This window comes from Vanessa cardui, chromosome 17, assembly GCF_905220365.1.
Source record: "Vanessa cardui chromosome 17, ilVanCard2.1, whole genome shotgun sequence".
Taxonomy (NCBI): domain Eukaryota; kingdom Metazoa; phylum Arthropoda; class Insecta; order Lepidoptera; family Nymphalidae; genus Vanessa; species Vanessa cardui.
In genome coordinates this window covers 5,921,898-6,197,229 of record NC_061139.1, presented here as the reverse complement: position 1 = coordinate 6,197,229, position 275,332 = coordinate 5,921,898, and the positions used below count along the sequence as shown (strand labels likewise).

Genomic DNA, 275,332 nt, shown 5'->3' with positions numbered 1-275,332 from the left:
ATAATAGGTCTTCGTTTGCTTTTTACAATTCAATAATGATAAAAAAGCCGTTGCAATAGTAGACTCGATGTCGTCCATAGATTGATTAACACGCTCATTTTCTAGCTTGCCATAGTTAGATTGAAAATTCGAACGAAAATCAGTTAAAGGAACTAAACAATGTAAATTATTTAGAGAGGAGATTCCAATTAACTCCAACCACAGTGCACCCTTCACATAAACACTCTTAGTCTTGTGATACGATTGTTCGACGATACACTCATTGACTCACCGCAGAAATACCATTTCCACTTTCTGTTTCAGCTACTTGTATTTATAAACCTGTATAATTAAAAGAGCTAAGGTTACTTATAATATAAATGGTACATAATTAATGAAACGTTGTGAAGCATTTTAATTTTAATTTAACAGACGAATAGCATAAAACTACTTTCTAAAGTGTTAATAAATACTGAAGCATATATTTATACGTAACAAAGATAATTGCTGCTATTGTTTTAGAATCGACATGGAATCGCTCAAAATAATTGACATTATAATAGTTTATTGTTTTAAGTGGTTGTTGTACACTCAAACGTATATATTACTGTTGTAGCTCAAATGTCTAAACAACGTAGATATATTATTGGAAATACCCTGTATTTACTCGAAATTGACTATAGCAATTTGATACCGTCGAGAGTATAAAACTCGTTCGTTCTCTAGATAAAAGTATTCAGCTTGCGAAAAATTTGCACGACGTGTTCACGAGCTTAGAGAAAATGACAGTTCAAGCGTTAACTCGCGGTTATAGTGTTGAAAGGAAAATGTTAGTTGAACGATAAAAAATCAATTTTCCGCTTGAAATTTTAAGGACATTTTAGTTTTATGCGACAATAAAATTTTAATATTCGCATAGAATTTGATGTATTTTTAATATTCGCAAAGACTTTTATGTATTATTATGATTGTCATTTGGAAGCAAACTTGATTTATTGGAAGCATCGATTTCTTTATTGCAATACATTTATGCTTCTCAAAATTTAATTACACGTACTCGCTACCAATCTCTATTCTCATATTCTCCCGTCAAACAGCCTGTGAATGTAGTTGAATTCCGGTTTGAAGGATGTGTGAGCTACGGTAGCTACAAGAAAAAATACATTATCTTATTTCCCAAGGTAAGCGCCATATTGACAATTCAAGAAATTATTAAAATTTTTTACTAAACAGTCCTAATATCTATACAATAATTGATGGTCAGAGGATATGACTTCCACACATGATTATACTCTCATATTGAAAACAAATACTGTTTTAAGTTACTTATAAAATTATTTATCAACTTATATTTAATGCACTTTTCAAATTACTTCACCTGCGCAAATATTATAACAATGCCGCAGCATTCTCTTCTTAAGAAAATTGAATTCCTTCATGAAGACATTAAAAAAACCTAAAAACTAATTTTTCTACTGTTTTATATCTTAGCTGATTTTTAGAAATTAAGCAAAAACTACGGCTATTCTGCTATTACGACACAAATTCTTTAAAAATAACCACTGACGCAAGTCTATTTCTAGGTAATTATAAAAAATAATAAAATTAAGTTTTTTTTTTTTTTATGGCATAGGTGGCAAACGAGCAGGAGGCTCACCTGATGGAAAGTGACTACCACCGCCCATGAACACCTGCAACACCAGGGGACTTGCAGGTGCGTTGCCGGCCTTTCAAAAAGGAGTACGCTCTTTTCTTAAAGGTTCCCATGTCGTATCGGTTCGGAAAAACCGCCGGCGAAAGCTGGTTCCACAAAGTGGTTGTGCGAGGCAGAAAATGTCTGAGAAATCGCGCTGTTGTGAATTTTCGGACATCAAGGTGGTGCGGGTGAAACTTAGAATTTTGGCGAGATGTCCGAAGGTGAAATTCAGCAGCCGGGATTAATCCGAACAATTCCTCGGAACATTCCCCGTGAAAAATTCGGTAGAAGATGCAGAGTGATCCGACATCTCTACGCAAAGCCAAAGGATCAAGGAGATCGGAAAGAGCTTGATCGTCGATAACTCGAGCCGCTCTACGTTGGATGCGGTGAAATGGAAGGAGCTGGTACTGGGGAGCACCCGCCCAGAGGTGAGAGCAGTACTCCATGTGAGGCCGAATTTGCGCCTTGTAAAGTTTAAGGCGATGGGCCGACGTGAAATACTGTCTCGCCTTGCTGAGCACGCCCAGCTTTTTTGAAGCCAATTTGGCTTTGCCTTCCAATTGACCGCGGAACTGAACGAGGCTCGAAATATCAACGCCAAGTATTCCGATACTACCTGTAGCGGCTATCGGAATGTTCTCAAATCGTGGAGATACGACAAATGGTGTTTTTTTAGCGGTTAACGCGCAAACTTGCGTCTTTTTGGGGTTGAAATGGACTAGATTTAGCCGGCCCCAATTCGAGATTTCATTTAATGAAGACTCGATTTCAGACACAAGTTTGTTCCGGTTCTCTTCGACGTTTTCCCGAGAAATATTAGCGCGGCCGGTGTATAAGGTGTCAACGGTACTGTCGTCTGCATAGCAATGAATGTTCCCGATTTGCAACAAATCATTGATATGCAGAAGAAACAGAGTGGGTGATAGAACGCAGCCTTGTGGAACACCAGCATTGACGAATTTTAAGTCAGAGCATGCACCGTCGACAACGACCTTGATGCTCCGATCTGCCAAAAAGCTGGTAATCCAATTGCATAATTTCCCGGGAAGCCCATAGGAAGGAAGCTTCGAAAGAAGCGCTTTGTGCCATACACGATCGAAGGCCTTCGCTATGTCCAAGCTGGCTGCTAATGCCTCCCCCTTGCTCTCAACTGCTTCAGCCCACCTGTGAGTAAGGTAAACTAGAAGATCACCGGCTGACCGACCCCGACGGAAACCGTACTGGCGGTCGCTAATCAGCTGGTTCTCCTCTAGATACCGCAGGAGCTGGCAGTTTATAAGGGACTCCGTTATCTTGGAGAGCAAGGAGGTGATGGCTATAGGCCTATAATTAGACGGGTCTGAGCGGTTGCCTTTTTTAGGGATCGGATGCACCAAAGCTGTCTTCCAGGAATTCGGGACGACGCCTAATGTGTAGGATTGCCGGAAAAGACGCGTTAAGACCGGTGCCAACTCGGGAGCACATGTTCGTAGCACGATTGGAGGGATACCATCGGGTCCGCTCGACTTATGTATGTCCAAGGAAAGAAGTGCTTTACGAACTGCACTTTGCCGGAATTTAACCTCCGGCATCGTGGTATCACATCGCGGAATTGTTGGTGGAGATTTTCCTTGGTCATCCAGAGTCGAGTTCGACGCGAAGAGAGAGCCTAAAAGATCAGCTTTCTCTTTCGCGGTATGGGCCAATGACTCACCGTCTCTGTGCAGAGATGGAAAAGATGGCTGACAGAAATTCCCTAAGACAGCCTTAGCGAGAGACCAGAACGCTCGTGTTCCTGAAGGGAGACGCACCAGTCTCTCGCCAATTCTGCCAATGTACTCCGTCTTCGCCCTAGCAATCACGTTTTTGAGGGACCTAGAGGCAGAGTTGTATTCCTTTTTAAATGCGCTGGTATTTACATCACGAGACGCAGATGCATTAGCCCAGGTTTGATAGCGTTCCCACTTTCAGCGTGATGCCGTTTTGCAGAAGCGACCAAACCAAGACTGGGACTTGCCACCGATGGGTACTGCAGAGTAAGGAATGAATAGTTCCATACCCTGAAGCACCACATCGGCAACAGAGTCAGCAGCAGCGTTCGGATCATCCGGCGAGAAACAAATCTGCCCCCATGGGTAAGATGCAAAAAAAGACCGCATCCCATCCCAATCTGCTGACTTGTAGTGCCATACTCGGCGGCACCCAACAAAGCGAGGCCGTGAGTACCGCACAACCGGCACTGTACTCTGGACGAGACAGTGGTCAGACGAGCCCAGAGGGGGATCGACGATAACCTGATAGCCATCCGGATGTGAAGTCAGCAAAAGGTCCAACAGGGAAGGTGTATGATCCTCCACATCCGGTATTCGCGTTGGCGAGTTGACCAGTTGTGTCAGATCATATGCTAGAGCGAAGTCCAGAACAGATCTACCCGCATGATCGGTGGTGCGTGAGCCGAGCCATTCTGCGTGGTGAGCATTAAAGTCACCCAGAATAATGATCTCTGCGGATGGAATCTGCTGAAGCACGGAATCTGTAGCCATTTGGACGTGCTAAACCAGTCGGTCGGTTTCGGCATTACCGCTATGGGACCTATAAAGGCACGCATAGATTCGCGGATGGTCATCGCAGTCTACACGCAGCCAGATAATCGATAGGTCCTGTCCTTCAAGGCTGCCGAGGCGTCGAGAACAGATATCATCTCTGACGTAAACGCATACCCCAGCTCGTGGTATAAAGGAATGTTCCAATTTGTACCCAGGGTACGAGAGAAAAGTCGTATCGGCAGGAGAAGATATCTGGGTCTCGGTTAGAAAGAGCAAGGCCGGCTTCGCCGTTTCCAGATGGTAGTGAACGGCGTTGAGGTTGGAGTTGAGTCCCCTTATGTTGCAGAAGTCCACAGCGAGGGTGGTAGGGGTTGCCTTATGATGCCTGCTCCGCTTGCCCCGAACAGTGGCGAGCGCAAAATTGCCCCCCCCCAGAATTCGGAGGGCAGCCTGGGCATCCCTGCTCAGGTGGTGTATGTCCTGAGCATGGATGCCCAGAGAGGGATTCTCCACCGCTGTCGCTGATGGTACCCTCCTGGGGTAATTTAACCAAATTCTGCACAACCATCAAGTTTTGGGGGGAGGGGGATTGGGCCTCCGGAACTCTCACTTACCGGACGAAACGCGGTAGCATAACTACCACTTTACGCCGATTTTAAGTGAGAGAGTGGTACTTCCCCGGGCGTGCCGGCCCATTCGGCTGTAACCCGAAGGTATACAGCGTGGCACTACCACTTGTATTAGTGGTAAGTTTCGTTAATGTTACAAAATAATGTCATGTACATGTTACAAAATAAGGGGAAAATCTTTCAATAAAAACCCGTCTAGCTCACATTCTCAGAAGATATGTACGCGATTGGTCACGATCCAAATAAAAGTTTCACGAGTCCATAAGGCTGCATCGCTTCAGAGATTATACGTCCTTCCTGGCAACATAATATTCAATTCTATAGTATAAATCCCATATAAAATTCTATTTTATTTTTGAAATGTTATACATTTATAGAATATTCAAGACAATATAAATCGATACATATTATTCGATACAAATAATATTAGTGACATAATTTATTGCATTGAGTCAATGAATGTAATTACCGGTAAAATCCCAAACCGGTAGTAGCTTCGTCTAATTATAAAACCCCGAAAAGACAAATTTGTGAGTAAACCGCTAAACAATAATCATTTGTCGTTTGGTGTTGTCTCCTTTTTCAAAACACTCCCATTGCTGCCTTAGATATTATACGCCATATTCAGATACTAGATCAGAATATGGCGTTGATGTTATAAATCTACGAAAATGGGAAGGTAAAAAAAGAAAGGTTAATTGGCATCAAAAAGATTGGTATGCCCGAAAAGACAACTCAGTACTTCACGTTGGCCCATCGCCTAAAACTATACAAGACATATTAGGCCTCATATAGAATAGTTGCTAGTACCTCCATGCTCCCCAGTACCAGCATTTTCCTTCTTCTTCCAGAGATGTTGGATCCCTCTGCATCGTTTACCGCATTTTTCACGGAGATCATTTCAAGGGAACTGTTTGCAAAAAGTTTTACAATTCATTCAATGTTGGTAACTGCTTTGAAACTGATTAAAAATAAAGGAGCAAGTAATAAGTACACGTCTTTTCACTCCTTACAACCATATTGACGTTCACATCATATGTTCTGTTACGAAATAGTGCAATATGTAGATGCAATCACAGCGATTTCGGGTCATTTGCTGTATGTATTTAAGAGAAATAAAAATACTAATATTCTTCTACCCGTACGGTCACGGTAACCAAATAATGCTACTATATAGCTCTTTATCAGTGAACAACATGTTATAGTGAAAATAATTGCACGAAGACTGGTTGCCTCTATTCCTTCAGTATGCACGGCACAAAACCAACATTTTCCTTCTTTCCGCGGCCAATTGCCAATGTGCCAATTTGTGCCAATTTCCTAACTCCAAGCTATTACTGATAATTTATTAAATTAAAAAACTAGGCCTCGGGTTCTACCTTAATGCTTAGGCAAAAGAAGAGGCATTTAAAATTACTTTACTATTAAATAACTCAATCTTGAGTTGTTTCAAAAGGAATCATTATGTACTTGAGTATATAATGATTCCTTTCAAATAAGTACACTTTTTAATATATATTATAAGGACGTTTTAAAGATATAAAGTGGAGCAAAATGATCAAAAGCTATGCAACGTCTGTAAAGCACAATCAACCCTTTCGCAATTAAGGCTTGTTTAACATTTCATCTTTAGGAATAGAAATATTTTCCTCACTTCATTTGTTTCTACCATATAAGCATGAAGATATATTCGTTTTGTGATTACGTTAACGTTTACCATCACCGCCAAATCTAATTACACATAATAAATTACAAACCGAAAAAGACAGTCGTGGATCACATGTGTCTTAATAATATATGTAAGAAGATAAGGGTTTGTGAATCAGCACCGAATTATTTAGCTCTTCCACTGGTAATTTCACATTGCTATTGTATTTGAAATATTCGATACAATTAGCGTTCATTGTATTAATAACGAATTTAAATTAAAGTGTTAATACTCATTTTACAATTTAATCACATAATGGCAAAATTACTTTAAAGGTCAGCATACATGTAACACAAAACATATGTTCAAAAATATAATTTACGTTATTGCATCAGTGAACTTTTCGAAAATAATTTTTGAATTCAGTACTCAATTTTGACCCGTTTGACCGGCTATGTGAACCTCCAATATACATTAATTCCGGAGAAGCCCCCTACCATAACGACACTTAAGGCGAAGGTAGAAAGAGTACTAAGCAGTGTTCCTTCTTCCTGGTCTTCTTACGATTTACGCTGCAGGGCTTGGCCTTGCAGCGGAACAGATAATCTCTTTCTGCGATATAACATTTTCTTAGAAGAAGTTTAACTCCTTCTGGCGCGTCTTGCTACTAAGTATGACCTTTATTACGCTCGGCTGTAAAAAGTCTCCGTCAAGGAATGGCACTGGATACGTAGTATAGTTAGAGTATGGAGCTCCGTTTCTATAGTCACTCTTCATAGTATAAGAGTGACACCTCCCTTCTGGCGGTAGCACCTGCGTTAGACTAACTCTGTAACTCTAATAGTGGCCGGATGACTGTTGTTAGTCCTTATGAAGGAGACCTGAGATTAATCTCCCACCTCTGAGTTGGGGCTAGTTGAGCTAGAGTCCTACGTCAGGGTTAAATATGCAATCGATCATTATGTGCGATACTCTCACACCGCGAGCGGAAACTAGTTGTATATAATTATAATTGAAGACAAATAATACATCTATTATTTTCGAAAATAATTATTATCTCTGCCTGAATAAACGTCACGTGCAAATCAGCAAGATTAACAATAACGGAGGAAGGCATGATGTTTGCTTACATCCTAAATCAACACCAAAAAAGGCTTAAGAACCTAAACATCTCTTTGTATAGAAACTACTTGGATATATGCTTATGTGATTTTTAATCTGTTTTCATATTATTGTTAACATGTTTTAAAAAGATTATATATATATAGGATTTTAAATTAACATGGTTATTTTTATTATTAAAGTTATTAATTTCAGGATATTTACCATGTTTTTTATTTTTGTTCGGTAGAGCTCGATATTTCGACATTGTCTACGAATGTCTTGTTCACGAGACACCGAACAAAAATAAAAAACATGGTAAATATCCCGAAATTAATAACTTTAAGATTATATATATTTATAATATACTAATAATATACAGGACGATTGGATGTTGATAATAATTTAATTCAATAGAATAACAAAGAAAAGTAAAGGAAATGCATTTTTTTTTAAATTATCATTTTAACTCAAGTCATAAAACTTTAAAAAGGAAGACATAACAATTATGTAAGTTAAGCCAAAAGATTATAGTCTAAATTAATGAATTTCAAATATTGATTTATTCAGAAGAAAATAAATCTAACATTAATATAGCGAAGTTAGAAGGTACGTATATACGTTTATCTAAGAGAAAATCGTTTGCGACATTTGTAACAGTAATTAACGTGGCAACTAGTATGTATTTAATTCGCTTACGTGTCGAACATGTAGTTACGAACGCTTACTTGAAAGTTTGAACTTTGATGTTTCAAGTTTCAGAGATGTTAAATGAGACTCGATCGAACTTTGTTCTTGAACGCAATAAAGAACACCTTATCGTAAGAAGTTCAACAATGCAGTTTGAGAATAATGTGTAATTGTTAGCTTTTTATCTGTATTCACTAAATAACTATTAAGTAGGTATATATCTTTTTATTGAATTATTTTACTTAATGTAGGTAGGTAAAAATTAGTAAGGCTATCTGGGGAAATGACGGTTATTTTTATTGATTAACTTGCAAAAAGAATATTTTAATCTTCGGAACGTTGTTCCCTCAGCGTTATCAATATTATTTACTTTATCTGATATCTGACTCGGCTTTATCTGATTAATTTGGATTACATTAATCAAATTAAGTTTGTGCTAGGCCTTCATTAGATGCCACCTACACATAATTTATACTCCCACTTTCAAACGGGGACAAAAAAATCTAATTCTACTGTTCGCCGGTAGAATGTCTGAGAAAACGATAATTGGATAATATCTTCCCAGACTGGCTTGTATATAACCTCAAAGACAAGTTTAATTTCATACACTAACAATAACTTTCAACGGCCGATCACATCGAAGCTGTAGCCCAATGCCCCTTTCCATCCACGTTGAATCTTTATCCAAAAAAGAGTTTTTATGGTATTAGTTAAGTTATTTAAATTATATTTGAAATGAATGTTTAAATTTAAATGTACCTACCAAACGGTATAATAGTACACAACTGTTTGTTCATTGAACTATTCAAACATAGATTATTATTTGACCTCAATTATAAGTAATGCAAAATAAACAAAGGTTACAATAGTTAGTTTAATAACTATTATAAACTTACGTATGATTGTAACGATGATGAAACGACCCAATGGTTAGAACAGATGAACCTTAGCTTATAATTGCGGGCTTAAGTAGAAAGCCCCGCTGCATTTGAACATGCTTCATACCAAAACGTTTTGCCAAAAATGCGTTTGCAGATAAAAAAGAAATCAGAATTAGCATTGTGGTATTCTAAATTTCGTCTCAAGGAGAGGAAACGTTAGTCTAGAATTGAGACATTTATTGACTTTTCTATTGCAACCACGAGTAATTAAACATTCAAATTACATGATTTAATTTAAGTACAACAGCACTTACATGTACGAAAGGCAAGCATTTGAGGTCGATTTAAAATATATATATTTTTACAGTGCAGTACTAAAAGTAATCCTTGTCTGTTACCTTTTTTTTTATTTTTATTCATAAAATCGTCCAAAAACTGCATAAAGAACGCCATTGTAAATTAATTGTACATCGGTCACGAAAACACACGATTAATCTTTGTTACGAGCGCTTCCGTATTCCACCAAGAAGTGTCGAACATCCATCACGACGAAGCTATCTGTCCCTATGGTTGTGTCTTACATCCTTGAAAAATTGTCTAAGCTCTATGACCTTATCTCACGAGGACTGCTATAAACATGAGTAATGATGCCATGAAATATTCCCTCACTTTTGACAACCGGAGCAGGTACATTATTCACCTGGACAGTGAGCGATGACAGAATAAATAAGCTTAGGAAGGCATTAACGAGTAAGTTGTATCGGATAAATCTAAGTAGGTAATAATAATAATGTTTCTCTGTTTCCATGTAACATATTTCTTTGACAATTTTCTACTCAATGTAGTCAATTAGGAGTTCAATTTATTAATGCATTGTTTTCTGATGGTAAGAATGCATTAAATGTTATGACGGAGAATTTAATATAGAATATATAACTGCGAGGGACTCTTAATTGCTTCTTTAATTTAATAATAATAAGGAGTTAATAAGTAACACACTTATTTCATGCCTCAAAAAATCATTGTTGCTATGCTTGCTCCCTTACTGGTTGTGCCGAAAGCCACTCATATTGGAAAAAATACAAAATCCATCTTTGTTTCACACTAAGTAATCGCTGACAGGGAAAATTGTAATATTCTAAACTTTTATTCCTTTTTGAGGTAATTTAAGAAGTAAATGTACTTATATTACTTTTTACTGCACTATTAATTAGGTCTATTTAATTTTAACTGGCTGGTCGACTGAAGTCAGGAGTATCTATCTACTTACAACAATAGCTTAAGGGGTTCGGATCGACCTACAACTATCAATCTCTAGACTGCCCGTATACAGCTGACCTATTGAAGCTAGTAAGCTTGGCAAACAAAGACGTCTAGAATTTCAATCAAACTGTAGGTAAATATAACATCCCAATACATAGGTATATACTTAAACTCTTACTCTTTTTCATTCTTTGTTATTACATAATATTTAATTAAGCAAATGAAATGCAAACATAAAATAACCAATCTTCCAGCAAAGACGTTTCATGCTTAAAAGAATGACTCTGATCAACCTACTTTAAACTTCAGTGAGTGAAATAAAATCACAATTATTATTAAAAAAAAAAAGTTATTGATATATTCAATTGTATATTTAAAAATTATTTCACCTCGCTTAGATTTTAACAATATATTTTATACACTGGGTATAAATATAAAATGATAAGTACGTACTTAGTACTTTACTAAATAACCAATGAGTTGATTACGTAACCAACTCATTGGTTATTTATTCATTTTACCAGTCCCCAAATTGAATTAAAAATACTTTATAATGTTTATATTTGCATGTGTATAATGTGTAAAATATACATATCGTATTATATTTTCAGATAGCAGACATCACAAATATTGAAATTTTCTTTTTAATATCAGCTCTTAGGAAAAATTTAAAAGTAAAGTTAAAAATGTAAATAGAAAATATCTTTTCCACCGAAATATGATTTTGACGTACGGATCATATATGCATCGCATGATAAAAGTTTCAAGTAAAAATGTGAAATCTCTTTTCAAAATACAAAATAAGTAAGTCCATTACCTAGGGCCATCCCTTTACAATAGGATCAATAAGGATTGTCCAATACACGACTTATCCTACCATAATTGCAAGAAAAGTGCACGTACATTTCTTTCACACATGACCTATAACGAAACTGAGAAATACCTAACCAAGTATAATTAAAGGAAAAAGCATCCACACCAAGACCTAGACACACACACACACCCACACCCACACCCACACACACACACACACGCACACACACACACACACACACACACACACACACACACACAAACACTTAAATAAATAACTGTAGAACATATAATATTGTTAATTTTTCTCTTTATTTTTTTATTTTTTGTAAATCTTTATAACGTGTTTGCATGTTGTACAAAATGTTTATGAAACATCCAAAGAAGGGAAAGGGACTGTTACTCCTTAATACAGATTATTTTATAACCTAGCGAGGAGTACAGTACTACACCCAACTGATTGAAATAAGATACAATTGTACAAAACAATTATAAAACTATAAACCACTCTGTTCAATCTCTTTTTAATGAATAAAGATTTATTATTATTATTATTATTATATTTTTAGCATAGCTAATTCTCTTCTTTACTGAAAAAAGGATTCTATAACTGTGCACGGGCCTGAGCCAAGTGCATAGCTAGGGGAGTTAGCCTAAAAATTTTCTAACTAGGCGGCATGTATTTAAAATTACGGCTTTCTGTAAAAGTGTGAGAGTGGAATTATTGATATTTAGTAATTTCAGACTGGTATGGAGAGTGTGAGGTATGACTCCAGTGGAGGATAGAACTATAGGTACCATTTTGGTGTTCTTAACTTTCCATTGTGTTTTTATCTCTATGGATAAATCAGTGTTTTTAGATATTTTTTCGGTAAAAGTGTTATTTAAGTTATGGGTGTTGCAAATTGCTATATCTCTTAAATAAACTGAACTATTTTGTTTATCTAATACTGTTATGTCTGGTCTATTGTTGTAAATGGTTTTATCAGTAACTATAGTTCTATCCCAGTATATCCTATAGCTGTTGTTTTCGAGCACTGATTGTGGCTTATATTTGTAGTACGGTACTTTTTCAGAAATTAATTTATATTGATAAGCTAAGTTTTGGTGTATTATGGCTGCAACTTGATCATGGCGGTGTTTGTAATCCGTTTGTGCTATAGACTTGCACGCGCCGGTTATATGCTGTATGGTTTCTGGGCTGCTATGGCAATGTCTACAGGTGTCATTGATGTTGGATCTACGAATGATATATTTTTGGTAGTTTTTAGTGTCAATAACTTGATCCTGGATAGCCAACATGAAACCTTCAGTTTCTGGAAAAAGATCGCCTCGTTTCAGCCATGCGTTCGACGCTTCTATGTCGACATGTGGTTGCTGTAGGTCAGAGCGATGTCTTCCATGTAGGGCCTTTTGGAGCCAAGTTTTTATCTTGTCTTTACTATCCGTTAATTTTTCATTTAGTTGAGGGTTTCTGTCTAATAAATTAAGGGGTGAAAAGTTTTTATCTGCGTTTACTATTGATTCATGAAATTCCGAGTTATCTGCGCGTTCATAAAAGAATGTTCTTAACGTATTAATCTGTCTGTTGTGAAGGTTGGTTATGTCAATAAGTCCTCTACCTCCTTCTTCCCTTGGGAGTGTTAATCTTTCTATGCAGGAGCGTGGATGATGTTTGCGATGCTTTGTCATTGAAGTACTGATAATGCGTTGAAGCTTTTTTAAGTCACTTTGTGACCATTTAATGACTCCGAAAGAATACGTGAGTATTGGTATAGCGTAAGAGTTTATAGATTTTATAGTGTTACGAGAGTTGAGTTGTGTTTTAAGTATTGAATTAATTCTATGTGTAAAATTACGTGTAAGGTCTTTTTTTGTTTCTTTTTCACAGATTTGCCGATTCTGCTGAAAACCTAAATATTTGTATGAATCATTTTCATTTAAAGCGTCCATTTTTTTTTCTGAATTTAGTATGTAATCATTTAATTGTAGTTTACCCTTTATAAATGAAAATGTTTTACATTTATCAACGCCAAATTCCATATGTATATCTTTTGAAAATTGTTGTGTTATGTCTGCGAGTTGATGAAGGCTTATTACATTGTAACTGTATAACTTAATGTCGTCCATGTAGAGAAGATGTGATATTTTAGTTTGAGATAAACTATTATTTGGTACTTTTAACCCAGAATTACATTTATTTAGGAGATAAGAGAGAGGGTTTAATGCAAGGCAAAACCAAAGAGGACTTAATGCGTCTCCTTGGAATATACCTCGCCTTATTGGTATTTCATCAGTTTCTATGGTGTCAATACTCGTTCCTACTTTAAGTTTAGTCCTCCAGGATTGCATTGTATATGAGAGGAAATTTATCACCGTTGGGTTAATATTGTAGACAGTTAAAATTTGGATTAACCAACTTTGAGGTACAGAATCAAAGGCTTTATGGTAATCAACGTACATGCTGCAAATATTTTGTTTATTTGCATATGCATTTTTCATAATTACCGAATCTACTATAAGTTGTTCCTTACACCCTTGACTACGTTTTCGGCATCCTTTCTGTTCTTGGGCAAGTATATTATTGCTAGCTATATGTGTATCAATGAGTCGTGTAATACATCCAGTGAGTATTTTGTATATAGTTTGTAAGCAAGTTATTGGTCGGTAATTTGCTGGATTATGTGTTTCATTATTGTCTTTTGGAATCATGAAAGTTGTTCCTTGTGTTATATATTTTGGCATTGAGCTCGGATTTAGAATAAACATATTTAAATATTCATGTAATTTATTACAAGGGTGCATAGAGGTCAGTTTTTTATACCAGTAATTATGAATGTGGTCGGAGCCTGGTGCTTTCCAATTGTGTGTATTTTTCAGCACATTTAAAAATATCTCCACCGGGATATTTGTAAATGTCATTTCTGGCGTATTGCGTTTCCTTTCTGTTTCTAATAAAAGCCATTCTGCTTGCGTATTGTGTTGTACAGGGTTAGCCCAAATACTTGACCAATAAACTTTTAGTTCAGTTAGGGATGGTAGTTGTTTTCGAAGTGTAGTGTCTAATGTTTGTGTAGTATTGCTTGTTTTTTGATTTAATTGCCTATAGAATGATCTTTCGTTATTTCTGAATTGTGTATTTTGCTTTTTCTTTAATGTACAGCTTTCATACCTTCTAAGCCTACTACTTGTAGCTGAGAGCCTTTGTTTCATGCTGTCAAGATATTGCTCGTTACTTACATTATTTTCTTCATACTGAGAGTGAACTTTATATTTTTCTTTAATCGACGCTATGTGTTGAATAAGCCTATTACTTCTATTTCCTCTAATGTACTGTGTCATTCTACCGATATCTTTTCTAATGGATTCTTTCTTTTTGTGGAGTCGTTTTTGCCACGGTGGCATATTAGGCTTATTTTGAGGCTCTAAATTTGTATGATTTTGCGGTTCTTTTATTTTAGTGCCATTGCAGATAGCTGCAGTGTATGCAGCACAGTATATTAATGTTTGGATTGTGATAAAATCTTGATTAACGGAAATGTATTGAGGCAAGATATTTTTATCTAAGTGACTTACTATAAGGGCTAACTTTTTTGAAGTATTCTGTTTTGGAATAAATGGTCTTTGGGTTGGATCACTGTTTTTATATTTCTCATATGTCGTTTCAAATGTAAGTTGTATTTTTCTTCCAAATTCTGTAGTAGCTTGTGTGCACTCTCTTGTTACGTTATTTGTGCTGCGGTTTTTTTCGGTTAATCTGTTTGGTGAAGTAATGTTGTTGTCATCTTCATTGTTACTAGTGTAAATCTCTGCTGATAATGGTATAATTGTTTTTTCTACTTCTTTACGGATTTGTTGTATTCTTTCTTCTGTTAGGCGTTTGTTATTAACAATAACTCTTCTCTGGTCTGCAATTCTTTGCTCAGATACATGTGATATTTGTGGGAATTGTGATGTAATAGCAGCATGCAATGGCTTTCGATAAGCTGTTCTATTTGATTCGCATTGCGTAATTTTAAAATATTCTCGTATTATAGCTTCATTAATATCATTGGTCCACCGTAGTCTTGAGGAAGATGTGCCAGAATGAGATAGAGGCAGAGATTGAGTTTTGCTTTGTAATTCTTTTTCTACTTCTTTTCTTATGTTATCCAAAGTCTGTTGGGGTAAATATTTATTTCTTATGATGGCTCTTCTTTGGTCACCTAACCTTTGCTTTGACACATTAAAATTTTTAAATTTGTCTATAAATTTTGAATGTAATAAATCTAGGTAATGAGGATTAGATTCTAATTCACTAGTTATAAGGTATGTGCGCCAAATAAATTCATTCATTTCAGAAGTCCATTTTCTTCGCACACTGTTATGGCCAGGGGTGGGTGCAGAATTTATAGCGAGTGCCATCTGCACAACATCCTCTGGATTGGATGAGATAGATGATGAGGAGCTAGAAGATTTATTTAGCAATTCGAATGAGTTTGATGATGAAGCTATAGATTCAAATAAACTGTTAGTGGGTGATGAAGATGAAAGTGATTCTTGTTGCCGTTTTGATATTCCAGCTGCATTTTGTGTTCGTCTAGTAGACCTCAAAAAGTACCTTGTATTGTTGCTAGTCGTTTTTTCCGTTACGTTATTCCTTATCGTATTAGCATCGTTGTCCGAAAGCAGATCGCGCATTGTTTGATGGTTTGAGACCGCCACCCGGAGATTCTTCTCTCCCCTGACCCGTCGAGATACTTCCTCACCATCATCAGAGTCCCTCTCAGGGTCCCCGGGCACTTGGGGATATTTTTTTTCTTGCATCTTCATTTAAATTTAAATCGGACATTAAAACTCATCGTGCCTGTCCAAATCACGTGAGTGCGTAGTGAACCTAACTAGAAGGTTAAGCTCTGTGAGCGCCACCGTTGGTATACTCGATACATAGTCGCCGGCGCCCTAAGTCAACATCCTACACTGATGCTGACTGTTCTGTCTCAGCCTCCTTAGAATATCCATATTCTTGAGCCATGAGACAGCTTGGGTTAGTGGATATACCGCCACCGGACGGTTGCCATTGCCTCGTTTGTTATTTAGCAGGGGGTACCACGAGCAGGTGAGGTTGACTTGGAGTGCTTAGATGGAAGCGCACTCCCTTACCCCCCTTATTATTATTATTATTATATTATTATTATTATATACGTGGTCTTGCTCAAAAATTAAAACATATTAACCAAAACATATTAAGTCGCGACATTTTTACAAGACAAGCAATTAAAAAAAAATAAAAGAAAATAAATTAATTAGTAACTCAACTCCAACACCACAAATAGCTTTATGAAAAGGTACAAAATGAAATAACCGTCGGCATTTACAGTAGGAAACCGAGGATTTTGCGAGATTTATTTAAAATGCAAATGCTGTACTTCATTTCAAACAGAATCATTTAAATAACATCATAACACTACTAACAACAAGGATAGACTGTAGTTTTATAATGAGATGTTTAACTAGCTCAGCGAAAATAAGGACATATTTTATGACTTATTTTGAACTATAAATGTAGCGTGATGATAACAATTATATTAAAGATCCTTATAGTGGTAAAGAAATGTTTTCTTTTTATTGACTAAATAGATAGACATAACGAATGATAAGGGCTTTGGAATATTTGTGAAGAACGAATGAACATCCTACTTTTTTTTTCATTACAGTTTATTCCATTCGAGTAGGTAAATCTATCCGACTTAATTGACCACTTCATATTTTATTAATTTTATCTAAAAATACCCATCTATTATATAAAAAAGATAAAAATGGGAAACGTCTCTACGTTTCCTATAATTGCGAGAGAGCAATAGTTAGCGCTAGAGAGCGTTAGCTAAAATACGTTAATTTTAATCGAAGATTGAGAGTGCAAGTAAACTTAATTTTATTTATCTGTACTATTCATCCCACACTCAGTGATGGAAAATAATGGGAAATCTGCATAAGACGTGAGAAAATATAGCATGATTGTGTCTCTAAAATATTATTCGTGACATTTATTAATTGAGGAAAATGAGAATGAAATCCGCATACCAACAAAATATTAAATAGTTGTATTTGCTGTATAAAGTTTATTTATTTAGTTTATCAGTGGGTAAAAACCGAACATAGTGTTAATAGTATTTACAGCAACCTATGAACTGAAAAGAGATAATTGAACAATAATATATACCGAATAAATTATAAATACAATTAAACATTAATTCTTCACATGACTAAATAAATTAAAAATGTTCATGAATGAGCTTGGAATACCTGAATATGATCAAGACCAGCCCATAATATGGCCGTTGTAATATATTTTGCAATGTTTTAGAGGATATCTTTTTTTTTTATGGTATAGGTTGGCGGACGACCATATGGGCCACCTGATGGTAAGTGGTCACCATCGCCCATAGACAATGACGCTGTAAGAAATATTAAGTATTCCTTAAATCGTCAATGCGCAACCAACCTTGGAAACTAAGATGTTATGTCCCTTGTGCCTGTAGTTACACTGGCTCACTCACCCTTCAGACCGGAACACAACAATACCGAGTATTGTTATTTGGCGGTAGAATAACTGATGAGTGGGTGGTACCTACCCAGACGGGCTTGCACAAAGCCCTACCACCAAGTCCATACCATCTGTCAGCACACTGTCAGCACAATTTAAACGTCACTTGTCTATGACATTCAATTAATTACTAGTGTCGGAATATAAATGTTTATATTTTTAAATGTTACACATAGAAATATTGTACTTAAAGTAAGTCTTGAGATGTTACTGCTGTCGCGAAGTGTCACTTTAAATTCCTTTCCACTGCTAACGTAATAATATAACGCTTTTACCCACAAATAGAAGTACATGTTTGTCGAATCCTTTCTTTGTTAAATACAATGCTAACTTAACGAATGAAATAAACATTTACAAGAACTATGCAGTTATTTCCAATTAGTAAATATGCCATTAGGTACCAGTTTTTTTAATAAAGTATATTCAGGAATGGGGAATAGTTAAAAACTTTCAATGTAAAATCAATAACACCCTCCAGGAAGGAGAACTGACACACAACATTCCAGGTCAATGAAGACATCGTCGCCTAGAGTCCAATTAAAACTTGTCTTGATCAATAAATCTTAAATTCAGTTTGTTGCGCTGACTTGTGATACTGGAAATAAAAAATAATGAAGATCTTATTGACGTAGACAATTGTACGGCTGTAGTTATATTACTTCAGTAATTCACATGAAACCTCTTTACAGGGAAGGGCGTAGCACGTAATGATGTTTAGTTTTCTAAGTAGTAAGTATCAGTCTTATTGTTAGTTGTCAACACAGACACATTAGCGCGAGAAGGAGTTCTTACGATAGACTTATTGACCTAGTTGTATGTATATCTCATACAGCAATATTCCTAATATTGCTGTATGAGCTCGTACAGACCTTAAAAAGAATATATGTCCAAATAATAGAAAAGTTTGAATATAGGTGTTCACAAAATGCAGTTTTTGTCGCATGTACACTGATTGCATCTACATTGTTTTTGAATTATTTTATTTCAAAAATTGCAGAAGAAACGAATGTAAAAAATAAATAAATCAATGAAGAATGATAATATTTATAAATTGACGATTTAAAAATGCTTTATTGTGAAATTAACTTGAATAAAATTATATTTATTTGAATATTTATATTGCAGGCCTTCAAAGTCAAGGGGCTCATCTCGAAATACTGCGACTTATGCCCGGCACCTCCATCCGAGGCGGGGGAAAAGGCGTGCATGGATTTACACAAAGCTCAACCACACTGAAGCGAAGAATTTTGCCGCTCTCATGACTATTTTATCTATGACCTCCGAAGCAGAACCATGTTGAGGGCAATGAGAGCGCCAATTCAAAGGAGTTACTATTCCACCAAGTAATCAATACTTGGTGGTACGGCTTTACGTAAGCCCGCCTGGGTAGGTACCACCCACTCATCAGATATTCTACCGCTAAACAATAGTACGCAATGTTGTTGTGTTCCGGTTTGAAGGGTTAGTAAGCCAGTGTAATGGAGAATGTTCACTATTTTTGATTTTTATCACTCTATATTGCCTGTCGCTCAGTCTGGCTCACTCGGTCCGCCCGCATTTGCCCGCTCGCGCCGTTGAAATTATACCTTATTATATAATGGACAAGGGATGTCAGGGGGCGTAGGGATGTCAGGGGGCGCAAATTACATCTTAGCGCCCCAAGCCAACCTCACCTGCCCGTGGTGCATCCTGCCAACTAGCAAACGAGGCTCTGGCGACCGAATGATGGCGGTATAACCATCAAAATAAACGTAGCTTAATACCACAGGCAGATGACGGGCAGCAGCATCACCGGTGCGAGTAGCTACGTTCTGCGATCGCCAACCCGCCTGCCTAGCGTGACGATTATGGGTAATATCCTCTAAATGCAGCACACACACAAGCCACGGCCCCCAGTTCCCGGCAGCCCCGCTATTCCTCATCATGGTGGCGATGATGGTAACGGCGGGACAGGGGGTGCTAAGAATCACCGGGCTACGGGAGGCCACCACAACCGACTGACCCTTGCGACGTACAACGAACGCACGCTACGGCTTAACTCGCATCTAGCGCAACTTGAGGTAGAACTTGGGAAAATTAGATGGCACATATTAGGGCTATGCGAAGTCCGGAGAGAGGGAGAGGACACCGTAACCCTCGATTCGGGCCACCTAATGTACTTCCGAGAGGGAAACCAACAATCCCAAGGTGGCGGTGGGTTTCTGGTAAATAAGTCCCTAGCTGACAACGTTGTGGAAATCTCCAGTGTGTCGAACAGGGTTGCGTACCTCATAATAAAGCTCACCGAGAGGTACAGCCTCAAGGTAGTGCAAGCGTACGCACCGACCTCGACACACTCGGACGATGAAGTGGAAGAATTGTTCGATGATATATCGAGGGCCCTCCACTTCACCACGAAAACCCACTACAACGTAGTCATGGGGGACTTTAACGCTAAAGTGGGAGTACAGAATTGCAGCGAATCGGAAGTAGGACCCCATGGATTTGGAAGTAGGAATCATAGGGGGCAAATGCTTGTCAACTTCCTCGAACGGGAGGGGCTCTTCTTGATGAACTCCTTCTTCAAGAAACAGCCCCAAAGGAAGTGGACGTGGCAAAGCCCCGACACTATGACCAAAAATGAGATAGATTTCATCATGACAGACAAGAGGCACATATTCAGAGACGTCTCTGTGATCAACAGGTTCAATACCGGTAGTGATCACCGACTTGTCCGAGGCTCTCTGAATATAGATTTTAGGGCCGAGCGCGTCTGTCTGATGAAGTCCACGCTCCGACCAAAGCTGCTCCAACCCATTGCGGGATCTGAAACGTTCTAGTCAAACCTGGAGAACCGATTCGCTGCCGTGAAAACCACAACAGACGTAAACCAGACCCTAGAAAATGTAGTTCGAATTCTCAGGGAAGAAGGTACAAGATTTTGTGGCATGCAGCGTAAGGGCAGGAAGTCCAAACTTTCAGAAGAGACCTCAGGGCTAATGAAGAAACGACGTGAAAAGCCACCTGTCACTTCATGAGAGAAGCGGCAACTAAACCGAGAGATTAGCAAGCGCGTACGACACGACCTCCGGTGCTCCAATACTCTTACGATTGAAAGAGCAATCGAGCAGAATCGGGGGTCTAAGGTGTTCGTACAATCTCTTGGAAGGAGCCACCTGACGAAATTGACCACATCAAGTGGAGAAGTCGTTTCTTCCAAGCCGGCAGTTCTTTCGGAAGTAGAGGACTTCTACGGCCAATTATACGCATGGCATGCACCTCGACCTGATCCCGAAAATGAGGATTCTAGAGCTACATTAACACGCCATTTCTCAGAAGACAGTGTTGGCAAAATCGAGATTGCTCTTAAACAGCTTAAAAATGAAAAAGCCCCTGGAGAGGACGGTATTACTATAGAGTTATTAAAAGCAGGAGGTAATCCGGTACTCAAGGAACTCCAAAAGCTTTTTAACTCTGTCCTCTTCGAAGGGAGAACTCCGGAGGCGTGGAGTAGGAGTGTGGTCGCCCTGTTCTTCAAAAAGGGAGACAAAACCCTACTGAAGAACTGTTTTCAAGAGTTATCACGAACCGTCTTGCGCGAAGATTCGACGAATTCCAACCCCCAGAGCAGGCTGGGTTTCGGACCGGATACGCCACCATAGACCACATCCACACAGTGCGGCAGATTATACAGAAGTCCCAAGAGTATAATCGGCCCCTGTGTCTTGCATTCGTGGACTATGAGAAGGCCTTTGACTCGGTTGAAATCTGGGCTATTCTGGAGTCCCTGCAGCGTTGCCAAGTTGATTGGCGATATATCCAAGTGATGAGATGTCTCTACGAAGCCGCCACCATGTCCGTCCGAATACAGAATCAGCAAACAAATCCCATACCATTGCATCGAGGAGTGAGACAAGGGGACGTTATTTCCCCCAAATTGTTCACTAATGCAATGGAGGATATGTTCAAGACGCTGAACTGAAAAGGACGTGGCATCAACATCAATGGCGAATACATCTCTCACTTGAGATTCGCGGACGACATCGTGATCGTGGCAGAAACGGTGCAGGACCTACAACAAATGCTGAACGATCTGGCTGATTCTTCTATGCGTATCGGCCTACGGATGAACTTGGATAAAACCAAGGTCATGTTCAATGAACATGTTCTACCGGAACCGATTGCGATACACGGTACCGTCCTCGAAGTTGTTCAAAAATATGTCTACCTTGGGCAGACTTTGCGATTTGGTAGAAACAACCTTGAGGACGAGGTGAATAGAAGAATTCAGCTAAGTTGGGCAGCGTTTGGAAAATTACGTCGAATCTTTACATCGTCGATCCCACAGTGCCTTAAGACGAAAGTCTTCAACCAGTGCATCCTACCCGTCATGACATACGGAGCCGAAACGTGGACACTCACGGCAAGGCTCGTCCACCAGTTTAAAGTCGCTCAGCGTGCTATGGAAAGGGCTATGCTCGGCGTTTCTCTGCGGGATCGCATCAGAAATGAGGCGATCCGCCAGAGAACCAAAGTCATCGACATAGCCCACCGGATTAGTAAGCTGAAGTGGCAGTGGGCTGGCCATATTTGCCGCAGAACCGATAACCGTTGGGGGAAACGTGTTCTAGAGTGGAGACCGCGTCTTGGCAAACGTAGTGTAGGACGTCCTCGGGCATGGTGGAGTGACGACTTACGCAAGACGGCTGGCAGGAGCTGGATGCGAGTAGCCCAAGAACGATCTCAGTGGCGTGCAATTGGAGAGGCCTATGTCCAGCAGTGGACGGAAATGGGCTGATGAAAGGATGGATGGATGGATTATATAATTTATATATAATTTCGACGGCGCGGCGCTTTTAAAAATGTCCAATCCAAATACTAGGAAATCATGTGTTGTGCCTCGCCGGAAAAGTTGTTTTTTATAGTTCCAAAATATGTAAAAAAAAAATTGCTAAAAGCTATGAAGCGATTAGATCGATTACAATAGCGTATTCATGGTATATCTCGTCGCAGAGCTTGATACCATCGAACATGTATTTCTCATCTATATCATGCACTACCTGAGGAGGGGAATAAGAAAGGACGACCTTCGGTCGACAAAATAGACGAGGCGATGGAGGCAATTTATTCCTTTTTGAAAGAAAACTCCTACTAATGTCAATTTTCTATTAGCGAGTTAATGAACCAAAAAAATGGAGATTTCGTTTCTGACATCAGAACGGTTGAAAAACATTTGCAAGAGAAGTATGGAGACGAAATTCTCATAAAAGAAAATTAAGGGTGTGCTTTTGAAATACCGGTTTCAAAATACTTTTTGCGAAATTTTACGAAGAACAAAAAAGGATAATCATGAAGAAAGATTAAGAGTTATTTGCAAAGGTGCTGCGATAATCCGTAAAAAGACGAAAAACGTGTGACAAAAATGACCACGTGTAATTATTACGATTTTGTAGGTCGGAACACACTCTATAAGTTTCATTACAGTCATTTTTCGATACCTTTCACGAGAAAAAACGAAACTTTGCCGTTTCGTAAATTCAAATCGTTTATAAAAAATACATATTATTCGATACAAGATTTTGTATATGATAAAAATGCTTGAAATTAATACCTGTTGACGTCCAGGCAAGATACATTACATACATATATAATTGTATTTAACTAATATGATTATATTTTTTAAATGTTGAAAAAGAGTAACTACCGAGTTTCTTGCCGGTTCTTCTCGGTAGAATCTACTTTCCGAACTGATGGTAGCTTCAATTAAAAGTCCTTGTATAAGCCCACTCGAATAAAGTTATTTTGATTTTCATTTTAATAGCATAAAATTATTTTTTCTCCCAAAATTCGTTTTTTTTTTATCGAAATCTCGATAACGATGATCGATACATGAAAAATGTATATGACCTTAATTGTAGATCGTACAAAAAGCAAAAAAAAAGTATTCCATAAAAAATTTCGTATCTCGATAGGGAACCGAGTCATGATAAAAACTGATACTAAGCGGTCCGCTTCCCGCGCGGCGTGTTGTGAAATGACGTCACAGCACTGGCGCGGCTGTTGTGGGACTCGATATTTTTCGAAACTTTTAATGCCTTTAAAATCAAAACTACTAGGTATTTTTGATTAAAACAAAAACTAGTGTATTTGTATACATACAGAAAAATTCAAGTGATTTGGCATACCTAGTAACATTCTCCATTACAGGCACAAGGGACATAGCATCTTAGTTCCCAAGGTTGGTGGCGCATTAACGATGTAAGGAATAGTTAATATTTCTTACAGCGTCATTGTCAATGGGTGATAGTGACCACTTACCATCAGATGACCAACCAAACTAAAGAAATTGTATCGAAGATGGATGATAAATTTCTACCGTTAATAAGTGAAATAAAAGAACTTAGAGCAGAAAACAATAACTTAAGAGAAAAATTAGCAAATATGGAAAAAATAAAACGAAAAAATAATATTATTATTCATGGTTTAAAAGAAAACGAGGAATCGTCAATGGAGCTTATGACATCAACCATTGAAAAAATAAAAAAGGATCTGAACATTTCACTGGAGAGTAGAGACATCGACGTCATACACAGAATAGGAAAAAAGCAAGAAAAAGCAAGACCCATTCGCATATCTTTTATTAATGGCTGGAAAAAAAATGAATTAATGTTAAATAAAAGGAAATTTAAAGATGGATACATTTCCGAAGATTACCCTAAGGACGTTTTAATGAAAAGGAGGAAACTACAAGCGAAACTGGTTCAAGAAAGGAATAGAGGCAACTTTGCTGTCATAAAGTATGATAAGCTTATTGTGAAAGAAAGTGAAGGTACATCAAGCATTGAAAAGCGTAAAAGACAAGAATCGACCTCACCAAACCTACAACAGCCCAGAAAACAATTCGCAACCTCAAGAATAAAAAAAAAGCTAATGCGTTTGATGTAATGCGTGGAAGAAGAAACGCTCGATCATCAGTAACCCCATCATCTGAAGACACAATATAGGAACAACAAACAGGCCCTTCTCCTTCTTATCTCCCAGTACGGCTGGTCACCGCGGGAGAGTTAGACCACTACCCTCCAAAGAAGCAAAGGCCGACTATGCACCAGGTGGCAGGTGTCAGCTGTCTGAAACTTTTTTTGAGACAGCAAAAGTCAGAGGCGTTTAGCATTCTTTGGCGGAGGCTTTTACCCGAAAGGGGTCCATACATAAATAATTTACAAGCAACTGATTTATTTTAATATTTAATAACTGATTTATTAATATTGATTTAACTGGAAGAAATATAATTCATTCATTTATTTTAATTTTTGTGTTCAAAAGTTGATTGTGATAAATAATTTTATTATTATTAATTGATTTTAGTACTCAATCGTTAAATTAAATAAGTTTATATCTATTATTAATTTTACTATTTGATAATGATTTTATGTTCATTAATTAATTTTAATGTTCAACAGTTATTTTTTTTTTTAATAGATGATAGATAGATACTAATCAATTGAATGTGAAATTGTGATAATGAAATATATAATTATTATTCACTCAACTATTGTCATAATGTATTTAAACTTAATTTTTACCACTAATTGAATATTTGTTAAACTCTCTTTATATTTATGTATGTATGTGTATGGAATTAATAAAGCTTTATTATTATTATTATTATTATTATTATACCATCAGATGGCCCATATGCTCGTCCGCCAACTTATTTCATAAAAAAAAATAAGTACACCACATAGTCCCTCAATGCAGTGCAATCTCAAGTCGATAGCCTAATATATAGGCAAACGCCAACTCGGATATTAATTACCTCTGCGGAAATTACAGGAAAAAATATCCTTGAACCTTATTTTGCCCAAAACTGATTATTTTAGGTATAGAAAAGTTAGCTAATTTTTTCAAACCTACCTTTTACCCGTACCTAATTAACTAAGCTCGTAACTTATACCGTTCTAAATAATGGTCAATTTCCAACACCCACCTGAACGCTTCGATTATACCCTGGAATAAAAATGAAACTTTTAATTAATTAAGGTAGAACGTAAAAAGTAAATTGGTGCTAATAATTCAATATCTCCCTAACATCTCGTTGATTATTATTTGTATATTTTATTTGCTGGTTAATTATAAAAACTGTACATTGAATCAACTCATAAATAAATAAATAAATAAATAAATATGAGACAACATCACATACATTACTCTGATCCCAATGTAAGTAGCTGAAGCACTTGTGTTATGGAAATCAGAAGTAACGACGGTACCACAAACACCCAGACCCAAGACAACATAGAAAACTAATGGTAATCTATATCGACTCGGCCAGGAATCGAACCCGGGACCTCAGAGTGGCGTACCCATGAAAACCGGTGTACACACCACTCGACCACGGAGGTCTTCATAAAATTCTAGTTTCGATAAATAAATAACACGTTATTATATCAACTGAATGTTTACAGCGATCCTGTTGCTGATCTAATCTTAGTTATATGGACGAGACGAGAATTTTAACTTTAGGAATCTCATTGAGGACTAATTGAGAGGAATTGAGTATGTATTATGACTAAAGTATATAATTATATGATCAGTACAGTAAACACACTCTCTATTGAATATTTTTTTATTAATTCATAATCTTTATGCAAACTTCTCCCTATTTTATTTCACAAGTAAAAATACAAACAGATTGATGTACCGTAACAGTATTGTTCATGTAATCCAGCTGGCCGAACCGAAATGAAACTTGATTAAAATTTTATATTGAACCGATAGTAAAAAAATTAAACGAGTTGCTTTTACGCAACTGCGAAACATTTGTAAAAATATACTACCACTTGAAATTGGAAAAAAAAAATACAAAAATAATTTGTATTAATAACGCATCAAGCGTTGTTTCATTTAGTTAACTATGAATTATTATTAGTCAAATAGGTAACCCCCGATATATGTTCGTTAATGCATAATAATATTATTTATATATTTAAAAATAAATCAATATATATATAAGTAAGAAGTCTCCGCTAGAAACTCAGTACTTACTTTTTAAATTATATAGTCAATTATAACCTATTAAAAGATATTTATTATCTATATCTTATAGCAATTTGGAATTAGTACGCACAATTATATTATTTATACCTACTACTATACTACTATAAAAATAATAATAATAAATATGAGACAACATCACATACATTACTCTGATCCCAATGTTACTTACATTGGGATCAGATCATTGGGATAATGTATGCTAAAGCACTTGTGTTATGGAAAATCAGTAACGACGGTACCACAAACACCCAGACCCAAGACAACATAGAAAACTAATGATAATACATCTACATTGACTCGGCCGGGAATCGAACCCGGGACCTCGGAGCGGCGTACCCGTAAAAACCGGTGTAAACACCACTCGACCACGGAGGTCGTCAAACTACTACTAAACAACAGTAACAAAAGAAAATGTTTTTTTCATGACATCTAAAATTGTGTTCGTATAATATTTGATTAGACATAAGAACAACGATATAATGAATGATTGCTCATTACTTTCAAAAGCACTCACAGAAATTAATAAGTGACTTGCTGCCAAATAGTTACGGTACTAATATAAAAATTACCTTAGAAAATGTTAATAAATACAATAGATTAATATTTTATTAATTACACCTACCCCTCGTAATTGCCACTTATATTTTTATGATATTAGATACGTTATTTGGAAACACACTGTGCGGAAAATTATTATTGGATATAATTTCCCATAAGGAGGAAAAACGAATAAGAAAGATTGATGTTATTATACAAACGGCTAACATCAATATAAGATAACAGGATGAGTTTTGTTATCGTATTTTATAATCGGTTATACTAGACGTGAATCTATTTCTCACAGAAAAAAATATATGCTCCAAAAATACTATCTATACATATAATAACATTGGATTGTCTGTTTTTAATAAATTAAGCACATGAAAATTCAGTCGTTCTTGCCTGGGTTTGAATCCGCAATCATCGGTTAAGATGCATGCGTTCTAACTACTGGGACATCTCGGCTCCGCTGCCGCTGCCAATCGTATTTTCCTATTTACCTTTTAGTACAGTATTACATATTACGTGTATATATTTGACTCATCAAGTGCAAAAAGTTACTCAAAATAATAAAAAAATAGCTTCGTTCACAGCTAAAACGCATTTAAGCAGCGTAGAATAACTTAATATAGAAACAAAATCCGTGAATCATACTCCGTCGCTGATGAATGAGGATATTTCATGAATAAAATATATTCCCTTTTTTGCGTCAATTGACTGCCTAACTTAATACTCACAAGTGCCAGAGCTTCTCCTTAATGTAACCGCTTACCGTCTAAGTGAATAATACCGTCGGTGGTGGTGACTACTAACGTTTGCATGTTAGTTTGATCACAACTTTTTCAGAAGCTGTACTTCCTTGTATCGTTTCTTTTACTAGGTTCTCCTGTATAGCACAAAACAAACGGATTACATTACAGATATAAGAAATTTGTGTATGGATTTTAAGTTGTTGTTTTATCAAATAATTGTATACTAAAAATGTAATCTAATTTTTATTACATAGGTCAAATCAAATCAAATCAAATCAATTTTATTCAAGTAAACTTCACAATGAAGCGTTTTTGAATCGTCAATAATCAAATACTACCACCGTTTCGGAAAGCAGCTTCTAGCGAGAAGAAACGGCAAGAAACTCGCATAGTTGCTCTTTTCAAATAAACACATTTACAATGCTGTTATTGACAGTAACTAGCGTCCTATGATGGAACCCGAGCCTAACTCCAGGCGTTTCTTTCTAAAAAGTACTCTTTTAATGAATAGTATGATTTATTTATTAATTTAGTCTTAATAATATTTTTAAATTTTGAAAATGGTAAATTGATTATATTTTCCGGTATCTTATTATATATGCGTATACCATTGCCCAAAAACGTTCTATTTACCGTATGCAAACGGAAACTGGGGGTTACAAGTTTATTCTTATTTCTTGTATTAATAGTATGTACATCAGCATTGATAGAATAATTTTTAATATTCTTTTGTATAAAGATTATATTATCATAAATATATTGTTTTTTATTATGTTATTCAATCTCTGCTGCATTACCCCATAACAACATTCCATATGACATAATACTGTGAAAATTACTAAAATAAACTAGTCTAGCAGTAATTATGTCCGTAAGTTTTCTAATTATTTTTATTGCATAAATGGCACTACTTAGTTTTCTTGCCAGGGCATACAAATGGGTGCGCCACTGCAGTTTGGAGTCAAGGGTTATCCCTAAAAAGACCGTCGACTCAACAAACTCAAGCCTTTCATTTTTCAAAGTTATTGCAGAAGGATTTGATTTGACATTTGGCAAGGAAAACAAAACACATTTAGTCTTTTTAGCATTTAGTACTAAATTATTTATGTCAAACCAACCAAGAACCCGCGATAGAGCACTGCTTACAACGTCATAGTTGTTTATTTTTCTATCAAGTTTAAAAATGAGGGATGTATCATCTGCAAACAGTACAATATCGCAAGTATTTTTTACGAAATAAGGTAAATCATTTATATATATTAAGAACAAGAGAGGTCCCAAAATTGAACCCTGTGTTACACCCATTTGCGCCACAGCGCCATTTGATTTTGCACCATTAACCACAACCTTCAAAACTCTTTCACTAAGGTAGGAGGAAATTAATTTCAATGCAGGGCCCCTGATACCATAATATTTAAGCTTTTCTAGGAGAATATCATGCCTAACGCAATCGAAAGCTTTTGATAAATCACAAAAAACTCCAATAGCGTTTTGTGACTTTTCCCACGCATCATAAATGTGCTTAACAAATGCTATCAGCAGTCGAGCGACCCTTAGTAAAACCAAACTGTTGAGAATGCAATAGCTTATTCGAGTTAAAGTATAATAGCAATTGATTAAGCATGACTTTCTCAAAAATTTTACTTAATACTGGGGAACATAACATTTGAGTAGGTCTAAAGCGTCATTAGGAGACGCATTAAGTCCTTTAGTAATATTCAGAGGAATATTAGAGAACTATTCTTCGAATTCATTGGCCACATCTAGATCTTTGCCTACAATTTTGCCTTTTATACTAAGGGATAACTGCCCTGCATCAAACTTCAACCTACCTGTTTCCGAACTTATAATATCCCAAGTAGTTTTCATTTTATTATTAGATTTTAAGATTTTATTTTTAATATGCAACGAACGAGCTGTTTGACAAACTTGTTTAAATAACTTGGAATATTTTTTAACAAAATTGATAAATTTACAATCACGATTATATTTCTTAAGTTCATATAGCTCATACAATTTATTTCGACTTATATAGATACCGGTAGTGGCCCAGTCTGAGAACTGCATTTCATTGTTTTGATAAAAGGTTTTTAACTGAAATATTTTATTGAATTCGTTATTAATTACTTGTAAAAGAGAATTATATAAAGAGTTGGGATCATTTGAGCTGAGATTCAATTTTGGAAGGCTACAGTGTAAAGCATTATTAAAGTTGATTAAACCTTTTACAGTAATTGGCCTACAAGTGATTTTTCGTTTCTTTTGATTTTTTTTTATACCTATTGACACCATTTGGCCAAAGTGATCTGATGTAAGGTTTGATAAGATTTTCTTATTAACGGCCTCACAACTACAAAACACGTTATCTATGCAGGTTACGGAAGTCGCTGATATTCTTGTAGGTTCACAAAATATGTTATTTAGTTTATAAGATTGAAATAAATTTATGAACCTAGTACTTATGGAAGATTGCACTAAAATGTCAATGTTAAAATCTCCACAAATAACTATATTCTTTCGCCCAGTACAGACTCGCTTAAGGGCGTCCTCCATCACACATTCAAAAAGGTTAAAATCCGATTGTGGAGGTCGGTATATGCACATAGCTATAGTATGTTCGAGTTCCACGCATGACAGTTCAACAGTGCGCTCTATTAAAAGATCCACAATGTCTTTTCGCTCTTTACAATGTATATTCTGTTTTGTGTATATTAATGATCCTCCATGTTTAGTTAATTTTCTAAAGAACGCACTTGACAATTTATAGGTCTTAAAGAGATTGATAAAAGTATTAAAAGTCATAAGGCTAAATGCAATTTCGTTTTCTTTCATTATCTTATTGTTAGAACGCAAAAAGATTAACCTTTTGTATGTTAGTTTGATCACAACTTTTTCAGAAACTATACTGACTTGTATGGTTTCATTTACTGGGTTCATCTGTATAGCATAATACAAACGGATTACATTACAGATAAAAGAAATTTGTGTATGGATTTTAAGTTGTTGTTTTATCAAATAGTTGTATACTAAAAATGTAATCTAATATATATTACATATGAGGTCTTAAAGAAATTGATGAAAGTCATAATGCTAAATGCAATTTCGTTTTCTTTCATTATCTTATTGTAAGAACGCAAAAAGATTAACCTTTTGTACATTATGAAGAATAGAAAAAAATGTTAAAGAAATCCAGAAATGTCGCACCTTACAAAATAATTTCCTTACCCCTTAAAATACTTTTTGTCACTAAAATACAATGAAGGAGTTGCCTTTTATCAATATCGTGTCCAATTATGTATTTTACTTTTGAGATAAACGCATTGTCACTTATATAATGATATAAGTCTTATATATAATGATATAAGATTCTATGATAGCGATTGATTTTATACAATTACAAGTAGTACCTTGGAATCACTACTAGTCACACACATCTAATTATATCACGTATAATCATTTTAATATACTAAGAACATTTATTTAAGAAATCGTTGTTGTATAGTCGAGGTAAGAAAAGGTTCGTCACCTTAAGATCTATTTTCGTGTGCTCGAGTAAAAGAGATATTCTGCTTTACCGAACGAGAAAGACACATTGCGTCGCAATGATTTGATGTTTAGATTCAAAAGGTACTAAGTCTTTAAAACTTGATAAAGAAGTTAATTTGAAAACTGACGAAGGTTTTCTTACTCTGACTATACATTAGAAACCGAGAGTTTGATTTTACAAATAAGTAAGTAAGTAACAAAAGTGTACGACGTCAAAAACCCATTACTCTCAAACGCTATTAACTACCGTATTGAACCAATAAATTTTACTACTAAATTTCACCGACATTAAATAAATTGAAATTCATCGATTAAACATTGAGTCTGACCACGTACAATATTCAAGACTGTCTTGCAACGATTTATGATCTCTCAACCAAACTTTGCCATAGAGACATACCAATTTCAAATGTTATATAAGTTGACTATTGTATTAAAAGTTTTTAGATAAGTTCTTCAAAAAATATACCAGTAGATAAAGTATGTACATAACATACCTTGCAAATAAAAAAAGTAAAATTAATTGCCTATAAATGTCCCACTGTAGGGCTAAGGTCTTAATTATTTTTTGAAGTTTAATTTTGAAGATAATTCAACCAGGCTTTAACCATACCAGGAACACTTATGGCTGATTAAGCACATGGAAATTCAGTAGTTCTTGGTTGAGTTGAATCACGCAATCAAAAGTGGAAGCGTGGTAAACACATTTTTTTTTGCTTGAAAACGCAGTTATTCGTTTCCACCAAGTGAAGTGGAGGGGGAGGCTGCTATGTGGGACTAGCCAGTTATCAGATTGATCCATTTCGTCCTAGTAAACCAGATTATCTTCTACAAACCATCGGTACCCTTATCGTCTTTTCAACGGGCACCGCTCGCGTCGCTTTCGTATGCTACCGTGACAAGCGTTGTAACCAGCGGGTCATCTCAACTCGTACTACTCGGTGACAGCATATAAATATTCCACATTCAGATAAAGCCAATTTTTATAAGAAGCCTAATAATTCTTAACTGAATAATAATGATTAATGCAAACCAAAAATAAATCTCTTTAAAAAACAACAGAACACAGTTAACTTTTATCACGTTTCCAAAATGTGGCATTAATATTACTCTGTAATTTTACCGTAACAGGATACCGGAATGTACTTGAAAGCCGATTATGTTTATAGCATTCCGGGTGAGTGTGAGCGGAACCAATAATAATCTCTCAAATGTGATAATGCTATCATATTAATAAATTTCGTTAGTCTCTGCGAAAATATTTGCTAATAATTTTTCAATTACAATGACTAAGGTACGTTTTCGTTTGCTTGTGCTTCGTTTATAAATAGCTAACATTATTTTTCGTTACAACTGACTGTCGTAAACGACTCCGCCCGTGTTTTAGAGTGTTGATCGTCAGGCATTAGGCATTAAAAAGTAGCCTATGTCCTTTCTTTGAGGTCGATCTCGCCTCATACGAAATCAGTTCCTTTATATAACCGAAAGAACAATAAACAGAGAAACAGACAAAGCTACTTTCGCATTTCAATTAAGATAGACTAGTTTCATTTTTAAGATAATCTAAAGGAAGTAGAAAAGTAGAAAACTAGGAATAGAAGATGTATAAGCTCTTTGTTAAGTAATATGGCAAGGCTATTTACAGGAAAAAATAATCTAGGTGACGGTAGCCTGAGACGTATATACGATGTTTGAAAAAGATTTTTGTTTTATTTTTATGTACTAAAGCATTTATGATGACTGGTGGAGCCATCTTTTTTATGGCTGAAATCTAAAACGCGACCGAAGAAACGAGTCACAACTAGACTTTTTATATAATTATCAAATAAGATAAATTTTATACTCGTGGAAGTAGCAAGTAACATTTTAACATCAAACTATGACTGTCAGTTTATTCAGTAGACATAACATTTTCAACATGGTGAAGTACACGAACGACCAACGTCTGCAAATCATACAAATTTACTATAGGAATTCGGAGTCGGTGGCCGCTACTTTAGGAGCGTTAACCCCAATTTTTGGCCCAAATTGGAATATATGGACTTGGACAATATGTGATTTCAACGGGAAGGTGCCACATGCCGCACAGCACACGTTACAATCGATTTATTGAAGAACAAGTTTGATGAGCGTGCTATCTCAAGAAATGGACCAGTCGACTGGCCGGCTCGTTCGTGCGATTTAAGGCCTCTAGATTTTTTTCTTTGGGTAGCCCCAAAGGTCAAATTATTGGTCTGCGCTAATAAGTCTATAGAAGTCTATAAGACGTTGGTAGAGCTCAAGGCCAACATTTAACGCGAAATAGCAGCCGTTTGGGTCGAAACGTGTGACTGAGTCATTGAAAATTGGGTCCAACGAATCAACCACAGTAAACATGCCCGCGGTGATTATATGAGCGAAGTCGAGCTCCATTCATAAATGTCTTGAATGTACTTCAACCTGAAAATAAAGTTTTTTAAATATCTCAAACGGTTTTCATTTAATTTTGAAAAAAGTTATCAATTACTTATTGAAAAACCCTTTACTATGTACAAAAATAGCCTAGATTTTTAAAAAATGAAGTACGCATTTTTTTCATTTTAGAAAATATTAAAGAATTTAAGCACTTTTATACAACATAATAATTATATTATAATAAATAATAAATCAGTCAAGAATTGTTCATTTGTTAGAGTAACATCGTAAACGAAATTTCTCTGTAAATAAAACTAATTATAACGGATGAATCGCGTATATTAATTATTTTTAAACATCCCGACGTTTCGAGCACTTTGCAGTGTTCGTGGTCACGGGTAGACTAAGATGACATTTGTCTATTTGAAGAACAAAGGAAATATTATTAACAACTACCGCCAACGATTTCTCAATTGATGTCTTGAGTAACGTTCCGGTTGCACGCAGAAGGCACTAACTGTATCTTTAGGTCTTGCAGTCTGTTGGATTTGGGATTTTAAATTTTTAATAAGTGGATCCCAGGTGTTAGAAAGTCTCCAACCATCTTCTCTATTGAAGTTCGGATGTTTTTGAATTTCAATAGCCTCGCGTATCATTCTAGGAATGAATCTGTGTTCTCTAGCGAGGATCTGTGGTTTATCAAATCGGATAAAATGGTTAGGTTTATCCAGAGCATGTTCACAGACTGCAGACTTTGAAGAACGCCTATTTTTGACATCTCCTATATGTTCCTTGACCCTGGTACCGATGCTTCTCTTTGTTTGGCCTATGTAAGATAAACCACACTCACATTCGAGTTTATATACTCCTGCAGTTTGTAAAGGGATATTACTCTTGATAGGTCTCAAGAACTGGCTCACTTTCTTATGAGGCTTGTAAACGGTTTTAATCGAAGCTCGCTTCAAGATGTTGCCAATCCTGTCTGTAACTCCTTTCACATACGGTAGAAATGCAGGTTGTCGCTCAACTGTGGGTGGCTTGGTACGGCTTCTGCGATGCTGGCGAGGCACGGGCAGCTTGTTCTGGTGGAGTGCAAGCTTGACCTGACGTAGCTCGTCCTCTAGGTGTTCAGCATCGCAGAGATGGTGGGCTCTCTGAAACAAAGATTTGCCAACGGTAGCTAACTGACTAGGGTGGTGGTGCGAGTCACCATTGAGGTATTTGTTGGTGTGTGTGGGTTTCCTATAAACTGTGTGACTTAATGTATTATCAGGATTCTTGATAATAAGGATATCAAGGAAAGCTAAAGAATTATTTGCCTCTAATTCCATAGTAAATTGAATGTTTTTATTTATAGAATTAAGATGTACTAAAAATGCAGATGTCAGATCACTAGGTAATATTGTGAAAGTGTCATCTACGTACCGTTTATAAAACCTAGGTGTTATAGGTCCGGAGCGAAGAGCCCTCTCCTCCAGGTCTTCCATGAATAAATCGGCGACCAGGGGGGATACTGGAGAACCCATGGCTACCCCGTCAACTTGTACATAGAATTCATCATTCCACAATAAATAACCTGATGTGAGGCAGTGATGTAACAGCTCTGCATATTCAATAGGCATGTTGTGTGTCTGTAGCTTCCTCTTAACAATTTCGATGCAGTCTTGTATGGGTAAGCATGTAAACAATGACTGGACATCAAAACTAACCATTTTCTCGTTGTTGGTTAATTTAAGGTCTTTGATTTCACCAACAAACTGGTAAGAATCCTTGACATACGCCGCAGTGTGTCCTCGGAGGGGTGATAATATCCTTGCTATGTGTTGAGCCAATCTATATGTTGGTGTATCGATTTGGCTTACAATAGGACGCAGCGGAGCACCAGTTTTATGGATCTTAGGTAACCCATACAGTTTTGGCGGCTTTGCACATGTAGGCACGAGTGATTTTTTTGTCCAGATTTAATTTCTCTTGATGTTTTGATATTAACGCGGATGTCTTTTTAAGAATATTATTTGTAGGATCTTTATTTACTTTTTTATAAGTTTTAACATCCGATAGAATCGCGGAAATTTTCTGGTTATAATCACACGTATCCATCACAACGGTCGCGTTTCCCTTATCTGCTCGGAGGACTGTAATGTCTTTATTGTTGCGTAGGTTCTTCAGTGCAATAGATTCATCACGAGTAAGGTTTCTTTTCGGTGGCCGGCTTCGACGTAAAACACTCGAGATGTCCTGTCGAATAGCTTCCGAGTCTTCTTTTGTGATGTTATTTTTGAAAAGACACTCCTCCACATTGCAAATAATGTCTTCAAACGGTATTTTGGATGGAGCCGGTGCAAAATTTAAGCCTTTATTTAATACCGCAACAGTCGATTCATCTAAACTTTGTTTTGACAGATTGACAAGTGACGTACGCGCAGGTTTTTGAATTTCCCCGGTGTTGCCATTATTGAAGTTGTTATAATTTGATTTTACCCCGCTGAGTTTTTTGAACTTTTCTATTTGTTTTAATTTTAAGTTATTATATTTTGTAGCGGCTCGTTTATTGGTAAAATCGTTGCATTTTTGCCAATCTGTTTTTGATAATCGCGACTCGAGTTCTTTGCTTAGGTTGTCAATTTGATCCGTTAACCGTCGCGCGTCAAATCGATGTTCTCGGATGAGTTGTAATAATAATTTCTTACTTGCCTGATTGAGTATTTTATCACCATGCCTTATGTCCTTCTTAGGTGCGATCCTTACACAAACCGGAATAAGATTATGGTCACGGCATCTTTTCAGGAAGTTCATGGACGTTACGAATCGGGCATGTTTGACTTTTAGGTACTCCAACCGGCGAATTTGATTTGATGTTTCCAGTCCGTACTGGTTCACATAATGTTGTCTTAAATTTTCGCGATTATTACACATTTAAATAAAACTAATTATAACGGATGAATCGCGTATATTAATTATTTTTAAACATCCCGACGTTTCGAGCACTTTGCAGTGTTCGTGGTCACGGGTAGACTAAGATGACATTTGTCTATTTGAAGAACAAAGGAAATATTATTAACAACTACCGCCAACGATTTCTCAATTGATGTCTTGAGTAACGTTCCGGTTGCACGCAGAAGGCACTAACTGTATCTTTAGGTCTTGCAGTCTGTTGGATTTGGGATTTTAAATTTTTAATAAGTGGATCCCAGGTGTTAGAAAGTCTCCAACCATCTTCTCTATTGAAGTTCGGATGTTTTTGAATTTCAATAGCCTCGCGTATCATTCTAGGAATGAATCTGTGTTCTCTAGCGAGGATCTGTGGTTTATCAAATCGGATAAAATGGTTAGGTTTATCCAGAGCATGTTCACAGACTGCAGACTTTGAAGAACGCCTATTTTTGACATCTCCTATATGTTCCTTGACCCTGGTACCGATGCTTCTCTTTGTTTGGCCTATGTAAGATAAACCACACTCACATTCGAGTTTATATACTCCTGCAGTTTGTAAAGGGATATTACTCTTGATAGGTCTCAAGAACTGGCTCACTTTCTTATGAGGCTTGTAAACGGTTTTAATCGAAGCTCGCTTCAAGATGTTGCCAATCCTGTCTGTAACTCCTTTCACATACGGTAGAAATGCAGGTTGTCGCTCAACTGTGGGTGGCTTGGTACGGCTTCTGCGATGCTGGCGAGGCACGGGCAGCTTGTTCTGGTGGAGTGCAAGCTTGACCTGACGTAGCTCGTCCTCTAGGTGTTCAGCATCGCAGAGATGGTGGGCTCTCTGAAACAAAGATTTGCCAACGGTAGCTAACTGACTAGGGTGGTGGTGCGAGTCACCATTGAGGTATTTGTTGGTGTGTGTGGGTTTCCTATAAACTGTGTGACTTAATGTATTATCAGGATTCTTGATAATAAGGAAGAAAATTTCCGCGATTCTATCGGATGTTAAAACTTATAAAAAAGTAAATAAAGATCCTACAAATAATATTCTTAAAAAGACATCCGCGTTAATATCAAAACATCAAGAGAAATTAAATCTGGACAAAAAATCACTCGTGCCTACATGTGCAAAGCCGCCAAAACTGTATGGGTTACCTAAGATCCATAAAACTGGTGCTCCGCTGCGTCCTATTGTAAGCCAAATCGATACACCAACATATAGATTGGCTCAACACATAGCAAGGATATTATCACCCCTCCGAGGACACACTGCGGCGTATGTCAAGGATTCTTACCAGTTTGTTGGTGAAATCAAAGACCTTAAATTAACCAACAACGAGAAAATGGTTAGTTTTGATGTCCAGTCATTGTTTACATGCTTACCCATACAAGACTGCATCGAAATTGTTAAGAGGAAGCTACAGACATACAACATGCCTATTGAATATGCAGAGCTGTTACATCACTGCCTCACATCAGGTTATTTATTGTGGAATGATGAATTCTATGTACAAGTTGACGGGGTAGCCATGGGTTCTCCAGTATCCCCCGTGGTCGCCGATTTATTCATGGAAGACCTGGAGGAGAGGGCTCTTCGCTCCGGACCTATAACACCTAGGTTTTATAAACGGTACGTAGATGACACTTTCACAATATTACCTAGTGATCTGACATCTGCATTTTTAGTACATCTTAATTCTATAAATAAAAACATTCAATTTACTATGGAATTAGAGGCAAATAATTCTTTAGCTTTCCTTGATATCCTTATTATCAAGAATCCTGATAATACATTAAGTCACACAGTTTATAGGAAACCCACACACACCAACAAATACCTCAATGGTGACTCGCACCACCACCCTAGTCAGTTAGCTACCGTTGGCAAATCTTTGTTTCAGAGAGCCCACCATCTCTGCGATGCTGAACACCTAGAGGACGAGCTACGTCAGGTCAAGCTTGCACTCCACCAGAACAAGCTGCCCGTGCCTCGCCAGCATCGCAGAAGCCGTACCAAGCCACCCACAGTTGAGCGACAACCTGCATTTCTACCGTATGTGAAAGGAGTTACAGACAGGATTGGCAACATCTTGAAGCGAGCTTCGATTAAAACCGTTTACAAGCCTCATAAGAAAGTGAGCCAGTTCTTGAGACCTATCAAGAGTAATATCCCTTTACAAACTGCAGGAGTATATAAACTCGAATGTGAGTGTGGTTTATCTTACATAGGCCAAACAAAGAGAAGCATCGGTACCAGGGTCAAGGAACATATAGGAGATGTCAAAAATAGGCGTTCTTCAAAGTCTGCAGTCTGTGAACATGCTCTGGATAAACCTAACCATTTTATCCGATTTGATAAACCACAGATCCTCGCTAGAGAACACAGATTCATTCCTAGAATGATACGCGAGGCTATTGAAATTCAAAAACATCCGAACTTCAATAGAGAAGATGGTTGGAGACTTTCTAACACCTGGGATCCACTTATTAAAAATTTAAAATCCCAAATCCAACAGACTGCAAGACCTAAAGATACAGTTAGTGCCTTCTGCGTGCAACCGGAACGTTACTCAAGACATCAATTGAGAAATCGTTGGCGGTAGTTGTTAATAATATTTCCTTTGTTCTTCAAATAGACAAATGTCATCTTAGTCTACCCGTGACCACGAACACTGCAAAGTGCTCGAAACGTCGGGATGTTTAAAAATAATTAATATACGCGATTCATCCGTTATAATTAGTTTTATTTAAATGTGTAATAATCGCGAAAATTTAAGACAACATTATGTGAACCAGTACGGACTGGAAACATCAAATCAAATTCGCCGGTTGGAGTACCTAAAAGTCAAACATGCCCGATTCGTAACGTCCATGAACTTCCTGAAAAGATGCCGTGACCATAATCTTATTCCGGTTTGTGTAAGGATCGCACCTAAGAAGGACATAAGGCATGGTGATAAAATACTCAATCAGGCAAGTAAGAAATTATTATTACAACTCATCCGAGAACATCGATTTGACGCGCGACGGTTAACGGATCAAATTGACAACCTAAGCAAAGAACTCGAGTCGCGATTATCAAAAACAGATTGGCAAAAATGCAACGATTTTACCAATAAACGAGCCGCTACAAAATATAATAACTTAAAATTAAAACAAATAGAAAAGTTCAAAAAACTCAGCGGGGTAAAATCAAATTATAACAACTTCAATAATGGCAACACCGGGGAAATTCAAAAACCTGCGCGTACGTCACTTGTCAATCTGTCAAAACAAAGTTTAGATGAATCGACTGTTGCGGTATTAAATAAAGGCTTAAATTTTGCACCGGCTCCATCCAAAATACCGTTTGAAGACATTATTTGCAATGTGGAGGAGTGTCTTTTCAAAAATAACATCACAAAAGAAGACTCGGAAGCTATTCGACAGGACATCTCGAGTGTTTTACGTCGAAGCCGGCCACCGAAAAGAAACCTTACTCGTGATGAATCTATTGCACTGAAGAACCTACGCAACAATAAAGACATTACAGTCCTCCGAGCAGATAAGGGAAACGCGACCGTTGTGATGGATACGTGTGATTATAACCAGAAAATTTCCGCGATTCTATCGGATGTTAAAACTTATAAAAAAGTAAATAAAGATCCTACAAATAATATTCTTAAAAAGACATCCGCGTTAATATCAAAACATCAAGAGAAATTAAATCTGGACAAAAAAATCACTCGTGCCTACATGTGCAAAGCCGCCAAAACTGTATGGGTTACCTAAGATCCATAAAACTGGTGCTCCGCTGCGTCCTATTGTAAGCCAAATCGATACACCAACATATAGATTGGCTCAACACATAGCAAGGATATTATCACCCCTCCGAGGACACACTGCGGCGTATGTCAAGGATTCTTACCAGTTTGTTGGTGAAATCAAAGACCTTAAATTAACCAACAACGAGAAAATGGTTAGTTTTGATGTCCAGTCATTGTTTACATGCTTACCCATACAAGACTGCATCGAAATTGTTAAGAGGAAGCTACAGACACACAACATGCCTATTGAATATGCAGAGCTGTTACATCACTGCCTCACATCAGGTTATTTATTGTGGAATGATGAATTCTATGTACAAGTTGACGGGGTAGCCATGGGTTCTCCAGTATCCCCCGTGGTCGCCGATTTATTCATGGAAGACCTGGAGGAGAGGGCTCTTCGCTCCGGACCAATAACACCTAGGTTTTATAAACGGTACGTAGATGACACTTTCACAATATTACCTAGTGATCTGACATCTGCATTTTTAGTACATCTTAATTCTATAAATAAAAACATTCAATTTACTATGGAATTAGAGGCAAATAATTCTTTAGCTTTCCTTGATATCCTTATTATCAAGAATCCTGATAATACATTAAGTCACACAGTTTATAGGAAACCCACACACACCAACAAATACCTCAATGGTGACTCGCACCACCACCCTAGTCAGTTAGCTACCGTTGGCAAATCTTTGTTTCAGAGAGCCCACCATCTCTGCGATGCTGAACACCTAGAGGACGAGCTACGTCAGGTCAAGCTTGCACTCCATCAGAACAAGCTGCCCGTGCCTCGCCAGCATCGCAGAAGCCGTATCAAGCCACCCACAGTTGAGCGACAACCTGCATTTCTACCATATGTGAAAGGAGTTACAGACAGGATTGGCAACATCTTGAAGCGAGCTTCGATTAAAACCGTTTACAAGCCTCATAAGAAAGTGAGCCAGTTCTTGAGACCTATCAAAAGTAATATCCCTTTGCAAACTGCAGGAGTATATAAACTCGAATGTGAGTGTGGTTTATCTTACATAGGCCAAACAAAGAGAAGCATCGGTACCAGGGTCAAGGAACATATAGGAGATGTCAAAAATAGGCGTTCTTCAAAGTCTGCAGTCTGTGAACATGCTCTGGATAAACCTAACCATTTTATCCGATTTGATAAACCACAGATCCTCGCTAGAGAACACAGATTCATTCCTAGAATGATACGCGAGGCTATTGAAATTCAAAAACATCCGAATTTCAATAGAGAAGATGGTTGGAGACTTTCTAACACCTGGGATCCACTTATTAAAAATTTAAAAATCCCAAATCCAACAGACTGCAAGACCTAAAGATACAGTTAGTGCCTTCTGCGTGCAACCGGAACGTTACTCAAGATATCAATTGAGAAATCGTTGGCGGTAGTTGTTAATAATATTTCCTTTGTTCTTCAAATAGACAAATGTCATCTTAGTCTACCCGTGACCACGAACACTGCAAAGTGCTCGAAACGTCGGGATGTTTAAAAATAATTAATATACGCGATTCATCCGTTATAATTAGTTTTATTTAAATGTGTAATAATCGCGAAAATTTAAGACAACATTATCAGGTTATTTATTGTGGAATGATGAATTCTATGTACAAGTTGACGGGGTAGCCATGGGTTCTCCAGTATCCCCCGTGGTCGCCGATTTATTCATGGAAGACCTGGAGGAGAGGGCTCTTCGCTCCGGACCTATAACACCTAGGTTTTATAAACGGTACGTAGATGACACTTTCACAATATTACCTAGTGATCTGACATCTGCATTTTTAGTACATCTTAATTCTATAAATAAAAACATTCAATTTACTATGGAATTAGAGGCAAATAATTCTTTAGCTTTCCTTGATATCCTTATTATCAAGAATCCTGATAATACATTAAGTCACACAGTTTATAGGAAACCCACACACACCAACAAATACCTCAATGGTGACTCGCACCACCACCCTAGTCAGTTAGCTACCGTTGGCAAATCTTTGTTTCAGAGAGCCCACCATCTCTGCGATGCTGAACACCTAGAGGACGAGCTACGTCAGGTCAAGCTTGCACTCCACCAGAACAAGCTGCCCGTGCCTCGCCAGCATCGCAGAAGCCGTACCAAGCCACCCACAGTTGAGCGACAACCTGCATTTCTACCGTATGTGAAAGGAGTTACAGACAGGATTGGCAACATCTTGAAGCGAGCTTCGATTAAAACCGTTTACAAGCCTCATAAGAAAGTGAGCCAGTTCTTGAGACCTATCAAGAGTAATATCCCTTTACAAACTGCAGGAGTATATAAACTCGAATGTGAGTGTGGTTTATCTTACATAGGCCAAACAAAGAGAAGCATCGGTACCAGGGTCAAGGAACATATAGGAGATGTCAAAAATAGGCGTTCTTCAAAGTCTGCAGTCTGTGAACATGCTCTGGATAAACCTAACCATTTTATCCGATTTGATAAACCACAGATCCTCGCTAGAGAACACAGATTCATTCCTAGAATGATACGCGAGGCTATTGAAATTCAAAAACATCCGAACTTCAATAGAGAAGATGGTTGGAGACTTTCTAACACCTGGGATCCACTTATTAAAAATTTAAAATCCCAAATCCAACAGACTGCAAGACCTAAAGATACAGTTAGTGCCTTCTGCGTGCAACCGGAACGTTACTCAAGACATCAATTGAGAAATCGTTGGCGGTAGTTGTTAATAATATTTCCTTTGTTCTTCAAATAGACAAATGTCATCTTAGTCTACCCGTGACCACGAACACTGCAAAGTGCTCGAAACGTCGGGATGTTTAAAAATAATTAATATACGCGATTCATCCGTTATAATTAGTTTTATTTAAATGTGTAATAATCGCGAAAATTTAAGACGAAATTTCTCTGTCTTTAATTGTAGCTGATAGGACCGTTTTTAAAATCGTTCGAATTTACTCATCTAATGAGCTCTGAAACACAGGTATCAAGAGAGTTTTGGGGATGGCACGCCAGGTCGAACTTTCAATTATGTTTTTCCAGGCTCTCGATTGAAACATTTCAATGATTCGGGCCACGCTTGAAATTAATTAATAGCAACGGTCTAAAGTATCAGATTAAACATCGTATCAAATTTAATTATTATTATTTTTTTTGATTTAGAAGCGAATTCAAATTTACGCTACCAAAATATCCAATTTTAGGCCCATAATCATGAACCGATCACGGTTCAATATTTTAAGTACTCTTGAATGATGTTCTCTAATAAAATAGGTAAATAAATATTAAATTACACTTATCAAACGGGCCTGAATTCTGTCATTACACATTTGTTAATTAATAAATATGGCCGCGCACAAACACTTTAGAAATGTTATTTGAGTTGATGTCTAAAGTGTAAACTTGAATAGACTTCATATTTGTATATAGAACTAGATATATTTAATATCTTTGACGTTTACTAAGTAATATTGATAGTTTTCAAATACATATGAAAATTAATCGATAACATTTGTTTGTTTATAATTACTTATATTATGAATCTATGGATGTTACTACTCTTTCACACAAAAACTAGATACGGAATAAATTTTCGTGAAACTTTACAATAATTTAGCATATAAACGCTAACACATATGGTATTATTTATAAATATACTGTGTTAATTGTCCATAAAAATAACGATATGTTTTAAGTAGTTATGAAAAGCCGTCTGCCGTCTTCGAAGTATTTTGGCGTACACTGCAAAAACTGTTAGCGTTACGTGTTATCTTAAACAACTGTACGAAAAAAAACCGTAACAGCTTATATCTAAATTTTATTATCGCCAATAGTAAACATGACAAATACAATTAAAATTGTTGATTTATTTCTAATGCATATTTGGTAGTGAGAAATTGATCTTATAAGAGAATATATATATCTCTTGGCGGTAGTGTTTTGTGCAAGCCCGCCTGGGTAGGTACCACCCACTCATCAGATATTCTACCTACGCTAAACAACAATACGCAGTGTTATTGTGTTCCGATTTGAAGGGTGAGTGAGCCAGCGCACAAGGAACATATAGCATCTTAGTTCCCAAGGTTGGTGGCGCATTGACGATGTAAGGAATAGTTAATATTTCTTACAGCGTCATTGTCTATGGGTAATGATGGCCACTTACCATCAGGTGGCTCATATGCTCGTCCACCAACCTATTCCATAAAATAAAAAATAAATATATACTATAGCTTCTGATATTATATAAGTGCAACAGTAGCTCTGTCTGTTTGTTTGTTGCTCTTGCACGGAACCATATTTTATGAAATGATACGAAGCAAGATTTGTACTTTAAGGAAGGACATCGGGTACTTTACTTGTCTAATATCTGACAACCAAAACCTAAAACGCGAGCGAAGGCGCGACCGCAAAGTAGTTGTAAATTTGCGTTTAAAGATAAATTGATAAAATATTTGTCAAATTACCTGCAGCTATTAAGAGTGGTTATTTAAATAGTAATAAAATTAGTGAAAATTGCTTAAATTAACAGCCTTAATGTCTCAGGGTCTTAAACCTCGCCGATTTTGAGAGGATTTTAAGCTTATTCCACCACGCTGCTCTAATGTGAATTTGTTGATACAAATGTAGCGAGTTCCGGTTTGCTCTCAACGTTTTCCGTCCCCATCGAGTAGGGCGTAAATTATAAACACAAATATAGCACATTAAAAGATACATTACACATATAATCTTTGGCTACGTTACACGTATTCGAACTGCTCACGAATTTCGATATTATGATCGTCTAACTGATTTAACTGACTATTAATAAATAATAATATTTATTAGTCAGTAATATTCACATCTTCAATTTCATATCTTCTGTGTCACACTATTTTATAATATAAATACTATCATATTAAATAACTTTGCTCCCATAATAAAAATATAAATTATATATAATATTAATAAATAAAATTTTAACAAAAAGAAAAACCGACTTCAAACAAAACACTATTTTAAAACAAATGAATATGCACGAAAAAGTAATAAAAATAATTGCGTATTCAACATATTTTTTAGAGTCTTCCTAAGTTAAATGAAATGAAAAATATTAGACTACTTAAAAGTCGATTAACGATTATATCATGTAGTTATAGTTATTGGTATATTCGGAGCCGGTGTCAGCCACGGTGCCCTTGCCCCAACAATCAAAAGAAAGAAGCGATACGAGCCCCTTGATTGATCCAGTATATTATTGTGTAAAAGGTAATTTGTAAAAAACATATTTGTTAAAGTATTCTCGTATTGTTTTTTGATAGATATACTGTAGGGTTTAATTGGCTGACACCGACTCCAAATATAACAATAATTATAACTACATGATATAATCGTTAATCGACTTTTAAGTAGTCTAATATTTTTCATTTCATTTAACTTAGGAAGACTGTAAAAAATACGTTGAATACGCAATTATTTTTATTACTTTTTCGTGCATATTCATTTGTTTTAAAATAGTGTTTTGTTTGAAGTCGGTTTTTCTTTTTGTTAAAATTTTATTTATTTTTTGATTTTAAGTGAAGCTGATGTTGACTAACTATTTTTTTTTTAATACGGATAGATTAAGCGTTCCGTTTATATGAGTCAGAAACTACTTCGAGGACAATTTCAAAGGAAACTTGCGAATAAAGCAAAAATAGACTTTCGAAAATGCGGATTTAATACGTCACGCGGCGTAAACTAGAAGGATCCCTCGAAAGAGTTGTAATCGAACTCAGCAAAAAAACTTTGAAAAAGACCAACTATATTTCGTACATCATATGACATCACATCATATACACAAAATTTGATTAAAGATAGTAAGAAATTCTGCCCCATATCGCACCCTAACTGCGAGCCGTATAGGAGTTCCATCACTACATAGTATAAAACAAAGTCGCTTTCTCTGTCCCTATATCTTTAAATCTACGCAACGGATTTTGATGCGGTTTTTTTTAAAAGATAGTGTGATTTAAGGGGAAGGTTTGTGTATATAATACATGAACAATATAGTAAAGAAACACTGATAATTTTAGAAGTTTGCGATGTGATGTCGTATATAAACAAATTCTGTAGTATATTTAGTATCAGTATTGCACCCGTGCGAAGCCGGGGTGGGTAGCTAGTTGATTATAATATTCGACTATGATAATTACATAAACATAACCACATTACGGAAGGTGACTCAAATATCCAAATAACCTATAAATAAAAGATTCGACCGAGTATCGCAAACGTGCTCCTCAGAATTGTTCCGTTCCCTTCCGTTCCGTTTCTTTGTCATGGATCCTGTGCTCAGAACCTTACCAAACTATCACCAAATTACCCTTGAAGTATATATTTTATAATAAAAAAAGAATTATCAAAATTGGTTAACGTGATTTTCAGTTATTCACCTATTTGTCGCGCATACACGTAATGCAAATTTAAGACTTATGTCGTTTTCACATGGATACAATCATCGGAAAAAAAAATAAAAAAATGGGACCCCACGGAAAGCACTACCTTTCAAACAAAAAAAAAATATCAAAATCGGTCCACCCAGTAAAAAGTTATGAGGTAACAAACACAAAAAAAAAAAAAAAAAAAAAAAAAAAAAAAATACAGACGAATTGATAACCTCCTCCTTTTGGAAGTCGGTTGAAAATAAATTAAATTTTATTTGGAATATAATTCTACCGAGATGAACCGGGTAAAAACTTAATAGCTGATTTTTTTTTATGGCATATGTGGCAAACGATCAGGAGGCTCACCTGATGGAAAGTGACTACCACCGCCCATGGACAACTACAACACCAGGTGTCTTGCAGGTGCGTTGCCTTTAAGAAAGGAGTACGCTCTTTTCTTGAAGGTTCCCATGTCGTATCGGTTCGGAAAAACCGCCGGCGAAAGCTGGTTCCACAAAGTGGTTGTGCGAGGCAGAAAATGTCTGAGAAATCGCGCTGTTGTGGATTTTCGGACATCAAGGTGGTGCGGGTGAAACTTAGAATTTTAGCGAGATGTCCGAAGGTGAAATTCAGCAGCCGGGATTAATCCGAACAATTCCTCGGAACATTCCCCGTGAAAAATTCGGTAGAAGATGCAGAGTGATCCAACATCTCTACGCAAAGCCAAAGGATCAAGGAGATCGGAAAGGGCTTGATCGTCGATAACTCGGGCCGCTCTACGTTGAATGCGGTCAAATGGAAGAAGCTGGTACTGGGGAGCACCCGTCCAGAGGTGAGAGCAGTACTCCATGTGAGGCCGAATTTTGCGCCTTATAATCTCTTTGTATAATTAAATCACATAATTATTTTTAAGCTTATTTAAGTTCTTATATCTTATATTACTGTCAGAGTCTGACTTCTGTTATTTTCCCGTTTCATTGGTTAATATAGGAATAAAAAGAATAAAAAAAATTAATAGCTTATAATAATCTACGGACGATTCGGAGTTGATTAGTCATAGTCTACCAGTTTTAACGTGAAAAATAAGGATAATGTATATAATAATAATAATAATTCATTTATTTTCAGACAATAATAGTCCATATTTTTAGTATACAATTTAACTTATTCTATGTTAGTATTACATAATTAATATTTATTTATTTATTATTATTAAGTTCTCAGAACATGTAGTTCAGTGAATCTCCTGTACAAGTCTGAATCCATTCTTTCACTAATTAAATTCAAAATTTTATTCGAGCTTTCTCGAACACGCCGTACTAATGACGCTACCTTTTTGCGCATAATAGCATAAAAGTCATTAACTACAGCATCAGCAAACATAGCTGAAGCACTGCAATGTCGAGGAAGCCAGAATAGAGCTCTAAATACATTATTGTATTGAATACGTAAGGAACTGTAGGCCCGTTGTGTAAAGTTTGCCCATAGACTGCCAGAATAGAGGTTTTGGCAATAAGCTTTAAAAAGTGTTATTTTAATTTCTCTTGTACATCTAGCAAATCTATGTGCCAACATATTACCCCGGACCGACAATGCCCTACGTTCTCTCTCAATATCTTGGTCATCACTTAATGTCTCAGTCATGATATGACCAAGATACTTGAACTCTTTAACTCGACTCAATGAAACCCCGTTTAACTTTATAGATGGTACAAGGTCAGATAAAATATGGTTCTTTTCTTTATATAATGTATTGTTGAACGAAAATGAAGTGACGTCACCGGACATACAACTAAGCGTAAAGGAATATATCTGACAGGCGGCTAGGCGACGGCCATATTAGTCGAGACAGAGAGGATAAAAAGATTGATTTGAGTTACATGTTTAAAGTATTGTTTTATGTTGTTGTTATTTTTATTAAATATAATTGTGTTTGTTTGTTAATAGTATTTTTGTGAATAGTAGATTATATCAGAAGTGGGATAGGACTGATGTCCTATCCGACTCGCCTTCTGACATTTTCTTCTATTTTTTAATGAATATGATTGTTCAAATATTTTATTTGATTTTAATGTTTTAAAATTTATTTTCTTTAAAGACCGGTGATTACTTTGAATTTATGATTTCAGATTTTATTTTGGATTACCGTTGTTAGTAGTGGTAATTTATTTGTAATGTCAGACCGAAAACGTGAAAGACATAGTCGAGAAAAAGGACGAAGCCGACATGGCCGACATCGTGAGAAGTCATCCAGCAATGTTAGACGTCAAATGGATTTAATTCTTGAACGTCTAAATGTATTAGAAGGTAATGATGTGCAACCGTCGCCAACTTCGGAAGCCGTAACTCCACAGGTACTCTCGGACCTACACAGCACACAAACGCCGCGGATGACAAATGATGTGGAAAGGGCAGACGCTGGGTCTTCGTCGAGGACGCAATCTGTGAGTGCTATCACTGATGCAGAAACGACTACCACTGAGCGCATTGTAGATGCATTTCGCTCTATAAATACTTTGGTAAATCATTCATTTTATATTTCAAATTTTGATCCCAGTGTTCATGACATCGATGTTTGGTGCGGTGAAGTAGATCGCGCGATAGCAATTAATAAATGGAATGATAATGAATGCCTCCCTCGTATAGGAAATTGTCTGAAAGGTGATGCTAGATTATGGCTTAATGAGTGGGTTACAACAGATCGTAGTTGGAGTAATTTTAAGAGAGAATTTAAGCCACTATGTCCTAAAAAACCCGATGTTGCAAATATTTTATTTGATGTCATGAATACGGATTCAAATAATTATCTCACTTATGCGGATTATGCACGTCTTTCATTACTTCGTCTCAGGGTAGTAAGAGGATTAAGTGATGAATTAATTTCTGCAATAATAATTCGTGGTATCAGAGATCCATAGATACGTGCTGCCGCGACTAACGCTAAATTAATGCCTAATGATCTGGTAGAATTCTTCTCTATATATGTGAAACCCGATTTCTCTAAACGCAATGTGGTAGCTTCTGGGTCGCATAATAGAAATGATTTTGCTAAAATTAATAATGATAACACTAATAATAGGAAACGTCAATTTGTTGATGGTAGATGTTTTTCTTGTGGCCATGCAGGACATAGACAGGCTTTTTGCAAGAAGAAAGTCAAAGTGGGTCATTCAGGTCAACTAGGTCAACCGTTTAATGTGAATAGTTCTAATTCAAGATCTTTTACGATAACAGCAAAAAGCGAGCCGTGCTCTTTTTGCAAAAAGTCTGGTCCTCGCGTTGACACTTGTTTTGCTAAATTGAAGTCAGAAACAAGAAATAGAGACAATGTTAACTTCTGTAAGGAAAAAAGAAATGCACGCGACAGTGATGTGGTAGTAGCAGTTATATGTGGCGTGCCAGTAGACATTCTAATTGACAGCGGTTCTACTATTTCTTTGATATCCTTGTCTTTACTGAAACATTTTGATTGTGTTCGGAAACCATGTTTTCGTGTTTTAAGAGGTATAGGAGGACAAGAAATAGAAACTACTCAATATGTTACTTTACCGATTGAGTTTGATGAAATTGCTTTAGAGGTTGAATTATTCGTAGTTCCATCAGAACTTATGAACAGTCCTGTAATTATAGGCACTGATGTACTTAACCGTGAAGGAGTTACATGTGTTCGTACGTGTGATCGTCAATATTTAAAACATGTTTCTAATGAGGTGACTGATGTGTTACGATTGAGTCTGATAGACATATGCCATTAAAAACCGAACTTACTGGTGAGAATTTACAACATTTACACGAAATGGTTTGTAAATTCTCGGGATATTTTATTACGGGAACTGCAACTTCAACTGTCAAAACAGGTACTATGTCTATTAAACTCAAGAGTCAGGAACCAGGAGGTTTTGCGAGTGCGTGTAATTGTCAGGGACTTACTCGACAAGGGAATTATTAGGGAATCGGAATCTGACTATGCGAGTCCTATTCTTTTAGTTACAAAAAAAGATGGTACGCATCGTATGTGCGTTGATTTTCGCAAACTTAACGAGCTCACTGTTAGGGAACGATTTCCTTTGCCTTTGATCGATGATCATATTGATCGTCTTGGTCATCACAAGTACTTTACGAGTTTGGATATGGCTACTGGATTTCAATGGAAGAACAGTCTATTCGATTTACTGGGTTTGTAACACCGGAAGGACATTATGAATATCTTAGGATGCCTTTCGGTTTAACGAATGCCCCGATTGTATATCAGCGAATAATTTCTAAAACACTTCGTCACCACATTGAATCTGGTAAAGTCTTAGTCTATATCGATGATATTTTGATTATGAGTGATACAATTAAGGAAGGATTTACTATTTTATGTAACGTACTGAATACTTTAACAGACGCCGGATTTTCTATAAATTTACGAAAGTGTTCCTTTTTGTCCACAAAAATTGAATATTTAGGCCGTACAATTAGTCAGGGTCAGGTACAGCCGAGCGTTCAAAAGGTCCATGCACTTTTAGACGCCCCCGTTCCCAAGAATGTCAAACAAGTACGTCAGTTTTTAGGGTTAGCTAGTTATTTTCGCAAGTATATTCCTGGGTTTGCATTTAAGACAGCTTGCATTTCTAGAATAACTAAAAAAGATGTTCCTTTTATCTGGGGAGATGATCAAGAACGCGCGCGACAGGAAATTATTGAATATTTAACTAAGGAACCCACTCTCGCGATTTATGATCCGAAGTTACCAATTGAAGTCCACACTGATGCGAGTGCAATGGGCTATGGTGCGGTACTTTTACAATTACATCCGTCAGATCATAAAAGAGCTGTAGCATACTTTAGTACGTCAACAAAATGGGCGGAGGTAAAATACCATTCATACGAACTAGAGACTCTGGCTGTTGTAAAGGCTCTACAGCACTTCAGGCATTACTTAGTCGGTGTAAGTTTTAAAGTTATAACTGATTGTAATGCTTTAAAGCTAACACAAAGAAAAAAAGATCTTATGCCTAGAGTTGCTCGTTGGTGGATCTATCTTCAAGATTTCAATTTTGATTTGGAGTATCGCAAGGGTTCTTCTATGTCTCATGCCGACTTTTTAAGTCGAAATCCCGTTAATGTTTGTCGAGTTCAGAAGCCGCAAAATTGGGCGCAAATCGCACAATCAGCAGATGAGGAGACTCTGGCGTTACTCCAAAGACTTACTGACGGACAACTTGACGATACTCGATATGTAAAAAAGAATGAATTACTTTATTACAAGTATTCCCCCATTGGAGAACAACCCCGATTATTGTGTTTTGTCCCTAAAGGACACAGACTTAGCCTACTTCGCGTCTTTCATGACGAACATGATCATATAGGAACTGATAAAACTGTGGACTTAATTTTGAAACATTTTTGGTTTCCCAATCTTAGAGCATTTGTGCGTAAATACATTTCTCACTGTGTTATATGTATGTCACATAAAAAAATACCTAGAGCATCTTTGCAACCGATCCATTCGTGGCAAAAGCCCAACTCACCATTTGAGATTATCCATATTGATACACTAGGCCCGTTGCCAGAATCTAATGGCAATCGATATATTCTCATAGTTGTTGATGCCTTTTCAAAATTTTGCCTTTTGTATCCAATGTTTAGACAGGATTCTAATGAATTGAAACGCTTAATTACTAACACAGTATCTCTTTTTGGCACCCCCAAAATGATTGTTGCTGATCGAGGCAGAATGTTTCAAAGTATTGAATTTGTTAATTGGCTTACTGAACTTGGTTCAGAAATACATTTAATCACCCCGGAGATGCATCAATCAATTGAACAAGTGGAACGCTATTGCCGTACACTACTCAATATGATCCGTATAGAAGTCAACTACCGCCAGGAACAATGGTCCGAAGTCATGTGGATATTGCAATTAACTCTTAATATAACAAAACATAAGACAACTGATTATTAGCCACTTCATCTTCTTGTTGGTATTGATGCAGCAACCCCTGTGATTCGAAATTTGATTCGTGATGTGGCCCTTGAAGGATGTCAGCCCAACCGCCAAGCTTTACGCGAGTTAAGCAGACAACGTGCCTCTGAACGTCTTCTTCGTAACCGTGAGCAACAGGATAAATCTGTTAATAAGGATAGAACAGCACCTCGTACCTTTGATATCAACTCGTATGTGTTTGTTATTAAAAAGGCTCAAGCAACAGGCAAACTTGACTCTGGGATGCGGGGTCCTTACCGAGTGTTAAAAGCTTTACCTCATGGGCGGTATGAGCTCGAGCTGTTGGCCGGCTCTTATGGGAAGTCTTCTCGAGCGGCTGCTGAGTTTATGGTTCCTTGGCGAGGCGAGTGGACTCCTGACACCTGTGCTGCATATTTTGAGAGTAAGTAAAAGACATGCTTCACGTTGTGCCTCTGTCTTATGTACCTGAGATATGCTTCACGTCGTGCCTCTATCTCGTGTACATTTGGGATAGCCTCACGTCGTGCTTCCTCCCTTATGTTTTGTTTTTTGGAGATATGCTTCACGTCGTGCCTCTATCTCGTGTACATTTGGGATAGCCTCACGTCGTGCCTCTATCTCGTGTACATTTGGGATAGCCTCACGTCGTGCTTCCTCCCTTATGTTTTGTTTTTTGGAGATATGCTTCACGTCGTGCCTCTATCTCGTGTACATTTGGGATAGCCTCACGTCGTGCTTCCTCCCTTATGTTTTGTTTTTGAGATATGCTTCACGTTGTGCCTCTATCTCGTGTACTTGGGACAGCCTCACGTAGAGCTTCCTTCCTTATGTTAAGTTTGTGAGATACGCTTCACGTTGTGCCTCTATCTCACTTGTATAGGAATTGTATAGGAATAAATTCATAGCGTAATTTATCTTCTAAAATGTTTTATATTTTTTTTCTGTAGGTGCAGACTCATCAGAAGATGAGGCCATTCGAGACCAAGTTGCTGAAGGTGTTCAACCTAGTATCTCGCCAGGAGCGGGATCTAGCAGAGAAGTACAGACTAATTCAAGAAAAGAGAACGAGGACGTTCTCGTGTCAGGAGAGGCCGTGTTGAATGAAAATGAAGTGACGTCACCGGACATACAACTAAGCGTAAAGGAATATATCTGACAGGCGGCTAGGCGACGGCCATATTAGTCGAGACAGAGAGGATAAAAAGATTGATTTGAGTTACATGTTTAAAGTATTGTTTTATGTTGTTGTTATTTTTATTAAATATAATTGTGTTTGTTTGTTAATAGTATTTTTGTGAATAGTAGATTATAGTATATAAATCACTTAAATATAAATAATAAAAAATAATGTAGATATAAATTATAACTTGTTATCAATTTTGAGTTACTTTCAAATAAATTAATATTAACGTTTAATTATTACGAATTAGAATATCTCATTTCAAGAAATATATAACAAGAGAATACATAATGAAAAAGGTAGACATAAAAATAAATACAAAAAAAAACAATTAGGTATAATTGTAAAGTTAGAAAGTATTGCTTGTTAAAAGTAAAGTAATTAAACATAATAACCTACCTATATATTAGAGCGCGAAGGTTGTGCTAATGGATGAGTTTGTAAATGAGGAATGAAACATTAGTCGAAACAAGCTCTCAGTGGCAATCGCGTGGCTGTGACTCTAACAATGTCGCCACCTACGCCTCGTATCAATACTTACATTAACGTCGCTAAAACACCTATACTAGATGTACTAAGTAAAATTTTTATCATAATCGAGCTAATACTCGGTACAAATCGATTACTTGTTCTAGGTATTAAAAAAAAAGTATACGTGATACTACTGTTAGTTTACTCTTTCGCTATTCACATCGTAATTCTATACTGTGTAGTTCACAAATACAATGAGTACACATTTCAGTTGATTGTGGTGTCAGATTATATTCAATATTTAATGTGCAACGTAATTGCTTTTGTGTTCCAAGAGAAATTACTCAATTTTTACGTTGAATTAAATAAATTCGACGAGGACATCGGATTCATAGTAAGAAAAGCAGGAAATCGTCAAAGTATACAAAATTATTTTCAAATTTTCGTTACACTTGGTCTAAGTTTCACTTTCTTTGGTATTAGTAATAACTTTGAAGATTATAATGTTATGATGTTGATTTTATTACCAATGAAATTTTTACACTGCTTTGAACTGCATTACTACGGTCATTTGTTTATTCTTATTATCCCGAGGATCAAGTTAATTATTAACTATATTAGATTTTCGTATCCCAATGATAAAAATTACGAACATCAAGAAACCAAAAGCAGAGATGAGAAATTTAACAATTTTAAAAAACAGTTAAAAAATTATTCGAAAATAGAAATGAAGAGTTTAATAATCTATTACAATAGAATTATAATTATATTTGACTATTTATACGAATCCATTAAGTGGCAGGTACTGATCTTGTTTTAAAAGAAATAATGATGTTTATTATAGTACAGATAGTTTAATTCCTTTTATTTGTTTCAGATGTTGATATTTATCGTCATAACTTTGACTATTGCATTAGATTTGGCTTTTAGCATTGCAAAGAGCCTTATAATTGGTAATGTGAGTAATGCTGAAGTATACAAAAAAAAAATTATTATATGCTTGTTCATAAAGTAGTTAATATAGTATTTAAGAAAAAAAAAATTCGACAATTATGCAAATAAAATAGTTATTTCATTTACGAGTCTCGCACAAAATATACACATTAAATAAATATTCTTAATATTAATCAATATAAGGCTACTATACAACTTGGGTGCTTCTTCAGTTATAATAGACAACATATTACATATGTTATATAATTATATGTAACCTACAGGGTTATTGGTAACTCGACGTATTCCCGATAGGAGGTGACAGGGGTGATTATTTGCAATAATATTAACCCCCACATATGCTTAGTGCAAAAATTAACCATTTTTGAGTTACCGCGTTTTTTAGCTTTTTTAAAAATTTGTTAAAAATGCATCTGCAAAAATTTATTTAAAAAAATGTATCAATGAAAATCCATGATGATATAATTTATAATATAATTACTAATTGAAGAATTTTTATAATTGATATCAATTGTTAAAATAAAAGCTTTGTAATTTTTCATAACGTCATGATTTGACGAGATTGAATTAAAATGAAATAGATGTGGGTGGCTCTAGCTTAGAAACTTAAGTGACGCTTAGGCCGCCGATTTGACAGTGTACTTTAAATCTGCTTTATATCTTTTTTTTAATTGCTATACGTTATCTGTAAAAATCTATATATGTATATTTAATTTTCAGTACACCTTAGGACATTTCTCTGTAAATCTGTCGTTTTCTCTCATTGAACTGTTCCCGCTATTAGTTCCTTGCATCTACGCTGAACAAGTCTGTGGCGAAGTACGGATCCTCAAAGATATTATTTCTAGCAGACTATACGAAAATACATTAGGTAACAATATTTTTTAATTTATTATTTTCATCATAAAAATTGTCATTTCTTCTTTCTTATATTTTTCTTGAAATGGAAAAATCGTTTGCGACCATTAAAGAGAGGCAGTTTCCTTAAATTCTTTAATAGAAAACTCAAAAAATTTAAATGATACGATTGCGATATATACTTAGGTATATATCGTTATATGCAGATTATCTACATTGCATATTAAAAAAATATTCCATAAGTTCCTCATGGCTTGATGGCAACTCTGCTTACTCTATTATCACCATAGATTTAAAAAGAAAAATATACCTATATATTTTGATATTATATTTTTTTCTGTATTTTAGACAAAACAAGCCGAAGCTCCGCTCGTTCGCTGCTTACTCTGATAGAAACGCGCAATCTATCATTTTCTCTCTTCCACATGTTTGAAATCGACATCGCGCTACCCTTCAAGTTTTTGGGATTATTGCTTACGTATTTGATAATAATGCTGCAGTTTGACAAAGTTATTAATCCGGACTAATTAAAGACATATCTAAAATATCATCTCTTTTAAAAAGTCATTAAATTTTTAAAGGCTTACTAATTATTATTTACGCATAGTATTAGAATTTATGAAATGCAGCAATCATTTTTTTTTTCAAATTATTATAAACATTAAGCTTTTTATTGTCATATAAACAATCTTACTTTCTGCATATATAAACATACAAATGCTAAAAGTTATTTGAAAAAATATTCTAAATTACGGATTTGGAACGTCGGGACCTCGCCTGAAATGCGGTTTCTCTGTCATGGGACAGAGTCTACGTGACAAAGCTTGTGGCCGCCCACATAAAGTTCGTGGACTTGATGATATACGCATAATAAAACTTTTCAATTTAAACAAACTGTATCATTTGTTTTATTTCTATATTTAAGTTAAAATGCTCGTAACCAAAAAAAAATAGACCGCTGTTTCAATGCTTGAAGATACAAGCATAAGTGGAGTGCTCTAAAACAACACAACTGAAAAGAAAATATAACTTATATAAAAATTAATAAATATAAAAAATGCATCATCCAAAATTTTTTTAAAGCTCACTTTAAGTTAGCTCAAAGCAATTATCGAAACCATAAAATATTCACATTTAATCACTTTCCGGGTTATGGGCTTTTTATGTGATGCGTACGAATGTGTAGATTTATCAAGGGAGTAAATCGTTAAAAGGTTTATGGTGATGTCTGATTTTATATACGCACGTTGCGTACATTTCCTTCGTTTCATGTGTGCCCTCATTAGAAATATCCATATACATATCCAACAATACTTACACTCTTTAGAAATGAATATTTTAGGCTTTGAAAAACCTCTTTTTACACAATCAGGCAATGGTAAGTGGTCACTTCTTCCTACAGACATCGGTACTCTAAAAGATTTAAACTATTTGTTACATCGCCAATGCGCTGTCAATCTTGATATTGAAGATGTTATGGCACATGTGATTACATTGGCTCAACTCACCATCCAATCGGTTAAATACTAAGGCGGTAAAAACATGGGCTGAGACGAGACGGGCGTATCAGATATGGAGTAAGAGTTCATAGATTTATTAATACAAAACAAGAATAATAGTTTACTCATTCACCGATATTAACAATAATACCTTATACGTATATAGTTACTATACCACATAACTGATTAATTTACGGTATTGATTGAAAGCGTCGTGTTTCATACTATTAATTTTTTAGAGTGCCTATCGTAACTTTCATGCTAATACAGCTTAAGCATGTAACTACACTAATCGGCCTGCGTCTATCTAGAGAACCATAATGCTTGTCTGTTAGCGTAGAGCGCACATATGAACTACAAAATCAGGAAATGAATATTACAAAATTTTCGTAGTAGTAGTATTCGTATATAATAAAAAAGAGGAGGTGAAAGAAGTCATATCATGCGATAGGTATTCTTGATGTGCACAAATCAATAATCATAGTATAATAATGGTTGATTTCAATAAAAAATAATTATAATTAACATAAGAATTATTAACAATAAATTCTTTAATATACACAAATGTGAATTAAAAATAGTTACTGCAAATTTTGGAATGCTGGCAAGAATGCACAGCATTTTCCCGTTGAATGGTAGTTCCGATGATCTGGGCACAAAACGAACCAGCCCTCTGACTAATGGAGGCTACAAGCCAAGGTCTTATACTTTTCATAAAGCTTTTATACTACTTCTCCAAAGTCCGAGTATTTCAACAGTAGGTATACAAAAAAAATTGAATAAAACACGAATATTTGGAATGTTGTTCACTTTAAGTTTTTCCACAGTGATTCCGGCTCTAAACATTGTTACTCTAATATGAGACGTCACACAGTAGGGCCCATCCTCCCAGAGAACTAATATCAGTCCATTAAGATTCTTACTCAGGCTTAGTAACTGCAGTAACGGCGCTGGTAGCTAGAGCCCTTACTATTGTGTCTTTTAGAGAACCGTGGTGTTGAAGCCTACCTGAACACTTTGGAGAAGAGAGTCCTAATTTCCACATAGGCATCTTTGAACAGTGAGCTTTTTCATATACAATAAAATAATAGAAAATATATCTTTTTATAGTGTCTGAAAATAATTGAAATTTATAGAAAAAACAGTTTCACTAATACTTGCTTTTAAATTGGTAAAATTCAGTTCAATCAAATCAAAGCTTAAATATAATACGGCTGATTTTAATTCAATTGCGTAATATATTGAGCGGAACGTATTACAACTAAATTAACAATGCAACCACAAATGCAATACTAGGCAAGAATCTCATTTCAGTACTATTAAACGCAGTGTTCTATAACAATTGATCTCTTCTGCTGTATGAAATTGCTGTTAAACAATAGTGCTCTCGCTATTACGATCGTAATCCGTCATAAAAAGAAAAATAGTATAATATTAATTCAATATTTAATAACCATAAAATAAATAATAATTGAAATTAATTTCAATAAATTTTCCAATTAGTCGATATAACAATTGAATTATAAATTGCTATTATTTTATTGATAAATTGGTGTCCTTTTAATTCCTATTATTAACTAACACCAAAAACGGACATTGCATTTCGGAAACTTGGGAAAGCAATATCGTCCGACATGTTATATAAATATATACATGTAATTTGCTCTCTGATATTGGAGCAAATGATATAATAATCTTATTAAAATCTCTAAAGTCGATACATAATCGACATTTTTCCTTCATCCGATGTTACTGGTGCTGCGAATGGGCTGTAAGATTCTTCAATTAACTCATTTTTTAACAATTGTCCAATTTGCTTCTCGATTTCTTCTCTATCAACTAAGGAGCATCTATGAGGTCTTTTTGAGCAATATTTCTCTACTTGTAGGTCTATAAATGCTTCATAGTTTTTCATCGTATTTATCTCGGTCTACATCGTATTTATCTTTAGCAAATATATGTTTATAGTCATTTAATAATTCACTAATTTTCATTCTTTGGTCGTGTTCCAAGTAATTAGTATCGATATCAAATTTCACATCTATACTCTCATTAAAATTTATTTTATGATCTTAAATATCTGTTTAAGTTCTTTGGTTTCAGTTTCTTGATTACCATATTATTTTTATTTATTAGGGCTAATATTTTCATTTGCACTTTTTGAAGTGGCACTGGTATTTTTTTGAAGTTGGATGTTTAAATTCCCATCATGGACCGCTTTATTGTATCCAATCCCAAAAGCAAATTATGAGTAAAACTTTTATTATTGCAAATAAATGCATTTATTTCCTTTTTAGTATTTAGTATTTTCTATTTAATTTTATTAAACGGAATTCACCACCAATTGGATTGAATTTATTTTCGAAATATTTCTTCCTTGAATTTATTACTTTTATTAATTTAGAATTTATTAAGATTATATTTGAGGTCATAAATACCTGTGTATTTAAGTGTGTCATTCAGTATAACTGTAACTTCTATTAGTGGGGGAATATCTAGTTTTTTGTATCCTAAAATTGATCAATCTCTAACGTCAAGTTTTTGCAGTGTTTTACTCCTTCTTTACTGTTCTTATCTTTTTTGAACCAGCACAAAACTTCAGAGTGAAATCTTTTTTTTCTTTCCCATCTTTTAGAATATTTAACAAGATTTTTTTTTTTATTTAGTTTAATGGAGCTTTTCTTCTCCGTAGGATATTTTTGTAAGTACATTTTTATTCTGATTTTCATGCATCCGTATGGCACTAGACGGAGAATTGGGTTTATCACCTCTTGCCTATCAAGTTTACTTGTAATATAAGTAGGCAATCCTGTGACAATTAAATCACTAAGATTTCTTATATCTATGTCACTGTTATACTCTAGTAACAATCTTTGCTTTTTCAATACATATTCCAGCAAAGAGCCATTTAAATGTTTGAAACTGAGTGCATATATTACAAATCACAACATTTATCTGCATATTTAGAAAACTCTCTTGCCATATTTTCCACGATGAGTTTAAACTGTGTTTAATTAACATAATCTCATATCAGTCACCTTCTGAGTAATTCAAAAATAATCTCAATGCACTATTTTTTCTGTATCACCTTAAATCAAATCTAGCACATTCACTTTCAAAACTTTGCAACCATTGTTTGGCATTAGTTTCTTGTTATCAACTTTTTTAAAATATTTTTTTTTAATGTGCTCAAATTATTATTATAGCTTTCTTTGTTGATATTGGATCTATCACTAAGTTTCTCTAAAATTTCCAATAGTTTTCCATTTGTAATCTTGCTTGTGACTTGAGTCATTTTCCAATAGTTTTCCATCTGTAATCTTGCTTGTGACTTGAGTCATTTCTTGTAATAAATAATCATTAAACATTATATTTCCAGCATCATCTCTGTATAGTGCTAAAACATCGCTTGGCACCGACATCCACACCTTTCTATTATGACCTCTCCTTTGTAATGTTTTTTTTTTTTTATTTACAAAAATTCTGATAAGTTTGTCAATTGAAGGTGGTATTTTGCTCCTTGAAAACATGGCGGTATGAGATACGTTATTCCGTCCTCTTTTGTTATTGATATTATAATTTTGATGTAATTCTACGGACCTTCACCTGCTGCCAGCTCAACTTCAAATTGTAATCTTGCCATGATCTACAATTTTCCAATCAAACTCTGACAATTGTCGATTTGTAATGTGTTGTAGGTATAGGAGTAAAATAACACAAAATTGTTTATTTAGCTAAAATAGAAAAGTTTCATGTTATTATAATTTCGATATTTCAATTAATTATTAATATTAAATATTAACATGCCTTGAATCTTTATTTACTACTGCTTCTAACCTACAATAGAAAAAAAAAGCGACAACTAAAGGTTTTTTACTAACAATATTGTAACTTAATGAAAAATAAATTTGAAATAAATTTCTTGACAAGCGGGCTTAAAATGCCTCTCACAAATGTTAACTATACTTGTACTTTAGTCCATGTACAAAATATATAGTATACAAAGCTTACATACATATTTATATATAATAAATATATGTTAGATTTATATCTATATTAGAAATTTTCTTAATAAAGTACAGGTTATCAGTTCCTTTTTTTATTTAATATTTATTTTCCGAATAACAAAAGAATTACGAAATAATACTTATTAATAAAGGTGTAGTAAAAGCAATAGCAATCGTTTTATTTTAAACATTAAAATATTTTATTACTCTAGTGAATCCACGTATACCATTCCCGCAACACTACTTAAAATAAGTAGTTTCTGCCAAATGAATTGGAACTATAAACTAACATTGACGTTCATGCGAATATCAATATTAGTTAAAAGTTTCACTAATAACAACATTGGTAGGTTTATGTAATAATAATCTGGACAAATTAACATCGATCTTCACGATTTTGAGTGTAAGCTATATTTAACGAAATATTGACGAAGGACGGAGGTTTGTTCGTGACACTAACGAGCTCCATAAACAAAATATTGACTTCAAGCGAGACCTGTTTACAGCTGTCTTATTTGATTTTCACTTCGAATTAAACCTCAGATTTGTTCAGTAATTCCCAAATTATTTCTAGTAATTTAGATATTTTAACTTTTGTCATAACGCCTACTGAATTAGTTTATCTACTAATAAATTTGTCGAATTATCTATGAAGTTTTGACCGCTATCCTACTATTTTATTTCTCTCGTATCTGCCTTATCTTGCCTACGATCCTCAAGTTGACTACATTAGTTTTTCTACGTCTACTAACATATTACGGTCGTTATATATTTACATATACATAGTCTAAAGGCTAAATTTGTTAACATAAGATTTAATAACATTAAATGCTTAAATATATACAAATATGAACTAAAACTAGTTACTGTACAAATCTTGACCGCGTGGTGGTGGCAAGAATGCTAGCAGCATTTCCCCGTTAAATCGCAATTCCGATCCTCTGGGCAAAAACGAACCAGCCCTCCTGTCACCAGTGGAGGCAATGAGGCGAGGTGTTATACTTTTGAAATTTTTGCACTACTACTCCACGGTCAAACGTTTCGACAGCAAATGGAACAAAAAGTTATTAGATATAATACACGAACATTTATTTCTTCAGTATCTAATACATAGTCTAATGCGTTTATATTCTGATATCGTTCACGTAGCATAATGACACAATCGAGTCGCACGAACATCGTTGCATGTTGTAGCGGGTCCCATGTTGTTGACAAATTAAATCCACCGGGACCAGAGGTGAACCGAGAATCTTAGGGTCATGCAGCGCAATCCTATGGTTTAATAAATGTCAGCTTCTGTAAATTTGTTCGACTCTACGTTGTTAACCGCTGGTATTCGCACAAATTTGTAGTAGTTGTTTTTGTTCCATGCGATGTTAATCTCAAAACACTTCTTTTAAACAAATTATAATTAAATTTCCCACTCACAATAATAAGGGCTCCTCTTCCATTAAGAAGAGGGTTATAGAGCATATTCCACCACGCTGTTCCAATGTGGGTTGGTGGAATGCACATGTAGCAGATTTTCGATGAAATTAGACACATGCAGGTTTCCTCACGATGTTTTCTTATGAATTATAAACACAATTAAGCACACGGTTTTAGGTATTGTAAATAATTCAAAATATTACTAAAACATTTGAACACAATTTTATATACCTATATAACCGTATATTTGACTACATCCAATCTACGAAGTAAATTAAAAAGTATTCACTTTATTTTTATTAGTTACATATGTATAATGAAAGACAATTATCCACTAAATTTCAGCAAAAACAGCATAAGATTTAAGACCGTAAATCGGTCAAATCTTATGCTGTTTAAGATGTGATTTCTGAAACGGTCACACAAAATGGGAGAGTAATTGTTAGATACAGATCTCACCAATCAGTGATTATATGAGCTGAGAATCGCTCCTCAGAGCATGTTCCAAATAGAGAGCAATCGGGCTCAATTATAAAGACATCTGACTAACGGAAACGGCATGCTGGTCCGACTTTTTGATAAAAAAAATTTGATAAGTTTTTTATGAATCGATCCAGGATCTCATCATGACGACCTCCGCGGTGTGTACACCGGTTTTCATGAGTACATCACTCTGAGGTACCGGGTTCGATTCCCGGCCGAGTCAATGTATATTATCATTAGTTTTCTATATTGTCTAAGATCTGGGTGTTTGTGGTACCGTCGTTACTTCTGATTTTTTATTACACAAGTGCTTGTGATGTTGTCTCATATATATTATATTATATCTCGGAACCAACAGCCTTATAAGATAGCCAGTAGACCGGCACCGTAAAGTCTTTCAGTTTTATTCATGCCTTTCATTTATTCATATTTTTTCCTACCGTTATTTTATGAACAAGAGCAAGATAATTTTTTTTCTAAAATGACACGATATATTTTAAAATAGCATGAATTATTGATATCGAAAGCTGAAAAACGTTTTATTTAAAACCTAAATATGGAGTAATTATGGTAATAAAAATCATAAAAAATCTATAATAACATAAAGCTTTTATTAATTTAATTAACGTTATGGTAAAATGTTTTTAATACACAATACATATTAAATGTAATTAAGGTTAATCCACACTGAATACAATTGCAATACCTGAGTGCGGCCTAGTTCGATTATATTTTTAAACAAAAATCACCATACCATATAACTTAATTTTTCCAAAAGGAGAATCCGAGAGAATGATTGATTGATTGAATGAATGAATAAGTAACTAGCTGTTGGATCTTAATCTATGCCTAATCTATTTCGTCTTTATGACCAATAATTCTATTACAAAGGCACATAGTTGATATTTTTAATCTGTGCCTAATTTATTTGGTCTTTATGGCTTTTACAAAGGTACATATTTTATTTATTTTAACAAATAGACGGAAAGTTCTATTTTACATTTAAAAAAGGTTGGTCTGATGGAGAAGTAATAAAATAATTTAAAAATGTTCAATCTTATACCTAAATAAAAAATTAACTCAAATGTTATAATTGTCGTAAGTATAACTTTATCAATTAATGGACCTCCGCGTTATTGCCAGTGACAACAGAGGCCGTGATCAAAATTACTTATATATAATTGTATTCAAAGGCAGTCGCGAACTAGAAGATTAATTTATCAGATAGATCCATTTGACAATTTATTCTTTATTTGATTATATCTTGCTAATACTTCTATTTTTGCTATAATAATAATTATTAACTTAATAGATAACGAAATTGAAGTGTCTTCAAAAATAAATGCCTTATTCATTCAAACTATTCAATAAATTTATCTTTAAGAAGTGTCGAGTTCATGAATTAGTATTTTTGGAATTCATATTGTTGGATCGGAGCATCAAAGTTGTTAACGGTGCGTGCGCTGAGTTAAAATTTGTCAACTTTGGTGTACCACAAGGAGGCGTACTATCAACTAACCTATTTTCTCAGCATATCAATGATTTGTTGCAAATCAGTAATATTTAATGCTTTGCAGACACCAGTACTATGTAGTATGGACACAACGACATTCGTAACAAACTTGTGTCTTAAATCGATGCTTTGTTATCATAGTCTCAGACTGGAGCCAGCTAAATGTAGTCCAATTCAATCTCAAAAAGATACAAGTTTATGCATTGATCGTTAAAAAATCAACAATCTTTTTACGACAAATTTAAATGCGTCTCTGCATTTTGGAAACATTTCTAGGGAGCTAGTACCGGAAAACATGGCGTTGATTCTAGAAGTGTTATTCACTATTATTAACCTATTTTCAATCTATGGAACCAGCTTGCAACACGGCACGAATGGAGCGCAGCATGGGCCGGGACTCCATACATGCGTTCTATAAACACGATCTCATAACCTCTCCGATCCACTCCGATCAAAAACAGCCATAACAATCAATCAATCATTCAATTTTAATAAACATAAAAACGGAATGGAATGAATGATTCATTTATTAAACGTTGTTTGTATAAACTCATATAAAAAGAATGCACTTCACGTGAGGTGTGAAATGAAAACCGTCCCAAATACGGGCGTTTATTTAACAGAACAGTTGACAAGCTCGTACTAGACAGCAGACACTAGTCGATATCGATAAATATTCAGAGAGTAAACAAACACTCATCCCCCATCCACTATCGCCGCCGAAAATTGATCAAATATAATTTTATTTTCATTTTAGATCCATTACAAGACAACAAATTTCTTTCAAATTCGTTCTTAATACAATGAAAGGAATAAAAAAATATTATGGTGTTATTGTAATAAACTCTAATGTAAGTAATTATAAATATACTTTCAAAAACAAAGAACATTTTGGTTCACAATTTTCACCACAACCAATTGCTGGACGAGATAAGTAAAAGGAAATTATTTAATTTTTATAATGCTCTTATATAACTGATAAAATACAAGAGCATCCATAAATCTTGTTTACAAACCATGAATCACGCACAATGAAATTTTTAATAGCGTACATTACCCGAATGTTCCATCGAGACCATTTCTTTATTGTTGTCCAATATGCGAGGGAAAATCCTAAAGGAGGAATTTCCCGAAATGTTTTACCGAATACAAAAAGGAAACTGAATGTTTCCTATTACATATAAAATAGCTCCACGTAGTAGAGTTTTATTCTAAAAAACATTACATAAATAAATTCAAAGTACCGATTTAGATATTGCTTTTATATTATACCTATATTTAACTGCAAGGTAAGAACTGTTAAGCTCAATAAGAAAGTTTCGGAGAATAAGGAAGTGCTAACTTCAACAGTTTTCTTATTACCAGTTACTAGCAAAGTTTGACATTTAAGTTGTTATTACTCTAGACTGTTCACATAGAACAATTTAAGTAAAATAATAAAGTAATTAAACTGCCTTTAAATAATTTACCTTTTCTTTAATTTTTAAGGCGTTATTCTTAAATATGATTCTAAATTTAAATTTTTATTAATTTTGTTGTATTATAAAATGGTAAGTTTTCTCTTTTGCATGTTTTTTTTCTATTTTTGGGATTTTTCCATCTGGGCATATCAGACTAAACGCAACAAATCTTTTCGATTCAGTTATTGATTTTTTTCTCCTTCTAGCCTGTAGTTAACCCCTTACCCTTTCTTATTCCCATTTAAAACCACAGAGGATATCGTAGCCTATTTTCTGACTTAAGGTTGTTAAGTAACGCCATAAGGGTTCAGGGTAAAGGCACATAATTGCTTTCGCTGTTATATAGCTATAATGAGTACTGACGTCCGTAAATCAAATGCAATTTATGCCTTTATATTGGTTCACTTTGAAAATGATTGCAATTTTTTTTCATATAAAATTTATTTACATTTATCAGATACCTAAATCCTGGATCTATTTTGCAAATAGTCTTTAAGAAGCTTGAAATTAATACATTATTTATTTACAATAGATTTCAACTAATTGTTTCTCAATAATATTGAAATATGTCACGCAGGAAATTCCTTCTTTAGGATTTTTTTTATCTTTATTACTTTAAAAAATCTATATACTATAAAAAAAAACTATAAACTATAATCATCTAAAAGCCGACATCCATAATTTAACTATGATAATTCAAAAGTACAAATCAAAAAGTGTTTTGTATTCAAAGTAAATACGTTTGGGAAATAAAACGTTTCCTAAAACGGAAGATGGACAAAGGTGACTGAGTAGATCCTATTCGATAGAAAAAAGTAAGAGAATACCAAAAAAGTTGGCGATATATTTTTACGAAACTATTTGGATCAGACTTTGAGGGTTTTAAAAGAGCGGGAGAAAAATATAGGATGGAATCTACAGGAAGCTTACCTACGCCACAGACGCTACTACAACAACGATGACAATATAATTATATCTTACTCTTTTGTCACTTAAAATTATTATTAGTAAAGGTTTTTTTAAATATTTAACTATAAAAAAAAACTATGATATTTGTATAATCACACATATCATAGTTTTATTATTTTAATTTTTTTATTTAGAGAAAACCTAATAATTCATATTTTTTGGGGGATATTAATATATCCCTCTATATTGTTTCATTTCAAGTATTTTGTATATTATGAAACGTGCTAAAACTATAAATAATATTGATATACACTAATATGCAACAACATCTATTTTATTTTTTTCTGTATGAAAAAAGAAATATAACAAGTCAGGACTATGGTTAACAAACCATTGAGAGCGATGGAAGACATTTTACTAAATTAATTTTGAGTTACTAGCATTTATGCTGTTTTGTAAAAAATATTCTAATGTAAATGGAATATAAATAATTTAATCAGCATATAGTTAAAAATCTTCTTAGCAATAATTTTTTACGTGTACTTCCATATAAGACATTGAATACTCAGGTTTAGGCCATGTAGAAAAGTAACATAAAGGAACTGGAAACATCAAATAACCTCTTTAGGAATTAACAGTGATTTTTTTCTAAAAATAAATAATATTTTTTCTAAAGATAAAGTATAATATGCATTTGTCTGAAATAAATACTGTTGGAATAAACAAGCAACATCAGCGTCAAGTCACACAACTTCCCTTTAAAAAAAAAAGGCGGGAGATTCGTAGTTGACACATTGAGATCGCGAATATAATTATTACGATGTAATGTGATTATTATTAAAGTTATTAATTTCGGGATATTTACCATGTTTTTTATTTTTGTTCGGTGGAGCTCGATATTTCGACATTGTCTACGAATGTCTTGTTCACGAGACTGATGACTAACTGACTCGAAAAATAACCATGTTAATTTAAAATCCTAATGTGATTATTGATGGTTATTTGTGTTGTAGACTAAATGTTTTTCTATTGTAGTAGACTGATTGTTATTTTAAATTAAAGATAATTGTTTTAGAGGTTAACCTACTTCCTACTTCTGGTTCTAAAATAAGAAGTGGGATCCGCCTGTGCCCACTTGCAATAGTAACAAATAACCATTAATCTATTTTGCTATGTCTAAAACGACATCGTTTTCGTTCTTTTTATCATCGCTCCCACGGTAGTGATCGTTATAGTTAGGTGAAAAAGGCGATAAGTAAAAACATAGCTTGGCTAAATGCGATTGAGGAAAACACAACGATTATCATGCAAGCGCCTCCGCATATCGTACCCAACACATGTCAGAATTATAGCGAATTTAAGTTCATGAGCTTATACATTTGCTGACGCCTTGTTCTCGATTACCCGTAATAAGCAACGTGATAAGCAGTTTGATTCGAGACGTTACAATTGACAACACTTCCACTTCTTGGGAAGCTTGATGAAAGATTCTCCAGGTGTTCGCTATGAATTAAAATAGCGCACGTGGCAAGACCACTCAAGCGGTAGCTCAATGCATGGAAGGCGAATGGTGCCCTGAAAGTTGCGTATCATTCGAGGGTGAGTTTAATCATTTTTATTTACAGCCATGAGTCTATGTGTAATGCAAACGATCATGAAAGTCTGACAGGTGAAGCAGTAATATAAAGCGAAGGTCTCAAGTAAGCCACCTGATAGAAAGTATGCCAAACGTTATCTCATCATGTCATAATATGAGTACTCCGTAAACTGCCTCTGCTCGATGGATCTGTATCGTGGGTATTGCGTAATACTGCCTCTGCCCAAAGGTAAAGTAAAGTGGGCATCGCGTAATACTGCCTCTGCCCAAAGGTTAATTACAGTGGGCATCGCTTAATACTGCCTGTGCCCAAAGGTAAAGTAAAGTGGGCATCGCGTAATACTGCCTCTGCCCAAAGGTAAAGTTAAATGGGCATCGCGTAATACTGTCTCTGCCCAAAGATAAAGTTAAATGGGCATCGCGTAATACTGCCTCTGCCCAAAAGTAAAGTATAGTGGGCATCGCGTAATACTGCCTCGGCCCAGGACATGCGTCTCTATCATATAAGTTTTATATTTGTACCACATCTTTAATGGGCGTGATTGACGAAATAGATAATGGTTCAGTGAATGAGGGCCGCATAAGTGTGATGAATAGAAAGATTATAAAGATTGGGCAAATATTTTTCTATTTCGTTTATTTTTAATAAATTATTTTCGACAAATGCGTGTCATGACGATGATATCGTAGATGACGCTTATAGTCGGACCTTCTGCGAATCTCATCACTCATCAGCAGTCAAGAGCCAGCGTGGGTGCCCGAGAACGGCGCACCGTCAGGACAGGCCGTGTTGGAATAAACAAGCAACATCTACGTCAAGTCACACAACTTCCCTTAAAAAAAAAAAAGGCGGGAGATTCGTAGTTGACACATTGAGATCGCGAATACAATTATTACGGTGTAATGTGATTATTGATGGTTATTTCTGTTGTAGACTAAATGTTTTTCTATTGTAGTAGATTGATTGTTATTTTAAATTAAAGATAATTGTTTTAGAGGTTAACCTACTTCCTACTTCCTCTAAAAATACATATTATAAGTGAACTACGATTTATGAAATGGTATTTTCTTTTTTATTTATGAAGTTTTGCTTTTTATTCAGCCACCAAATAGATCTAATGCGAGACTTTATAATTTTGCCATATATTCATTTTAATGGCTTAAAGAATATCGATATATAAATTCTAATATGTATAAATGACAAATTATTGTAGTTATATTTTTAATGCAAGCTATTGTGTTTCTTTAAATCTAAATAAGGACAATTTTATTTTTTAAATCATTCCCTTAGATTCAGCGTTATTTTAAAAAACTTATTAGACCAATTCACTTTATTGATAATCCACACCGTGCACATTTCCCCAATCCTCTTTGCTTTGAAGCGTTTTTTCCAAGCCAGTGCCCTGTTTTAACAATCAAGCGAGCAAAAAACAAATAGCCACGCATCTGAGCGTAAATTAAAAATTTTCTTTGAAAAAATGCAAGTGGCAAAAATATTGTTCTCTTTCGTTTTGGATAAAACATATCTTATTCCTATAATAATCTTTTTATTGAATGATGATGATACATGATGATACATGATTTTAGCGCCATCTACCAGGTCCAATCTCAAATACACATATTTTTTCTTAAAAATAAAAAAAATAATTGAAACAATAATTTATTGTAACCATTAATCGTTATTACGCAATACGATATTACAACGTTAACGGAAAAATACAATTTATTTTTGTAATTTCAATTAAGAACATTGGATAAATGGGAACGTAAAGCGTAGACAACTTTATGTATAAAGCCAGGACACAAAAGTACTCGATGCTTTGTCGAACAAAGAGGTAGCAATGTTTACAAGACAAATACCTCAAGTTTGTAAAGTTAGCGTGACACTTCCAGTACTGCAACTCCACTATTCGCTTTGTTGTGGACATTGTTTAAAACTACACGAAGCAAATTGTGATGCACTCGATGACTCCTTTCATTACCAAAATGCAATTATATTTTATTTTTAATACAATTGTAATACAACACTAATAAACAACGCTCATAAACCCTAGACAGATACTACATAGGAGGCGTAGTTGTGATATTAATATACTACAGTGCAAAACGAGTTTTCAGTATAAATATTTATTTATTTGAACAGTACAATTTGACAAACATTTAAAATTTTTCATTGTTAAACTATTTTTAAAATATTTTATAATTATTAATTATCACATAAATCTTTTAATTATTTTTAATAATTTAAAATTAATAACTTAGAATTTAATACAAAATCTGTAACAAAAATTCAGTATAATTTCAAATTTAACTTACATATTGATTGACGTATTATTAAATTCATATAAGAACTTTATATTTAATTGGTTAGAAAAACCATAAAAAGTATGCATTTTAACGTTACGTCCGTATTTACATCAAATATCTTGTTGCGTTTTAAAAGCTGACGAACAATCATGTAAAGAGGCTATGACGGTTGCTCCTTTAGAAATTCAATTTCTTTCGTGAACACTTAAAATGTCAACGACTCATTTAATAACTTTACATTGAATTCATTTCTTACATAAAAGTCTTTAAAAATATTATTTAAACTGACTTAAACGACTTCAAAGCTTCAACAGTTCGTAAAAAATATTATAAACTTTTAATGGCTCGGTAATGAGAAATAGGAATCGCTTTGAAGTATATTTTCTAAAAAAATAATAACGTTATCCGTATCGCATAGGAGATGTTTTTTTTACGTGAAGCGCGGTCCGTCACACTTCAAATAAAATATTTAAAGCCGAAAGTTATTTTTTTTACGTGAAATATAGTTTGACAATCGTAAATTTCTCTTATCTCACCTCATTTCAAGTCAATAATCCACGTATAAGGACCGTAAACGACAGTAAAATCATTTCAATGCACCAAGACATTCCCGATCATTCACGCAAAAGGAGAGCGCGATATATGGACCATGGCTCGGGTACACTGCTCATGATACCACATCGGCGTATAAGCGGAAAGAATAGGAGCTTACAAGAGCCAAACGAATCCAACATTCCACAGAATTGGGTCAAAAGTCAACCCCTATGAAACCCTGCAACACACCTGGATCTAGACAAATCGGCCATCACTCCCCACTCTCATACGACCACCCAGCCCCGGAGGTCTAGGCCCTAATAGCGTCTCGAAATAAGAAAGCACTCCATTACATTGCACCCTTGCCTTATATGGCTCATATTTAATGGGTTGAACTATCTATGTCATATTCAAAATATTAATACAATTGATGTTGAATATAACATATCTAAATATAAATTGATAAATATATCACACATAGCATAAAAGTTCCGTATGCAGATTTAATTAAAAACATTATTTGCTGCTAATTTTTGCTACTACGTATGTACCTTACTGAATTCGCGACAAATATTGTTCTCTTTAGCTTCGTTAAAATTGATTCCGTAATGTGAGACGGAGCCAATTTAGATCCCCATAATAAAACCAGTTTCAGTCCAATAGACTTGTTCTTTTTGTAATATCGAATTCAATTTTATTTATTCAACACAGACGCATAGCACTTGCTTATCGATAATAAAGTATCAATGAGCATCGCTGGTTCGAAAAATAAAACACTGAGGCCTTTTATTTCAATAAACCGGCAAAGTCAATTTTCAATTTAACAGCAATAGATCTTATAATATTAATTGATATCTGAAAATTAATATATGAAAAAAATATGTATTGTTATCTTTTCCTGTAAATCAACTTTCTTAAAACCTATTTTCTGTCCCACGCCTTTTATGAACTAATAAGTTTCACAACAAACAAAACAAATAAGAAGTCAAAATGACTAGTTTTTATGTACATCGTTGAAAGTTTCTTTAATAACTTTCATTTGTCAAGCACAATCATGACAATAATATGAAACATTTGGCAACTTTTTCAAAAATTACAAACAGCTACAAATATATGTTATAGCATAAAGCAAAAATTCTGCAAATGAAAAGGCAAAAAAAATATTTAAACTTTTATGAAATAAAATAAACTAAAGTGCTTTTAAATGTAATTCAGAAGAAGAAAATTGAGGGAAAACACTTTGTGGATATAACATCCCATTTCGCTGTATCATGAGAAAATAGTGCCGCGTGGCATTTAATACGTCACGTAGGTATATAAGGGTTTCGTTAAACTATTTATTATTTCATTTCATGCAATACATAGTAGTATGATTAATTTTAGTTGAATAAAAACAATCGAAGATCAACAAATCTGTTACTGACGAAAATCTTTAAGTGAGATAAATTTTACATTTATATTGCCAATTAAAGAAGGAATTAACATTTTCTTATGTGATTTACAATTTACATACTATTTTTTGAATACTTAAATATATTTTTAATATTACATAAATATATTTATTTACTAAATATTCTACTTATCCTCTTTTCTTATTTGCCTTAACAACTGCTCTGAATTTGATCGACACGATTTTTTTTTTGCAGAAATAATACCAACACTGTAACTAGCCTTACAATAAGGAAAATGGGGACATACTTATGTCATATTTTACCAGGACCAGGAAAAGTCTAAACGATTTGTATAAGGGTTAATGATTACTAATTCAATATAAAATTTGAATATAGATGTAATTATGGCTTGACAACCTTTGATTTTGTACGTTCGTCTTTTATATGTATTGTAATTCCTATTTAGAAATTCGCTACTAATAAATAATATATTCGGTATTTTCTTGTTGATCCGCTGGGGCAATGATCAGCGACAAAAGTGGCGATCTTTGTTGGAGTCACAAAAGCATGAACCTTACCTTGTAGGAGAACGATATCCTATCCATAATAATAACCATTATGAAAGATATACTAACGGTTCAATAACTTACGGCCAAGTTCCGAACGTTGCCGTTCCGAACCATTCATTCACAAATTATTAAATTTTGCGGATCTGCGGGTTTGCGTAAAGGTCCAGCGCTCGCGCCGCACAGCTATTCCTTATTATTTGGCTAAGGCTATGTTTGTGCGTGACACAAAATTTAATAAATCATACCAATTGAGTAGAAGCTGTATGAGTATTATTTAACACAGAAAATGTTACCGAACTTGTAATAGACCTTATGTACTTATTCTTATGACTTTTCCTAACTCTTAACGTAAAGATGCAGCTAAGTTAAGTACTTAGTTACGTACTTAATCTTCATCTGAAATAATTCAACTTCAAGTTTATCCATACTTTTGTAAATAGGTTATTGTGTCGTCGATATCCTATGATTCACATTAGTGCACGCGACTCCCTTTGATTTGTTTTTGCATTATATACTGATAGATTCGTATTGTCCAAAATAATTAATATACGCGATTAAAATCCGTTATAACTAGTTTTATTTAAATGTGTAATAATCGCGAAAATTTAAGACAACATTATGATAAATTCGTTTTATTTTTGGACGATTAACTATTTCTCGTTTATTGCTTGTTTACGCTTACTGATATTATTTAGTGTCATTTTTTATAAAAATAAATGTCTCATGTAAACTATGCCTGTGCCTTCCGTGGCATAAAAGTGCCTCGGTTTTTGTAATAAAGAACCACAAGCCCAGCGTTCCCACCAGATGCACTGTAAGTGACGCTATGTCACTGCTGCCCTGTGATATATATTTTCTTAAATAGATAGAGGCGTTTTTATCACTGGACAAATGCATTACAAGTTTAACCGACTTGAGGCGGGTATGGGTGAGAACGCCTAGGGCGCCCTAGTGCACTAGAATAGCGAATAAAATACCAGCGTTAACCATTTTCGGGCGTCACAGGATAGTTGCCTATATAGCTAATTTATACGATATTTGCCGAAGTTTTTCCTTTTCAAACGTCTAAAAAAAAAAGATATAAAGAAAATATTTAATTGAAAAAAGTGTTTACCAGTGTAAGGTTTTCTTTAATAATATCTTTATTAGTAAAATGTTTTTATCAACTGGTCACACTGGTGGCCGCTTGGCGGCGCGCGGGATTCAAATCGGCCATCTTAGAGACGCGGACGCGGGAAGCGGATTCTTGGAAAATTCTGTTTGAAAGTCTAAAGTTATATTTTAAAATATATTGTATGTGCAACTGAATATTGGAGTTTAATTGAAAACTTCGCCGACACCTACTGGAAAAGCGTCTTTACATCTCAGAAGCCAGGGATACAGAGTTGCGTGGAAGACCTTTTGTGGCACGGTCGTGTTTTTTGCATATAATAATTTATTTTACTAAGCGTTGAGATAAGAAACCGGTTTGATCGCTAGCCGCGTGCATTCTGCACTATCGGGCATGCGACCGCGTAAGCAATATTGTGTTTTATATACATTATGGATAATACTGCAAATAGCATGGCGCCCGTGTTAGATGGTATGGATAATAGGAGTGACAAAGATAAAGAAAATGAAGAATTATTCCAAGTGGATGGGACCGACGAAAACATTAACGTTTACACAAAAAGAAAAAGGTATAATGATGAGGATGATGGCGAAATTTGGAATTTAGTGTCCAAAAACAACAAAAGAAGGTATCGTAGAAATGAGTTAGAAAAAAATACAGAAGAAATAGATGATAAAATAGAAATTTGTATTACTAGTAAAGAAAAAATTCCTAAGCAGATAGAACTGGCGAGGTTTTTGAAAGAACATAATATATCAAATATAACAAGAGTCAAATATGCAACACCTTACAAAATTTTTGTTTTATTTGAAGAGGAGGGAGACGCTGATAAGTTGTTAACTTCTACAGCGTTTCGAGAAAAAGGCTGGAAATGTTACAAAACAAGTGAAGTTGGATTCTCGTATGGTATTATTAGAAATATTGACTTAGATCTACCCGAAAAAGATATACAAGAGAGTATTGCGACGAACTTAGAGATTGTGTCGGTTAAAAGATTATTTCGTAGAAGCGATGACGCCGCTGGATGGACTGAAAGTGAAACAATTCGCCTTTGCTTTAAAGGCTCCTCCTTACCACCACATATTTTCATACACGGCTTAAAAGTAAAGGTTGAGCCTTACATATTTCCGGTGACCCAATGTTCCAAATGTTGGAGATTTGGTCACACTCACAAATATTGTCCTTCAAAAACCATAATATGCCCCAAGTGCTCAAAGAATCACAGTAATTGCGAAACTAACCAATTTAAATGCATCAACTGTGGTGGACAACATATGTCGCTAGTACGAACATGTCCGATATTCCTCAAAGAAAAAAGAATTAGACAGTTAATGGCAGAGTTTAATTGCACTTTCAGAAAAGCGACTATGTTGTATGTTCCCCCTTCTCCCCAACCAGGTAAAGAAAATAATTTGGATATAGATGAAAATTTCCCTGCACTTAATTCATATCAGGAGCCCATCGTAGTCACGAGTCAAACACAAAGCTTTTCCGAAATAGTAAAGTCTGGTAAGAAAATTAATAGTGAAGAAAGTAAAAAAAAAAGTAAACCGAAGAAAAACGCCCCAAAAGAAAAGAACATTCAGTCTCGAATCACTATGGACTGGGACATGTCAACAAATTCGGATTCGGATTCTAATATTGAGGTATCACAAAAATACTCAAAAGAAGCACAAAATAATAGTGGTAGTCATATACCATTTAAAAAGCTCGTAGAAAAATTAAAAAACATTATATTTATACGAAAAATATCTTTAAAAGAGAAAACTACAGAAGCATTAACAATTATATGGGAGTGGCTGATTTCTTTTTTTAAAACCAAAGTTTTAGAGTTACCAATATTTAAAAACCTCTTTGAATCTTCATATGGATAGAAACTATAATAAACTGAATATAATGCAGTGGAATGCACAAAGTGTTAAACCCAAATTATTAGACTATGTGATGTTATTAAATCGTGAAAAAATTCATATTGCAGTGATTAGTGAAACCTGGTTGAATGAGACTGATAATATAAGGATCTCTGGTTATAACATATATCGCCAAGATAGATCAGATGGTTATGGAGGTGTCGCTATTATTTCTCATTATTCTGTTCGAACAGAGGTTTGCCAATTTAATTTATCAAATTCAGATATTGAAATTTTACATATCAAAATTCACAACTGCAATAATCTGGAAAGTATTTATGCCTTATATTGTCCACCATCCTCACGATCCTCGCAAAATAACTGGGACGAAATATTTTCTAGCAGCACTCAAAAATCTTTAATATTAGGTGACTTTAATGGTCATCACCATAGCTGGTCTAATAGAACAGACAGAAGAGGAATCCAGATTTTTAATTCGGTTGTAGATAGCAGTTACGTAATCCTCAATAATAGTAGCGTACCAACTCGTGTTAAATTTGTCAATAATAGTTTGCAAAAATCTTCTCCTGACCTATCTTTGGCATCATCGGATATTACTTTAAATTGTGAATGGTCTGTAACAAACGAGACCCTAGGAAGTGACCATCTAATAATTAAAATAAGCGTTAATTATAACATATCTCCTAATAACTATGTAAAAAAAAGGAACTTTAAAGTAGCCAATTGGGAATCATATCGTTCTGAAATTGATTTGTCACTGCGTCAGATGACTTTTCCTGTAACTACGCAATTGGGTTACGATATGCTGCTTGATTGTATAAACCGAGTTGCGGACAAGAATATACCTTTTATTAAATTTAGCTTAAATCCTACTAATGCCTTTATACCAAAACCATTTTGGAATATGATTATTTCAAAGACCATAGCTGAACGCCGATTAGCACTTGTATTATTTAGAGACAATCCAACGCCAAATAATCTTTGTATTTTACAAAATAAAATAAGTGAAGCTCAGAAAATATTACGTCAGTCGAAATCAAAATCTTGGCAAAATTTTTGTAATGGTATATGTGAAGTGTCTTCAATAAACGAAATGTGGTTTCGAATGAAATGGATAAGAGGTCGATATTCAAAACAATCTCGTATAGGTGGTGAATGCGCTAGGGATCTCCTTCAAACTCTGGCTCCTGATTATGTTGTAAATAATTGTCCTACTTTTAGATCGATAAATTGCCTTTTAGAATCATCAATTTCGAGAAAGGAATTAGAAGTATCCATCAAATCTAAAGATACCGCTCCGGGAATAGATATGATTTCATTCTCAATGATAAAAAACTTACCTGAATGTGCTAAAGATAAGCTTTTGACTCTTTTCAATGAAATTCTCAAATATGGAATAGTTCCTAGGCAGTGGCGAGAAATTGCTATTATTCCTTTTCTGAAGCCCGGACGTGATCCACATTTAATATCATCACTAAGACCAATATCTTTAATGTCCTGTATATGTAAAGTTTTTCACTCAATCCTAAACAAAAGACTTGAATGGTATTTTGAAAGATCAAATATCTTCTCTGAGAGCATGACTGGTTTCAGAAAAGCTCGCTCTTGTTTAGACAACTTAAGCAAACTAGTTTTATGTATACAAAATGGATTCGGAGTAGGCAATTCTACCTCTTGTTGTTTCATTGACATTGATGGAGCATATAATAACATAGATGTATATAAACTTTTAACTTTAATCGACAATTACGGCGTTGGATCCAAAATTTGTACTTATTTATGGAATTTTCTCAATTATAGATCTCTAAATATTAATTTAGATACAGTATCGATGACCAGATGTTGTAGCCAGGGCTTAGCTCAAGGAGATCCTTTATCGCCTTTACTATTTAATATCGCGACAGCTCACATATGCCAGTCTATCAGAAATGTTTTTATCTCACAATATGCGGATGATTTTGTATTGTATACATCACATAAGAATTTAACTATCGCCGCCAATGATTTACAATCAGCTTTGAACATTTTTGTTGCAATGCTTGATGAACTAGGTTTAAAAATTTCTGCTTCTAAAAGTAAAATATGCTTGTTTAGTAGAGCCCATCACATTAGCCCATCTATTAATCTTCAAGTAGATAATGTTTCCATAGAAATTGTAGAAAATATAAAGTATCTAGGGTTGTGGTTGAATCGGAAATTATCATGGGGAACTCATATTATTAGTGTAAGGGATAAAGTATCCAAGTTTTTTAATTTATTTAAAGTTTTAGCAGGTTCTGGTTGGGGTATACATCCTAAATATTTAAGAAGGCTATACATTTCTTTAATAAGAAGTAGAATCGAATACGCGAGCTTTTTGTTCGATGACAGTTCACGGTCACATTTGTCGAAATTAGACCAAATCCAAAACCAATGTATGAGAGTGATAGGTGGATTTATACGAACCACTCCTATACACGTGATGGAAAGCGAATTAAGCTTACCACCTTTAGCAATTCGTAGACGTTACTTGGGCTCAAAATATTTGTTAAAAGCAAAGTCTTTAGAAAATAATAGTATTATATCTTTACTTAGAGATTTTGCACCTCAATTTGAAAAATCATATTGGAACAGAAGAAAAAAGCCTTTATTAATCTTATTATTCAATGAAATCCAAAATATACCAGTTTATAGAAGCTTTCAACTAGAAATGTTTAATTTCAATATTTGGCCTTCAAAAATAGACTTGGACCCACACATTAAAATAGATATACCTCATATAAAAAAAGCAAAACGCTCATATAACTCTCTTGATATTCAAATAAAATGTATAAATTACTTAAATCTACAGTATTCTAACTATTATAAATTATTTACTGACGCATCTATATATAACAATGAAACGGGAATTGCCTTTTATGACCCCCAAGCAGAAACTAATATAGGATTTAAAAATAATTACAATATTTCGATAATGTACGCAGAACTTATTGCTTTGGCTGAAGTATTAGGTTATATTGAGACAATTAATTTTAATAAATTTGTTATCCTCACGGACTCAAAAAGTTCATTACAACATTTGACTCGTTGCACCTCGACTTTTCGAGGAACACCGATAGCCAATACGATTATAGAACTAATTCTAAAAATGAAGTCCTTTAAAAAAAATGTGGTTTTGCAGTGGATTCCTTCTCACGTCGGAATTGTTGGTAACGAGAAGGCCGATCAGTTTGCGAAACAAGCCTGCACTGATGGAAGAATAATTAATGTGTTACCTTTCTATACAGATTGTCTGTATTTTATAAAAGATAAATTTGTAGAATCTTGGAAAGAATATTTTGATAAAAGGTCTAAAGAAAAGGGCATATGGTACAAAACGATCCAACCACAACCTTTCAATTATTCTTGGGTGGAAAAATGTGATTTAAAACGTGAAGATATTGTAATGGCGTTGAGATTACGTTCCGGACACATTCCATTAAATAAGTTTGGATATTTAATGAAGAAAGTTTCTTCTCCTAATTGTCCCAATTGCGGGACTGTAGAGGATGTATACCACATTTTAATGGAGTGTGTTCGTAGCGAACCCCTTCTAGCACAACTAACAAATAGATCGATGGGAATGTGTAACATTTATCTTGCTAATCCTACTTCTGAACTAGCCAGAATTATGTATAATATAGGTAAACATAATATAAATAAGCGTCACTAGATAGCATGATACGTGTAATTATGGTAAGGTAATAAATGTTTTGTGAAATCTACCAGAGCAACATAGTCACCTAAGTGACTCAGCTCTTAAAATGAGAATAAAAAAAAAAAAAAGCCAGGGATAAACCAATACAACAGTAAGTACGCGCCTACAACTTAATTATGACCCACATTGATCGATTGTTAAGTTTTATAGTTTGTTTTCTCGTCTAAAAGTATATATTACGAACATATAGAATAGTATTAAAATTTATAGTATAATATTAAAATGTATAGTATAATATTAGAAATAGTCCGAATGATCTTTTTATATAAGGAGAATGCTTCCTCTAAAAAAAAAATTCAATATATTTCACCACGAGCTCACAATACATTCGCTTGCCGTGACGCCCATTGCCAAGCTAAACTACGCCGCTTACAACTGTTACTATCGAATCATTTTAACAACGAAAATTGTAGCTTCTTATTTAAAATTATATTTATGTTCAATTATATTTAATTATTGTATTTTTTTTTTAACTTACATTTATATTGTATGTATTAAATTAAATTAAATTTATTAGTAGTACCTACATTTAAATCAATACAATTATAAAGCAAAACTCATATACGAATAATTTGTATTAAAAAAATATATATATATATTTCATGCAATTTTATTTTATTTTTGGGTAGAACGTATGGTTTTTTTACGATAGTAGGGATTTCGTCTTTTAAACATAATACATATTCCTCGATTTTAAATCTAATGCACACAATTTCCGATTACGAGTTCCAGATGATGGAATCAAACGATGTTGGCCGGAGTACAGAAACTCCTCGACGCAGCCGGTCACGTTCCAGGCGCAGTCTCACTCGCGGACGTGATCGCGACTCCAATCGACGCAGCCGCAGCTATTGTCGTCGGCTACAGGATCGCGAAGAGATGTTGAGGCAAGAACAGCAGCGGGTTCGCCAGCTGGAGTTCGAGCTGCAGCGAGAACGAGAAACGGAGCAACGTCGACAGCGAAGCGTGCACCGCCGATCTCCGCAAACAGCTACGCGTGACAGCCGTAGCCGCAGCCCTGGCCCCAGTCGTGGCCACAAACGCTTTCGATACCGCAGCAACAGTCGTGCACGCGATGGGGACTACCGAGAAGATTCAAAAAGGTCACGTAGTCCATCTTTTTCTTCTAAAGATGTAACTCAAATAATTAAGTCTATTAAAGATATCTTACCGTCACAGCCGAGCCATAGCACACAAATTTCGAATAGAGATAGTAAAAACATTATACCTGAGTTTAATCCTTCAGAGAAAAACCAGCGTATGGATATTTGGCTTAAAAAGGTTAATGAATGTGCGATGGTCTACGGCTGGGACGAGAGGAGCACAATACATTTTTCTATGCAAAAACTGTCTGGGTTAGCTAAAATATGGTATGAGAGTCAGAGCTCGATTTTGTATAGCTGGTCGGAATGGCAAGTCAAATTATTAAGCGCCTTTCCTTGCGATCAAAATTATGGGCAGTTGCTTGAAGACATGTTAAAGCGTAAAAGTAGGATTAACGAACCCATACAAAACTACTTTTACGAAAAACTTTCCCTACTTAACCAATGCGATATTAGTGGCAAGCGTGCTGTCGATTGCGTTATCCACGGCATTAGTGATAGGACCACGAGGTCGAGCGCATTGGCGCTACGATGCGATGAACCTGATGATCTATTGAAGTTCTTAATTAGCAATAATAGAGATCCTTTCACTCCTCAACAATTATCTTTGAAAGACCGTAATTATAATACATACGACGATAAGGTAAGTCATCGCTCCAACGTGAAAACCAATCCTGGGTTGTTTTGCTATAATTGCAAAGAGAAAGGGCACCCGTTTTCTAGATGCCCAAAGCCTTTAGTGAAATGCAGCAGTTGTAATAAAGTAGGACACAAAGCTGAACTTTGTCGTTCCAAACAAGAGACGGAATCGAGAAAAGCCGATGGCGTGGCAAAAACTATGCTCATAAGTAGTTCGAAGCCTAACAATAAATTTATGAAGGAAGTAATTGTAGAAGATATGCCGTACCAAGCGTACGTTGATCTAGGCAGTGAGGTATGCTTAATTGCACAGTCATGCTTGGCGAAACTCGGGATGTTTCACGACCAGATTCCATCAACTATGATGGGTTTCGGCAATAACCTTGTGAGTTCATTGGGCTCTGTAATGCTAAACATATCTATAGATGGTGTAGATGCAACTGTCTGTTTCCGCGTAGTAGAGGATCAGTTTTTAGAGAAAGACTTGATTATAGGGCAAACCTTCACAGAACAACCTCACGTAGTTGTTTATAAAGACGTGAATAAGTTACAATTTATACGCGTTGACTCTGACCTACCGAATTTTATTCCAAATGAGGATGATGAACGGTTTCATAAGGTCAGTATTGTAGCACGTTGTAACCTTCAAGGGACTGCTAGCGTCAAGGTCAAGACTGGAACGTTATTTAACGGTAGTATAATAGTTAATACGAAGATAGTTGGTAAGCTACGTGAGCAATATATTATTTACGGCGGGGTTTACGAAGTCAAAAATGGTTTATCTTACGTCACAGTACAACCCTGTGCCATTCCATGTCAGCTTCAGAAAAACTCGGTAATCGCCAGAGCCGAAAGAGTAGAATCGGTTTATAGACTTGTGAGCGAAGAAATTTCTACAGCTATAGACACTCGCACCGAATCTACCTCAGCGAAGAACTTTAACGAAGGTCTAATACAAATAGGTGAAACGGTTCCTGAAGAAGCCAGAACCAAGCTTATAGAAGTTCTGCGACGCCATGAACACTGTTTTGCGTATGGCTTGGCTGACCTTGGTTGTACGAACGCGACAGAAATGAACATAGAATTAAACAGTCAGCGCCCCGTAGTTTATAGGCCCTATCGCCTGTCTTACCATGAAAGAGAGAAGGTTCGTGAAATGGTTCACGAGATGTTAGAAGCTGGCATCATTCGAGAGTCAACTTCTAATTACGCTAGTCCGATAATACTTGTGCGAAAAAAGAACGGTGGAGTACGATTATGCGTTGATTACAGGATGCTCAATTCCTTAACCGTAAAGGAGAGATACCCTATCCCGATAATAGAGGACGAAGTGGCGAGATTATCGGGTCAAGCGTGGTTCATTACACTTGACCTAATGTCAGGTTATTATCAAGTACCAATTATGGAAGAAAGCAAGCATTTGACAGCTTTTGTGACTCCCGACGGTCACTACGAATATAATCGTATGCCGTTTGGACTAGCCAATGCCCCAGCTGTCTTCCAAAGAATGATGAACCATGTTCTAGGACAGGCTCGATTTAATAAAGCAACAGTTTATTTAGATGACTTACTAATTTTTGGTAAAACGACATTTGAATGTATATCCCGTTTAGAAGAGGTCTTGAAGTTGTTAGAAAATGCACACTTGAAACTGAATTTATCTAAATGTAGTTTCTTACAAACAAAGATCGATTACTTAGGGTATGAAATTAGCGCGGCTGGTATACGTCCAGGATCTGCCAAAATTCAGAGCGTAATGGATTTTCCCTTGCCACTAAATGTGCATAACGTGCGCCAGTTTTTAGGACTTGTGAGTTATTTTCGAAAATTTATACAATCTTTTGCCCAGATAGCATACCCACTTACGAAGTTGTTAAAGAAGAATGCGTCGTGGGAGTGGACGACTGAGCAGGAAGAATTCAATATCCTGAAGTCTAAACTGATAGAAAGGCCGGTCTTGGCATTATATGATCCAACAGCTGAGACAGAGCTCCATACAGACGCTAGCAAGGTAGGTATCGGAGGGATATTGCTCCAGCGTCCAATGAGAAGTCAAGGCCCATTTCATCCCGTAGCTTATTACAGCCGCCAGACGACACCAGAAGAAATAAACTTCCACTCATACGAGTTAGAAACTTTGGCAGTTATATGCGCCTTAAAGAAGTTCCGGGTTTATCTCTTAGGGAAGCCGTTCAAAGTGGTCAGTGATTGCAGTGCCCTGCGCTCTACGTTTGAGAAGCGTGATCTGATACCCCGAATTGCTCGCTGGTGGATCGCTTTGCAAGAATTCGACTGTCATATCGAGTATAGACCGGGTACAAAAATGGGTCATGTAGACGCCCTTTCCAGGAATCCCACATATGACACGGACATTACAGACCACGTTAGATATCCACCAGTACTGGTCATTTCCGACGAGGATTGGTTGCTGACCTTGCAACTAGGTGACCCCGAGTTGTGTCGGATTAGGGATATTGTCAGCAGTAAATTAGATTCTAAAGGATTATACATAAGAGACAATTATGTGTTAAAGAACAACAAATTGTTCAGATGCCTTGGGGGAGATAAGGAGAACGTCAGATGGGTGGTCCCTAAGGGTGCGAGATGGCAGTTGTGTAGGATGAATCACGACGATATAGGTCACGTTGGTTATGAAAAAACCCTGGAACGCTTGAAGAAAAGTTACTGGTTTGCAAAAATGAAACGATTTACGAAAAAGTATGTTAGTGCATGTATATATTGTGCCTACGCTAAAAAGGCTGCCAGGGGGCGAGAGGGATTGTTACACCCTATAGAGAAAGTTGCGATTCCCTTTCACACACTGCACGTTGACCACCTTGGACCCTTCGTGAAGTCGAAAAGCGGATTCACACATACACTAAATGTCGTGGACTCCTTCACTAAGTTCTTGTTTATTAAACCTGTACGGAGTACTAGTACTCAAAATGTGATAAAGGCATTGCAAGACATTTTTGACATATTTCGAGCACCTGATAGATTGGTTAGCGATCGAGGTTCTTGTTTCACTGCTCATGCATTCCGAAGGTTCTGCCTTGAGCGAGGCATAAAACACGTGCTAAACGCGGTGGCAAGTCCCAGGGCTAACGGTCAAATAGAGCGCTACAACAGGACCATACTTGACTGTTTGACAGCCCAAAATTTACGGGACAATGAAAAGGAATGGGATAATAAAATTGGGAAATTACAATGGGGCTTAAACAATACGATACAAAAAACTACGGGAAAGACACCAGCTGAAATCATGTTCGGTACATCAATGAACAGCGAAGTCAAACCAGTTTTGAACGCGGTCGTGGAAGATAATCGCAAGATCACCGACTTGCCCGACCTCCGTACCGAAGTGAAGGAAAGGATCGATGAAGCCCAGGCTGTGCAAAAGAAGCAGTACGACCGAAATAGGCACATTGCTCGTACATATACCAAAGGTGATTTAGTTAAAATAACAAAAGTTGCATTTCAAGGTAAAGGTCAAAGCACGAAACTAATGCCTTCTTACGAGGGCCCTTTTAGAGTCATTGCGGTTACAGGAAACGATCGTTACAGGGTTGCTCCAATCGCGGGTTTTGAGGGAATGAAAGGGAAACGCAAAACCACGGTTGCCGCAGATAGAATGAAACCATGGATTCATGTAGACTCATTATCTTTAAATGAAACAGATAATGAAGAAAGTGATACTGAATCAATTGAATAAATATGCTCTCAAGTCGAATCCCTTCCGGCCAGTTACGAACTACCCAGAACATAAATGTAATTTAGCCTAATGCTCGTACATTGCGATTAAGCTTAAATGTAAAGCGAAGATGTTGTTTTGTGTTGTTTCGGTCGAATGTGACCTGCGCACACATTCGTCCCTAACCTGATGCAGCACATTCAAATATATATATATAAATATAGTTCACACCTAAAATAATAATAAAAATTGAAATGTGTGTATTGACTTTAATATTTTTTAAGCTAACTTCAATAAATTTGTTTTTGTTTTTTTATTTTACTTTATAGCAGAATATCGTGATTAGTACTGTATAGTTTTCTTTCTTTCCATGTTCATGAATTCTAAACAAAATGTCACTTCTGTCTGTAAATATCACTTTGAGTTTTGCTAAAGAAGTTACGATATAATATAAAATAATTAAACTTAATTATTCCGATTTTAAGATCACTTTTCGATTATAAGTATAGTTATAAGTGGTTACAAGGTTACAAAGATAGTTATAAGTGGTTACAAGGTTACAAGGATAGTTATAAGTGGTTACAAGGTTACAAGGATAGTTATAAGTGGTTACAAGGTTACAAGGATAGTTATAAGTGGTTACAAGGTTACAAGGATAGTTATAAGTGGTTACAAGGCTACAAGGATAGTTATAAGTGGTTACAAGGTTACAAGGATAGTTATAAGTGGTTACAAGGTTACAAAGATAGTTATAAGTGGTTACAAGGCTACAAGGATAGTTATAAGTGGTTACAAGGTTATTATCATAGTTATAAGCGGTTACAAGGATAATAATTATTGTGTTTTTTTGACATATTTAAGTGTCTATTGAGTTGAATTATATAACGAAATTATTAGTTAATATATATACACAATTTGTATTTTGCTAATTTGTTGACGATTTATAAATTGTAATTAACAGTTTGTTTTATATAATTATTACAATAAAACAAAACTATTGTAATTGTTATGAGGAGTACCTATTATAAAATTGAATATTGTATAATATGTTATTAGAATGCCTCGTTCTGCCAAGTGTAAGGTTTTATATGGTTCCACCTGGTGCATGCATGAGGACATGCATGTCATCAGGATGGTCGAGTGTAAGGTTTTCTTCAATAATATCTTTATTAGTAAAATGTTTTTATCAACTGGTCACACTGGTGGCCGCTTGGCGGCGCGCGGGATTCAAATCGGCCATCTTAGAGACGCGGACGCGGGAAGCGGATTCTTGGAAAATTCTGTTTGAAAGTCTAAAGTTATATTTTAAAATATATTGTATGTGCAACTGAATATTGGAGTTTAATTGAAAACTTCGCCGACACCTACTGGAAAAGCGTCTTTACACAAGAGTTAGCTAATATCACAATTTGCCTATTACATTCATCGACAACATACAAAAAAATACAATTTACAAATATTTTACATTTTAATAAAATTTCTAAACTCTACAAAGGCTTTCAATTTATACCACTAAACATGACGCTGACAAAGAGACGAGCGTCGTCTAATATTGTCCAAAGTCCATAGACAAATATTTTGCTCTTATATTAGCTTCGCCTTGTTACTTTATAAAACCTATCTACTAAGCTAAAGTTACGTAAATCGAGCTATATGCAAAAATTTATTTTCGACAAAACAATTAAAATATATATATACAATTAAACAGAGAAAATATATATTGTAAAAAATAAAGGGGTGCAAAGGTTATGTTAAAATAAGTATTGGCTCTGTTTTCGTAAAAAGTTTGTTTATTCGTGACATTAAAGAGTAAAAAAAAACATTATTAAGATAAACTTCCGAGTTGAAGCAAAAATTCGTGACAAAGTTAGTTGTATACTTTTTCCACATAAAAATACATAACTTTCAATAATTTAAATAATAACCATAAATAACGAGGACTGTAAAAGCGAACAATGTGAACTATCAAAATGTGACATTGGACATGATGTTGATATTAATTTCAATTTTGGCTACGTGCCAAAAGTCCTTAAGTTGCTATTTAACATAATTAAAATTACTTATACGCATAAGAAGTTTATATACTCTTTGCTAATTAAAATATAAAAACTTCTTACATTCTTCTTTAAAAAAAAGTTGGCTGTCCGAAGTAATAAAATAGTTATAGCTAAACGATAATCGTCCGAAGTCTATAATAAAATAGTTATAGCTGATACGTAAATAAGAAACTACGTTTAAAGAAATGAGTGATACAATGAAAGACGACTCAAAAGACACCAAACAGAATTCCAGTCAATCCACAAACCCATCGACCATTTGGAAAGATAGAAAGTCAGCTATTGTTTCGGCTAACACTTTAAGGATTATACGTTTTGGTAGCATCCTCCAAACATGGACAGAGGTATCCAAAATAAATTACGTGTCGAATATGACACTAGATGATTACCCGAAAGGTATACACTTACTTTTTCACTTAAGTACACGTACACGTACTTTTAAAAAGTAATATGTTAATAGTATAAATTAATAAAATCAAACATAACACCAGTTGTATAAAAACATTGATTTTAATTATACAAAATATGTTTCCCACCTGCCTTAATAGTTCCTTTATTTTACATTCATCCAATAATTTACAGAACAACGGTTTCGAAGCATAAGTTTTCTTCCCAGATACCGTATAAGTCCTACATTCGAAAATCTGATAACGATAACGGAAAACATTAACAGAGATAGTATTATGTCCGAACGAGTTAGTAGTTCTTTGTAATATCATTAAAATGTAAGCCCCAGTTTTTGAAAATAGATTGACTAGAAGGGAAGTTCCAGTTCCTAATTGCATTAGGTGCTCTGGATTTTATAAAGAGCATAACAGCTTTTTTATAGAAAGCGATAAAATATAAATTGAACACTGAAATAAGAACGTCAATTTTCAGTTTCCTGTAAGTGTGACATCGCTTTTGAATGAGGACCAATTGTGGGGTTGTTTTTATAACTTCCCGGAATTATACGATGATATTTATTCACCGATCGTTCCTATAAGAAATATTAAGGATGTTCCTGAAATCAAGGATGGGGTACTTACAAGGGATTTGGTGACTGCGTGTCTTAGTTACTTGAAACGATCGCCTATTATGAAAGACTATGTGTACATTAAATTAAATATTTCGTCCAGAGTAAGTAACTAGCATAATTTTCATCACCATTTCATTTCAATTTCGACCATGGAGGTCGTCAATCATTCATTGACGACCTCCATGGTCGAGTGGTGTCGACACCGGTTTTCATGGGTACGCCACTCTGAGGTCCCGGGTTCGATTCCTGGCCGAGTCGATGTAGATTACCATTAGTTTTCTGTGTTGTCTTGGGTCTGGGTGTTTGTGGTACCGTCGTTACTTCTGATTTCCATAACGCAAGTGCTTCAGCTACTTACATTGGGATCAGAGTAATGTATGTGATGTTGTCTCATATTTAAAATATTTAAAAAATAATAGAATCATAAAATTTTATTTTTAGGAGAGTTACAAAAATTAAAAATAATTCATGCGTAAATTATTTCAGTATCTTTCTAACATCGATGTATTAAAACATTATAAATATCTCGTTTACCTCGATTTATCATCTAATTTGTTAACTGACTTAAAAGTTCTCTCAAACCTTCTCTATCTTCAATATCTCTCTGTGGATTTCAACAGGTTAAAAGCTGTTTTGGATTATGAAACACGTGAGTTATTAACTAATTTATCAGAGTTCCGTGCTCTATGTTTACTTACAGAGATTTTCGCTTTGATGTTGCTCTATGTATAACAAACCGTTTTATCAAATAAAAATAGAACGAAAAATTTCAATATTATTTTAAAATAAAATATTTAGTTAAAATATAATCGTTTTGAAACGGGCCATTTCTGTGATAGTAGCATTTTCAGTTTGAGTTGATCATTGTTTTGTATTGACATAACCAAAAATATAAAAAAAATCCAAATGTATAACAGTACTAGTTTTTAGGTACATATTGTTTCTGTTCTTTAATATTTAGACTAGCTAAAGTACTGCATAAATCAAATAAAACTGATTCTCAAGAAACAATTTATTTGTTCGTGTTAAAAAAATACGAATTTTGTATATGAATACGAATATTGATTTAACTTTCACACGCTTTTTATCTTTACCCATTATTTATAACGCCATAACGGATTTTACAGCTCAATGGTTTTTAACAGAAGTGCATTATAAATACAATTCCGTAATGAATATTCGTGAGTTGAAAGATTTTTGGTCGATCACAATATTGGATTTATCCCATAATAATATTAAAACTATAGAAGGACTTCAAAACTTGCGGTAAAAAATCATGATTTTTTCTCAGTATCTTAAGTTACAAATTTGTATTTATTAAGCATTTATTTTACGTATAATGCACTGAATTTAAGAAACACATCCATTATAATACTGCTTGATAATATTATTGCGGTGCAGTGATTTTAATGACCTATACGACATGACTTCCGTCTTCCACCAACAGCGAGGTGTTCCAAATCTTCTCCTCAAAAGGTGAAGAGGCCTTATCTCAGCAGTGGGAAAATTACAGGCTGTTGTTGTTGTTGTTGTTGATACGACATAAATACGTTCAATTTCGTCGAAATTCATTACAATTTATGATTGAAGTGTGCTTTAATTTTCTTGGACAAAGACTTATAAAATTCTCCCTCTAAATCATAATGTTATTGCAAAGTTACACCAATAAGTTTTATTCAACAAACACAAAAATAATTGAAAATCTTTTCACGTTCTGATATGATATGAATAATATGACGTTTTCAATGGAAAAAATATATTTCTAGTTACTTGCGACATCTCGACCTCTCGTTCAATCACATACAACGTCTGGAAAATTTAAATCACCTGCGTCTAACATGGCTGGATATATCTTATAATAACATATCGAGTTTTGAATACGGGTCAGATGCAGGGCTCTGGACCTTATTGCATTTGGAGAGCCTTAACTTAAATGACAACAAATTAACATCAATGAAAGTATTTTCGGGTTGCACGAGGTATTTAAGACACGCTATAAACGTGACATAAATTCATTGTTTGTTATATATTTTATTTAAGAACAAAGGAAGTGTATTTCAAAACAAACACTATTCATATATGTATTTATTTAATTTACAAGAAACATAATTGAAACAAAAGAAAATAGGTAAAATCATGTAACATTACACACTTTGAATAATTTAGACCATAAATAAAATTTTAACAAAAAGAAAAACCGACTTCAAACAAAACACTATTTTAAAACAAATGAATATGCACGAAAAAGTAATAAAAATAATTGCGTATTCAACATATTTTTTAGAGTCTTCCTAAGTTAAATGAAATGAAAAATATTAGACTACTTAAAAGTCGATTAACGATTATATCATGTAGTTATAGTTATTGGTATATTTGGAGCCGGTGTCAGCCACGGTGCCCTTGCCCCAACAATCAAAAGAAAGAAGCGATACGAGGCCCTTGATTGATCCAGTATATTATTGTGTAAAAGGTAATTTGTAAAAAACATATTTGTTAAAGTATTCTCGTATTGTTTTTTGATAGATATACTGTAGGGTTTTATTGGCTGACACCGACTCCAAATATAACAATAATTATAACTACATGATATAATCGTTAATCGACTTTTAAGTAGTCTAATATTTTTCATTTCATTTAACTTAGGAAGACTCTAAAAAATATGTTGAATACGCAATTATTTTTATTACTTTTTCGTGCATATTCATTTGTTTTAAAATAGTGTTTTGTTTGAAGTCGGTTTTTCTTTTTGTTAAAATTTTATTTATTTTTTGATTTTAAGTGAAGCTGATGTTGACTAACTAATTTTTTTTAATATGGATAGATTAAACGTTCCGTTTATATGAGTCAGAAACTACTTCGAGGACAATTTCAAAGGAAACTTGCGAATAAAGCAAAAATAGACTTTCGAAAATGCGGATTTAATACGTCACGCGGCGTAAACTACAAGGATCCCTCGAAAGAGCTGTAATCGAACTCAGCAAAAATACTTTGAAAAAGACCAACTATATTTCGTACATCATATGACATCACATCACATACACAAAATTTGATTAAAGATAGTAAGAAATTCTGCCCCATATCGCACCCTAACTGCGAGCCGTATAGGAGTTCCATCACTACATAGTATAAAACAAAGTCGCTTTCTCTGTCCCTATATCTTTAAATCTACGCAACGGATTTTGATGCGGTTTTTTTTAAAAGATAGTGTGATTCAAGGGGAAGGTTTGTGTATATAAAACATGAACAATATAGTAAAGAAACACTGATAATTTTAGAAGTTTGCGATGTGATGTCGTATATAAACAAATTCTGTAGTATATTTAGTATCAGTATTGCACCCGTGCGAAGCCGGGGTGGGTAGCTAGTTGATTATTATATTCGACTATGATAATTACATAAACATAACCACATTACGGAAGGTGACTCAAATATCCAAATAACCTATAAATAAAAGATTCGACCGAGTATCGCTAACGAGCTCCTCAGAATTGTTCCGTTCCCTTCCGTTACTTTGTCATGGATCCTGTGCTCAGAACCTTACCAAACTTTCACCAAATTACCCTTGAAGTATATATTTTATGATAAAAAAAGAATTATCAAAATTGGTTAACATGATTTTCAGTTATTCACCTATTTGTCGCGCATATACATAATGCAAATTTAAGACTTATGTCGTTATCATATGGATACCATCATCGGAAAAAAATTTAAAAAAAATGGGACCCCACGGGAAGCACTACCTTTCAAACAAAAAAAAAATTATCAAAATCGGTCCACCCAGTTATGAGGTAACAAACATAAAAAAAAAAAAAAAAATACAGACGAATTGATAACCTCCTCCTTTTGGAAGTCGGTTGAAAACCATTATAAATTCTGAGCTTCATAAAGATCACAAGACCAATGCCTGTATATTGTATTGCTATCTCATATATTTAAAGATAATAAGTATTTTATATAAGTAGCCTAAACTGATTACGATATTTTCATTAAATAATATTTACTATATTCATTTGTAAAAATACATATTAAATAGATTGAGAGAACTCCACGCCCGCAATAATTATTTTAATGTACTATTGGAGCTTGCAATATATATGAGTAACATGAGAAGCTTGATACTCCTCGATCTATCCTCTAACCCTATCTGCAATATTCTCGGGTACAAGGATGTAGTTTACAACAAATTTCCCAAACTATTACAGTTGGATGATAAGGAAATCGATCCAGTGGAACAGGTGTGTACAACCTTTGGATTACAACTTAATTTTTATCAGTCAGCTTTAAAAATCTGCTGGACTTGCGAGAATTATTCTTTGTTTATAATCAATTAATTAATTCAGAACATTAATTCCCTCAACATAAGTCCTACATCATAAACATTATAAACCAAAATATTAAAAAAAAAAACAGTTTTTTTTTCCAAATCCATCATCATCCAAATCCTTTTTTATGTTGTCTGTCTTATCAATAGTGCCTTAAGTAGAATGTTTTTTCAAAAATATTTTTTTTTATGGTATAGGTTTGCGGACGAGCATATGGGCCACCTGATGGTAAGTGGTCTCAATCACCCATAGACAATTATAATAACAGCGTCAGTAAGAAATATTAACTATTCCTTACATCGTCAATGTGCCACCAACCTTGGGAACTAAGATGCCTGTGTAACTAACACTGGCTCACTCACCCTTCAAACCGGAACACAACAATACTAAGTAATGTTATTTGGCGGTAGAATAACTGATGAGTGGGTGGTACCTACCCAGACGGGCTTGCACAAAGCCCTACCATCAAGTAATTAATTAACCCCTTGAAATAACAAAAAAATAGTTAATAAATGTTGTATTTACTTATCTCTTCTAGAGAGCTTCTAAAATGGACATGTCGCCTGATATTGTAACATTTGCAACGCGTCGTCTTCTTCGTTTATTGTACATACAACAGCTGTCCAGATCTCGCGTCTCCCCCTTCACACCTCCAGCCGATACAACAGATATTCCTATAGTTGTTATTGTCGGCTACGAAGCTGTTGGAAAAGGTAAGACAATAATCAACGACCATTTTCATTTAAAATATGACAATACTTTTAGTTGCAAAATATTTATTTTAGTATACGTAATAATATAATAGTATTGGCGGTAACACATAAAGTTACTGTAAAAAATAAAGCATTAAAGTTTTAATAAATTTATCAATTTTTGTCATTTATATTATCAATGAAAATAAAGTTTTAAAATAATGTATTATTCATTAGTTCATAAAAAACAATGCAAGAATATTTTAAAGTAATTAACCGACTCTACATAACGTCCATTATCTAAAAGGCAAGATGGTTTTAAGAGCCAAGAGCCATTAGCAGCACGCTGTAACATTGGAACTGAACAATTTCATGCATAAAAAGACTAGTTTCTGCTGTTGTTTGGCCGAACGCCGAATCGTGGCTGGAACTTGTTATATATTGCTTGTTGAAGTAAACATTTTGGTCACTGAACCGATACTATACATGGAACGTTTTGCTCTGTAATGTAGCATGCTGCATTATTTATACAAGCTAAATCATCCTAGTTAAAGTTAATTTTCACTTTGATCATATAAATGATCCATATTTTATTTTAAGTCAAGTGTAATGGATATCAATAAACACAAAAATATAGGTATGTACTTTTTGGAAATAATTTTATAATATTTTTTTAGTACATTTTGTTTTTGTTTAGGATCTTTGGCTCGTCGCCTAGCAACAGAATGCAGCTCTAATATAGAACTGGCATTGCAACACACAACGGCCTGCCACTTTTTAAACCACTACAAAGTTATAACGAGACGGAAATTTGACGATATGCTTCTCGCTGGCGATCTGTTAACTTATAGTGAAATGGACGGGGAATCATATGGACTGAGTTTGTTTCAAACCTTTTTTGCTACGAGTATAGATTTAAGATTATCGCATTTTCCGATAATAGATTTCAAAATAAACTTTATAGAAAACCTCCTTAGACGTCTCCTATTTATTTTTGTCTGTTTTGTAAAAATGTACTGCACAAAGGACATCTCTTACATAAGTACATATATTAGTAAAATATACATACAAATGTTTTTTTTTTGTAATTTATACAATATTAATCTAATAATAGTTGAATCATAATACAGGTCGCGAGGAGGCATTCGTTAAAGACGGAAGAGTGAAAGTTGTTACAATGGACTTAATAGGTGCCCTTATGTTGAAGCTGCGGGGGTACAGACCATACTTGATACTAGCTACCTGTTCAGACAGAGAAACCTTATCCTGCAAACAGCTAGAACGAAGAGAGTGAATATAATTTGTTCTTAATTTTGGCTCATGTGGTTTTATATCAAAACTGTCGATAGAAACAATCAACTTTTTGATAACTTCTGATTCGGCCTGACTTCGCAAGCTTATACATATTAAATTATGCTTTTTTAAATATTATTAATATATTAACATCAGTATAAAATTACACCAAGTATTTGCGGCACTCGCTTGCTTTGCCTGCTAATATCGGCCAGCTATATCATTTCCCGGTACCATTTGGAGAGAATACGTACATAAATATACCTCTTTCCAAACACCTTTAAATATTTTAAAGTATAAGCGAATTTGAAATAATTTCAAATGACTTCGCTTGCTTTGTTAAAGAATAAATCATATTATATTGACTTTTTCAATCTACAATCAATATACACGTGTAGGTATAGAAAACTTTTTACACGAACATTTGGAAATTTCAATATAATCATGTAGTTAATGAATGAACTATTGTATTCAACATTTCCTACGAATTCCCATGGGTTGAATTTTCACTCCGAATGCAGTAACGTCATTGTCTATATATCACAAGTATAACATGTATGTGATCAATACTTTATTGCGTGTAAAGTGTACACTCTCTAAGTGTCCCATTGCTGGGCTAAGGCTTTTTTGAGAAGATTGGAGCTAACTCTTATTAGTGTGATCGGGCTATGATATTTTCTCTCTCTTTATTTATACACTTACCTATAATATAAATTATAAAATAATAACCACGAAATCTCTTTGAATATTGTAATATTTATGACATTTTTAAACTAAATTAATGGAATATTTATTACAGAGCAAGAAATTTAATATATGAAAAAAGAATGTTTATGGAAGAACCCATTGAGATTTCGACATTACAAGTTATGCTGTCCGGCCGAATAATAATAAATGGTATACTTAATGAGATAATACAGGTAATTTAGTGGCGCAAAAAACATTTGATTTTTCTGCTACTCTCTGAAGGAAATAAGACATTCATTTTACACGTTTCAGACGTTATCAGACGACAACGACAATAATGATTTCATAATAGATTCAGAGTGTTCTCTAATGTTGGATAGCGATGACAGAAAGAAATTTGAGATCAAAGTGGTAGACAGAATCGCAATGACCTTTTCTGTAAGTGTACTTATATATTTACGTTTACATTTACTTCTTGTGTAATTTATTATTTCGATCGTCTAAAAAGCGAAGTAAAATGCCGTGGAACGAAACGATGCGACTTTTTGTCAATACGGCAATAATAGGATATATCTGTTCTACACTATATATAATAATACATATAATAAGCTGAGATGGCCCAGTGGTTAGAGCGCGTGCATCTTAACCGATGATTGCGAGTTCAAACCTAGGCGAGCACCACTATATATACATATGTGCTTAATTTGTATTTATAATTCATCTCGGCGGTGAAGGAAAACATCGTGAGGAAATCTGCATGTGTCTAATTTCATCGAAATTCTGTCACATGTGCATTCCACCAATCCGCATTGGAATAACGTGGTTGAATATGTTCCAAACCCTCTCCTTAATTGAAGAGGAGGCCTTATCCCAGCAGTGGGAAAGTTACAGTCTGTTAATACTACTGTCTACTACTACTACTGCTACTACATAGAATAAAACAAATTTAATTGATATCTTCTTCTGTTGTTTAAATAATTTTCGGTTTATACTCCTGTGAAACTAAGCTTACTAACCAACATTACTGAACCAACTGAAATATACATTATGTTTTATAGAGCACGTTATCTCTCGTTAGTAAGAATAATGATAAAAGCAAAAGCAGCCTCGTAGATTCCGGTATGTATACTCTGTATAAAGAACAACCTGGCGTAGATGAATATACCAGCAATGTTTACGGACTAGAGTCCAACCAAGAGAAAACCCAGCATAAAAGGTACCAATTAAAAATTTCTGTTTTACGTACATATCCTGTATTAAGAAATTTCTTGAAGAATTAATGATTTATACAAGGCTAATGATGATTTCTGTTGGAAAAATAAACTTTTGAAAATAATTTGAAAGTAGTTATTCAATTTGTGCATTATGGATACATTCCATATTAAGTATTTCAAAATTAATAATAAAATGAACCACTTTTAGATCAAATCCTTTTCGTAATTTAGCAAATAAACAGGATCAAATCAATGTAAACCGAAAAAGTATTGAAGATAAAAACATATCGTCTACATGGAGAGGTGAGAAAACAATACCAATTGTTAATCATTATTCATTCGGTAGATATATTGGTTTCTTGTAACCGTATAAAAAAATCCTTTGCTTACGCTAAATATAACTTCGAATTACACATGTAGTTTTATTATTTAAAAATGTACGTTGTAGGTTTACCGGGTAGTAGGAAATCCTCCAAATCAGTTGCTTTCACGTCTCCTGAGAACTCGGAGTCGATTGATAAAGACATAAATTCTTCTGACTTGTTGTTCGATCCTCAACCCGAAAAAGACGGTAAATATAAACATGTTTGGTTAGATACATAAGAGTTTTTCTAAAGATTATATTAAATAAAAATATTGTAAACCTAAAAAATAACAGAAGTTCCCTGGGCTGAATTTAGGTCTTAAATCCTGTTGAGGAGAAAATATTATGGATGTGATATATATATAACATAATTTCGGTCATATGCAATTTTGTTACGGTGATTTCCTTTGCCGCGAACATAATATGTATAATGAACAAATGCGCACTGCTTGCACGAGTTTGAAGCCAAAATGTTCAATTTAAATAAAAATTATCTTCACCTCACCTCAACAGAACTATATTGAAATAAAAATCATGAACTTTACAACAATACCACTTTATTCGTTTGCTATATTTGATGAATATTCACTTGTTGCAGTGGATAATTTGTTAATGAAATCAATTAGTGCAAAGGTAGCGTGGCCACATGCAGATGGCATTAAACCACAGGACGACCTCTGGCTTGCATTCCTGCTGGGAAACGGTCTATTGCACACAAGCCATGCGAGGACACAATCATGTACGTTAATCATTTAATATTTAATTAGGTGAACTTCTAGCAATTATATCTGTACTAATATTCTAAATGTGAAAGTAAATATATCTGTCTAATGTGAAAGTAAATATATAAGTCTCGGAAGTTTATATGTATACTTATGTGGTATATAAGGTACAAATGTAGCTCCAACGCTATTTTGAATATTGTACTCGTATTTGTACTAGCGACCCGCCCCGGTTTCGGGTACAATACTGATACTAAATATACTTCATATTTTTTCTTGTTTCTTTACTATATTTTATTATATAGAAAACCCTTTATCTCGATTCACTATCTATTTAAAAACCCGTTGCGCAATTTCAAAGATTTAAGCAGCGATAAACGACTTTGTTCCATACTATGTAAGGATAATGCTGGTATAATAAGGACATATTTATTAATATATTAATTTTAATCTTCTCAAAAATCAGAGCTGGATATATCGGGCATCGGGACTACAGCCCTAACCTCCAAAAGAGAAAGGGCCAGGTCATATAAAGATAATAATAATATTAAAATTTAAACTCGTTAAAGTTGTTTTGTAATAATGAAGTGAAATAAAATGTAAGCTAAATAATTATATCTATCTGTACAGTACATATTAACTGAAAACCCTTTGTTACCCCAGTGCGTCCGGTCCTTTGATGCACCACAGCCTTCCTTCAAATCCGACCGACCCTTTTTCAAATAATATATATTCGTCATAAAAACACGGAATTTATAAATAAATAGATATTCCCTATTTATAAATCCATTCATTTTCCTTTTTGGCATAAGATGTGAAAATATTTTTAAGTGAAATTCAATAAGTCCGTACACAAAAATATTTTTCAGTTAATCAACTTCGCTGGGGAACTCAAGTAGACGGCCCAGATTTCATTGCTAATCAACCAAGACTCGCCCAAACGGTAAATACAAAAACCGACTAAGTAAAGAGAATTAAAATATCTTCCGTACCCTTAATACGGTTTTGAATTTGACTATGATTTTTTTTTTGTATATGTAAAAATAGAAACTAAAACAATTGTATTACAAGTATTATTTATCATTCGTCTTTAAAAAATATTATGCTTAGTTTGCCAAGATACAAAAAGGAAAGGGATAAATAAGATTTTATTTTATTAAACTGGGCTGATTAGTTTTTTCGTAACTACATATATTTTGTACAAAGTATTTTTCAATACTGTGTCTTTTTTTTTCATTTTAAATGTGCTTTTAAAATGTCTGCTACTAGAGTTATGTTCGATTTGACTATCATAGATATGATAGTAAAGTAGATAGAATATCTAGAAACATATGCTATCTATTTGAATATAGGAATAAACTATTTCAAATCCTTTTTCTTTAAAAAAGGATATTACTGTATACTCAGTTATAAAAGTTCTAGAACTTGTATCTATTTTAAAAATAAATATTATTACAAACCCTTACATTTTAAGATTAATGTCAAACTAGAATATTTTATGAAATATTTATTCTAATAATAATAATTGTGTGGTATGTTATTTATAATATAGTATATATTTCCATGGTACTTAAATAAAATACCACAGAATATATCAAAAGACATAAGTTTTAGGACTAATTATTTTATCGTAGTTGACAACAGACAGCTTCACAACAACCATAAAGGATGACTATGAAGAAATACATAGGAAATGTCCTGGCCTATTTTGGGATACTGTAAGTATTACTGTATAATTACTTGATAGTAATATAAGTAAATAATACATAATGCAAATTATATAAATGTAATATAATTTATTTTTAGATAAATATGGACAATCCCGATGCTGCATTTAAAAAAATTAAAACAATCGTCCGAGATATTGTCAACTCTCAAAAGAATCTTAAACCAATGTTTGACATAAACTTTGCAGATTTAAATTACCCCATTCTTGAGAAAAGGTTGATGAAAATTTACAAAGAAATTGCTCCTCAGAGACTCTTTTACTAAAATAAACAAAATAATATTAAAATTGTTATTTAATTTGAAGCTACCTAGTTTAAAAAACATTCAATGAACATATTCACTAGGTTACAATGAGAAATGTGAGAGTCAAATCATATAAAGTAAGTTTTATTTAACCTTAATACTTAATAATATCTCACACAATCATTTAAACACCATGGTGTCGAGCATAGCCCCCAGAGATTGTACAATGTTGTTAGCCATTAGAACATCAACTTTCTCTTCTAAATGCCTCTTAGGATCTTGTTTACCGACATTTTTAATTGCAAGCTGTTCTGGTGTCATCTTCTCTTCGTCTTCGAGAGCCTTATTGTAGTTTTTAGCCAGTTCAAGCATGTCTGTTACTGTAGTTTCGTTGATTGAACAATGTTCTTTATAGTCAGCCAGGGTGAGTCCATCCATCCAGGACTTCTTGTGAAGATTGAGTAACATTTTCTGCTCTAACTCATTCTTTCTGTAGTTTATACTAATGGAGTAGTAGTGACGATTAAGACCATGAATCAGAGCTTGCACTGAAGGTTTTTGCAAATGGCCTAAATTTGAGGTTGTTTGCCGTGGCTCTTGTCCCAGAACCATCATATTTGGATTGATAAGACGGAAAGCATCGATGACGACTTTACCTTTAACTGATTGGATAGGATCAACCACAACAGCTACAGCTCTCTCAGATAAGGCTTCAAAAGACTGCTGAGTATTTATATCGACACCTGATAACCAACATCCAAAGCCAGGATGTGAGTGGTACCTAGAATTGGAAATATTCCTGATTAGTATTTTTGTAAAAAACATTTTAAGAAGTTAACAATACAGAATAAAACTGCAAATGAAATGAGTAAAATACTGAACCAACTAAAATATGCTCACCAGCCCACAACCATTTCAGGGCGTCCAGTTTGTTTTAACATATCCAACATCTTAGCCTGGAAAACGGGATCAACAGCTTCTACAGATACACCGGTTCCAGTCTGTGGCATTGCAAATACATCGATGACGCGAACTGTATAGTCATCAACAAATTCTCCTACAACAAAAAAATATGATTAATTTAATAAAATCGAACCATTATAAATGTAAATAGTATGTTGAAAAACATTTACCTAACATAAGACCCATTACTTCCATTGGTACACCGGCACGGCCGTGTTTTAACATTTTCAAAAGAGCAAGCGACGAGATATAAACTTGCTCAGCAGTGTCCACGACTGGAGCGTCTGTGGGTGGCGGTGCTTGAGACAAACCGGCCATGCCTCCTCCGAGACGAAGAAGACGATCCATTGTTCAGTGCTGATGTATGAGCTGTAAGCAACAAAAGGGATGTACTCATGTTCTGAATGAAATGTGTTAATAAATTCAAATGAAGGAAATACTTTAAGAAAGATATTAAAATACTAACCAATACTTTTGTATTAAAATAAACTTTTATAAGGCACAATATAAAGATAATATAGTTTCAGCGAAAAGAATTTCAATGTTTTATTGATGACATGAAGAACACAATTTTGATTTTGACAATCAAGCTGTCGAATATGCAAGCTCATGAACCTTTCCAGTATTACCATGATTTCATAATTATAAATGAATACCGATCAAATAAAGGGATATATCTTTTTTTGAATTTAAACATTTCTTAATTTTCCATATGTTATATCACGTATATTTGGGCATTTCTAATTGCAAAAAAATATTAATTATTTAAGACTGTATGTTGAATGCTTTTGACGTTCTGAATGGGAATAGAAAATTAAAAAGGTAGTATAATTGTCAAACGACAATGTCAAAAGTTACTATAAAAAAATATATCGAGATTTCTAAGTAATTTTTATTCAAGTTATAGATGATCAATATTGTAAATATAAAATAATTGAAGATGCCTGAATCTTCAGTGTTGCCCAAAAAATTTTCAGATGGTCCACATGGGTTAGGTAAACATTTTGTATGGTTAATCATTATAACCGAATTTTTTCTTTATTATATCGATTGTACAATTTCTAGGAGATCCTGATGATAGGAGCCTTAGAAAAGTTGAAACTGAAGTAGTCATACCGAAACTTATTAGAGAAAAAGCCAAGAATGAAAAATGTATCCCTGAAGTTCAAGATTTCTCTAAATGTTGCAAAGATTCATCTTTATTTATGATTATCAAATGTAGAAACGAAAACTCGGCATTAAAATCGTGTTTGTCAGAGTGGTATCACAATGAAGAATTTAAAAAATTATGCACTGAAGAATATTTAAAGGAAAGAAGTGAATACAGAAGGACAGGCATTAAAAAGCCGATGAAAAGAGCATAAACCTTAGTCAATGTTATTTATATGTAAGATATCAAAGAAATAAAAGCATGTTTTAGTCTATATCATTGCCATCATTTATTATGTTTGGAATATTTCTAGTTAATAACAGTTCCCTTACACTAAATTCACTAAGATCTTGTGGTAACTTCAAATTATCTTTACTGGATTTCAGAACTTCCACTATTATCACTTCCTGAAACAAACAACTTATTTCCTGTATTTCATAATAAAAACATTGTTGACCAATACACAAAATTGCTAACAACATTTATATACCTTAACAGTTGTTGCAGCCATTCGAATTTGACCAAGTAAAGATATCCAATCAGAGATATTATTCCCATAGTTTATAACAATTACATAATCTGCATGATTTATTTCTGGACCTTCTCTGTATAGTACTAAAAGAAGAAGAGATTATATAAGCAAAAGAAGTCATTTTTTTTCAATGCATACTTTTAAAAACCATCTTACAGTAATCTCCACCAAATTTAATTCCAGGCTTAACAATATATCCTTTAGACCTAAAGTAGTGGTATACAACATATTTCTCAATAAAGTATCTATCACTCTCACTGAATATTTTCCAACAATCTTCTATGTTAAGTATATTGTTTTCATTATTTACTATTTGTAAACAACCAAGCCCATATAATAAGAAAAAAGCTTCTTCTAATGTGAGCATTAACTTTTCCTGCAAAACAATTTTATCTACACAACATTTAGGTTTCATATTGGCAAAATAATTGTCATCTTCGGAATCACTGTTTGGTACAATAACAACTAAGTTTTGTTTATCAGTCATGTCAAAATCAGTTTGATTATTTAAAATTTCAGTTTCTTGTACTATCTCATCATCACTTGAAACTAAATCTATAACATCTTTTCCCGATTGTTTCCTAGTGTCATGAACAATCTTTGAAACCAAGTCATTAACCTCTTTAAGAAAAGAATCAGAATCAATAGATTGTTTTTGTGTTCCAAATCTCTTATGCCAATAATTTCTCTTTAAGAATTGCCTCTTCCGCATAATAGATGGACTGCCATCATTGTGTACTACTTGAGGCTTAGATCTAGATGCAGTTCCTTTACCAAAACATCCCATATGGTGTAACAAGGCCATCTCATCCAGGGATCTAACCTCAACACCAAACCCATTATAATGTCCAGTAAACACTATGCACATAGAACTATCTAATGGTAGACGCAGTGATGATTCAGTATCCATAGGAAATGTGTTATTTGGGTCATTTATTCGACATTCCTCTTCTGATTTCAAACTGGTCATGACAAAAGAACTGGCCACTTCCCAAAAAGTATTTTTAGCAAGAAAGTGTGACAAGTCCTAGCTTAAATTATTAATCTGTAACACAAAAAGTCAACTTTTGATACAAAAATATATTATTATGACTCATGAACAAAATTTTAGCATTTGTAAACATTTATTTTAAATTAGAATATTAAAAAAATGGAAACAAAAATAAGACGAGAACCTGACCCTGAAAGATACAACCGTAAGTAATTATAAAGTAAGCGTTATTGTGCTGAGCTAATTTCATATTACAACTAACCTATAACACAATGTCTCACTAAAATTAATAACAAGATCTACTCTTTATTATTTTACTTGTTTATATCATTTGCAAAAGTTTCGTGCAATTTCTTCTTACTTGTTGTATATTATTTTATTAAAGTAGAAATTGAATTTTAGGCCATGTTAATGTACAAAAATAGATATTATTTATTGTTTAATTTTCAAAATAGCTAAGTATTCTAAGTACCTAATATTAAATATAGCAAGAGGAAAAGGTAGCAGCACCCACTTTTGCAAATATGATATGACCAATATTTTCTTATTGTAGTAATATTTCATTTGGTCAATTTACTACCGTAATTTATGGTAGATAAAGTCTAGATTGGAAAAAACGTACTTATGTACCTAATGACATTCTATTTTTCAATAGGATTTGTAATAATGACACAGAGGTTAAGTGCTGCCAGTGTAATGTACTGTAGTTTAAAAGTATTGATTGTATTCATATTACTAAACATGTAAAATAATTAACAGCGTAATCCATAACACTTTGCAACAAAGTCACACTTTCAATTAATAAAACACTAAAACAAACTTAAGAAAAAATGCTATATTAGGAAATAATCTTACGCGGAAAGAAGGGAATTAAAAGCTGTAAAGAGATTTTAAATGTTAAAGATTCTAAATGTTATATTAATATTAGGCACATGCCTAATATTAATATAACATTTAGAATTCAATTGATAGTAAGTATGAAACAAACTATTATATACTATTTTGAATATTAAATATTATTGAATAAATAATTATGCCGTGGCATCGTATATATATAATATTATGTTTTTAATACTAGAATATTAAAAGAAAAACATTCAAACAAAATATTACCCTTTATTAGAATTACGGTAACATGTGGTAAATAAATGTATGTACGACAACTATTATTTTGCATATTTTTGAAAAATTTAAATAGTTCATAGTCTATATTTGAACATCTGTATATTTAATGTTCAATTATATATCGATTTTTCCAGTGGGCTTACTCCTATTTAATGTAATTTTTTTTAAATTACGTATTATTTGTTGATAAAATTATAGTATTTTTTACAAATTAACTATTGTATATTTTAAGTTTTAAAGTATAAAGCTAAGGTTTTTAAACTATTCTCTTTAAAGAGTTGTCAAAATGTTGACATTATATTTTTTTATACGGTTGCCTGCTTGTTGCTTTCACAGTAGTGACAACTGTTTTCATATATATCTATCTCTCTTTTTTACAGCTAAAAAAGTCTACATCAGAGAAGGTAAGCAATACATTATTCCTCAATGGCGACAACTTCAATTTACATAGTCACAAGACCTCTCAGCTGAGGGAGCTGTCTCTCAATTTTCTATTTTCTGTAGAATAATTCTCTACAAAAATTATCTAATTGTGGGTGGCGTTTTTTCCTTTAAATTCTATAGCCAAAATGGCTCATATCAACGAAGAGAATGTTAGCAAACTAATTCCATCGCTAGGCGATGACAAAATTGGTATGTATCTACGCAAATCTTTAAAATGGATAATTTTATTTTTGTACTTACTTACATATAATTATTTTTTAAATATATTTACAGATATGATTGCCGCTACAAGCGCGCTACAAATAAGGGCGAGTGAGATTCGTCAAACTCAAATTAACTGGCAATCCTATTTGCAGTAAGTATTGATTGAATTTTTTTTTAGTCAATATCTACTTAAGCTGAAGAAAGTTTATATTAGTTATAAATGTTAAATTTTTAATAGGTCGCAAATGATCACTCAGCGTGATCATGACTTCATTGTGAATTTGGATCAACGTGGACAAAAAGACTTGCCAGATAAGAACCCTGATGCCTGCGCAGATGTTTTCTTGAATCTGCTTACCCATATTAGTAAAGACAATACCATCCAGTATGTCCTTGTTTTGATAGACGATATTCTTTCAGTAAGTAAAATAATTTATTCAAATATCAATTCATTAAATTATCGCAAGAATACATTGACTTTATTTATGAATCATATACAATTTAGTATTTTCACTCTAGGAAGATAAGTCTCGTGTCAAGATATTTCGCAATGCCAGACACGGAAATGTGTGGCAGCCATTCTTGAACCTGCTAAATCGTCAAGATGAGTTTGTCCAGCATATGACTGCTCGCATCATTGCCAAGCTTGCTTGCTGGCACCCACAGCTCATGGAGAAGAGCGACTTGAATTTCTACCTCTCCTGGTTGAAGGAGCAGCTTAAAATGAATGTAAGTACAGGCTACTTGATGTTTTAATTTGTTAGTTTGAACTGAAGTTTTATTTTAAAACAGCATGGACTGATACTGTGACAATTTTATCACATTTATATGCTTAGCACATATTATCTATAGTTTTAAGTAACTTTCAATAGGTTTACAATAAAATAATTAAACTATTATTGAATGTCATTAATGAAAAATGAGATTCATTAGTTAATGAAAAATTCAAAAGGTTTTCATAAAAATAATGTGAATGGATGAAATAGTTATAATATTTTGAAATTATATATTAATGATAAGCATGTATGATCAATTTAGCTTATTATGCATGTCATATCTAACAAAACTAAAATGCTTGTAATATTTTATAATAACTGAATAAAATCCTTAATTAATTATTTAATCATTAATTATAATTGTAATTAATTATTCTATTAATAATTAATAACAAACACATATTTTTCTAAACAACAACTTTATTTTAATATTTAAAAACAGAATAAATGATGAAAGTGTAAGTTAAAATACATTTTTAAGTAAAATTTAAAATAGTTTTACTATTAAGTCACAACTAAAATCTACACATATCTTGTAAAACTGTATATTTCCTTATGTAATGGTCAAATTAAATATGTACTATCTAACTATACTAAATGAAAACTAGTTGATGAACAAAAAGAAGATTAAACTCAAACTCAAATTATTTATTCAATATAGAAGCATTATACTTATTGTTATAACCATATCAATAAGTAAATAAAATTTTGACACTATATCAAAAGTCTAGCCAATCATATCAGTCTAAGTAAAAACATTCTACTCTGCTTTTGATAACATGCTGTTTAACAATAAGTAAAAAATGAATTTGAAACCCACCCTTGATATGAGAATTTAATAATTCATCTAAGTATCAAGGTTTGAAATTACAAAAAATACTTATTTATAAATAATAAAAATGCAAAAAAATATTTTTCAAAAAAATATAACCACAATAATGCTTTACTATCTTTATCACATTCTTTCATACACATGTCTTAATTATAATTAGTTTTATTTCTTTTACACTTGAGTCTTTTTGGAATAGACTTACTTGGCAAGCTTAGCAGCACAGCAAGTTACAAAGCCTTCGATCAAGCTGTGTATCATATCATTATAATATATCTAAACAACTGAATATTAACCCATCAATGTTGTGAGCATCATCATTCAAGCATTATGCATCGTTGGGGCGAGGAGGAGATGGTTGTATGTCACTGAGAGGTTTGTTTTCTGGTAAGGCCGAGAAAGTGTCCGCTGAGTTAGAGCATGCTGAGCAGGTTATGTTGGAGCATGAAAAACAACACTTCTCTGATAAACCCATAAAACATCACAAAGAAAAGAGTGGAGAAAACGCAGACTCTTCCCAAGAAAAATATTCGAGCCTTTATAGCTCTTTTGATGTTCTCAAATCGCATCAGGATTTGCCGCTGGGCCTGCATAAGGTATTCCGTGTTGGCGTCACAACACATAAATGTTGAATGTGTTCAATGAATAACACGTGAACTGTATCTAATTCTTTGTTCTAGACAGTTATTATTATAAATAAATATTGTAACTAATAATAGACATACTATAGCATGCTTATACTAACAGAACTTTTAACATCATTGTAACAATATGTACAGATGCTTTCGATATGCAAAATTGCCTTCAAAAGCTTCTGTTAAATGTGTTATAACATATAATTAAACTGCTGCTAAATATTGCCAAATAAAAGTGTACTTGAACTTATATATTATATGGCTTATGATGTTATTTTATACTAAAACTTAATGTAAAATGGGTCCTCCCTCATTAGGTTGCTGGAACCATATTTTTTTAATATTTTAGGTAAGTCATAAGACAAATATTAAATATATCATTTATATAAAATAAATGGGGGTCCTAGGGTACATGAAATAAACGAAATTACGATAAACATGTTGTACGTAAAATTGAGAGTATCAAAAACATAAAAATATTTTTACTAAATTTAAATTATTTGATTCAATTGTTATTGAATTGTTTACTATTAAGAAAATATCGTGAAAAAGAACTGTTGTGCGCCTTTGCTGTGCTAGCTGCGCTGTTTTGCTTGCTTTGTATGTAATGTATGTACAATGTAAAAGAAGAGAAGAAAGGAATCGGAAGTGGCTTCATTAATAAAAAATAGTCAAATTAAAAAGAGTTGGCCTCTTCCATTCTTTAAAAACAGTTACCGTGTACCTCCTCCAATGAAGTATCAAAAAAGTATGTTTTAATTGTTTTAGAAAATATTATGTAACATTTTTATACCATAGTACATTTATATAAGTACATATTTATAATTTATAATTTTATAATACCTAATATATCCGTATATTTTTTGGTTTTAAATTATGTGTGTTTTATGAATTACATTTTAAATTTTCTAAATTTCAAATTTAATTGAAGTGTGTGAAATACATTCGATTTCAGACAAATGACTATATTCAGTCTGTGGCTCGCTGTTTGCAAATGATGCTTCGTGTCGACGAGTACCGCTTCGCATTCCTGTCCGTTGACGGCATTTCCACTCTGCTGTCGATCCTCGCTTCAAGAGTCAACTTCCAGGTCAGCGTCTTAGTATCAACATTTATCTTGACGTCATTTCTTTATCATAAGAAATAAACGAGATAAAGATTAGAAATTGACTGGCATAAAGAAATGACATCATTGAAAGTAAATAAATTTCGTGAAGTTTTAACGTATTAATGTCTCAAATAATTTCACTACCTTAAAGCTAATAATATATACAGAGCCGGATTTAAAGGTCTGGAGGCCCCGGGGCCACAAAGCAATAGAGGCCCTAGACCAACAGAAGCGTGAACACCAAAATAATAATTATATTATTTTGAATGATTTAGTTTTTTTTTTTTCAATCAGTGTGCTATGATTTATTTATTTGTATCGGTAACTTTTAAAATATTAAGTAGTAACATTATTATAATTTGACTAAGTATATCTCGGTATTTGTTAACTCGCTGAAAGCTGACGTGGCCCCTTCATGTGGAGGCCCCAGGGCAGTTGCCCCGGTTGCCCTCCCCTAAATACGGCCCTCTGTTTCGTTCATCTAAATTATTATGTAGACTTTGTTGTAGCTGTTTTGTATGTAGCTAGTAAATGGATTTTAGATATTTTTTAATCACAATATTCCTGTTGTCATATTGCCTGATTAAATACGCAATGAAATTATGATTCAATATTGATTAAATAATCTAGACTAGTTCTATAACAACTCGTCCTTTTTTTAAAGCCGTAATTATATATATATTTTTATGACTGTATTTTATTTTTTCTTAAAATAGGTGCAATACCAACTCGTGTTCTGCCTTTGGGTATTGACATTCAACTCTCTCCTCGCTGAGAAGATGAACAAATTTAACGCCATTCCGATCCTCGCTGACATCCTGAGTGACTCGGTCAAAGAGAAGGTCACACGTATCGTGCTCGCTGTCTTCCGTAACCTGATTGAAAAACCTGAAGACCAACAGGTGCGTGGGATATCAAATGCGTAAATTCTTTATATTTTATAACTGAAACAGTATTTTTTTAAAGTCTTCGGAATTGTGTTAGTTGAATGTTTTAAAATAATAAACTATTAATATTGTTACATCTATCTTATGAATAATAAATAATTATTAATTTTCAGGTCGCCAAGGAGCACTGCATCGCCATGGTCCAATGTAAAGTGCTGAAACAACTTTCAATCTTGGAACAGAAGCGCTCAGATGACGAAGATATCATGAACGACGTGGACTTCCTCAATGATCGCCTGCAGGCCTCAGTTCAAGACCTGAGCTCATTCGACCAGTATGCGACTGAGGTTAAGAGTGGCCGGTGAGTCTTATGTTTTTACTATCTCTGTATTTAAAATATTTCTTAATTCGGCTATAAAAATAAAATCCAATGATGTCACACACACAAAATTCAAAGATCCAATTGCAATTGAATATTTAAGTGTATATATATATATATATATATATATATTTTTTTTTTTATTTAAAATACAACATCCAAAGGCTCGCAGATGCCCGTGCCTTTTTTTACATTTTATATTCAATTTCATTTTGGCGTTTTATATTACACTAAACATCAGCAGATCTTCGCTGGAAATCATTTTTGTCGTCTTCTTGGGAGACGTGGCCCACACTGTATTTTTTTTTTTTTTTTTTTTTTAATTTATTATTAAATAATATATACTAATGTATAATAAATAATATATAAACTATAATAAATAATATATAAATAATATATAGCAGTATATGTGTTCGGATTACTACAATCCAGCGGGTCCTGGTCCGCGTTTTATCAGAGAGAGCACGGCCTCGGCGACTCTGATGTCACGTTTATGTATAGATGTCTTGAGGCTGTGCTCTAGGATGGTCCTTTAAGTGTATATATTAAAGTTCCGAGCTCACGGAGTGGGAGTAGTGTGTAGAGTGAGTAGTCAGTAGAGTAACAGTAAGTGTCGGCCCGCAGGCTGGAGTGGTCGCCCGTGCACAAGTCGGCCAAGTTCTGGCGCGAGAACGCGGCGCGACTCAACGAGCGCGGCCAGGAGCTGCTGCGCACGCTCGTACACCTGCTGGAAAAGAGCCGCGACCCCGTCGTGCTCGCCGTGGCCTGCTACGACGTGGGCGAGTACGTGCGCCACTACCCGCGCGGCAAGCAGTGCGTATAGCCTTCTACTATACTATATCCTATTTGCTTTGAACATGAGCTTGAGTAAGAGTCGAGATGGCCCAGTGGTTAGAACGCGTGCATCTTAACCGATGATTGCGGGTTCGAACCCAGGCGAGCACCGCTGATTCATGTGCTTAATTTGTCTTTATAATTCATCTCGTGCTCAGCGGTGAAGGAAAACATCGTGAGGAAACCTGCACGTGACAAATTTCATAGAAATTCTGCCACATGTGTATTCCACCAACCCGCATAGGAACAGCGTGGTGGAATATGTTCCAAGCATTCTCCTCAAAGGGAGAGGAGGCCTTTAGCCCAGCAGTGGGAATTTACAGGATGTTGTTTTTTTTTATGAGACAACATCACATACATTACTCTGTTCCCAATGTAAGTAGCTGAAGCACTTGTGTTATGGAAATCAGAAGTAACGACGGTACCACAACACCCAGACCCAAGACAACATAGAAAACTAATGGTAATCTACATCGAACCCGGGACCTCAGAGTGGCGTACCCATGAAAACCGGTGTACACACCACTCGATCATGGAGGTCGTCACGTGCTTTGACACGTTATTGTGTCTTGTACATGATAATTTACCTTAACTCACTTGATATGATTCATTAAAGTGTTATCCTTACCAATTTGTCATGAAGAATGTAAGATTTTTTTTTATAAGATGCCAATAGTGTGTTTGTTTTTATTTATCATTATAATGTGTTATGAAAGTTTTTCTTACAACTATTGAAAATATTATGATATCCTTATGAATAGATTTATATTATATAAATATGAATAAGTGATGAACTATAATAAGAAAATATTAATATTTATTCATTTTTATAAATTATCATTATAAAGCATCATCGAACAACTTGGCGGCAAGCAACGCGTCATGTATCTGCTTAGTCACGAGGACCCCAACGTTCGTTACGAAGCTCTGCTTGCTGTACAGAAGCTCATGGTTCACAACTGGTATGTTCGCATATTAATATTTACAAGTTTGCGAAAATAAAAAAAGAAATGGCCCAGTGGTTAGAACGCGTGCATCTTAACCGATGATTGCGGGTCCAAACCCAGGCAAGCACCGCTGATTCATGTGCTTAATTTGTCTTTATAATTCATCTCGTGCTCAGCGGTGAAGGAAAACATCGTGAGGAAACCTGCATGTGACAAATTTCATAGAAATCCTGCCACATGTGTATTCCACCAACCCGCATTGGAACAGCGCGGTGGAATATTTTCCAAACCTTCTCCTTAAAGGGAGAGGAGGCCTTTAGGCCAGCAGTGGGAATTTACAGGCTGTTGTTGTTATTGTTGTTGTTGTTATTGAAACTAAAAAACAAGTTCTTAATGAATTATTATCGTTTCACAGGGAATACCTTGGCAAGCAACTGGAAAAGGAGCAGATTGACAAGCAGTCTGGTGGCACTGCTGTGGGTGCTAAGGCTTAAAATGTTTGCATTATTGCTTATTTAAAAATTGTTATTGTTGTCCTCAACTTATATTGCAGTTATATAGCGACAATTATATGTCTAAAGCCATTAAGTATTACAATGTTGTAAATAAAATAGCGCTGTTGAAAAAAATAAACTGCAATTATTAAAAACATAAATATTATGTCTAATTATCAAAAGATTTAACTTCATGTAAATATATATTGAAACAAAAATATTTATGAATTTAATTGTTATTTATTTTTAACAAATCAGGTATGTATTGCCAGCATTATAAAAATTATAAATTGTTTACAAATTTCAAAAAATCACATTCCTATATAAGTTTATTATTGTTACATAAAAATAAATATAATCATTAATAAATTCTATATTTAAAATTGTAGAAGTGGTAGCATATTTGAAGTGTGTACTGTGAACTGGCTACATTAGAAAATAAACTTCATGAGAATTAATTTCAAAATGTGTTTTATTTACGCATTTTTTTAATGCAAACTATTAGTTTAATTATGTTAATTTGCACTGTATGTCTCAAAACTGTGCTGTTTTGAAACCAGACATTCGAAAAGTAGTGTACAAATTTTGTAACTAAGACATTAATTTTTAATATTATTTAAGTCTCGTCGCACACATAAATCATAATATTATAAATATATGCCGCTTATCCTATAATTTAATATTTATATGTACTTTTTTAATAGAGCTGAGATGGCCCAGTGGTTAGACCGCATGCATCTTAACCGATGATTGTGGGTTCAAAGCACCACTATATATGTGCTTAATTTTGTTTATAGTTCATCTCGTGGTCAGCGGACAGAAAAACATCGTGAGGAAACCTGTATGTGTATTAGACACATTCATCAAATTTCTGCCACATGCGCATTCCACCAACCCGCATTGGAACAGCGTGGTGGAATTTGTTCCAAACCCTCTCGTTAATGGAAGAGGAGGCCTTATCTCAGCAGTGGGAAATTTATAGGCTGTTATTTTACTTTGTTTAATATGACTGTAGTGGAAACATTCAATTACCAAAGAAGGTACATAAACGCAAAAATATTTAAATGAATGTCCTCAGAATCCTGAGATAAACGCATTCATCCATACGTATTGACCAGTTTATAATATAATTTTTCTTTCACATGAGTTGTATTATCCATTTATTTAGTAACTCCGATTACTTGTCACTGTTAGCCACTGCTTGGATAGAAAAAAATGTAGTCTTCCAAATAATCTAACTTATAAATTAATATAAATTAACTATCTTACATAAAAATAATTATTAAAAGCCCGCTATGGTACTCTTAAAGACTATACAAAATACAAACATACATACATCTTCTCCAGATATAAAACAAAAATATATCAACTCTACCGCTATCGAATAATAACAATAATTTAAGTAAATATCATATACAAAAATATAAAAATACTTATGTCCAGTGCCATTTGTTGAGTAAAAAAAGTGCCAGGCTCAAGTGTCAACTGTCAATGTCAACCGAGAAGTCAAACTTTATGAAAATAAATACCTATATTAAAGCCGCTCATAAAACTAATTCTTATAATTCAAAATTATTAAAATATGGAAGATGTTTTAGTACTAAAAGATCAAAAAACAGTGCAAGATATTGTTCATGAATATGGACCTACTTTAAAGTTCGGCCATATTCCTTTAGTAATTGATAATGGTAACTAAAGTGCATTTTTTCTAATAAATAATTTTAGAAATATTTTATATTACTTAATTAACTTGATATTTTAGGTTCATATCAATGTAGAGTGGGATGGTCGGTACACGACGAGCCCCACTTAATATTCAAAAATTTAATCGCTAGACCGCGGAAAGATCGATGTAAAAAAGACGCAGAGCCTCCTGTTACTCCACCAATTCAAATTGGAAATGATATTATTAACATAGAAGCTGTGAGGTATGTCGCAAAATAAGCAATTTTATGTTTAAATTTTAAACACATAAGGGAACTTATATAAACATAATAATTTAAGTGTTTTCTCAAAGTAAAAGTACCTAATAAAAACCTAAATGTATGTTTTTATTAAGCATTGATTGTGCAATAAAGAGTTTATAAAATAACTAAATAAAGAAAGATATTTCTATATATTGTTAGTACTAAAAATCATATTACAATTATCAATGTATTGAATTGTAATAAACTAAGGCATGTAAACAGAGAGACAAAAATAGATTTTTGATACATTTGATATGTACTTTAGTTCCCCTTTTAGTATTAAAACATTTGGCTTCAAGTGAACAATGAAACTAAAGTATATTTTATTAGTAAAATATTCTTCTTTCGTGACAAAAAAACAGAAGATACTTTTCAATTGTTTTAAATAATTAATATGTATGAAATATTTCTAGAGTATCTTTTATTTAATTGAATTGGATTTGATCTTTATCATGTTGTATGTTTTGTTCATAGATTCCAGCTAAAAACTCAGTTTGACAAGAATGTTGTTACACATTTTGAAGTTCAGGAGCAAGTTTGTGATTACATTTTCTCCCATTTGGGTATTGATTCAGATGGTTGTGTTCCTCATCCCATAGTGATGACTGAGGCATTTGTCACACCTAATTACAGTAGGCAATGTAAGTCTGAAGTGTTTTTTTTTTAATTAATTAAATACTATTTATTATATTGCTTTATAGGTAACAAATGAATTGCCCACTGGTTGAGCTGATGTTTTACCATAAGGTAGCTATCTGCTATCCTATTAAATAGAATTAAATAAAACTTATTCACAGTTACAAAATAATCCTCATTTAATATGTTAGTCACTTAAAAATATTTCTTTTTTTAATTATAGTAATGTCAGAGCTCCTCTTCGAAGGCTATGGAGTTCCAGGTGTGAGTTACGGAGTTGATTCCTTGTTCAGTTTCTATAAGAATGACATAGGTGACACTGCACTTATTGTTAACTGTGGCTACCATACCATTCATATTATTCCTGTTATAAAGGGGAAAGTTATAGAAGAACATGCTAGAAGAATTAATTTAGGTAATCACTTTGCATTTTTGTAAAATAAAATTATATTACAAAAAATTTGCATTACTTATATAAATAATATTTTAGGTGGAAGTGAAATAATTAGCTACATGCACAAACTACTACAGTTAAAATATCCTGTTCATGTTAATGCAATAACAATGTCTCGAATTGAAGAAATACTTCACGAGCACAGTTCTATAGCTCTGGATTATCAAGAGGAAATCAGAAGATGGGTTAACCCCGATTATTATGAAGCTAATGTTATAAGAGTACAACTGCCATTTGTACAGTCCTCAAGTTCCTCGGGTCTTACAGGTGAAATATGTCACATTACAAAATATTAAAGTTGAATGTTTTATGAATTTGTAATTTTTTTTGTATGTTGTTTTTATTTTATGGTATAATTTGGCAGACGAACATATGGGCCACCTGATAGTAGGTGGTCACCATCACCCATAGACAATGACGCTGTAAGAAATATTAACTATTCCTTACATCATCAATGTGCCACCAACCTTGGGAACTAAGATGTTATGTCCCTTGTGCCTGTAGTTACACTGGCTCACTCACTGTTCAAACCGGAACCCAACAGTACCGAGTACTGTTATTTGGCAGTAGAATATCCGGTGAGTGGGTGGTACCTACCCAGACGGGCTTGCACCAAGAACAGTTGTGGATTATTGTTTTCTGAAAGCTATTTATTAAACATTCCTTACATTACCAATGTACCACCAATCTTGAGAGCTAAGGTATTAGGAATAATAGATAAAGAAAGTCAAGAGTTAAAATGGAAACATCCTTATCCCACCCAACCTAAGTACTATTTAATTTTGATGAGCACAGTTTGTGTTTATAGTAATAAGTCTACCTACTGGTGGGCTAAGGCAATTAAGCTGTTAAATTTTTTGTAAAATAAGAAATCTTAATATGTAATGATGTTGTTTTGCACAGAATGATTAACTTTGTGATTTAATAATCATCAAATTTTTCGCATTATTTAGAATTGGCTTCACAGTTATAAATTACTAATAGATCCCATCCCAAATATGCAATTTCATTGCATATTCATAAATAAACTATTTAAACACATTTCTAAAATATTTAAATTTGTAGCGGAACAACAAAAAGAAAGAAAGAAGGAGATGGCTCGTCGGCTTCTAGAAATAAATGCAAGGAAACGAGACGAGAGGCTGGCTGAAGATGAAGAACAATTAAATCAACTGCTAGCTCTTCAGGTTGCTTTTGTACTTGTTATCATGTTATATATTCATGATGTGAATGGCATGGAGTAAATTTAAACATTTATTATTAATTTTTTGCTGAAAATTCGAGCATTGTACTGTGTCAGAAGTGTATTCTGCCGAGGTATATCTATAATAAATATCTATAATGCCAGTATCAACTTTAACTCTTTTATGAGTTAAAAGCAAAAAACGCGGTTAAAATTTAAACCTATGTAATTTATCGATGATAAGACCATAAAAATATTTCCAAAACTAATCAAGACATAATAAAACCGCGTAAATGTGTCGATAGAGAATTTTTTTCTTGATAACATGCCATCAAAAGTGAAAATCAATCGTGTCAGTTAACGGTATTTTTCTTATACCACGGCAGTATTGGATTTATGCTTTTGATTAAATAAAAAAAATTCAATAAAAACCTATTATACAAGGTGTCTCAAAAGAAATTTTATATTTAGTGGATTTAGTGAAAAAATGTTTATTAATTATTGAAATACACTTTTTGGGGATTTATTTCTTAAAAACAATATCGTCTAAATGTAGACCCTCGCGTTCTCGACACTCATTTAATCGAACAGTAAAATTACTTATGACAGCTCGGCAGGTGGATTTAGGGATGGCTACTATTTCGAGACGGATATTTTCTTTCAAATGGGCCAGTGAAGTCGGTTTATTGGCGTAAACTTTAGATTTAAGATAACCCCATAAGAAAAAGTCCATAGGGGTTAAATCTGGACTGCGTGGAGGCCAATTTATGTCACCTCTCCGGGAGATCAATTTGCTTGAGAAAATTTCACGAACACGATGCAGAGACATATTGGACGTGTGTGAAGTTGCTCCATCCTGTTGGAACCATGTTCTTTGGTTATAGCCAGGAAAGTTTTGCAGTTCAGGTACCACGAAGTTGTCTAACATCTCCACATAACGCTCTGAATTCACTGTAACTGCACGCCCCCTTTCGTCTTCAAAAAAGTGAGGGCCGATAATTCCTCGCGCCGACATCGCAGCCCATACGGTCACTTTAGGCGAATGTAGGGGTTTCTGATGTTTGCGTTTTGGATTCGTTGCACTCCAGTAGCGGCAGTTCTGCTTATTTACGTGGCCATTAAGATGAAAATGAGCTTCATCCGAAAACAAAATGTTGGTAAACGTTGAAAATCGCTCAATCATCTGATTTACGAAATGAAGCCTCTGACTGGCATCTTCGGGCTTTAATTCTTGCACCAATTGAATTTTGTAGGGGTGCAGCTTTAGGTCTTTGAGCACGATGCGATGTAATGATGATCTATGCACATTTAAAGCATTTGCGCGCTTCCGAATTGAAAGGTTCGGGTCGTCACGAACAGACTGATTAACATTCTCCACGTTTTCTACCGTTCTTGATGACCTAGGTCGCCCGGATTTTGATTTATCTAGCGTTGTACCGGTCTCTTCAAACTTTTTAACCCAATGCGAATGAGAGGAATGCTTGGCGCATCATTTAAGTGGCGAAAACCTCGAATACTGCAGAATTTTCTACGCGCTACAGTTGCCGAATCAACGTTTTTGTAAAACTCTCGCACGCACAACGCGCGGTCTGCTCCCGAGAAACGCTCCATAGCGATTGAATTCCCAAGAGCCAGGCTACCGATTGACATAACCCCCGCGCCCCTCGGATACGTTGCGCTCACGCAGTAAGCTAAATAAATATAAAATTTCTTTTGAGACACCTTGTATTTATATTACTCTGTATAATGTTGTTTGTTGGCATATTATTACTATTCGTTAAGTATTATGGTAAGTGTTGAAATTGTTCTTTGAGAAACTGCTTCAAAAACTTTTATCAAGTTTATTTATTTTAAAACGATATATAACACATGTGTTCATATCTCCTGCAGGAATTGATAGAAGATGGTGACACGGAGGAATTCAATGAAGCTATCAAAGGTTTTGAGATCAAGAATTATGGCGATCTTCAGGTAACCACAAAACATGCTAAAAACTGAATAATATAGAAAAAAACTGATAATTAATTGTACTGATAAAACGAAATTTAACACAATTGGAAATTCAACTGAATTTTTTTTTATTTAATTTTTATTTTTTTATTTTGACTACAGAGACAAATAGCAAACTTAAATATGCGAATAGAGAAAAATAAGCAACGAATCGCGGCCGCGGCCAACGCGGAGGAGGCAGCCGAGCCGCGCAATACAGGCAGGTTCCAGCCGCCCACCGACCCTGAGGCGTTCCAAGTCTGGCTCGACGAGACACGCGCCAAGGTAACGCACAAACGTTCGTAGTTATATCGGAATAGACTGTTTGTGATTACGATCATAATTAATATTATAGCAATAATGCTAAATGCGTTGGTTTTGTAATCTTCGGAACAGTAATGTATATAGTTATTCAATAAATGATTTTTTTTTCATAATTAATATTATAATACTATATGCGTTGGTTTTGTAATCTTCGAAATAATAATGTATATAGGTATTCAATAAATCAATCTTTTTTTAAACATTTATTGTTATTATTAAATTATTATTAAACAATTACACATACATATTACTTTTGGATGAAAAGGTTAAAAATATTTCAGATCATTAAGTATATATTTTTTTAATTTAATGGCAACACGCACCGATAGCAAAACTTAGTATTCTTAAATTCCAAGATATGATGGACATGACATCGTAGTTCCCAAGGTTTGTGGCGCACCTATGATGTGAGAGATGTTAATTATTTCTTAAAGCGTCTCTTGGCGATTCTTTTTTTTTTTATAAATATGAGACAACATCACATACATTACTCTGATCCCAATGTAAGTAGCGGAAGCACTTGTGTTATGGAAATCAGAAGTAACGACGGTACCACAAACACCCAGACCCAAGACAACATAGAAAACTAATCTCCATCGACTCGGCCGGGAATCGAACGCGGGACCTCAGAGTGGCGTACCCATGAAAACCGGTGTACACACCACTCGACCATGGAGGTCGTCGATACCTAGCTACCTATTTTCAATAACATAGTACGTAGTAGAGTGTAGTAGCAAGTGTCGTGTGCGTGCAGTACCGCGAGGTGTTGGTGCGGCGTGAGGCGCGGCGCGCGCGGCGCGCGGCCATGGTGAAGCGCCGCACGGCCGCCGCCGCCGAGCGCATGCGCGCCATCTCGCGCCTCGCCGCCGCCGGCGACGACTTCGGCTACCGGGACTCCGACTGGGACGTCTACAAGAGGTACGCAGCCGGGCCGCCCGGATAATGGAACATGACATAACCCTATGTACAGATCTGCACCACTGATTAGTCAATATTTTAAAAAAGTACAAAAGAACATTAATTTAAAAAAATCTCAGTTCTTAGTGTTATCCCTAATTCAGCTGGACGTCTGCGTGTCAATAAATCGCGGTATTGTCGATTACATTTTTATTCAAATAACAATCATCAATATCATTTATATGAAAAACTCAACGAGAATAATTCATAATTTTCCAGAATGTTTGATTAAAATTTGTTTTAATTTACCAAATAGCAGTGATTAAAAAATTATTGAATCTGACTAAAAATATTGCTTAAAAAGTCCTAACGATATCTAAAAACTATTTTCTATTTTTTTGTTTAAGCAAGACACATAATTATTAGACACAGGTAAACCGGTACTCCCTGAGTACCAGACGCCTTTTAACTCTTTCCTCTTCGAAGGGAGAACTCCGGAGGCGTGGAGTAGGAGTGTGGTCGTCCTGTTCTTCAAGAAGGGAGACAAAACCCTGCTGAAGAACTATCGTCCCATATCCCTACTGAGCCACGTCTATAAGCTGTATTCAAGAGTGATACCGTCTTGCACGAAGATTTGACGAATTCCAACCCCCAGAACAGACCGGGTTTCGGATCGGATACGGCACATCCATATAGTGCGGCAGATTATACAGAAGTCCCATGAGTATAATCGGCCCCTGTGTCTTACATTCGTGGACTATGAGAAGGCTTTTGACTCGGTTGAAATCTGGTTCTGGAGTCCCTGCAGCGTTGCCAAGTTGATTGGCGATATATCCAAGTGATGAGATGTGTCTATGAAGCTGCCACCATGTCCGTCCGAGTACAGAATCAGCAAACAAATCCCATACCATTGCATCGATGAGTGAGACAAGGGGACGATATTTCCCCCAAATTGTTCACTAATGCAATGGAGGATATGTTCAAGACGCTGAACTGGAAAGGACGTGGCATTAACATCAAAGGCGAATACATCTCTCACTTGAGATTCCCAGACGACATTGTCATCGTGGCAGAAACGCTGCAGGACCTACAACAAATGCTAAACGAGCTGGCTGATTCTTCTATGCGTGTCGGCCTACAGATGAACTTGGATAAAACCAAGGTCATGTTCAATGAACATGTACCGGAACCGATTGTGATACACGGTACCCTCCTCGAAATTCAAAAATATGTCTACCTCAGGAAGTCTTTGCGATTAGGTAGAAACAACCTTGAGGACGAGGTGAATAAAAGAATTCAGCTGGGTTGGGCAGCGTTTGGGAAGTTACGTCGAATCTTTACATCGTCAATCCCGCAGTGCCTTAAGACGAAAGTCTTCAACCAGTGCGTCCTCCCCGTCATGACATACGGAGCCGAAACGTGGACACTCACGACAAGGCTGGTCCACCAGTTTAAAGTCGCTCAGCGTGCTATGGAAAGGGTTATGCTCGGCGTTTCTCTGAGGGATCGTGATCCGTCAAAGAACCAAAATGGCGTCGACATAGCCCACCGGATTAGTAAGCTGAAGTGGCAGTGGGCTGGCCTTATTTGTCGTAGAACCGATAACCGTTGAAGAAAACGTGTTGTAGAGTGGAGACCGCGTCTCGGCAAACGTAGTGTAGGACGTCATCAGGCACGTTGGAGTGACGATATACGCAAGATAACAGGCAAGAGCTGAATGCGAGTAGCCGGAGAAAGACCACAGTGGCGTGCACTTGGAGAGGCTTATGTCCAGCAGTAAACAAGATCAGGCTGATAATGATGATGATAATTATTGGCGGGTTTAAATGAAGTTTGTTATTCCAACAGCATCAGTCGCGAGGCGGACTCGGATTCGGAGGCGGACGGCGAGCGCCTTGTAGAGCTGGAGGAGGCGCTGCGCGAGCACGAACCGCCGCAGCCCTCGCATCACCAGCATCAGCTACACCTCGCCATCGAGCCCTACAGGTGACTTCGCGATTGTTTATACACTTAGTGGTAGGGCTTTATGCAAGCCCGTCTGGGTAGGTACCACCCACTCATCAGTTAATCTACCGCCAAATAACACTCAGTATTGTTGTGTTCCGGTTTGAAGGGTGAGTGAGCCAGTGTAACTACAGGCACAAGGGACATAACATCTTAGTTCCCAAGGTTGGTGGCACATTGACGATGTAAGGAATAGTTAATATTTCTTACAGCGTCATTGTCTATGGGCGATGGTGACCACTTACCATCTGGTGGCCCATATGCTCGTCCGCCAACCTATACCATAAAAAAAGACAAACAAACAAACTACTCATGACATAAATATTAATGAAAGAATAATATTAACATTATTTAGTTTCCTATTTTAGAGCTCCAGAGCTAATGTTTCAACCTTCGATGATGGGCAATATGGAAGCCGGTTTGGCGGAAACTTTGGAATATGTATTCAAACACTTCAGCGACGAAGATCAGTTGTTGCTGGCAAATAATGTGTTTCTAACTGGAGGATGTTCTCAATTCCCAGGTTTGAAAGTGCAATTCACTGTTATTTTTAAATAAATGTAGTAATTGTAAGTAAAAAGTACAATAAGTATCTTAAATCATACTAATATAAAATTTATATTTTCAGGTTTGAAAGAGCGATTAGAAAGAGAACTCCTCGAAATGCGACCCTTTCAGTCAACACATAAAGTTGTAATGGCAAAAAATCCCTGCCTTGACGCATGGTACGGTGCCAGAGATTTCGCTGGCAGCAGTGACTTTGAAAAATGGTGTATTTCTAAAGAAGAGTATTATGAAATGGGCGGAGAATATTTAAAAGAGCACCACGCAAGTAACAAGTACTATAAAAGCCCAGCTCCCATTGTGGATAATACGATGGCCCCAGCTGGCGACGCTAATGTAGTCAAGGAGGAAATTGTTGTAGACTGTTGATGGGGCCCCAATTTGACAATTCTTCATTTTGTACTTAAAGGAGGTACACAATAAATAACGGAAATTAATCTGTGTAATTATTTATATATTATTTTATTATATTGGACGACACAAATTTACAAATATAACTAATATTACTAATACGAGTGCGTAAAAGTTAGTCCACCGGTAGTGTCGGTAGTAGTGGCGGTCGCGTTTATAAGACGTCTTCATGTACCTGAGTTTATTAATACAAGACAAGAGTAAAAAACAAGCAAAACAAATCAAAGTTGATGTATGATTACATTAATATTTTGTAAGTTTTATATGTAGTTTAACTTAGAGGGGAGTTAAATGTTGTTTACTTATTATTGAAGTATAGATAGAATTTAAACAGGGTATTTTGAAAAGGAAAATTTTCAAAGTTTGGTTTTTAAAATGACGCAAATCAAAACTAAGAATTTTAAAGTACTTTGTCTTTGTATGGTTTATTATTAGTACGAAAATGAAAAGTCATGTGAATTGGCCAGTAACAACTGTCGCGAACATCAACTTGTTTCAAGGTGTCTGTTTACTACATCGTCTTTCCCATTGGGAACTTTGGGGAAGTGCCCAGGGCCCCGAGATCGATAGGGCCTCCTCAAATCAAATAAATAAATATAATATGTCATTGTTAATTAAAATAAATCAATAACCTTGTTTATCTAGTTATAGTGGCGCCCCATTACACTAATATGCCCAGGGCCTCCAATAGGTTAAAGACAGCCCTGCCTTTCTGGAAGCTTGTTGATACATACAAATGGGCATAGTAAACGATTTTTTCTATGATTTATATCTGATACGCTCATAGAACGGATGTTGTAGAGTGGCTTAGGCTCTGTAGCAGCACTGTTAAGACGCGTCGTATTGAAACAAGATTAGTCCTGAAAAGGACTGTTTTTCGCGTCGTCGTTGAAACAAGTTTAGTCCTGAAAAGGACTGTTTTTTTGCGTCGTAATGAAACAAGATTAGTCCTGAAAAGGACTGTTTTTAGATTCGTTTATCTTCATATCTTCATCTTTCTTCAACACTTCACTACACAACACATAGCAAGTCGACACGGCGATCTTCAGTGCGGTCGTCCTCTCTCCGCGCGGCGCTCGAACGAAATGGCTGACGCGACGTGCGGGGGCGATATTTATAACATCGCGGCAGCAGTTACGCGACCCGGCATAATACGCGCGCAGCTCGGCGCATGACGTCAGCGTGTGCGAGAAAGACGGAACGATATCCTCCGTCTCTTTTATTTCTTATTATTTCTTTATACTGTTTTTTGATTGGTTAATTTATTTTGTATTTTTTGTATATATACCTGTGCAATTTTTCATTAAAATCATTCCTTCGACCACTCATCAAGAGTCTTATTCAAGAAGCCTCAACTCTCCTCTAAAGTGGTGACCCCGGACAAGAGCACTCTGAAGAAATAATACTATCGAAGAAGAAGAATCTCTGCCCAGCTACCTACAAAAAATTTCTGCTGGAACGAATCCCTGCTCGACGGATCCCTGCTCGACGAATCCCTGCCCGACGTGAATCCCTGTTCGACACCATGGAAGACAACAAGCAAGCTCTGCCACAAGCCTTCGCAAGCACCCCAGAAGTATCGAGTATTGCGCTGTCAATGCGAATACCACCATTCTGGCGCGAAAACCCACGGCTGTGGTACCTCAGCTTCGAAGCCGCAACGGAGGAATTGAAGAGGAGCCAGGCTCAACTCACACAGATGGTCCTCGTACAATTAGAAAAGGCGGATATCGAACAAATATCCGATATCCTATTCAACGTCCCGAAGGAACAGCAATACCAGGCCATCAAGGATCGACTCATCTCCGTCTATGAAGAATCTGACAGCCGTCAGTTCCAAAAACTTCTCGCCGAGATGGAGCTAGGCGATCAAAAACCCACACAGCTACTCAGACGCATGCGAAATCTCGCTAGAGACAAGGTCTCGGACTCAACGCTGCGTATGATGTGGACCAAACTCCTACCAGCACACGTCCGTTCTGTTCTAGCCGTCAGCGAAACCTTCAGCTCAAAAACGACACTTGAAGAGCTCGCACTCCTCGCCGACAAGATGATGGAACAGACACAAGAGGTCGCCGCCGTCTCCACGCAACCATCTACAATTCAATCGCCGATGCTGTCAGCCAATCAAACCGACACACAATTTCTTGCAAACGAAATCAGAAAATTATCCCTCGAAATCGCCGAGTTAAAAGCAAGACCGAATACAAGATCGCCATACAACCATCACCGTCAACGATTCCGGTCCCGCCAACGAAGCTCGTCCCGATCCCGCACACGTGAAGAATCATCATCATCACCCTACTGTTACTACCACCGTCGTTTCGGTAGTCAAGCGAGGCGCTGCACAACACCCTGCAGCTATAAAAAAGAAGCATCGGAAAACTAGAAAGAACGTTGGCTGCGGCGGAATCCGGCGTTCCTACTACATCATACCGCCTATTCGTAACAGACAAGAAGACGAAACTATCTTTCTTAGTAGATACTGGGGCTAACATATCCGTTCTACCAAGAAGACAAGGCCAGAAAACAACGCCGTTACCATTCAAACTGTACGCTGCGAACAACACGACAATATCAACATATGGCGAAAAAACACTCGAACTCGATCTCAACCTACGACGTCCGTACAAATGGAAATTCATCGTTGCTGACGTGTCAAAGCCTATACTAGGAGCCGATTTTCTAAACCACCATCAATTGATCGTAGATTTAAAAAATCGAAGATTGATTGACGCCGTCACAAATCTCAAGATCAACGCTCCTATAACATCAACAGACACGCCGACAGTCCGCAGTATAGATATCCGCAACGCCTACCACGAAATATTAGCAGAGTTTCCCGGCACTACGCGACTAACTGCGATGCAACTACAACCGAAGATTAACGTCGAACATTACATCGAGACACAAGGCCCGCCTATACATTGTCGCGCTCGACCGATCCCGCCACATCGATATGAAAAAGTCAAGAAAGAGTTCGAAAACATGATTCAACAAGGACTCTGCAGACCGAGTAAAAGCCCATGGTCATCGCCACTGCACATCGTTCCTAAGAAAAACGGTGACATACGAGTATGCGGCGATTACCGGAGACTCAACGCTATTACAAAACCCGATCGCTATCCGGTACCGCGAGTCAAGGACTTTACGTATCATCTCTGCGGGAAAACAATATTTTCAACGATCGATCTCAACCGAGCATACCAACAACTAAGCGTAAGGGAAGAAGACATCGAGAAAACCGCCATTATAACACCAATGGGTTTATTCGAATTTCCCCGAATGTGTCCCGGATTAAAAAACGCCGGACAGACATTCCAACGTTTTATACATCAAGTACTTCGAGGATTAGACTACGTGTTTCCATTCATCGACGACGTACTCATCGCTTCAAACAATGAAACCGAACATCGAGAACATCTCCGAACAGTTTTACGAAGACTCGAAGAGAATGGAATCACTATCAACCCCGCCAAATGCAACCTAGGCCAGTCTGAAGTCAAATTCCTCGGGTACATCGTTTCTAAAGAGGGAATTAAACCGCCTGAAGAAAAAGTAAAAGCAATAGTCGACTATCCTAAACCGAAAACAATAGAAGAGTTAAGAAGATTTCTCGGTATGCTTAACTTCTACCGTGACCACATACCGAACGCAGCTACACTACAAGCTCCGTTAAACTCATACCTACACAACGTAAAGAAGCGCGATAAAACCGTCATTCAATGGACCGAAGAAGCAACGCAAGCCTTCGAAGCGTGTAAGAAGAGCATAACCGACGCCACCTTACTCGCTCACCCCTCACATCAAGCTACGCTTGCGATATTCTGCGACGCATCCGATACATCCGCAGGAGCCGTCCTACAACAATATATCAAAGAGAAATGGCAACCTATCGCTTACTTTTCAAAGAAATTCTCCGACGCACAAATCAAATATTCAACATATGATCGAGAACTCCTATCTATCTACATGGCAGTTAAACACTTTCGTAAGATCTTCGAAGGACGACAAATAATAATATTCACCGACCACAAACCGCTTACATTCGCTATGAACAAGACGCAAACATCGAACGAAACTCCGCGGCGAACAAGACAGCTGTTATACATAAGCGAATTCACCACGGACATACGTCACATAAGCGGGAAAAATAACATCGTCGCAGACGCCTTAAGCCGAATCGAAGCAATAGCCTGCCCATCCACAATCAATTACAGCGAAATAGCGAACGCTCAAGAAAGAGACAGCAACATTCAAAAATTATTACAACAGAGCAACTTATCCTTCAAAAAAATAAATATCCCGAACACCGACAGCGAAATATATTGCGAAATATCTACATCTCAAATTCGACCTTATATACCCGAAGAATATAGAAAGCAAGTTTTTAACAGCGTACATAATATAAGTCATCCCGGAACCCGAACAACGCGCAAGATGCTTACGAAAAAATTCTTTTGGCCTTCAATGAACTCGGACATCGCTCAATGGACGAAAAGTTGTATTAACTGTCAAAAAAGTAAGATACAACGTCACACGTCAAGCCACATCGAAGCATTCCCGCCAAGCGACCGTTTTCAACACATCCACATAGACATCGTCGGACCGCTTCCTACTACAGCACAAGGACATCGCTACTTAATCACGATGATAGACAGACAAACCCGCTGGCCCGAAGCTATACCTACCGCCGACATATCAGCTGAGACAGTCGCAGAAGTCGTCTATAATCACTGGATAGCAAGATTCGGATGTCCCGCCACAATAACAAGCGATCAAGGCCGACAGTTCGAAAGTCACCTGTTCAATAACCTTGTGAAAATTCTCGGAATAAACAAAATCCGTACTACGCCATACCATCCGCAAAGCAACGGAATCGTCGAACGCTGGCATCGTACATTGAAGACTGCACTGCGAGCGAAACTATCGAACACGAGTTCGTGGAGCAATGAACTCGCTACAGTACTACTCGGACTGCGAGCCGCACTACGCACCGACGCAAGCACATCCATACCTACATCTACGATGGATAGTACGTACGTCGAAAAACTACGCGCGAACATCGCTCAATATAAGCCTCAGCCGTTCGAAACACATCGAAACAATAAACACATCTTCGTGCATCAAGACCTACGTACATGCAGTCATGTGTTTATTAGAGTCGACGCATTAAGAACGCCACTTCAAGCACCATATGAAGGTCCCTATCGAGTCGTACAACGATCGAATAAGGTGTTTACGATTCAATTACCCGACCGTCAAACCAACATATCAATCGACCGATTGAAACCTGCATACGTGCTGCAAGAACCAGAAGAACAAAATAACCTCACTCAACCAGATACAAACCTTACCATTACCTTACCTTACCACAAAAAAACCGTTACCATAGAAAACCAGTTACCTAACGTATCGAATAACTTGACGTCACAGCCTGTCAACATCAAAACATCAAGGTCAGGCCGCAACATCAAACTGCCGGTACGTTTCACTTGAGGGGGACTCCTGTAGCAGCACTGTTAAGACGCGTCGTATTGAAACAAGATTAGTCCTGAAAAGGACTGTTTTTCGCGTCGTCGTTGAAACAAGTTTAGTCCTGAAAAGGACTGTTTTTTTGCGTCGTAATGAAACAAGATTAGTCCTGAAAAGGACTGTTTTTCAAGTCGTATCGAAACAAGATTAGTCCTGAAAAGGACTGTTTTTAGATTCGTTTATCTTCATATCTTCATCTTTCTTCAACACTTCACTACACAACACATAGCAAGTCGACACGGCGATCTTCAGTGCAGTCGTCCTCTCTCCGCGCGGCGCTCGAACGAAATGGCTGACGCGACGTGCGGGGGCGATATTTATAACATCGCGGCAGCAGTTACGCGACCCGGCATAATACGCGCGCAGCTCGGCGCATGACGTCAGCGTGTGCGAGAAAGACGGAACGATATCCTCCGTCTCTTTTATTTCTTATTATTTCTTTATACTGTTTTTTGATTGGTTAATTTATTTTGTATTTTTTGTATATATACCTGTGCAATTTTTCATTAAAATCATTCCTTCGACCACTCATCAAGAGTCTTATTCAAGAAGCCTCAACTCTCCTCTAAAGCTCCTTTGGAGGACATTTTTTTTATGTTAAACTGTTTGAAGTATTTTGTTTCCTCCTGAAACATGTTTGTTAACGGTGTATCTTTTATTGGAAACTAATATTAATAATTATCAGCATTGGTTAGTAAATTAAAAAAGTTTAGCAATATCTATTGTGAGTTTAAGTACTTATGATATGCATGTGTACTTAGGTCTTCATCATCCATCAATATATTTGTACTAGATTTTGCTATCCGGTCACACACACTTTTTTTAACTACACTGTAGTCCTGCAGTGTCCAAATGTACACCTGACATTAGCGTCGCTCCGCCATTCGGTGTGGGTGCGTAATGAGCAGCGCGGTAAACAGTTGTAATTCAAAATGTAGAATTGAAGTATGCACTTGGATTTAAAGTGGACACTAAGAATTTAATAGTAAAGTAACTAACATTATTTCTTGGTTAAGTGACCCAGACAATAATACGTTATACCACAATAAAAAGGAATACCTATGTGATAGGTATCTATTTGCAGACCATGATATCTTACAATCTGTCTAATTTAGAGTCGATATAGTATCAGACTATGTTGATTGCAAGAAAACTATGCTCTATAAGCGATAGCGCGCTGTATGTTTTATGTATATTTATTTTATTTTGTTAAAGTATATAACATAATGAAGATTAATCGCTGAAGCAACTTTAATCGTAACTCTTACCATACCGTATTGAACAATGTTTTATATGAATTTTCTTGTCCATCGCAGAATAAATCAGCGGCAAATCAAGTGAGTACATGCTCAATGCTATTGAATATTATGAATGTTTTCTTATTTTATTAACTTATAGTAGAGGCATAAGAGGATTATTTTGTGTGCAGGGATAAATTAAACAAGAAAGTTAGCCACAAATATCATGGCACGTTTATTTTTCTCGACTACATGGCGACCTCTAAAAGAATCGTGACTTGTTATTTTGCATTCATATAGATTTCTTTTTAATAGAGCTCTTCAAAAAGAGCACTAAAATTTTACAATGTATATTTTCCATAAAATTAAATAAACTCTGTATTTATTTTGATCTCAATATAAATCACTATGAACTTAAAAAAATTAAAAATCGCTTTGTTAGTTCGCTAATTATATTGATTGATGATACTATTATATAATAAAGAGTACATTTAAAAAATCACATTAAAGCATATACATAATGCTGACTACATAATTTCCCTTACAGCCTCTTTACTTAGTTGAAAAGTTGTATACTCTCAAAATATTAACGATAAACAATATTTAAGGATAAAATAGAATAAGAATTATATTTAAGATGATGATAACACCCAAATCAGCTAAATAGCTAGTAATAGTGTAGCGTGTAGAGTCAGTCCGCATAGAATAAAATTTGTAATCATGTAAAAAAACGTATACATCAATAGGAAAAAATAACAATATAAAATATAGAAAGTAACAACATCTAGTTGTCCGATAGGATAATCGCTTTTATCACTACTCGGAGTTTAAGTGTTACCAGCCGCTTATTAAACTAATAATAATAATTAATTTATCACAATACATTCAGACTAAAACAATGGTTTACGCAAAGAAGGCTGTAAAGGTCATATCATATTCACGTGCAATGTAATACACCACATTTAACAAATCTAACTTATTTCATAAAATATAAACTAGCCTAAAAATTTTAACAATAAAAGAAAAACAGTTGTAGTTAAAAATATTGGTCAATAAAACTCTGTAGAGCTATAACTAAATGACCGCAGATAAAAAATCATGCCATGATTTTTGTTCTTCGACTTTTAATAAAATCGAAATTAAAAGTATGTAAAATACTCCAAAACGTGTCCAAGTTTGGCTTTTAGCCATTTTTGTTAGTAATAATATATAACTACAAATTGTAAAAAAACAGTGACTTAGAAATAGCTCTCAGTATATAAAAAAAAGTTAAAATCCTTAGGCTGTACTCTCGTATGATTATGATGTAAGCAACGCAATATGTTGGCAAAGCGGAAGTACGCGTAAATCTAACGATACGATAGAACTAAAATATATTTATGTAGCTTAGACGTAACGATTACACAAGGCTCACTGCTGTTCGTGTTCGCTCCACCGCGGCCGGGACTAGTACTCTGCTTCCAAAACGCAACTATACATTTATATTCAGGATAAGGATATGTACGCTTTCTTTAACCGAAGTTATGAATTTCACATATGAACTGGTTGGTCCAACACCACAACCGCTCCGATGTTTTAACAAAAATAAATATACGATCTAATAAAATTTTGCCAATTTACGTGAGTATTCTTATGTTTCAAAGTTGTGGATCGTTTTAGTGATTCAGTCTTTTCTACGGTTCAAAAAATATAAGTAGAGAAAGAGAATATAACTTATAACACTCTGACGGTTACGTAATCAAATACATAGTTTAATATTACCCTCTAAGTATACATAGTAACTAACATCGGTATGTAAAATAGTTTGGGCAGAGAAGACACACAAATTTTAACCCACTTAGGACTCGCCTTAAAAACTATTTAGTGGATCTCAACCTAATTTATGCGTCTTATCTGTTTTTATTTTAGACCCTGATCATTTACGAAACGCGCGCCTTGCCCTAGTCGATACGTAAATACGGGTTGTAAAAGGGGAGCTCGTTTCGTAACGGAAAAGGGACGCTTCTATGCCTATCTCTCGACTCGGTGAGAATAACGCAACGATAGATCAATGCATTAATAATTTATAATAAGGAAAACAATCATAAAGGCTGAACAGATAACAACAAAAATATATAACTAATTATATAATTCCTCAAAGAAAAATCACTCTCCCCGAGTCTTCGATATGCGATAAACATATATTTATATACTTTATATGTACCTAGTTTACTATGTTGGTGTTTCTATTCCCATTCATAATATCTATGAATTATACAGTACCAACATTGATAAAAACCAATTACGTGGTATTTGACAGTGTTGCTACAAACTATTGGTAAATAATGTTATTTTTGTCTCAATGGTGTTTAAATCCTGGTAATTGAAGATTTATTCTACACGTTAAACCAAACTTCTAGTTTCTCTAAATAATACTGTTCTCAATGGCTTGGTAAGAAACTTATAAAAAAAAAAGAATTTATTAAAGACAAGAAATATTTTGATAATTGTTTCTATCTTCATTTCTTCCGGGAAACTAAATGCATCCGTCATGTCAATTTATCTTAAAGTACCTTCTACATACATATTTATCGTATATATGTAAATGATGAAAGAATTATTGGCCTATTTTTTCGTGTCTCAAATACAGAACTATCAAAATATAAAAAAATATTGAGGACTATCAAACAACATCCATATGTATATATTATTATTATTAATATTTATATCTACAAGGAAATTTTGATTTTAATACCCAAAAGTATACTTCTGCGCTAAATATTCTATGATTAATTTCATTTTTTTTTATCATCAGTTCGATATACTCTATGATTGTAGAAGAAAAATGATTCTACAAATCATATTCTTACATTAATTTTGAATCGTATTACTCCATTTGAATAAATAAACCCTACCAATATTTACAATTTCGACCCTCAGCTCATGGACACACAACGTCGTGGAAATAAAATAATGTATATAAAAAAATATATAAACAGAAAACAAAAACAATATTATATTGTTAGAAGTAAAAATCGCGGTTCAGACAAAAGTGGGTATATAACACTACAAGAAAGTGAATTCACTACAATATTTTATTTCCAATCTACCCTGACCTGCAAACTTAACTAAACTTACGCTACCACTCATTTACATAGAAATGGCACCAATCTATCTTTGATATCAATAATGGCAAACCATAAGGAACCCCCGCAGCGGACACATTACTCGCACTCCTCGTGCTAAAGAACATTGTCTCAAGGTATTGGAAGACTACTGCGCTATATCTATGTTATCACTATTATTCGAATAAAATAGCAATGGAACAATGTTAAACATCAGCAAACATATTTTCATAAAATGATTTAAAACGTATCCTATACGAAAAACAATATTTTGCAATAATAAGATGAGAAATAAAATGAAATACATCGCGAATAAAGTCGAGACGAGTGAACGAAATGAAGTGTTATCGATGGTGTTATGATTGATATTGCCTAACGTCGCTATCTGCTAGAAGGCACACAAAGTTTAGTAAGAAGCTTCACAAACGAAACGCTCTGTACCGATAACTAACCGCACATGAAATACAACTGCCTTAGGTTCCACTTATTGCCATATGACCACACGCGACCGACTTGTGGCGACGATCACATTTTGAACACCGAACATATTTTTATTATGAACGAAATACGATTAAAAAATATTGCCAATTTTATGTTGCAACAGGCACTTCTCTGGATTACTCCAATAAACATCATATTAAATTTATTTTGTGAAGCCTTATTATTGCCTCTGAGGACTCTGCGACTCGATTTATTTTGTACTTGTATATATTATTATTCTCGTATGAAACCTGAACCATTATTAAAGCATTCTTACGGATTAATTAGGAGAAGTATCATCTAAAGAGTCCCTTAAATTCTTACCGATCAAAATACTTCATATTTCCACGGTAACAGTTCTATAAAATTATTGAACTTCATATACACTGACACATCCTAAGTTAAAGCATCGCAATAAGATATTGTTACTTTCACTACGACTAATGAAGACGCGGATAATGAGCGAGTGAACGTTAAAAATTTAGAATTTCAAAGTCGGAGATTAACCATATACGATTCCGAAAGTTATCACTAAGCAAATTAGAATATGAGATCATAAATTTAGGCCTACGATCTATAACGATGAGAGTTAAGTATCGATTTATGTTTGCCACCACGAATTAATATAATCGTGTGATGGTAGAGATAAATCACAGTCGTGGGTATAAATCACAATGCAATGATAGGCGGTACCGCTACGTGACTACTGCTATACTCCTCGACTCCACTGTGATGTCCCGCTCGCTGCCGCTGCTGCTGCCATTGCCCGAGGGTTTCTCTTCCTACCGCACGCGTCACGGCCGACGAAATTAAACGGATAAATAAATAATATAAAATAAACAATCTGTTTCTGTGTATAAGTCCACGCTGGACATTTTCAGGAGCCTCGGCTCTCAATTTCGTGCTCTCGTTTTTTTCTCCCTTAGCTGCTCCGACGGCTGCCTTTTTAGTTATTGCACTCGAACCGCTCGCCGATCCATCGAGAGCTATGAAAACTTCTGCAACGACAATATTCCATTACTGTTGAGATCTGACAATCTATTTATAAAAAAATCATGTAGTAATCATTAAAAAGCAAAAATAAAATAATCTTAATAGCTTTGAGTATGTCTAGATAGATTGTCAAAGCGGAGAATGGATAAAATATGGAGATAAATAAATAGTGGCAATAAGTCGGCCACTATTTATTTTCAAGTACACGGGCAGCGCAAACTTGTAATGCAGCGTGACGTAATACGACAATCTCCCTATGGATACGTAGCAAACTTGTAAAGCAGCATGACGTAATACGACAATCTCCCTATGCACACGTGCAAGCGGGGGGCGGGGGGCGGAGGGCGGACGTACGTGTGCGGTGCGGATCAGTCGGCGAGGCGCAGCGCGGGCAGCGGCTGCGGCGTGGGCGTGTGCGGCGGCGGCGGCGACGCTGCGAACAGCCGGCCGTTACTCACCGCGACGCCTTACATCATATCACTGCTCGTGTTCAACTTACAGATTGAGGCGATGGACTGCGGCGACATGGCGGACATTTTGCTCTGCGTGTCCTGCATCGACACCTGGGTGCCTTGAGACGTCATGTAACGGTTCACCATTGGCACGAAACTAAAACATAAATCACATGGGTTACTAGCTTTAAATAAGTGCAATCAGTCATCAGTTTAATCATTTCGTTCACAAGCTGTAGGACTTGTCATATTTGTTCGCTGCCATAGTTTTTATATCGTATTATTTGAGGTAGCAGTGAGTTGTTACCTTAAATCGCAGACACCGGGCGAGTCGTAGTTCCCGTTGTTGGAGTTGTTCGTGTTGGTGGCCACGCTGTTGATAGTGCCGATGCTATTCGCTGACACGTTGCTGTGGTTCTCGCGGTGCACCCGATTGTGGTGTCTGACGGATCAAAAATAATTGTTTTAGTATAATTTGACGAGGTAGATCATTTGTGTAATATTTTGCTATCTAGAAATATGTCAAATATATATTGCACGGAAATAATCAAGCGGTTGGTTGGCCAATACGACCAAATAAATAAAATAATGTTAAACTGTTTTTGGTTCGATTTACATTATTCATATCAAACATATAAAGATATATTACGGATAACGGTATGTATGTATATCATATATCGATATAGGAGCGTGTAGTACCGCCGTACCGTATGAGGTAGCTGTCGCGGACGAAGGTGCGGCCGCAGACGCTGCACTCGTAGCAGGGCCCGCTGGAGTGCGTGCGGATGTGCAGCGCGAACTGCGACTTGGACGTGAACGTCATCGAGCACCGCTCGCAGTTCAGCGGCTTGTCCGCCACGTGAGACCATCTGTAAGTACGAGACGTTATTGTGACTGTACAACAAAATATATTAATAACCTCTAACTATAGTATCAAAAAAAAAATATATATATATATCAAAAAAAAAATATATATATATATCAAATATATAAATATATATATCATACTGATTATATTGATACTATAGTATCAATGTAATCAGTAGTTTTGGCGTTGATACAGAACTATCCTATGTAATCTCCGTCCTTTTATGATATAGTAGAGGTAGGTGGACGGGTAAATAGACTACCTGATGATAAGTGGCCATCATTGCCTATGGATATTGACGCTGTATGAAATTAACCACAACACCAATAGTACCGGCCTTGGATGTTACATCAATCGTGCTAGTAATACTGCCACCCAAATGGAATACATCAATACTATTTATTTCTACTACGGGTACTATACAGACGGGCTTGCACAAAGCCCTACCACTAAGTAATAGTAGCATGATGCAAACAGTGCAGGTGTAACAAGCTTTAGTTATCAATTTAAAAAACATTAAAAATGATATTTATTCTATTTATCTTAGTATTTACTATATATTTTAAGTTAATAAAGAAAAACGAATGTCGACGATCGCAGACAAGAACTTCTTTTACCTGTGTGCTGTTACGTAACTCTTCACTGCAAATCGTTTTTGGCAAATATCACATGCGTATGGACGTTCCCCTGCAACATTAAATATGTATACATAACAGTTTAAAAATGTATGGGGGATTATTTTAAAAAGTAAATTAAAAATCATAAAAGCCATTATATATTATAACTAAAAATATATATATTAAAAAATAATATAAATATATTTAATCAAGATGCAGCGAAGGCGAAAATGGTGTTAAAAAGACGGCAAGATGCAATTAGGCAGTATGGTGAAGTCTGAAATTAATGAATTTAAGCTAAAAAATCATAATAAATGATATAAATCTGAAACTTAAAATGATGATGTAGCGGATGATAAAATAAAAAGAAAATAAGCAGTTGTCGGTGCCACATCATTGAGTCACAACGGTTATATTAAATATACCTGTTATCGCAATTTGCCGTCTTCTATGTATTTCTTCCAATTGCAGTGGATACATTCACACAATTTATCAAAAACTAAGAAAGCTCATTATTGTGTGAATAACTACCCAAACTTCGTAAGCATATGGACGAGTAGCATTCAACAAATGTAAGTCAAATATTTATACAAAACCATGAAAGCAGTTGTCTATCGTTTAAAAGATATAAACGATTTTAAAAATCCATACAATGCTAATCGTCTCATTTATTATCTAGGCTTCTAAAATAACACACGTTACAGAGGACATTAAATGAGACTAAAACTTTTAGACCACTACTCGATCCAAAAGTGGTAATCTTGTTTAACTGCCAACTGAGATACTGATGATAGACCACGAGGGGTTACCGTAGTGACGCGTGTATCATACCGGTATGAATGCGCTTGTGAATGTTGAGGGTAGATTTCTGCGTGAAGCGTTTGTAACAGACATCGCACTCGAAGGGCCGCTCGCCAGTGTGCGTGCGCATGTGTATTTCCAGGTACGGCTTGCAAGTGAACGCCGCCGGACACTCCATGCATTGATACGGCCGCCCTTGCACTAACCATCACACACATTAGTACGTCTGTTTGATGAGATCTATACACTCTGCGCTCACGACGGACATGTGGCACCGACAACATTAATTTGTTATATATGTATACCGAAACAATCTACTATCGATTCGACTGATAAAGAAACTGAAGCGAAATTAAAGAAAACACAACTAACCTGTGTGCGTTCTTTTGTGTATGTTAAGTGTAGATTTTTGCGCGAATCTCTTGAGGCAGACGTCGCACTGGTAGGGGCGCTCGCCGGTGTGCGTGCGGTTGTGGATTTCGAGGTACTGCTTGCAAGTGAAGGCGGCCGGGCACTGCAGGCACTGGAAGGGCCGGCCCTGCACTGTAAGCACACGGACAGTCAGTGCCGCGCCCGCGCTGCCGCCCGCGCAGCCGCCCGCCCTGCCGCGCCGCCACGTACCTGAGTGCGTCCGCTTGTGGATGTTGAGACTGGACTTCTGCGTGAAGCGCTTCAGGCAGATGTCGCACTGATAGGGTCGCTCGCCGGTGTGCGTGCGCGTGTGTATCTCCAGGTATTGCTTGCAGGTGAAGGCGGCGGGACACGACAGGCACTGGAACGGTCTGCCCTGGACTGGTGCCCAACACAAACATTATAGCGGCGGCGAGCTAGCAAGGGCGCTATTCGCCCTCGCCCTACGGAGATCGCGGCGCGGACTGGTCGCCGCTCGCCGCTAACTCCGCTCCAAATCTTTACTCGTCTAGCGCCTAGGTCGGAACGGTTCGCGCAAACATAAAAGAAGAGACACACGAGCACGCCAAATTAAAAATAATAGAGATTTGGAGGAGAGAGACAAGGGTGGAGAGAGGCCGGGGCGGGCGGGGGGCCAGTCCGGCCCGCGGTGTCACCCACCTGTGTGCGTCCGTTTATGTATATTGAGGCTCGACTTCTGCGTGAAGCGCTTGAGACACGCGTCGCACTGATAGGGCCGCTCGCCTGTATGCGTGCGCATGTGAATGTCCAGGTAGGGCCGGCGGGCGACGCCGCGGGGCATCGCCCGCACGAGTAAGGGCGCCCGTGCACTGCGCCCAGTGCACACAAAAGCGAGTAACGCACGTCGCCGCACGAGCCGCGCCGAGGCGAGCCGACTGATACGCGCTGTCGAGTGATACCGACACGAAGCCGCCAAAATTGCGTTTTGCGGCGATTGCATTACCGCTTTTGTGAAAGAATTAATTATCGTGAAGATATGATGATAACAGTAATGGCTAAACTTAGGAGATGATTACGGGTATGCGAGGGTTTAACGGTCGGCTGATCTAAAAAAGGCGGAAGGATATTCGGTGAGTGCAGAAGTACGTGAAAGCGCGCGTAGTGATGAGTTAAAAGAAATCGAGATGTTAGTCGAAAGCAACGAGATGGAAGCCGTCGAAAGGAGATCGTAAAACAACGGGTCGGGCTGGCAACGGAAAACGGGAAATAAGCATGACGCTAAATGAAATGGTATGAGCGTGTGACGAGTCGTAAATCGCTTATCGTACCGAAAGGAACTGCTTTAAGTGTATATGTGGGCTACTAACCCGTATGTATCTTTTCGTGCAAATTGAGCGCGCACTTCTGCGTGAAGGACTTGAGGCAGACGGTGCACTGGAAGGGCCGCTCGCCTGCGCCGCCACACACGGGCACGGGGGGACAGAGAAACAAAACAAAACCTCGATGGACAAATAATTCTACTAAGCTCGCACTATACCGAGTCGCGAACCACCACTACCATGAGGGAATTTCGACCAAGTTATTTGTCCATCTAACATTCTCTCGCCTACGATAACTTAACAAAATCTCACAACGAACACATGCTTTACAGTTAAGTGTTTGTGAATAGTTTTTGAGCGCGTTCAACCCTATTGCAACGGTCCGTGTCTTTTGTGCTTCATTTAACATTTTACAATAAAATATACGACTACTAAAACACTTCCAAATCGCTAACCCTCATTACCAATAAGATTGGGAGCCCTTAAAACTATTCACAATAAAGGTGTCAAAGCCACAACAGCAATCGTAGAAACGTTTTTTCGATTGTGACTCAGAAACCGTAGGAACATAAAATGAGATATCAAGGGACCCACCGGTGTGTATACGTTTATGAGTGCCAAGGCTGGACTTCTGAGTGAACCGCTTGTCACAGATGTCGCATTGATAGGGGCGCACTTTGTTGATCAGCGATTGGATGTGCTCCTCTAGAAATATCAATAAAATACAGCTACAAAAACTCGACGCACTCAACAAGGTACTGCCTAATATACGTGAGCTCTAAAATTACATAATTCATTGTCTACTTAAGGAGTTTAGGGCAAAATGCCTACCGGTGTGTATTTTTCCGTGTCGGCCCAGGCTGGACTTCTGAGTGAAGCGCATAAAACAGATGTGGCACTGGTACGGCCGCACTTTCTCTAACAGGGCTCGTCTGTGCTCCTCTATAAGTTATACGAGTTTCGATATAGCATCACTGCATTCTCTCAAGCAATTTTATTTCATTTACACCTAACAAGTCTAACTGTACATCCGTCCACACACAGGGGGAGGCCGGCTACGAAGAGCTCCCTAGCACCGATGGGAAACCAAACACTAAAACACGACTCGGATGTGAAACTGATTCATGCTGTTTTATTATTCTTTTACTCATGACTCCTAGTAGCGTATGTCTATAATTAGCAATACAACTCTCTACCTAGTACGCACAACTACAATAAAGCTTTCATCGAAATTATATAGATTGGGCCGTACGGCGTGACACCGGATTTAATAAAGCAAAGATGTGTAACGACTATGGGCGGTGTGTTTGAAACCCACCCGTATGTATTTTCTTGTGTCTGTTGAGGCTGGAGCTCTGCGTGAAGCGCATCTGACAGAGCTCACACTTGTAGGGCCGGTCCTTCACCATCAAGGCTCGCATGTGCTCATCTAGAAGCGAGGCCACATTCCAAGACACTCTCCCATCGTTTCATTCAAGCCACACTAAGAACGCACGGTGGACTCATGGCCCAACGTGTATTCCGTACCTCCCCCTGTTTGCCTCTCATCGATGAAGCCTTCCTCACGCCCTGATTTCGTACGAGATAAATTCACTACGTGACATAACTCAAAAACTATTCACATGTTTATGTTAAGCATATGTGTTGTCAGTTTTGCCGCGAGCGAACTGTGAGTCGCACCAGTGTCGTAACTTCGTTATGATCATTTGTATAATTTGAAACATAATGCATACAAATAATATAGGCTATTGTATTACATTTACATTTCACCTTTAAAGGTTTCGTCCAGAGGCCACGTGCTACACAATATTTAGAGAAATGCTTTAGAAAATGTAATCTCTACTTCTATATCGTTGCTGTTCGTAATTTTAGTTTATTTCTTTACCTGATTACATTTACTTAAGAATACAAGTACTATCTAAAATTACTTCACCCAAAGTTAAGCCATTAAGTTTATACTATTCAATCAAATAAAAGAATAATAAAGCTCTCGTTTCACAAAAAAAAAAACTAATGCAGTAATAAAAAAACACAAATTATAAAAAAAACATATAAAATAAACTATCAGGGCGGCAGAACGGAGCCATAGAGAGTCGAGGAATAAACAAAAATCAAGTAAATAAAAATCAAACAAAACATACATCGTTATCGCGGAAACAGGAGGAGGTTGACTTGATCGAAAGTATATAAAATTCTAAAAAACAATCCCCTCATGGTACATTAAACATGGGAGTGTCGGTTAAATCATATGTACTTTATCCATTAAAAGGATATTGTATTCGAAATAATGTAACTTCCATAAAACATTCAAACAACATGTTCTATGATTCGTTACTTGGCTACTTTATAGGTACCACATCTGACTACGATTACAAAATATCATTAGGATTAGATATGATATGAATGTAGAATCAGATAAAACTACTTTACATACATGTAAACCTATGGAAATTACATTAGTAATCACATGAGATCAAAATATCTGTTATTGTAAATAAAAGATCAGTAATATTTATGAGGAACTACTTCGAAGAAAATTGACGGTGACAATTGATCTCATATGTTGATTTTATCACTTTAAGGGCTAAAGGAAGCCTCACTATAAATATATTTGGAAATAAATAATATGGTTATTTATAGATCAAACTTCAATTTTAGTATGCTAAGAAATTCTGTTCTATTAATAACATAAAAAAGCACAAGTAAAGATAGTCGCTGATCGCCCCCACAAAATAAATTATATATATTTCAATAAAAAGATATTTATCTATTTTAAAAATAATTACCTTAACAACCTTGTTACATTTTATTATACATCAGTGTATGCATTAAACATAATGTTATATCGAAATATAAAAGATCGACGTAATTTGTTGTAATGAGATTACACATACTTGCATCTAATTTAATGCTGCTATTAGTTGATTATAAAATGTTATTTTAATATCTGTTTCCATCTAACGGTAAGCTTTTAAATTATAACCATCGTCAAATCGTCATCATGTACGTTAAAGTATTAAAATAAACAAATGAATAGGCAATTTTTGACCCGACGTAATCTTGTATAAAGCTGCCGACCGACTGCCGAGAGGGGCGACCAGCGAGGGGAGGGGAGCGGCGGGTGTGGGGGGGGGGGGCTCGGGGCGGGCACTCACCGGTGTGCACGCGCTTGTGCGTGTTGAGGCTGGACTTCTGCGTGAAGCGCTTGAGGCACAGGTCGCACTGGAACGGGCGCTCGCCAGTGTGCGTGCGCATGTGCACCTCCAGGTACGGCTTGCGGCAGAACGCCGCGTCGCACACCTGCGGGCAGACGCCGCTGTACCCACGCGTCTCAGCCGAGCCGCCCAACCAGTATTGGTAATGCTTTACGGCTCGGTTTCATTGCGATTGACGAGAGTATTTGTTTCTATCTCAACGATCGAAAGATAATAAACTCAACAATTTTACCTTGCTACCTTATACTCGGAGAAATTAAATACGCCTACCACTAACACTCCATCTATTTTTTTTTATGGTATAGATTGGCGGACGAGCATATGGGCCACCTGTTGGTAAGTGGTCACCATCACCCATAGACAATGACGCTGTAAGAAATATTATCTATTCCTTACATCGTCAATGTGCCACCAACCTTGGGAACTATGTTACGTCCCTTGTGTCTGTAGTTACACTGGCTCACTCAGCCTTCAAACCGGAACACAACAATACTGATAATCTGACGACCTCTGTGGTCGAGTGGTGTGTACACCGGTTTTCATGGGTACGCCACTCTGAGGTCCCGGGTTCGATTCTCGGCCGAGTCGATGTAGATTACGATTAGTTTTCTATCTTGTCTTGGGTCTGGGTGTTTGTGGTACCGTCGTTACTTCTGATTTCCATAACACAAGTGCTTTAGCTACTTACATTGGGATCAGAGTAATGTATGTGATGTTGTCTCATATTTATTTATTTATTATTTACTGAGTACTGTTATTTTGCGGTAGAATAACTGATGAGTGGGTGGTACCTACCCAGACGGGCTTGCACAAAGCCCTACCACCAAGTAAATCTATGATCTAGTTATTACTGAATTTAATAATCTAATAGAGATAATTGTAACAACTATAACTCACTGTGCATTGGAAGGGTTTATTTCCTGAATGTAGCTTCATGTGGACGTAGTAGGAAGAAGCTGACGAAAGTACCTTTCCACAAACCTGAAAACAATATGTTGTTTTTATCTTTGTAATGAAACAAGCTGATGAGTTATCTGTCATCATATTATTATGAAATATTAATGTATAAGTAAAAATAGTAATTTTTTTTATAAAAAAAAAAGAAAATAAAGTATAAAGTTTTTAAAAGGACTGTGAGCCTTCTCATTGAATAAAAACCTTTGAATACTGGCAATTTGTTCACAAACATTTTTTTAGAGAAATGTTACAAGTTTTTATAGGTACTTAAAAGTAAATAGTTAACATTATTTATTTACCTTACAGGCTTGAGGTTTCGACCTTGGCATTCCTTGGCCACCATTTGAAACTTCCATTTTTGTTTGAACTGACCCCATGTCAACCCCCATACCCTGTTTATTTGAAATAATACTTTAGAAAGGACATTATTATCAGGTTTTTTAGTTAGATTATTAAGGGGTTTTTTACGGTTTTTTGGCTTTTCTTCAATATCGAATAAGATATTGAAGAAAAGCAAAAAAAATTGAGGAGCTAAATCTCATGACAGATTTAGTCGCACATTGATAAAATTCAGCTGCTTGGACCGTAGTGTATTTTTGTTTCTTTTAATAATAAATGAACATGTTACATTATTATATAGAATATTATGATGTGACAAATGAGCTCAATGTCATATTTCATCAATTGCTGTCGAGCATTTTAAGTACAAATAAAAAAAATTAAATTAATTTTACCTGAGAACATTGTCGACCATCCATGTCCATTTCTACCCCCTCATCTTCCATGCCCTTGAAGCTAAGCTGCAATCAACCAAAAAGTTTAAATTATTTCATGTTTGTTTCGAGTAAAACATTACGGGATCAAAATTACTTCACACAAGAGGTTTTGTTACTGAAGTACATGAGTATTCTTATTAAAAATGTGTTAAAAGTTGACAAGACTTACATTGTCTACCTCATCATCATGCATTTCGTGTTGTTGGTGCTGTTCCAGCAGCTCCTGTTGGTGTTGTACTTGTTGTTGTACTATGAGGCTATCCTTGGAATCTTCTTGTGGATGGTGCTGGTTCATATTTATGATCCCATGGTTTGAATCGGAACGGACTATTGTTGGGGGACCGGTATTTATATGTGGATGTGTGTAGAAACTGTGAATATAACTTTACTATTAATATCGTTTAAATTTATGATAAAAATAAATGCCAATTTTTATCCCTGGCTTATATGACTTACCTCATAGGCTCAGCCTTAATCTGCTGTTCGAACATGGATATCGTGGCGAGAAGGTCGCCGGGGGGTGGCACGGGGACCCCCACGCCCCGTGCCACACCCCCGACGCCCACGCCCCAGTGTGCCGGGAAACTAATGGCGGACTGCTTCTTGCACCCCCATCATCAACCACAACCTGCTGATGAAAAATTGTATTCAATATACTGGATAACAATTATTAGAAACAGGTTATTGGTGTAGACCTAAAGGTTTGCATCACCGACTTGGTACAATATTTAAATGACAGTAATAAATAATTTACTGTTTTATTCCACTAACTGGAAAAAATAAGTAGGTATAATTCGGTGAACCAGAAATGTTCATAGATAATTAGTGACCATGAACTTCAGAAAAGTACCAATCTTATTTTACTGTGTTTTATTCTTCTAATAATTAAAAAAAAAACATAGTATTATATATACTGTATATAATTATATTTACTGTATAAAAATAAAATATATATAATGAAATATATTTTTCAATAAATAATAGAAGTAAAGAGTTTTAGTAAAGTAAAACTGTAATAGTTAAGTATTTGGTACATTCCTGTTCTGTCAAATTGAACGTTTTAACTGTCTTAAAAATCTTACTGATGTTGTAAATGAAATATTTGGATGGATAGATCTTTGTTATTTTAATCACTAGACTGAATCACGGAATGACTGAATGGATCTGAGTGAAATTTGGTAAAGAGGTAGCTCATATTCTGTAATAGAACATAGGTTACTTTTCATCTCTACTCTTGCACCACCTTTTCATTCAAATGCAGATGGAAAAATACTTAGATATAATTATATGGCTTAACTAGACTGTTAAAAACATAGTACAATGACTAAAGAAATAAGTATTTCAAGTTACATTTTCATATAATAAACAACAGAAACTAAAACAAAAAATGAAACAAAAACACATCAACATACTTTATTATTAAAAAAAATAATAAACAAAATACATCCTTACAATTAAATGACTTACTACTATTCCTAATTTCACAAGTGCTCTTTATAATTTTTTGACAATTATTATTTTTTCACTTCATGCTATTCATAAAAAATCATATTCTAATAATTATTAAGATTTTGCTCAAATAAATTAGATTTTTTTCTAATAAGATTTATGAACTATTTTTATTTTGTTGTTTAATATCATCAACAAACCATTTGAAGTAATAATAATATTCATAGGGCATTGACTGAATGCTTTAATCATAATATAACAACTTTGTACAGTTGTATTTATGAGCTCAATAAGTTCAGATATGCGTGTTTATCTATTCGCCGTATGTGAGCATACATAATATATTACTTTTTGTTTATATCTGTAAGGTTTGCAATTTCGGTGGAGTGTAAACAAAACGTAAGAAAACTGTTAAAAAGGCCTAAAAATTTAAATGGCCGATGCTCACCGACAGTCTCCACCCAGCTTCCCCCCCTGCCATCAATAAAATGGCCAATTCGTTATTGAATTTTGTCCCCAACTTAAGCCGAAGCTGCGCGACGCCGGTTGTTATGAGAAGCGTAATTAATGACCACTACAATTGTAATGTAAACAAAAACTAGTCTACAAAGCAGTAAATTACTATTAGTAAGGAAAGTTATGTCATATCTTATGCCTAAATATGCAGAATGCATTTTTGCGATACCATCAATCGCCTATTAAAGACTTGTAAACACAAGCATCGTTCACAAATAAATATTCGCACTCGTAAGAATCACTGATCTTTCATATTTTATGGAGGGAACAAACTACAGATTTTTCAATAATAATCATTTCATTTATATGCAAAATGATAAGTTTCATTACGCTTATTGTCTATCGTTATATATAGCAAAACTTAGTTTCTACTCACATAAGTAAAGAAACACCTAATAATAGTTGCGTGTGCAGAAACACATAAATTAGAGCACTAATTACACAATTTCGTTAAGATTGGCCATTCGAATTATGTTTTTCTTAGGCACCGACATAAAATGGCTGCTACCTCATTGTTCTGCGCGTTCGTTCGTGCGCATAGAAGCCGTGAACGCTTGGGGACGACTTCTCCGCCAATTAAAATTGTGGCGCGAAATTTAAGGCATCGTTAAAACCCACTACTTATGTTAATTTTTATCTCTTATTTAATGATTACAAATTTTAATAATAGCATAAAACATAATAAACGAAATTATAACCACTTGTATAAATGCTACAACGTAAAATTGAGTGTTGCATTTCTCTTCATCCACCTTTATAATGTTTGTCGTTCTATTGTTTTTTGTCATTATTTTATGCCGATGCCCGACTCCCTCCAGATGTTGATTGAACTGATTATGAGAATTAGTAAATATATCACACGTTTTACAATGCCATCGACGATATTTTATAGAGCGTGTATTTTTGAGGTTTTTGTCTTCACCCATTTGTTGGTAAAAGTGAAATAGAACTTAGTTAAATATAAAATTCAACTCTAAAACTTTTGCAATGTAATTAGAACCTATTTCATAAGATGTATAATCAGCAGACGCCTAATTTTTTAATAAATTAAGTCAATTATATTATTTCATAAGATGTGGGTATGATTAAAAATAATAATAAGATGTACTTACGTTTAAAAAAGTGTATAGATATTTAATATAATTATAGATATTTTATTTTTTATTAAAGTGTACACAATATTGTTCATTTTGAGTATATATCTTTAAAATTATTTGAAAATTAGAAATGTTATTCTGAAGTGAACTAAATTATAAATGATGTAAAAAAAAACCGAGTGCTATAAATTATTGTTTTAAACAAATATTTATTATCAACAATTTATAAACAAGATAAACATTTCGTAAATCGTTTACAATTTAACTTCAATAATCGTATGACGTAGTCAAATCGGAACAGAGTTAGTTTTATGATGTATGTAATATGTATCCTCAAGGGTTAACAAGGGCTAATCTACTCAAGCAATAACAAACAATTTATCTAAGTTATTACTTATTTGAAAAAGGTATACACAGCTATAGTAAATCTTATAGTAAAATTTGTTGCGAGGATTAACACGCGAGAGGACTTTTTAGCAGAAAGATATTTGTTACGAAATCTAATATAATGAGTCAGATTGATTGTAAACATTTAATCCGATTTCTATTAGAATACGATATAGGTAGTGTATTGTATACGATGTAGTGTATTAGCTACAATATCGAATGATAAAAATCTTTCTTCTGGTCGTATTGGAAAATAAACGCCATTATTTATGTTCGTTTATTACGTTTACATCTTATTGGAATAATTTATACGAATACTTATTTATGTTTTATGACAAATATATTAAATGTTAGATATCTACTAATGTGTATAATACTTCTAATAAATACATCATTGCATTTTTTTATAAGTTGGAAGTTATAAGGAAAGTAAGTTATAATAATGTAATAGATTTAGTGCCGAGTGCTTTTAGCATTATTTAGCGAAGCGCAATAATGATTCGACCAGATTAAGAATTTACTCCATGTATTGTTATGAGAATTATTTTTTGTAAAACATTGAGTACCTTAATTATCTTCATATGTGTATACTGAGTAGTAACATAACTTTTTACTTAAGGTATGCATTTCGTACGTTCCGTATATTTTAGTCAGCTTCATATCTTGTTTATCCTTAATTTAATTAGTCCTATTACTTTTTAATTTACCATTACTTTGTAAATGTAATGTAAAGGGAAAAGTTTATTTTTTGGCCAGTATTATATTTAAAAAGTGATCAATAGATCACTTTTTTTAAAATTTTATTTAATAACTACAATTTTTAAATATTTAACGTGTTATAAATAATTGATTCTACCCCCGTAATAGATGTATTATCAGCAAATAAATAATAACTTTTACAATAATTTTAAATATTGGACAACATCACATACGTAATTCTGATCCCAATTAAGGCAGCTGTGCATTAGCTACTTACATTGGGATCAGAGTTGTGTTATGAAAAATCAGAAGTAACGACGGTACCATAAACACCCAGATCCAAGACAACATTGAAAACTAATGAATTTTCAGCATCGACTCGGGCCGAAATCGAAACCGGGACCTCGGAGTACGAACCTCGTGACGTACCCATAATAACTGGTGTAAGTAGACAACTGCTCGACCACGGAGGTCGAATTTTAGTTTTAATGTCTTAGATAGATATTTATTCAAAACTAAGACAATAATTGACAATTTGAAGATGGTCAAAATAAGTCCTTGCGGAGCAGATTAGTCAAAGCTTGATGCTGGGCATAGTCGGTTGGCCTTTATGAACTGTTGGGATGGAGGGTTCATACGAGTTCCTTATATTGTTCTTCTCTTAGCATCAGAGAGTATCGTGGAAATAATCATTCAGGGAGTCGTCTACCTACGTAGTACCTGTACTGGAAAGCAGCAGCGTGGGCTCGGGTAAGACGTATGAGAATACGTTTCTTTTTGATTAATCTTAATTAATGACTAAATTAAAATTTAACTCTCAAGAACAGCCACGGTTTATATCGCAAAAATGCAATAAAATAACACTAACACGAATACAATTGTTAACATAAACATTTATAGAAGCAGTCCTTATATAAATTATATATTGAGGTTTCGTATATCTAATACAATTGAAATCAACAGCCTTGTGATGTGAAAGACACGAGTTCCATCTTGATCCTTCGTCGGTTTATTGTCTTATTCATACTAATCCTCGCTCCATGCTTATTCCAACAGCTCATTGTTCAAACAGTCATATTTAATAACTTACTACTGTTGTTTTGTAGTTGGTAGGCATGTTACACCTATAGGTTCACGAACATAACAACTGATGATTGGTTATATTGGCACGTATGTGTATAATTATATACTTATTAATGTCTAATGGGTTGTGATGATCATTTACCATTTGCTCGTCTACCAACCCAAAAATAATTATTTTATATAATGAGAAATTATGTCAATCACTTTAATGAAAAAAGTGAGAATTGTAACTGAGTATTGCGTATACAGAGGGTTTTTATTCCCTTAGGAAAGTATTTACTTATTTCTCTCTCTCTCTCTTCTGTTCATTTGAATAATAGGCTATTTGACTGGTTTTTAAAATCCATTTTATATTATTTAGTGGAGGTTAAGGAACCCATTAAAAGTTGTTTTTTTATTTCTAGTACATACTTGCCGAAAAATATCATATTAAAAACTCCATATTTAAATAACGAGCGAAAACGCTACTTGGATAATATAGCGCTAACATGGGGTCGGTGACGTCACTTTGCTGTATTTTAATCTGTGGTACATATAGTAAAAAGCAAGGTTTACAAGAAAGTGACATCATCATAAGCCCGGCCAATCAGGAGCGTTTTGTGTCACGTGACAAACCTTTGAAAAAATGCATTTTTGTTTATGGATTTTTGAATAAATTAAGTATTGCTTTCAAGTTTCGTTAGTAAATAACCATTTTTAAACTCATAATATACACTGATTACAATAATTCACAATTTATTTTTCGAATTGTCAAATAGCCTAATAATATTATATTATGAGTGCCTATAATATTATGAGTGTATGTATTCTTAAAAGGAATAATAAGAGAGGGAAAAATTAGTGAGTTCTTTGCATCTACATATGATTATGATCGTTAATTTAATTTTGTTTCATATTATGATTTAAGACTATAAATTAAAACTAAAATTGTAAATATAAAGTAAGTTGTTATTATGAACATGAAATATAATTTTAATAAAATTTTAAAACTTTAATGTCTTATAAAATACTAATTAACTCATAATAATTATTACAATATTGACAAAATCACGATAACAACAAAACGTACAATACAATGCTTTTGCCTATATGTTAAAAAATAAGAATGTCTCTGGCACCTACATGTATAGTCTATGGTAGTAAACTTTGACGTTTAGAGCTTCTTTCAAAAATTTGTAATCATGGCGGTAGGTGTTTTGAATTAATCCGCTAATGTTATCTATTTTAATCAGTGAATTTTATGTAGTAAATTTGTTTAATATCCAATATTTATTATTAATATTGCCTTTAATTTTGGAGTTCAGGGTTATTTTGACGATTTCGCGAGTTAAAACCTATATATTGTGACCTAACCTAATCGCCCTAGAACAGTAGATTGTGTTCGTTTTTGTATTTGCGTTTTAAGTGATAATCGTAATTGGAAATATGGCTTTCAGCGTGTACCACCGCCTGCAAATCCTGCCCTTAAAAAGGATAAGAAGGAGAAAAAGGTTCCGAAAGACAACTCTAAAAATGTTATGCGGAATCTGCACATTAGAAAACTCTGTTTGAACATCTGTGTTGGTGAATCTGGTGACAGACTGACACGTGCTGCTAAGGTATGTATATTGTTTATTTTATTATTATTCAAAATACAGTTTTTGTAAATGTGTTATAGAGAGCTATCTCATAAGGATAACCTTAAACTTCTCATCATTGCTTTAATTAGTTCACGCTTTATGGTTATGTATTTATCAGATTATAGTCAAAGGAATACTCCACATACTCTATATAATAAATACGGTTATAAACAAATTTGGCATGAAAAAAAGTAAGAAACATATCTTTGTGTTGTCATTTTATTTTCATGCAACATTATTTATTTCAAATTGCAACTTTTAGGTACTTCACACTTGACTACCTAAAATACTTACAGAAATAACATTGTAATGCAACACCAAATAATCATACTTAAACAAATTTAAGATTTTTTACAATTTTTTTCGAATATATAGCTAATTTTTCCAAGTTCTTAAAGTTAGTCATACACGAAATTTTTTGAAAAATTTAATTGTAATTTCCACTTTATTTCAGGTGTTGGAACAGTTAACTGGTCAACAGCCCGTTTTCTCCAAGGCCCGTTACACTGTCAGATCTTTTGGTATCCGTCGTAATGAAAAAATTGCAGTTCACTGCACTGTCCGCGGTGCTAAGGCCGAGGAGATCCTTGAAAGAGGATTAAAAGTATGACTTTCATATAGTATTATTTCGAACAATATGAAAAGAGTAATTATAAGCTAATTTTATGCATATAAAATTTGAAAGCATTTTCAAACATTTTTTTACAATCTTTATTCAAGCATTAATAAACTTGGCTCTATTAATGTCTGTTTAAATGGTGTATAAGTTTATTGAAATCAACCAACAATTAATTTTAGCTAAATATATGCATGGATTGTTCAAGAGGCATCTTTGATAGTGTTTTCTTTGTAAATTCATGCAATAGTAATATTTCCAATTGCAACTTCTGGACACTAATTCTCTACTGTTCAGATTACTCAGTGAAATAACAAATACCTGTTAAAATGTAATTAATGGCTGAAATTAATTTTATATGTATAAAGATAACAAACAGATTTGTTCTCTCTCAGGTCAGGGAATACGAGTTGAGACGTGACAACTTCTCAGCAACTGGCAACTTCGGTTTTGGTATTCAGGAGCACATTGACTTGGGTATCAAGTATGACCCTTCAATTGGTATCTATGGTCTCGACTTCTACGTCGTTCTTGGAAGACCAGGTGAGTTTTTACTTAGTACAATTATGGTTTAAATTACATTTTTAAACAAAGTGAATCCAGGATTTAGTGCAGAAATTGAGCACATTCATATTTATGGTTATTCATATATAGGTTCATTGATACACACAAACAATATATTATAGAAATTATATGGTCTATTTTTCTATTTCAAAAATATGATAAAATAACATCTAATGGATGTCCCATGTCAGTTTGCTGATAGGTGCTGACATTATAGTTTTGTTTTTAATTACATTTTACGTAACACCATTTGTAGTAAATGCATGCATAAATAGCAGCAATACCACTCTTATTATAAAATATTAATAAACTCTTATTCTTGTAATTTTTTGTTAGTTATAATAACTACTTACTTTCTGTTTACATGTAATAAGTATCAAATTTATTAAAAATCAATTTTATAGTTAAATAAAATAATAATTAAATGAATTATTATTATAGTGGTCAGAAATAGACAGGTATATGATATTTAACATTATAATGACAAATAATGGAAGCTATTTTATAAAAATATATCCATGAAATGCTAAAAATGCTATCATAGATACATATTCTGGATTCTGACCCGATGCTCAATCCGTCAAAAAAAGTTTGAATTACTTGCTCTTTAGTGCTGTGTTGAATTATTTGATTTTGCTTTCAATTTGTTAAATATTATAAATGTAAACTTCTAAGGTGACAAATCAGCACATATGTTCAAGAGTATTGATTAATAATTCATTACTCTGTAAATTATGTGCCAAAGCAACCTTAACTCAACAGGGAATTGTTTTGTAATTGTTCTCTATAGTGCTAAGGAACAATAAAATAGTATGAAGCCTAGTCTTGGTATTTAGGATCATGCTAAGACAGGGTCATCAATGGTGAATGATTTTTATTGCCTTTTACTTGATTGTTAGCAAGCAGATTATTTATATCAAAATCTAGTTAAATCTGTGCTTACGCTTGTCTCAGTTTCGAGTACTTCTAAATTTTCAGATGTGTATTATAATGTTAAACAATGTATATTTTCTATTAAAATATGTCTTCTTTTCTAGGATTCAATGTTGCACACAGAAGACGTAAGACTGGCAAGGTTGGGTTCCCCCATCGTTTGACAAAGGAAGATGCCATGAAGTGGTTCCAACAGAAATACGATGGTATAATCCTTAACAGCAAAAAGTAAAATAAGTAATAAATGTTTATAAACACTTATTTTGTTTTCTTTCACAGCCTGAATTATAAAATATGACAAATAATGAATTTATTATTTTCAATTTTGATTGTAGTCATTATAACTTTAATGTAAATAAAAAGATACACAAATATATTGCTTACCAAAAAATTTATATATAGAAAAAAGAAATTGAAATTAGGAAAACAAAGCAACACTAATAAATATATCAATCAGAACATCACTAAATTATAGGAATCGGAGTGCCTACTACCTACCCTGGCGAGCTTTGCATAAAGAGTGAATTCCATATAATTGACTTAACGGTAGAGACACGTAGCCCCTTTAACTTTGCTTCCAGATTTATATTACCAACTTAGCAACATTTTTTTATATGTTTCAGTAGCGATTTTCTTTAGATACTAATATCATGCATAATATTTTAAGTGTCTTGTTATAATGTAACATCAATTCAAGGTCAACGTTGTTTATTTATATTTAATCCCGTCATTGTTAAGGTACCATACAAATTATTACAAGTAAATATGTGGTTTATTTTAAGCCTGATCCACATGTGTCACTTGTGCATTCAAATCTCCGTACATCGGTAGATATATTAGATCTTCATATGTGCCATGGATCTAGAGCTGACTAGACTACTTATCAAACACAATGTTGCATAATCGAACAAGAATTCAGATAATTCTTACAGCTGTTATTATGCTTCAGTCCTTTAACTTAGTGGCGGTAAAATTTAAAATAAAAATTTAATTTGCCGTATGATGTTAATTATTTAGTTATTAAAATGTTAATTGATGATTAACATTAAAAAAAAGGTTTATCAAAAATACATTCGAATTCCTTAATATTTGCAGTGCAATTGGCTAGTCTCCATGAAGAAAAGTCGCCAACATTGAAATAATGAATTTAATCTATACATATAATAAAATTGGACTGTCTGTTGGTAATATTAAATTAGTCTTTTTTACTCAATACATATGTATGATGTTAATTATTTAGTTATTAAAATGTTAATTGATGATTAACATTAAAAAAAAGGTTTATCAAAAATACATTCGAATTCCTTAATATTTGCAGTGCAATTGGCTAGTCTCCATGAAGAAAAGTCGCCAACATTGAAATAATGAATTTAATCTATACATATAATAAAATTGGACTGTCTGTTGGTAATATTAAATTAGTCTTTTTTACTCAATACATATGTATATTTACACGGTACATATACCAAAATAACATTTTTTACAATTTTGTCAGTCTGTCTGTCTGTTTGTTTGTTCCGGGTAATTTCTGGAATGGCTGGACCGATTTTATATAACCGACCGATATAATAGAGAGTAACTTAGGCTACAATAATATATATTTTTTTGTTATATTAAAAGGCGTACAAGGTCGCGGGCACAGCTAGTTCGGATATAAAAATATAAACACTATTATATATATGTACGTATTATATAGAATATTACATAAAAATATACATGTTACCAATAAGTAATGAAAATAACTATGGGAAATGTGTTACTATAGCAACAAATGCTGTTTATATTACAACATTGCTTCATTTGATGTCATATCATTGTGAATATATTCAGATTAATCTATTTTATTATTTATATACAATAAAGGTTATACTTTATATATTTATACACTATGAACGCTAAGTATGGTAAATGTGATGAAGATGAAGAAGACGTGCTTGCACCAAAAGAACCTCAAGTTACTTCAGAGGACCCAAGTGAGCGGAAAGCGGCAAGGGCTTTACGTATTAAACGAAGACAGGAAGCGCTGAAGAGGTAGAGGTATTTAATATGTATAGAGTCGCAACATTTTAGGAGTTTTCTGGAGTAGTCAGAGAGAACTAAACATTTTGGTCATCTTTTTCAAGATCAATATATAATATTTCCTAAAATTGTTTTATTTCGTCGAATCGATTATTATCATTTTTACAAAAATTACCTACCTGTGGAAACGCAAAGTTTGTCCACGATTTTTTTGTAATTAAATCATAGTTAAGTTTTTGTAGTTAGATAAATGCCTATCTAATGAAGTTGTCCTGTTGTTATTGCATTCAAGGCTCTATTGTGATGTCTTACAGAGCTGAGCAGCCTTTAGAAGAAATATTTAAAGAAGAAGAACCAGGTCACATAGAGCAAGCGACGACCGCTGCTGCAGAAGAACTTCAGCGTCTAGCTTTAGACGGCGCAGCTAAAGTAACCAATGTTAAAGTGACCACTGACGAGCGTGAAGTCATCCGACGCGCGTTATTTTCAGCTAAGATGCGAGGTACCAACTACAATTTTCCATTACGACATTTTTTATAGAATGTTATTTTTCTTTAGGCCTTTTACAAAAATATCGGGGTAGTACTCACTCGTATTAGTAGTAGTAAACGATATATTGTAACTGTCTTCCGGTTTGTACAGCCAGGGTAATGACAGCCGTAATTTTTTAAGATCCAAAGTATAGTAGCGTAGCAAATTTACGATGTTTAAAATTATAGAAGTAGCCACTTATATACATCGCAATTAATTTTTTTGTTTTCGTTTAGTTACAATTCACACAACATGCTGATTTTTAGATTCCCCCGACATAATATTCTACTATAACATTGCCTGGTATTTTGTAAAAAAATAGATTGACTAAGGTATGACAATCTACGAACTAATGAGATGTTGATATTGACAATTTTACTTTTATTTACTGATATCATATGTTCAAGAAAAAATATTCACTAAGTATCAACATTACATTATACTGTGTATATTTTTAAGTATATTAAAATTATTTATGTAACGCTAAGTTATCTCAGTTTTTAAATTTATCAGATTCGATGGCGAAAATGGAAGCCGAAGCCTCTGAGAGTCAAATCCAGTATGATGCCATTTCTGCAAATTGGGATTTTATGCTTTCAATAAAAGATCCTTTAGAAATTGACGCGGCAATAAAGGAGCAAAAGCGTAAATGTGATGATTTATTAAAACAGAAAGATAAATTAATCGATGAACTTAAACAAGACCTTAAGAAAATGGACAATGCTTATTATGAAGATTTAGATAAACAGGTTTATCAATTGAAATAGAAATCTAAGAGTCACTAACATTATGTTTACAATTTAAATGTTTGTAATGCACCTATACTATTTATATTTATTTTCAGGATAAAGATATAAAGGAACTTTCTGACAGAATAGAGAAGCAACTTACTATAATGCAACGAGCTTATGAAAAACAATTGTTCTTAATCGAGCAAGCCATTAATATCGAACGCGAAATAATGGTAGACCATAATAACAAGCGGTGGGAGGCCCTGTATAAACAACGGGATAAAGAAGAAGTTGCTCATATGGAATATAAATTTGAGCAGGTACCAGTTCTTAATTCATGAAAAACATAAACCAAGGTGACATTATTTCTTTCCCAAGACGTGGCCTTATGAATGTACCGTACCGTAATGAAATGTAATGTTATATTTCTAACCAATGACAATTTTGAATAAACTTCGAAGTTACTTGATTAATTTTCTCTTCTATCGAAATATTAAGACGATTTTGACAGCGTATTGACTTCCAAAACACCTAACAATTGACCATCGTTGAAATGTTCACATATAATAACTGTGTAGGGTGAATTTCAACAGGTCCAATAAAATCTTCATGTCCGTGGATTTTTTATTCTGCAACTTTAGAACAAGAAAAAATAGTGTTTATTCAAGTTTTTGATAATATATGTATCCTTGCTTAATATCTAGCAGATAGCTTAAAAAACTAACTAGATATACAAGATTAAAAATTTCGTGCCACGGCGATGAAACATGGATGCACGGCAATGAAACATGTGTCCACGGCAATGAAAGAACTGTCCCACGGGAATGATAGAATCAATCCACGGTAATGAAAAAATCCAATAACACATGATATTTTTATATGTATTACTTACCTGGGATGGACACATCCATGTCTCTGAGAGGGGAAGGCATACACATACACGTGCGCTCTTTTTACCCTCTTCTCAATAATCTTCTTGCATAGGAGTAAAATTAAACAAAATTTTAATAGAATCAAAGCAACACGATCATTTATTTTAAGTTCTTTCACACAAAAATTAACAGAACAGAAATTAACAAATAAAAATAAACTTTTCTAAAGTATGCAATAGGTATTGCTAACAATATATACTTAACACAACATAATTTTACAATTCGCGAATAAACAATTATTTATTATGATTAAATCAAGTCTGGACAAATCGTAGGGCCTACCTAATCACAGCCTTATTATCAACATAATATTCTTTACCTTTTCTCTATTAAATCTTATATTTAATACAGACTTACAGTATTGGATTCGACAAGATTACACCCTTTGTCTACGGTTCGTTTTTAGATATGATAGATATGTGTAGTGTAGCAAGAAAGATAAACTATACAAAAGGGTGTGAACTTGGTATGTTCATCGTTTTCCAATAAAGAAATCTTATTATAGAATACAATCAGCCTTTCTAATTAACACTTACATCTAATTAACACTAACAGTATAGCACTGTTAACAGGAATATCAGCCTTTCAAATTCACTCGTCTCATTATTATTATCTATACTTCAATATTAACTTAGATCACAAAGATATATTTTTGCACATCACAAATCAAAACCTATTCATCTTTTTTTAAATACTCCTCTCGTAAAACAGGGTCGCTTCTTAATTTTTCACGTCGCTTTTGTTCGGCCAATCTTCTTCTTTCCTTTCTCTCCTCTTCCGATAGTTTCGGTTTAGGCATCTTTGTTTTCTAAAAATAAGCAACCCCTTATTATGTTTATAATTAGACTCTAATATATGTGTGTGTGACTGTAAGTTTGTGCGTGTGTGTGTGAGTCTTTGTGCGTGGTGAGTGTGTGCGCGATTGTGTGTGCGTATGTTTGAGTGTCTATTGTGTCCAAATGTATATAATTTCGTAAGGTTAACGTGGAGATATATTTTTGTAGTTGAATGTACACTACAGATTGTTTCTTTTCCTTAACCATACCGTGGCGATGAAAACATAAGTCACGGAAATGAAACAACTGCTCATGGCAATGAAACTAAATTGTTTTAAAAGGCATGGCAATGAAATTTCGTTTCATCACCGTGTCTTTTTTTCATTGCCATTGCCATGGCAATGAGAGCACGGCGATGAAAATCAAGGCAAAAACATCAAGTAGCCAAAAATCTATTAATTATTCAGAGTAATTAACACGTCACAAATAAACATAAGACAAATGGCATTCTATCAAATGCCTAATCAAGAGGACAAACTTATTCAAATAGAAGTTAGGTCTATCCACGGCGATGATAGAAAAAATGTCCAGTAACATAAAAATCGAATACTTACCTTTATGGCGCGAAAACGTAGGCACGTATGCACGTGCTTCCACGTGGAGCACCGAGCGAAACTATCATGCAACGTTTAGCGCACAGGGGTGGGGGACGCAAGTCCTTAGATAAAACAATATTCTTAAATATATTTAGGACACGGCGATGAAAGGTAGTTCTAGGACAAATGTATTTTTATTAACCATTCTTTGTATTGTTTCAATATATGAATAAATGTATTCCGTAACAATACTTTAACTCTTCACGTATCAATTAAAACTTGGTTTTAATATAAATAACCAATAGATTTTTATCAATGACGTATAATACACATCGAGGTAATGTGTGGACAAACACGGCAATGAAAGATTTCGAGGTGTAACTTTTTTTTTGGAGCTTCTATTAATCCTATTTAACTTCATATTTAGTGCTACACATAGATTACTATATCACCTAACCAGAAAAAAATGTTAGAACATTATAACCATGTTTTATAGTACCGATTTCATTGATGCCACGTAATTTTTGTTTCTGGGAAATTCACCCTGTAGTTGTTTTTCTAATTTTGTTTTTGTTGTAAAATTCAATGTGATATAATTCTTGTTGATGTGAATTACTTAGCCAAAAATTGAAGAATATTTTTGCAAGGCGTATATTTCATTTTTAATGTTACGTATGTCCAGTACAATTTCATTTTTCTGACTTATATTTGTACTTTTAATAATCTTTGTCCCTTTTGAAATAAGCCTTTTTAAACATACCTTGTGTCAGCATTGGTTAATTTTAACTATATATAGTACTTGTGTTTTTACAATATAGTTAGATGAGCATAAATTAGAGGTGGAAGCAATCATGTGGGACCACCATGCTAAATATCGCGAAGCAAAAATAGAACTCGAAACGCTCATTCAAGAACTGCAAAAGGAGCTAGAAAAGTTAAAAGCTACATGTATAATTAATACCGAAAAAATTGGATACAACTATCAGGTTAGTGTATTTCATGATATTAAGTCAGAAATTAAGTAATGGTATTGATAGTAAATCAAGGTTATTATTTAATGCAATTATAAAGGTGTTGAAAAAAAGGGAAGAGGAAAATGTTTTCGTCCGATCTCAACAAAAGAGAAAACTCAACAAAATGTCTGACGTTGCTAATACATTAAGAGCTAAAATTCGTAAAGCAGCAGAAGATGGAGCAATGGAGGAAATAAAGGCAGATGCTGAAATTATAAAGTTAATGCAAGCGATGGATGATTTGGAAAAGAAATGTCGCCATTTCTCTCACGTCAATAACTACAAGTTTTGTCAGGTTGGCTTAAAATGTTAACACAAGTTTTAGAATTTGTTTTAGTGAATACTTATTAAATAAGGTCGTATTTGAAAAACATTATTTTTGTTTATTATCTTGATTTAATATGATAAGGACAACGGGGTGACATTTTTCGTATTGTTTGTTTTGAATTCTGCTTAAGAAATTCCTGTAAGGTATGATAGTGATAATAGGTTGTCACTATCTGAAGAAGCTTGCCTAGAGTCACTAGATTTACGTAAGATGTTTCTCCAGTTTCTCAACTCCTTCGTCGATAGCAGAGTTAAATAAAGTTAATAGAGATTGAGTTTAATTGAGTTGTATACTAAAATAGCCAATAACACGATTTTATTGCTACAACACATAAGTATAAAACAAAGTCAGTATTTTAAGAGCCAGACCCCATGACAGAATAATGGTTTCTTCCGATCAAGTATTTGCCTTAAAAATACAGTTTCAGAGTGAATACATGCAGAAAACGAAATACAAATAAATATCCAAGATTATTTGAATTGTCTAAATAATAGAGGCTTTATAGCAATATAATCCAAGCGGTAATACGTGCTATGCCTATCTGTAGGTTTGGCGTATGTCTGTGTCGCGATGCAACGAGCTGTGCGGACGCGTGCGCCGCGCTGAGACGGCTCTGCACGCACACGTACTCGCCGAGCCGCCACCGAAACCTCCGCCTCCGCCACCGAAGAGCCCTCTGTCGAAATTTGGTGTGTTTATTTTTTATATAAGATAATTAGAACGGACAAACGAGCCACTAGATGACAGTTGGAAAGTAATCACGGCCACCCATAGTCATTGGCATTTCTGCGGGTCGGCCGCGGCAGCCTTGGCAACCAAGGTGACTGTCTTCTGTGCCTTTAGTTACTCTGGTAGTTGTGATTACTGTTTCTAAGTTATGTGATCAGTGGCGGATTTACAAATTTGCCGCTAGTAGGCTAGTAGTCTATTCAATTTTACTTACTTTTGAAATTTAAATTAATTAATTTTTTTTTTTAAATTGCAACTGTATGATTTGTGTTCTATCGTCCTTATTACATCAGTTTTTTCCCGGTATTAGTATGATTATGTACTAGCTGATATTTCTGCCAGTACTAGATTATTTTTCTAACTCGCTATGTAGTGACGAGTAGACGGATTACAGACGTAATGTGTATGGTAAACATAAAATTATAACAATTTTTTTATTTCTGTAAGATAATAACAAATTTGGGGTAAATTTGCCGCCCCTCTAAATCTGCCGCCCTAGGCTCTATCTGTGATTCTTATATAATGCCAAAAAAGGGTAAAAAATTATCACAACATTTTTTACTTTTAAAGTGAAATTTGACAACTACAGAAAGCGTTCTGCTTTATAATATCTTTTACCACTTTCTAACATAAAAGGTGAGCTCAAGATAAACTTTGTGAAATCAGACAGGTGATGGCTTATTTTGAAAAAAAATCCATTGAAAGGGTGACTTATCAATTTATCCAGGCGGACTTGCTTATAAAGCCCTACTCTCAAGATTTTTTTTCTTTCTAATTACAGAATGATTTCACGTATAATAATAATGTTTTCTATTGGTTATTATTGTTCATACAAATTTATAGTTTCTATAGAACCGGTTACGACTACTGCTGTATCTGGATTGACTTCGGTTGACGGTAAAGAGAATCCGATGAGTACGGCCGCTCGTGAGGCCAAAGATAGACTGGTATGTAAATAAAAATGTATGCTGATATTTTTATAAGAGTAGTGCATATTAATGTATAATCGATGTTTTGTAGGTACGTCACATCCTGCAACTTATCGCAGACAATACTGGATTTCTAGTTGAAGATCGTTTGTTGAAACTTATTGAAAAATATCCTCTTACTTCACGAAATCTTTGTACACTGGATTCTATTTTTATGGTAAATACAGTAAATGAAAATGCAATTCGATAGTTATGATATAGACCTGTGATTAATCTAATTTACTTCATTTTAGGCTTTAGAAATACAAGCCGAGGAGGACATTGAACTGTTGTGTAAGATATTCTTAAATTACGCGTTTTGTCCGATATGCATTGGCTTGGAAGCTACATCCGATATGGTGGAACCTTCGAGTCTAGCGGTAACTTTTTATAATCTTAAAGACTAAGTTATAATTATGAATACTTTTTAAGGAATTGTAAATTGTTCAGGTTACATCTCAAGAGGGTTCGCACCATGTCAATATTAGCGCCAAAGGACATGGTAAGATTATTCGTAACCCTATCTCATTAGGGACATATATTCACATGATTATCTCTGTGGAACTGGTAAAAGTATTATTAGGTAGCTTGCCTCGCTTTAAGTATATCTTAGATTTTGTATGTCTTCTGTGTGCATTATTTTTTATACACTACTTATAGGTTAATATTAAGTTAATATTACGCATCTTTTCCAATTCCTAGTCTATATTAACAATGCAAAGCAATCTGTAATTGTTATACTGTTGATTCTATGTTTCTTTTAGTAATAGAAATTAATAATAATTAAAATTATAATTTATAAAATAGTCTAAGATACGGTATAAGAAATACACCCTTATTTGTTAACAGACAGTAACACCGATTTAATGTTAGCTAATAGTACCTAATGCTGTTGAATGGAGAATAAAGTAACCTCACAATTATAGTAATCCAGTAGTACTAAAAATGCAAACGTTATTCCGTATATCTGTTTATGTATGGTTTTTCACGAACAAACTACTAAATCAAATTTGATGACAAGCAACCTTAAACCCCACGTAAGCACGTAGGGTCCTATGAAGACTATAAATTTAGACCCCTTAAATGCGAGCAAACCCGTAGTGGACAACTTTACTAGTGAGACATAGTTCGAATTCTATCTCGTGGTACCGGGTTTTTCATTCAACTCCAATTAAAAATTAGTAATGTAAAATATTAGAATTTTTCAAAGGTCTCCAATTGATCGGTTCCACTTTAAGTTGATGGTTTGGTTTAATATTCTTTTAACAGTTTCATTTCAAAGTTATTCTATTACATGCTAAACTCAAAGTATGCGTTATATATAACTTTAATTACCAAAGTATTTTCATCCTACATAGATTGAATTTCGGACCGCTCTTTCTTCTCTTGTTAGAACCTATTTTATCATCGTTATAAGTGAAAATATTAAAACTATGATTTAATTTAATTTTAGCTGAGAGATCATCGACGAGAATTCGTTCCAGTGTAGTCAGAAGTATATCTGCAAGCACATCTCGTTCAATGCATGTTGGTTTCAGGTAAATAATAGAACTATTCCGTCAACTTCTTACCAATTTACGATTCCTATTCGCAGTGTAATCTACAAATGTATATCGATATGGTGATCGCACCAACTTGGATATAGATACAGATTCTGAATTATATGATAATTTTCTATCATTATATTTTCGCAGACCACACGAATTATCTGCAGCTGATCAACTCCTTATGGCAGAGGCGGATGAAATAATACAAAAATGTGGAGATCCGAAAGGTTTCTTTAAATACATTGTTTATACATGTAATGATTTATATGTTGAGAAAATGCCGCGATGTATTGAGAACGTTTGAAGGATTGATAATTAAATATTAAATTTATGTAGTAGGTAATGTAAATTTATGTAGTAACTAAATTAAGGTCTGCCAATCTACTAAGTTGCTTTAAAGAGGGTACGCGTTACCTCTACCTAATATTTTATGTATAGTCTAGTAGCCGAGATATAAAGGAAGATTTTGTGATTAATACTTTAAATTGTATGATGATATGACTCTAATATTTACCATGATGTCACTTAACGATGTTTAGGTTCGAATTTCGAATAGTCTTTGGAGAATAAGGAATATAAAAAACTCTGGTGATTGGGAAGTGAGACAGAAATAATTTAATTTGCAGCAGAATTAAAATCTTTCAATAAATCTTACTTTATAATTTATATTTTATTGCTAGTAACATTGGCTGTCTCGGATAATGTATCGGAAGGTGGATCGACTTCAGGAAAACGCGGCCGAGGAGTTACGGTGGCTTCCCAGCCCACCGTCGTCTCACTAAAGAAGACAAATCCTTTTCTTTGTCCTCGTAAGGAAACAAAATGCTATATTGTTTATAAGCCTGTTTTGTATAAACCTTCTTTCAAGATTATTTTAATTTTAAATAAAATTTCAGTTGGTCATTTTTTGGAAATAGAATCGATGCAAGTATTAACGGCTTTGAACGAATTTATGTCGGAATTTGTTCCTCCTGAAAAAAGAAAGCTTTACGATATACTGTGAGTAAATGTACAACTAGTTTTTGACATAGTCTATAAATTATTTTGCACGTCAAACACCTGGTTTGTTATATAAATTATAGTTTATATTCAATTATGCATATTAATTCAACACCTATCATCATTTATAATCATGACTTACTTATTTTGGTTAATTATATGAAAATATATTATCTATTTCATGAGTTTTTACTATCGTGTCTATAATTTATTAAGTTACAAGATAATATAATTTATTCCAAGACCCTTGTTAAAATAGGAGCGTACCTCCATATACTGAGTTCATCCATTACAAGTGATGAGTCGAGTTTATTTGGCTCCGCAAGCTACTCAATCCAAAAAGAGGAGTTATTTAAAGATTGCGAGCGTTTTGGCATTCTATCTTGCTAAAGTAAAAATTCTACTGCTTATCGACAAAACACCTTTTCGAATTGAATCTACATTCAAACACTAAAAAATTAAGAAAGATACAATACCTACTAATTTTAATCATTGCAAAATAATAATAGTTAATAAAATTATACATTATTATTCAAGTATCCATAAAAATAGTGTTTGTGTTTTTAGGGATAGCGTCAAGACACCCGACTTTGGATCTCCATCACGGAAACTTAATGTGGAAGAAATAGAAAAATATTGGTCTCAGTGGAAAAACTTATTTTCGTCAGAAAAGGATAGGTTTTGGGATGGGTTACTTTCTGGTTTAAACAGCTATTTAACAATTTTACAAGGTACGCATAACATTTTTATGATGCTACTTCTATTACCGATATATTTGCTTTATAATTACAGATGTTCAAAATGTCACACAATGTCATGTCATAATTAAGTATGGTGTAATTATTTATACGAGGTAGAGCGGGAGCGGATTCACGAAGACGTATTGCAGTTACGTCAACGTAACGCTGCTCTGCGCGGTCTGGTGCGCGGAGCACTTCCGGAGCTGCCGCACGCCGCGCCGCGGTACACTCAGCCCCGCCGCACGCCCTTCGTCGCTGCTACACCAGACCCGGCGCCACCACCTTTCGCAAAGCTACCTCCCATCTAAATATGGAAAAGACGTTTTAAATTATTTCCACTTATCAGTTAGAGGAACCCACTATACTTATAATAAAACGTTTTTAGAAGTTCTTATAAGAACGTAATATTGTATTAATCATGCTGAACGTAAAAATCATGTTGTGAATTTATTAAATAATTATTATTATTACGTGGATATCTTGGAATAACATGTAAGTTTGAAAGTATTGTAACACTTTTTGATACTTATTATGATTAAAGTCTTTGAAATTAATTACAAATTAAAATATTTGTTTTTTTCAACTTAATTACGGTTTTATTATGAAATCACTGTACTTAATAAAATTATTATTTCTCTTTATAAATGTATTATTGCTTAACATAATATACATACCTAGTTATCTTCAGTAGGACAAAGTAGGTAATAAGAACAACAACAACAACAACAACAGCCTGTAAATTCCCACTGCTGGGCTAAAGGCCTCCTCTCCCTTTGAGGAGAAGGTTTGGAACATATTCCACCACGCTGTTCCAATGCGGGTTGGTGGAAAAGTAGGTAAAGACAAATTCAAATTTCGTCTATGATAGTTTTATTTGTTATACCGAGTAAGACCATCATCTGAACTTGCCCGACAAACTACTTATTGCAAATGTTTATAATTATGTTAATTAAAAAATAAAATTAAAAGGCAAATCGCAGATAAATCGATAGTGAATATCATAGATTAATCGAACTCTCCACCAATGAATGACCGTAATAATTGTTTCTCATCTCAAATGTTGTTTATTTGGCTTTTTTCTGTTATGATTGGAAAAAAGAATATGTAGGTTGGTATTGCTAATACCTACCGTATAGCTAACATCGCTAATGCAGTGCCAACCTTGGAAACAAAAATGTTATGTTCCTTGTACCTACGTGGTGTTACACTAGCTTACTTAACTTTCAAAGCGTAACACAAGACTAATAATAATTGTTGTTTAAGGTTAGAAAAACTGATGAGTGCGAAGTAATTATTAATAGACAACTTGCTGATTTGCGCAAAACACTACTTCTAAATAATTACGTATTAAAAGCCATGCCAAAAGTGGAATCGCTTAGGAAAAACTGCATGTATTTTTTATTCACTATTAGTAAGTTGGCACCGAGGAAAGATGTAGATAGGATGTTATCACAAGACATCAAATTTTACTATCACGTCATCAATCATCATCAACAGCCTATTTTCATCCACTGCTGGACATAGGACTTTCCAATTGCACGCCACGACGACGACGCACTTTCCACTCTAGAGCACGTTGTTTCTACCCAATCTCAAAGTCTACCCGAGGTAAACATGTTTTTGAACAACTTCGAGGACGGTACCGTGTATCGCAATCGGTTCCGGTAGAACATGTTCATTGAACGTGATCTTGGTTTTATTCAAGTTCTTCCGTGGGCCGCGCATGCGCATGCATAGAAGAATCAGCCAGCTCTTTCAGCATCTGTTGTAAGTCCTGCAGCGTTTCTGCCATGATGGCGATGGAATCTGCGAATCTCAAATGAGAGGTGTATTTGCCATTGATGTTGATGCCACGTCCTTTCCAGTTCAGCGTCTTGAACATATCCTCCATTGCATTAGTGAACAGTTTGGGGTAAATAACGTCAGCTTGTCTCACTCCTCGATGCAATTGTATGGGATTTGATTGCTGATTCTGTACTCGGACGGATATGGTGGCAGCTTCGTAGAAACACCTCATCACTTGGATATATCGCCAATCAACTATGCCACGCTGCAGGGACTCCAGAACAGCCCAGATTTCAACCAAGTCAAAGGCCTCCTCATAGTCCACGAATGCAAGACACAGGGGCCGAATATACTCATCGGACTTCTGTATACATATGTAATCTGCTGTACTGTGTGGATGCGGTCTATGGTGCTGTATCTGGTGTTGTGTTGTGTTGTGAACAACTTCATCAGGCGGCTCCTACAAAGAGAGATGTACGAACAACTTAGACCCCGACTCTGCTCGATCGCTCTTTCAATTGTAAGAGTATTGGAGCACTGAAGGTCGTGTCGTCCACGCTTGCTGATTTCTTGGTTTAGTTGTTGTTTTTCTGACGAGGTGACTGGTGGGTTTTCACGTACGTATCACGTATTTAGTTGAAATTCAAAATATCGTTATATCGGAGCTGAGAAAGAACTTTCAGTAATATTTGTAGTTATATATAGTACATACATAGTACCTATGTACTTAGTTTTTACTTTTAGTACTATGTTATTGTGTTATGTGTTATTTAAAATACCCAGACTGTTAATTAAAAACTCAAAACTTTTTGTTATACATCCTGTTCGAAAGGTAATTTCAAATATAAATTGAAAATACATTAAAGTGTCTAACTACTTCAAGTAAAATAGCTACTGTATTTATGAGGATGCATTGTACACAGTGGTGGATTTACCAATAGGCTGAGTGGGGTGGAGCCTAGGGCGGCAGATTTAGAGGGATGGCAAATTTAGCCCAACGTTTTGTACTGAACGGACATGTGACACATAAAATGGTGTTTTAATTAGCAACCCCTGCTATGCTTTTTTTTTAACAAAAGGTATGCTTGATGAAATGAATACTAACATTTTATATAGAAATAATAAGGACTATGCATACTCAAACTATGTACTCTTATTTATATGAAAAAAACTTAAAATCAATTATTTCAAAGAGTTTAAAAAGTACTAATTCTTTAAAATGACCACTTTAAGGTATACGACTTTTTATTTACCCATCTAACAATCACCAAAATCCAAATATAAATTCATCAAGTCTAGAAACACTGGTATCAAATGTCAGTATGGATTGCGGGTCTATGACTTGAGATTTTGAGTCGCTGTCTGACTGTACTCTGAGCAATAGTAAAACATAACGTCATTTAGAATTGAATGAATTAAATTTTTAAAATATTTGTGTGATATTTGTCGGACCTTCTAAAACTTATTAAATCTAGTCTTGTGATTTATTAATATTAATAACTAAGTGATTCATAGAATTTTTAGCCGTCAATCGAGACTGAAAGTGTAACATTTTATCAAAAACTATAATTACTTTTTAATTTCTGATATTTCATCAAATTTGTAAAAATCAAAATGTTAAAAATGTTGTTTCATCTTGTTGGCGCACTTCAATTCTTTTATGGTTGTTATTACGACTATACTTACGTTAGAATACCAAGTACTGCAACTACGGTGACCCCGTTCGGTGGAAAGTTTAAATACTTGACTTACTTAAATGCGGTAAATAAAGAAGTTCAATTATTAACAATTAACAATATGAATTAGGTAAGGAAAAAATTAAATTAACTAATGAGACATTTATTTCAGATGCTGCAAACGCTGTATTTTACTGTGGCTCTCCTCAATGATATTGTGGGATCGAATGAGTCCACACCATCCAATAAGCCATTGATAAGACGATTCAAAGATTTACTGTTCAGTGCATTAGCATTTCCACTGTCAATGTTTGTTGGTATAACATTCTGGGGTATATATGCAGTTGATAGGGAACTTATTTTGCCTAAAATGATGGATGAATTTTTCCCTACATGGTTAAATCATGTAATGCATTCTAATATTGTAATATTTACTATAATCGAACTGGCAACCTCATTTAGAATGTATCCACGTAGAAAGGTAGGTTTGTCAGTATTAACTACCTTTATGCTTTGTTATGTAGTATGGATTCATGTTATCTACTTTAAAACTGGAAGTTGGGTGTACCCTATCCTCTATGTACTTAATTGGCCTGTAAGAATATTCTTCTACTTGTTCAGTCTAGGCCTTGTCTTTGGTCTTTATACCTTAGGCGAAACACTGAATAGGTCTATTTGGTCCAAGGAAGTTGAATCTACAGTAAAGTCAGGAAAGAAAAAGGCTAAGTAAACAAAAAATTAATATATGCTAAATAGCATTTCAATAGTATAATTTTGGTGTATTAACTATAGGAAAATGTCTTGTGTGATTATATAATATGTAAGATATTGTCTTTAACAATGAGGTTAAGGATAAGATAAGATACAATTGATGTGGCCTGGTAGCTAATTTATATCATTTAAATTTTTGTAAGATTTAATATTTAATTATTTGGTTATTAGACATATCTGTAATACTCATTTTTATTATAGATTTCAGTAAATCCCAGTGTATTATTTTTAGTGGCCGCTACTCTTACATACCATTGTAAATTAATTATACATTCCAAGTATTGTTCTCTTAAAACTTGGATTTTTTTAATTTATTAACATGCTCTTTACAGGCTATATTTTTTTATTTTTATATTTTTTTTTACAATTTTATTGAGTGTAGCATTTATTGTAATAAATTGTGGGGGCTGTCATGTTGCAACAAAGCAATAATTAATATATTATTTATGAAAGAAATTAAGGTATCTTAGTTTAGTAGTAAATGAAATCATTTTTGTCTGTGCATTATTAAAATATAAATGTAAATTGCCATTATTTTAATTGGGTGTCACATTTAGGATAATTTTACTAAAATATAATTAGTGTTATTGGATTGCAAAGGTTGTTTCAAGATGCTATGATATTTCTCTTTGTTTATTACATTTGAACTTGTGAAAGAATAAAAAAATATACAATTTTCAAACCAAAATGTAAGTTCAATAAAAAGTTTAGTTTTTTTAGCAGTATGTAATACCATTAAGTAAAGTAAATAGTGTTGTGTAGTGACAAATTTATTATATTTTGTATGCTCAGTTTAAATTTTCAGCTGTCATAAAAGTTTTTGTTTCCATCTTTCATACAAGTTTGAATGAAATGAAATGACATGTAGTATAAAGCTCTCTTTTGAGGCATGTTATTGAGTGATCATGGTAGCCTGGTTCTAATATTATAAGCTTGTTATATTGTAACAATCTTTTCTACAAAAACAATAAATATAATTATATTATAAATTATATTGTAAAGGCTTTCCATTCCATTCATAAGAGGCCTTATGTATTGTTACCAAATGCTCATACATTAATGAATATATCATCCAAGTGCTTGTGGAATTGTCAAATTGCTTTAATATTGTCTTTAGTAAGGTAAATAGTAAATTAAAGCAATATACAGTAATAAATCATTTTTATTATGAATAAGTCTTTCATTACTAAACAAATTACTATACATATATATTTAAATTAATTAAATAAAACTTCTATCATTATAGCACTTAATTCTTTATTAAACAAAATCATACTGTAAATTAACACTGATTTCACATGATATAAAATTGGGAATACTCTATTTAAATGTATCACTATATTTACGACTAGAATATAATGTCACTTTGACAAAACTTTTCTACTGTTTTTCTAAATTTAACACTTATTTCTAATTATAATTAATCAGTATATGTCAAAGCCCTTCAGCATGCTACTGATTCACTTTAGGTAAAATAAGTACATTAAAGTAAAAATGCGCATAAGATTTTATTAAGCTAAAAGTAGACTAGTCTAAAATAAATATACAAAAATAAACGTACATAGTTAAAACTGAATTAAATTTATCAGTATCGTAGTATAAAAATTACATAATCAATGCAGGTGCATAATAAGCCTCAAGGTGAACAATTATAATCAATTATTATAAAAACTGCAAGTTCACACAGCTACTGTAATTGTTCTTTAAGACAAAATTAATACTGGATATATTGTAATGTACATATAGAAAGCTATGTGCGTATTTTTTGAGAATAATGTAACCTACAAGTAATTTCGTAAACACATCGTGAAACAAATCGGCCCTAACCTTTATTTACAAAATTTTGATGGACACTACACGTCAGTAGCTTTGATTGTTTGTTTCTAATGAACACAAGTTCATTTAATGCTAGTCATTTTTCTTCTTTAGTATTATTGTAGCAGTCTACTCCAACATTCAATTTTCGTTTAAATATATTTTTTTCATAGACATTTTTGGAATGTAAAGTCATATTTTCATGTTTTTTAGATATACTTTAAGCACTAGCGCGCACTGGTAACATTTGTCACGGTGTTCCGTCACTCTTGTCAAATCCGTGAATATGTACAGATGCAGACACAAATGTCACCCAATTGTCACGTCGTAAAGTGCGCGCACCTTACATATTCATGGACTCGACAAGAGTGACGAAACAGTCACCGTGACAAAAGTTACCAGTGCGCGCTAGTTCTAATTGAAATAGACTACACTTTATTTGGTATTTCAAAATCTGCAGGTTTAACTAAGTCTTAGTTAAGTACCTTTCTTTATGTTTAACATTAAAAAATAGGCAAAAGCAATTAATTGAAAATTGCGTTCATTAAATTATTCATATAACATAGAATATAGGAACACTACATGATGTTCCATCGAACCAGTTTCGAAAGCAAAAATAAGAACATTTAAGTAAATAGCGTAATTGTTGGTCTTACATGTTACGAAGCTATGTAACTGATTCTATCACATGATGGTGGAGCCTCGTGGAGGTGAGTCCACGACCTGACGGAGCTACGTTTTAACCTTTCTCGACATTTTACTATGACCGTTTTTCCAGCCGTTGCCGTGTGCTAGTTCACCATTCATCGACCGCGTCCCAAAGGAGGTCATTTTGCTTTTGGTTTCGTATAGTACGTCCGAATCGGTGTCGGTCTCAGATAGGGCCTTGCTTGTAACTGAAATGAGAGGAACTCGTTATAAATTTAATGAAACACAACTTTTCATTAAACAGACACGAAATACGTTGAAAACGAGATAAAAATCGCATTTAAGTAATAAAAAGTTCTTTACTCGATTTTGTTGCTAATATCATCAGCGGTGTTATTGCTGTGGTGTGCGTTATTTTTTGGTTTGTTTAGACTAAATCACCATCCATTTCAATTCAACAACAACAACAGCCTGTAAGTTCCCACTGCTGGGCTAAAGGTGGTGGAATATGTTCCAAAACCTTCTCCCTTTGAGGAGAAGGTTTTGGAACATATTCCACCACGCTGTTCCAATGCGGGTTGGTGGAATACACATATGGCAGAATTTCTATGAAATTTGTCACATGCAGGTTTCCTCACGATGTATTCCTTCACCGCTGAGCACGAGATGAATTATAAAGACAAATTAAGCACATGAATCAGCGGTGCTTGCCTGGGCTTGAACCCGCTATCATCGGTTAAGATGCACGCGTTCTAACCACTGGGCCATCTCGACTCATTTCAATTCATTAGGTACGTATCAAACCACATATACCGCAATGCCCCATTTGAATAGGTATCACCCGAGATGTCTCTAAAAAAATCTTTAGTCACAAATAATCGGTTACACAATATCTCGTTAACAGCCGTTAAAGTAAGACTTCATTTATATATTTTTTAATATCGTTTTCTTTGAAATAAATGAATAATAATAATAATAATAAATATGAGACAACATCACATACATTACTCTGATCCCAATGTAAGTAGCTGAAGCACTTGTGTTATGGAAATCAGAAGTAACGACGGTACCACATACACCCAGACCCAAGACAACATTGAAAACTAATGGTATGTATATATATAATGTGTTCAAAGAGCGTAACTCACAGGGCTTCTCCTCGTGGTCGGCGAAGGGCAGCAGGCGGTAGTTGGGGCGGCGCGGGCGCGGTGCGCAGGCGCGGCGCAGTGCGCGCGCGCACGCATAGCCCGCCGCGCACGTGGCGCACAGCGCCGCCGCGCCGCACACGCTAGCATACACCACCGACCAGTCTGCGGACACGATAAACTATTTGCTTATGTTCGCTGTATCATTTATTTTTATGTTTTGTGCAGTTAGGTCACTAAAATTTAAAAAAAGGGGACAAGTGCGAGATGAACTCGCGTGAAGAGGGTTCCGTACGATGTTACTTATGGGCTTATTTTTTTCATTAAATATTAATCTACAAACCGATTCAACAAAACTTAACATTGGAGTTAAAAAATATGTTCTCCCACACATTCCACCTGCAAATGTAAGTTGGTACGCAAAATATTGAGTGATTTACCATGTTATTTTAATATCATGGACTTCTTATAGGTTTTCCTATAATCTATAAGGAGAAAACTAATTTCTGTATTTTTTTCAAAATATTAGGTTCAGTAGTTTCGGAGGTAAGGGGGGGGGGGGAATGGTCAATTTTCGTTTATTTTCTTGAATAACTTGGAAACTTTTTATTTTAAAATTACAAAAAATACATTTAAAATCTTCTCAACAAGACCTTTCATTTGATATGCCACACGATGCAGTTTTCAGATTTTTTTTTTAATTTTCCCCTTCCCCCCCAAAAATGACCCCCCATATACAGATTTCATCTGCTCACGTCACACCTCTGTATTTGGGTTACAGGAATTGATATGTGTACCAAATTTCAACTTAATCGGTCTAATAGATTCGGAGATAATTGACTGTAAGCGACGGACGGACAGACACACGAGTGATCCTATAAGGGTTCCGTTTTTGTATTCAGACGTACGGAACCCTAAAAACGTCATCAAAATGGAAACCAGCGATATTCAGAGGTCTCACCGCAATCGGGCTGCGCATCGGGCTGGAACTGCGTGAAGAGGCTCTGCATCCAGAAGGCGTCGCAGCGGCACGTGCGCGTGGCCTGCTCGCACACGCCGCGGCCCGAGCACGCGCTGAGGCAGCGCAGCGAGCGCACGCGCCGCGCGCCCGCGCCCAGCGCCGCCGCGCGCGACTGCGCCAGCGCCCACGTGCCCTCCATGGCCACGCCCTGCCGACGTTCGAATTCGGAGAGAGCTTCACTTCACTGAACCAGATGTATCTTCATTTTCAGAGTACGTTGTCATTCGACGGATTTGCAAGTCAGATTCCAAGCTCGGACCACTTACATTCTACTATTTTTACAGGCTTTTCAACGTGTTTGCAAGACTCTCAAGGATTAAAGGACATACGTCATTACAGGATAAATGCACTGGTCTACCCAGTTCTTTATGTGTCAAATGAGAAACTGATTATTTAAAAGAAAAGTCATGAAATATTATAAAGTTAATATTAATTTGGACTCAATTAACACTTATTAAATTTGATAATATCACATGTTAGGGTCTAATTACATTCATAGCAATTTTCTATTAATAAAATTAAAACAAAACATTATACCTTTTCTGACAAAAAGTAAATGATCAACGTGTTCCCAGTGTCCACTTCGCCCCGGATTTCTGTTACATTGACTGTCACATCATCTTTTATCAGCAAGTTCATTTTTTGAACGAGAGAATCGAGTTGACTCTTTGTGAAAGTCGAAATCGGAATGTTGAGAGTCATTTCGAGAAGCTTCATTTCCAAGGGGTCAGGTTTGACTTGGACGCTGATCGTGTCTCTATCGGATTCGCCCTGATCGTCCGTTACTGTTAGTTCGAACACATATCTCCCCGGTTCTATATCTGTTAGCTAAAAAAAACTTTATTAATTAGTCCACTATAAGCAAGACACAATTGAATATACAATATATTCAATTTCTGATATGAATATTGATGTAGTTTATTTATCTGCTAACATGATTTTACGTATTTTAGTCGTATTTTTAAAACGTGTCAAATAAGTATTTCAAGTATGGCAGCACTTTTTCTACTAGAAGTATGGGAAAAATAATAACGGTAAAATTTTGCCAAATACTTTCCAAAAATTCAAATGCAATACCGGTACAAATCGCTTGGCCAAAAAAAAAATTACTCCTTTGCAAGATGGCAAGATGATTTTCGCGACTGGCTATGCGACGATGAAAATTAGCCTGGTATAAATGGTTGAATTGTTTTATTAAAATTAATGGTATTCGAGTCGGAATGGCGGGCTGTAAGTCACAACCAAGAAGTATGGCATTACGCTACCGCATACTTCTTTTTTTTCGACTATCTGAAAATACAAGCGTTTTTGTGGAACAAATCGTTCGACACTCATTATTTATCCGACGCGATTAGGCCGCTGGTGCGAGCGCTATGACCATGATTTTCCTTTTTGCCTTTACGTAATTACACCCCTGAAGAACCGCCATACTGGTACAAATGACCAAATATTTTGTGTCGTCATCTCCCGGTCTATATACACAATTATTATATTCAATACATTCAGCAATAAAATTTACAAGACACGCATGACTTAGCTTTCCAGAAAACTTTAAAATATTTTTATTTATTTATCACTTACCATTAAAACTGGTGTTGTATCAGAGTGTAGTATAACCGTACCGGCAGCTAAGCCGGACGCGGACCGTGTCCATTTCCATGAAACGATGCGGAAATCGTCGGACGACTTTGAGCCGTTGAGAATTAGAACCGATAGCGGCAAGTTTAATACTTGATCACCACCAGCGTCCGCTTTCGGAGGACTATTTTTATCTGAAGTTTGAAATAAATTTAGTTTGATGACATGTGGAATGGAAAAGAAAATATGGAACAATAGAACACAAAAGATTTCGTTATAAAATTAATATGTCGTGAACATATTACACTTGCGATATTATCAGTTTTTGGGCAATGATACATACAAGATAAACATTTAATGAAAACCATAAATTATGTATGCTATTAAAATGCAATAAGCGTAACAGAAAAAAAAAAGACAGTTCCAAGAAACATTGCTAAAAGCAATAGTATAATACAAAATAAATTTACTATATCAGGCGGTTAGCATCAACCCACTATTATTCCTAGTACATATGTATTAATTCACAATATTCATGTATGATAGATCACCTAAAACATTTCATAATGCTCCCCACTCATAGCTAAATGCCAATCAACATGCTCAGATGCAAACTTCGCAAACAATATGGTACATGCAAAAATAATATGGGTACAGAAGTTAAACTATAAGTAGAGAAGGAAAATAAGTTATGGTAACCAAAATTTTCCCATGTTCCAACTACTAAGTAATATAAAATTACGGGCGTGGACTAGTTACTCATCGATTGAGATATTGGAGCATATCTATGGGAATAGAAAGCAGCAGAGACGATAGGTCTTCAACACTTCAACGCATTGAGTGCACCTGTCTAAGCCCATAAAGCCCGCAAAGCATTATTTACATAATCGTAAATCGTTTTGAGTACTTTAAACTCATATAAAGTTGCAATCTTTGAAGCAAGTAACAAAATCGGTGCAGCAAGCTATGTGCAATTATTTACGTCAATGATACAATCCTCGATGCTTTAAGTTTAAAGGCGTTTAAGCGATCTGAAAGGACTAAAATGGCACCTATGAATAACAAGACAATGAAACTTACTCTGAGTGACAGTAACCGTAACATTATCGCTGGCCGAGTTTCCGTTATCGTCGAGCACGGTGAGAGAGAACACGTACTGTCCCTTAGTGAGAGCGGTCGCGTTCGCGATGGACTCGTTAAAGCCGACGATGTTAGAGTTAGAGGGGCCGGAGAGACAACGCCAAGTGTACGCTACGATCCGGTGGTCGTCGTGCGACGCCGAACCGTTCAACGTTATCCACGTTTGAGGAAGCGATATGAACTGCAATTACAGAAACCACCGGCCGAGTTATACTACGACACAGATGAGATGTAGCATCGGCAAATTCAATAAAACCGATATATACGACCAATAGAAATAGCTCCCTATTGTGCCATTCGACGCTATTCGTCGCTATAAATTTTCTCATCAGTTCAACACGAGGAAGCAAGTGTATGAAAATCGACGTGTGAAATTGACGAATATATTAAGTTATATCATATTACAAGTTATTAAGTTTGTATAAAGATCATATTCACATAAGAAATAAATATTGATAATTTGGAATGGCGCACTTAATTCGGATGTGATCAGTTTTACGAATTTTGCCGATGCTACATCTAATTTGTGTCGTACTATACTTACGATGGTTGTAAGCTACCACTAGCATGACATGATTTATTATAGCCAATAACATTAATTAAAATTATTGGAAACCTTGAATGAACCAAAAATGTTTCATATTGAATCTACAATTTGGCTGTTCACATTATAATTCAAAAGCTATCACATATAGCAGAAGGAAAGATAGAGTGATTTTTATTAAGTATATTTTCTATAAGAGATATATGATATAATCGGCTTTTTTATCATCGTCTTTATGCCAAACGAATAATATCAGAAGGAAAAAACATAAGTGTGTTTGATCCTGTTGGCAAATAGAAGTTCAGGTATGAGTGTTAGATAGGGAAGGAAGGAAAAGCTGAAATAGAGCTTTTTTCTAAAATGATACATAAGAAATAGTTATCGATCAATTAATTGTCATTTGAGAATGAAGGAAGTACATTTTTATATTTGATTTTTTTTACTCTATTTAGGAATATATTTTGTAAAAAAATATTTCATTATCATTTTTATACGTACCGTTACTTTTTTTTATATATAAATAATTAATTTTAATCATTTACAGTATTTTTAATGAAACTGTAGTTTATCTTCATGTATATATATTATCTTATAACTAATTCCATATTCATAGTCATGCTGTTAATAACCTTTTAAAATTACACAAAATACAAAATCCTCATGCTTTCCCTCCGACCATGTAAATACACTCAAATTACACGATTATTAAGTTTGAATTTAATGAGACAATATATTTCTATCATTATATATTTCTCACATGCCAAAAAGTCTGAATCAGTGTCATCAGTGTATTGCTAAGATGCATTCGACTTAGTATTACATTTGTACGCTAAAATGTTGTTTTTTTTTTTTTTTTTTATGTTACCTATAGGTTGGCAGACGAGCATATGGACCACCTGATGGTAAGTGGTCATCATCGCCCATAGACAATGACGCCGTAAGAAATATTAACTATTCCTTACATCGTTAATGTGCCACCAACCTTGGGAACTAAGATGTTATGTCCCTTGTGCCTGTAATTACACTGGCTCACTCACCCTTCAAACCGGAACACAACCATACTGAGTACTGTTATTTAGCGGTAGAATAACTGATGAGTGGGTGGTACCTACCCAGACGGGCTTGCACAAAGCCCTACCACCAAGAAAGTTTCTGAGTAGTGGTGTGATGAATGAACTCGATGGTCTATATATATGGCTTTATATAAGGTCACAGCTACTGAGGTTTTGAGTTCGACCCCCAGGTTTAAACCAAACCAAAGGTTTTGGGTTGTTCAACCCGATGTGTGGAAGTTAAAGCACGAATTCGTGAGCGGAAAACACGTAAACAGTTTTTGGCGCTCACCGCGTCGTCGCCGGCGGCGGCCTCGGGCGGCGTGTTGGTGGGCGGCTTCACGAACACGTGCACGTCGGCCACCGACGTCTGCCCCGACGAGTCCGTCACGCGCAGCACGAACGTGTACACGCCCTCCGACAGGTTCGACAGCTGCATTTGCAACACGAACATGTCATTTGTGAACATGTTAAATTATATAACGAACTATCTGTGCACGCGACCTTGTACGCGTTTGAATTTAACAGAAAATATTACTGTAGCCAAAGTTACTCTTTATTATATCAGTTATCTGGCAGTGAATGTCCCGTCAAAATCGGTTCAGCCGTCCCAGAGATTAGTTGAGTACACGTTTGAATTTAACAGAACAATATTGTTATAGCCAAAGTTACTCGTTATTATATCGGTTATCTGCCAGTGAAGGTCCCGTCAAAATCGATCAAGCCGTTCCAGAGATGAGAAACAAACAGTCAAGACGGACCGACAAAAATTTGTAAAAAATGTTATTTTGGTATATGTAGTGTATACATACATATGCATTGATTACAAACAGACACACCAATTTTATTATGTGTATAGATAACTATTTCCTATTAAGTTTTTTTTTATTAATTAATTAATAAACAAATATATAGTTTTTGGCTTTTGTAATTCAAGTCCAGCGTATAGATTGCCTTTTTACAAAATTTTGTACTTTTACAAAGTTCCTTATGTTATTGTGCTAAAACTTCAGCGGTTTGTAAATTGAGATCCAAACCTGCAAGTAGGGCGAGTGCGTGTTTTGCATATCCACGGCTTTATTCTCGTCCGCAGCTGATTTTGTCCATTCCCAGGACGTGATCTCGTGGTCGTCGGTCGACAAACTTCCGTTTAGTGTCAAATTATTATTTGGTAAATATATTATAACGTCTTGTCCTACAAAAAAAAACTCATTAGTTTTTATCACTATTTATATGATTAGGAAAGTGCATACACTAAGTATAATATTTTATTTTAGTTATTCTACCGCCAAATAGCAGTACTCAGTATTGTTGTGTTCGGGTTTGAAGGGTGAGTGAGTCAGTGTAACTACAGGCACAAGGGACATAACATCTTAGTTCCCAAGGTTGGTGGCACATTGACGATGTAAGGAATATAATACTCTTTATTGCACTGAGAAATTTTACACAGAAGTTTTAAACATGAAATTTTTGTTTACAATGGCGGGCTTATTTCTAAAAGAAATTTCTTCCAGCCAACCCACAGCTGTAAGAGATAGTGTTATATAGCAGGTATTAATAGTGCAACATTAGATACTCTTAGTAACATTATATAAAAGAAACAATATTAATATAATATATATTACGCTTACATAAATATATATAATAGAATAAATACATATATATTAAATTATTATACTTATACTACATCTAGATACACAAATATTATAAATATATCTACCGTACAAAAATAAATAAATAAATAAAAAAAAAAAAAGATAATGGTAAATTTGTCAAATTTATGAAAGTTGTGAGAGAAAGTGCTCTTTTACTCTTTTTTTAAAGAGGTTGATATTTGGACTCTTTTGGATGGATTTTGGGAGACTGTTCCAGAGATTTGCTGCACGTACCGTGAAGGAGTTAAGCAGAAACTTTGTATTACATCTAGGCACTTCTAACTCTGAAGTAATACAGGAACGTCTAGAACGTGTTGGAGGAGGAAGAAGATTGAAACGGGAGCGAAGGTAAGCAGGAGAATTTGGATCATTAAGAATATTAAAGAGGACTGAAAGGCTGTGCATATCACGGCGAAGGCGGATAGGGAGCCATTTAAGTTGAGTACGAAATGCAGATATATGGTCATATTTACGTAAGCCGTAAATGAACCGAATAGCCAGGTTTTGAAGACGCTCTAATTTATTGAGTAGCTCCTCAGTCACATCCAAGAAGCAGACATCAGCGTAGTCGAGGATTGGTAGAAGAAGAGATTGCGCTAGCATAATTTTTGTACTGAAAGGGAGAAAGTATTGGAGACGTTTAAGAGAGTGGTAAGTGTAGTGTATCCGCTTGCTAACATCATTGACTTGGGCCACCCAGGACATATTGCAGTCAATAACAAGACCCAAGTTCCTAACTGAATCGCAGTAAGAAATTGGAATCCCGTCATAAAGTAGTTTGGGGACTAGCCCCCAGTCTAGCTTGCTTTTAAGCCTGCTACTGCCAACAATTATGGCTTGTGATTTTTTGGGATTCACAAGAAGGCCAAAAGATCTAGCCCACGACTGAATAGCAGACAGGTCCATATTCAATAAATCAACAGCCCTGGGTAGCTCAGCCAAACTAAAATGTCGATAAAGCTGTAGATCATCTGCATACAGATGGAAGGGAGAAGTAATAAATCGGGAAATGTTATTAATAAAAATAGAAAACAGTAATGGTGAAAGTACGCCGCCTTGAGGGACACCAGCCGTGAGCTCTAACCAATCTGACGAGGAATCGTCGGTTTTTACACATTGCTGGCGTCCGAAAAGGTATGAATGAAACCAGTTAATAACAAGAGGAGAGACGTTGACTGCTCGAAGAGTACCGAGAAGTATGTCAAAATCAACGGAGTTGAAGGCGCTGCTAAAATCCAATAGAGCAATTGCAGTGAGCTTGGTGTTATCCATAGCCCACCGCACATCCTCCGTTATCTTCAGCAAGGCACCAACAGTGCTGTGGGATGGACGAAAACCGGATTGGAAAGGACATAACAGGTTGTAAGTTGTAAGAAAGGAATAAAGTTGTTCGTGTACAATGGACTCAATGACCTTAGAGAGGATAGGGAGGATAGATATAGGACGATATTGGGACATAGAGGTAGGATTGCTGGTTTTGGGAAGAGGTATAACGATAGCCCTTTTCCAGAGTGTTGGGAAGACATTGCATGAAAGTGAATAATTTATAATGTGAGTGATCACTGGTGCAATGTCATCCAACACTGGTAGAATCATATTAAGGCTGAGGCTATCGCTACCAATGGCTTTGGTTGAAATAGAACGGACACACCTCTTGATAACATCTTCAGAAACCAACTGGAAAAAGAAAGAGGGACAGTTTGGTGGTTCAAGAGAAGATAAATAAGAAAGAGTCTCTGATTTCGTTATAGGATCTACAGTAGTGGGAGGGCTAGTGAAGAAAGAATTTAGCGCTTTAAGGTCAACGGAACTGTGGCAGGCTACAGGAGTTTTGCCCACACCCATTGACCTTAAAAAACTCCAAACTTGGGATTGACAGAGATTTTTAATTGTTGAGTGAATGTAGCGACGTTTTGCGTCCCTACACATTCTGTTGCAGATGTTACGCAATCTTTTATATTCTACAAAATTTTCCTCAGATGGATACTTTTTATATCGACTCTTCGCTTTATCGCGTTTTGCCATGGTGTTTCTGATTACTGGTGTTAACCAGGGAGCTGGTGCATGCTTCATCCGCACTGGTCGTGCAGGAGCATGGATGTCATATATACGAATCAGTTCAGTAGTTAGATCGTTGACCATGGCATCAATGTTATTCGAAGATAGTAGTGACGACCAGTCGATATTTCTTACGTCCTCTTTCAAACGTTCAAGGTTAATATGCTTGAAATCGCGCTGAATAGATACTTTGCCTCTAACCTTAGGAGGGCGCACTTTATAAGTAAGAAAAATTAAGTCATGATAGGAAAAGGGAGCAGACATTTGACCGTGAGAAATAACAAAATGAGGGTTAGAGACAAACATCAAATCAATCAATGAAGGCTTACAGCCAGGAAAGTAATGAGTGGGCGAAGACATTGAAAGTAAATGTAAATTAAAAGAAGACAGCAATGCATTCAGTTTCTGTGCTCGTGAATCGCCCTTTAATATACACGTGTTTAGATCGCCCATGCATATTACGTGATCAAAGTTCGGTAAAAGATTTGCTAAAATGTTTTCAAGGTCATTAAAATAGTTAATTTTGTCACTAGGGTTGTAAAGAACACCAAGTAGAATTTTTTTATGATGTATCTCAATACTTAAAAAAAGATATTCTATAGAGTCTACAGAATGTGGAGGGGAGCAGAGAGTAATATTGGCCGAAATATCTCCGCGCAAATAAATACCCACTCCACCTCCACCACGCCCAACGCGGTCGTGGCGAAACAGTTGGTAGCCGGGTAGAGAGCAAGAAATAGACGGTAGGGAGGGTTAATACTTAGTTAATATTTCTTACAGCGTCATTGTCTATGGGTGATGGTGACCACTTACCATCAAGTGGCCCATATGCTCGCCCGCCAAGCTATACCATAAAATAAAAAAATAAAAACTTATAATATTTTACCATCTTTAATTGGAATAGCGTGCTGAAACCCAATCCCTCTCCAAAAGTGGCATTTTACTTTACTTATATATCAATTACCTGCATTCGCTTCTGGCGGATAATCCGTATGATTAATGACGGTTATATTAGCTGTGGTTGAATTCTTCACATGGTCAGAATCTTCAACAGTCAATTTAAATGTGTAATTTCCTGGCTGCTTTAGATCTTTCAAGACTAATGTGGGACCGTCGGGTAATGGCGGCTGGTAGCCAATCGGGCCTGATGTCAACTCCCAATGCCATGCTATTATTGCATCGTCATCCTATATTATAAAATCAGATATAATTTTGCACTTAACAAGAGGATTACGTTGTTTGCATGGATATTGCGACATTAATATTATTTAAATATAACGTCAGCATTAAGCTAAAAGTATTTAGCATATTGGACTTTATACTACTACTAATATCATCTTACCTTACTTGCACTACCATCCAAAACAGCTCCAGAATTAGGCAGTTTTACATTCTGCGACTGTGGTGTAATGACGACCATTGGTGGCGTGTTGGTACGCTTCGGTGGTAGAACTGTCACATTCGCGAAAGCTTCACCATACGAATTTGTACTATTCACTGTCACCTTGAACCTGTATTGCCCTTCCTTGAGATCCGTTAAAGTCACCGTCCCAGCATTTTGGTTCATATTACCTATATTGTAACATTTAAAATATTTTACAAAAGAGTATTTTGTGTGTTGAATGACTCTATAAGGGCACACACACATGTGCATTGCATCTTGTCAAATATTTGAATATGTTTAATATAAATAATAATAGTAAGATAATAATCACACGATTATTATTTGTAATATTTGCGCATATTATTGGAAATAAGTCAGGACTTCCAACTATAGTTAGAAAGAAGATAGGATTATTAATAATACGTATATGTTCTCGTATAGGTTAGTTTGAATGTAACAAAAAAAAATTAAACTTACTGGCTATGGACTGTTTATCATGAAACAAACACTACACACATGTAGATAAGAGTTATTGCCTTACTGTTTGTTTACTTGAATAAAAGGGATTATTATTGGACGTCGTTTCATTAAGCTCCATATGGTTAGGCTCTATGTAATTAGAGATCAAGAGGGTGAAGTTAATTTCATAATTGTTTTAATGTCTATTTACAAAGTCAAATTTTTTTTAATCGAAAGACAAATTTTAGTAGTCATAAAATATAAATATTTACCACAACATATGCATACAGTGATTATAAAATAAAAACTATTTTACTATATTTATTTTAGCTTAGCTATAGAAGGAGCTAACTAAGCTACCCGCAGTCTGCGTTGATTGTTGTTTATTACGCAATCCTCGTTCAATGTCCACCGAGAATATTTTTAAAGTTATTTTATTTTGTAATTATTCTCATATATACATATCTCTATCTTATATCTCTTGTTTTATAATAATTACGACACGTAACACAAAGAACTTTTGAAATTCATCAAAATAAAAAAAACACGAAAGTTTAAGTGATTCATTGTTTATTACATATTCATGGAACAAAATCTTGTACAGTAAATCACACTTGACAGTTTACTAATTTTACTAATTCTCGAGTTATGTGGAACTGCTTTACGTGCCTTATGAAACACAGCAAAATTCTATTCCTGTGCTGGGCTGCTACTGAGAATATCTCAATGGAATGAGTCAATGATTTTTAACTGCCCATGCTGATGTTTACTCTTGAAATATTGAAGTGAAACTTTGTTAGTTAATTATTAAACCAACAAGATAGTCACTTTCATAGAAAACAACAATATCTAAGTACATATATCAATAACAAACAATTTGAATAATCACAAATAAATTCTCACCTGTAAATCCATCTTTAGGTTGATCTACGAGTGTCCACACATAGTTATAGTGACTCATAGTTGATTTCTCATCTGGGATGGTGTAGGCAGCTAAAGTCACTTCGTTGTCGGGAAGCTGTACCTGAAATAACCATGAAATAATGAACAAATAATTCAATATTTAATTTTGCTGGATATCATTTAAAGATTATAAAATATATATATTTACTTCTTTTGATGAAATTGACACAGTCAAATTTTGTCTTGTTACTGGCTTTTCAACTTTTAGATCTTCTGTTCTCATTTCTGATATCAAGTTATCACTTTTTTTTATTGATTCAATTGGTAGAGTGGGGCCCTTAGAAAATGACCTACGTGGAACACAAGCGCCTTGAGCGTTTTCTTCCGTACCCATTACACATTTACAAATACCATTTTGCATTTTTAGACCAATGGGTATGCACTCTGAATTATAGGGACAATCATCAGCACCTACTTCACAAGAATTTTTTTCTATGAATCTTGATGCCAACATCATTTCATTGTCATTACTGTCTGTGTATTTTTCAAAATTTTGACGATCATCTTCTTCTATATTGGGCAGATTATTGATAAAGTGAGTGAGAAAAGTTGACTCATCATCATCTGCGAGTTCATTGCGGTGATTGGAGAAAGAATACATTGACTCATCTTCTGGTGAAAAATTATTATTCAATTCTCTAAAACTAGACTGATCTAGAATATCCGACCAGTTTTCTGCAATAGATAAAATAATTATTTATTAGTGTATTTTTGATTTCATCATATTTTAATTGTTCCTTATCTTAAGTAAGTCAAATTACTTTATTATGTATCATAGGATATTGTATCATTTGAACAACATGAATATGTTGAAACAGTATTGTAGCACTTTTATCAAATGATGATTCCTAACAGCTTTATCTCATATTGCTTGATTTATCTTTTATACTTTAATATTTATATTAATGTTTTATTTATTTATAGCCACTTTTAACAACAAGCCAAAGCTATATGCCGTCATCTTTATCAGAGTAGGTGGTACATTAGTGTTGTTGTAGTTAATATTTTAACATTAATATGCACAACAATTTTCCAGTCAGTTATGGGCCATTAAGTAGGCAACTGATTTAACATTAGTAAAAACTTACCATTGGACAAAACTGGCTTTACAAGGATCATTGATACATGTGAATCCCATTTTCGACTTGCAACTCTGGGCAAAGGCAGACAGAGTTCATCACTAACACATTCTACATGGAAGCAGCGAGACTCGACAATGAACACAATGTTACAAGAGTCCTCTAGACAACATGCCATAACACATTGTCTAAGACCCTTTAAGTCTGTTTTCTCAGTATAGTTCCCCGCCGTCAAATTGCCTGTTTATGTAAAAATTTAGTTATAGAGATTTTTGTTGTTTTATTACATAAATTTTTTTTTTATTTTGCATACACAAGACAATTCATGAACTGATATATTTCAGAAATGTATTGTTAATAAAAGAACAAAAAGGCTTTTTTATAATTTACATCATGTTTACTAAGTAAAGAAAAATAGAAAATAAATACAAATAAAAAACAAAACTGTACTTACCCACTGGCATATGGTTGTCAAAATTTTTTGGATAAAGTTTAGGGCATTTATTATTTTCGTAACTCTCATTCCAAGTTTTGCTATATAATGACAACACAATTTTTATGTTCACTAAAAGTAAAAAAACCAGAAGTCTTAATACTTTATAATTCATTATAACATTAAATATCAATATTGGCTGATTATAACAATGGTCCCAAAAGCACTGTTATAGCATTATATTAAAGCAAAATTATCTCAACAGGAGGAAACCAAGGGTTAGAGATCCGTAAAATACGCGTGGGTGATGAGATAAAAAGAGTTAATATTTAATGAAATATTTATATCAAACAAATAGTTCATTCCATGACGTATTGCAGTTTCTTGTCATTTTGCGAATTGATTTTGACGGTTTAGCGTTCGACGTTATATTTATTAAGCTGCGCCCAGACATGTGTGTATCAGTAGCATAATAAAAGAGTGTCTGACGCTCACATGAACAGATCCTAGATAGTTGCAAAAGATTTCGTGATGTTACGATGTGATGTGAGGGCTATGGTAAGTAATTTTTGTAAAGTCATGAAATACGACAATTCATGTTTCGATTATAAATAAAAGTTAGACGAGTCGGTGCTTTTGAAAATTCATTCCCTTAAGTGGGTAAACAGAGAATATCAGTTCGTATAAGTGATAGATTTTTTATTTAAAGATAAGAGTATATATATATATTATTTTTAATAAACACAATTCAAATTCAAAGACAGCCGACGACGTAGATGATAAGTTCGTCACTATGAATTCTCTTCAAGGCCAATCCAGTTGTCGTGACTGTTCAATACTGTTTCTCAAAAAAAAAACAGAAATTAAGTCCTAAATGTCCTCAAAGAAGACTGACTTGACTGGCTGATTTCAGCTTCTTACTGTAGTCGAACTGCTTGAAAAAAATTTCGGACGCAAATTAAAGCTTAGATGTAGTGTCGGCAAATTCATAAAACCGATTACTGCCGATTCATACAACCAATAGAAATAGCTCCCTATCGCACTATTCATCGCTATATCTCATTGTATCTTATAGGCCCCAGTACAAGAACCTAAAATTGATTTGACAAATACAAATGTAAAGTTTTGCGATGAGTCCGACAAACTTTTTTAAGATTTTCTAATTTTTTAAAAAAAAATTATATAAAAATTGTTTTCACCACCCCAAAAATGTCGATATGGCGTCACTATGGCTTCTCGAACATACAGGTTTAATTTTTTGAAATTCTTTTGGTGGTGAAAATTAAGTTACTTGTACTGGGGACCCTTAAGTTACTTGTACCGGGATAAACCCTCAAATAGGCTCCGCATTTTGCGAATTAAGTTAATGAGCATTACTATGTATGTGAAGTATGTACAAAATTTTCTTCTTATTCGAAATTCGTTTATTTTGATAATATTGAAATTCCCGTAAGACTGTCTTTATAAAATATTGTTAGCTTCTACCTACCAAACCCCTACGATCACAGATACAAGCCCTATAACGAATTAAATGCTTTTTTATCACTGTGATATTTACGATTATGATTTATACGCAGACTTTCGCTTCAAGGAAAGCAGCCGTAATGATGATGATAACTAATCTAATATTGGTGTATTAATCAATGCAGTTTTTATCATATTGTTTTAAAACAACATTGCATTATACCTAACCATATTTAAAGCTATTTATTACGAGTATTTTGTCAGAATATGACGAAACGTTTCCTTTATTTCCTATTATGGCAATCTTGTATGAGGTAGGTAAAGTGCTAATGGTTTAAGTAAAGAATGTTAGTGAGAATTAAGATCTATTAATATTTGCATTATAATTTGCATAGATTTGAGATTAAACATACTTTAAATTGTTATAAAAAATATTTAAAGTGTTCAAAACCATATAACATTTCCTGACACTTCAAAAAAATTCTATTCGTGGTTCTTGTCACGTCCGTGCGATCGATCGATTTGAATTCCTTTTTGGGCTGATATTATTGGGAATTACTTTCGAATATTAATTAGTGGTAGGGGTTTGTGAAAGCCCTGCATAGCTGCTTTACAGCCATCATATTCTACCGCGAAATAGATAGATATTCTTAGTTATATTCCCGCTTGAAGAGTGAATGAGTTAGTGTAACTATAATAGTATAGGTAGTTCATAGATTATATGAGGAATGATTAATATTTCTTACAGTACCAATGTCTATGGGTAGTGAAGGTAAACACCTTAGCTTTCCTACGTAGATAAATAGAATAGAATGGTGATGTATGGTGAAAAATCTAAAGAGCAAGCGAACTTAATCGATAAACTCAATTATCTATCTCTTTAATTTCATGAGCTGTTTGTTTTTATTAAATGAGCTTAGCATTCATGTGATGGAGTAGCTTAAGGTCGTATTAAAACACATTAAGCTCGGAGTAGTCAATCATTTTAAATAACGTGCATTTCACTTTATATATTTTACTAGTAGACACCCGCAGCTTCACTCGCGTTTTAGAGTTTTGGTTGTCATGTTAGGTAAAAAAGTAGTTTATGTCCTTTTTTAGAGTATCTTAGATATATATAAATATATATATTGGGGGATATAATAAAAGAGCATAGTAGTTCTAATCTTTAATTTCAGTTCAAACTTTCATCCCCTATTTTATGTCATAACATCTTCTGCATGCCAAATTTCAGCCCGATCCGTCCAGTGGTTTGGGCTGTGCGTTGATAGATCACTATGTCAGTCAGTCAGTCACTTTTTAGCTATATATATATATATATATATATATATATATATATATATATATATATATATATATATATATATATATATATATATATATATATATATATATATATATATATAAGCTTTCAGGGGGTGTTTTGAGATCTTTATTAAAAACCAACTGTTATTACAACCGGATTGAAGTTGGGCTAGGCAATCCTCATTGCTAATTTTCTTTTAAAATGTTTTTATCATTTTATGATGAAAGCAAATTTATTCATAATAAAGATGGTATTTTATTGGCTTATAAGATTAAGAGAAATATTTTGCCTTAACAATTTCAGTAATAAAAAAAATATGTCAATTTTTGTTATTCCAAGGGGCCCTATGTTGATTCGTGGACCACGCTGCCTATTGGATAATTCGGCCCTGAATCGTATATTAATATGAAAAAATGACATTGAGTTTTACAGTAGGTACCTACTTGTTACAGAATACAATGCTATTTTTTAATTATTTTTATTGCATTGAACGATTGTTGCTTTCTAATAAGTAATTGCGAAATTTCCAGGCCATTGAAGAAAATAACAATGTATGTTTTGAAATTGTTATCGTGATCTCATAAATGCATTAACCGTACATTCATGTTGTTTTATCACTGAATAATATAACTACGAAGTTATTTACTGATTTTCTATATTTAAATATGGGCGCTGGACAGATTGGAGGAATCGCTACTATGCGTAAATAATATAATATCTAATAATAGCTCGTTATCAAATGTAATTGATAAATTTATATAAACTTTCAATATGTAATTTTGTAGTTGACATAGACTTCAATAATGCGGCGGGCTTTCAAGGTGTGCCTGCCAAAGTAACAGAAGGTCAATTTATAGTAAGTAATAATGCATGCAAAAAATAGGTCATACAGAATGTAGAAATAAATTTAGACTAACATGAGTTTCTACTGAGAGTCGAGATGGCAGTGGTTAGAACGCGTACAGCTTAACCGATGATTGCGGGTTCAAACCCAGGCAAGCACCGCTGATTCATGCGCTTAATTTGTCTTTATAATTCATCTCGTGCTCAGCGGTGAAGGAAAACATACACACAAACAGCGTGGTGGAATATGTTCCAAAAACCTTCTCCTCAAAGGGAGAGGAGGCCTTTAGCCCAGCAGTGGGAATTTACAGGCTGTTGTTGTTTGTTCTTGAGTTTCTACTCATTCACCTACAGTTAACAATCACATATAATTGCCTATATACTTATGAAGGTTTGAAATTATTGAAACAAGTACTTCAGAAAAGCAACTCTTATATAACGTGTAATTCATTTGCGTTTCGTAGTGTTTTTTGTGATAATTATTTTAACACAAGTCAATAGTGTGTGAATATTTTTTTGTCATGTTATAATAATAAGTGTCTAACAGGTACATTATTTGTCTCACGCCATGCTGTTTTGCGTGGGCGCACTAATAGAAGCGCACGTTGTGCTAACACCAGCAATTTGCATTTTTGGGGAAAGATATAAGTTTAAAATATTTGCTGGCACACATAGATTTTTAGAGAACACTGGCACAGGTCGAGTTGTGCAACATCTGTGCATCCATAAAGGTGAGGACACTTTGATCTTGATTTATTTTAAATCTTCTTTATCCGATATAACGATGACTTTACGAATAAACGGTTGTGCTGGTTGTTAACTGTTAATTATTAATAATTTACCTATATTCATTATCTTACTCTGATCTGTACCCCTGACTTCAGTCTGTAATAAAACATCTACTTACTGTCAATATTATAATCGTGTGTAAGTTATTAGCATTATATTGTTAAACAATGCTTAAACAATACAAAATTAAATTATTACTAACAAATTGTGTAAATTATACAAAAAAGGATACATAGGCCTACTGATTTTAGCCATTCATTATCAGTAAGTATTTAATTAAAATGTTGTCATGGAATGATATGTGCGTGAAAAATTTAAATTGTTGCCTAGCTAAATTTAAGTATTATATAATATAAGTATAATAAAAATTAGGTAATTTAAATTATAAGAGTTTAAAAAAGAGCCTGAGGCCATGGGAAAGCTCACGCGGCACACGAGTAGTATTTTTATATCCAATTTAAAAACATTCTTCAACTTGATCGAGATCACTTTGATATTGAGTGATAAAAAAAGTTCCGCCCGTTTCTTTATACCCTGGATTATGAAATATTGAGAAGCGACAGTCAATTCTATTAATACACTAAAAAGTAGGAAGTTAATTAGCTCTACGTTTAATTCAACACTGACATGACGATTTCAAAGTGCTTTTATGACCCTAATTAAATAACATATCCCATTAAGTTGTAAGCTGTTTAATTAAAATGTTCAAGACATTTAGGATATAATCACACCATGCGATGGCAGGCGTGTTCCCCGGATAACTTAGCACTACTGGTTCTAAACCAACAGTTCTCCTTTCACAAACGTGAACCTAACACCGAATTCATCATAAACCGGGTTAGATATGGAGTCATTGGTGATATTGAGAAGCGTATAGGAGATCCATCGTGCCGATATTACGGCTGGGGCAGTAGAAGAAACGTAAGTTTTTTTTTTCATTTCTAGTTGAAATAAAATGGTGTTCCTAGCGAACCCCCCTTTTAAACGCTGAAACTATACGATCCTTGTATATAATAAGCTTTTATTATTACATTCATTAAAATGTATCGATCTGGATCATAATGTAAAAAATATCACATTCAGTCTGCCGGTCTAAGTAGCATAATGTAAACGGATTTTTTCATTCACAAATGGTTATTATGGTGTCATGGAATTTTATAATTCCATTTCCCAATCTATAACTCAGCGGTAGGTACACTTGCAATTATTTTTTAAAATAATATTAGCTGAAGCTATGCCGTCTCTCTTTATTTTCAATCAAAGCTCTCTTTAATAATTTGTATTAACGCTAAAACGTTCCGACGAAATAAAATTGTAAAAAATAAACCAAATGAACAATCTATATCTTCTATATTATTATATTCATTAAATTGATAAATATATCGTTCTGGATTATAATGTTAAAAACATCACATTTAGACTGCCGGTCATAATTGCAACATGTAAACGTATTTTTTTGTTCACAAATGGTTATTATGGTGTCACGGAATTTTCTAATTCCATTTCCCAATCTATAATTCAGCAGTAGGTATCTACAATTGCGAGATATTTTTTAAAATTATATCAGCTTAATTTATGTTAGCCGTCTCTCTTTATTATCAATCAAAGCTCTCTTGAACAATTCGTATGAACGCTAAAACGTTCCGACGAAATAAAACTGTAAAAAAAACTAAATGAACAATTTATATCTTCTATATCTATATTATAAATGTGAAAGTAACTCCGTCTGTCTGCCGCACTTTTACGATCAAGCTGGTGAACCGAATGTGATGTGGTATGAAGCAAATTTGAAATCCAAGAAAGGTCATAAGACTACATTTTTTGCCTAACACGTGACCACCAACACCTTAAGCGTGAACGAAGGGCAAAAACTACTCTATCATCAAAGAAACAAACAAATTTCTTATATTATATATATCTACTAAATCAAGTCTCGAATATTTTTTGTAAATAGTATAATAAAATAATTTATTTATTTTGCAGGGCTATCTCATACCATTACTTATTCGCTCTTATCGTGTTGAGGCTACCTTATTACCAGCAGACCGTTGCATGGAAATGTGGAATAATGAAGACAAATATCTTTGTTTGCAACAGCCGAAATGTAAGGTATAGAATCTTCTATAATTACGAGTATGGGAAAATCTTACATAATTTCTGAAGTCCCATAAGTAATCCAATAAAAAATCCAACATGTTGACATGGTATAATTTATCATTACAGTGTAATGTTATCAATAATAAAAATCCTGTTATCAATGATAAAATCTTAAATTCTTCTTTAATATACTGTAAGTACCTAAACTTTAGAGCAAGCTCTATGTAAGTACGGCTATCTACTTATTAAATTAAAATATAGTCTGATTGACGATTGCAGTTTTCAGTTATTAGCCGTTAAATAAGCTGATATATGATATACCTATTCGCGATTTATTCCGTAGTCAAGTTTTAGCTTCTAGAATATTTCTTTCATTTAAATTATATTGGTATTTTATTTTGTCAGAAAATATAACCAACTGCCGCTGCACAAATTGTTTTAGTTTTATTTTGTTTTAATAAGCAATATAATATAGGCCTCAGAATATATGTTGATATAAGTTATAAAAGAAATTTAAATATATTTTTTTTAACAGTCGGAAAAACATGGAGCTCTATGTCCAGTAAGTAGCGTTTGTTTGATTAAATCTTCACCTTTTATACAAAATAAACAATTTACTTGGAAGTTAAAACAGACGTAACCGAACTATGTTAATATTGTGTCAATATTTTTTTTTGTGAAGAACTTGTTACGTAATTCAATGTGTATTGTATTTTCATTGTTATCATTTCCGTGTAATTAATAAAGTTATTTTAACACAAGTCATCGTTCTGGTAGGAATGACATACAAAACATACTTTTTTGGATCTGGCTAGATATGTACAGTCAGTTAAGCGAAATACATTTTTTTTTTTGCAAATTTATTATATAAATACTTTTAGATGCATTTTAGAAGATTAACTCATTTATTTTATATTCAGGATGATTTGGGGTCGGTCCTCGTTTGTTCCGGGTATATTCAAGGCATGATGACGTCACGTCTGATAGACCGTCCTTGTGGAGTTGGTTTCGTGGACATGAGTCTATACAATAAGTTCCTTACTTGCGGCGTGGATGACTCTCGTGACGTTATCGACCACGATGATTTCATGACCGTTGACTTTAGCACCGCAAAGACTCCTCCTTCCCTTATGACCGCACCTCCTATGAATACTACTACCGAAACGTAATTTTCAATTAAATTTTTTTAAATGATTTTTTTATTTTTATTATTTATAATATATTACAAATACTTTTTTGTATACTAAGCGCATACTAAAAATCAAGAAAATATTGATATACAAGGGGCGGCCTTCTAGCTAAGAGTACCATACCATACCATACCATTAGATCTGGAGAGAAAAAAACGATCGAAGAGTCATCAATTGAATTATGTATTTATCTTGGTGGTTAAGCTTTGTACAAGAACGTTTGGGTAGGTACCACCCACACGTCAGATATTTTGCGGCAAGCAAGCAATATTCAGTATTGTTGTGTTCTGGGTTTTAAAGGTGAGTAAGCCAGTGTACCTACAGGTACAAAACATCATAGTTCCCAAGGCGATTGGGCATTGTTTAAAGTAATGGTAAATAAATTAATTTGAATAAATATTCGATTGAAAGTTCAATCAGCTTACTTCTTGATTACGTTTAGACTACCGTCTAGAAGCTAAGCTAGTATTGATTACTTATACCTTTGATATTCGAAATATTGAAGTTAGAAGACTCAACACTTTGATATTTTACGCGTATTTTTTGCCTGCTTATAGTCGTATTCGTTTGCCGTATTAAAATTTGAAGTCTCATATTGTAATACGCATATACTTACATATGTAATTTAGCTATGTAATTTTTGTAATAATGTTGGATGTTGTCGACAAAAAGTTATTTGTAAATTGATAATTTTAACCAATATAAAAAATTTAAGGACATGTACGACTTATTAATATTCTTTGGTTCCTTTTTGCTCAAAATGGAATTAGTGGGTTAATTATTGTATTGACATTATAAATAAATAAACACATTCTATAACTCGAACCAAATATCTTGCATCTTTATGTATAAGAATATGGAATAAAACTATTTTATTGAAAAAAATACGTTTTATATAAAAGTACAAATCCAGAGGTGTTTAAACATATATTATAAAGTTATAACTCAAATTTTATCTTTTAATTCCATTTTAAATTTGTCTCTTTGTTATTTTGATTTGATGACCGTTGATAGGAAATAAGAGTACTTCTATTTTCAGAGGTCCCACTTCATTTGCTTCTATTTTGTACGACCTTACAAAACTTGATATGATACTTTTCATTATTAACATGCCGAAGTTTCTACCTGTATGAAATAAACCGTAATAAAATTAATATTGTTTTTTATGCTAAGAATAATAAGTAAAAGCGAAATCTATGTTACCTATACAGTTTCTTGACCCAAAGCTAAAAGGAAGGAAGCCGGCAGGATGACGATCAACAGAACGTTCTGGTAAAAATCTATCCGGGTCAAATTCATTAGCATTTGGTCCCCAAACAGATTGCAACCGATGAATTGCAAAAGCACCCACAACCGCCCCTGTACCCTTTGGGACGGTAACGTTACTGTGTGCTAAAACGAAAGATATACAACATGTATTCTGGAAAAAATATGTTTTAGTATACCTGTTATAATTAGAACCAGTGAATAATAGTAAAATCTTTTTCAATAAAGTAATTTTACTGTTTTTGAAATAAATATTTAATATATGAAAATATAATAAGATATAAAACTTACGCAAATATATGTCTTTATGTATATTACGTGAAATAATTGGGACAACCGTGTAAAGACGCATACTTTCTTTGATTACTCTTTCCAAATAATTCATTTTAAAAATATCTTCTTTTAAAGCTCCTCGCTTAGAGTTTCCGAAAATATTTTCTTGTCTGAAAATAAACAAATGCCGATAGTAATTTTTTTTATTTCGAAACAATATAAAAAATATTTCTAAAAGTTGTGGCTGGTGACAAGTCAGCAGGTTTATTTGTCGCCACAAGAATGGATTTACAATTCAACAGGGAAATGTTGTTTCCACCCCTCGACAAAACTTTTATCACCATTCCAAGTGGTCATGATTTTTACACTACTGAATTTCATATAATTTTATCTGTTTATAATTAATAATTCCCTTTAAGTATACATATCTAGGCTGAAATCTGTGAATTTACAAGAATCATTGACTGTGTGTGTATATGCGTTATACGTATATACATATATAAGTATACATTATAGGTGAATGTATTTACAAATAAAAAGACTCTATAACTCACTCCTGGAAGACTTTATTTTGTGCATCCTGATGAATACCGAGTAATACCAAGGTGTAAGCGATGACCACAGCGGTGGTGTCGTTGCCGGCAATTGTGATAGAATCAATATGTTCCCTTAACTGCTCATCTGTAAACTCGATCTCGCGTCCGAATAGCATACCAAGGACGGTTTGAGGCTTCCCAACTGAATCAATGTCTATTAAATGGTTATTTATATAAGTATAAACATTGTAATAATAATAACTTCTAATATAGAAGTATTGTTGAACTAAGTCAAAGTGAAAACTACAACCCTTTCAAAAAGAAAATAGTAATAAGAAAATATCCAAAACTGAGAAAAGTCGAGGCAAGAAACTGTATGTTTTTATTTTAAAGCTGTCTCAATAAAAAAAGGTATTTTTATAGCCTTTCTTCACGTGAGTAGTGTAAGTTTGGAATGTACTCGTATAATTGAGGTACATTCTAAATAAAAATTGTATTATAATTTTATGAAGTAAATAATACAACAATTTCAGTAAATGTTTTCAATGAAACCGTGGTGAAACCCGTTTTTCGACAGTTAAATAAAAAATGTGAAATAATTAATTAGCTACCCACTTTTACATAGAAATGATAGGTACATTATTATTGCTGAAATTTTCGCTTATGCGTGTGGTATTTTTCATTCAGTTTCCAGAATTATCATGTCTTAGATAATATTTGTTTTACGCTACATTGACAAAATGCGATGCGCGTTTGTTTACCAAGTGACGTTCTATTTGCGATAGGTACCTTACATGACGTTATGTTTGTATTTAACTATACTTGACAAAGTTAGAATGTTTGATATATGAACACGAGGTTGTTTTCCTATACTTTGTTTTCATCAAACTTATATACACTACATATTATGTAAGTGTTATGTATATTAATAGTGTTTATATGCAGTGTTTTATTTTCTTGTATTGATAAACACCACGAAATTACTTATATATAATTTTCTGTATACACTCATTTACATACAAGAATGAATTAAAAATAACCATGTCGGATTTACTAGCCAATATCTACGCATCGGAGTCAATTAACCATATTTTGTCTAAATGATTTTTTTCTAAGTACCATTCAATATTTTTTGCGACGAAGTTACTTTATTACGAATATATGCGATGATACGGTATACAGTATACTATGATACTCAAATGAATATAAGTCTGGTTAATGAGAGAAATATATGATGATATTATAACAATTTCTTTATCATCATCTCATCATCATATTTTAAACCCTTGTTTCCTATTTTTTTGTCCAGGAGCCCTCAGTGTTCACCATCCAATGGATAATGTGGCCATGTATACATATGTTATTTAATATATGTAATTTTTTTCTTAATACGTCAATGACGTAAAAACGACGCGGTGTCATCCGTAGATGGACATAGCTTATTATTTTTTTCTAGTGCCTGTATTTGTCATTTGACAAGTACGCCAATAAGAGGGACAACTACATAATATCAGTACGCAATCAAAAATAATAATCTATTTAAATAGTTAAAATATTAATTCATTTTGCCCAAAAAATGTATAAAAAAATACCTATCTCGAGCAAAAGAAAACATATATAAAAGTATCATATTAAATGTTGGAAAAACCTTTGCATAGAATTCATAGCATAGAACTAAATAGTTTGTAGCATACCGTTTATTATTATGTTATGTTTGTATCCAAGGCTACTCGGTAAAATTAGTTGTAAATCTAATAAGCCAAGGAGATGAGACATCTGAGTACAATGGATAATTTACAAAGCATGGTTTATTTGTTAGTAGCTGTAACATGCAAATAAAAGTTTTATTACATTTACACTTATGCATGTCGAGTACCTACTGGCTGAGTTTTAGTGGCTATGTAGAGGTTTGGAATTATGTTTTAAAAACTATATAATATAATTTAAAAAAGCCTGCAGAGTTATGTAAAAGTTGCAAATATGATCCTAACCCTAAGGAGATTAATGCCCTGGAACTGTTAAAGTATATAAAGAGTTTTGTAAGCTCGTCTACGTAGGCCCCACCCACTTATCGTGTGTTCTAACGTCAAGCTATAATATTTAGTTTTTTTTCGTTTTGTAAGTAAGCCAATTGAATTCAGATAACAAAGTTGTTGTCGAGTATTATAAAAATACACGTAGGCAGATTACTTACTATAAATATTAAAACGAAATATTTTTTACAAAGACACCTTAAGCATGGTCGATAGAAGTTCAGACTAAAAAAAATTGATCAGGGCTTATAATTTAGCATTAAAGCTATGATAATGATAATGAAAAAAGCATATACAAGTAATTAAAAAAAAATCATACCCGTCTGATTGTTACTTTTCGCCACTTTTTTCTCATATTCAATTCGTTTTTTCTTCACTACCTGAGAAAGATGCTTGTTTTCAACAAAACTATCGAACATAACATTATTTATATAAAATCGTACATAACATTTATCGTTATTAAAAAAAGATTAGTCATACTATTTTTTTATATTTTATATAAAAATTTGCTCGAAAATAAAGTGAATTCTCTCATTATGCACTCAAATATAATTTACATTAAAAACTTATTTTTACTCTTTATACATAATTGACTAACCTCATTGGTAAATTTATGAGTCAGCTCAATATTTTCTTTCTGCTGTTTAGCGTAAGGAGTTAGATTAAAAATAAAGTCGGGTTGCAGCCATACTTTAAATAAGCGTTTGTTTAATATCGTCATGACAATGTGCCGTGCTCGAAGGTAAGGCGTATCTGGAGTATGTTGGACGTCCATTCGTTCGCCCATTGCAGTTTCTGTGATACGTCAGTATAACGTTATTCGAAATGATTAGATGTAAATTCCTTGATATGATAATTGCAAATTTTATTGGTGGTATTGCTTTGTGCAAGCCCGTCTGGGTAAGTACCACCCACTCATCTGTTATTCTGCCGCCAAACAACAGTACTCAGTATTGTTGTGTTCCGGTTTGAAGGGTGAGTGAGCCAGTGTAACTACAAGCACAAGGGACATAACATCTTAGTTCCCAAGGTTGGTGGCGCATTGACAATGTAAGGAATGGGTGATGGTGACCACTTAGCATCAGGTGGCCCATATGGTCGTCCGCCACCCTATTATATAAAAAAAAAGGTCAAGCGTGCAAACACAACTGAATTAACTGTGTGTGCCTAATTTGTGTTTATAATTCACTTCGTGTAAAGGAAAACATCCTAATAAAACGGGAATGTATCGGATGAAAAACACCCCATGTGCGTAAACGAGTAATGATTCGGCGTATTCGAAGCGCCAAACCTTATCTTCAAACCGAGAGGATGCATTAACCCAATAATAAATAGACCACAGTTGGCCATTTCTAAACTGCTACTTTACTTTTACATCTAGGGTCCCGTAGTTCAGATTCACTTTGGACAAAACCTAGTTTTGTTTTTTATATATTCTAGTTGCTTAAACCAGAAACACTTCAAAATTGATATGGTGAATTAGATAGACAGAGTAGATACTCAATAAATTTCTACGCGAATTGTTCTTCAAAAATGTTTTCTACTAGTTTAGTATTCATTAATTTAATGTAATTTTTTTACCGAATACAATGTCCAGCGTACACGCCGTGATGTATTTCAGTACATCAAATTCAGATTTTCCCGACTGCTCGCCGATCCTTTCAATAAGCACGTCCGCTTGTGTTGAAATAACACTTAAGTATTCTTCCACTACTTTATTATGGAAAATCGGTAACAATACTTTTCTGTGAACTTTCCAGAGATTAACTAAAAAAAAAAAGTTTTATTTAGATTATTTTATAATTAATAGCTTTTAATTTTTACGTTTTTGTATTAATTAATTTTATTATAATGTACTAGTAGTAATGTTTATTTTTTATATTAATTGTAATACATCAATCAACTTATAATGAGATCAAGACAAGGTTAATATATTTCATATTTGCGTGTAAATTGCATTCGACAGCAGTTACAAGTAGGTACTTACGAGGAGCAATGAAGAGTCCACGTCCAAGCCAAGGACGTAAGAACCGGTACACCTCATCTTTGTCGAGACAATTTTCTAAAACTACTTGGGCATCTTCCGGATTGCCAATTGCTGTGAAACAGGTTAATAAATTTTTCATTTTAATTTATCTCAAAAATTCAAAATCAAGATCAAAATAAACTTTATTCAAGTAGGCTTTTACAAGCACTTTTGAATCGTCATTTAACAATTAAGTGAAGCTACCACCGGTTCGGAAAGTAGTTTCTAACAAGAAGAACCGGCAAGAAACTCAGTAGTCTTTTTCAACATTTACAAAATACAATCAAATTAGTTAAATACTATGTATGTAATGTAGTTTCAATAATATTTTGTCATCATTTGAAAACTTAGTGATGATCTATATAATTACAAAACAGAAAAGTCTATACTTACTGAGTTCGACTCAGTTAAAACCAAAAAGTTTTAAATACTAAAATACATGCATATTTAAAAATAAGTACTTAATTTCTATTACTAACCAATGTATAACTTTGGTCCCAACCACAGTTTTACTGCACCTTTATGTTTCTGTGCCAGCGAAGCGAAATATTCAAGGCTTTTTAAAATTTCTGAGGAAAATATTAAGTTAAAAATACGGCAAGAAAATTTTATCTATTTATAAACATGTATTTTTAGTTATATTTTTTGCTATAATATTTGAGTGTGGTTATAGTATTTGAATGTTGTAATAAAAAATATGATTAACTAATTAAGTGTTATTATTTTATAAGTGAGTGTTGGATTATATTTAGTCTATATTAAATGATAAAGATATGAAATTAGCAATTATTTCATTCAATCATGTAGCCTCCAGTGTGTATTGTCAGATCAAGCTCTATTCTGTCACAACTATAGTAATTTACTTCTGAGTAAGAGAAGAAATAAAGCAAATTAAGTACATTTTAATTCAATGATGCTTACTCGAATTTGAAGCTGAACGAAATTTATTAGTCAATCGATCAAAATTTAGGTATCAATCAATCGATCAAACGTTTTCTCGAATATATTCTTTTAAATACCTTATTAAAAATTTCATATAAATATTTGTTACTATAATTTATAAGCCATGTTCACATTGACTGAACAGTTCGTGACCTTAAGTTTATTGTGCGATGGAAAACGTACACGCAACTACAACATATTGTATTTGCTGGGAGGTGAATATTATATTTTAATTTTAAAATTAGTGGAATGGAATGAAATTGGTTTAGAAATAATACCGTCTTTACTTCATGACCTCTATTTATATTCCAATTCACTAAATTATTTTATGTGAAATTGTAACGATTTATTACCCACAATAACAAAGTATATTTAGATGACAAATAAAAATGATAACTTATAAACTCATTGCATGTATATCGTAGTCTATTGAAAAATTCTTATTCTTCAGCTATATTGTACATTATCAAAAATTTTACAGGGAATTGAGATCAATCCAGTATGTAAGTACTTATCATAAAACACGATAGCTATTTTTTTAAATTACAACCTATTCTATAGTCTACATAGATTTGTTGCTGAATTCGCTATTTTCGTGACGAAACTAAATCCTGAAATAATTTTAGTATTCTAATTGTTAACTTTAAGTAAGTAAATAATGAAAAACTTACTCTCTGTGCTTCCGATAAAGAACATAGCATTTCCCACTAGAGGTAATGAGGGTGGCATAGGCAACGTTGCTGTAGCCCTGTCCAATCGCCTCGAACCAGCTACCCAGTACGCCATGTAGCCACATAATATGATAAACATCATTGCTACGATGATCATCTTCGTATTCTTTAAAAATACTGGCCACATAAAATAAAATGTTACAATATATTCAAAAATATATATTTCTGGTTCACAATTGTCAACTTACAGAATACACATAAACTTTTGCGATGTCTAATATAAATTTTAAATATTTTATTCGGGTTTTTAAATCAAATTTTTAAGTCATGACCTGACCACGGCAGATGCAATTCTGTTAACACTGCGTGCAAAATATTAAAGATGTACGTATATGTGCTTAAAAAATTATGCGCAATTATGACTAAAATGTAGAATTGAAAGTTACTCGTTATGTACTACGTATTAAGCGCTTATGTATTTTTTACATATATCGCAGTGTGGTCAAATCAGCTATTCCATCTTACACTGTGGGATAAGAGTTGATTAAAGTTTTCTATGTTGTAATAGGCGTATTCATCAATAACTTCAGCACTAAGCGCCCCCACAAATCAAATAGTTTTGGGAAATCAACCCACCTAGGTACCTACAAAAAAAAAATTTTGGCCTCGAACAGACGCTGCTTCGCGAACAAAGGGGCCTCTCGCTGTCCTTTAAAGGGATCTTAATGTGAAGGACAACCTGGGTATTCAGTATTGGACAGTGGAAAATATTAACAAACTACTTTTATAGTCAAGGTCCTGTACGATTTCTAGCACTCCAGAATGAAACTGCCATGTTAGGCTCACAAAACCATGTTGCTATTGCATCACTACTGACGTCAAGTAGGCTGGCGTAAAAGTATCGTCAATCAAAAATGGGTGAGATCACTGGAGGATTTTGAGAATTCGAACAAAAACACCTTTCTTTGAACTTCACGACACCTTTTAAGAGAAGGAATCAGAATTCAACTTCATTTATACGATACGAGGTACGACTCCATCAACTCACAACAAAGTTGCCTAAGCCAATTTGAACGCTTTACAAATATTTATCAATCGTGCGCAATGCGTTTACATTTAGTTTTTTGTAGTGACAAAAATTCTTAAATTCATTGATGACATAAAAATGATGGAAACTTCATGAGGATAAATGATAGGTAAAAGTTAAATTTAACTGAGCAGCTTAGGGACATTCAATGTTTGAATAACATACTGCCTTTAAATTTATTATTTACGTCTTCAAAAGTTTTATATTGAATTTTAACGCATTTTTAGATGCTATTGTTCAGAATTGTACAATTGTGGTCGTATACCACCTTACACAAAGGATTTCGAGATATAAATACTTTGAATGTTTCGTTAGCTTACCAACTCTTTTATTCAAACATTTTCTGCTATTCGATATTATAAGGTGTATGTAATATAAAAGGTGATAACACTGAACTGAAACGTTTAAGGAGTAAATAATTTCTAAATACTATTATTATTTCAATATATTTGGTGTCAAACTATTAATCGAGAAAATTAAGGCAGCCAGGAACACATTTTAGTGTGATTACGATTCACTTTCATTGAAATAATTTTCAGATACATAACTTGTGTAAATAGTTCAATACAGTAGAATAAACCTAGTAGTCAGGCGTGGATAAAACCACATAACTATGCTAAGCATTACCAGTTCGCTCGCAGATTTTGTATCGAATGCTTATTTTTTTTTTAATAATAAATAACACATTACTTGAATAAATTCGGTTTCAAAGTTCGTATATCTATCATGTTCGTTATAGTGTTATTTATATTATTTTTGAGTGTTTACTACGTGTATTTTCGCCGTACGAGAAAGCCATTATATGAATTATCCGAGAGCTTACCCGACACAGGATATCTTCCTATCCTTGGACATACGCATTGGTTTATCGGTGGACCTGAAAGTAAGACGTGATTTGAATATTATCTATAATAAATATAAATAAATTTTGACTTTTCTGTCGTTGCTGTATCTTTAAATGCTAATCTCCGCGAATTTAAAAATATTTCGCGGTATTTTTCTATAGAAATGAATACTAATATGTATGGTTCTACTGAATCAAACATGTGTTACTAATTAAATAATAAATGTAACGTACCTACTTTAAAAGATTTAGAGTCACAATTTATACTTTCGAAAATTGTATATAATTTGCTAATTCCTCATATTTTTTGAATTGGCCATCCATGTCTATTTGAAATCCCTATATCAGTTGTTTAAAGCGTTTTAAGTAAAGTCTAATTTTTAAATTAACCATAAACATGATATAAATATTGTTTTTCGATTTTTAGAAGTATTAAATAATATTCGACAACTGGCAGGCTTAGTGGATAATTCTGGCGGAATTAGCAAAGTTTGGATTGGATCAGCTTTGTATGTTGGTAAGGCTTGTTATTATATTATCCTTATACGTAGCTTTAATTATTTGTTATTTATTTTTAACACTTATATTTATTTCAGTGACACTAAATCCAGATGATGTTCAAAAAGTTCTGGAGAACTGTCTTCAAAAGGATTCGTCTTATAGATTTCTCCAAGTGTGGCTTGGAAACGGTCTTTTTGTAGCACCAGGTAAAAACCATATATTTATTTGTAAACTTAGTACCTAAAACGCTTGTATAGTAACAAAAAATTAAAATACTCTAATTATCTCCTGTCGTTAACTACAATGAATATAGTCATAATTAGAATTGATGAAGATCATTAATTATTGTTTCTTACATATCGTCGTGGCTCCTGCAAAAGTTGCTATGTGTTTTTTTTTATATTTTTCGATTGTTCCACCGTTTTAATTATACGCACGAACTGTAAAAACAGTTTTGCCATTACTTCTATCGTTTAAATGTTTACAATTTAGCTATGCGATATTCATACATCGAAATTTCCATATATCAGCAATCGGAAAATATGAATAAAAAACACATAGCGACTTTTGCAGGAGCAACGACGATATATTGATTGCTGTAAATTAATATATTAAAAAAATCCTATGACATTAAGTATCAAAACAATAAATCTTCGTATTACGATTTCCAGTGGAGTTGTGGAAGGTTCATCGAAGAGTACTTTTACCTATATTTCACAATCGTATCATAGAAGATTACATTGACGTGTTCGGTGAACAGGGATCGGTGTTGGTGAAACGCATGGAGGAACAATTAGGCAAAGCGGATTTCGATGTGTTCAAGTATATCACATCGTGTATGTTAGATATAGTATTTGGTTAGTAAACGCCGCCCTAAAATACACTAATTTTTAATTGATTTCAAATTACATTCCTGTATTATAAGGAATCATTTTGTATAAAATTGGTAATGTTTACAGTATCGTGCAATTTACAGTTATGTGTTTTTTTTAATTTGATGTCATATTAATACCTAATCAAAATATTATTTTCGTAGAAACTGCTATGGGCGAAAAAATGGATGTGCAACACAATCCTGACACTCCATATCTGCGAGCACGCAATACTGTTATATCGATCATCGGTATGCGTTTTTTCAAAGCGTGGATGCAACCCGATGCTCTCTTTAATTTGACATCATATTCCAAATTACAACAGCAAAGTATAGACTTAACGCACAAATTTACGGACGAGGTAAATAAAACAATTGACACCTTATGTTTTACTTCATGTTTACAGTATAATGATATCATTGTTACTAAATTTATTGAACTTGATGAGTTGATGTTTACGTTGCGGTAAAAAAATATCACTAATGTGCTTTAATGGGAATTGGGATGATGTTCGCATTATCACTGCATGGATGTTTTTTTTTCAGTTATATATTAATACATCATAGTTCAATTTTAATATCAAACTGATTTTATTTTAAACAATCTTTTATGCGTTCTATGTTTTAACATCAAAATCAATAGTCTATATTTTTTCAATACTTTATCATTTAAAGTGTATTAATATTAATAGTCTGTTTGAAATAGACATCAATATTTTACATTATATGTACCTACTTATGGCGATTCAGATAAGAATATACAAAACGTTTTTTTTTATTCAGGTAGTAAAGAAAAAAAAGGAGTTATTTGATAGTCAAGGACAGACACCAAAAGAAGGTAAATAATAAAACAATTTCCTATCAATTTTTTTGTTACTAGATACTAACTTGTCCCATTTCTGCGGATGATTATTGATGAAAAATGATTAGGATATAAGAAGACACCGAACAGCTCAGGAGGGCAATTATTTTAACTTCTAACGTCCTGAATAGATTAATAAACCTCAGCTTAATAATAACTGGTGGCAAATAATACTTATTTTGATCGAAATATAAGCGTGATCGAATCGGTATCGTACCGATCAAATTTTAGGACGAAAGTTGTCCGATCATTTTCCTTATTGATTGGGAAAACGGTTGACCGCTTCAATTTATTTACGATAAATAGTCAACATGTAACTAGAATTGGGGTAGCATTAATTATCACCTTTACAAACAATTTTGTGCACTTATATGGCATATCTATATCATGTAAGTGCACATAATTGTTATTTAATTGGAGTAAATTTATTATTTAATAGTAATAGTATTATATTTACATATTTTCGTTAGTATCTTTTTTCATGAAAGCCTATTTTGATAAGTCGTATAATAAAGCTTGTAAAATGACAAATAATTTTATACGAAACATTCATATCTTGCCTTTATTTTCCACGCAAAGAAAAGTGGAATTATTTTTACCTTAATATGATGGTCCTCAGCATGATCGATTTCGGCAACATCGGATTTTAAGAAACTAGCCAACTGCGCAAGACATATCCCCTCTTAAATTCAAATACGACTGCAAATCTGACACGAATTTCTATGAAGAAGCCCTTAATAAATAACTTCGTACATTCGTTTCTAATATATAAATATAAATTTAAATAATAATTTTAATTTAAATTTAAATTTAGGATTCAAAAAATGTTTTGGCCACAACAGTGTCGGCAACTGTTATAGTTATTATTAAAGTTATCCTTATCCTGACCCAGCTGTACCAATACGGTTTTGAAAGTGGCCACTAGACCAGCAAAACGGTCATTTATCACACATAGAATCAAATTCAACTACAAATAGCTGGAAACATTATGTTATGTTTTCAAAGTACAAAAATATTACTAAATTAAAAAATATATATATTTTTGAGTATAAAAAATTGTTCATAAAATATTATGTGCTGTTTGCAATTTAAGGGCGCCGTGATCTTCTAGAGTTGTTACTAGACAGGAATATGAAATTTAATAATGAAGAGCTTCGAGAACACATAGATTCCATCACGATAGCCGGTAACGACACCACCGCGCTTGTTATATCATACGCTCTCTTGTTGCTAGGAAACCACCAAGAAGAACAAGAGAAGGCTTATACAGAGTAAGTTAACTTCAAACTCCAACTAGTACAAAAAAAGGCCAAGCTATTTAATGTTGTTTATTTATTTTGAAGGTATTTATTACATCAAAACAGTATTGTAAATAAAAACAAATCAACTCTCTTAAACACTTCACACGTGTTTATAGTAACTTGTACTCGAATATCAGATATTATCGAATTTACATAACTCATTTTTTACATTTATACTTATATTTTTAAACAATTGTTTTTAAATGGTTATAGAAAATAATTTATAACATATTTCTTATTCATTAAAGAGACATCAGTTGATTAGTAAATAATTGCAGGTTAAAAAATATTTTTGAAGGTTCGAATCGATCACCAACTAAAGATGATTTAAACAAAATGGAATATCTTGAGAGAGTTATCAAGGAAACGATGAGATTATACACCGTTGTTCCTATCATAGGTAGAAAAACGCAAAAGGAACTTAAGCTTTGTAAGTGCCTCCTCTATTATTTATCACTTCATTCAAATGATATTAGACAAAACTTTATTGAATTCAGTAATATTCACACTTCCAATAATATATTATATTTTTATTGTCTATAATTGTCTAATTTTCATAGACTTATTTACGAATACCACAATTTCAAATCATCCATATGTACGATTCGTTTTGTAACCACGACAGCCTAAATTCATTCTAGGCTAGGCTTCTCCCTGCGACTAGTTAGCTAGTATTACATAATTTAATTAATATAAATGTGATAACAATTATGTCCGTTTTTTTTACTTTATTTATTTATTTATCTTAAATTTTAAAGCAAAATGCACTGTTCCTGCTGGAGTTGGTTGTGCTGTTTTGCCGTTTATAATGCATCGATCCAAGCAAATATGGGGACCTGACGCAGATGAATTCAACCCTGACAGATTTTTACCAGAAGTCAGCGCTACCAGGCACCCTTGTGCTTTTATACCATTCAGCTATGGTGCCAGAAATTGCATAGGTAATAGAAATTAATTAATTAATCTTTTTTATATACATATGTAGATGTGTAGAGTAATAGCAAGTTATAAGCCTTATAAGCTAGCGACTAGTCATAGTATATAACATTAATTTTCATTTAATTCAAATTTTCTCTATATTTAGATAAACATAGTTTATTTTTTTATATTTATTTAATTTATACATCAAAAAGTTAAAGTGTCTTTGTTCATATACTAATTTGTATGAGTAAGAACTATGAATGAATTGTCTGAGTAGGAGGACCTATACCAAAAAACAAAAAATAATTCTTAGACAAGATTTATAAACTCTACATTGATAATAATACAGATACGTTTGGATAAATATGTTTGCAGTAAATATTTTATTTACAAGTGTCTATAGAATGTGAACGCATCGATTTATTATTCATGTATTTTTTTTGTTTATAGGACGTCATTTCGGAATGCTAGCAATGAAGAGTATACTTGCAAATATATTGAGGAGCTATAAAGTAACATCGAAGGAATGCGATCGTTTAAAAATTGAAATCTTATTGTTTCCTGTTGCTGGGCATATGATTTCTATAGAGAAACGTTAATTTTATTAATAATCTAATTATTTGTTTGCTTTCCTTAAAATAAGTCATTTGTTTATACTTTATTAAAATTCAAGTAAAAAAATGTTTTTAATTCATTTGTTCGTAAAATCTTATATTTCCACATAAAATATTTAAACACGTAGTCTGAAAATAGGCTTTCGTTCATAATTAGCTTTATTTATCAACTTAAATAATTACCATCAAGAACAACACATGAAATCCAGCGTTATTATATTTTGCTTCAAAATAGTTTCAGCGATAACCTTTTCGTTCGAACGAAATTTTCTTACCGAATTTTTAGGTCAGCAAACAGTCGATATTCGCTGGGAGCCAAATATAGTGAAAATGGTGGATGTGGAAGCAATTCGAAGTTCAATTTATACAATTTTGCTCTCATCCTGATGAAACAATATTTTTTTTCTTCGCCATATTCGGATGATTCTTTGCAATTTCGGCCTTCAGACGCTCCAGTAATCCTATTTAATATTCGCTGTTCATGGTTTTTTTCCATCTCAATATAGTCGATGAAAATTACACAACGTACCTACATCTTAAAATTCTGAGGCCATAACCTTTCTAGTCGATTATTGTGCTTTTGACGAGGTTCACCAATTGCAGTGGACACTTACATGTTTTGATTCCAGATTTAAAAATTACAAAATTAACGCCACTCTTAGCACAATAACTCACAAAGTAATTAATAGAATAACATAAAATTTTGATTGGCTTTTTAAGGTAAGTCCTAGCTGCAAAAGAGGTAACTTAAAAAAAACTAACACTAACTCTTAAATAAATAAAGAATTTAAACTAATATCTGTTTCTTGGTTATCATTTTTAGATTTATTTGACAGTCGCCAATCACTCGTTCCTTTCTTGAGCCACTCTGTTCCTCATCACTCCTGCCATTTGTCTGATGTCCTCATCTATCCTTTTCAGCGGCCTACCTCTCTTCCTCTTGCCTTCTTTGGGTACCACCTTGTCCTCTTATCACGTAGCCAGCCCATCTCCATCCCATTTAAGTCTTTTTACTGTAATTGTTAGATCTGTAGCTTTAGTTTTATTTCTAATGACATAGTTTTTCAATCTGTTTTGAGTTTTTTAACTTTTAGCATAATCCTTTCCATTGCATATTGGCAAGTTGCTAGTTTGTTCAATATTTGCGGATTTAAAGTCCATAATTGAAACCGTGAGTAAGAACAGGTTGTATGCAAATGGCTCGTGCCTCCCATATTTTTCGTGTGTTAGGAAATCAAATGCTTTACTATAATCAATAAAGGCTATTTTTGTTAACTGGTATTTATTATATTTCTCAAATATTTTATTTACTACGTGGATATGGTCGATGAGTTTTTGCGAAATCCTGCTTGCTCGATTGGTTGGTGTTCGTCTAGGAATTTTTCACTCCCTTTTAGAATGATTTTAACAAACATTTTATATATGTACGCTGAACACAGGGCTGATAGGACGGTAGTTTCTGATATCATATTTATCCCCTTCTTATAAAGTAGAATTATTTCGGGCTATACCCATGGTTGGGATATAGTATATGATATAATTAGGATAGGTGTCAAAATCTCCTTACTAAATCTTAGAATTTCGTTGCTTATTCCGTCGGGTCCAGATGCCTTATCGTTTTTTTTAATGTCAATAGCTTTTTTGACTCCAGTATGAAGAATGTAAGAAATGTTCGAGATTGCTAACAATTCGATACCGCCTCGGGTAATATTGCTTCCGCGAAGTTTCTTGTAGTGTGATGTAGCTCTTTCTAATATGTCTGTTCTGTGGTTATTCCATTTTAACCAATCATTCTTCATTAATACAATCCAGTTTTTTGTATTTGTTAGTTCCTTGGGCGCTTTTTTAGTTCCACCCGTTCGGAATATGCAATTTTCTATTCTTTCCTCGGTAAATTTCTTTCTATCCTTTATCGTTGATTTCTTTGCTAATCTTCCTAGTTTCGTGCTTCTATTTTTCTCTTCTATTGATGGAAATTTTCTTGGATTTCTAGTTACTTAGAATTTTCTTTGAAGTCTACAAGTTCGTCTTGTTCGTCAAGCCTATGATTGGTGTTAAAATTGAATGTTTTGATGACGCTAATGTTGGTAAAATAACGAATTCTGTTGGTCAATAAAAAAATAATTTCATTATTGAGCTATTTTCTAGCGCAAAGTTTTTATTTTTTTCTATATTGTTACTTCTGTAACTAAAAGTAAATGCTCCTAGTATTGTTTTTTCTCCTGGGCGTCTTGCTCCAATTTGACCATTGTAGTCTCCTATTACTACTAGACGTGTTTTTGAAAAAAAAAAATTTATAATAGAACCTTCACAATTGAATTTAGAACGAAGGCGAAGGTTCGATAAGGCGGTTAAAATGTTTGACCTCAGAAAAATTCATTTTTTTATAGTTGAAAAAGTTTAAATGCGTATAAATAGACACGTATTTCAGATCAAAACATCTCAGCTGTAATATATTTATACTCAAGTTTAATTTACATACAAAATAGCTGTTACTTTATATCATTAGGTGAGGAAGGGCATAGAAAAATAATCGGGCCCTCACTTCCTCTTTCCCATCCCTCTTTAACTAATATGAAATCTTCGTGATTTTCTAGCTTAAGAAACTTAAGGTTTAGTTTAGAGAGCCCCCTGAATTCCGGGGCCCTGGTGCACTGGCCCTATAATAGCTAATCCACTATTTATATTCCTTTCTTTCTAAAAAATTGTGTAGGAACATTTTTTTTCATCAACACATTCTAGATAAGCCAATTAGCACGTTTATGACTTGTTTACAAATTTTTATATATTACACATTTTTGATAAAAATATTTTTAAACAATTTGTCAAATACTAATGATTTTTCAATAGTAAATAAGTTAAATTATCTTAAATTTAACTTATTTACTACTATAAAACGAGTAAAAAAAATTTAAAAGAGTTACATTGTACCCTATCTGTAAAATATAAACAAAAGGTAAAACTTTGCAGTAGTCAAAAATAAACTAGAATTTATATTTAGAAAAATTTCAGTAACAGAAACAAAATTAAGCGAAATTAACCTGTATTTTATTGGAATCTGAATGGCTAAAAAGTTTCAATGTCCTAACTTATTTTTCTAATTCAACCAAAGTCCATTTAGAATAAAGATAAATAATTACATAAATATATATTTATTTCACATAAAAAAATTGAAAATCGAAGATTACAAAATTATTCTCTGGCGTCTTGACCGGTAGCCGAAAGTTTTTGATTTCCAACGACAATCTTCTACAACCGTAATACATATTTAGTCTGTTGTTTGTTTATGTTATTTAACTCATTATAATCTATGGAAATAAACATGGCTGGCTTGGTTCGTTGGCTGTCTAACTTTCGGTAGCATTCCGCTATTCCTAATAGTTTAGGTTATTTACATTGTGTTAATTTTCCAAATATTCTTTGATTAGTGTCCTAAGTTATTATTCTTCAAGTGTGGTTGTGAATCAAGCGTGTATAATGTCCAACCGTCTCCTCTAAAAACAAGGTAAGAATTCATGGATGCATACCTAAAATGAGTGCTAAAATTAAGATGATAGACGTAACTGTAATAAAAATATTTCTCTAATTAGGTATCGAAGTCTTAAACATGGATTTTGGAAACCCTCCTCCGAATATGGGGATGCCTCCACCCGGCATGGGTGGCCCAATGGGCCCACCCGGTCGTAACAACATTCGCCATAACTTTAGGCCTTTCAACTATCAAATGCGATTCCCGCCTCAGGGTCCCCTAAATATGACTCAAGACGACTTTGATGGTAAACGTTTGCGTAAATCAGTAATGCGAAAAACGGTAGATTATAATTCTGCAATAATAAAGGCTTTAGAATGTCGCGTTTGGCAGCGAGACTGGCGGGACAGGCACGCGTTGCAACCAGATGCTATGTATACTCCTGACCTATTACCGCCACCTTCTTATCCTGATAACCCAATAAATGCTGTTACCACCCGGTTTGTTAAGACTGCTACGAATAAGATGAGGTGTCCGATCTTTGCTGTGGCATGGACACCCGAGGGGCGCAGATTAATAACAGGAGCTTCATCTGGAGAATTTACTTTATGGAATGGATTGACATTTAATTTTGAAACCATTTTGCAAGCTCATGATTCGCCAGTTCGGTCAATGGTTTGGTCTCATGGTGAAGGCTGGATGGTTACTGGTGATCATTCAGGTTTTATCAAATATTGGCAAAGTAACATGAACAATGTAAAAATGTATCAAGCTCATAAAGAAGCAGTAAGAGGCATAAGTTTTAGTCCTAGTGATGCCAAAATAGTCACTTGTTCTGATGATGGCACATTGCGTATATTTGATTTTTATAGATGTCAGGAAGAAAGAATATTAAGAGGACATGGAGCAGATGTTAAATGTGTGCAGTGGCATCCCACAAAAGCTCTCATTGTCTCTGGTAGTAAAGATAATCAACAACCTATAAAATTATGGGATCCCAAATCTGGAACTGCTTTATCGACTCTTCATGCTCATAAGTCTACAGTGATGGATTTAAAATGGAATGAAAATGGTAACTGGCTCATAACTGCATCCCGTGACCACTTGTTAAAGTTGTTTGATATTCGTAAACTTGGAACTGAACTACAAATATTTAGAGGTCACAAAAAAGAAGCTTCTAGTGTTGTCTGGCACCCAAACCATGAGGGATTATTCTGTTCTGGGGGTTCTGATGGTTCAATATTATTTTGGAATGTAGGTACTGATAAAGAAGTGGGATGTATAGAAGGTGCACATGAATCAATAGTTTGGACAATGGCATGGCATCCTCTTGGTCACATCTTATGTTCAGGATCTAATGATCACACATCAAAGTTTTGGACTCGTAATCGTCCAGGTGATCAAATGAGAGACAAATATAATCTTAATACATTACCTCCTGGTGTGCAAGATGATCAAGATTTGGAAGAACCAGCTGCAATACCTGGAATGGGTCCTGAAGATAAAGTTGAAATATTCTCTTCTGATACCGATAAAGTTATTCCAGGTTTAGACTTAGACACTACATTTATTCCCATGGAATTTGAAAAGAAGGTGAAGAAAGTGCCTTACAGTAAACCTATTCCAAGAAATTTCCAAGCTCAATGGAATCATGGTCCAACAGCAGATGATGCGGCAACAGAAGCTTTAACACAAGCTTTAGTGGAGTCTGTTGCTGGTGCTGTGCCACTCCAACAGCTTAACCCTACAGCTATTTTTATTTATGGTAAACTCATTCCGGTAGAACCAGGATCAAAACTTGAAAAAGCTATTTCAGAAGGTCCAATATCATTAAAAAGATATATAGCTACAGGTGAAATTGAAGATTTAGATGACATGATGCCTCACTTGGAAGAGGATGCTGATGATGATAACTTCCCTCCATTTGAATATCCCACTCAAGAAAATAATGATGATGAAAATCAAACAGCAGATGAAGAAAATAAAGATAAAAATGATTATGAAAAAGAAGATTACTTTGATAATGAAATGGAAACAAGTGAACAAAATCAAGATGATTACAATAATTACGACAATGGACCTGAAAGAAATAATATGATGCCAATGGGTCCAATGCCTCCGATGGGTTTGTTAAGGCCCCCAATGAATATGAGACCACCTATGCCCCCTCATGGTCCTCCAATGCATTCTATGCATATGCCTCCTCCAGGAATGCCACCAATGGGAGGAATGCCACCAATGGGTGCAATGCCTCCAATGGGCAACATGCCACCCATGAACAACATGCCACCAATGGGCAATATGAATCAACGTCCACCTTTCTCTGACAATGGATTTAATAAAGGGCATTATGAAAGTGGATATGACAGTAATCAGTCATATTCCCAAGAGAATGATGATTATAATGAGGATGGGTCTTATGAGAACAATTATGAGGAAGAGAACTACAATGATAATGAAAATGGTGATAATGATAATTATGGAAGGAATCAGAGATGGATTGGTGGTTTCAGAGGCAGAGGCCCAGATAGAGGCCAACTTCGAGGAAGAGGGCTTGATCGTGGTAGGGGCCAAGATAGAGGCAGAGGTAGAGGTATGAATGGATTTGGTGGCCGCATAATTCGGAGAGGTGGCCCTCAACGTGGCACATCTTGGATTCGTCGAGGTGTTGGTGCCAATAGGCAGTTTAGAAGAGGTGGAAAACAACCTAATTAGGATTAAATCTCAAAATGCATGTTGCGCTGACTTTTGAAAATTCATTTGAATGATAGGTAATGAGTGTTAAGTGTAAAAGATTAAAAGTGTTGGTGAATAAAAAGGTTGTACATAATTTTTATTTACAGCTTGTATTTTATTTCCGTAAGTTGAATAAAAAATATAAATAAAATAAAAAAAAATTATTAGTTTTATCTACAGGTACCTTTTCTTTATGAGGAGAATGTGGTGAGTTCATTAGTTTCAATAATGGAATATTGTATAATATTGATACTTTTTTTATGTTTTATTTTTATTTTCATAACAGGTAATGTCTGGTTTAAAGAACACAAGTCCTGATGAAAAGGAGCAAATGTAAAGTTCTACACAGAAAACTCCAAAGTGGTCCTGCTCATCGTTTGACATCAAACTTATAGTAAGAATTTGGTATTTTTTGTTACTGTCAATAAATAAAGATATTATTTATAAAAAATATATATTTTATAACCTCTAACATTTTGTTTATGTGGGATGAAATAAAGTGTTAAAATTAGTTATCTAAATAAATTATACAAACAAAATGTCCAAGGTATTCCCCTTTCAGCCTTAAAAGCCAGTATAGGTGTTTCCTGTGTAATTATTTTCTCGATGTATAACAATATACCTTTTGTACTGATATGTAAGCATGGGTAGGAAAATTATACATAAAAAAAAAAACCATTTTATTACAAGTTTTAGTATAATTCTTTGTATATTATGTAATGCATATACTTTAAATTTAATTAAAAATTAATATTTGTAAAATAATTCAAAAAAATAATATGCCCTAGGATACAAATGTTTATTATTTTATTGATATTTGATATGGGCTATGGGAATTACAAATACTTTATTAGTTTTTCCGATGAATAATAATGGGTCGTTAAATATTGGTTTTAGATTATTTTATGAATAAAATCATTGAATTAGTATTATTAAAGTCTAATACAACAACAGCTAAGTTTTTACTGGCTTAATTTCCGCTCCTGCCCTTTCCATCCTTGGACTAAAAAAAATATACTTCGTGTTAAGTGGTTTTCGATTAATTTACGTAATTTTGTAGAGGAATAAATTTATGAAATATCACAGGGTTTCATTTGCTATCGCCCTTACCTACATAAATAAAGAGAAATTGAGAAATAAAATGTAGTTTAATTTTTTTTATTTTTTTTTTCTCCCTGAATTTACTTTAAAAATTTGCAAGTCAACACAGTATCATTTGTTTCAGATGAACATCGCCCGATGGCTGTATTGGCTGGTTTCGATATCATTATGCTGGGCGAGTCAGTACGACAATGGCGGTGATAAAAATGCTCTGACTACATCGGGCACCAGCGAAAATACTACCGTTCGGCTTGAAGCAATTGAAGGGACCCCTAATTTTAAATTGATAAAATCAGAGAAGGGTACACAATGGTTTCCAGAAAGAGAGATAAAACTCAACAGCTGCGTGAGAAGAGCTCAGTGTGAACCACTCAATAAAACCACGTGCTTAGGGGTAAAGTTACCCTATAACAGAACTAGTGTGCGTCTAACGTTTTACGACACTCAATACCAAATACAGAATCAGTTAGAATTGTACAGGGAATTGATAAATGTGCCAAAATGTTGGGCCGTCATACAGCCCTTGCTCTGTGCTACATTTATGCCGAATTGCGAAAGAATACTGGATCAAGATATGGTTCATTTACCCTCATATGAAATGTGCAAAATAACAATGGAACCATGCGCCATACTGTACAACACGTCTTACTTTCCGTCCTTCCTAAAATGCAACGCTACTCTGTTTCCACCTAAATGTGAAAACGCAGCCAGAGAGATGAAATTCAACACAACTGGGAAGTGTCTGCCGCCCCTGATACATACCGACAAGAAATTGCATTTTTATGAAGGTACTATTTTTAGTTCTAAACATATTAAGTTTTAATAATGTCTTTACCAATTGAACGCTCAGTGCCGCTTCGCTAGGTTCAATCTGTAGTTGAGTTAAAGGGTAAAAACAGCATCATTTCACGAAAAAATCGCAGTCTTGAAATAAAACTAGTTACAACGGATTTGAATCGCGTATATTAATTATTTTTAACATCCTGACGTTTCAGTCTACCCGTGGCCACGACTGCTGTAAAGTGCTCGAAACGTCGGGATGTTAAAAATTATTAATAGTATTAATAATTTTTAACATTATTATAAAGGCGAAAGTTTGTATGTATGGATGTATGGATGTTTGTTACTCTTTCACGTAAAAACTACTGAATGGATTTGAATGAAACTTTACCACAATATAGCTTATACATCAGAATAACACATAGGCTACAATTTTTGAGGTTTCTAATGTGAGGTCGTAAAAAAACACATTTTTTGCGCTTACATTGCAAACGCTGACTGAATCCTACAAGATAGATCAAAACAATGTACAACAGTATTGTACAACTTAAAAAGGTCTACAAAAAAGTCCGTGATGGTATTATGTTTATCTCTTAGGAATAACCCACAATAACCATTTTTTATCCTTTACTTTGTACGAGAAATAATGGCTTATTTACGAAGCGATTTTAAGCGATTACTAGACAAGACGGGACGAACCTGAAGTCCACGCGAACGAAGTCGCGGGCAAAAGCTAGTTATTAATATACGCGATTCAAATCCGTTATTATATTATATTATATTATATATATATTATAACTAGTTTTATTTCAATGTGTAATAATCGCGAAAATTTAAGACTACATTATGTGAAATCGCACTCTACCCCCAAATCCAAGTGTTCGTTTTTTTTTTATGGTATAGGTTGGCGGACGAGCATATGGGCCACCTGATGGTATGTGGTCACCATCGCCCATAGACAATGACGCTGTAAGAAATATCAAGTATTCCTTAAATCGTCAATGCGCCACCAACCTTGGGAACTAAGATGTTATGTCCCTTGTGCCTGTAGTTACACTGGCTCACTCACCCTTCAGACCGGAACACAACAATACTGAGTCCTGTTATTTGGCGGTAGAATAACTGATGAGTGGGTGCTACCTCAAACTCAAATTCCTTTATTCAATATAAAAGCATTACACTTACTTATTGATTGTCAAATAAACACTACCACCGGTTCGGAAAAAGGAACACCCTGACCTGAGAAGAACCGGCGAAAGAAACTCAGCGGGTCTTTTTTTTCTGTTATTTTTTTTTTTGTCAAATTTATAAGGTACATAGTAGTATATGATTAGAAATAGCCAGGAGGCGATCGTTTCATTCCCAAGGTGTGCTATCAAACATAAACTCGCTAATTGTATAGTAACCTTTTGCACACAAGCGTTCCTTAACAATTTTTTTAAATTTGGCAACAGAAGCATTTTGAACGCTTTCTGGGATCCTGTTGTAGAAGCGTATACATTGCCCCACAAAAGAGTTACTGACTCTATGCAGTCGAGTAACAGGAGTAACAAGATTGTGTTTGTTCCTTGTACCAATGTTATGAGAATCACATTTTCTCATAAAAACATTAATATTTTTCCGTACATACAAAACCTACCCAGACGGGCTTGCACAAAGCCCTACCACCAAGTTATCGTTTTATGATATTGACGTATTGAGCGTGGTGTGGGTGCGCAGGCGTGTCGGGCTGCGGGCTGCCGTGCCGCGACCCGCTGTACACGGAGGACGAGCACCAGCAGATCCACAGGCTGGTGGCGTGGGGCGCGGGCGCGTGCCTGGCGCTCAACCTGCTCACGGTGGCCACGTTCCTCATCGACTGGCGCAGCGCCAACAAGTACCCCGCGCTCGTCATCTTCTACATCAACGTCTGTTTCGCCGTCGCCTCCATGGGGTACGTGCCTCATATACATAGCCATATTGACGACCTCCGTGGTCGAGTGGTGTGTACACCGGTTTTCATGGGTACGCCACTCTGAGGTCCCGGGTTCGATTCCCGGCCGAGTCGATGTAGATTACCATTAGTTTTCTATGTTGTCTTGGGTCTGGGTGTTTGTGGTAACGTCGTTAGAAGTAACGAAATAATAAATAATAATAAATATGAGACAATATCACATACATTACACTTGTGTTATGGAAATAAGAAGTTATTTCCATAACACAAGTGCTTCAGCTACTTACATTGGGATCAGAGTAATGTATGTGATATTGTCTCATATTTATTATTATTTATTATATACACTAGCGGTCGCCCGCGGCTTCGCCTGCGTAGATAACGGTACATAATCAGTCTTCTAATATCCCTACTGCTGAGGCACGGTCACATTTGAAGAATTACTGCAACCGGCGCTTGGATCTATTGTTACTCAAATTCGTGATCACAACACCTCAGCCAGACCAACATCAGTCACGAATCTGATGAGGTTCTTAGGGTCGGAGGCCATTATGCCCTCTAAGGACCGGAGTTAGAACATTTTATAGTTCTATCTTTTATAGTTTAGGCATCATACGCAAAAAGTCAACTTTTTTGGTAGATTTTTTCCTTTTTTGTCCGAAAAACCCAAAATATCTTACGGAACCCTATTTTTTTTTTCAAAATAAAATTTAGCCTATGTTATGCGGGATTAATTTAGCTTTCGAATGGTGAGAGAATTTTTAAAATCGGTCCAGTAGTTTTTGAGCCTATTCATTACAACCAAACAAACAAAGTTTTCCTCTTTATAATATTAGTGTAGATATACTAACTTAAATATTATTTTATTGTACTTTTAGTTATATTCAACATTTGTCTGTACTACATGAAATAATAGGTTTGTAAGGAAAAAAATGTTTGTTCTTCTCTTCAGATGGTTGGTGCAGTTTGGTGTAGGATCGAGAGACGACATAGTCTGTTCAAAGGATGGTACGCGGAGGCAGGGTGAACCTTCGGCTGAAGAAAACTTATCCTGTGTTGTCGTTTTCGTTTTGGTGAGCAAAATGTTTATCTATACTAGTTTTTTTCACAATCCGGTGTCTGGATCATTAACCTTACTGTTATTTCCAGGTATATTATTTCATGATCGCAGCCTGTGTTTGGTTTGTTATATTCACCTACGCGTGGCACATGAGCTTTAGAGCACTAGGTGAGTTTAATTATTTAAATTGTTGCTTTGTTGTTTCTCATTTATATTCAAAGCTAATATAATAGCTATATGACTCAAATTTTAAGTTTGATAATTGCACATATCAAGTCACAATGGTTTAATAAAGTTTTGATGGTTACCCAGGCTAATCCGTTATTCTACAGACAAACAGAATAACTCACAGGACATAATATATTAGTTTTAATGGTTGGCGACACTTGATAGAAAAATTTAGGAATTAGTATGCATTCTTAAAATACCAATGGGTAGAAGTGACTAACTTCAATACAGAATACAAAATATATATCGCTTAATATTTATTTCCCGACAGGTCAGGCAGGTTTATATAGATATTATATCGTTCCGCAGGTAAAATTCAAGACCGAATAGATAAGAAAGCGGCCTATTTCCACCTCGTGGCTTGGTCTTTGCCCCTCATCCTAACCATAACGACGATGGCCTTTGGAGAAGTTGATGGGAATAGTGTCACTGGAGTTTGTTTCGTCGGTTACGTAAACCATCCCATGAGAGCGGCTATGCTTTTGGCACCACTTTCCATTGTTCTGCTTCTAGGGGGATATTTTCTACTAAGAGGTAAGTTTGATGTAGTTTCATACACTAGAAATAATATATATATGTCAGCGCGTCTACTTTTATTACATCATTATATGACCACATGCAACATGTCTGATTTTTCTTCTTTTCTTTTTTCATTTAGTTTATTATTGATTAAAATAATTATTTTCCTTTCAGGTGTGTTTTCTCTGGTAGCAGTGCGGGTCTCCAGTAAGGACGTGATATCTCCTCGGGCCGCAAATAAAATCCGTCAAACTATCACGCGCTGCTCGCTCACGGCCGCCCTAGTCGCTGTCTTCATCTGCGTCACCTTCGCCTGTCACGTCTACGAGTTCCGTAACGCCGAGTCCTGGAAGGAAGCCTTTAAGAAAAATATAATGTGAGTATAATGTTCTTCGAAATCGTTAATCGTTTGGTTTTTATAGAGTCGAGATGGCCCAGTGGTTAGAACGCGTGTATCTTTACTGATGATTGCGGGTTCAAACCCAGGCAAGAACCTCTGATTCAACGTGAGGAAACCTGCATGTGAAAATTTCATAGAAATTCTGCCACATGTGCATTCCACCAACCTGCATTAGAACAGCGTGGTGGAATATGTTCCAAAACCTTCTCCTTAAAGCGAGAAGAGCCTTTAAATTCCCACTGCTGGGCAGCAGTGGGAATTTACAGGCTGTTGTTGTTGTTGGTTTTTAAAAATGATGATATATGTATTACAGTAATTATTTCCCTTTCGTTGCGCTAACTTGACTTTTAAGTTTTATTAAAACTGTTTATTATTGCTCCACGAAGCGGTGATTGTTAATTATCTGCAATCTGGTACCGATAGCTGCCGGCTGGAGGCGCTGAAGGAGGGCGCGGCGCGCGAGTGCGGCGCGGGCGCGCGGCCGTCCGTGTCGGTGCTGCAGCTGCGCCTGCTGTGCTGCTTCGCGGCCGGCGCGCTCATGGCCTCGTGGACGTGGACGCCCGCCGCCGCCGCCGCCTGGCGCCGCTACATGGCCAAGTGACTGCCTCACCCTGCACTGACTTTTAATAACATCTGAAACTTACTACTTTTTTTTTTTTTTTTTTTATGGCATAGGTGGCAAACGAGCAGGAGGCTCACCTGATGGAAAGTGACTACCACCGCCCATGGACATCTGCAACACCCGGGGGCTTGCAGGTGCGTTGCCGGCCTTTGAGAAAGGAGTAGGCTCTTTTCTTGAAGGTTCCCATGTCGTATCGGTTCGGAAAAACCGCCGGCGAAAGCTGGTTCCACAAAGTGGTTGTGCGAGGCAGAAAATGTCTAAGAAATCGCGCTGTTGTGGATTTTCGGACATCAAGATGGTGCGGGTGAAACTTAGAATTTTGACGAGATGTCCGAAGGTGAAATTCAGCAGCCGGGATTAATCCGAACAATTCCTCGGAACATTCCCCGTGAAAAATTCGGTAGAAGATGCAGAGTGATCCGACATCTCTACGCAAAGCCAAAGGATCAAGGAGATCGGAAAGGGCTTGATCGTCGATAACTCGAGCCGCTCTACGTTGGATGCGGTCAAATGGAAGGAGCTGGTACTGGGGAGCACCCGCCCAGAGGTGAGAGCAGTACTCCATGTGAGGCCGAATTTGCGCCTTGTAAAGTTTTAGGCGATGGGCCGACGTGAAATACTGTCTCGCCTTGCTGAGCACGCCCAGCTTTTTTGAAGCCAATTTGGCTTTGCCTTCCAATTGACCGCGGAACTGAACGAGGCTCGAAATATCAACGCCAAGTATTCCGATACTACCTGTAGCGGCTATCGGAATGTTCTCAAATCGTGGAGATACGACAAATGGTGTTTTTTTAGCGGTTAACGCGCAAACTTGCGTCTTTTTGGGGTTGAAATGGACTAGATTTAGCCGGCCCCAATTCGAGACTTCGTTTAATGAAGACTCGATTTCAGACACAAGTTTGTTCCGGTTCTCTTCGACGTTTTCCCGAGAAATATTAGCGCGGCCGGTGTATAAGGTGTCAACGGTACTGTCGTCTGCATAGCAATGAATGTTCCCGATTTGCAACAAATCATTGATATGCAGAAGAAACAGAGTGGGTGATAGAACGCAGCCTTGTGGAACACCAGCATTGACGAATTTTAAGTCAGAGCATGCACCGTCGACAACGACCTTGATGCTCCGATCTGCCAAAAAGCTGGTAATCCAATTGCATAATTTCCCGGGAAGCCCATAGGAAGGAAGCTTCGAAAGAAGCGCTTTGTGCCATACGCGATCGAAGGCCTTCGCTATGTCCAAGCTGGCTGCTAATGCCTCCCCCTTGCTCTCAACTGCTTCAGCCCACCTATGAGTAAGGTAAACTAGAAGATCACCGGCTGAGCGACCCCGACGGAAACCGTACTGGCGGTCACTAATCAGCTGATTCTCCTCTAGGTACCGCACGAGCTGGCAGTTAATAAGGGACTCCATTATCTTGGAGAGCAAGGAGGTGATGGCTATAGGCCTATAATTGGACGGGTCTGAGCGGTTGCCTTTTTTAGGGATCGGATGCACCAAAGCTGTCTTCCAGGAATTCGGGACGACGCCTAATGTGTAGGATTGCCGGAAAAGACGCGTTAAGACCGGTGCCAACTCGGGAGCACATGTCCGTAGCACGATTGGAGGGATACGATCGGGTCCGCTCGACTTATGAATGTCCAAGGAAAGAAGTGCTTTACGAACTGCACTTTGCCGGAATTTAACTTCCGGCATCGTGGTATCACACAGCGGAATTGTTGGTGGAGATTTTCCTTGGTCATCCAGAGTCGAGTTCGACGCGAAGAGAGAGCCTAAAAGATCAGCTTTCTCTTTCGCGGTATGGGCCAATGACTCACCGTCCCTGTGCAGAGATGGAAAAGAGGGCTGACAGAAATTCCCTAAGACAGCCTTAGCGAGAGACCAGAACGCTCGTGTTCCTGAAGGGAGACGCACCAGTCTCTCGCCAATTCTGCCAATGTACTCCGTCTTCGCCCTAGCAATCACGTTTTTGAGGGACCTAGAGGCAGAGTTATATTCCTTTTTGAATGCGCTGGTATTTACATCACGAGACGCAGATGCATTAGCCCAGGTTTGATAGCGTTCCCACTTTCGGCGTGATGCCGTTTTGCAGAAACGACCAAACCAAGGCTGGGACTTGCCACCGATGGGTACTGCAGAGTAAGGAATGAATAGTTCCATACCCTGAAGCACCACATCGGCAACAGAGTCAGCAGCAGCGTTCGGATCATCCGGCGAGAAACAAATCTGCCCCCATGGGTACGATGCAAAAAAAGACCGCATCCCATCCCAATCTGCTGACTTGTAGTGCCATACTCGGCGGCACCCAACAAAGCGAGGCCGTGAGTACCGCACAACCGGCACTGTACTCCGGACGAGACAGTGGTCAGACGAGCCCAGAGGGGGATCGACGATAACCTGATAGCCATCCGGATGCGAAGTCAGCAGAAGGTCCAACAGGGAAGGTGTATGATCCTCCACATCCGGTATTCGCGTTGGCGAGTTGACCAGTTGTGTCAGATCATATGCTAGAGCGAAGTCCAGAACAGATCTACCCGCATGATCGGTGGTGCGTGAGCCGAGCCATTCTGCGTGGTGAGCATTAAAGTCACCCAGAATAATGATCTCTGCGGATGGAATCTGCTGAAGCACGGAATCTGTAGCCATTTGGACGTGCTCAACCAGTCGGTCGGTTTCGGCATTACCGCTATGGGACCTATAAAGGCACGCATAGATTCGCGGATGATCATCGCAGTCTACACGTAGCCAGATAATCGATAGGTCCTGTCCTTCAAGGCTGCCGAGGCGTCGAGAACAGATATCATCTCTGACGTAAACGCATACCCCAGCTCGTGGTATAAAAGAATGTTCCAATTTGTACCCAGGGTACGAGAGAAAAGTCGTATCGGCAGGAGAAGATATCTGGGTCTCGGTTAGAAAGAGCAAGGCCGGCTTCGCCGTTTCCAGATGGTAGTGAACGGCGTTGAGGTTGGAGTTGAGTCCCCTTATGTTGCAGAAGTCCACAGCGAGGGTGGTAGGGGTTGCCTTATGATGCCTGCTCCGCTTGCCCCGAACAGTGGCGAGCGCAAAATTGCCCCCCCCAGAATTCGGAGGGCAGCCTGGGCATCCCTGCTCAGGCGGTGTACGTCCTGAGCATGGATGCCCAGAGAGGGATTCTCCACCGCTGTCGCTGATGGTACCCTCCTGGGGTAATTTAACCAAATTCTGCACAACCATCAAGTTTTGGGGGGGAGGGGGATTGGGCCTCCGGAACTCTCACTTACCGGACGAAACGCGGTAGCATAGCCACCACTTTACGCCGATTTTAAGTGAGAGAGTGGTACTTCCCCGGGCGTGCCGGCCCATTCGGCTGTAACCCGAAGGTATACAGCGTGTCACTACCACTTTTAAACTACTTGACGACCTCCGTGGTCGAGTGGTGTGTACACCGGTTTTCATGGGTACGCCACTCTGAGGTCTCGGGTTCGATTCCCGGCCGAGTCGATGGAGATTACCATTAGTTTTCTATGTTGTCTTGGGTCTGGGTGTTTGTGGTACCGTCGTTACTTCTGATTTCCATAACACAAGTGCTTCAGCTACTTACATTGGGATCAGAGTAATGTATGTGATGTTGTCTCATATTTATATTTATTTATTTACTAACATATTGCACCGAATATGCAATTCTAAGTTTGGCTTATCTTTGCTACTCTTGCCACTAGAGTAAATTCCCGCTAATAGTATTAATAATAAAAAGGGGCCTATATTATTCTTGAGTCAAGAATGCACGACTCTCAACCGTAGAAAACATATTTCCGCTAGCATCACCGACTGCTTATTTTATACCCATTATGATTAATTTCGTACTCTGAAATTGCTCGTAAATTCTTCTCCTTTTATGATAAAATGCCTTACCCTGCACTAACTTTAAATAACATTTGAAACTTACTAACATATTGCACCGAATATGCAATTCTAAGTTTGGCTTCTCTGGCCATTGGAATAAATTCCCGCTAATATTATTAAAAAAGGGCCTATATTATTCCTGAGTCAAGAATGCACGACTCTCAACCGTAGAAAGCATATTTACGCTAGCATCACCGACTGCTTATTTTGTACCTATTATGATTAATTTCGTTTTACAAAATTGCCGGTAAATCTTTCTCCTTTATAAATTTAAAAAAACTTAGAATAAATCCGATGTCATATTTCAATATAGAAATGTACCACCCCCCCTCCCCTTTATGATAAATTAAAAATAACGTCGAATAAATCCGATGTCATATTTCAATATAGAAATGTCCCCCCCCCCCGCAGAAAGTGCGGCTGCTCGGTGGAGGCGGAGCTGACGCGTCGCGCGCGCAAGCACGAGCTGATCGCGCGCGCCTACAAGCGCCGCAACGAGTTCATCACGCGCGGCCGCCTGTCCATCTCGCTGGGCGGCTCGCGCCAGGACCCCGTGGGCTTCTGCCTCGACAACACCTCGCCCATCGACTACCCCGACGACGCCAAGCACGAAAGGTAGAACTAAAACAAATTAGACCTGTTTCTCGTATTTTTCACTAGCATCTATAATACTTGTATCTCGGCTTCTAAAACTTTTTTAAGCACTAGACTATTATTGGTGCCACGGTCAATCTACTCTCAGCAGTTATTAGTATCCTGTTTAGGTCTATATATTTTTGCTATTCTCATATTTATATGGTGCAAAAACTTTTGGAGCGAATGATTTCCGTCATTATATTATATATTAATTATTAATTTGTTTGAAATGTAGTTTAATATCTCATCTCTGACTGCTGACAGAAGTTACTCGTTACTTGCTCAAACTGACAAGTGGTTAGAAAATAGTACTTATGTTTATAATTGGTATCATTTTTCTATTCAAGTATGTACACAAGCGACTATTCGAATCGAAATTATTATCAATTGAAATTCGTGAACAAGTGCAAAGACATAGAGGGGTTTATCCGGTGTAACAGCGCATGTTGGTTGCGCAGCGGCGAGCTGTCGTCGTCGTGGGCCGCCAACCTGCCGCGCTTCGTGCGGCGCCGCGACGCGCTCGTGCTGCCCGCGCACCACCACTCGCTCAGCTCCACGCCCGACCGCCGCAACTCGCAGGTACCGCCCGCACCCGCCGCCCCATGACACATACGCTTGTATACTACGACACAACTTTTGGTGGTAGGGCTTTGTGCAAGCCCGTCTGGGTAGGTACCACCCACTCACCAGTTATTCTACCGCCAAACAACAGTACTCAGTATTGTTGTGTTCCGGTCTGAAGGGTGAGTGAGCCAGTGTAACTACAGGCACAAGGGACATAACATCTTAGTTCCCAAGGTTGGTGGCACATTGACGATGTAAGGAATAGTTAATAATTCTTACAGCATTAATGTCTATGGGCGATGGTGACCACTTACCATCAGGTGGCCCATATGCTCGTCCGCCAACCTATACCATAAAAAAAAAAAAAAAAAAAGATGTCGCATCGGCAAAATTCCAAAATTATCAATATTTATTTCTCATGCGAATATGATCTTTGCACAAACGTAATAACTTGTAATATCATATGACCTAATATATTCGTCAATTTGACGCGTCGTTTTAAATGCACTTGTTTTCTCTGACGCGTGAATCTATAGCGACGAATAGCGTCGGATGGCGCGATAGGGAGCTATTTCTATTGGTTGTGTAAATCGGCAGTAATCGGTTTTATTTTCATTCCATTGCATTTTCCGATGCTACATCTAATTTGTGTCATACTATACACGCCTGTGCCGTGCTCTCATTGATTATACTAATTTATTTTGTGTTTCATTATAATTACCATCCACAAGGACGATTCAATTATAAATTTGGTATGACTATATTTTTAAATTTAATTTTACAGGACTCTCAAATAAGCATCAGCTTGCGCCACGTCTCCGTGGAATCCCGCCGCAACTCCCTGGACAGCCAACTGTCGGTGAAAATAGCCGAAATGAAAACCAAGGTCGGCCGTCGTCGCACCAAACACAGTAAGGCCAAACGAAAGCGAGCGTCCGTGCGCAAGGAGAGCACTCCGTCCATCGAGAGTCAAATAAGCCGATACTGGTTGCAAGCTGTTGCGGCTAATAATGATCCTTCGCGCGAGGAAGTCAAATTTAGCTTCGATTGACTTTAACATTTTCTGGGCATGTTAAACAGTGATAACATGAAGACATGTTGAGTTATGCAAACCGATATGGCACGATAGCGATACATAATGTTTATATATGGTATATTTTTTACACAAAATATAACGTCAATGATTGAGTCTCAGTTTAGTTATAGTGATGTGTAAAAAACAAGGTATTTTTTCCTTTTATAAACACACAGACACAGTTCATTTGTAAATGAAGTGTGTCTTCATTTATAATTTCTCCTAATGGAGGTTATATATCTAATACCACAAAATAAAAAGAGTAGGTATTACTTGTCTTTCTTTGGATAGGATTTGGAGTACATACGAAGTGAAAGTATGATTATTATATCTATCTGATATATATTTAAAAAAATATCAGCCGTTTTTTTAAATGATACAGTTTTTCATTGAAGGGTAGTAAGTTGTATGTATATTATAAACCAGTGCTAATAAAAATTATAATTGTGATACATTTGCAGTGATTACAACTTTTTTATTCTATATAAAATAAATACTGACATATCATTTTTGTACTGATCTCGATTTTTGACAACTGTATATACTTCGAAAATAATATAAGGAATTGGTAATAAATGAAATGATAACCTACTTTTATACGCAGTGCTGCTATTTTTTGAACATGACATTGATTTTTTACAATTAAATATAAATAGTGTATAAGGCAATAATAGTTCAAATGTGAATTTTTATTAATCCAAAGGTTATATCGTAGCTGAAGTGATTTAATTAAATAAGTATGCTTACATTATGTATATTGTAATTTTAGTTTGATCTGATGATTTATTCATTGAAAATCAATATTTTTTTAATAATAAGACTGATTGGAATCTCTTTACAGTTCATTACGATTTTTGCATTTATGTTGCCGTTGATTTTACAATGCATTTGGCACGAAAGAAAATACCATTTTTATACTGTATATTATATTATCATCATAATGTAATACTTTATATATAATGAACTAATATCGAATGTTCAAATGATCCATGACAATTATATTTATTAAAACTTGTATTAGTAGCCTTACGAAGATGTGCCATATGTTTGGTCCATTGATTTAAGATTCCTAACTAGATTCAAAGTTAAATAATCTGCAATATATTGATCTGTTTGAATTTTACAATGTTACAATAATTGTTAATATTTGATAAGCATTTGTAAATTTATCATAATTTCAACTGTACAAAATATGGTTGTGATATACAATTTATATCATCTATTGTGATGAGGCTAAGTAGCAGATATTTAAATGTTGTGCTAATTGGCCTTTTGTAACCTGTCAAGTTTACGAAAATGAGTTCTTCCGCAATTTTTAATAATAAGCAGAAATGATTATATTGTGTAAGTCTGTGCTAGCTTTAAATATAATTTTATGCGCGTATATGTTTTTACCAATCATTTACATTTATTTAAGTTTAATAAAATATTTCTAAGGTAACGCATTTTTTTTAATTAGTTTTACATAAAATTGGGAGTTACAGAAAAAAGCTTGTTATTTGTATTGACCGATTTTTCTTGCTATGAATTGGTTTAAACAAATCACTCATTAATTCTCCTTCTTGTTCTTCATACTACTACTTCATATTGTATATTAGTCGTAGACTTATGATTGTATTTAGTTCTATTATTTTTGAAATTGTAGCTCCCATCATTACATCTATCTTTAATTTTCTTCTTTAATTGTTGGTACGGTAAAAATATTTCAATCCGAGCGTAACTCTAATTTTCGCACAATATCGATTATACCTCATCAAAGTATTTAGTATAAACAACCTATCTATGTACAAACAAATAACTCCCTTTCTACCCAAACATAACCTCCTGAATAGTTTTCCAATCCGGTTTTTGTTGTGGTCATATTGCTTCTACTGCTTTCGTTGAAAGAACGGACGACATCAGACTTGGTATAGATATATTGATTAGTTTTAGCCCAGCTGGATTTATGCATTCGACGTTCGGTTATGACATTTTACTTGCTATACTAAGTTTTAGTGTTACTTCTGAAGGAGCCGGCATAGTTTACATACTAAAAACAATAAACAATATACATACTGGTTTACGCCCAGCGCTGGTGTATAGTAAGGCGGTTATCGCCTTTATTTTTATCTATATTCATTTTCTCTATCAGTAATCAATCACATTTGTTTTCTACCATTGGTACACAGATGTTCTCTCACAACTTAGGTTCATTAGTCAAGGTTTTAATGTGCTAATTTAATTAGTTAATGAACTATTATATGGTCTGATAGCGAAGCTCAATAAAGGAACGCCTTACCTTAAATAAATGAGGTTACTAAAAATATATATATTCGCTGCCATGGGCTCACTTGGAAGGTTGAGTAACTTTGTAAACATAGGGAACGTGCAAATATAATATTTATAAAAATTTTGCTATTAAAATGTTAAAAATATATAAGATAAGGCGCACTGCAAGGTTTATACTTGATATAATTTTTTTTTTTACAATAATTACGAATTAAAGTAACGTGAATCGGAACGTATTTCAATAACACTTATTAGCATTCGGTGACGTCATACCTGTTTTGACTACTTATTTGTGGTTATAGTTGTAAAAGAGTGAACATTGGAACGAAAATTAATTACATTTTTCAAATTAAAAGGTATGTCAAAGCAGACTCCAGATTCCTCTTTTCAGCTTGAAACCACTTATACCTGACTTTTGTGTTAGAAGGTCCAGTCAAAAATCTGATATTTGAAAAATTTGTTGAAGAGGCACAAAACATAGGTCAACAACGTTTGATTCAACGTTCGGACGTCGTCGACTGAGGTTGTGTTGAATATTGCGATAAGATATTACGATTGATGATTTTAAACGACACCTGCTTGCTAAACCGGTTTTCGTTATCTCTGACGCGTAACATCTGCACTATTGGCTTTGTTTATCGGACACTTGTTTTGTTTAAGGATTGGTTTTTTGTTGTTGTGGAATAGATCTTTTTAGATCTTAATTTGTTATAGTTTAATATTTATTATTATATATAAATATTTTCGTTTGTTTTTATTGTTTTGTTGATTGATGTTTTTCGTTTTCGGCGATGGACGTCGACACTGAGTTGTCGTCCGACGCCCTGGTTGGTAGAAAACGGCCTTATGGGGGCCTTGCTATTTTTAACTCCGACTCTGACACGGAGACGGAGATGAGGTTGGCTGCGAAGAGCAAGCCTGCGATTCGCGGCAAAACCGCGAAAGGACGGGGTAGTGGCCTCGCTCGGGCAAAGGCTGAGCTGAAAGCCAAGGCCAGCGAGGCCAGAGAGGAGGCTTTCGAGCGGTCCCTGCGTAGTCGGGCGTTTCGAAAGGACGCTCCACAGGTTGTCGTGGACTCCGAGGAATCCTCATCCTCGGATGTACACACCGAAGATCCCACGAAGATGGGAGCAGAGGAACTCCGGGCACAAGCTGGCCGAAGCGCAGCCCTAATTTTGGAGGTGGCCCAAAAGTCCACCAATTTAAAAGGAGGCTTTGCAAAGAGGCTGAAGGAGTCGGCGGCTGCACTACAGGGCATTGTAGACGCCTTAGCAGCTCGGACAGAAGCCGAGGAGACGCGAAAGCTCCGCGCCGATAATGGCCGCCTGCGCAAAGAGGTGGACAGCCTCAAGGCCGAGGTAAAGGCTCACCGCCGCGAGTTTGCGGAAATGCGGACCAAGGTGGCAGGGGCAAGTGATGCTTCCGGCTCGGCACAGGATGCTCAAATGGAGAGATTTAAAGCCTCCATAATTTCTTCGGTCGGCGATATGATCAACGCACGCTTTGCCGTACTAGAGGAACGGTTGCCTCCCGCAAAAATACATCGCCCTCCGTTAGCTGCGGATAAGAGGCGGGAGGTGACGCAGCAGATTGCTACGCCCTACACGCAGGCTGTCCAGCCTGCTCCACCGCCGAAAGCTGCACCCGCGTCAAAACGGGCGCCACCTGCTGTTCCGACGGCATCTATTGCTGGTCCCTCAGGCGTCCAGCCTACGTCGGTGATAATTCCGCCGCAGATGGTCCAGGAGGTGTCCTGGTCCACTGTGGTTAAAAAGGGAAAGAAGGGAAAGCAGGCTTCCCTTCCGACTGTTGCAACCACCACAGTTTCGCCTACGGTGCCTAAGACAGGACAAGCAACTAAGCCTAAGCTGTCCGCGCCTCGTACAGCTGCAGTGGTATTAACGCTGCAGCCGGAAGCGGAGCAGAAAGGCATCACGTATGCTCAGGTCTTGGAGCGCGCTGAGCAGAGCGTGAAACTCCAAGACCTTGGGATCAATGGTGGGCTCAAAGTTCGACGCTCAGCGACGGGGGCCAGAGTGTTGGAGCTGCCGAAAGCTCAGACGGAACAGGCAGAGAAACTAGCCGACAAGCTCCGTACGGTGCTGGATGGAGTGGCCAACGTTGCTCGCCCCATAAGAAAGGTGGACATCAAGGTGACGGGGTTAGACGACTCCGTCACTAAAGATAAAATTATTGCCGCAGTCGTTCGCGAGGGGAGTTGCCCCACTGAAACGGTAAGGTGTGGGGAGATTTCTCGAGGACCCGGTTATATGGGTATGGTCTTCGTGTCCTGTCCAATAACTGCGGCAAAAAAGCTGGCTGACACTGGTCGTCTTTTAGTTGGGTGGAGCTCGGCCAGAGTGTATGTGCTTGAGCAGCGCCCTCTGCGCTGCTACAAGTGCATGGGTCTAGGCCATACAAGGATGCTCTGCCCATTCAGTGCGGAACGAGGAAGCCTTTGCTACCGGTGCGGCGTTGATGGACACAAATCGTCTGCATGTACCGGGAAGCTGCGCTGCGTAGTGTGCGCAGACGCCGGCAAGCCCTCCGGGCACGTGATGGGGTCGAAAGAATGTAGCCCCCCCATCACGAAAGGTAAGGTGGTCCTCGCTACCCAGACTACCAATAACGTCGGACGACGCCAGGCTGAGGAGGAAGCTGCAATGTCGACATGAGCGCAGACTTCAGCTTCCTTCAGACGAATGTCAACCACTGCGCCGGGGCTCAGGATCTTCTACTGCAGTCCATGGCGGAGTGGCAGGTAGACCTGGCGGTGGCCTGTGAACCTTACTTCGTCCCTCCCCTACCTCACTGGCTGGGGGACTTGGACGACACCGTGGCGGTCTTCACGAGGAGCGGTACGGGCCCCCCCCTCTCACTCATCGAAAGGGGTTCGGGCTACGTAGTCGTGGGGTGGGGAGAGTACGTCGTCGTCGGGACGTACTTCTCCCCTAACCGCAGCCTGGCTGAGTTCGAGATCTATCTCGGCTTGGTCAGAGCTGCGGTGGCCAGGCAGTCACCGAAACCGATAATGGTTCTTGGCGACTTAAACGCGAAGTCGCGTGCCTGGGGTAACCCTGTCACGAATCCGCGAGGGAGGGCCGTCCAGGTGTGGGCCCTGCTCTCCAACCTGTCCCTTCTCAACAGGGGACAGGTTCACACCTGCGTTCGCCATAACGGGGGTTCCGTGGTGGACGTTTCGTTCGCCACTCCTGTCGTAGCACGCAGAGTGGTTGATTGGAGAGTGGAGGAGGAGGTGGAGACTCTATCAGATCACCGGTACATCCGATTTGAGATCTCCACCTCTCGCAGGCCGGCGGAACCCCAGAGGGTGCCGACCACGCTGCCGAGGTGGTCTCTCGGCCAGGTCGATCGAGAGCTGGTCAAGGAGGCCGCAATCGTGCAGCGGTGGGGTTCCGCAGGGAGGAGGGAGGGCGCCAGCGCAGAGGAGCTGGCAGGCCGCATGCGCAGTTCACTCAAGGAAGTCTGCGATGCGGCCATGCCTCGGACCCGGCGCAGAGTTCCGCGCCGGCATGTATACTGGTGGTCGCCCGAAATCGCCGACCTTCGGGCGACGTGCTGTCGGGCACGGAGGGCCTACGTCCGCTGTCGAAGACGCAACGGCCTTGACAGGGATCTGGAGGGACAGTTGCTGGACGCTTATCGCCAGTTGAAAAAAGAGCTGCAGCTGGCGATACGCAAGGCCAAGGAGAAGGCCAGGGAGGAGCTTCTGGCGGGTCTCAATCGAGACCCGTGGGGGCGCCCGTACCGCGGTGTACGCGGGAAGTTCCGCACCCAAGGCGCTCCCGTCACCGAGACGATGCCGCCGGAACTCCTCCTTCGCGTGGTTGGGGAACTCTTCCCCCATCCAGGCGAGCACGTCCCTCCGCAGATGGCGCCCCGCTCCGTGACCGAAGACGCAGTGGTTCCACCACTGATTACGGAGCGGGAGATGGAGATGGCCCTCGGCCGCTTGAGGGCCAGGAAGACGGCGCCGGGTCCGGACGGGGTTCCAGGGCGTATTCTGTGCGACACCCTGGAATACCTAGGTGCAAGGCTTCGGGAGCTGTTCGACGAATGTCTGTGCAGCGGGCAGTTTCCGAAGCCTTGGAAAGAAGGGAAATTGGTCCTGTTGCTGAAGGAAGGTCGGCCGTTGGATTCCCCTTCGGCATACAGGCCAATTGTGCTGCTGAACGAGACGGGAAAACTCTTCGAGAAGGTCCTTGCAGCCCGTCTCGTTCAGCACCTCGAGGAGGTCGGTCCGGGTCTCTCGGAGGCGCAGTACGGATTCAGGGCGGGCCGGTCGACGGTCGACGCCCTGAACGCCCTGAAGACTCGGACGACGGAAGCGGTGGCCCGGGGGCAGGTCGTCCTGGCTGTGTCGCTTGACGTGGCGAACGCCTTCAATAGTCTCCCTTTCGAGACGATACGGGAGGCACTCCGATACCATGGGGTGCCGACCTATCTGAGGAGACTGCTGGAGGCGTACCTCCAGGACAGGGAGGTCCTCTGGGCGGGGGTCGATGGGAGGATCGTTCGGCATCGAGTGGGTTGCGGCGTTCCACAGGGGTCGGTCCTCGGCCCAATTCTGTGGAACGTCGGTTTCGACTGGCTCCTGCGGGCTCCCGTCCTTCCCGGGATGGGGGTGTTGTGTTATGCTGACGACACTCTCGTCACGGCGATTGGACGGGACTTCCGGGAGGCGGCTCGCCTTGCCGAAGTCGGAACGGCTCTCACCGTGGACCGCATGGAAATGCTGGGCTTGAGGGTCTCCATATCCAAAACAGAGGCCCTCCTCTTCCACGGTCCACGGAAAGGACCCCCACGAGGGGCGAGTATCACCGTCCACGGGACGGTGATCAAAGTGCAGGCCCAGATGAAGTATCTGGGCCTGATCCTGGACGGACGATGGAGCTTCGGGCAGCATTTTGTTCATCTCGGCCCGAGGCTCATCAATGCCGCCGCCGCTCTTGGTCGCCTCCTTCCGAATGTGGGGGGGCCGGGGTCGCTATGCCGGCGTCTTTATTCCGGCGTAGTGAGGTCGATGGCGCTGTACGGTGCCCCGATCTGGATAGACGCCCTCACCGCTAAAAATCGGGCCCTGCTGCGAAAGCCGCAGAGGGTCATAGCGGTGAGAGGCATCAGAGGGTACCGTACGGTGTCGTGGACAGCGGCGACACTTCTCGCGGGTGATCCGCCCTGGGAGCTCCAGGCGGAGGTGCTCGCGGAAGTGTACCGGTTCCGGGTCGAGGCGAGGGACCGCGGCGACCGTCCGGGGTCGGCGGAGGTCGGGCGGATCAGGGCTTTAGCCCAGCAAGCCCTGATCGCCCGATGGCAGGAGGATCTGGGGTCTCCCTCGGCGGGCCTAGCGACAGTGGAGGCGATCCGTCCCCACTTGAGTCGCTGGGTCGAGAGGAAGCACGGCACACTGTCGTACAGAATGACGCAGGTACTTACCGGACACGGGTGCTTCGGTAAGTACCTGCACGGGATAGCGCGGCGGGAGGAGTCACCCTCCTGCCACGAGTGTGGTGCGCCAGTGGACACGGCGTACCACACCCTGTACGAGTGTGCTGCGTGGGGGCCCCAGAGGCACACCCTTACGGCAAGTATGGGCGGAGACCTCTCGCTGTCGAGCGTTATCAACGCCATGCTCGGTAGCGAGATGTGCTGGTCGGAGATGCGCTCCTTCTGCGAAAGTGTCATGTCGCAGAAGGAAGCAGCGGAGCGGGAGCGGGAAAAGAATGCCGCCTCTGACTCGCTCCGCAGAAGACGACCGGGGAGAAGGAAAAGGCGCTACGCGCAGCTTCTCCCTCCGCCTCAATAGGCGCCGTAGGGACCAGGGGGGGTCCCAGTACCCTGGGAATCCCCCCTAGCTGTTGGAGGCCCGTATAGACGGGCCGACCGTCAGGGCGTCACGGTAGCATGCGTAAGCGATCCCGTGGCGTCCGCCGAAAGACGGAGAGGGTACCGCTGGTTTTTTAGTGGGTAAACCCGGTGTGCTTGGGCGTACTCGGCGTTCAGGGCTCCGGGGAGTCCCACACACCCCCCCACTTTCCATCACGTGGGGGAAGCGCGTAAAGCGTTTTTCCAGCGAGAAAAAAAAAAAAAAAAAAAAAGGTCAACAACGTTTTTATTCGGAGTTTCGATAGTCCGTTTTAATATTTTACAAAAAAAGTACTTTGAGATACTTTTTTTGTAAAATATTAAAACGGACTATCGAAGATCTCGAAAATCGAGAAAAAACGCATAAGTATGAAAGCCACTGAGAACAAGTACGATCAGTGGGCCAGTGACAGGCTGATTTGACGTCATACGAAATATAGATCCGTTTTCGCGCGAAAATTTAAATTGACATTTTCAAATCGCACCTAAAACCTTATATCGACGTATATATAATAATCCAGCGAATTCTGCGAATCCCTTTTATTTCAAAGAGCCATTCAAGCTTCTCAGACTCAACAGCAGGCTCGAATAAAAATGTAATATTCTCCATTTCTCCCTAGTATCTACGTATGTATTGTATTTATTTAATCTTACATATGTAAAGCTTATAAAAGTATAATTATGTATAGCTCTTTATGTATGTATTTGTTTATATTCTTCTTTGTGTATATTTGCAGTTTGTTATTTGTATAAATTTTGTTTATTCGATTCGGTTAAGAGGACATCATTCAAAAAGGAAGAAAGGAGAAAATTGGTAAATTTATTAAATGAATCAAATCCACCTTCAAAAGAGAAACGCCACATTATGCATTCACTGTTTATTTAAAACAAAGAATTATAGCTGTCAGTGAAAATGTCACACAATTCTTATGTACATAGTACCTATACGGTTACCAGGTACACAATAAGACATTTTATTATGCAATAAAAGATGCAAAATCACAAATTTCCATCCACTAAATGTAAACAATGTTACTTTAAATCTCATCAATTTGACATGCTCAGAAAAGATAGAAAATGAAGATGAATGTGGCAAATGATATCCCATGGTCGACATACTTTCCGTTGCTTATGTAATAGCTTTGTCACTAGCAATACAAAACAACAACACGTTCGAACATTGGCTAAGCATGCCTTAAAATAAAATAAGTTAATGTTTCCTATCTAGTAACACATTTCTGTGAATTTCAAATTGAAAAAGAGTATTATGCTGATTTTATTTTTATAAAATAAGATCCCACTAGAATGGAATAGCGATTAAATAAGGCTATATTATGCAACAATATATTTATAAATATACTAATCACAGACGTAGCTTTTAAGGAGGCAAGAAAACGTCGATAAAACTGGTTGAAATTTTTAGTAAACTAGCTATAGAAGATTAATTTTATTGTGACGCAACGTAAGGATAGGTGATGTTTAAGAATTCTCTACGGTTTGTGAAACATAAAATTAACCTTCCAAGTTCTATAAATATGTTTAAGTTACATTGTGTAAATAAAATTGTTTATAAAAACAAAATAAAAGTATATAACATGCGAGAAAACAAAAACAACAAATAAGAAAAAAATAATAATAGAAATTATAACACTTACAATAATTGTCATTCTCTATTAAGCTTCACTCTGTACACTTATAAATAAAAGTCAAAATTGCACAATCAAAAAAAAGGAATGCTTTCTTTGGCGCTTAAAAACTATTTAAAAATCACAATTTAGCTGCGAAAAAATAAATTCGATTTAAAATCCTTAGCTATATCCTAAACCCTAGTAAAAAAAAGTTGTAAACGATTACCACAGTGAAGGTATAAGGAAATATAGTATGTATATGAATTACCTTATTAGTAACGTAAAATAATGTGCAGCCAATTGCAATTTATGTATCATCTAACTAGTCTCGGAGGACATGCAACAATTATACCTAACTATGTGGCAAACAATTAACTATTTAAAACTATCACACATTTGCAGCAGTTTACGTCGTTCTTGCTTTGCGTATATTTTTCTTTTCAGCTTCGGTGAACCCTAGTATGTTTTCTATAGCATTTAAATGTCCTTGGTGATTCTCCGGGTCGGTGAGGAAATAATAAATTGCCGACTTCAGAAACTGTAATGTTACCTCCGGGTCTACGTTCATCTTGGTGCCTTTCTGGGACTCTACAATGCGACGATACATTGCCTGAAACAGATTATTAATATTTTAGAATTTGTTCGCATCTGATAGGGAGACCATAAATATACATATGTAACTATCTACATTAAGAAGTAACTAAATTATAATAACTAAATATTATGTCTAAATATCTAAAATACAAACCAAAATTGAATTGTGTAATTTAACTGTAAAAGAAAAATTATAAATAAATTTGAACTGACTTAAAATTAATCCATGAAACAATGTTGATGTTTACTAGACATAAAAAAAAGAGGTTGATGAGATCGTTCATTCATAGATTTATCAGTAAAAGATATTTTGTTGTTTGTAATATGGTTCCAAGAAAGCTTGCTTTTTTCAGCAGGAAATGAAACAAAACAAGTTGCAATAATTTGTTTTGTTTGAAATGATATTATATAAGTTGTTTGTTGCTAAGCACTATGTTTTCTTATTACAAATTAATGCTATATTTATCTATTGTTACAGTATATACAACACTGTTAGAATGTATATATTATACCTTTCTCCTCATATAATTTTCAAGTACTTCCACCAAATAACCAAAAGAGGCTGTTTCAAAATATAGCATGCAAAGCCTAATAAGCACAGGTTAGGTTTTGATTTAATGATTTTGTTAACAACTAGCACTACGGGATGAAACACATATAGGGTTATGATTACATATTTAATTTGCACATAAATAGTCACAGTATATATCATTAAAGTTTACTCTAGATATAATAATTATATCTAGCTATACCATGACTGGAAAGCTACAAGGACATATTGCATGAGAAATACAACTGATAAATGGTGAAATGTGACATATGTTTAGCTATGTGACATTTTACCTAAAAAGATTGAAAGTGAATTATTTTTAAATTGCCAGCAACATGCACTACATCCTATACAATATACATGGTCTAGATTTATTTAAATGGGTATATTAGAACTACTACACAACAACAGCAAAGAACTGTGACTTGTGCAATAAAGCAAGGTGTAAATAAAATTTAAATTTATTAATATGACTAGTCTGTTCTTTGTAGTACTCCAACCTTTCGAGCTCCTAGGACCCATAAAGAAACAGCCTCCTTTGCACTTAGAAGTACTTGTGACTTTGTCGTTCTGTCCTCTGTGAATGCAGTGTCCTGTAATTCACTACATGTTAAAGCAGTTCCTGTTAATTGCTACTACTTGCACACTCTACACAAACGGTGTACAACACTGTGATTTATTAGTTCATGGATTCAAAGACAACTTAAATAAATACATTTGATTTTATTTATAACAATAGAATCAAAAACCACTAAGAAAGTGTTAGCATTTTAAATAGAAAGAAAGAATCAATTTTCTAATTTAATAATTATGGGCTTTGTTAAAAATAGAGGTTTCAGGAGTTATGAATTTATAATTTTTGCTAATGAGTCAGTTAGCGAGGGCATCTACCTATATTATTTTGAGCAAAATTCATACATAAAGCATTATTATATACTCACTCGGACGTTTTCAAGCTCAGTCTGAGTAATTTGCAACTGTTCCAACAGCTCTTCAACTGAAACTCTGTTCAATTGGCTAGTACTAGGTTCTGGTTCAGCGTCCTAGAAAATTAATATTGCTTATGAATAATTGTTTTTCAAACAAACTATTTGCTAAGCTGTAGCTTAAAGTACTATTATATATACAGTACATTACCTTATCCAATTCATACTTGGCCGCTTCTCTACCCTTATCATACATTTGCAAATACATAGAACGATGTCTGCCTTCTTCATCTTGTAACTGTTTGCTTGCTTCCTCTAATTGTTTTTCCAAAACATGTATTCTTTCCTTTGCCTGTTCATAGTTCGGCAACAATTCACAGTACCGTGTATTGACATCTGCTAGTTTCTGAAGCAAAGCCTCAACTTTATCATTGTGTGCTTTTTTCATTTCTTGCGTGTCTCCCACATGTGATCGCACAACATCTTCTATTTTCTTGTCATAATAAGCTATCAAATTGCGCCGTTCTTCATCACTGTCAGAAGTTTCGGTCATGCATGATGCATCATGGGTTAACATATGAACTGATTCCTTTGAATGTAAGGATGAATTTGTGAGATCATCAAAGTGCCCTGAATCAGTGAATGACCCTTGCATTTCATTGCGACACCGAGTTGGTGTTTGCCCTTTAAATAAAGGACTGTCAATAATATCAAAGGATCGATGACTTTCCTTACATTTAATACTGTCATCTTCAATTGATGCTTCGCCATTGTTTTCTCGTACTGTAACAATCTCACTAGAGTTTGACTTATCATCTGGTGAGAATATGGAAGCTTTGTATAGACGTAGTTCGACAACTTCTTTTGTAAGCTGAAATATTTCACTGTCTTTCTTTTCCAAGTCTTTCTTTGCTTGGCTTAGAAGGTTTTTAAGACGACGAATTTGCTTTTGAGCTCGCTGAGTCGGTGTTAAATACTCCTCTCCAGCAAGACCAGCATGTGAGGAACAATGCAACACATACCGCATGGACCTGCCACTGAAAGTGGTACCATTGAATGGTGCATATCCTGCATCGATTGAGGCGGCGGTGGCTGCACTGCCATAACTGTGCAAGGATTCATCATCAGGCAAATCTTCCGGAGAACCAGGTGGAGTATGGGCTGAATCTGTCATACTCAGATTTCTGTCCATACACGGCTCTTGTATTTTCAAACAGGATTTCTTTGGTTTGTTTTGACTGTTTGAATTGAATGACTAAAAATAAAACAAAAGGAAACTGTATTAAAATAGAACATTTACAAAATCAACAAGAGATTTCATCAGCTCAAATTTTACATCAATATATTGTATAACAACAGTGGTTCAATCGTTATTTCAATTTATTAAATGATATGAATATTTGATTTTTTAAAAGAATGCGTGGTGCAGTAGCCAACGCAAATTAATGCTGCAACACGGATCAAAATAGTATAACATACTTGACTGCGTGGGCGATGGCTTGGCTCTGGAAGTCGAGAGCCATCGCTTCGTTGTTTCTGGTGTGTATTTTCCGTGATTATTGGAATATATTTCCTAGTTGTTAAAGGCGATCGCTGCACCATTTTTTCACCGCGCAGCCGCAGTGAAGATGAGCGGCGGAAATTTCCTGTGACATTTCCTGCGCAGAAGTGTTCATCTTGAAACTCGGCGAGTCTTCTACCATAATTTTTATTCATTTTATATAATTAATTCACATTGACGTAGCGTTCTGCAATATTAAACAGATGGCAAAAATGAAATTCAGATCATTCAAAGTTCAAAACAAACTCTCACAGATAATAAATATTGAACAGATATAGTATAACTTATACATAATTAATTAATTTTAATAAAAAATTTTAATACTTAATTTTATATTTAGGAGTTTTAGGACTTTTAACGTTTTTACTCAATACTTTATTTCGACCGTTTGAGAATAGCACACATATTATATGCAAATTTATGGAGATGGGTAATAAAATCAATATAGATATTCATGACAGTATTTAGTACAAAGTTATGCAAAATATAATATGATATATTATAATACCAATGAAGCTGTTCTAGACCTTATATCTCGTATTATGAGTTATGTGGTATGGAACGATTTCATTGGTCTAGGGGTAGCATGTATGTTACACAATCCATTCGTGTCATATTATGTTCGAAATTGCGAGTCAATGAAAGCTATTGAAAATAAAATAAGCTGGAGCCAGGAGATAAGCTATATGATACTCGAGCCCTGAAAAGCAAGTAAAGCCCCAGGCTTTGCGCATGATCTTTTTGTCGTTATGGATTTCTACCACATATATGATAGCGAATGAGAGTGGGTAGGTATAGTTATTGCATAACTATGGTACTATTGTTTTGCAAACAATAATAAATTATTGTACGTAATATTTCCTGCGAAGTTGGAAAATCGTCTAATATCGGAGTATAATATACGCACGAAATACAACTAGAGCTCAGCCACCGTGACCGAAATTAAGTTAGGACTTTATGTTTTACTCTTTACTTTTTATAATATTGCATAATCATTGTCATCATAATTTTGTTCATAAATTTGTAATTAGGTTGTCATTGTTAGAAAATTTGAATATCCGAGATTTAGAGTTAAAATAAATTGTTAAAATAAAATATATTTTGTAAATTTAAGTAGGTAGGTATACCTACTCAGTAAATGAGAGAGAAAAACAAGTTGGATAAAGATAAAAAAATATGTCATTAATATACATATATATGTAGGTACATAACAATATTGTCATGCACATTATAGTATTGTACCTACTTTTTACAGATTAAACAGGGTTTGACTGTCACTATAAAAACATTTTTCTCTTTTAAATCTGAATAACTATAATTTCAGAGTTTCTCTTCAGGTTGGAAAATATGCACACAACACAGTCTATTTTGTATTTTACACGTTTTACATATTGCGAAAGCTGATGCAGCTAACAGATCAATTGTAGGACGCGTGTCTTGAAAAGTTATTTTTCACCTTAAGTAAACCAAACATTATTTTATCGATAAGCTAAAATATTAACAACATTATCAATGCAAATAATGTGTAAGTCAGATATAAATATTAATGCATACGCTAAATAACAATAGTAATAAGCAATAAAAAAAACTGCTAAACATAGTAAAAACATTAAGTAGGGGTCCACATTTGGTTGTATCTATTTACAAATTATTGCGATAACTATGAAACCACCGTTATGTTTGTATATAAGTAATAAGTATAATTTTAATTCCAAGACCGTAAGTTACAAGCTCATTACAACACTTAATTAAAGTTGCAAAATCCGCTAAGAAATATTTCTCAGACAATAACGCAAGAATGAACAATCGACTTCACAACACGAAATTTGTAAAAAAATAACAATTGTTGTTTCGTACGTATTGAAACTCAATAGCAACTTTAGAATTTATATGAATTTAGAGGAAAAATGTAATATTTATAATCTAGATATCTTTTAAATGTATAATATTGTTAAATTATATACGAAATAGTGAAATATTTACAAACAAAGTACCCTAATGTGTACGACGTCAAAACACTCATAAAACCTACCGTTGGAATTAGTATATAATTGTTTTGATTTAAATCTTGGAACATAAATAGCCGACATAGGTTATATAGTCTTTGTATTCCGTGTATATTATATTAGACAGGTTAAGGTATGATACTTACCATCCAGATTATAAAAATCAAATCAACGTAATATTTGCTTTAGTATTTATCGATTGTATTATTTTTATTTAAGTTGAATACTATTTTATCAAATTTAACTTCAGAAAGTAATTATTACTTGCGTTATATATTTACAAGTAACGAATCGTGCGCATCGGTATTTAGTTTCAGTTTTGTAGCGGTAAATTTAAATTGTATTGTTTCCTACCGAATTGTACAATAAAATTCATAAAGTGATCGGATTCGCGTACTGAAATAACACAATACAACAATAACATTACAAAAACGTATAACGTATAACGTTTGTTAGTATTGCTACAAGCGATAAAAAATATTATTTCAATAGCAATGTTAAAAAAAAAAAAACATTTTTAGTGAAAATTATTCATAAGCTGAACTTTAAATCAATAAATGTATTCCAAATATGAATATTATCTACTACTAATAATATAATTAATCGAAATTGAAATATGATAATTCTATTACATTTTTAATCATACTACATAAACATATTAATAGAATTATTGATGGTAATAATAAAGCACAAATATGCACATCATGCTCTATCATTAAATAGAAATCGTATCGTTTGCACATACATACAGGCGTACAATTAAGTATATAATACAGCTATAAAGTAACGAACCGACTGTATCTGCTTATGAAATGTTATTTAAAAATACATACAGATGAATTGATAACCTCCTCCTTTTTGAAGTCGGTTGAAAATATTACCACGGTTAAAGTCTATCCGTCTATGCGATATTCTGTTAAGTGTTAGATTAACCAACGGAACTTTAAATTTCTAGTCATAATTTCGAGTTCTTTGCATGTTTTTTTTTTTTATATTTCACTAATTTTCTTTAGTCCATAATCAAATTAATCAAAAGTATCAAAATCTAAACCAATCTAAATCCAATACGTTTTGTTGGATCGATGCGTGGTGGTATTAGTACCAAACCGCCTCCTCAACTGAATAGGAAGCCTTAGCCCATCGGTGAGACATTTACGGGCTATTCTTTACTAAATAACGATCAAACATTATGTGCCATTACTAGTTTTGGTACTATTGATTATATAAAAATTAAGTGAGTGACCTATATACATAATTATATAAATAAACACAGTTCTACGAAATATTATGAGTCCTAGCTAGAGTACTTATTTTGCTTATAAATAAATATATACGTCCGTTAAAAGAAAAAGTACTCCTAGAATTATAAAATATATAGCTAATTAAATTAAAAAATGTACATTTGCTCCTCCAAGGTTATTTTTAATTACATCAAAATTTGTTGCAAAAAGTTATTTCTACTAAAGAACCTTGAAATCGGCGTCTGGCCTCTTGCTGAAGACTTTAAAATGTGATATTTTTATACATTATAATTTAAGTAACTGTATTTTTATGTTTAATAATTTATAAATAAAATATAAATAAAAATAAACAAATGCAGAGCAATGGCAGTTATTGAAAATAGCTTTTAAATAAATGCATACATACATGTTTTGTCTCAATAATATTTTGATACTGAGTAAATGTTGTATGAAAAAAATGTATTAAAATAATCCAGAAGTGTTTATTCCTAATAATAAAAATTAAAAAGTTAATGTCATCGCACTTACTACCTATTTATTTATTATTTTTTTAGGTATCTACTGGTTTAAATTTAATTCCCTATTTCTAAAAATAATAAATAAAAGTGGAACTGCCGAAAAATATTAAATAAATGCTGACTATACTTACTATGTTTATGACTTGCGCGAATATTTCCAATATCCATTTAGATCCGCGAAAACTTTAGTCGAAACATTAGTATCACACAACATCACAAGAAGTAAAATCGTATTTCGTATTAGTCGTTCGCACTGTAATATCTTCGATGGGGTAACTTAATTTTAACAAGCCAGTCCTCGCAAATTACATAGAGTAAACCATCCACGTTAACTTTTACGCTAAGAATGTTGCGGTGAGTTGCTGGAGCGCGGTGCTTGGTCAATGTTTATTCACGCTAGTTGGTGCCGTCGCTAACGCCCCTTCGTAGCTACGACGGCGCAACTGCACGAGTTGATCGCTTCGAAAAAAGTGAACACCATTGTTAAGTATATCAATAAACCCAATATTACGTAGTATATCACGTTACAGTTGCGTAATATAACATTTGTTACCGAAAGTTACGTTAGCAAATCGAATCGACGCGGAATTGACTCTAGCTGGCGAAGTAGCGCAGTGAGTGGTCGAGGAGAAGGTCCATATCGCCATCTAGTGTCGAACGTAAATAAAAAACGAAAACTTTTTGCATTTTCATACTTAAAATATAATCTTTACCGAAAACAGAAATTGCACGATTTATTTGTAATATCAGAATATTCAGAGTCCCAAAAAGTCAACGGCCCATGATCAGTTTTTATCAGTTTAGGTAATAACTTACAAACACCATTAGTGAATACCAGTAAGCCGAAGCTGGTATTGTTTGGAAACAAGCAGCCAATAGAATTTCACTATTTGGTTGCAATGCGGATGGAAATGGCGGCAGCAGTTTTTTCCACTAACTACAATTATTACGACATAGTCTGATAACGATGAAAATACGTTTAATACGTGTTGTAAATTCTGTTAGATTTTCTAAATTTAATTCATATAGGAAAGTTACATTTCATTTACTTAGCATATAGCGTAATAAATGAATTAGGTTATCTAATATTATACTCTGTTCAAAGTCTACACGGATTCGCCTGATGGTTTTAAAAATGAAATACATATGAAATGGATGAAGTTTTTATGTACCAATTAAAATTCTTTAAATAAAATATTGCTTTGTTCATTAAGTAAATCGAATGTAATTACTATTACGTATTAGGTATCTAATTAACACACTTCATTTGTAATAATTTGATACACGTACGTACATACATATTTTTCTATACTTTTCTAACGTGAAGCAAATCACTTACGCAAACTTTTAGTTTTTATTCAATTCTAATATCTCACGCGTAAGTGAAATATTCTCGTGTTTATTATCGTAATTTTTATCGCTTTTTATGGTTTTCCTACATTGTTTCCTAGAGAATAGCAAGTGATGCATTTAGTTATGCTTGGTTAAAATTAGCGTTTTTTTTGCATATAAAAACATAACGTATTTTAAACGAATTATTTTAAGTAAAAAAATAAGAATAGTAAAAGCATGAATTATTTAAATAATTATTATTAAAATATATATGTAAAGATTTAACATCAACGTTTTGAGTTACAAGGAGAATTAAACACTTTTCAGGATTCGTGGAACGAAAGAGTAAATTTTGCTATTAAGGAACAATGACTGTATTTTTATTTAAAATGTTAAACTTTTTTAAAGTGAGCCGTTCAAAACCGGACCAACAACCTTTCTGGTTGCGAGGTCGCTTTTTGTGCTCTGATTTAAACGATCGACATTGCGCTCATGTACCTACAGTCCTACAGACTAATACAATTTTTTTTTATATTTATATTGTCATTGAATAAATAAACCTATTTAAAGTGAAATTAAATTTTATATACTAAGCTGGAGTATAACACAAGTATTAAATACTTTTTTTTCTTATATAAATACACAAAGAATATGATACTGAAAACATTAGAGGTTATATATGTAAGATTTAAATAAGTGTGTTCTGAAGTATAATAATACATTCAGCAAAATCGATATCTAATCTATTCGAACGTGAAACACGACTTTGTCGACAATTGACGTATCATCATTTGCAATTTAACGTTATTAATGTTGTGTAATATCGTAATGTTGAGCTATTTGCGAATGTTTTACTATGTAACACTGATTTCAATCTTAAGCTCTTACACTGGCTCTAACCAAGGCCTAGCATCAAAGCCTTATATTATAATACAAACATACTTAAAATCTAAAGGAGTTCTTTTTGTTTTTCAATGTAGAGCCACAAAAATATTTTTCTTAAATGTGATATCAAGTAACACGATATAGGGTGTTGTCATCTTTTTGTTAATTTAATCGTTTTTTTTGATGATAGTAAGTAATTTATGCGATTATGTTTATAAAACCTTGCTTCAGGTTCATTTTATCCTTTAAATTACGTGACACGGGTTTTTCCTAATTAATAAGAATATTTTTATTAGATTGAGACCTATTGATGATTCATGATAAACTAAAAAAAATAATTATAATATTACAATGTTAAGAAGAAATAGAAACAAGTTATTTTATGAGGTAAAAGTAAAAACGTGAACACGCTGCAAGCAGTAGACGTTATTCAAAAATATATAAATATTCATGCTTATCCAATCAGCCTTAATGTATTGTATTGACGTGGATGTAACACAAAACCTGCCTTTACTTGCTTCAATGCGCACGCTCTCTCCAGATTTCTCGAGCGGTATGAACATTTTATTTGCATGCAAGTGCATACGAGACCAATTATAATTAAGTACATCAGATAAGGTAAATTCTAACCTCATACATGGTATGTTTATGTATAATTTGATCTTAAAAATTTAGAACGCAATATGTTTCGATACCTTTATTATACTCCTCATAGTATCTCGACTAGTGCAGTAATTGCATGCAAACGAATGAAGTAATTATTTCGAGAAAGAATCTTGAAATCATGTTACTAGCGCAACTAAGGAAGAAACTAAATGTCTATATAATTTGTTTGTGTCTATGTATTGTGTCTTTAAAAAATATTATCAATCTTTATGAAATAAGAGGGAAATGTCGTAATTATAGTTTTGTAATTTTATTTTAAAATAATATAAGATTATTCTTTGAATAGATTGCCTCGAGCATTGGCTTTTATCGTCTAACAACTAATCATTTTTACCATTTAAAGTAGAAAAATATAGTTTATAATATCATTACTGCTAGGTTATTATTTAAAAATTTATTTTTCTGTTTGTATTTTATTGTTTCTTAAAATTATTCCTTTTCGTATTATGAACTGTTATAAGTTTATTCAAAGCCTTATTATTTATATACCAGCGTTATGAAAATAATAAAACGAATCGATAGAACGCGTTTCATAAGTTTAATTATATTTCCGGAATGGTAAATTACGAAACAGTTATTTTTCTTTCTAGTCTCAATAATAATGAAGTGTAAAATAATTTGACTTTCGTTTAATTAATTTTGATAAAGTTATACATATTGACGATTTGATGGATATGTTATTTTCAAATTAAACTGTACAGTTATTACATAATAAATATGTGACAAGGACTTTGTTACTCATTTCTATAAATAAACTAAGAAACATAATTTGTATATAATTATATAACTCCATATTTATGAAACTCGATCGAGCGACTGTGTCGATGTAAACACAGCATTAGGTATGTTTTATTTTGTTCGACTCTACAACAACATGCAGATGAGCTTGTGCGTGAGTCAGACCGTATCTTAGCCACTGTCTTATCTGACAGTGACCTTATTGTGTATCTGTGCTTAAAATTATTTAAAGTGTATTTTTTACTTTATCATATGCAAAAAATGTTAATTTGTATAAACATTTAATAACAATTATTTTTTAATTCGTTTATAAAAACGCTTTAAAGAATTTTCGCCCACATTAGTTAGAATGAATTTTAACATGTTAGGGGTTGTTTTAAAAAAGCCTACATTGTATGACATCCCTATTATTTTAGTAGATCATATTCTATATTGAATTGTTTTGTTGAATTTTTATAGTCAGATAGTTTTTTTAGTTATGAAGCATTATTTTATTATACATTTATTTAACGCTTTATTTTTGTTTAAAATTGTATACTTAATTATAAATACGAAATTCTTGTGAGGATGCAGCAAGGTCAAACGGTAATAATATTTCTCTAACTTTTAAAACGTCTGCAACTAAGGTTGAGTAACTGCATTTTGTTTTACCTTGTAATGCCTAATAACATTTTAAAGATTGGCATTGAATGGCTGTTTTAATTTAGATTATACATGCCTGTCTCATGCACACGATGAGTACAAATGAATCTTATTTAAGGTCATTGCTCCGCTCCCTAGTATACAGTCTAGAAGCTTCCTCAATAAACAGGCTATCTAACGATTTTTTTCTCATGTCTGAGTGTTAATTCCTGTGATGCGTGCGGGCAAGTTTAGACTCTCTAGATAATAGATGTCTCGTTTATAACATAGTGGTTAGAACGCGTTCATCTTAACCGATGATTGCGGGTTCAAACCCAGGCAAGCACTGCTGATTCATGTGCTTAATTTATCTTTATAATTCATCTCGTGCTCAGCGGTGAAGGAAAACATCTTGAGGAAACCTGCATGTGACAAATTTCATAGAAATTCTGCCACATGTGTATTCCACCAAACCGCATTGGAACAGCGTGGAATATTTTCCAAAACCATTTCCTCAAAGGGAGAGGAGGCCTTTAGCCAAGCAGTGGGAATATACAGGCTGTTGTTGTTGTTATAACATATACTACGATAAGTAATTTTCGATATATAAATTTAGCTTCCTATTTGAGTCAACATCTCAGAGCCCATGCTATATTGGGATGAAGTGGATATCTTACTTATTAAACCAGAAGTCTCCACGTTCATCAACAAGGATGTTAACTGTCAAAAAATTTATTTATAAAGTGGTCTATTCGTTTCAGTCGGCCGAATAATTACTGTTGCAATAAAAGTAAGCAATGTTATTTTTGTAAAAGTAAGCATTGATAAGTTCACAGGCAATCATAATGAAAGTAATTTACATTGTATAGTAATATTCGAACGTCTTACCTACATATGTACCTATAGTTATTGAATATTATTACTGATGTGAATGCAAAGTTACATATAATGAACTGACCGCGCTTATTCGACCGAACTAATATTAAAGACTCTTATGACATCAGACTCAGATAGCATCTGTGGTGTGACAAAATAAATGCAAGTTATGTATGTATGTTATGTACGACTATCAATTAATAAGATACATTAATATCAAATTATATTAAAAAAAGCATTGACATAGATAATAATAGAACACTTATTATATAACTTAAATGTCGGTAATATTTGTCCTATAAATAGAGTCTGTTTTGATTATAACAACGTGCGCTTTAAGATCACGAATCCTGACATTTTTCGGATATAATACCTAAATTTATGAAAAAAAATATTACGATTTTTTCTTAATTATTACGTTAGTTTTTCTGTAGTGTGTTGTGTGTTGTTATGTTTTATGTAGATTATATGATATCGTATTATGTTATTATTTAATGTTATTATTTATAAATATAATATTTTTTTCGTTCGATCATTATAAATCGTTCAAACCCTCTAAACTAAACCTTAAGCTTCTGAAGCTAGAAAAACACAATCAAGCATAAGATTTCTTATTTGGTATCTTTTATTATAAAAGGGTAATTATTAGTTAAAGAGGGATGGGAAAGAGGGGGTGGGGACCCGATTCTTTTTCTATGCACCGGGGCCCTTCCTCACCTAGCTACACCACATAATGCAGACTGATCTAAACAAATAGTTGAAAATAATGATACATAAAACACATACCTTACTTGCATTTCTTCATTGCAAGCATCTTATGCAAGTAGGTACTTGTATGGTAACATTACTAAAACTTACATCGGTTAGAAATTTCTCGTCAGTTATTCTTTTCTTTCGAACAGGTGGACCTTCTAACCATTCTTTGTTCACAATCATATAAACTGGTGCGTCAGAGTCTATGTACAAGTTCATACAGTAATTTAGTTTTCTAGCTAAAAAAAGCTACTTTTCAGCCTTTCTTTTCTTGTATTAGTCATTTTTAATCATATATTTTTAAATGATATTTCCCATATTATTAAATGAAATACATCTCAATGTATGAGCCGACGATGTTTTGGTCTTAAATTCTTGCTTTAGTTGTTAATACTGTATTTATTAATGTTTCAATAAACCAACCTTGCGAACAGTCTTGAAATGCCGTTGTAATTTGAACCATACTTAAGTTGCTGATTTAGCAATTTGGATGTGTACGTAATTGGTTTGGTCTGCTAACAGTATTAACTTCGATTTGACCTTTAAATCTTTTTTTAGCATCAAATTTACCGCGTTTATCGGATTCGACACCTTTCCACAGTTCAAGTTGTAAATAGGCTTTCACGGCAAAACTCTAGCTTGCTCAATTGTCACGCTCACTGGGCTATTCATTGACATCATTGAGCATTATTATTTGCCATTTTTATAAAATTATTATTTTCAATAATGCTCTTCCTAGCGGTCTGACCCGATTTTGTCAGGGTAAAACAAGAATTATAGCCTGATTATAGATTATAGGAAGCGAAAAGTCAAAACTACTCGCTAACTGATCTAAATTATAAATAAAATAATAGACAACATATTAACCTACAGTATGTCCTGTGTTCAATTAATTTAGTATGAAAGGTTCATAGTAATAGAATTTATAGTTGTTGTATATTTTTTTCTGGTTAAGTGGGGTTGGGCTAATTGATGATAAGTGGCCACCACCGCCCGTATACATTGACAATGCGCCACCAACCATGGGAGCTAAGATGTTGTATCCCTTGTGCTTGTAGTTACACTGGCTCACTCGCTCTCTAAATCGAAATACAACAATACTAAGTAACTAAAAATAAGTAAATACTAAGTAAGTATTGTTGTTTGTTTTTGTTGTCGTCAAAAATTCTAACTTAATCTGAAGTGCCTTTTCAACCGACTTCAGAAAGGAGGAGGTTATCAATTCGTCTTTTTTTTTATGGTATAGGTTGGCGGACGAGCATATGGGCCACCTGATGGTAAGTGGTCACCATCACCCATAGACAATGACGCTGTGAGAAATATTAACTATTCCTTACATCGTCACTGCGCCACTAACGTTGGGAACTAAGGTGTTATGTCCCTTGTGCCTGTAGTTACACTGGCTCACTCACCCTTCAAACCGGAACACAACAATACTGACTACTGTTATTTGGCGGTAGAATAACTGATGAGTGGATGGTACCTACCCAGACGGGTCGCACAAAGCCCTACCACCAAGTAAAAGTCGTCTGTATTTTTTTTTTTATGTTTGTTACCTCATAACTTTTTACTGGGTGGACCGATTTTGATATTTTTTTTTTGTTTGAAAGGTAGTGCTTCCCGTGGGGTCCCATTTTAATTTTATTTTTTTTCGATGATGGTATCTGTATGAAATCGACATAAGTCTTAAATTTGCATTATGTATGTGCGCGATAAATAGGTGAATAACTCAAAATTGGTTGGCACAATTTTGATTATTCTTTTTTTATTATAAAGGATATACTTTAAGGGTAGTTTGGTGAAAGTTTGGTAAGGTTCTGAGCATAGGATCTATGACAAATTAAGGGAACGGGAGGGAACGGAACAATTCTGAGGAGCACGTTAGCTATACTCGGTCGAATCTTTTATTTATGGGTTACTTGGATATTTGAATCATCCTCCGGAACGTGGTTATGTTCATGTAATTGTCATAATCGAATATTATAATCAACTAGCGACCCGCCCCGACTTCTCACGGGTGCAATACTCATACTAAATATACTAAAGAATTTGTTTATTTACGACATCACATTGCAAACTTCTAAAATTGTCAGTATTTCTTTACTATATTGTTCATGTATTATATACACAAACCTTCCCCTTAAATTACACTATTTATTAAAAAAAAGCGCATCAAAATCCGTTGCGTAGTTTTAAAGATATAGGGACAGAAAAAGCGACTTTGTTTTTTATACTATGTATTGACGGAACTCCTAAACGGCTTACAGTTAGGGTGCGATTTGGGGCAGAATTTCTTACTGTCTTTAATCAAATTTTGTGTATATGATGTGATGTCATATGATGTACGACATATAATAGCTCTTTTGCAAAGTTTTTTACTGAGGTCGATTACAGCTCTTTCGAGGGTGGTACCTTGTAGTTTATGCTACACGAAAGAAAGTTTCTTTTGAAACTGTCCCCGAAGTAGTTTCTGATTTATATAAACGGCATGCTTAATCTATCCATATTAAGAAAAAAAATGTTAGTCTGCATCAGCTTCATACTTGTATATAATAACTGCGATGGTCTATTACATAACTTATTTATAAGATTGCATTTAACAAAGTTTTAAGTTACTTTATATCTCAGATTGGGCCTATAAAAATATCTTTAAGTTTTATGGAAAATAAATAAAATTTTAACAAAAAGAAAAACCGACTTCAAACAAAACACTATTTTAAAACAAATAAAAATGCACTAAAAAGTAATAATAATAATTCCATATTTAACATATTTTTTAGAGTCCTCCTAGGTAAAATGAAATGAAAAATATTAGACTACTTAAAAGTCAATTTTTCTTTTTGTTAAAATTTTCTTTATTTTCCATAAAACTTAAAGATATTTTTATAGGCCCAATCTGAGATATAAAGTAACTTAAAACTTTGTTAAATGCAATCTTATAAATAAGTTATGTAATAGACCATCGCAGTTATTATATACAAGTATGAAGGATACTACTTACATACCATTAATAATCATAATCAATCATAACCACTATTTATGCTTTTCTCAGAAATAATATATCACACCGCAGACCTTTCGGTATATGCTTTTTTTCCTCAATAATCTTTCCTCTTTATAATATTAGTATGACATACAATAGACAGTACGGAAAAGCTAAGTGAATACGGAGGTCCCTTGAAAATATTATGAGCGTGATCATTATATTAACGTGGTTTGTGGAGGTAATTCTAAATGGCAATCGTCGATTATAAAAATCAGTTGAAGATAGCTTTAATTTGAATATTTTTCACGTTTACAATATTCAACGGTAAAGTTTTTATATTTTATTATTAAAAATGGTAGGGTTTTATTTTATACTATATTTTTTAGACTTTTTCACATTCATTTTTGCTATTTTCGAAATTGACGTTTGTTGGCTGTGTAAGACTGGTCATACAATCGAGGTGGCGTTTGCCAGCTGGGCCCTAGTGCGCAGACCATGACCGTGACACCAAGGGGGCTTTCATGTAAAAATAGTCCGTACATTCTTGGAGAGAAATGAAACGGATTAAGCTTGAAAAATAGTTTACCCCGAGACTGTGCCAATAACTTACCACAAACTTTTCAAGTTCCAAATGCTCAAAAATATATGAAGTCATAATTATTATAGGGCTACTTCGACCCTGTTTTCTAGTAAGTACATAATGGTATTAAATATTTCGATAAGCTTAGTAAAGTGCCTTATGTCGAATCTTAAAATAGTCACGATATTTTAATTCTTGTTTTTTTTTTTAATTGTTCGTTTCCTTGGTATAATATCATATTTCAATGATAATAATATTCTCGCGCTGACCGATATTGAAATAAGTTTTAAGTTGTTTTACATTATTATTATAACTATTTTGACTTGCAAATGTAAGTGGTCTTACATCAAACTTATTCAAGAGATATCTTATTGTATGCTCTGATAAGGATAGCAAAATTTACATAGTAATGTTTAAAACACAATGATATAATATAAAAGCTGCTATGATGTGGGTGCGTGCAGGGAATTTATAAGTATAGCTTGAACGCCATCTTTCAGTCTAACACTACTGCTCTCTCCGTCTATGTAAGCGCTGTTAAGTGTACGCTAAAGTCTAACGAAATCATATTATTTGTCAATAAAAAAATTATGTTTAGCGAGGAGTTAGGCATCAGCTCGTTATCATACATTATGATATTCGAAATATAAGACTAGTCGTTCACATTCGTAATCCTTTACTATCGATATTCCCATCAAATATGACTTTTTGGTTGTCATGTGTTCTATGGTCATACTGACGTTGCCGGCATGTACTATAAAAAAGCCTAATTAAACTTCTTGACGCTTCGCCTAATTAAAAAAAAAGCCTGATTGTGTCTTTTATTATTGTATTACTAATTGATCGTAGAGAACGCTTGGAAAAGTTAGGTGCAGGACAAATGGCTTTGCTTGATCGCTGAGTCAAGGTAATGTAACACTGGTAACTTACAAACTCGAATCTTTTTTTGCAGAATAACCCGAATACTATTATCGGTATGACATTGGATTCGCACTTGATAAGTTATTATCGCTCAAAAACTAACCACTAAACCAACGATAGTGAAACATTCATACCATAGTATAAATCTATTCCATCATGAAGGCGCTTCTAATAACAATCTAATTTGTATTTTCGTTTTTGCGGGCCCTCACCTTGCGATATTGTAACGACCATCACTCACGTGCATTAGCACGCTGATAATTTAAAGTGGAGGGGCGCCTCTTCGTGAGTGAATAGATCTATTATACTTAAGTTTATATTTTATAATATGTTTGGATATAAAAGTATATATGTAGGAACTTAGTAAGTAACCTTTTATTAATGAGTCATAACTTGAATAACCGCTTCTGAACTAAATTAATAAATATGAAAGGCGTGTAAAAATTATCCCAGTTATTTTGAGCTAATAATAGTTGACATTCATTTTGGTAGTTAAGAAAGAATGGTAAGGTCAGAATTCTATAAGAAACTATAGATTGTTATATAACATAGTGTTCTATTGTGTTTTATTTTAACAATAATACTTAATTGAAATGTTTCCTATATTGAATAAAGAATTGAATTTTAATGCTTTTTACGTATATATATTATGGAGTTATGTGTTGATCGTGATAGAAAATGTATATTTTGGCTCTTGTAAAGTTATACAAATGGATGCATCATAATTATTATATTCTCTATATTTTTATATAGAGAATAGTCATGCACGAAGTTTATAATACATAACATACAAAAATATCGCTGATCACATAGCAGAACTGGCTGTTTATTATCTTAAAATGTGGTCTGATCAGCGCCCAAGATTTTTAAAATTTCCTTATTAACATTATTGTCGTTTAAAACAAATCAAACCTGTTTTTTTCTCAATAAAATTACTTTGCTATCTGTTTAAATTTGAATATATATGTTTAACGGCCACTAGGAAGTTGTTCCAGTCCGTTTGCAGCTGCTCGGTCGTCAACTGCGCGGGCGCCGGTATGGGGCCAGGTGTTTTGAAAATACTCAATCACAAATGTCATTGGCGTAAAACTAAACTTTGACTGTTACTAAAATAAACGTCATCGTATGAAAAACATCATTACCAGTCATTTTAAATTTCGAAGATTTTTGTCAAGTTATATAACAAAATGCAATAGTTTTTATAGAAATATATGTAACTAACACGCAATTCTACGTGAATACAATCACTCTTGAGTCTATTCCAATGACAGAAGGTACAAAAAAATCTGAGACTAATATTTGTCTTTATTAGTAAAACAACATTGTTCTATTATAAATAAAATCAGCTACCTAAGTCCGTTTTAATTTTACTTCCAAAATTACCATGAAATTCCATAGATTATTCAAGAACTTTATATAATATCGTGTAAATTCAATGTCAATCTACACAAAAAATAATTTGTGTATATGTGATTTTAGATTAAGAAGTATAGTATATTGCTATTTTTGAGTTACTAAAACCATAACATCCATTATTTTTTTGGTCTTGAAAACAACTAAATATAACGAACGTTAAATCAATTATTATTATCTAGTATATCTCTGTAATCTAAAAATTTAAATATTTTATACGTAATTTAAATATTAGTACTAGATTTGGAAGGACAGTCATCACAAGCTGAATTGCATGCTGTAGCCAGCTACCTACTAGTTGGCGATATAATGATCTCCTGCAATGCGACCACTACAGTGAACTGTAGGCTTGCATGAGGAAAATTTAAAGCCTTCTGTATTTCTTCACTCTCATATTCCAATGAGATGACAAACCACGACTGGGGAGAGATCAGAACAAAACTTTTAATTTGCTTCTATTAGCAAAACAACTGCCCTGATTGTTACTGAGACTTTCTTGACAGTTAAATCAGGTAAAATTTATTTTCCCGATCTGGTATTCGAAACCAAGTATTCTTGGTATGGCTACGCCAGCTAATGACTGGTTTAACGAGGTAATTTAGTAAAAATCTTCCGTATATCCAACAGCCCGTGTGCCCGTCAAAGCTGCATTTTAATGATTATTAAATTGTTCTATAATTCAGAAAAAGATAAATATGTAGTATTTTTAAATATTTTAATAATTTGTTTACATCACTTTATTATATAAACTAGTATTTTATACGTTATTCATTATTTTATTACGCTAGTTTTGCAACTAGTGTGCCTACGCATACTTATAGTGCTGTATCAGATACTACGATAAGTTATCATTATTTTATCTATGGAGATCGATTGCCAATCACCGCAGTTCCAGTTTCATGTTCAAATGTATATTTATAAGTTTGGTCTTAGTTGCCCAATGCTAAGAGTTTTTAAACACAATTAGACAAGTAAATACTCGTTGTATTTCAGTAATAAACTGTAATGGTTTTTTATCGAACTATCTCTAAAATATTATTAATATATAATAAGAATATATTCATAAGGATATACTACTCCTGCTATTTAAATTTTATTTAATTTATATTTTTCATACATTTCCAGTATATTTTAATAATTACCAAAAATCCACATAATGAAACAGTACGTAACTGATTTGAACGTTTATATTCTATTGTAACACTATATTTTATATCAGTTTGTAATGGACATGGAAAAAAGCGTTTATTTAATGCAGTTTTCCAATTTTAAAAATAGGAATGAAAATCTTGTCTTGGCATTCGTAAGCGTTCTATTTGACATGAATGTCAAAGCAATTTATCAAGTTTTTGTCGAGTGTAGTCGAGCGACGCAACAGCGATGCGTATCACCATTTGCGTGTAACAACATACTAAGGTGGTATGGGCATGTTGGGATACAATCTTCGCATCTTGAAGCTCGGAATAAATCTATTTTTACTCCAGGCACCTCGAGCCTAGTCAGTGCACGGGGCAACGAGTCAACGACCATGCTATGCAACGCCACGGTTATTTTTTTAAAAGTCATTGCCCCTGTACATCAAGCAAGACGAACATTTATGTTCAGTTAATGTGACATAATGATCAAATTATGCTTTACGAATAACTTCTCTTTATAATTACAATAAGACCCGGAATCTCTTACACATCCTTGTTACTTGCAAGCCGTTGCTAATCCTAATATGAAAAGACCTACTTTGCAAAGAGAAAGTGAACCCAGAGGAATACATAGTCATAGCTATTGTATTATGATAGAGCTTGCGGTCGTTGATGTCTAACGTAGGGCTATGACGTATGCATATATTTACTAGAAATTATGAAAGTCTAGTTAATAAATAAAACACGATTCTATGTACATGATAAAGTATCAAATTCACAATGCCGATTATTCATAGATAAGATAAAATGTTGTGTACAGTCGAGTAGAGTAATATTAAATATTCCGAATTCTATATTCCGAGTACAATAATAAATTAATTTACCGGAATTGAAATATGTTACGAACTCAAGCGTATTTTTTAATGCATCATAATTATGCCGTGTTCTTATTTGTCTATCAAAGTATAAAAATGGAGATGCTGTTACTTTACATGCTGCTCGAGTTATGGGTTACCGGTTACGGTTACGAAGTGTACGATAAAGTGAACAAAGCGCGGACGTTATACGATTTTCGGTCATCCGTTTATGCTACACTTATAAGGCTTCATCGAAATAATGGTATACAATGCAGAGTGCTGTCCTGCTTACTCGCGTGAATGCGTCTCGCACGCGCTGCCGACGTCATCGCAGAAACCAGCCAGCCAATTGACCGGTATACAGTCAACCTTCAGTTTTTCTTTTATTTATAACTCGCTTTGCCTGAGTAAGTTATGCTTCGTTTACGCCATGGAAGTTACTTGTTCAAGTTATTCTAATAAAGTGGTTTGCAATTTAAATTGTTAATTTTCATAATACATATAATATAACCTCATATAAACATCTTTGTAAAGTTACATTTAAGTAAAAACACAAGTACTAAATATTGTAAGCAACAGAAGTAAAGAAGTATAAAACACCTGTATACATCGAAAATTAATGTACCTAAAGTAATGTAATCTAAAAATTATTTGAAAAAAACTATCTTTATAGGACATATTTAGAAAATGCATGATGCCAATTATCTGTCACAAATTTAGAAAGATAATATAATTACAATCGTTGTATGATAACATAATCGGAATCGGATGGATAAAAACTTGTAAAACTAAAGTTCCTTTTCCTTTTTATATTTTTTTATAAAAATAATTTGACTATTGAAATCACTTTATATGAAAATAAAATAATTATTAGGTGTTTATTAAATATCATTATTTTACATATATACATTACCCAATATTAAAATGTAATTAAATATAACGTGAAATTATCTATGTATTAATTTTTAAGAAGCAAGTTGAACGTCAAGTAAGTGCAAACGCAGCATAGTGCGGTTTAATGAACAGACCGTGATGGCGGCGGCGCGCGGAGCGAACACGGTGCGCAGTCGGCCTCGAGCTCTAGGCGGCGCGCGCGCAACACACCGATACATTAGTGAAAGGACGCATGACTCATATTAAGCCCAGACATGAACGAGTATGTCGAGTACGACTGGAGACTACACCAGATGCAAAATGAACGCCTTTGTGACGTGTCTAGAAAAAGACTTACAGACAGTGACAGGCAACGTGCACTCGATGGCCTCAAAGAAGCAGTCGATTCAAGTCTCAACTTAGCCCTTCGGGATAAAAGCCGTTGTCAAGACGACAACTTCTTGCGGCGGTTTTTGTACGCACGAAAGCATGATGTGCAGCAAAGTTTCGAGTTACTAGTGCGATATCATCAACATCGCAGGGAACATCCTGAACTATGGGCCACAGCAGACGGAGGCGTACTGCGCGCTCTCGCCGATGGACTGCCTGGCGTGCTGGCGCAACGTGACCGGCGCGGTCGCTGTGTGCTCCTCATGTTTGCTTCTAATTGGACTCCACATGCGTGCCCTCTACTTTCCGTGTTCAGAGCCTTACTTCTTACGTTGGAACGCACCCTCACCGAATCACAAAATCAAGCCAACGGATATGTTATTATTGTTGACTGGACAGAGTTTACGTTTAAGCAATCGTGTAGTTTACAAGCAAAAGTTTTAAAAATGATGATTGACTGTTTGCAAGACAGTATGCCAGTGCGATTTAAAAGCATACATTTCATCGGCCAACCGTGGTATGTGGAAACGGCACTCGCAGTAATTAAACCTTATCTTAAAGCAAAAACCCGGGAAAGAATAATGTTACATGGAAACAATCTATCCACATTACACGATTCACTGCCGTTGGATATTTTACCTGCAGAGTTAGGAGGAGAAGGACCCTCCTACAACTCTGAATACTGGCTTCAGGAATTTTGTCGTTGTGAAAATATAGATTCGAAACCAGTGCCCGTAATAGGAACAGCTGCGCCAGTAGATAACGATCTCCCCGCTGCCAAACTTGACAAAGCGTATAAACAAAAAGATAGTCCCAACTTTTCATTTAATGGAAGCGAAAAAAGTGCTAAGTCTGAGTTACTTCGTGATAAAGATTGACTAAGTCGTGTGATCCAACATGGATGCATTGGACAGCTATGCCGGGCCGCCATCGGGGCGTGTCGATTCATACTCACGAGTATGTGCTACGTGCATGCATTTTGTGATATCAAGTGAATTACTAATTTATTATTTTTACATTGCATTGTATGGACCAAACCAAATTCGGAAATGAAATATATTTAATAATAACATTACTTCATTTCATTGAATTGGGTCTTAAGTTTTATGAACATACCTTTCAGAATATTTTTCTTCGATCAATGGAAATTTAATGCTACTCACCATTGTGACATTTATATTAAAATGAATCATCCATATTTTAAAGAGAAGAACAACCCATCCACTGCTCTCGCCGAACGGACGAGCGAGAATAACCGTTACAACTTTTGATATTTTGTAATTAATTCAAGTCCAATCATTCCAGACACATGAAACTTTCACATATAATATTTATTTCATCTCTAATTGTAGTTTTAACTGATGTGTAACTGTACTATCTCTTGCGGAAGACTCATGACAATAATTTGACTAAGGCGGAAAGAAAAAATGTAGATAGGTAATTATGCTTTGATAATTTTGCGAGGCTTGTTGCGCATTTACTATTATTTAAGCTGTAAGTTTTAATGTGGATATAAACATTGTAAAATATCTGTATGTCTAGTGTTATATTATTGATAAGTTAAAATGTTTTGGTGCATGTTTAAAAAAACAGTATTACTTATGTATTTTTATCGACATTAATGTAAAATGGAATAACCTATTAAAGTGTTATACGTTAGCTCTCCTGCCGTGTGCAAATGCTCTCTTCGAACATGCTTAGAACGAGATAATTTTAGTCTGTATTGATCCGTCCACTAAATGAGATTACTAAATCGAGACCAATTTCCAATGTGACACTGATATATTATTTATATCGTCCTTGAATATACGTCCAACATGATATTTCGTATCTAATATTATATTTTGAATAAACATAATGGATATAAAAATCTTTTTGTTTTAATGTACTTATGAATTATACGCTTCATTCATTATTATATTTGAACAAATATATAAAAACCGATGATCATAATAATCGTTATTACGATATAAAAAAATTAAAAATGAAACCCATGTAGTATGCACAATTTTAATTTTACATCAATAATTATTAATTATACAATACCACTTACCTGTTATTTAAAACGTATTAACAAAACTAAAGATAAAGCGTGTTACGACATTGAGATATCTACGTTAAACATTTAGTTTGGACATAAATTAAAAATAGTCGAACACATTGATAATAATTTGTCTATAGCTTCAAAGACACTAGTAAAAATAGTAACTGGTTCGATATAAAGTGAATATAAAAACATATGATATTTGAAAAAAAATCGATAAATCACGATGACAGTGCGTTTAGTCACTCAAAATCCAAAGCTATATTTCCTCAGATATAAAATTGTATTGTGAGTTTTATCAACACACGATGGTTAAGAGTAATTGATGCTTATATCATATATATCCAGACAATTTTACCTGTACTTGTTAATTAATGTTAGTAAAACAAAATGGCGATTTATATTCGCCATAATGTCTCGATTTCGTTGGTTCAAAAATACATGACAAATACAATCGAATTACAAAAATTCTAATTAATAGTCATAAAAGGTGATAAACAAAATATCGATTTAATACGGAATTGTAATATTGAAGAACACATTTTGGTCAGAGAAGTACGAATGAATAAATGTGATAATCAATGGAATACACGAAACCCATCTAATCAAACTTAGCATGAGTGCTCTAAGCTATATAACTTTAAAATTCCAATTGCGTAATATCTTTTTACCTTCTACAACATTACAAACAATTTCAAGAAATGGTATACAATGTCTTTAAAAATAATATACTTCTTTTAATGACTAAGTAACTAATTTATAATCGAGATATATTAACGATATACCGAGAGTGTTTTGAGCCAATTTTTTATAGGAATGTTTTAATGGGTTTAATTATAAAAGAACCGTTATTTAAAACATTTTGCTTCCAAAACCTGTTTATAGATATATTAGGAAAAATTAAAAACAATTCTTTGCGACTAGATGAAAGACTTGTTTAAAATTTTTCTTTATAATTTATCTTTTTTTGTTTAAACAAAAATGGTATACTTTGTACGACGACTACCATTCTCTGCTTTAAATTCAACTCCGAGCAAGCAGCGAATTTACAGGTGCCAAATTATATTTTATATATCTTGTTGAGAAAAACTTTGTAAGTAAACCTAAAACCATATCATACATAGGTCTGCTATATGTCGCATGCCACCAGCTCGAATTGAAAGTAGGTTGGTGTATAAACCTTTTTTGCAGAGTACCTAAATTTACTAGCTGTTACATCTACTGTACACATAAAATTATAAGGAAGATAAGCCTTATAATTTGAAGTGTATGTACAAATAGTATTGATATCGGGGATGAGTGTTAATAATAATTTGGTGTTACTTATTATGTAACTAGTTTTAATCAGAACGTTTCATACACCTATAGTTTGAGTTTTCCACTATAAATATCATGGTAAGTTTCCTATTGTGTTAGTACTTGTGAGTGACATGTTTATTATATGGCACAAATGGTCGGTCACAGTTTATGATGCGCGCGGTAGACAATGGCCAATGACTGGCGCAAAAACAAGAGTGACCATCTCATTATATTTTTAAGGATATTTTAACTTATTAGGATATTTAGCCGTTGTCTCAGGTATCCCAGACATCGTAACCAATTTTTTTTCAATATTAATAATAACGAAGTTAAATAATAATTATTACTATAACACAATAGTAATAATTATTATTTAACTTCGTTAAGAATTTGTGTCTTTTTGTTTCGATTAATTGAAAATCAAATGAAACTGAAAAATTAACTTATTAATAATATTATATACAGAGCTTTTTCTAAATTGTATGTTATAATCAATTTGACGTCGTTTAGTAAAACATTCATATTATTTAAGTTTTTTAATTTAGTTAATAATATTATCCCATATAGTGTGGGATGAGCAGCCTTTAACAAAACAATATTTGAATTCGCCTTTGAAGTACCTGTGTCCGTGTGTCTCCTGATGTTGAATTAGACAGTGCTATTTGAATTAACAGTTTTATGAATAATTATTAATTTAAACTAGTTATATATTTTATCAGTATTTTAAAACAAATAGCAAGTCAGTTCAATAGCCTCACAATGCTAACACACAGTGATACGCATGCTTGTAACAGTTTTAATGCTCTTAATCTAATTAATTTCTGGTTCACGTTTTATTTGAGTTAAAGTCCGATTTGTTCAAATAAACACAAATTATTTAATTTTTAAATGATTTTGCTTCTATGCCTCATTGACTTTTTGTTTTGTAATTAGGTATTGAATTTTGATGAATCCGTTGAATGCTTTACCTTAAAGAAATCAATAGCATATAATATTATTGCATGGCTACAATATAATTTAATAACGACATAAGTTTCTAATAATACAAGTTTGCGTCTTTGCAATCCAGACGTGAAGACCGCCAACGATGATTGCACTTAGTAAGATTATAACTTACTGGCTATATATATGAAGTGTTTAATAACATCGTATTAGAGAATATAATTCCTGGATTAAAATTATGAATAATAGCCGCCCTACGTGTAACTCATGTGAGTCACGAGGCTCGTTTCCGCTGCGCGCCCAACGGAAGGTACGACGTACGTACCCATCGACACTTAATATTTTAATCCTCTGCAAAGCCTTGTAATGGCCCGCTAATGTTATTCAATACGCAGAATATTGATTTAGCTTCCTTTTACCAACTGCTTTCATTTAGGGATTCAATTAATGTCGGGATCCGATATATAAAGGTATAAGTGTATATTTGAAGTGTATATTATATTTAGTATATATTTTAGATACCATTGTATAAACGATAGTTTCCTATTACAATTGCAATATTGAAAGAAAATTATTCTCTATAAATCGCAACTTAAACAGAGTCAGACTAATAGTGTTCTAATAATTAAATATTCTAAAAATTCTAATATTGTAACTATGAACATCTCGTCAGAAACTATCGTATGACGTGAAACCTAAATATTTTTATAGGAGTTAAGTAATATTTGATACATATAACTACAATGTTTTCACTAAAAAAAAAAATCATTACCCTATTTTATAGCTACCAATAGCAACCAAACAGGGAATGTCATGTTATTAATAGTCACCAAGTGAAATATCACACTACTGCATGTTTTTGATCGAAGCGGTAAAACGTGATCCAATGTAAATATTTCATTTTTAATCATTCAAAATGCTCACCTCGTTCACTTCATACATCCTCATATAATCGTTAGCATATTCTGTATGAAAAGTAAATATTGCATTAAAATATTCGAATAATAAATTGTCAAGTAAAAATTTGGTAGAAATTGAATGCAAATGTCTAAACAATACTAAAACAACAAATTATATCGTATAACTTATTCTCAAGATGCAATTGTCCGTTTAATGATTTCTTATTAAATTCTACGTTACAAAATCTAGAAAAGTTTTTGTACCATTACTAATGTATATACCATTACTAATGTATATACAATATATATTCTACAATCTAATAAATAATCTAATAGTTAGTATTAGAAAATGTTTATGATCAGAAATTATGGAAATAAAATTCTGTATTAAAAACCACAAATTCATTGATAAGGAATACTCATATGAGCCTGTTTTCAGGACTTGTATTGACTATTCAAATATTTATTTTCAAGTTAAAATGTATTTTTTGATCGTACCAAAAATAAATCCATTTACATATTGGAGTTTAATTATATCATATATTTGTATACGTACGAGCAAATACATAACTTGACTTTATATGCGCTGATTGAGTTAACTGTAAAATTAATTTACGTTTATTAAGAAAAATATATTATTAATAAAAAGCCTTAATCTAATAATAAACCTCATGCGAAGTTGGAACGTGCAACTAGTATATTAAGGTAGTACAAGAAACATAAAGATAAGTATTTAGCAAAAATGTTTTAATTACTCGCACAATGTGTGCTCTATATATGTAACAAAGGATGAAACTATCATAGTAGGTATGTTACAATGAAAATGAGTTCAAACGCTACACTAATTTAGTAGTACTATATTAACATTGCATTGTGTTTCATATAAATAAGGATAAACAACTCTCGAGATTCAAACATACATATTCTTACAAAATAAAATAATATACTCGTATTTAAAAGAATAAAATAACATCTAATTTTAACAGAGCATTGCACCATTACTCTAATTAATATTTGAAGAAAACAATGAACAATGTAATTATAAAACCGTTCAGATAATTACTTAGTAGAATTGAATAAAAAAAGATTAAACCACGTAATTGGGTCGTCTTAAATGATGCAAAAATAGTGTTTTCAACAGTTTTGGCGAGTAAACAGTTAAACAATAAAGGTAAGAACGCACTAAGCGGAACTACAATGCAACGTTGCTTCGCGGCATGAGGCAGTTCTCTACGTTAGTGGTAAGCCAAATTTCAACTGATAAAGATGGATACATCAACAGTATATTACTTTACAAAAATATTCTACTCTATTAAATATTTACTCGTTAAAGATGCAAATAAATTAATGGACATATTGTGTTTCATCACCACTGCTTGACGATGGCAAACTTTGGGTATTTAATGTTCATTCTTTAAACAGATTATTGAACGTACTATCGCAGCAGTGACGCAATATTGCTGATTGTATATGCAACATCAGAAGACTGGTTCGTATCCGTCCAACGCTGTCTTTACCCCTTTTATTAATATTTTGGCAAATCATCTCACGTTGCGCGTTCAATATGATTTAAATATATTCATATAGGGTAATTAATTCATATATCCAATCATAAAATTCACATATATCTAAATAGATATGTCACGTAATAGACCATAGTGCATAATCGGCAATTGACCTTCACGACGCACCACATGCGGTGCCCCACTTTCGGCCAATATATATTATTGACTTTGACAAGCAGTGTCTCGTCTATCTCATATGGTTTCATACAAAAAATATTTGGCCGTACCACCGTTACTGGTACGGTTCCAGTTAGTGTGGCCTCACCATAAGACTTCATTCCCATTATGCTGTAGATCAGTAACTATTATATACTAAGTATATATTAAAGAAAACGAAAATGCAAGGAGTAGCAAAGTTGCATACATCTTAAATTAAGAACCGTTACAAAGTCAGCATACACCTATTTATATACATGTATGGAAAAATATAACCTACAAGGAAAATTGAAAGATGGTATTGTATATACATTGAGCTGAGATGGACCAGTGGTTGGAACGCGTGCATCTTAACCGATGATTGCGGGTTCAAACCCAGGCAAGCACCACTATATATAATATATGTGCTTAATTCGTGTTTATAATTCATCTCGTGTTCGGCAGAAGGAAAACTTCGTGAGGAAACCTGCATGTGTCTAATTTCATCGAAAATCTGCCACATGTGCATTCCACCAACCAGCATTGGAACAGCGTGGTGGAATATGTTCCAAACCCTCTCCTTAATGGAAGAGGAGGCCTTATCTCAGCAGTGGGCAATGTACAGGCTGTTACTTTACCTTTTATCGTATATATTTCGTATATGGATATATCACTAAAAAATTAAACGTATTTTTGTATAATATAAAACAGTTTTCGTGGTATTCGAGCACGGAACAGCAAAGTCACAATGCAAGATGCATGAAAGAACCATCGTTTTTAACGAAATTTACGATTTGTTCTCTATGCATTCAAGTTGACATACGCTCTATTGAATTTTATCGCATTGATATAAAAACCACATAAAAGTTTTTAATAACGAACGAGAGAACTGTTATTGTTATTTGTAAAGTTTATATAATACTTGTGTGTAAACATATCTTGGTCTGTGGTCATAACTTGAGATTTCAGAAACATATCGGTTTTAATATTACCACAAAACGATCCCGTTCACCGTTAGCAAACTATTTTGAGTAACAAGTTATATAAGTTGTAAAATAAACATAAGACGTTAATTTTAATTCAGTATTTATAGTATTTTATTTTCGATAAATATATTTCTCAATTACTCGACTATAGAACGGCTAACTGGTTATCCGAAGGTCGTTAATTCGATTCTTGAGCATCATTACACTGAGAATATATTTAGTACTAATTAAAATTTACGACGATGTAAATTAAATACTTATTTCAATAATATTTATTTCGAAATAACGATCTGTCTGAAGAAACTCGTCAATCACTCTCCTCGTATTCAATCAATAACAACACGTATTATCTTATTGTAATGCGGTTCTCGTAAGAAAAGTGACTCATTGTAATTAAAAGCAAATGAAAGATAACATCTCAGATCTGAATATATATACAGTGCAATTGTATTGTTAGTGGCTCACAGAATGTAACTGGAATCATTAATGTTATGGACATTAATGAGCCGAGGACTTTGAAGAACATTAAGTAGTCTATTAACATGGTCAATTGTTTATAAACATTATTTTATACAAAAACGTATTCTCCACAAAAAAATGTTGTATATTTGTGTATGAGTGTAAGATTTAGGAGTTTTAAACGAACAAAGTATAATAAAAATAACAATAAAGTTTGATCGCCTAACCATGTACGAAAGGAACCCACACGTTTGATGCTGGTTCAGGTTCAAGGCGGTTACGTGACAACAATACTTTGTGATCACAATCGATTGTGTTTCTCGAACCAATGACACGGTCTTTCATGTAGGCACATTATCATTAGGCAGGTTTGTGCTATGTCACGAAATCCTTATCATTGATATTTTAACTTACAATTTTATACAAGATCGATTTTATATTACAAATATAATTATGAATTACTATTAGTTCATAGGATTCAATTTATTGTTTATATTTTTAAATCATTTAAATAGTAAGAGTAAAATCTACCTACTCAAGATGATTATCGTTAAGGCGTAATTCCATAGTGCAAATGATGTTCTTTATTTAAAAAAAAAACATTATTTAAAAAAGAAAGTGTACATGCTACTTTCATTCCATATCACTGCTCTATTCCGCTGTTCCGTCGAAGACAAGATAAAGACAATTTCTTAAAACAAATGAATCATTCGTTCCACAAAGAATGCATAAAACTACACCCACGTGATACGAGACCGAAACTCTTTGTTGCATTTTGTTAGCAAATCAAGAAATGAGAGGCAAAAAAAAAAATAAACGTGTCGATTCGAAAACTGACTCATTTAAACAAATTAATGAAACTTCGGTGACTGTTCGTGATTTCGAAATAAGTTTCGTAACTTTAAAACAATGTAGTTAATTAAAAGACAAGCATTATTTTATTTAATCTATATCTTTGTTAAAATTCCAATTACAAATATGTTTATTGTCTATCCTAATACAAATTGAACGCGGTGTATAGCCATAGACTAAAATAAACTTTTAATTTATACGGAACGATTTAAAATATTAAATGAAATATGTTGGACATTTTATAAAATATAACCATGAGAAAATTACATTAACAATGATCTTGGCATGAAGTTATGTGAACTAAATTGATAAACGTGGGTACGGTACTACGTTATGTTATAAATAATTTTTTTGGTACAATCTGTAAGAATATATCTTTCTGGATTAGTCGCTAATTAAGTGTTTATTAATCAATTTATATATACTTAAAAGGAGTAAACTTTACAAAGCCGAGATTGTCGAGAAAGCCGTGATAGTAGTTGGATCACGAGAAACTAAATATGTGTGGATTGGAGAATCTCAAACACAAAATTTTTGATACCGAATTTGTGTTTATAAATTACATTGCGCCCAGTAATGAGGTAATCTGCACACTAGCTTGAATATCTGCCACATGTGTACCATCTATCAACCTGAATTGGACATGTAAAAGCCTTACCTTAAAAGGAGGCCTAAAACACTCGGCATTAGTTTTATATCTCATTAATGAAATAAGCAATATTTGAAAAATCATATATTACGAACATCATGGAAAGTAGTTAGATTTTTATCGTTGCCCTAAATCTTCATTTTTCCGTTATCTATTTGTAAACAAGATCCCAAAAATGTTATCGGTGATAATATTTGTTAGATAAGTTTTAGGCGAGTCTTGTGATAACTAAGATAATCTCTGTGTCATAAGGCCTTAACACAACGAATTCTAAACAAACGAATCTTTCGCTTGCTTGGTTGAATGCTTTTATACATAACATAAAACAATAGTGGGTAAAGAGTTCTAATTTTAAAAACTATGTTAAGGTTGTATTAAATTAATACATATTCATATTTTTTTATTAATCGTTCTAAATAGTTTTCTCGTTTAAGTTTGATATTTATGAACTGTATAAGAGGTAAATTGCTTGATAATGAAGTAAAATTTAAACGAAAACGTGACGAGAGATAGAGACGAAAGCAAGAAAATGCACTTGACCTTCAAATAAAAGAGTTCCAATTATAATAATGATCAAGATTTAATCTGTAACTTATTTACAATTCAAACAGGTGCAAGCCGTGTCCAAAGCATCTGGCCTATCATCAACGAGATGTCAGTATATAATGTCGCAAGATCGAATTGATACTTAAAACAAACACGCTTACGCGGAAGTGACCAGTTCCACTACTCTCTTCAATTACTAGTAACTGACTATCACGATATCTATCCGCTGTCGGTCGACTTGATTGTGTCAGTTTATGTCTAGATCTGTTAATTAAAAGTTTAAACCATCTGCGCTAAACTATTGACAACCAATTTACAAAATAAGCGGTACTTTGATTACAATGACTCAGGTAAAAAAATAAAGACTCTTAATCCATAAGACCATGATTTTGTAAAAACTTTACTGAACATTAACACTTTGTTTTAAATTTGTATTTTATTTTGCATTTATTTATCTCGAATATTATACAAACACACAAACCCCTCTGAATGACTGTTTTATTTTGGTTTGGGGGATAGTTTCTTCACGATCACGTTTACGAATTTCAAAAATGAGGGCATAATGACATCAATGCTAAACAGTGGCAATAAGACATTACATCTAGCAGTAGCTTCGCGAACGAAGATTTCATAGAAACTGATTTGACTATGCTGAACATTCAAATAATATTTATATATCTTGTCTGGTTTCAAAGGATCCGGAGAGAACTGGAGAATTGTAACTCATTCCGACTTGGAGATGGTATTGAAAACAAAAACATATTTATATTATTTATAGTAACACCCTTGACAATTTTTGAAAATGTTGTAGAATTATTTATTCCGCAATAGGCAAATAAGTAGATTGTGCGGTTTATGTTTATAAGCCTGTTAATAAACCTAGTTATAATTTATAAATTGTTACTTAATTTAAACTGCAGAATATAAGATCAAGTAGCATGGTTTTCGGGTATATCTCTTTTTATTTTTAATTCGTATTTTGAACTTTGTCCTGTCGAATGTATATGTTACAGTCATAGTGATTAAATAGCTGTTATACATAATGACTGGTCATTATATATAATGGCCAAATTCACTAGACAAAGTAATAAATTAATCACTTTGTCTGGACATTATTCATAATAACGTGTCAAAGTTAGTCAAAGTAATAAATACGGTCTAGCCGACTTGTTATCAGTTCACTGTCTGCAAAGAAACGTTTTTTACAGTAGATACCGTTCCTCAACATAAAGTTTCCGTCAGGGAATGTACAAAAAAGAGTCTCATCTTGGCGGCCAAAGATTTCAGCATTGCAACTGTACTAGAGAATGCGTTTCAAATAGGTGTAAATGTAAAAAGTCAAACCTCATGTGTAACTCAAAATGTCACAAGAGCCTTACTTGTAAGAATAAATAATAATTATGACCTGGTTCATTAATGTCAGTTCGTTTTAAAAACTTTATTATTTTTTTCTTTATTGGGTGTTGATCCCTGTGTTTTTATTTTTTTTGTTTTATAGCCAGTGAGCTTTAAATTTACTTTATAAATTAAAGTTAAATAATTTTATAAAAATGTTAATTGACGTGAAATTACTGTCTTATGTTATTTAAATTTTTTAAATAATCTTTATGATTAGTTAAGGCTAATTGAAGTATAATTTTATAATTTTAAACGCATACCTACGTGTTTTATTACATTATCCAAGTCATCGAAGATATTATATATAATAGCTAGTTAATGTGATTAATTTTGTGTCCATTATCACTTTAACCAATTTGAGTAGATATTATGCATAATGGCTAGCCATTATACATAATATCCAGATTTATTACTTTGGCTGTAACATATATACTAAAATTTGCGCACTAAGGTACGGCCAATTGACCGCAACTCATTTAGTCGAATTTCAAGCAAGAAAGGCCGATTGTTGCAAATAATTATTTTTATTCTTAATAAATTCTGTACTTGTTTTGTCCAGTTACCATTAAGCGACATCATTATTTACATGTGCGCTTCGTTTACACGATTACGATTTGATAATTATTTATTTGTTAGTAACAAAATATTTCATAATCTTTTGTAAGAAATTTATAGGTATATTACACGTATCACAGACACCTTGATATGCCATTTCTATCACTCGTTACGGGATTTGTGTAGGAGTAAGCAGTACAACCGATATAGATTACAAAATATACTTAAAAGTGATATTACAAAAGGGGCGAGAAAAAAAAATATTTTATTCTAAAAATTATTCTCATAGAACGATACATATTTTTGATTCGTTTTAATATTTTGATAGGATGGTGGTTGGGTAATATGGTCACCTTATTGTAAGTGACTACCGTGCCAAATCGCCCAGCATCAGGAAAAATATATAAAAAAATATTTAACATAGGTACCTGATGTTATCAGTATGGAACCGAGCCTTGTCTCTTAAATACAATGGCTCACTCAACCTTCTAAACTAGAAAACAGCAATATTAAGTAAGTATTTCTATTTGACTTAAGAATAAGTGATGAGTGGGCGGCACCTACAAAACAGGCTTACACAAAGCCAAAATATTGTTTAGATTGTAGAAATGAAGTTGTACAATCTATACTTCACAATGTCTATGAAACAAATGAATTAATTTTCGAAATTAGAAGTACCTAGTTCGAGAAGTAAAATTCAAATTTAATGACGAAATATTTTATGTATTTTATTATGCTTAGCTGTAAATAGTTTTATTTATATCCGAGATATCTTCCCGGATGAATTTGCTAGACAAATTGACAAGCTCAACGCAATGTAATAAGTCTTATGCTGCTATAATTAAGTAACGGTGCATACTAGATTGTACCGTTTGCTGTAAACGTACTTCACTTAGCTGAGCACTCGATCGGCTTACATAATATATTATGTAGTCCAAGATCAATGGTTTATTTTTTGCATTACAATTATGCCATTAGATTATCTGATTATGTAGATGTAAAAGGTGTTAAGACTAATAAATACTGACCGGTTAGTCGAAGGAAAATCCAATCGGAAAAATCTTGACTGATTAGAATTGACTTTTACTTATAAACAGCTAAGTTAACAACGATTGTAGTGTTCTAACTAATACCCTAATTTGTACATTTAGGATAACGAATTTTCAATAAATACGAGTATACAATACGGTAGGTGTGAAATAATTACGTAACATTATCCTAAATACCGATCACAAATGATCAATTTTCGCACAAATTTCGTAACAAATAATCCCTTTAAGAGATGCATTTTGAAAAATCATATTCTAGTGCTCACGTTTCATAAGAAATTCCTGTGCAACCCTATTAAACCACTGATTCAGGCCGAACGTAAAATTTTAAGATTTAAGTGAATGCAAGTCATTTTTAATTAATCTTAAATAATATTAGGTATTTCCAGTAAAAAGCAAATTAACAGGTTGAAATGCGTCAGGTGATTGATATTACGATCGCATTGATGATGATAGCAGATGATTGATAGCATGGAAATGACACCTCCTTTGTCAGTTCTACTTAAATGGAAACATAAGAGGTAGGTAGGTATAAGGTATTTAAGTACCCCATCATTATAAATAAGTCTTTAAAACTCACAATTGTCAAAAGAAATGAGATATTACAGGATAGCATTGCTTAATTTTTTATGCTGAATCGAATCCTTGGCGGTTATTCTAACGACAAACTCCAGTGTTCTAGTTTGGAGGGAGATCAAGTGTTACAGACATAAAGGTCACAATATTATATTAATCATAGTTGGTACGAAGACTACCTGTGTTTGAATGGTTAATATTTCTTAGATAGCCAATATATTGATGAGCGAATGAAACGATATCTTGCTATTAGATGATCCATTTTCCGTCTGCTTATAAATCATAAATAATGGAAAATTATCTCATCTTCGTTACTTTACGTCGTTTTTAATGAATGTTATATACACGTATATATTGTATACACATGTCTGATGATTTAGATGATGTATTAATTTAATGTATTATATTAAATAAGCATTAATACCACGATGTTGATTAAACTTTACCGGCTTAACTAACTTCTAGTCCATTACCCAAAGTTAGAGTAGATCTGCAAAAATCAGTGTGATAAGAAGTGATAAGACCACCTTTTGCCATGCTGCTTATTTTTGTTTCAAATGAATATAAACAAAATTGTATTGATAAAATATAAGTAAGTGCCTAATCACTTAAAATTAAAATATTTAATGATACAATATTAAGTGTAATATTAATATTATTTGAATCAAAAATGACATTGCGATTATTTAAACGAATTTGACGCTAACGCTTACCACAAACACAATGTAAGAAAAACCTGTATCCTATATTGGAAATAATATTATAAATGCGAAATAGCTCTGTTAACTTTTCACAATTAAACCACTGAACCGATTTAGATGTAATTTGGTTTGGAGATAGCTTAAAGAAAGACATGGGTTACTTTCTTTAATTTAGCCCTCGAGGGTCAAAGGAGGGGTGACATTTTGTGTGCTAATATGACATAGGTAAAGTTTTATAAATAGAGAACGTGTAAAGTCGCAGGTCCAGCTATTGTTAAAACAAACAAAATGTTTCAATAAATAGTTCTCAAAAATATCACTTTTTTGCCAAAGTTTCGTGCACTGTGCGTCGTATGATAAAACATGGATAAAAATAATTATACAAGTCTTTTGCATCGGCATTTTCCTTAATTATGTCACTCTGACAAACACCGATCTGTTTAGCATTAAACATGAAATTGTGTACACGTCATGCTATCATAATCTTATATCTTTTTATTTCTTTAATAATGAAAGCAGTTGAAATGCATTCATTTTAAATATATTTTATTACGTTTGCACTTAGCTCTTGCTTGTCATATAGATAAACATTATTGTAAAGTCATAATAATACCTGCACTTAATGCTTCCATATAATTTTAGTTTAGTTGAATATACTCTGGAAACGTCTGGAATCGTGAAAT

General features: G+C 34.8%; 18 protein-coding genes across 41 annotated transcripts; 12 read left to right on the top strand and 6 right to left on the bottom strand.

Moving 5' to 3' along the window:
* Positions 1 to 88,719: 88,719 nt before the first annotated feature.
* LOC124537044 lies at positions 88,720 to 100,838 on the top strand. The gene is made up of 19 exons (XM_047113754.1): positions 88,720 to 88,930; positions 89,117 to 89,229; positions 89,414 to 89,653; positions 90,039 to 90,201; positions 90,680 to 90,818; positions 91,319 to 91,531; positions 93,586 to 93,787; positions 94,413 to 94,587; positions 95,264 to 95,446; positions 95,697 to 95,856; positions 96,659 to 96,779; positions 96,859 to 96,984; positions 97,605 to 97,762; positions 97,969 to 98,063; positions 98,209 to 98,331; positions 98,723 to 98,863; positions 99,716 to 99,789; positions 100,481 to 100,564; positions 100,653 to 100,838. Exons 1-19 carry the CDS (start codon positions 88,720 to 88,722, stop codon positions 100,836 to 100,838), a joined length of 2,907 nt encoding a protein of 968 aa, XP_046969710.1.
* Positions 100,839 to 100,940: 102 nt separating this feature from the next.
* Positions 100,941 to 102,390, bottom strand: LOC124536858 (26S proteasome non-ATPase regulatory subunit 14). The gene is made up of 4 exons (XM_047113499.1): positions 102,247 to 102,390; positions 101,951 to 102,149; positions 101,718 to 101,874; positions 100,941 to 101,598 (listed from the first exon to the last, which is right to left on the bottom strand). The coding sequence occupies exons 2-4, from the start codon at positions 102,126 to 102,128 to the stop codon at positions 100,998 to 101,000; spliced, it is 936 nt and encodes a 311-aa protein (XP_046969455.1). The 5' UTR covers positions 102,129 to 102,149; positions 102,247 to 102,390; the 3' UTR covers positions 100,941 to 100,997.
* A 210-nt stretch (positions 102,391 to 102,600) lies between these two features.
* LOC124536650 (COX assembly mitochondrial protein homolog) lies at positions 102,601 to 103,204 on the top strand. The gene is made up of 2 exons (XM_047113185.1): positions 102,601 to 102,775; positions 102,846 to 103,204. Exons 1-2 carry the CDS (start codon positions 102,721 to 102,723, stop codon positions 103,142 to 103,144), a joined length of 354 nt encoding a protein of 117 aa, XP_046969141.1. The 5' UTR covers positions 102,601 to 102,720; the 3' UTR covers positions 103,145 to 103,204.
* LOC124536649 (tRNA-splicing endonuclease subunit Sen2) lies at positions 103,195 to 105,093 on the bottom strand. Of its 5 annotated transcripts, none has more exons than XM_047113180.1 (4): positions 104,968 to 105,093; positions 103,619 to 104,507; positions 103,421 to 103,545; positions 103,195 to 103,337 (listed from the first exon to the last, which is right to left on the bottom strand). In XM_047113180.1, the coding sequence occupies exons 2-4, from the start codon at positions 104,430 to 104,432 to the stop codon at positions 103,197 to 103,199; spliced, it is 1,080 nt and encodes a 359-aa protein (XP_046969136.1). In that variant the 5' UTR covers positions 104,433 to 104,507; positions 104,968 to 105,093; the 3' UTR covers positions 103,195 to 103,196. The 5 variants fall into 5 exon arrangements, with proteins under 5 accessions (XP_046969136.1, XP_046969138.1, XP_046969137.1 ...); XM_047113182.1 differs by having other exon boundaries at positions 104,926 to 104,982; XM_047113181.1 differs by having other exon boundaries at positions 104,716 to 104,980.
* An 880-nt stretch (positions 105,094 to 105,973) lies between these two features.
* On the top strand, positions 105,974 to 113,573 carry LOC124536648 (V-type proton ATPase subunit H). Of its 2 annotated transcripts, XM_047113178.1 has the most exons (11): positions 105,974 to 106,211; positions 106,296 to 106,377; positions 106,465 to 106,645; positions 106,746 to 106,955; positions 108,224 to 108,427; positions 109,422 to 109,556; positions 110,291 to 110,476; positions 110,635 to 110,822; positions 111,465 to 111,653; positions 112,523 to 112,636; positions 113,037 to 113,573. In XM_047113178.1, the coding sequence occupies exons 1-11, from the start codon at positions 106,148 to 106,150 to the stop codon at positions 113,113 to 113,115; spliced, it is 1,632 nt and encodes a 543-aa protein (XP_046969134.1). In that variant the 5' UTR covers positions 105,974 to 106,147; the 3' UTR covers positions 113,116 to 113,573. The 2 variants fall into 2 exon arrangements, with proteins under 2 accessions (XP_046969134.1, XP_046969135.1); XM_047113179.1 differs by lacking the exon at positions 108,224 to 108,427.
* Positions 113,574 to 114,600: 1,027 nt separating this feature from the next.
* Positions 114,601 to 123,551, top strand: LOC124536933 (actin-related protein 5). Its single transcript, XM_047113602.1, has 12 exons — positions 114,601 to 114,803; positions 114,878 to 115,043; positions 115,557 to 115,723; positions 115,942 to 116,133; positions 116,209 to 116,439; positions 117,238 to 117,359; positions 119,246 to 119,326; positions 119,468 to 119,629; positions 120,423 to 120,586; positions 122,414 to 122,551; positions 122,938 to 123,092; positions 123,198 to 123,551. The coding sequence occupies exons 1-12, from the start codon at positions 114,698 to 114,700 to the stop codon at positions 123,500 to 123,502; spliced, it is 1,989 nt and encodes a 662-aa protein (XP_046969558.1). The 5' UTR covers positions 114,601 to 114,697; the 3' UTR covers positions 123,503 to 123,551.
* A 6,977-nt stretch (positions 123,552 to 130,528) lies between these two features.
* On the bottom strand, positions 130,529 to 146,794 carry LOC124536958 (zinc finger protein ZFP2-like). 15 transcript variants are annotated; one of them, XM_047113630.1, is made up of 21 exons: positions 146,613 to 146,794; positions 144,728 to 144,902; positions 144,441 to 144,642; positions 144,230 to 144,295; positions 143,795 to 143,887; positions 143,436 to 143,519; positions 142,479 to 142,623; positions 140,642 to 140,752; positions 140,155 to 140,265; positions 139,918 to 140,028; positions 139,372 to 139,455; positions 138,704 to 138,787; positions 138,254 to 138,424; positions 138,005 to 138,175; positions 137,663 to 137,833; positions 136,832 to 136,901; positions 136,054 to 136,215; positions 135,654 to 135,788; positions 135,394 to 135,503; positions 135,249 to 135,327; positions 130,529 to 134,899 (listed from the first exon to the last, which is right to left on the bottom strand). In XM_047113630.1, exons 2-20 carry the CDS (start codon positions 144,760 to 144,762, stop codon positions 135,263 to 135,265), a joined length of 2,181 nt encoding a protein of 726 aa, XP_046969586.1. In that variant the 5' UTR covers positions 144,763 to 144,902; positions 146,613 to 146,794; the 3' UTR covers positions 130,529 to 134,899; positions 135,249 to 135,262. The 15 variants fall into 15 exon arrangements, with proteins under 15 accessions (XP_046969586.1, XP_046969587.1, XP_046969589.1 ...); XM_047113631.1 differs by having other exon boundaries at positions 144,728 to 144,899; XM_047113633.1 differs by lacking the exon at positions 135,249 to 135,327.
* A 3,802-nt stretch (positions 146,795 to 150,596) lies between these two features.
* LOC124536923 (60S ribosomal protein L11) lies at positions 150,597 to 153,491 on the top strand. Its single transcript, XM_047113590.1, has 5 exons — positions 150,597 to 150,689; positions 150,939 to 151,100; positions 151,576 to 151,725; positions 152,133 to 152,280; positions 153,339 to 153,491. Exons 1-5 carry the CDS (start codon positions 150,684 to 150,686, stop codon positions 153,464 to 153,466), a joined length of 594 nt encoding a protein of 197 aa, XP_046969546.1. The 5' UTR covers positions 150,597 to 150,683; the 3' UTR covers positions 153,467 to 153,491.
* A 1,574-nt stretch (positions 153,492 to 155,065) lies between these two features.
* On the top strand, positions 155,066 to 165,641 carry LOC124537103 (dynein regulatory complex protein 1). The gene is made up of 17 exons (XM_047113823.1): positions 155,066 to 155,265; positions 155,568 to 155,755; positions 156,298 to 156,533; positions 156,629 to 156,835; positions 159,638 to 159,805; positions 159,891 to 160,127; positions 160,708 to 160,849; positions 161,733 to 161,836; positions 161,910 to 162,035; positions 162,112 to 162,237; positions 162,308 to 162,359; positions 163,311 to 163,395; positions 163,552 to 163,631; positions 164,085 to 164,213; positions 164,301 to 164,403; positions 164,971 to 165,134; positions 165,261 to 165,641. Exons 1-17 carry the CDS (start codon positions 155,123 to 155,125, stop codon positions 165,449 to 165,451), a joined length of 2,481 nt encoding a protein of 826 aa, XP_046969779.1. The 5' UTR covers positions 155,066 to 155,122; the 3' UTR covers positions 165,452 to 165,641.
* Positions 165,642 to 168,264: 2,623 nt separating this feature from the next.
* Positions 168,265 to 170,547, top strand: LOC124537017 (androgen-induced gene 1 protein-like). Its single transcript, XM_047113725.1, has 2 exons — positions 168,265 to 168,689; positions 168,777 to 170,547. Exons 1-2 carry the CDS (start codon positions 168,543 to 168,545, stop codon positions 169,332 to 169,334), a joined length of 705 nt encoding a protein of 234 aa, XP_046969681.1. The 5' UTR covers positions 168,265 to 168,542; the 3' UTR covers positions 169,335 to 170,547.
* Positions 170,548 to 170,865: 318 nt separating this feature from the next.
* Positions 170,866 to 186,740, bottom strand: LOC124537016 (dyslexia-associated protein KIAA0319). Its single transcript, XM_047113724.1, has 14 exons — positions 186,371 to 186,740; positions 185,926 to 186,156; positions 184,986 to 185,512; positions 184,778 to 184,898; positions 183,374 to 183,603; positions 182,996 to 183,218; positions 179,356 to 179,513; positions 178,611 to 178,751; positions 176,663 to 176,903; positions 175,586 to 175,776; positions 174,542 to 174,832; positions 173,945 to 174,152; positions 172,987 to 173,148; positions 170,866 to 172,086 (listed from the first exon to the last, which is right to left on the bottom strand). Exons 1-14 carry the CDS (start codon positions 186,522 to 186,524, stop codon positions 171,923 to 171,925), a joined length of 3,042 nt encoding a protein of 1,013 aa, XP_046969680.1. The 5' UTR covers positions 186,525 to 186,740; the 3' UTR covers positions 170,866 to 171,922.
* Positions 186,741 to 189,711: 2,971 nt separating this feature from the next.
* LOC124537019 lies at positions 189,712 to 194,043 on the top strand. Its single transcript, XM_047113728.1, has 7 exons — positions 189,712 to 189,821; positions 189,905 to 189,975; positions 190,510 to 190,693; positions 191,470 to 191,672; positions 192,735 to 192,860; positions 193,384 to 193,410; positions 193,769 to 194,043. Exons 1-7 carry the CDS (start codon positions 189,785 to 189,787, stop codon positions 194,015 to 194,017), a joined length of 897 nt encoding a protein of 298 aa, XP_046969684.1. The 5' UTR covers positions 189,712 to 189,784; the 3' UTR covers positions 194,018 to 194,043.
* Positions 194,044 to 195,020: 977 nt separating this feature from the next.
* Positions 195,021 to 201,956, bottom strand: LOC124536884 (cytochrome P450 4c3-like; the record flags this gene model as incomplete). The annotated part of the gene is made up of 10 exons (XM_047113535.1): positions 201,786 to 201,956; positions 200,652 to 200,741; positions 200,134 to 200,244; positions 199,728 to 199,913; positions 198,745 to 198,941; positions 198,466 to 198,526; positions 196,132 to 196,327; positions 195,596 to 195,747; positions 195,242 to 195,430; positions 195,021 to 195,163 (listed from the first exon to the last, which is right to left on the bottom strand). Coding segments are annotated over exons 1-10 (1,482 nt in total), but the record flags the coding sequence as incomplete, so codon positions are not given.
* A 1,556-nt stretch (positions 201,957 to 203,512) lies between these two features.
* On the top strand, positions 203,513 to 208,865 carry LOC124536855 (cytochrome P450 4C1-like). Its single transcript, XM_047113496.1, has 10 exons — positions 203,513 to 203,755; positions 204,144 to 204,233; positions 204,313 to 204,423; positions 204,889 to 205,074; positions 205,254 to 205,450; positions 205,872 to 205,926; positions 207,044 to 207,221; positions 207,530 to 207,681; positions 208,010 to 208,192; positions 208,623 to 208,865. The coding sequence occupies exons 1-10, from the start codon at positions 203,599 to 203,601 to the stop codon at positions 208,769 to 208,771; spliced, it is 1,458 nt and encodes a 485-aa protein (XP_046969452.1). The 5' UTR covers positions 203,513 to 203,598; the 3' UTR covers positions 208,772 to 208,865.
* A 3,265-nt stretch (positions 208,866 to 212,130) lies between these two features.
* On the top strand, positions 212,131 to 215,144 carry LOC124537109 (pre-mRNA 3' end processing protein WDR33). Its single transcript, XM_047113837.1, has 2 exons — positions 212,131 to 212,291; positions 212,377 to 215,144. Exon 2 carries the CDS (start codon positions 212,394 to 212,396, stop codon positions 214,968 to 214,970), a length of 2,577 nt encoding a protein of 858 aa, XP_046969793.1. The 5' UTR covers positions 212,131 to 212,291; positions 212,377 to 212,393; the 3' UTR covers positions 214,971 to 215,144.
* Positions 212,134 to 229,230, top strand: LOC124537110 (protein smoothened). 3 transcript variants are annotated; one of them, XM_047113840.1, is made up of 11 exons: positions 212,134 to 212,291; positions 216,217 to 216,880; positions 218,592 to 218,805; positions 219,758 to 219,878; positions 219,955 to 220,033; positions 220,403 to 220,627; positions 220,787 to 220,988; positions 221,436 to 221,609; positions 225,926 to 226,129; positions 226,609 to 226,729; positions 227,499 to 229,230. In XM_047113840.1, the coding sequence occupies exons 2-11, from the start codon at positions 216,217 to 216,219 to the stop codon at positions 227,763 to 227,765; spliced, it is 2,271 nt and encodes a 756-aa protein (XP_046969796.1). In that variant the 5' UTR covers positions 212,134 to 212,291; the 3' UTR covers positions 227,766 to 229,230. The 3 variants fall into 3 exon arrangements, with proteins under 3 accessions (XP_046969796.1, XP_046969794.1, XP_046969795.1); XM_047113838.1 differs by having other exon boundaries at positions 226,591 to 226,729; XM_047113839.1 differs by lacking the exon at positions 212,134 to 212,291 and adding an exon at positions 215,187 to 215,385 and having other exon boundaries at positions 226,591 to 226,729.
* A 7,578-nt stretch (positions 229,231 to 236,808) lies between these two features.
* Positions 236,809 to 245,426, bottom strand: LOC124536723 (protein quick-to-court). 3 transcript variants are annotated; one of them, XM_047113291.1, is made up of 6 exons: positions 245,099 to 245,426; positions 241,121 to 241,389; positions 239,853 to 240,896; positions 239,657 to 239,758; positions 239,216 to 239,308; positions 236,809 to 238,181 (listed from the first exon to the last, which is right to left on the bottom strand). In XM_047113291.1, the coding sequence occupies exons 2-6, from the start codon at positions 241,355 to 241,357 to the stop codon at positions 237,978 to 237,980; spliced, it is 1,680 nt and encodes a 559-aa protein (XP_046969247.1). In that variant the 5' UTR covers positions 241,358 to 241,389; positions 245,099 to 245,426; the 3' UTR covers positions 236,809 to 237,977. The 3 variants fall into 3 exon arrangements, with proteins under 3 accessions (XP_046969247.1, XP_046969248.1, XP_046969249.1); XM_047113292.1 differs by having other exon boundaries at positions 241,121 to 241,299; XM_047113293.1 differs by lacking the exon at positions 239,216 to 239,308.
* A 14,349-nt stretch (positions 245,427 to 259,775) lies between these two features.
* LOC124536848 (clavesin-2-like) lies at positions 259,776 to 261,864 on the top strand. Its single transcript, XM_047113486.1, has one exon. The coding sequence runs from the start codon at positions 259,880 to 259,882 to the stop codon at positions 260,870 to 260,872; it is 993 nt and encodes a 330-aa protein (XP_046969442.1). The 5' UTR covers positions 259,776 to 259,879; the 3' UTR covers positions 260,873 to 261,864.
* Positions 261,865 to 275,332: the final 13,468 nt, after the last annotated feature.

Excerpts from the sequence above, each read along its gene's own strand:
- LOC124537044 (XM_047113754.1), top strand. The coding sequence starts at position 88,720 with ATGAGTGATACAATGAAAGACGACTCAAAAGACACCAAACAGAATTCC. Across the intron at positions 93,788-94,412 it reads AAATCGATCCAGTGGAACAG|AGAGCTTCTAAAATGGACAT; the intron begins GTGTGTACAACC and ends TATCTCTTCTAG. Across the intron at positions 97,763-97,968 it reads GAGAAAACCCAGCATAAAAG|ATCAAATCCTTTTCGTAATT; the intron begins GTACCAATTAAA and ends AACCACTTTTAG.
- LOC124536858 (XM_047113499.1), bottom strand. The coding sequence starts at position 102,128 with ATGGATCGTCTTCTTCGTCTCGGAGGAGGCATGGCCGGTTTGTCTCAA. Across the intron at positions 101,875-101,950 it reads AGTAATGGGTCTTATGTTAG|GAGAATTTGTTGATGACTAT; the intron begins GTAAATGTTTTT and ends TTTTTGTTGTAG. Across the intron at positions 101,599-101,717 it reads CCTGAAATGGTTGTGGGCTG|GTACCACTCACATCCTGGCT; the intron begins GTGAGCATATTT and ends TTCCAATTCTAG.
- LOC124536650 (XM_047113185.1), top strand. The coding sequence starts at position 102,721 with ATGCCTGAATCTTCAGTGTTGCCCAAAAAATTTTCAGATGGTCCACAT. Across the intron at positions 102,776-102,845 it reads AGATGGTCCACATGGGTTAG|GAGATCCTGATGATAGGAGC; the intron begins GTAAACATTTTG and ends TACAATTTCTAG.
- LOC124536649 (XM_047113180.1), bottom strand. The coding sequence starts at position 104,432 with ATGACCAGTTTGAAATCAGAAGAGGAATGTCGAATAAATGACCCAAAT. Across the intron at positions 103,546-103,618 it reads TAAATTTGGTGGAGATTACT|TACTATACAGAGAAGGTCCA; the intron begins GTAAGATGGTTT and ends TTCTTCTTTTAG. Across the intron at positions 103,338-103,420 it reads TGGCTGCAACAACTGTTAAG|GAAGTGATAATAGTGGAAGT; the intron begins GTATATAAATGT and ends TGTTTGTTTCAG.
- LOC124536648 (XM_047113178.1), top strand. The coding sequence starts at position 106,148 with ATGGCTCATATCAACGAAGAGAATGTTAGCAAACTAATTCCATCGCTA. Across the intron at positions 106,646-106,745 it reads TGATAGACGATATTCTTTCA|GAAGATAAGTCTCGTGTCAA; the intron begins GTAAGTAAAATA and ends TTTTCACTCTAG. Across the intron at positions 111,654-112,522 it reads CACTACCCGCGCGGCAAGCA|CATCATCGAACAACTTGGCG; the intron begins GTGCGTATAGCC and ends ATCATTATAAAG.
- LOC124536933 (XM_047113602.1), top strand. The coding sequence starts at position 114,698 with ATGGAAGATGTTTTAGTACTAAAAGATCAAAAAACAGTGCAAGATATT. Across the intron at positions 115,044-115,556 it reads ATTAACATAGAAGCTGTGAG|ATTCCAGCTAAAAACTCAGT; the intron begins GTATGTCGCAAA and ends TTTTGTTCATAG. Across the intron at positions 119,327-119,467 it reads AGAATTATGGCGATCTTCAG|AGACAAATAGCAAACTTAAA; the intron begins GTAACCACAAAA and ends TTTTGACTACAG.
- LOC124536958 (XM_047113630.1), bottom strand. The coding sequence starts at position 144,762 with ATGTTCGAACAGCAGATTAAGGCTGAGCCTATGAG. Across the intron at positions 140,266-140,641 it reads ACACAAGAAAATACATACGG|AGGAGCACAGACGAGCCCTG; the intron begins GTGGGTTTCAAA and ends TATAACTTATAG. Across the intron at positions 136,216-136,831 it reads AGTTACGTAACAGCACACAG|ATGGTCTCACGTGGCGGACA; the intron begins GTAAAAGAAGTT and ends TCGTACTTACAG.
- LOC124536923 (XM_047113590.1), top strand. Across the intron at positions 151,101-151,575 it reads GACTGACACGTGCTGCTAAG|GTGTTGGAACAGTTAACTGG; the intron begins GTATGTATATTG and ends ACTTTATTTCAG. Across the intron at positions 151,726-152,132 it reads TCCTTGAAAGAGGATTAAAA|GTCAGGGAATACGAGTTGAG; the intron begins GTATGACTTTCA and ends GTTCTCTCTCAG.
- LOC124537103 (XM_047113823.1), top strand. The coding sequence starts at position 155,123 with ATGAACGCTAAGTATGGTAAATGTGATGAAGATGAAGAAGACGTGCTT. Across the intron at positions 159,806-159,890 it reads AAATTGGATACAACTATCAG|GTGTTGAAAAAAAGGGAAGA; the intron begins GTTAGTGTATTT and ends GCAATTATAAAG. Across the intron at positions 163,632-164,084 it reads AAAATGTGGAGATCCGAAAG|TAACATTGGCTGTCTCGGAT; the intron begins GTTTCTTTAAAT and ends TTTTATTGCTAG.
- LOC124537017 (XM_047113725.1), top strand. The coding sequence starts at position 168,543 with ATGTTAAAAATGTTGTTTCATCTTGTTGGCGCACTTCAATTCTTTTAT. Across the intron at positions 168,690-168,776 it reads ACTTGACTTACTTAAATGCG|ATGCTGCAAACGCTGTATTT; the intron begins GTAAATAAAGAA and ends CATTTATTTCAG.
- LOC124537016 (XM_047113724.1), bottom strand. The coding sequence starts at position 186,524 with ATGAATTATAAAGTATTAAGACTTCTGGTTTTTTTACTTTTAGTGAAC. Across the intron at positions 178,752-179,355 it reads CGCACTCGCCCTACTTGCAG|CTGTCGAACCTGTCGGAGGG; the intron begins GTTTGGATCTCA and ends TTGCAAATGCAG. Across the intron at positions 175,777-176,662 it reads TACGGTTACTGTCACTCAGA|ATAAAAATAGTCCTCCGAAA; the intron begins GTAAGTTTCATT and ends TTCAAACTTCAG.
- LOC124537019 (XM_047113728.1), top strand. The coding sequence starts at position 189,785 with ATGGGCGCTGGACAGATTGGAGGAATCGCTACTATGC. Across the intron at positions 189,976-190,509 it reads TAACAGAAGGTCAATTTATA|GTACATTATTTGTCTCACGC; the intron begins GTAAGTAATAAT and ends AGTGTCTAACAG. Across the intron at positions 191,673-192,734 it reads GCTGGGGCAGTAGAAGAAAC|GGCTATCTCATACCATTACT; the intron begins GTAAGTTTTTTT and ends TTTATTTTGCAG.
- LOC124536855 (XM_047113496.1), top strand. The coding sequence starts at position 203,599 with ATGTTCGTTATAGTGTTATTTATATTATTTTTGAGTGTTTACTACGTG. Across the intron at positions 205,451-205,871 it reads CGCACAAATTTACGGACGAG|GTAGTAAAGAAAAAAAAGGA; the intron begins GTAAATAAAACA and ends TTTTTTATTCAG. Across the intron at positions 205,927-207,043 it reads AGGACAGACACCAAAAGAAG|GGCGCCGTGATCTTCTAGAG; the intron begins GTAAATAATAAA and ends TTGCAATTTAAG.
- LOC124537109 (XM_047113837.1), top strand. The coding sequence starts at position 212,394 with ATGGATTTTGGAAACCCTCCTCCGAATATGGGGATGCCTCCACCCGGC.
- LOC124537110 (XM_047113838.1), top strand. The coding sequence starts at position 216,217 with ATGAACATCGCCCGATGGCTGTATTGGCTGGTTTCGATATCATTATGC. Across the intron at positions 218,806-219,757 it reads TTCGCCGTCGCCTCCATGGG|ATGGTTGGTGCAGTTTGGTG; the intron begins GTACGTGCCTCA and ends TCTTCTCTTCAG. Across the intron at positions 226,130-226,590 it reads GACGACGCCAAGCACGAAAG|CGCATGTTGGTTGCGCAGCG; the intron begins GTAGAACTAAAA and ends CCGGTGTAACAG.
- LOC124536723 (XM_047113291.1), bottom strand. The coding sequence starts at position 241,357 with ATGAATAAAAATTATGGTAGAAGACTCGCCGAGTTTCAAGATGAACAC. Across the intron at positions 239,759-239,852 it reads CCAAGTATGAATTGGATAAG|GACGCTGAACCAGAACCTAG; the intron begins GTAATGTACTGT and ends TTAATTTTCTAG. Across the intron at positions 239,309-239,656 it reads CTGAGCTTGAAAACGTCCGA|GACACTGCATTCACAGAGGA; the intron begins GTGAGTATATAA and ends AGTGAATTACAG.
- LOC124536848 (XM_047113486.1), top strand. The coding sequence starts at position 259,880 with ATGAACGAGTATGTCGAGTACGACTGGAGACTACACCAGATGCAAAAT.